Source organism: Macaca fascicularis, chromosome X (genome assembly GCF_037993035.2).
Source record: "Macaca fascicularis isolate 582-1 chromosome X, T2T-MFA8v1.1".
In the NCBI taxonomy this organism is placed as follows: domain Eukaryota; kingdom Metazoa; phylum Chordata; class Mammalia; order Primates; family Cercopithecidae; genus Macaca; species Macaca fascicularis.
In genome coordinates this window covers 156,174,863-156,432,879 of record NC_088395.1, presented here as the reverse complement: position 1 = coordinate 156,432,879, position 258,017 = coordinate 156,174,863, and the positions used below count along the sequence as shown (strand labels likewise).

The window sequence follows — 258,017 nt, the reverse complement described above, 5'->3', positions numbered from 1 at the left end:
CTGCCAGTGCCCCGGTAGAACTGCGAGAGTGCGGGAGTCCTTTGAAGGAAATCTGATTAAACAAAGCTGAATGGGAGATGGCAATGCCTATCACAGAGCATTGGCAGGATGCTTTTAAAATTCTATCTGCAACCTCAAAGTGATCTAGCCAAGGAGATGGAAGGTGGGTTTCTGTTCCCAGCACCTCCACTCAACCCTCGGATCACTTGCTGTCATCTTCCTCAGTGGGACAAATGATGCCCATTCCCCTAGAGCATCCTAAGAAGCCTGTAATATCACAGCCACACGTCTGCGAGATGACTAACTGCCTGCTTGGCACCAGCACCTGGATGGCCACTAGAAATCGCAAACTCCACATAACCTGACTGAACTGAGTTCTTGATCATCCCCTAAGTGTGCAGTGCCCATAGTCTGCTACCTCAGTTCATGGCTATACCATCCTTCATCTTGCCCAGGCAGAAGGCCCTGGAATCCTCCCGATTCTTCTCTCTTGCTCACACCTCACAGCCAGTCCAGTATTCAATTCTGTCGTCTGCATCATCAAAATGTATCCACAATGTCAGTCTGCTCATCCATTGCTCCCTGGGGGTACCAGCCAGCAGCCTCTCCCCTCAGGATTACTCCAGCAGCTGCCGCACAGACTGCCTTCATTCCTCCCTCCCTTCAACCCTCTCCTTGCAGTCTATTCCCCGATCTCTGTGACAAACCCCACAGTAACTCCCCATTGCACTCAAAGTAGAACTGAAGTGCTTCTAGTGGCCTCTGGGGTCCTTCAGGCATGTCCCTCCCCTTTCTCAATGATGTCATCTTCCCTCCACTCACTCTGCTTCAGCCACACAGACCTCCCAACTCTTCCTCAACACATAGATACATTCCTGCTTTACTTAGGACTTTTGCTTTAGCTGTTCCCTTGGGCTGGAATTCACTTCCCCCAGATATCTATGGGCTGGCTCCCTCATTTCCTTTAGTCTTGACACAAATGTCACCTGGCCACCCTATGTAACATTTCAAAGCCCCACGCCCATCTCTGGCACTTCCTCTCTCCTTCCCAGCTTTGTTTTCTCTTTAGCGCTTACCGCTAGCTGACCTCCTCTATAGGTTAGATCCCAAGAGGGTAGCAGTCAGCGTCTGTTTTGTTCACTGCTGTCTTCCCAGCTCCCAGCACGGTGCCTGGCATGGAGTATCTGTTCAATGAATGTTAGTAGATTCTGCTTTCCTGGAACTTTTCAGGAAACCCTGGGACCACTGCACTATACACACCCACTGGAAAAGAGGCCCATAGATGTCATCACATTTGAAGGTGATTCATGACCTAAACAAAGGTTAAGAAGGCTGGAGGGCAGGCAAAGAGCTTTGTGCTAATGACAGGAAACCAACCTCAGGTCATGTCACCAAGGGGCAGTGTGGCCCACATGCATTGGTGGCAGTCTTACAGGTGGTCACAGAGGTACAGAGAGTGATTCCTTCAGTTACTGGTGGAAAGAGGTTTCCTTGTGGTTGTCACCTTGGGTATCCTAATGTTGACAGACAAATGGGAGAGGAGGCCAGAGACAGAGGGCTTTCTCTCCACTGAGTAGACTAGCTGTGAGAGCCAGGGCCCCTTTTTCACCCAAAATGCAAGACCAAGTCTGGAGCTCAGCAGCACATCTTCCTCCATTAACGTAGGACTAGCCTGTGCTTTACCTGCAGGGTCCGTGTCCCCAGCGAGGTGTTGATCATCACGTCCATGTTCTAGATGAGGAAATCAGACACTCAGAGAGGTGGAGGCATGTATCCAGGGGCACACAGCCCATGAGTGGTAAAGCAATTGGGCCTCAAAGCTTGGGCCATTTCCACTTGCTATGTGGCCACCCATGTTTAGTGTGTGCAGTCTTGGCCTGTGGGTCCAAGCAGTGAAAAGAATACCATGGGGTCTCAAGGAGCTGTCCTTCTCCTAGGGGAACTCCTGGTCCTTTTGCTGAGTGGTTGCTAAACAAAAAGTTGGGCTTAGGCTATTGGAGTCCAGAGATACCATGCCGAGGCTAATATGAGCCCTGTCTTTGCTCTGACCCAAACCTGGAGCTCAATGGATTTGAAAAATAAAATCACCAGCCACCTGTCATTTATAGTCATATTCCTGTGAACAGATGCCAAGTTTTCCCAAGTTCATCTGACAAATGCTAGGACTTAACTGGGCAGCCTCTGGAATTCTGGGTGTGGCCTGCGCAGGTAGGGGCCCGTGGAGAACACACATGCTGACTGGAAAGAGGAAACACACATCCAGTGGCTCTATTTCTCATTACTCCCACACTCAAAAGCCTCCTGGGGCTTTCTACTGCCGACAGCACTAAATCCCAATATCTCAGCTTGACGTGCAAGGCCCTCCATAGTGAGCACCAGTCTGTATATTTACTTCTAGATTCTTCTCTTGGTACTTTCACACAGGCACCTAGGTCTCCTGCTTGTCTGGACTGCTGACTGGACACCTAACAATTCCTGGTTCTTCCCACTTCTGCCCCTTTGCTCATATATTTCCTATGCCAGCTCTCCTTTCAAAATATTGCCTGGGCTGGGCACAGTGTATCACGCCTGTAATCCCAGCACTTTGGGAAGCCAAGGAGGGAGAATCCTTTGAGCCCAGGAGTTCGAGGCCCACCTGGGCAAGAAAGTGAGATCCCATCTCTATTAAAAAAAAAAAAAAATCCTGCCTGGCCTTCAAGGCCCATCTCAAAGGCCTTCTCCTCAATGAAGCTTGTCCTGAGTCCCATCACAGCACAGGTGCCCTCCCTCCTTTGGACATCCTCGGCCCTAGCTGTCCTTTTCTGACACCGTAGGCCTTTGTTCTCAGTTCTTCCTTGTTTCACAGTTTAACAGTGCCTTTCAGGGGTTTCCCCAAAGCCTCCCTGATGGACTCATGGCTAATCCTCAGCTGCAGTGGGTGTGTGTGTTGGGGGTTGTTCAGGGTACCCTCTGGATGGTAGAATATGAATCCAGAGAGAGGAAGTGAGATGACGGATGTGGCCAGCACCTTCTGGCATCCCCCACTTCACCTCTAATGCTCAGAGGCCATTGGCTGTGCCCAACTGGAGGCCACCACGTTCACCTCCTCCCTTGGCTCCCAGCACCCTACAGCCATGCCTCACTCAGCCAGGCAGACGCCACACCCCAGTCCCTCAGCAAAACCAGAGATCCCCATCCCCCAGACTCTGGAGCTCTAGGCTCCTGGGGCATTGGCTCAGGGCTTGTGGACTACTCATCTGCATAGAGTTGTAGCCCCAGGGAACCTGAGTTCTCTGACCACAGCTTGCTAGAAGCCACAACCAACAGGAACACTGGAATGAGGATGGACAAGTGCCCTTGGGAAGGCCTAGGGTGGCGACTACCCCATGCAGAGGAAGTGCAGGGAACTTGATCTGGGAGGCAAAAGGCACTGGTGTACACCCAGATTCTGCTGTCTCCCAGCTGTACAATCTCCTGAGCCTCACGGGTCTCATGTGCAAAATGGAGTCACAGTAGTAATGGCCTTATTGGTGTGTAGTCAGGGTTTTAGTTCTGTTATGGACAGGACCACCCTAATCAAGGTGTCTATCCCATCAGTCATTAGCCCTCAGAGAAGAGGATGCTGTCGTGATTGTTATCCTACATACCCTAAAAGACAAGAGGCAGACAGCCTTGAACCTAACCAAATGAAAAGTATTTGGACAAAAGTTCAGGTCTTGCATGTACGTTCAAAACATCTTGTGATATTGAACACTTTGCAAGTGCTTGATATGTCTGGCAAAAAAAGAGATGAGTCCGTGTTAGGTGAGGAAAGAGATTGGGGCACTCACAGAGGACACGTTGGCATTTTGCCCCGGTGGGGCAGAGGAGAGCCACTGGGAAGCAAGTTGACTTATTTCTTTTTGCTGTGTTCTTAAACAATTTTAATATTCTTGGGGATGTTGAAGAAACACAATAGAAACAAATGGGAAATTGTTAAAATATTGATCGTAATTTCCTGGCGACTCCACTGATTTAAAATATAGGAACCTTTAAGAAAAAAAAAAAAAGCCCTCATTAGCAAGCAAGCAGTTAATTAAGGGCCTGTAGAATGGTTTGCATTGATTTCACCATGAAACCAGAAAACTGTGGCTACAAGTCAATTTTTCCCTCCGTAGCTTCTTACTTACCATGAATGCTATTTCCAAAATGCCATAGGTAATGCTACCAAAGCCTAGATAAGGATAGGAAATGGTCATTTAAACAGAGATGGAGAAACAGTTTAGGGAATTAATGTAAATCCAGATGGCTGCCAGTTTCCCGCTTGCACCATGCATAGGACTGAAAGACATTGTCAAAGCTCTTATATAGAAAAAAGTATGCAGATGGCATGCTAATTATTACTCTTCATGCAATGGCATTATTTTCCAACAGAAAAGGCACAACTCAGGACCCACATGGGAAGAGGCTCTACCCGCTGTTCTAGGACCCTTCAGACCATTTGCAATTTTGTGACTTAAAAAGCGAAAATGACACAACTCTGGCCTATGTCTGTCCTAGCAACCATCTAGGCTGCTGCTGCACCATCACCACAATCATTCTCAAGGTTAATGTGACCTAATGCCAGGAAACTAGCTGGGCCCACCGTCGGGCAGGCACACTCTCCAGGACGTCTGGAGAAAACCACACAATGTGCTCCAGGTGACCTGGGTTTGGAAAGCACAATCATATAAGCAATAAAAGCAGCTAAAGCTCGAGGGCACACCTATTATGTGGCGGGCCCTGTGCTTAACATCTATGAGCTCAATGAAGCCTTGTAAAAACAAATTTCAGGGCTAAGCGAACTGAGGCTCAGAGAGGTTAAGCAATTTTTCTGAGATCACACAGTTACTGTGGAACCAAGATTTGAATGTCCTAGGCAGTCTGGAACTGAGAGGCCTCAAGAGTATCCTATTAACATAAAGCTCAGCAGGGAGGAGGGTAGTAACATGTACTTCACACATGGCTAGCTCTGTGCCTGGTGCTTCGCTAGCTGGCTTGCATCACCTTGTGAGAAGGGATGGTTAGATTTTCAGCAATCTTGTCAACCTGTCGATGACATGTTGGTAGCCTAAAATTGGCAATTGTGGGAATAGGCACACCACCAAAATGGGCAAACGCTACAAATCAGGGCTGGTTGTTAAATATTTACTAACATACCATTGCACCACAGGTGTTAGAGTCAGACTGCCTAGTCCAACTCCTGGCCCCAGCACTTACTGGGTGGCCTGGGGCAAGTTTCCTAATTTGTAAAATGGAGACAACAATAGTGCCCACCTCATCAGGTTGTTGCAATCATTAATTAATCCATATAAATTACCTGGCACAGCATAAGAATTCACATTAGTTGTAAACATAAGTATACTGCAACTACTACTACTACTACTACTTCTTATCATCATCATCATCATTATTATATTTAGGCAGCCATTCACTTTCATCTAGAGTACAGCAACCATGTCCTAACTAGTCTCCTTTCCTCCAGTCTTGTCCTCTCCAATACATTCTCCTCACAGCCACTAGTGTAAATTTCTCAAATACAGATCCTTCCTTGCTTAAACTATTTCCTTGACTCCCTCTAACCCTGAGGGCTAAAGTCCTACCTCCTTTGCTTAGGATATGTAGTCTACCTGACCTGACCCTTCTCCAAAATACCAAAATCTGTCATAGTTTGTTAGGGCTGCCATAACAAAGTGCCACAACTGAGGGGGCTTAAACAACAGACATGTCTTGTCTCATAGTTCTAGAGGCCAGAAGTCTGAAATCAAGGTGTGTCAGCAGAGTTTCTTCTGAGAGCTGTGAGGGAAGGATCTGTCTTAGGCCTTTCTCCTTGGCTTTAGATGGCCATCTTCTTGTGTCTCTTCACACTGTCTTCCTTCAATGCATACCTCTATGTCCAAATTTCTCTCTTTCATAAAGAACACCTGTTATATTGAATTAGGGCCCCACCCTACTCCAGTATAACCACATCTTAACTAATTTCATCTGCAATGACCCTATTTCCAAATAAGGTCACATTTTGAGATACCGGAGGTTGAGACTTCAACATACAACTTCAACTTGGTACTTCGAGATACTGGAGGTTGGGACTTCAACATACAAATTTGGTGGGAGGACACAATTCAGCCAGTAACAGTCTGCCCTCTGGCTCCCAAAAGTTCACATCTTTTTCATGCAAAAGACAGTCACTCCATCTCCATGCCCCCTAAGGCCTTAGCCCAGTCCAGCACCAACTCTCAGTTCATAATCTTATCTAAACATCATTTAAATTAGATATGGGTGAAACTGGGGGTATAATTCATCTTGGAGCAATGTTTCTCTCCATCTGTGTACCTGTGAAACCAGGCAACAAGTTCTCTGCTTCCAAAATGTCATGGTGGGACAGGCATAAGACAGACATTCCCATTCCGAGAAGGAGGAATTTGAAGAGAAAAAAGGAGTCATGGATCCTGAGAAAGTCTGAAAACTAGCAGCACAAATTCCATTTGATTCATTTGATTTTAAGGCTTGAGGATAATCCTCTTTGGCTTGAAGCTCTGTCCTCTGGGTTTGCCACTGAGCCTTTACAAAGATAGCTCATGTGGATGGACAGAGCAAACAAGTCATTGTTCTGCAAAACACTGTTCTTTCACACCTCCATGCTGTGTACCCGTTGTTCTCTTCAGGCAGCAGGAGGCCCTCCTTTCCCCTGGTCAGTTGGGGTACTCCTCTGAAGCTATTAAGCTTCAGCTGAAGCCTAAGGTCCTTGTTTGTGAGGCCCTCTTTGACTCCCTCCTCCCTGAGGCCCAGGAAACGGAGCTGCCCCATTTGTGAAAAGCACCTCTAGCAACTGAGCTGACTCTACTGCAGCCGTTATTACCTTGGCTTGTAACTGTTGATTTACCCGTTTTCTCAGTAGACTATGAACTACTTGATATTAGGCACAAGTTCTCATTTTTGTCATGTCTTTGCAGAATGGAATTGGGCACAGAGCTAGTGTGCAATATATAAATGCCTGTTTCTGTGATATCAAATGCACAAAGGAGCCTTTTCTGAATACCTACTGTGTGCAGAGCATTGGACTTGGGCTGTACACTCTTGGAGAGAGCAGAGGCAGGGACAAACTCTCTCACATTCATCATTAGAGACAACATATGTACCATACTTGAGAGCTGGAAGGGCCTTAGCAGCAGGTGCTGACACCTGACTTATTAACTCATTGATTGGATCATTACACCAACTCTGTGAGATATAACACAGAGTAGTGTAAAGGCAAGCAATCAGGAGCCAACCTGCTTTGAATCCAGGCTTTGCCTGTTACCAGCTATGTGACCTTGGGCAGCTTACTTACCCACTCTGTGTTTTGGTTTCCTTATCTGCAAAATGGGACTAGCGGTGGCACTTACCTCATGGGTTGGTGTGAGGATTTAGTCAGTTAACATCTTTCAGATGTTAGCTATTATTCAGATATAGCCAGGGTCTAACTAGGTGTCCTAGAATCTGCTGCTGCTGCCGCTGAAAAACGCTTGCTGAGGGCAAAACATGCTTAACTGCTGAGCGTCAGGGCTGGGCAAAATAAGTCCTAAGGGCCCCTCCGGTTCTCCTGTGAAGTGCTCCTGTCCTGTATATGAAATGACTTCAGTGCACCAACAAGCAACAGGTACGTAAGTACAAATAAATATGTGCATGTGGGAAGAGGGGAGGCCCCTAAAGAGCTAGGGATGCCCCATGTCAGGTGGTGGCAGCCCCATAAACAAGATCCTGGGTTCTTGGCCCCATCCTGCAAGTGGCCCACTGTGGGACCTGGGACAAGCTCTTTTCCCTTTCTGGGCTTGAGTTTCTGGCTCTCTCACAAGCTTGGACCTCCCATTTCTGGCATTTTCTAGGGAGCTCCCCTCACTTGCCCTGGTAGCCAGGAGACCAGTCCTGGACTGTGGGTGGTCGCCAGTTGTGCTGGTGCTATAGCTATGCCTCCAACCCTGCCTCACAGCCCCATAGCATATCTGCCAGCAGGGAAACCCTGCTCCCTTAAGGACTGAGTGTAGATGCCACTCAGTGAAATTAGAGTAACAAAACCAAAGGAAGGAAGGCAAGGAAGTGGCTTGCTGCTTTTCTGTATAAGCTAGGGTATTTATCTCCCAGGCCCTTTCTCCTGAACTCAGAAGCAGGTGAGGCTAGAGATGCTTTCCTCCCTGAGTGCATTCTGTCTGGGTACTTCACTACTCCCTTAATGCCTCAGGACCTGGGATGTAGAGTGGCCCTCTTGCTCCTGGGATGCTGCTCAAGGCACTTCCAAGGTGGTACTATATGGGGAATTACGGTATTAGGCAGTTGCCAGGAGGAAGAGAGTGTGTGCCTTACAAGGGACTGAAATGTCCCTGCTGTTCAGAGAAAGGAGATTCACAGAATAAGGCAAAATCGATGCCTTTTGCAGCAGCCAAATTTCCATCTCATTGCTGTGTTCTGGAAACGTGATGCCCAGAGCTAGATCACACAGGCTGGTGTCACGTTGCATCAGTGGCAAAACAAATGGCTTCAGTAATAAAATCCCATGGACCTAGTGGCAGATGCCTGGCTGGCTAGGAGGGCCGTGGTGCCTGGCTTTAGAACTGTGGAGGTCCAAGAAAGATAGACACGGTGTTACATTGACCCTTGCAGTGGGCATCTAGAAGCTTCCTACAGGTAGCCATGCAGTGCTCAACATCCTTCCTGTCTGTAGCCCTGCCCCACAGAAGCCATCCTTCCCAGAACATGCCATTGCCCATGTCATTGCCCTGGTCTATCTGTGAAACCACAGTCCCACACTGGCTTCACATTCCTGAAGTGAATGTGGCAGTGTGCCACCCTATAGGCTCCACTCTGCCATGCCATTCCACAGGCCCAGCGACTCTAGGAGAATCAGAGAAGAAGACTCAAGAAGCTTTTGAAACCCTTAGCAGAGGCTGGGAAAATCAGAGCAGAAGCCTCGAGAAGCTTCTATAACCCTAAGCAGCTGAGAACACCAGGGGCCACGTTTTTCCATAGTAGGGTAAATGGCAAGCAGAACATTTCCTACCCTTGATGGAGGCCAGAACTAACTGTCCCCTGTCAAACTCCATGCCAAGTCCTGCTCTCCGCTCAGGGCTTGTTCCTGCTAATGAAATCGCCATTCTGCCAGTGTAACATTACTTAGCGATTTATTAGTGATTATTGATTTTCAATTGTGGTTTCCAGGGGCTGTGGGATGGAGCAAATCGAAGGCATTCTGCCTGTAGATCTACATCCATTTGCTTGAGGCCACGGGCTCAGATGGCAGGTAGCTCATCCATTGCTGAAAACACCAGGAGAGGAAACCAGCGCTACTTCCTGCTCCTCAGTTTCCACTCACTGTCCCCTGAAAAGCCCTCCATCCCACTTCCCCCAAAACCCCAGTTGCAGATGGGAGCACACGGGGTTTTAAGTGGATGCTTTTATGATTTTTTATAAATGGCCCTGACTGGATCCTGTTCCCACCTCCTAGGACTCACCCTGTCTCTTTGCTCCCCGGAGGCCTCTCTCCTTTTATCTCTCTTAAAGGATTCCCATTTCTTCCTAATGGCCCATTGTCCCTCATCATGGAAAATGGTGACCTCCCTACCCTGGCAGGAAGCAGGAGCCTTTGGGCCAGTTGTCTGTATTATCTTGTGGCCTTGGGCCTTTTTTACCACCAGGCTCCTGGGCCTGGAAGGAATCTTAAAGTGAGGTTGTTCAACTCCTTTCCCAGCCCTGTCTGTGACTCCCAGATCCAGCCTCCAATGTGAGAAAGAATGGGCACTCATACATTCTCTCCTAAGTGTCTCCTGAGCACCTTCCTCCAGTACCATATTGGAGGAGTTGCAGAAGAAAGATCTATACAAAAAAAAGAAAGGTCTACCAGAAACTTCTTATATATTAAATGACATCTGCTTAGTCTTGTCTGTCTCTTATTCCTACCACCTCTGAAGCACCCAGTTCTTTCTGTGTGGTCTCCAACAAACTTCATGCAGGTACAGTTTGATAGCATGTCACTTCAGGCTTACACCCCATGCCTCTGCCTGACCTTTTTTGACATTGGCGTAGAATGTCAGGGGAACTTGCTTTGCATGTGTACACAGAAGGGAGTTAGGATTCTATGGAGTGAAACTTTGGCCAACGAGGAAAGGAGGTGATGGATAACTGATTCCCTTATTTTCCCCCAGTTCTGAGACACAGTTCATTTGGCTTCTCAGGGGGTTATATGGTATCAAGCAAACAGTCACAAGTTATAGCGGGCAATTAGATATAATATCCTTGTTTTGGCTCTTCTTCCTTTGCTATTTTCCATCTCATCCCTTACTCCTGTTCTTGGGATCACATTCCCCAATAAAGGTACTCACATATAAGCCGATGTCTTAGGCTCTGCTTTCCCGGGAACCAGAGAGTTGCTAGTAGGAAAGGTTTTACAAATCCTAAGGATGGAATTATAGAACTGGATCTCTTACCAGTAAGATGAGAATAAGAACCCCATTTCTGGTGAAAAGAGGGAGCTGTGATGAGCCCTGGCATGCAGTGGCATCACAGTTATTTGCTTTCACCTGTGTAACATGTGGTTATGTGGTAATTGTGACCCTTGACTAGCACGGGGACAATGGTAATTGTAAGGATTTGAGGGTTGCTTGACTTTTGTTACTTTGGGAACTTTGCAGTAAAGAAAATGACAGGCTTAGGTCAGCCAACCATTAATTTAAAACACTCTGTGAAGACTAGAGGGCCTCTATGGATGTATATAAAAGGATCCTTATTTCCTGCCATGGCAGGGCAGGCCATGCTGAAAATCAGACCCAGCACCAAATTGTAAGATTAGCATGCCACAAAGAAGATTGAATGGCAGCCTCAATAGTTTTCTGTATCAAGACCCTGACAGAAAAACAGTGAGACCTTGACACCTAGGATGTAAATATTTGGATAGATAACTGTGAGAACTTGAACTCCCATATTTTCCAGAAGCCTCCATGCTGGCAGCTCTTTTCTGTTTGCCAGAGAAAAGCAGCTTGTTCTTGTGTGGAGACCCTGTAATGATGTCACCTGATGCAGGTGTCTTACAATACAATGCTTTTCCTTCTCAAGACCTGCCTCCACTATCCCTTATTGCCTCCAGACTGATATCTGTGGCACCAGAGACCATCAATTTCTTCATTAATCCTCTTGAATTAAGTCTTTGCAAAAATCGCAGTTGGCCACCACCTTGAAGGGGCCTCTGAGACAGATTGATCTGGGATCTCACCTGTCTCAAGGAAGAAGTGAGAGCATTTTGTTTCCCGAAACATGGAGGCTCCATATTGCAACATGGGAGCTGAGTATAATGGAGGATACAAGCAAACCTGAGTGGTACAAGGGATGGACTGTATCAAACACCTTTTATGTCCCACTTTAAGTCCTCTCGGCCTCACTTGACCCTTAGTTCAGCCACTGCTATGACAACTGGTTTTGTGAAGATTCTGAACACTTCCATGCCAATGCAACCTGCCAGTGCCTTGCAATGCTGGCTTCTCCTCTCCTTCCCTTGGGCGTCTCTGATGCCAGCATGGGAACTCTCACTGTACCCACATATGTGTACCCTGGCATTTGGGGGCTTTTACATCCCATAAGATGACTGCCTCTCTTTTTCTTCCCCCAAGATGCATTTAGTATGGTTTCTTAGGTAGCCCTGGAAATTCAAGCAGCCAGTTGCCTTTCATGGAGGGCAACTTGATAAAAAAATTCTTATATTGGCTTTTTCTCCTATGCATTGCTCCCCTGCCTCTCCCTTCTGCTTTCTTGGGTTATCAATTCCCAAAATATTCACACATAAGCTGTTGTCTCCAATTCTACTGTCTGAGGAGTGCAGGCTAAGAGAGTAGGCACATGCCTACCCTCACTGAGTTTCCAGTCTGGTTGGGGAAACAAACACAGGGTATTTATAAACCTATACAATGTGTACCATACAGGACTGTGCCCAGTGCAGCAGGAGTGAAGGAGATCATAGGAATCCTAAGTAATCTGGAGGGAGGGTTCCCTTAAGTTGTGATGGCTTTGCTGATATGTGAAGCATAGGTAGAAGGTTAGTCAGGAGAAAGGAGTGTGGACCAGTGTTTTTGTGGAGCAGGTATATTTACAGGGTGGAGAGGAGAAGGGGATGCATCAAAAATTGCTGGATGCTTCAGCGTTGTAAGCAGGGGTTGGGGTGGTTTAGGGGAAGTGGAGGCAGCCAGAGCAGAGCACTCTTTCTAGATGAAGTGAGGTCCTGGAGGAAATAAGGCAGGATGGGGTCCAGGACCACAGGAATAAATCAGCTTTCCACAGAGGAAGGAGTAATCCTTCTTCTTTTGAGATTGAAGCCTAAGAAGAAAGAGGGAAGGACGGTGTGTGGGGATTTTGAGGTGGGGAGGACCCTGAAAGACTCTTTTTTGCAAAGCCTGAGCTAAGCCTGTTGCTGGCAGAGTAAGGGTGGGGCTGAGGCTGGAGGAGGCTTGTGGGGAAGGCACAGGACAGCTGCTAGGTGGGGGGTGGGGAATTCCAGAGCGATTGAGTTGGCTGAGTGAGCTGTCTGCCATACCTGCTTGCAGGCTTTGCATAGAGGAGAGCCTGGGGCAGTTTGTTGAAAGGAGAGCTGGTTTGCTAATCACACCTGAATTGCTGTGAGTTCACACTTACCCTCCACTTGACCCACACTTGCCTTTCCTTTGTACTGCCTTCTCCACTGTCTCAAATGAACCCACTTTCCCATCCCCAAACCTTTAGCCCCCTCTGCAAGGAACAACTGGTCTTAGATCCCCCCAAGCCACAACCCACATTCTTCAAATCGCAATTCAAAGCCCCACCTCCAAGAAGCTATCTTTGTGGTTAATACCGACCATTCTCGAACCCCTCAGCAGAAGCCCCAAACTTGCCCTCTTGTCCAATGCACTCCTATAACTGCTTTTGCCTTCTGAATTTAGGCAGGTCTGGGAGACAACTAGCATCTGTCTCATGGCCCTGTGAGAATGACAGCTCTGAAGGGCAGGGAGGGACTGAGCCCACCTTCCACTCCTGCCCCTGCTTGCGCTAGACAAGTAGGAAGTCTCCAGACATTTTTGGCACTCAAAGGGGGTCAGAGGTAAGGCCCTCCCAGGAGTCCCAAGACCATTCCAGGGATTCTTGAGTCGAGCTCAGACACTCGCTCTTAGGAAGCCCAGAGAGGCTTCAATTTATCTATGAGACCCTTGGATTTGAGTGCAGAATATTGTATGTGCATATGCATGCATGCGTGCAGGTGCACTTTTGTGTATTTTTCTGGGTAGAAGTTCCTTAACTTTTATCTGCTCTTTAAAATACATCTATAATCTTCAAATAACCCAGATCCTCTGCTGCAAACCTTTCTTGGTGGACAGTAGCCTGCAGTTGGCCTACACTCTCTATTCTGTGTGCAGTACTGGGAGGAATCACTGCATAGCTCATCTACCGTCAGTGTGTCAAATTCAGACATTCAAATGGTTGCTACACCACAGTCCCTGGGCTACTGGCAAGGGTGTTGTGGCTATTTGTACTCAGCCAGAATCCAGTCTGTGAGCCGTGGCATCTCTCAACATCCCAGTGAATGAATGACAATTAAGAGCCATCCACGTTTATGAATCTTGTGGAAATTAATAAACCTGTTGGTTCTGGAAGGCCTTTTAAAGTCCATCGAGTTCAGTATTTCCAGAAATGTGTTATATGGAACATGAGTTTTGCCAGATGTGAATAACTGTTCCAAGAAAAAAGATTCAGAGATCAAAAATAACTTGGGAGTTTTAGGGCTAAACAACACTAAGTAGTTCTCTTTCTAGTAGGACTTATCGGAGCCTTTATTATGTTATATGCTTTGAATTTTCAGGAAGAAGATAAAATGAACAGTGTTTCCCAACTCTATTTCAAGCGCTATGAAATTCATTCACAGAGTATCTGGGCAGAAGCAGAATTCCAAAGAGGGCTCTAATCCACAGGTCTAATCTGACCCCCTCCTTTTACAAAGGAAAAGATGAAGCCCCAGAGAAGTAAAAGGTCTTGCAGCCCAAGGTCATCTACAAAACTATTCAGTTATTAAAGGCAGCTGTAAGGTTGTTGGCTGGGGTGGGATGGGAGGATGCAGACCAAAGAACAAATAGGCTGCCTTAGTTGGTAGTGAGATCCCTGCGTAGCTCTGGAGGATTGAATGAGGGCCAAGTATCCCTCAGCAGGGATGTCATCTAGGATCTTGCTACCAAAATGGTGGTCCAGGGACCAGCCATGTCACCATTCTCTATGAGCTTGTCAGAATCTCAGAATCTCAGACTCCTCCCCTGACCTATCAATTCAGAATATGCACTCGAACAAGCTCACTGGAAAATTCGGTGGCATATTCAAGTGAGAGATGAGGGGGCCCTGTGGGTCACTTATTTGTAGTCTTCTGTTGGCCAGATTTGGATTGGAAACCATTTCCTGAGATTCAGGAAGTTCTCTTCACCCCCTACCTAAGCAACGAACTCTCTGGATACATGAGCACCCTTGGGGATAAGTGGAGAGTGGGGGCGCTATCACTCTTTCCTAACTCCCTGCCCTGCCCAAGCTGCTAGTTTATTTGACGGTCACTTGTGTAGTACTTACTTAGGTGCCTGATGCCATCCAAAGCACTTTACACTAGCTCACTGCATCAGGCAGGGTTTTCCAGATAACTGAGCCACTAGGAAATATATATAGCTGAGCCTTGAACAACGCATGGGCTAGGGGTGCCAGTCCTTGCGCAGTCAGAAATCCACGTATAACTTTTGACTCCCCCGCATACTTAACTACTAATAGCCTACTGTGGACTGGAAGCCTTACTGATAATATAAACAGTCAATTAACATCATGTTTTGCATATTATATGTATTATGTACTGCATTCTTACAGTATAGTAAGCTAGAGAAAAGAAAAGATCACTAAGAAAATCATAAGCAAGATGAAATATATTTACTAGTCATTAAACGGAAGTGGATCATCATAAAGGTCTTCATTCTCATCATCACATTGAGTAAGATAAGAAGGAGAATAAAAGAGGGGGGTCTTGCTGTCTTGGGGTGGTAGAAGTGGAAGAAACTCCACGTATAAGCGGACGGCTCAGTTCAGACCTGTTCAAGGGTCAACTGGACATATATATGTGATGGAATTGGTTTGTGCAATTGTGGGGCTGACAAGTCTGAAATGTGCAGGGCAGACCAGCAGACTGGAGACTCAAGCAGGAGTTGACACTGCAGTCCTGGGGTAGAATTTTCTCTTCTCTGGGAAACCTCGGTCTTTGCTCTTCAAGCCTCTGGGCTGATTGTGCGAGGCCCACCCACATCATCCAGGATTAGTCATCTTCTTTACTTCAAGTCCACTTGCAGATTGTCAACGGCAACTACAAAATGCCTCCATATTAACAACTAGACTGGTGTTTGATGGAGTCAGTAGGGGCTAGAGCCTAGACCAAGTGAGACATAAACCTGACCATCACACTCATTTTGGCATTTCAAAAATTCTACTATTAGCTCCATTTTTCTTTTGAGGAAACTGAGATGTCAGAGAATAGGTAACACACCCAAGAGCAGCCAGGCAGTCAGTGACAGAGGCAGGATCTGAACACAGGGAGCCTAACTTCAGACTCCACTAGAGTCTTCACTGCCTCTCAGAGCAGCCTACCCAGTGTCACAGGTCTCAGGGTGACAGCTCACTGGCTCCTAGGTCTGGCTTTGGAGCTGGTACATGCTCTGATCCCAAGGTCTGCCACTGACAGGAGATGTTCCCACAAAGACAGCAGAAGCTTGGCACCTGTCTGGGCCAGGCTTGCAAGGCTTTATTTGCCTGTGGTTTTGAAAATGTCTCTGGGTTGTGTTTTCTGGGCATGTGTGCTCAGGCCTGCACAGGCAGGGGATGCCCACTCATAGCCTGGTTATGAGATGGAGCCTTGATATCCTTGTGCTTTCAGCACAGCCCATGAGCCATCCCAAAGTCTAAAACTCCAAGCTTATGTCCCAGTGCATGCCCAACTCAGACCCCAAGCCAGGACCAAGGGCTATCAATTTCCCATATGGGCAAATTCCCGTATGGGCATGCTTCTGTGAAATGTCCAGAAGTGCCTTCCATGCTGGCCGTAGGGCTATACTGCAGGCCCTGTATTCTGATGGGAGTCTGAGTTCAGATGAAGCTGAAATGGGGTCTGATGATATGGCAGTCTTTTTGGTTGGACCTGACATGGAAATCTCAGGAGAGGCCTGCCCTGCCCCCGCCTCTAGCCTCAGTGTTCACACCTTTATGATGAGAGGGAAAGACTAGAATGATCTTTAGGGTGCTCTTCATCTTAAAACTGGTCTTAAAACAGCAGAGTTTGAAGGTACAGCCCTCCTTTTTCTAGGGCACCAGCAAAGGCATTCCAGAGGGCTTGGTTGGGGACTCTTTTTCTGGAATTGGGTGTTGGGAGCCGGTTGTTAACAGCTAATGGTTAGGCATTGCTTGTTTTCACACTTGTGTAAAACAAACAAACAAACACGAAAAACTTCTAGTAGAACACAGCATTCTAAAGGCAAGAGATGGTGATCTTGAGACAAATCTTTGGGGGAATTAAGACATTTAGAAGATGCAGCCTCTAAGATTCCCTTCCTCTCTCTCTTCTTCCCTTCCTCGCTCCCTCCCTTCCTTCCTCCTTCCTTCCTTCCTTCTTTCAGTTTTTCTGTCTCCCTCTCTCCCTCCCTCTCTTACTTACTTGCTGTCTGTTATCTTACCCCAGGCACAGGTCAGCTCAAACAGCTGAACAAGGATAGCAGGCATGCTGTCTTGGCCCATCTGGGGAGGGGTTGAACAGCAGCGTTCTTCTCCTGCCTCCTCCTCACATTTAACACACACTCTTCCATTATTCTAAAAGAAAAATGCCAGGATTCCAGGAAGCAGTACAAATGTGTGTTGACCTTGGAGCCCTAGATCCATAGTGGCGGCTTGGCCTCAAAGCATACAACTGTAGATGGGGCTGCCACAGGCTTCAGCCTCTCCTTCCTTCTGGGCCCCACGGTGGCTGACTGTTGGACATGAACTCTGATCACAGGGAATGCAGGTGACTCCCTTGAAGAGAGCACTGACCAACACCAAGTTTGGAAGTAAGAGCTGGCCTGGCCAAGGCACTCTGAGTAGACAGTCTCTGCTTGGCTGTCTCAAGAAGAAGAGCCTAAGAGCCTGACTTCTTGTTCCTGCCTTTGGTCCACTATGCTTCCATAAGAGGGCTCCCTTGGGTGTGCACAGTTCTTTACAAATTACCAAACGTGTTCCTGTTCCTTCCTTTCAAGTGTTCCTCTGTTGATTCTCTTGTTCGCTGCATATTTATCAAATGCTGATTGTGTGTACTTGGTACTGGAGGTAGAACAGTGACTGAGATCAAGCTTATTGCTGCCCTTCTGATATTTGCCACTTCACAGGGAAGAGAGACAAGGAACAAAGAATTTCAAGAGAGGTACATATTTCAAAGACTTTGAGACTCCACTGTAGCCCAAAAAGGCAGTGGAGAGTGCCATGCTCAAGACTACGTGGGGTGGGGTTGTTTGATCTCAGGTGTCCTACCTCCCAGCTCAGGGCTTTCTCCACCTCTCTTCACTGCCCTCCTCTTATTTTTCCACCTACCCCCAGCTGCTGCCAATTGCATTGTCATTCACTGTCATTCATTCAATGAGCTTGGCCAATGATAAGATCCTGTGCTGACTTCCTGTTGCCAAACCAGGGGACAAAACTGAAGCTCTTGGCAATCTTGAGAGAAGCCCAAGCCATGGATAACTACAACAGCTTATCAACCTTCCTTAGCCTCCCACTCTAGCTGGCAAAGTCAGGCTCCACCCTGAGGCTCCTGACACCTGGGATGAGGCCAGGTTAAAGGGACCTGAAGGTGGAATGCTGTAAGCTGGGGCTGGGGAGGGAATTATCTGCCTTGAAGAGGAAAGCTGTGGGTATAACCATGTTTAGGATGTAGAAGGTGTCATGCGCGTCCGTGTGAAGAGACCACCAAACAGGCTTTGTGTGAGCAACATGGCTGTTTATTTCACCTGGGTGCAGGCGGGCTGAGTCCGAAAAGAGAGTCAGCAAAGGGAGATAAGGGTGGGGCCGTTTTATAGGATTTGGGTAGGTAAAGGAAAATTACAGTCAAAGGGGGGTTGTTCTCTGGCGGGCAGGAGTGGGGGTCACAAAGTGCTCAGTGGGGGAGCTTTCTGAGCCAGGATGAGCCAGGAAAAGGAATTTCACAAGATAATATCATCGCTTAAGGCAAGGACCAGCCATTTTCACTTCTTTTGTGGTGGAATGTCATCGGTTAAGGCGAGGCAGGGCATTTGCACTTCTTTTGTGATTCTTCAGTTACTTCAGGCCATCTGGGCATATACGTGCAAGTCACAGGGGATGCGGTGCCTTGGCTTGGGCTCAGAGACCTGACAGAAGGAACCATTCAACTTTGGACCCCTCCTGTGTGCAATAAGCCTGCATTTTATAGGTAAGAAAACTGATGCTTAGAATGGGTGGAAATGTGACTTACCCAATATCACTTGATTTCAGAGAGTTTTGAAGGGAGATGGACCTGGCATTGACTGTTCCTTGCATAAGGCAATCCAGAATGCAACAAAGAGGGTCAGAAAAGAGCAAGGACAAGGCTACCTGGGGGCTGGGTGGCCTTCCAGCCTTGAGTTAGGGAGTTGTGTATTGAGGAATTCACTGGACGGTACTCCAGGTGTGAAGGCCAGCGCTGCTATGCCTGTAGAGGTCAAAGGTGATATGCCACACCTATGTCCTCTTTTCTTGCTTTGTCCTTGCTTTACATTCTCCTTAGGCATTTCTGTATGGCAGTCAAGTCCCTTCAAGAGTTAGCCTTGCCTCCATCCAGCTCTGCTAAGCATTTGCCCGATTGTCTCAACTAATCCCCACTCATGCATTGTGTGGGATGTTCAGCTGGCAGTCTTGCTTTACAATAGCAAACCTGGAGACTGAGAGTGGAACCCACATGCCTGAGGTCACCTAGCTCCCAGCCATGTTCTCAAGTCTCTCTGCCCTGTGTTGAGTTGTCCATACCTGTGCCTTAGCTCACAGCGCCTGAGCCATATTCCTTGGAATTGGTGAAAGAATCTATAACTCTGGACAGCTCTTTCACACTAGAGCACTGTCTCCTTTAGCTGCTGCGTGGACTCCATTCTTCCAGGAGCTCCACCAGGGGCAGGAAGCCCTGACTCCAGCCCCATGACTAGACCCATCAGCTTCTTTCTCCCTTAGAGTGGGGCTAACAGGCAGTCCCTAGACCCCTGGCACTCAGGCCTAACTTAGCTGTGACAAACCCACTGATTTCTGACCAGGAGACCAGTCCCTGCAGGAAGTGATGACCCATTGTCATTACCCAGAAAATCTCAGCAGCTCCACCATGAGTTGTCTGGACCATTCCAGGGCTAAATTTGGCAGGGGAGGAATCCTAGGAATTCTTTAGGCTCTCAGATTCCACTTTCTTATTTTGGGGTCTAGGGAAGAAGGGGTGGACTCTATGAAACTGTATCCTCAGCCCCAGCTCTGGAACTGAGGGAGAGGCAGTGCTTGGAGCCCCAGGGAGTGGCGGTCCCCTCCCCCAACCCCACTCCTTCCTTTGGCACCAGGGTCACCAGGACCACACGGTAGTTTCTGTTTTCACCAAATTCTTCTCAGTCCCTGGAGCTCTATGTTGGGGGCTTCAGGGCTTCCCTGGGGGGCTTTTCTGAGGACCTCTGGCCACTTGCCCTTAGTGGGGATTGGGGGGACCCTGACAGGTCAGACTGCTGATGTGTCCTCATTCTCTGGCTCCATTCTAGTCTTGTGGAGGTGTCACTCTCCAAGGCCCACCCTCAGCTCCAGCAGACCTCTGCCTCCCCAGTGGCTCCCGCTCCTCTTGGCCCTCTATGGCAACGATGACAATGGTGGCCCTCCATGGCACCTGATGGCAATGGCGAGCTTGGCAGTGGGGAGGGGACAGCCTGGACTGCATGCTGTGTCTCTGCAGTGCATCCCCACTATGCTGGGGACACAGAACCACCCACATCTGTGCTGCGGCAGGGCAGGGTTCTGCTCCCAGAGCCCAGTGTCATATCAGACCCGTGTGTGTCTTAGCCAGGTCAGGGACCTGCCTATGGGTCTGTGACTGATCTCTCACCTGCTCTCTTTGCGGAGTGGCCCTGCAACAGGAGCAGCTGAGAAAGCCACCAGCCTGCAAATGGCAGAGCCCCCCAGCTTGTGGGGAGGAGCCCACTCCTTCGAAGGGCTATGGGAGACAGATAGACATTCAGGCAGGAGTCCCAAAGGAACCCAGAACCCAGAGCCCAGGCCCCATCCCTGCATCTCCCGGAGAGCCTGGGAGGGAGGGAGGGAGGGAGGAATAGAGGGAAGGAGGGAGGGAGAGAAGGAGGGAGAGAGGGATGGAAAGAAAGGGGAAGAGAGGGAGGGGTGATGGAGGGAGGGGGAGGGAGAGGGAAGGAGGAAAGGAGGTCCATGGTTCCCCTGGTCATCCACTGGGAAAGCCCCATCAGCCACCACTGGGGCCAAGGCCGCTGTTTCTGAGATGTGTCTTGTGCTCCCGGGGACAGTGTGCACCGACCGGGCAGACGCCACCTTCACCAAGTGAACTTTGGAGAAGGACTCAGAGTCACCCAAACCAGGTGGGACATTTTCCCACTCTGACCCCAGCATTATACTGGTTCCTTCTGAGGATCTTGGACGGGGCTGCTGGGTCCTCCAGAGCCCAGGGCACCTTGGGAGGCCCTGCTGAGAGCCCTGGCTGAGGACTCAGGGACCGCCCCCGCCCCGGGGCCCTGACTTGCAAGGGACCTCGGGCACTGCCCTGCCTCTTATGGGCCTGGGTCTCCCCACCTGTCAGCACTTTGTGCTGGAGGCCTGCCTGACCTGAGAGGCCCTGCCTGTCTTTCCCACAGGCTCCCAGAGACTGACCGGCTTAAGGCTCAAGGCGTGCCAGGGCCCCCGGAGTCACCCTGCATCAGCTCTTGCTGCCGGCTGCCTGGGCACGGGAGACCACACTCGTGGAGGGGATGAGACAGGGCAGGCCCAGCCTTGGGACACCCCTGTCCCCACAGCTCCAGTGACTGAGTGCTCCCCGGAGCCCTGCAGAGCAGCCTGCCCCACTGCAGATAGTGCTGGTCCAGGGAGGTCCTCACAGGACAACCAGAGTTGTGACGGGAGTGATAACCAGAAGCTGTGAGTGTGGAGGAGGCAGGTTCTCTCTGTCTAGCCATTGTACACATGAGGAAACGGTGGCCCAAAGCCACACAGTGCCCAGCAGGGGTGGCCCCAGGAGCCAGTATTCCAGTTCAGGCTTGACTGACCTCAGAACCCCCAAACTGGCTCATGCTGCCTCCCGGCTGTGCTCTAAGATCCCCGAAGTAGAGGCCCTCAGTAGACCCCCACCCTGTCCAATGCCCAGCACTGTGCCAGGCAGAAAAGTGACAAACAGTTGGCATCTCTTAAAGGGTGGTGCAGCCGAAGGAGCTGCCCACCCAGCTAGAGAGGGAGCAGCACCCTGTGCAGGCCTGTCCTGACGAATGGGGCCTGTATGAGGGAGGCCTGTTTCTGCAAAGGGGCAGTCCTTTGCCAGCCCTGCACACCCTCCCACTCAAACCTGTTGCTCTCGGCAGCAGTGGCTGACTTGAGACTCGGTGTTCTCTGTTCTTTCAGGGCAAATAAAGCTGATGCGTTGGCCTCCAGCTCTGTGAGGGAGGGAAGAGGTACATTGGGCTCCCAGCTCCTGCCCACACACAGTAGACCTGGGGGCTGGGTTTCCTCCGCAGGGGAACACTGGTCTCCACTGAACCACATGTGAAACCTTGGCATTGTTGACTAAATTATGGCAGGAGGGATAGGGCAGTTTGGGTTGGGTGGGAGAGGAGCTGGGGAGATAGGGAGGAGTGTTCGTGGGGGTGGGGCGGGGAGAGGTGGAGAGGGGTGCCTTCCATGTCTTCTAAGGAATTACACTTCTAGAAAGAAGCATAAGTTACAATCAATTTCCAGATAATACATGCCTTGAAAGACAGATTGGTGGCTTGCATGTTCATTGTACCCAAACTTTAATTAAACCCTTTAAAACGAAAACCAGCCCTTGCATTATTCTGCTAATTGACCGGACCTGTTGAAAGAAGGCCCTGTCTGGGGTTGCAGTGATTGTGTGCTAATAAAATTTATTTCTGCAGGCTCGCCCAATTCCCTATTATGCATTCAAGAACTGTGTGGGCTCCAAGCCAGTCATCACAAAGCAAAAAGTAATAAAACCTCCAAAGATTCCTCCTCCCTGCCCCTGGCCTGCCGTTTCTGGTCAGGCTCTGTGTTGGCCCGGCTCTTGTGCCATGAGTTCAGTTGGGACCACTTGGGGCTTTGCCCCTTTTCAGCAGTGGGGATTTGGAAGTGCCTGTGTTTATTTAAGTGGGCGCTTTGAAGGCTCCCCAAGTTCGTAGGGCATGAGACTGGTGATGAGTAGAGATGTTACTTCCCAGTGCTGGCAGCATGGCACATAGAGGTGGGACTGACAGCCATAGCCTCATTCTTTCCAATTCCATTCAGAGAAATCAGGGGCTGTGGCCATCTTGGCTCCTTAGCCTCATCTCCTTGGCCGGCTGCAGTGCCCTGAGCTGCCATGGTGCTTCTCAGGGTCTTGGACTTGGCTTCCACCTGCTGCTCACATGTCTGCAGGAAAGGAAGAGCCTGGAGCCTCTACTTCCCTGAGGCAAGGCGGGACTTCTTATGCCACACAGGGAAATGGCCGAACCCAGCTCTGTGACTGCTCTGCTGAGAGACCCTGGTTACGTGCTGTCCCTCTAGGCTTTGGTGTCTCTATCAGTCTGGGGAAGGGGCAACCAGTCTTCGGGTCTGTGATCACTCCAATGCTTATGGAGGCTTCCCAGTGTCAAGAGAAGCAGGCCTCCTGTCTAGGGTGGGGAGGGGCTCTATCTGGGAGGACACAGAGCTTTGCACCTCCTCTGTGACCTGTGCTGCTTGCCAGGGGTGGGGGATGATGGGAACTGACCTTGACGGAGAGAGAAACTGCAGCACAATGTTTCCTGAGTGTCCTTGTCTCCTATGGCGCAATCTTGTCAGAAATTCATCACCAGGGAAAAGACCTAGCCAAGTGTTCCCCCTGGCACTGCCCTTGAATCTTCATGAGACGATAGTAGGCACTCTTTTAGTCACTCGACAAACAGGTGCTGGGTACAACAAAATGAACCAGCACCAGGCTCTCACTTGGTAGCTGTGGAGACAGAAGTACCTAAAGTACCACCTGGCAAGAGCTGTGGAAGTGCTTCATGCAAGGCACTGTGGGAGCCCAGGCAAGGGAGTGAGTCTCTAAGCCTCCTGGGGTGTATGCTGCCAGGTTTCCTGGGGAATAGGTGTTGGAACTGGGCTTTAAAGGAGTAATAGGGATCTTCCGGGGGAGAAGCAGAGAGAACGATGGAAGCATATGGAAGCTTCGAGTGGGCTCTGGGGTCAGGCTCTGAGGTCATGGTGCTGCCCTGGCTGTGAAGGCAGCCAGGGACGCCTGGCCTTGTTCATGTTTTCCATGCTGATACCCACACTGAGAGAGGTGATTGCAGGGTTGTGATGGAGACTGGCCAAGTCCAGAGCTCCAAGTGCTTAGATCTGGAGAAGACAGAAGATAACCTCATTCAGGAAATCCAGAGGGGACAGTGGTGGCAGCAGCATGGCAGAGCTGCTGATTGTTTGACACACACACACATGTGCACACACACACACACACACGTACACACACAGGCGCGTGCACACACACACGGGCACTGCCATGAAATACATGTGTCCACCTCAAAATTCATGTTAGAGCCCTGACTCCAATGTGACAGTATTTGGGGGTGGGGCCCTTGGGAGATAAAGTTAGGTGAGGCCATGAGGATGGGGACCCACAATGGGAATAGCGTCCTTACAAGAAAAGGAAGCGAGACTAGAACTCACTGTCTCCTTCTGCCGTGTGAGGCCACAGTGAAAAGGCAGCTGTCTGCAAGACAGAACGAGACCTCTCACCAGGAACTGAATCTGCTGGCACCTTGATCTTGGACTTCCCAGCTTCCAGAATTGTGAGGAATAAATGTGTTGTTTCAGCCACCCAGTCTATGGTACGTTGTTATAGCAGCCAAGCTGACTGAGACAGGCAATGTGCAGACACACATGCAGACACATACATACATGCACACACATATGTGTATGTACACACATGCACATGTACCACCAGACAGGCATACACGCACACACACACTCACATACACACACGCGCACACACACACACACACACACATTCACTTGTCAACACACAGATGTGCCCAAACCCGGAAGCATGCCCAGGGGCATACTCACACATAAAGGCACATGCCCACAAATGAATGCACACAGCATATGCACATTGAGCCCCATTTTCCACAGCACCCCAGACCTCTCTGCTCCTGGCAAACAGTCAAAAGGCTCCACTCCACGAACGGAAGCAAAGTCTAGGACAGATGCTCAGTGTCCTATTCACTGCACAGGCTGAGACTCTGAGTGGCCCTTTCAGAAAGGCATGGAAAATCCTGTCCGGGGACTCTAGATGGGACAGCCATTCCTGATGAGGACGGATCAAAATCTGTTCTTTCATTTCTGCTTGTGCTTCCCCACCCCCACTGCCATGAGCCCGGGAGTGCCGGCAAAGGGGCACAATGTGGGGGCAGAGAAGGCGGCTACTGCAATCCTGGGGAAAAGGGAGGGTAGGCGGCCTTGAATCTGCCTGTGTGTGTGTGCGTGGGAGGGGAAGTACATGTGAAGGTGAGCGTGTGTGTGCATGTGTATGCCTGTGAATGCACACGTGCAAATGTGTCCACACACGTGTGTATTTGTGTGTGAGTGAACAGCAGGTGGCCACCCTTGCTGTGCCCCTTTGGCAGTGCTGAGCCACTGCCACCTGCATGTCACCAGGGCCCATGCTAAGGTGGGGACGACATGCTGTGAGCAGCCCAGGGAGAGTAATGATGTGCTGGGGCCTCAGAGCCTGTGAGAGGGGCTGCAGTCAGGGCAGACTCACGGTGGTAGCCAGCAGGCAGCCTTCTTTCTCCCAGATCAATTTCCCTGCACTTCCTCTGCATGGGGTAGTCGCCACCCTGAGCCTCCCCAAGGGCACTTGTCTGCCCTCATTGCTGTGTTCCTGTTGGTTGTGGCCTCTAGCGTGCTGTGGTCAGATAGCTCAGGTTCTCTTGATCTGGGAGGCAAAAAGCACTGGTGTACACTCAGGTTCTGCTGCCCGCCAGCTGTACAGCCTCCTGAACCTCGCAGGTCTCATTTGCAAAATGAGTGTCAACGGGAAGCACAATTTACTCTAGGATGGTGGGAGCCTGGGATGCATGCTAGTTCCTATGGCTTTGGGCAAGTCCATTCCTCTCTCTGGGCCAGTCTCCCCATCCTGATAACTTTTTAAAAAGAAACAGATAAACCAGTTGCTACTCTTTTTAAAGCGGAGATAGTGAATTTTGAGGATCAGGAGGCATCTATTTAGTGTCTTCAAGTTCATTCCACAACATGAAATTGGCACAGATGTACCACGTGCTGACTCTGTCCAGTCTCTGTGCTGAGGTGGTGTGGAGGTGAGCAGTAAGCAGTGAACAAGACTAGTTTGTGTCCTTGCCTTCAGGGGCTGACAGTCTAGCCAGGGTGCTGGAATAGACAGAGCCAAACACAGTAGGTGGCTTCTAAGGGCTCTTCTGACTCAGCCCCCTGAGTTTGCTCCGAACTGGAATGATCAGGAATAGGAACCCTAGAGAGAGGAGAGAAGATGTGGTCAGTAGAACAATGCCTCTCCCTACACCCCAGAGCCTGGGAGTGTGTTACCTTCCAAGGCAAAGGGGACTCTGCAGATAGAATTAAATCAAGACTCTTGAGATGGCGAGATCATCCTGGATTATCCGGATGAGTCCTAATGTAATCATAAGAGGGGCACAGGAGGGTCAGTGTCAGTAGTAGGAGATGTGAGGATGGAAGCAAGAGAGTGGAGTGATTTGAGGAAAGGCCACAAGCCAAGGAACACAGGTGGCCTCTAGAAGCTGGAAAAGGCGAAGAAACAGATTCTCCTTTAGAGTCTTCAGAAGGAACACAGCCTGCTGGTGCCCTGGTTTTAGCCCCGGTGTGGCCCATTTCAGACTTCTGACATCCAGAGCGGTAAGAGCATAAACATTTGTTGCTTTAAGCCACCAAGTTGGAGGTAATTTGTTACAGCAGCCTTAGGAAACCGATCCAGAAAGGAATTGGCTCTTAAGCTCTTACTGTGTGCCAGGCATTGTGCTCTGGGGTTGCCACTGATTGTCTCCTTTGATTCATAGAACAGTCCCCAAGGTTTTGGAAAGCTCTTACTATAATGCCCATTTTACAAATGAGGATTATGGGGGAATGACTTGCCTATGTTCACCCAGAGGAGATGTGATAGCACAAGGACTGGCTTCAGGCCTGCTGGACTCTGGGCTGTGTGCTCCCCAACTGTTGCTGGAGGGATGGAATTCCCCAGATTGGAGGGCAGATTCCTCTGCAGCCATTCAGTGTGGGGGAAGGAAGGTGCTGTTCTAGATCAGGCTGGACTCACTGACTTCCATCACTGACTCTCCTGGGCCCGCCTGGGTGTCAGGACCTTCCAGTGGCCTGCAGCTTGAGCAGTGATGCTTTTTCTAGCACCCCTGTCTGGGCATTGATCCTCAAATTTTGGCCAGAATGCCTCTGGGGCAGTGAGCTCACAGAACACATGGAACTGCTGTGGCTGAGCAGCCTCTCTGTCCCATCATATTCCTTGAAACCCAGGGAGTTTGTAACATCTGTGTCCCAAGGCCCCAGCAGACCTGGACACAGAGACTCAGAAAAGGATAGGGCTTTTGCCAAAGGTCACCTAACTGGGTCAATGTCAGATTAAGGTGGGGCCTGCAGCTCTTGCTTAGCAGCAGCTGGCTCTCCCTTTTGGCTGAGATTGTTGGCCCTGATTTATGAGTCGAACAGCCAAAGAGACCTGATTCAATAGCAGGCACAAGCAACACCCAATTAGCCTGCTGGCATGGCAGCAAGTGTGGCAAAGTGAATTTCTTCACTGGCCCCTGAAAGACCTGTTTGAATAACACAAAGTGTTAACATCGATCCAAGAAGTCTTATTTCCCAGCTACTTGGATTAGCACTGACAATTGCCAGCCTGTGACAAGGGCAGTGGCTGAGAGGCACCTCAGTTCACATGGATGGCCACGTCATCTTTGCCTTTGCATGATACCCCCACAGGGAAAACAGCCATAGCAGGAGAGAGAGGCACGTGCTTCCATCTCACCCAACTTGCATCTGGGTGGAGAAGGCCAGGAGTGGGGTGGGAGACAGATGCTTCCACATCTGTACCCTGTCCTTTCTTCTTGCTGCCAGGACCTCCTTTTGGGCAATGCCAGAGGTATAATTCTAGCGCCTTTCAGAACAGTAACTCAAGAAGATGGGTGTGGTCCCCTTTTCCGAGCTCTGGCTCATTGGGAAACCCACAGGCACTCCCAGGGCAGTTGGGGCCTTCCTGGGGGATTCTAACTGCAGGAGAGCTCTGGTGTTGTAGGAAGTAGTTTTACCACTACTGCCTCCCCTCCAGGGTCCTAGCTTTATCCTCGGGAGCCTCTCAACAACCTTGCCCTTCAGCAGACCCAGAAGGTCAGAGCGGGGTTCCCTGCTCTCAGCGAGAACTCAAGGTCTAGTGGAGAAGACATGGGGGAGCTGAGGCTACCCCAGAAGCCACATGTCCCAAGGAATCATGAGTTAGGACTTCAAGGCCCTCAGCTGTCACCCAAAACTCTGTGAGGCAGGTCTTGTTATCCCATTTCACAAGTGCTGACAGACTGAGGGCAGCTTGCCCAGTGTTGCTCAATTGGAAAGGAGCTGACCGGAGATGGAAGCCCAAAGGGAGTGTGTCAAGACCAGTGCCAGGTCACCATCCTCTGAGGGACCTATTATCACTGAACCACACTTTGGGATTTCTCATTGATTTGCATTCTCATTTGAGAGCCACCATATTTTCATTTCTGACTGATCTTCAATACATTTTCTCTATTCCAAAGTAGTTAATGGTCTATAAATATATTCTTAAATGCACCTGGGAGCTATTTAGTCAGTACAATCTTTATTATTATTCTTACACCGTGGTTCTCAACTACAGTTCACAAACCAGTAGTGTTAGTATCACCTAGAGCATCTTAGAAATTCAAATTCTTAGGCTCTGCCCCCAGATGATTGAAGCAGAGATTCTGGGTATAGGGCCCCGCCAAGACTGGCTACCATAACTTGTGGGGCTCATGGCAAAATGAAAATGCAGCCTCTTGTTCAAAACTTATTAAGTATTTCAAGATGGTGACAGCAAAGCATCAAACCAAGCTTGGGGCCCATCTAAGTAAGGACCCTGTGTGACTGCATGGGGTGCACACTCATGAAGTCAAGCTTCTGCCCATCAACTGTGTTTTTACAACCACTCCACGTGATTCTGTGCCCATTCAGGTGTGAAAATTGCTTCATTTACTCCTTTTCATTTTAAAAGTAATAACTGTTTGTTAAAGAAACCAGGAAATATAGATATATGCAAAGAAGGAAATGAAAAGGAAAGAGAACCACAGATGATCTCACTACTCAGAGATAAATAAACTGTTAACTCTTCATCATATTTCCTTCCTGTCTGTTTTCTTTGCACATGTTTTAGGGTATTATGTACATATGTGATCCCACCAAACTTTTAAGGGTGTACCATGTTCTCTTCCTTAACATATCATAAGTGTGTTCCACACAGTCAGGTCTTCTTCATAATGGCTGCATATCTGTGTCACCAGCTTTTATCCTCATACCCTCAGCTGCACCAGTGTGTGCCTACTTTCTTCCCCAGAGTCATTTTACTGTGGCAGTCTGCTAAACCATTCCTGCCACATGTACAAACCTGGAAACATGAGAGTCAATATTCACTGAGGTAAACTTTGATGAAAAGATAAATACTCTTTTCTTCCATGTCTTGGGCAAACAATCCAAGGTGCATTCCATTGTATCATCAGAGAACTCCCAGTGGATCTGAGCTTTACTTGCCCATAGCAGTGAGCAACTCAATAATACACCTTAGATTGGCTTTTCCTCTTTTCCTCTTTCATTTTTTCCCAGTCCTTCCCTCCTATTCCCTGGGACCATTTCCCAAAAGAAACTTGTCTCAGATTCTACTTTTGGGGAGAATGCAAGCTAAGACAATACTCTTCTAATCAAATGGGTGAAGCATCATTGTCTTAAGCACTCCCACCTTTTGGACACATAATTGGTTCTTGCTTTTTCTCTATTTTACACTGATGTGGACCTTTCTTGGTATGAAGCTTTTCTGTATCTAGCCAAATTTCTCGGGACAGAATCCCAGAGATAGAATTAATGGGTCATAATGTTGATCCTTTTTTTTAGGGTTTCCATCCTGCACTGTTTAAAGCAGAGCAGGTCAGCTTCTGGCTGGCCAAGCTGCCACTTAATCGATCGAAAATCTCTTGATCAAGCTTTCGTGGTCTGAAGGTGTAGGAAGCATGGCCTGCATACAGTCCTCATACCATCTACCAAGCATGGGTGGCAAGACCACATCAGAGGTGGGGACAAGGATATGGGCATATGAGTTTGCTGTGGCTGCCATAACAAAATGCCACAAACTGAGTGGCTTCAACAACAGAAGTGTACTGCCTCCCAGTTCTGGAGGCTGCAAGTCTGAGGTCACACTGGATTATGGACCCACCCTATTCCTGTATGACCTCATCTGAACTGATTATATCTGCAGTGACCCTATTTCCAAATAAGGTCACATTCTGAGGTACTGGGGCTTAGGACTTCAACATAGGAATTTTGGGAAGACATAATCCAACCCCTAAAACGGGGTTGTAGCCCACACAGGAGACTCTACCTTGGGCCCTGTCCCTCCATGGAATCAATGGGAACCAAGAGAGGGCTCTCCTTTGATCTAGTCCCTTAGAAAGTTATGGGAAGAAGGCCAGGCGTTGTGGCTCATGCCTGTAATCCCAGCACTTTGGGAGGCTGAGGCAGGCAGATCCTGAGGTCAGGAGTTCAATACCAGCCTGGTCAACATAGTGAAACCCGGTCTCTACTAAAAATACAAAATTAGCCGGGCATGGTGGCACACACCTGTAGTCCCAGCCACTCGGGAGGCTGAGGCAGGAGAATCATTGGACCTGGGAGGCGGAGGTTGTGGTGAGCCAAGATTGGGCCACTACACTCCAGCCTGGGCAACAGAGCAAGACTCCATCTCAAAAAAAAAAAAAAAAAAAAACCCACAAAGTTATGGGGAGAAAGAGCCACAGCTCCTTTCTGTAAGTGGATGTGGAGTGGAGCTTGTCTTGAACCAGTGCCCTGAACCAGGGTCCTAAGGCCACCAGGCCAGCACATGTCCCTTCCAATGCATGATACCCCAGTGGGACCAGAGGAACCACAGAGTAGAGCCCATCTAGCTCAACTCCTCATTTCTCAGAGAGGAATCTGAGGCCTTCAGAGCGCAAAGAGCTCACCTATCACAGAACAAGAAAGTGACAGTCAGGCCTGGCACCAGGTACTCTGGACTCCCATGCATGCCCCACAGTTGACTTTCTCCTGCTTTTTCCTCTTAGCACAGACTCTCAGAGCCATGAGAGTCCAACAGAAGCCCAGACAGGATTGGGATTTGCTCAAAGTTGCCTAGTGAGTCAGTGATGGGGCTAGGACTAGAATCGAGGTGTCTTAACTCCTAGCTCTATGCCCTTTCTGGAACCCCTACACATACTGTCCAGCCCTGTTTCCCACATCACATACCACTGACACTTTGTTAATAGGGGTGTCACAGCAAAATTTTCCAGTTGAAACTCACTTAATACATGCTAAATTCAACAAAGTTAAACTGTAGGGCTTCTCAGGGTCTTTTCTTTGCCATGTGCATTGGGATTCTCCAAGGCAAGAGTGGAATCTGCAGGGTTTTCCCAGCTGCTTTGACCTCAGAACACCTTTATCTGTGAACCCCTGTTGATTTTTCTCTAGAACCCCAGGATGGGCTTCTGAAACCCATGAGAGCCTGGAGGTCTCTTTGCAGGGCAGCAAGTGATGTGTGGCATGAAGCAGAGGAGGGGTGAGAAGACGAAGGCCATCAGACCCAGGCCTGCCTTTGGTGGACTCAAGAACTGGAACCATCGGTGGCCTCAGTAAGAATCATTCAAATCTTCTCTTAGCAGAACCCCTTAAAAAGCTGCTAATGCATTCTGTGCTGAGGTCTTGTAGTTGTATTTACCTCATTACAAGAAACAACTAGTTTTCTGTTCTCACCCATACCTACCCTAGCGCTTCGCAGCACCTGCACCCTTTAGCTTATAGCCAAGAAAAATGCAGGACACTCATCAGGCCAATTTCTCTCCTCATGACAGAGCACAGTTTTCCCAGAGAGAGAGACTGATACTTTCCTCTAGCCAGTGAAGGGGATTCAAATTGTCCCATGGGAAGGATGTAGGAGCCTCCATGCTAGCTCCTGGGGGAGGAGCCGGGCCTGATCCTGCCTCATGTACCTTCAGCCTGTTCCACTTGGCCAGGGTTGGCATGGACAGTGGTATTGCCGATCTTTAGTGCTGGGCCCTTTTCAAAGAGGGGCTGATGGCTAGGAAAGGATGAGGGTTTCTCTAGCAATTCCTGAAATGATTTCACCATGAGGTCCAACTTCGAGGGTATTAGTGTAAATAAGGCAAACACACAGAGATGAAATATCCCTTCCAATCAACTTGTTTCCCAAGCTAAGGGAACGTGTGTTTGGCAAAGAGGTTTAGCTAGAGCCCAAGCTTGGCAAACCCAGATGGATGTGGGTAATGACCTTCAAACTCCCAAGGTAGAAAACAACAAAAGGAGGAATCCCAACCATGGGCTGACCTTTGCATGCAAGAATATGATGTCATCTCCTAATAAATATCTTCCAATGCAGCTGCTCATGTCTCAGCTCTCAAGGCAGCCTGAGTACTGCATATGTTCTATAGTAGATTTAAATAGGCATTATGAAGCATTTCAATTTGAAGACAAAAGGTGTGGATTGAGGTCCATGTGCCCAATGGAGTCTCACTGTTATTCTACAAAATCTAGTAAGGTAGATATTTCTTCCCTTTCACAGATGAGCAAATGGAGGCATGAGAGGTGAAGTGTTTTGTCCAAAGACCACACAACTCATTTGTGACAGAGCTATACTAGGCTTTTAGAAGCATTGCATCTGTTATAAGGAAGAAGAGGCTCTGAATTGGCACCCTTGGCTGGCAAGGAGAGGGGAGAAGAACCAGCCAGGGGCTAGGGGTACCATGCAAGAGCCCAGATCTCTTCTCCCTGCTCAATGCCCAAGGAGAATGAGAGAAGGCTAGAAGCCAAGCAGGCAGGAAACACCCATTATCAGCATTCAGGTCTCTTGTCATCGAAGGAAGTCTGTTCTCTGCCCTTGCTTCAGGGGAATTTAGGAGCCCCATGCAAGTCGGCTAGCTCAGTGACTTCCTGCTCTCCACCGGATGGGAGCTGGCATATTGCTGACTGGGGGGATTGGGGAGAGGATAGGCAAGCCAGCTGATCTCGCAGTGCATGATAAAAGGTGTGTTCTGAAGTTGGCAGAATATCCTGTTTCATTCACGAAGCACCCAGCCGGAAATAGAGTGAGAGCTCTTACATGCGGACGCCCTGGCGAGCTTGGAAAGTGAGAAATAGAAATACTTCAGCCACAACATTTTCTATCCCAACTTCAAATGGGAGAGTTACGTAATTGTCACTTAGTCATACTACTAACAGGCACAGGAAGGAGGGGCAAGACTGGCTGTGGTGAAAGCCCCACTTCTCAGCATCTCTGGAATCAGGTGACTAGCCATATCTGTGCTGCTCAGGGGCCTAGGAGATAGAAGTTGGGAGACAAGAGGAGCCTGCTCCCCATGTCATCCAACTGACAACAGCTGGAAACAAGAAGCCATGCTTGGATCCCCAAGATGAGCACTTCAGTCGCAAGCTGTGGAAGCAGGTTTTCCTGGAGCCCATTGCAAGAACCAGCTCCAAGGCTGCCCTGGAAGGTGGATGGGGGTTTCCGGCTTGGGAAGCCTCCAAGCTTTTGGAGGGCGTCTGCTTAGGATGGAGGCTGGGGTTAGGACCACCCCCTCCAAGGGGCCTCACCTAATGCCACAGCCACTGACAGCCTCAACTTGGCTTCTGGACCAGAATCCTGCTCACAGTGAAGGGCTAGTCAGGGGTGACAACACTCCAAACCTCAGAGCCCCCCCCAAAATGGCATTAATTATGTTGATAACCCTGAACCTGATTTAGTTGTTGATCTAAAAATTGAGGGAGAGAAGGAGAAATAGTCTACTGAGAAAATAAAAAATCCTGTGGAGGATGGATGAAAGCTCCCCAGAATGCCTGAGACTGGGTAATTTCTTTATAAATTTGATAAAGAATAAAACAGTATGCAAATGGACTACCACACTTCCCAGTTAATATATTGGGAAGCTGATGCTTACAGCCAGACAGATCTCTTCTGGGTCACACAGCCTGTGAGGGGTAGGTAGATGCAGGGATTGAAGTCATGGCTCCACCATACCATCACATTGCCAGTTGTGGCACAATAAAGTGCTCAGAATATTTTCTGGAGTCTTATAGAAAGTGGTAGAGGAAATTATAGGATGGGGTGGAGGTGGAGGTGGAGGCAGAAGAGATGATGTTGGTGGAAGTAATGATGGTGGAAGGTATAGAAGTTTGGGATGGAGGTGATGGAAGTGATGGTGATGATGGATGGGGAGGTAGTAATGATGGTAGTGGTGGTAGTGGAGTTGGTGGAGATGAGGGTGATGATGGTAGAAGTGGAGGTTTTGATGCTGGAGATATGGATGGTAGAGGTGCTGGTGATGGGAAAGGAGGTTCTTGCATAGTCCCTGAGTCATGTGGCTGTCCTTGGGACCCTTGGTAGGGGAGCTGAGGTTACTCGGGGGAGAAGGCAGAAGGAAGGGAATGGTTAGTGATAGGAAATAGAGAGAGAGGGAAAGGAGTTTACTGAGCCCCACTGTATACATCTTGGGTAGGATGGGAGTGGCATTTGGCATTGGTAATCACTCTGGGCTGGGGAACATGTGAGCACCTGAAGGTTCAGGCTGCAGCATGGTTCTTAGTTATCACTTGACTGTTCCTCCTGGAAGTTCATCTCAGACAGACCAGCTGGGGCTGTGGGGGGCTACAGTCTGGCCCTCTTCCTCAGCCTAGCTAATGGGAATGTTACCACATGAAGTCCTCACCCTGTGTTATGCCCTTCAACAAGCAGAGGCCAAGATGGGATTATTATCCAAGGATTTTCTTTCTTTTTTTTTTTTTTTTTGAGATGGAGTCTCACTCTGTCACCAGTCTGGAGTGCAGTGGCGTGATCTTGGCTCACTGCAACCCCCACCTCCCGGGTTCAAGTGATTTCCCTGCCTCAGCCTCCAGAGTGGCTGGTACTACAGGCGTGTACCACCACACCCAGCTAATTTTTTTTTTTTTTTTTTTGTATTTTAGTAGAGATAGGGTTTCACCATGTTGGCCAGGATGGTCTTGATCTCCTGACCTCGTGATCCACCCACCTCAGCCGCCCAAAGTTCTGGGGATTACAGACGTGAGGATTTTCTTTATAAGAAATGCCTGTGAGAAAAATGAGGAAGTAGCCCAGGAAGTCTGAAGAATCACCACACCACAGTGCAAGGCTGACCCCGAGTGACAGAGAGAGAAGAAAGGTTGTACTAAAGTGTCTAGACCACCGTGCAGTCTAAGAAAGGCTTGGCAAGGCCATCAGGAAGTCCTCAACAAGAGTCGATCACCAGAGGAGGCCCCTGTCTCCCAGGAATGACCTAATTTGGTACTACTGCCAGTTCAGCCACTGGCCAGAAACAACCTGTGGGAAGCATGGCCCCCGTGCAAACACAGAGATGGATTTCAGAGCACACTTGCTGGGGCCCCAGGTCAAGGCCTCCTCTTGCAGTTGGGCATCTGTGAGGTGCATTCTCACGGTCACCACACACTCCTTTGCTGCTCACCTGTCTCTACCAGCTTTCAGGTGGCTCAGAGCTAGCCAAAACTTGGAAGTGACAGAGGTGGCTCAGAGCTAGCCAAAATTTGGAAGTGACAGATAACCTTCCGAACTGAATTTAAGAACTTTGGCTTCTAGCCCAGGCTCTGGCCCACTACTCATGTCTCCCCAAAGAGGAAGCTGGGTGCTTTATTCCTTGCAAAGGCAGCTTAGGTTGAGTGACTTGCTTTGGAGTTTGCTTTCTATTTTAGTGCAGAATGAGGCAGCCTTTTGCAAGGCACAGGAACTAGCCCAGCTGCACAGGAACCTCTCTTTTTAATGCACCATTAGAGATCCACTTACAAAAACCTCTACTAAAGAGACTTCTCACTTTCTTACAAGGGCAATGACACTGCTACCTTCACTTTCATTTTGGTTCCAGAGTCCCGACTCTTTCTACTTTGTTGCTGGCCTGTTGGACCCCTTGGATGCTTTTAGTCTATTCTGACTCCCATTCATATCTTTAGACTCACTCTGGTACCAGCATCTAGATCATCTCCAGAGCACTGAGACACACACGGTGGAGAGAAACGACAGAGAAAGAGATGCACACACACACACACACACACACACACACACACAGAGAGAGAGAGAGAGAGAGAGAGAGAGAGAGAGAGAGAGAGCCGTACAACTGTATACCTGTTGGAGAGGTGAGTCTTATGTGAGCTAGTGACAACATATCTTAGTGGGAAAAAGAATGTGGTGGTGGAAGCAGGAGGGGAAATGTGTATTTGATTGTAGTGGAGGGGAGCAGATGGGGAAAACAATCAAGCTGTTTTTCCTACTCCCCCAGAGGGAAGCTACACTCTCAGAAGAGGAAGGAAAAAAGGAAGAAGGAAGTGTAGGAAGATACAGGAAGGACCTACCTCAGACTAGGGCTAACCTTTCATGTTCCTTTGTGCACTGGAGCCTCCCAGTCTGCAGAAGTAACTAACACACGCTCTACCTTTTTATTCTGGGGCCCACCAAAGACAGAAGACCCCTTTGGGACTTCCCAGTAAATGTGCTGACTCACCTATGTCCTTCACAAGCCCTACAGGCTGGTCACACCGGATGGCTCCATCCTTGTTGAATGTGTCCTCTACTTTTTGACTTTTGTGATTTTTGTCACATTGTTTCTGCAATTTGGAATGTCCTACCCAGCTCTCTGCCCCCATCCATTCTTCTATGTGGCAAATCAAATGCCCCCTCCTCCACGAATAAGTCCTCTTGAATTGCCTCAAGGATAATGACTCACTTCCCCCTCTTATCTCCAGGAGCAATTTGCTTTTAACTCATTTAACCCTTTATTGTTCTGCTGTGTACATCACTGTTTCTGATTATCCAAGCATGCTGATGGAGACTATTCAGACAAAAACAGAAAAACAGAAACAAAGAAGTCAAGGGGGAGAATCACCCATAATTCCCTCTCCCAGAAAGAACTCTGTTAACATTTTGGCATATTTCCATACATAGTTTCTTTACTATATATACAGATTTGTATCCTTTTCTTTTTCCATGTTTCATCTTTTTGGGTGTCCTGGAAGCAGAGCCCAAGACAATATTTTGGTGCAGGTAGTTTATCTTGGAGATATGATAGTTAATTTGATATGTTAACTTGGCTGAGCTACGGTTCTCAGATATTTGGTCAAACATTACTCTGGATGTTTCTGTGAGGGCATTGTTTGGATGACAGCATTTAAATAGGGGGTCTTTGAGTAAAGCAGGTTGCCCTCCATTATGTAGGTGGGCCTCATCCAATCAGTTGAAGGTTTGAATAGAACAAAAAACTGACCTCTCCTGAGCAAGAGAGAATTCTACCAGCAGATGGCCTTCAGACTTCATCTGCAGCAGCAGTTCTTCCCTGAGTCTCCAGCCTGTCAGCCCACCCTGCACGTTTTGGACTTGGCAGTCTTGTAATCACATGAGCCAATTCCTCAAAATCAATCTCTCTCTCTCTCTTTCTCTCTTTTTCTCCACAGTCTGTTGGTTCTATTTCTTTGAAGAACCCTGACTAATACAGGAGGTGATCCCAGGTAGCAGGTATGAAGGGGTGGGGAGCATGATACAGGGAAAGAGGGAGCATCAATGTTAGTGTATGCTACTGAAGGAGCTGCTGTGGGCAATCAGAATTCTGTCAGGGCCTCCTGGGAAGTGCCTAGAAAGCGTTCCATAGTTGCCTGCCCATCTGAAGGGTGGGAGGCTGGAGTATTTATCCACCGGCCCCTGGCTGCATCAGCCAAGGGTTGCTCCTGGAGCCATTAACAATCCTGCACTTCCAGATTGTGTTTATAGGCCAGCTGGGAGGGCTCCTGCAGCTTCGCAGCTTCAAGTAAAACTCTGGAGCTGACCATGCAAAGACAGGAGGCCTAATCTCCAGGGGAGATGGTGTCAGTGGTAGGTGAGTCATAGCTCCCATGGAAGTGTACACTGCATTGTGACCGAAACCGGTGGGAATGTGATGTGGGGCATCAGATATGTCCACTACCCCCATTGGAACAGACATATTGCCCCACGTCATTTAAAATGCTTTAATATCATTCCTTTTAATGGATGCACAATGTTCCACTGCATGGATGTGCCAGTTAAGTTGTTTCTAATATTTTTATCTTATAAATAATGCTGCAATGAACACCCGTTATACTAGTCTGCTCAGGCTGTCATAACAAATACCATAGTCTGGGTGGCTTAAACCACAGAAACTTATTTACTCACAGTTCTGGAAGCTGAAAGTTCAAGATCAAGGTGTGGGCAGGCTTGATTTCTCCTGAAGCCCCTCTCTTTGGCTTAGCAGATGACCATTTTCTCCCTGTGTCCTCATATGGTCTTCCCTGTGTGTGTCCCACTGTCCTAATCTCTTCTTTTTTTTCCCCTGATGAATTTTATTTTATATATATATATATATTTTTAAATATTTTTTATTATACTTTAAGACCTAGAGTACATGTGCACAACGTGCAGGTTTGTTACATATGTATACTTGTGCCATGTTGGTGTGCTGCACCCATCACCTCGTCAGCACCCATCAATTTGTCATTTACATCAGGTATAACTCCCAATGCAATCCCTCCCCTCTTCCCCCTCCCCATAATAGGCCCCGGTGTGTGATGTTCCCCTTCCCGAGTCCAAGTGATCTCATTGTTCAATTCCCACCTATGAGTGAAGACATGCGGTGTTTGGTTTTCTGTTCTTGTGATAGTTTGCTGAGAATGATGGTTTCCAGCTGCATCCATGTCCCTACAAAGGACACGAACTCATCCTTTTTTATGGCTGCATAGTATTCCATGGTGTATATGTGCCACATTTTCTTAATCCAGTCTGTCACTGATGGACATTTGGGTTGATTCCAAGTCTTTGCTATTGTGAATAGTGCCGCAATAAACATAAGTGTGCATGTGTCTTTATAGCAGCATGACTCATAATCCTTTGGGTATATCCCCAGTAATGGGATGGCTGGGTCGAATGGGAGAAAATTTTTGCAATCTACTCATCTGACAAAGGGCTAATATCCAGAACCTACAAAGAACTCAAACAAATTTATGAGAAAAAAACAACCCCATCAAAAAGTGGGCAAAGGATATGAATAGACATTTCTCAAAAGAAGACATGCATACAGCCAATAGGCACATGAAAAAATGCTCGTCATCGCTGGCCATCAGAGAAATGCAAATCAAAACCACAATGAGATACCATCTCACACCAGTTAGAATGGCAATCATTAAAAAGTCAGGAAACAACAGGTGCTGGAGAGGATGTGGGGAAATAGGAACACTTTTACACTGTTGGTGGGATTGTAAACTGGTTCAACCATTGTGGAAAACAGTATGGCGATTCCTCAAGGACCTAATCTCTTCTTATAGGGATACCAGTCAGATGAGATTAGAGCCCACTCTAATTCTCCACATACATTCTGGAGTACTTGGAGAGTTAGGGCATTAATATATGATTTTTTTTGGGTGGGGGCACAATTCAGTCTCTGAGCACGCTCAGTTGTTTCTGAATTTGTTTATCCCACTGAACTGTAATCTACTCAAGGGAGGTAACTGGGAGCCGCTAAACCCAGTTTCCCCAGGGTTCAGCACTGAGCTACTGTTGTATAGTATTGTGGACATTAACAATACTACCACTGACTGCAAGAGATGTTGATGGAGCACTTGCCACATGAAAGGCACTTCATGGACTTTCTTCCTCTCTTTTAATTAAAAGAGTATACTTTATATACTCATAATTAACTAGTAGTCTGTTGTTGGTATTGACAACATGTTTATGCCCCTTTACCCTCCCCCATTTATAATATAATTGTCTTAACTATTTTCTCTATGTACATAGAGAACTGCATCAGAGAGTGTAGTTTTTGTTTGTTTGTTTGTTTTGCTGCAACTGCCAACATAATTCAGAAAACTCAAGAGGAGGAGGAAAGTCTAATGCATTTGCCCATATTTTTATTCTTTCTTCCTGCCTGATGTCCCAAGATTCCTTCTTTAATCATTCACTTTCCCTTTCTATTTAGAGAGCTCCCCTTGGCCATTCTTTTAAGGTAGGTCTTTGGGTGACAAAGCCTTTTAGTTTTCTTTCAGAGGATAGTTTTTCTGGATATTGGTTTCTGGATTGACGGTTCTTAAAATATGTTGGGTCAATTCCTTCTGGCCTCCATGGTTTCTGATGAGATATCTGCTGTCATTCAAATTGTCTTTTCCCAATAGGGAAGATATCATTCTTCTGAACTCCAGTCATGATTTTTCCTTTGCCTTTCATTTTCAGGAGTTTGACTGTGATGTGTTGTGGCATTGATTTCTTTGAATTTATCCTGTTTGGGATTCATTTAACCTCCCGAGGTTTCTGTTTTTTGCCAAATTTGAAAAAATTACAGTCATTATTTCTCCAAATACTTTTTCAGACTCATGGTCTTTTTTTTTTATTCTCTTCCTGGGACTCCGATGACATGAATATTGATCTTTCATTATAGTCTCACAGATCCCTCAGGCTCTGTTTATCTTTTTCCACTAAATTTTCTCTCTGTTTTTCAACTTGAGTAAATTCTGTTGTTCCACCTTCAAGTTCACTGATTTTCCCTTTGTCATCTCCAGTCTACTATTGAGTCTATCCAGAGAGATGTTCATTTCAGTTATTGCGTTTTTCAGATCTAAAATTTCCTTTGGGTTCTTTTTTATATCTCTCATTTATTTGCTAAGATTGCCTGGATTTTTATTTGTTGCAAGCATGTTTGTAATTGATTTCTGAAGTATTTTGGTGACAGATGCTTTAAAATTCTTGTCAGAAAATTTCAGCATCTGATTTGTCTCAGTGTTGGTGTCTGTTGATTGTCTTTTTTATTCAAGTTTTAATTTTCTTAGTTCTTGGTATGCCAAGTGATTTTGATTGTATCTTGGACATTTTAGGTATTATGTTGTAAGACTCTGGATTTTGTTTAGGTCTTTTGCTATCACAGGCCTTATCTGATACCACTTGTTGGGGTAAAGGAAAGTGCTGCCTTGTTATTGCTAGGTGGGGTTGGAAGTCTACGTTCTTCACTTAATCTCCTTTGACACCCTGGAAGGGGCTTGGGGAACCTTGTTACTACTGTGTGGAGGTGGGATTTCAGGTTCCCCACTAAGTTGTCAATGATGCCTCACTGGCTAAACTGCGGAGAGATACCGTCTTACTGCTCCCTATGTGGCCCCCATGACACTGTGGGTGGTGGTCTCCTTAGTGCTGGGTGGGAATGAACATTCCAGCTCTCTGATTGGTCTTCTTGGATGCCACCTGAAGGGGAGGTTGGAGTGCCTTGGTCTAGCCTGGTGAGGGTGGAAGTATAGGCTTTCCACTCAGTCTTTGCTGGTAGGGAAGGGGTGAGGACCATAGCGTTTTCTGTGATGGCTGGCTGGAATAGAATCGTTATTTTGTAAAGGTTTTCTGTCTTGCTAGGCTGCCCCTTTCCCAGTCCTTTGGCTAGAGAAAGAAGGCTTTTCTTTGGGGCCTTTTTTGGTCTGCTCCTGCAGATGTTTCTGGGTTGCTGGTTTCCTCGGCTCCAAATCTGGGACATGTAAGGTAAAAGGAAAACCCAGGGAGCACACCCCTGTGTTATTCCCTAGGTCCTACAGTCTCTAGCTTGTCTAATTTCTTCTCTCTGCCTTTCAGAATCTTTGTATGTTTGTTTTATTTATCACGTCCAGGGGTTTAGCTGCATTTAGTGAGAGAAATAGGGAGAAATATGTCTATTCCCTCTTGTTCCAGCTAGATTTTATCTCTTTTAACACCCATAACAACCCTGTGAGACAGGTACTAATGTCCTCTCCATTTTTAAGATGAAGCAAATGAAGCCAGGGGAGGTCAAACAGATTTGAAGTGCTAGAGTCTGGGCTAGAACCAGGACTCTTAACTCCTGGTGCAGAGTTTATTCAATGACATAAAACACATTTCCATGTGTCCCATTTTTTTTGATACCCAATAAAACACTGGCAGGACACAGCAAGAGGGGATCAGCTTGTCATCAGGTAGTTGAAAGGAGAGGTGTTTAAAAAAACTAATGGACTTGATGTCAAAGAATGAACCCAGGATAGATAGCAGGTGTAGGGTTTCAAATCAAAGGTTTGTCCCATGCATGGGTGTTTCATGATAGGCAATGGTTTTGCTCGCCCATGCCTTCTGAGGGCAAGGAATGGGATCCTCTCACATGCCAATCTTTCTGGCCAGCATGTCTCTCACCTGGATTTCTCAGCATAAGGTCCTGGTTCACAAGTTGGAAAGATAGATGGGCAGGCCATGAAAGCATCATGTTGAGAGCCAAGGAAAAGCCCTGCAGGCATTTCCAAGCACCACATCAGTGGCAGCAGGCCTACACACTTCTCTTGCTCCAGGGGGCACTGGTGGGCATGGTGAGAAATGTGCAGGGCTGATCTGTGACACTCACTGCCTCTTTGTGTCCTTGGAAGCACTTACCTATTCTTTACCTCATTAGAGACTCGACTTCTGTTATTATTATTATTCCCAGTCTACACATGAGGACTCTGAGGGCTAGAAAGGAAAAGTGGCTTGTTGAAAGTTCTGTAACTCCTAAATGTTTGTGTATCTGACTTTCCTATTATTGAGAAGCCCCTCAGTGGCTGATGGGGGGACCATACTTGACTCAGTTCCTAGTCACCAGCATTGAGCTCAGTGCTTGGCACAGAGGTGATGCAGTACTTTCTTCCTGCTTTCCTCCTATCCCTGGCTCAATTGTGGGTGGGATTCAGGTGGGGGCTGGAACCCACTAGAGAGTTTCAACTCTTGTTTGTAGGCAGGAAGCCAAGCCCTGGGTGCAGGCAGAAAGCAAAGATGAAGAGGGAGCCCACTATAACCAGCCCATCTGATCTTGGGGCTTTTGACATCTGCCCCACTCCCTACTTCCAGAAAGACCAAGGGATGGATGACCTAAGGCTTGGCATTAACCAAGAGGGGCATCACTGGCATGGCAGCAGGGTCCATGGGCAATGGTAGAGTCTTTTGCTGCCTTCTCCCCAGTGTTTAGAAAAATCTTGCGTATAGGCCTTTAGCAACCGTACCCCTTCCTGCCCTACCTGGTGCCCTTTGAGTGGGACTAAGCTGGTGACTCCATGTTAATTACAAGTGTTCAATTACAGGGCCCCAGACAGCGGCTGAGCAGACATATCTCATGTCATATCTTTTTAGACCAGGCTGAGTTTATATATGTGCTGCTAAATAGAAATATTGCTATCGGATAAGATTCATAATAAACTGCTACTTAGTCTGAGCTGGGAGCTGCTCAGGAGACTGGAGGAAGAGGATTCATCTCACTCCTCCACAGTGAGGTTCTTGGTAGCATCCAATAACGCCAGTAATTTGGTGCACTTGGCCACACACACACACAACACAGGCACACACACACGAAGTAATTCTCTGGTGGTGTTTTCCTCCATGACCAGGCAAGAGAGAAACTATTTTACAGCATTACAGAATGACTGTGGGGTGATGGGGCCCATTGTATTTCCGTGGTAGCTTTGTTATGGTGGGCACTGCAGAGACTAGGAAAAGCGTTGTCTTCACTGAGTGACCATTTGGCTTGTCTTGAGAGGGGCAGGCAGCAACATTTTTCCTGCTGACCAAGGTGAGTCAAACTCCTCTGGTCTGTTCGCCTGGCCTGAACCCCACCTACCAGGGCCAGGATTCTACTAACAGAGCCAAAGAGGTGCTGTGTTGGGGGCTTGCCAGGCTGGTGGGATGGTATGGGAGACTGGACATGCCACCTGGCAATTGGCATAAACTGGTCAGGCCTACTGGATTATAGGTTTAGGGAACCCCTTCCTCTGGGAGCTTATATGATGGGAAGCCTGGGGGAAGGGTAGATGCATCAGCTCCATGTCTGCTGTTCCTGGGATAGGCACCCACCCCCAAAGACACTACATGTGATCCAACTGCACAGCTATTACTATCTGAGCCCTGTGGCCTTTTTAGATTTGGTGGCAGAAGGTGTACTTAGTAAGAAGAAAGTCTTCCACTTATGAATCAAATCAACTTTATGTTTTTCAATTCTCTTCGAGAACAAGTGTTTGTATCCAACTAGGCCCAGGGAGGCTGGAAAGTTTGCAATTCTTTACTTTCAACTTATTTTTATTTTTATTTTTATTTTTATTTTTATTTTTAGAGACAGGGTCTCAACTATGTCACCTAGAGTGCAGTGGCTATTCACAGGCACAATCATAGTGCACTGCAGTCTTGAATGAAAGTTTGCAATTATTGATTGGACTTCTGATATGTAGCCTTTTGGCCTAGCATCTTCTGTTAGTGCTCAGTTAAGTCACAATTCATTGAACTCATACTACATGCTAGAGCCTGCATATAAATAAAGCATCTTCTTGAACCTTCACAATCAACCTGCCAGGATGTATGAGTTTTCTGTAACAAATTACCAAGAACTTGGTGCCTTAAAATAAGAGTAATTTATTGTCTCACAGTTCTGGAGGTCAGAAGTCCAAAATCAGTATCACTTCACTGAAATCAAGGCGTTGGAAGGGGAGAATCCTTTCCTTGCTTTTTCCAGCTTCTGGTGGCTTCTGGCATTCATTGGTGCAATGACTGGCTGCTTGTGTCACACTAAAATTCCTGTGTTGAAATCCTAACCCCCAATGTGATGGTATTAGGAGGTGGGGCCTTTGGGATGTAATTATGTCATGATGGTGGAGCCCTCTTGATTGGCATTAGTGCCCCTGTAAAATGAACATGACAGGGCTCTTTGCCCTCTTTCTGTGGTGTGAGGATACTGGAAAAGTCAGCTGTCTGCAACCCAGAAGAGGGTTCTCACCAGAACCCACCCATGCTGGCACCTTGATCTTAGACTTCTGGCCTCCAGAACTGTGAGAAATCAATTTCTGTTGTTTATAAACCACCCAATCTATGGCATTTTGTTATAGCATCCTGAACTGACCAAGACACCTGTCTTTGTGGTTGCATCACTCCAATCTCTGTCTCTGTCTATTCTCTCTTTTATAAGGACACTTGTGATTAAATTTATGGCCCATCTAAATAATCCAGGATAATCTCCCCATCTCAAAATCCTAAAATTAATCACATTTTGTGCCATATAAGTTAATGTTCACAGGTTCTGGGGATTAGGGGCTGATATCCTTTGGGAAACATTTTCCAGCCTACCACACAGGGGCTGTCGCTAGTTCTCCAGGGGGACAAGATGAAGAATGGCTTCCAAGCAGAGGCATGATGGAGCTGTGAGCAGTTGGGCATTGCTGAGATGGAGGGGGCCGGCTCACGACAAGGGTACAGTGAGTGAGTGCTCTGCTCTGAAGTCAGAGTCCGTGTGGGATTCCTCTGTGTTCCTCCCATAAAACAGCCTAGCCCAGGGCACAAGTCAGTACTAGGTCTCAGGCAGGCTTGAAAGGAGGCACAAAATGGAGGAAGGATGGAAGAATGAGTGGATAGATGTACAAATGGAGGGCTGAGGGGACCCATGAACATGCCTGGAACCCCTCAGCCTATCCATCTGCATTTCTCCATAATCAAGATTGCTCATCACCGTCTGGAGGCTTTTGCCCTTTATCCAGTATATCTCATTTGCTTTGTTCGTTGATTCGGATTCAGAGCTGAAATGTCTTTGGAAGCTGAAATGCCAGGCTGCTGTAACAAAGATTCCTTGAAAGAAATACCTTTGGAAGAAATGCCTTCAACAGTCTCTATAGCTCCACTCACTAGCCCAGGAGCTCAGATACTGACCAGGTGTCTGTATTCTCTCCCTGCGGCAACAGGGCCAGCTTCACAGGCACTCCTCTTTCCTTCCTAGGCAAGGCCTCTGTGTTTTTTCCTGCACAGAAGGCTGGAGCCATGGGGGTGAGGCCTCTCTCTCTGAGTCTCTTGAATTTTACTCCAGCATGGCTGCCATCCTGGCTGGAGCTGAATTCAGGCTTTTCTTTCCCCGAAGAGCCTGTCCTGGTCTCCACGCCATCCCTATTGAAATCCAGTTCAATGGCAACACTGTCATTGGAAGAAAGTCTCTCTCATTCTTAGATGCTCAATTCTATTTAGACTCTCCCAACTTAGTCAGATGAGCTGTGGTAGTGTGTCCTTCCTGCAAGCAGAATCCGCTTCTGAAGGGCTTTCTGTGTTTTGAGAGCCTCATGCTCCCTGCGGCTGTATCCTTCAGCCGCACATAGGTAACCATTGCTGCTGAATTACACCTCTCGTGTCTGAGCTTGAGCCCCTGCGTGACCATGGAAGGCAGAGCACGTTTCTGGAGCAGCCTCATTGTTACCTGTGTCTACAGAGAATAGTAATCTTGGGTGGCGGACATGATAGAAAGAACACAGGCTCTAGAGTCACACAGATCAGCATTTGGCTCTTAATTACTCCTGTGCTAGCTGTGTGACTTCGGGCAAGCCATATACCCTCTCTGAGCCCCACAGTCCTCATCTGAAAAGGGGGGGTGTAATTAATGGTCCCTATCTTATAGGGTTAATGTGCATACTGAATAAGGCAATGACTGTCAGTGAATGCGAGGGCTCCTCTGTCCTCCTCCTGAACTCCAGCTCTTGGCAGTGAGCCCCTGGGAGGGTGACCTCTCCAGGGCTGCCCCGCCCCCACCCCCGGGAGAGCTTTGGAGCAGGCTGTGGAGGAGTGTGTGTGGTGAGAGCGGTGGGTGGACAGGACAGATGCACTCAAAAGGCAGGGCCAAGTCCGGGAGCAGGTGGGCTGCATAGGGGTTGAGAGGAAAAAGGGCTGAGAAGGCACATGTCTGTGGCAGTCATGTCCCCTTCTTTTCCTACAGCATGGACTGGAGGTTGTGTTCAGGACCTGCCCATTCCCTCCTCAGAACTCACACAGAAGTCTCATAGGATCACCTAGGCATTGTATTAGTTGGGATTCTCCAGAGAAACAGAGCCAATAGGAAATTCTCTATCTAACTATCTATCTCTCTCTTTTTCTTTGTCTGTCTATCATGTGATTGTGGGAGCTGACAGGTCTGAAATCTGCAAGGCAGGCAGGCTAGAGATTCAGGTAACAGTTGATGTGTCAGGCTTGGATTCAAATACTGGAAACTGAGGCAGGGTTTATGCATTGCAGTCTGGCTTTGGGAAACCTCAGTCTTTGCTCTTAAGGTTTTCAACTGATTGGATGAGTCCCACTCACATTATCAAGGATTGCTAATCTTCTTTCCTTCAATCAACTGATTGTAAAAATTAATGGCATCTAGACTGACAAAATTACTGAGTGCCACAGCCTAGCCAAGCTGACACATATAATTTTCTAAACTTGTGTAAATTTTTGAGGTAAGAGTGTAATTTTGTTACGTGCATAAATTGTGGAGTGAAGTCATGGTTTTTAGTGTATCCATCACTTGAATAATGTACATTGTACCCATTTAGCAATTTCACCCCACCCCACCAGTGGGAGTTAAATAATGTGTGCACATGGACATAGAGCATGGAATGATAGATACATGTAATTAACCATTATGGGTACCTTAGCTGCCGGCTGCAGCCTTTTGTCAGGGTCAGTGTCTGATCAGACAAGCAAACCCCAGGAGCCTGGATATTGCTCTTCAGATGTGAGATTGTAACAGTATTTTTGGTGGCCTCCAAGTCATGTCACCACATAGTGGCCAGACACTGGGGGCTGAATTCCTGGTCACACTTTAAACTTCATCTTTCTGAGCATGTTCTCCCTAAATGGTGAGTGTGGGGCACAGGGGCCAGGCAAGGGAGTTGGGTGCCTAGGCTCTTAATATTTTCCCCTTTGGCAATTCTCTTTTACCCTTGAACCTGGTGGATAATTTCCATTGTGTTTCTTGGTCTCCCGTCCTTGGTAATACACATATGGCAAATTCATTCCCTTTGAGGCAGCTCTTTACTGCAGATTGTCAGTGTTTCAGCCATGTGATGTGGCATTGGTTGCCTTCAAAATCTAGGATGTGAAGGGTTCCTTGAAGATCAGGAGGTGGGTTGATGTACAGAACCTCAGTGTTCTCAAAATGTCTCTGCTCCCTACCCCAACCATACACACACACATGCACACACATGTGTGCACACACAAATGTGTGCACATGGAGACACACTTAAGATGCTCACCAAATGCTAGAAGGAATGTTTTGAGGCCTTCAAGGTGTTTGGACTTGGATTCTGTGACACGTGCAGTGAGCTGGGTTCCACTGGGTTAGGTCTGAAATGGGTCACAGGGGATTTTTGTTTTAATATACCGGGACATGGCAAAGTGTTGGATATGGTGAGGGAGTTCTGAGTGTTTTCCTCTTTTGACAGCTGAGAACAAGTGAATCCTGTGAAAACATTGGTGTTGATATAGGAGGGCTGTAGAAACACCAAGAAAGGCCCAAATAGTGGTGCAGCAAACCAAAAAAAGTCCTCCAAAAGATATCCACATTGTGAACCATGGAACCTGTGAATGTCACCTTATGGGGCAAAAACGGGACTTTGTAGGTGGGATTAAGAATCATGAGAGGAGAAGGTTACCCTGAATTACATAGGTGTGCCCTGAATACAATTACAAGTGTCCTTCTAAGAGAGAGGCAGAGGGAGACTTGCCACAGACACACAGAAGAGAAGGCCTTGTGTCCACAAAAGCAGAGATTGGAATGGTGAAGCCATAATCCAAAGAATGCCAATAGCCACCAGAGGCAGAAAGAGGCAAAGAACACAATCTCCGCTGGAGCCTCCAGAAGGAGTGGGGCTGTGCTAATACTGATCAGCCCGGCGATACTGATTTTGGACTCCTAGCCTCCAGAACGGTGTGAGAATAGATGTGTTGTTTTAAGCTCACCAGTTTAGCATACTTGGCTGTAGCAGCCCTTGCAAACTGACACAGGGGGCTGATGTGAGTACTCTTCTCTGCAAAAGGAGGGGCAATCACGAACTGGCTACAGTGGGAGGGCCCGTGACGATGGTCCACATCCAGCTTCTTGCTGATGGGGAAACTGAGGATCAGAGAAGGGAAAGGCCTCACTGAGAGTCCACCATGAGGCAGTGGCTGACTGAGACCAACTCAAGTCCCCTGCCTCCTGGGGTGGGCAGGGGTGTAGCCTGCAGACTTGTTCTTTCCAAGGGATTTGGCTTCCTGCCCTTTGTTTTGTTTTGTTTTGTTTTGTTTTGTTTTGTTTGAGGCAGATTCTCGCTCTGTCGCCCAGGCTGGAGTGCAGTGGTGCGATCTTGGTTCACTTCAACCTCTGCCTCCCAGATTCAAGCGATTCCCCTGCCTCAGCCTCCTGAGTAGCTAGGATTATAGGCACGCACCACCACACCCAGCTAATTTTTGTATTTCTAGTAGAGACAGGGTTTCACCATGTTGGTCAGGCTGGTCTCAAACTCCCGACTTTGTGGTCCACCCACCTCAGCCTCCCAAAGTGCTGGGATTACAGGCATGAGCCCCTGCACCTGGCCATCTTCTCCTTATCTTACAAGATTCTCTACCCAGGGATTCTCCCACTGCCTGTGGCTTCCCTGTCACCAGTGCTCACTAGGGGAAAATGGCTTTATACCTTTTGTCCCCCTGAGTCTCAAGGCCTGAAGCTCTTCTGGACGCTGTTCTGGTCTAGCTTCCTGTGGGCAGGACCAGGCCCACTCACTGCCAGTCTTCAGACTTCTGCCTGACTGTCTATTTGTCTGGCTCCCCTGCTCAGCCCTCTCTCCACCAGATAACTCACCTTTTAGCTGGCTGCTCCTCTCTCACCCACAGTCTCTCACTTGCCACAAGAACACACTTCAATACCATCAGCACTAACACCAAATACACAAAAGCTTGCTCCTTTCTGCACTTCAAAGGATCTGTATTCCTCAGTCAGCCATTCCAAGGCCAGTACCCCATTTGGTAGGCTGTCATCTTTCTAGTACTGACCAGCCCAAAAAGCAGGAGAAAAGACTGGCTGGCTGGCACGAGGCTCTCTCTCCCCACTGGCTGCTGACATCCAGCATGCCACAAAGTGGGGAGCCCAACCTTGACCTCGCCAGCACATTGTTTCACCTACACCACTGCCCCCAAGGCCGCCACCACACCAGCACCATGGCAGCCAGGAGCAGACGGAAAGGGCACTGCTACTCATTTGAAAACAAATGCCATTGCCTAAGAAAGACAATTCTGGACCTTCAGTCCCAGGCCAGCCCTCTGGAGAGCTGAGGACATTGCTTAAGACTCCTACACCTGCCTCAGATGCTGTGGGCTTGGGTACCCTCCCCATTTGGGGCCTGTCTTCCCCAGAAGACTGTTGTTTATACCTAGGCCTCTTACAGCATAGAACCCAGAGTGAACTGAGCCTTATAGGGATGGAGGGGTATCAGGACTCTCACCTCCTTCATTCTGGGGATTCTACCTCTATGAATGCACACCATGGCATGTCTGGCTGCCACAGCTCCCTGCTGACTCCTTTCTCCAAGCTCACTTCCACTGCCACATTCTGGGACACTTGGTTTAGGCTCTGTTAGTTGAGGCTCTCACATTACTTCCTATAACTTTGTTCTGTTTGGCCCCGATTCCTTGGGGCTCCTGGGGCTGGAGTTGGATACAATGGCTGCTCCTTTCACCTCTGTGTCATTCATAGTTCACACTCATGTCTTCTTGTTCCTCCTGTAGGGTAAGGTCCCATTTCCCTAAATAATTATATGAGTCCTGAACCCAAACTGCAGACCTGCTAAGTTAGAACTCTGAAGGTAGGCAGTGCTCCAGCCCTTTCAGGACTGGATATATTTCAGCAAGCAAAGTTGCCTCTGAAGTGTATCTCTACAGGGCAATGTTGACTCATCGATTGCCATTATATTCTTCCTATAGGAAAAAAAAATCTAGTTGTCTGAGACCAAAGCCTTTTGGTCAGAACTGGGCTAAGGTGAGGTCTTATCCAGGGAACTTTGTGCTGGGGCTGAGGCCATATTTGTGTCCCCTTGGAACAACCTTCCCTCCTTTAATTCATTTATTGCAGTTGCTATAACAAAGTACCACAGATTGGGTGGCTTAGAACACCAGAAATTATTCTCTCACAGATACAGATGACAGAAATCTGAGATCAAAGTGTTGTGGGGCTGTACTCCTTCTGAAGGCTCTAGGGGAGAGGGCTTCCTTGCCTCCTCCAGTCTCTGGTGGCCCTAGGTGGTCCTTAGCTTGTGGCTGCATTGCTCCAGTCTCTACCTCCATCTTCACATGTCCTCCTTTGTGTCTGTCTCATAACGATACCTGTGATTACATTTGGGACCCACCCAGATACTCCAGAATAATCTCTTAATCTCAAATCATTGGCTTAATCACTTCACACACTTTTGCCATATAAGACAATATTCACAAGTTCTGAGAATTAGGACACGGATATATTTTAAGGGGCTACCATTCAATCCATGACACGCCTTTAGGATCATTCAGTAGCCCCACCCTGGGGTACCATGCTAGGGGAGGCCCTGAGTCTACCTTCCACGCTTCCAGCTTCCAGGATGGGCCTATATCCTTGCATCTGCTTTACATACTGAGAGTCCAGCACGACACTGCCACAGGCTGGTTGGCAGCTGCTGGGCCACCAGGTGAATGGGCCAGGAGGAGATGTGGTATTCATGGGTAGCACAGTCAATGAGGGTAAGGAAACACATTAGTGATGTTCCAGCTTGGAGTGACAGTGGACCTGGGGCTACGAAACAACATGGGCTTATTAATGGACATTTAGACCCTAAAAGCAAGAGAAAATGCACCATAGTGCTGCAATGTGGTATAGCAGCAGAAGAGACAGGACAATTCTGAGGGCTGCCCCCAAAGCATCATATCCATATCCCAGAACTGGAGGCAAAGATAATCCACACAGCACAGGAAGCTGTGCAACTCTTTGGTTCTAGATGGCGTTGACCTTGGCCTATGTGGATAGGGGCTGTCTCCTGTAGGACTGTCTGCCACATTATGCAGATGATGAAGCAAGACTCTGGTTTTGTCTTTCCCTCCTTTTCCAAGCCAGCTACTCTGGACCTTCACTCCCACTCCTCATCCTGAATCAATAGGAGGCTCTCCTGTCGGGCTTCCTGACCCCTCTCCAGTGCCAGCAGACTCAGGCACTTCAGGGCCAAAAGTAGCCTTATTTCTTTGCTCTAAAAGCCTCCATCATTCTTCACTGTGAAAAGTGGTCCTTCCTAGCCTTTTATAAGTCATAGACCACCTAAAAAATGATCGTATCTGTGAGCAGATGAGGCTACTTCGACCTGGAGTGGTGATCTAGGTACTGATTGTTCAAACTGGGCACTGGCTAGACCTGCTGACCATCAGCTCTGCTTGCAGCCACTCAGGGTACCCAGTGCAGAGGCACTGGGTGAAGGATGGCATCCAGAATCCTCCCAGGGAAACTGAAAATCCTTTGGGAGCCAGCCCTGCCTGCCTCAGTGAGGGAGTCTGACTTTCCTTGATTCATAGACCTCCAATTGTCCACACTGGCCAGACTGGCTGGTCAAAGCCTTCTGGACAGTGCCACATGCATCCCACATTTGGGTCCTTGTGTCTGTTGTCCTGTCACACAAGATGCCTTCTGCTTCACCAAGTCAAATCTTTCCCATCTTATCGGGCCAGGTTTGGGGGCTGCTTTGTCTGGGAAGCCTTTCCTGGTTGCTTTAGAACCTGTTTTAATTTGTTTTGAGTCTCTAACAAAAGACTCCTGCGTGGTTGTTTAGTTGTTGCATGTGTGTGTGTGTTGGTGTTGACTCTCTCGCAAGTTTGGAAAGCAGAGGTCAAGCCTGGTCCCTCACTGCATTCCCCACAGGTCAGCTCAGGGCCTGGAAGGCAACAGGTACTCAATAATGACAGCAAAATGGGCTTGAGTGAGGGACAGAGTGACCTTTCTCAAATCTAATTATGCTCTAGTTAGCCACAGCTGCAGCTCTCTCCAAATGAAGATGAGGCTTGGAATCAGGCCCTGCCTAGCTTCCAGCCCCTGCTTTCATCCTCTCCTAACTTCTGACCTGCAGGCCCAGCCCCCGGAACTTGTCAGTCCCCCACAGGGCCTGGAACCGTCTCTAAATCTCAGCTGAGCTCATTCCATCTTGGCCCAGGCATTGGAGCTCTTCCCTTACTGACTGATCTCCAGATCCTGGTGTGCTGTCTGCCATGAACTATTGCCTGCCTCTGTTTACCCATCTGTTGCAATGAGCCCAGTTCTTGCTCCTGCCCTACTAGGCCTCCCTAAGGGCTGCTGGTGGTGTGCCTAGGAGCTGCTATGGACTGAATTGTGTCACCTCAAAATTCATATGTTGAAGCCCTAAGCCCTGGCATGATGGTGTTTGGAGATGGGGCCATTGGGAGGTAATTAGGTTTATGTGAGGTTCTGAGGGTAGGACCCTCATGATGGGATTAGCGCCCCTATGAGAAGAGACACCAGAATGTTTCTCTCTCTATCTCTCTCATATATATATATATATATATATATATATATATATATATATATTCCCAGTGTGAGGACAAAATGAGAAGGCAGCCATCTATAATCCAAGAAGAGCACCCTCACTAGGGACCGACCATGCTGACACCTTAATCTTGGGCTTTTCATCCCCAGAACTGTGAGAAAATAAATGTCTGTTGTTTAAGCTCCTGGTCTATGGTATTTGTTACACGGCCTGAGCTGTCTGAGACAGAGGCCTACCTGGTCTATGGCCCCAGCCCCTCCCAGACTGGGATAGGCTGAATAATGCTCCTTTCTTCCAAAAATGGCCATGCCTTCACTCCCTGGAATCTGTGAATTGCTGCCTTATATGGCAAAAGGGACTTTGCAGATATGACTAAATTAGGGATCCTGAAATGCGGAGATTATCCTGAATTATCTAGTTTTTCACAAGCGTCCTTATAAGAGAAAGAGGGAAGCAGGAGGGTCAGATTCAGAAAGAAAGAGATTTGAAGACACTGTGTTTCTGGCTTTGAAGATGGAGGAAGGGGCTATGAGTCAAGAGGTGAGGCAGCCTCCAGGAGCTGGAAAAGGCAAGGAAGCAGATTCTCTCCTAGTCTGCAAAAGGAACCACCTCCACTTGGCACCTTGACTTTAGACTTCCTGACCTCCAGAACTGTAAGAGAATAAATGTGTGTTGTTTTGAGCCACCAAGTTTGTGATAATTCATGACAACAGCCACAGGAAACTGATACACAGCCCCACATTCCTGCTGTCCTCCAGCACTAGCCTGTCCTGTGCCTTCCTCCTGAGAATGTGTCTGACCCTGTTTCCTGCCCAACATCTACCTCAGCCTCATCCTAAGTTCTCCCCAGATGGTGCAGGGAAGTCTTCTGGCCTTGTCTCAGTCCTGTGACCCTGACCTCCCTCTGTACCTGCAATGCCAGAGGCTAGGGAGGCAGGCCCATACCACCAGCCCCCACAGCCAGCTCTGCTGAGAAGTTAAGGACCTAGGAAAAGAGAAACAACCTCCCAAGAAGGGGAGATGCCCCTGGGGGAGAAGCATCCACAGGAGCATTTCAAGAAGTTGATGAGGACTGATGCTGACCACAGGTAATCGTTCCCAAGGGAAGGCAAGCCGATGTCACTTAGCAGGGCAGCCCAAGGGTGCTCTCAGCACCTCAGAGACACAGGGAACCAGTGGTCAGCCAGCCTGTGGTCCCATAGCATCTGGCCATAATGACTCACCGAGAAGCTGCCCAGAAGCCAGGGGTGCTTGACTTCCTGGCCCTGTCTGGGCAAGTACAGGGTATGAGTGGTATTGTCAGTTGTGGGCCAGCCAATCAGGGATAGAGGTGCCCAGGCCAACATGTCAGAGTCCCTGGCACAGAGCCTCTCAAGGTTGTGTCTTCCTCAGGGGAATTTTCCTGCATCTTGCCTTGGGTCTGGGCCCAGAGAGGATAGGATCCAATTTACCCTGGGGAGCTTCCACTTCTGGCAATGCTGAGTAAGCTCCTTTGAGACCAAGCCTCCTGCGGATGACAACTATGCATTTCAAACCAAACCAAACCAAAACACACACCTGAAGGCACTGGAGAGCTACCCAAAGCAGGCAGATTCTGAAAGAAAGTCAACAATGCTTGGGAGAAGGAAACAGCCCTGGATGAGCTTCCTGCTTACACAGCTTCTAGCCTGGGGCAGCCCCACTCTGCACCTTGCAGGGTAACCCCAAGGCAAACCCATAGTCTTTCTGGTATGAACAACAAGATGACTGCCTTCAGGGCAATCATCTCAGCTGCTACAAAGTGAAGGGGAATCCTACAGAGGGGAGAGGCAGGGAGGAGTCCTAGATCCTGTGTACAGATGCTGCCCAAGTCTCTGCATGCATGGGGACTTCAGGGTGACATTTCTGGAAGGTCATCTTTTTGGTATACCTTACCTTTCCCTGGCATTTAGTGAGCACCTACCACATGCCAGGCTTGTGCCTGATGCCAGGAAGCCTTAGTCTGGTTTTCCCTGAAAGCAGTCTCATAGAGACTAAGATTTTGCCGGGCAGTTGGATACCATAGGGGGTAAGAGTGAAGGAAAAGGGCAGTGATGCCACAACGGAGGGAGGACCCATGTGAGATGCACTGCCAATCTGGTGGCTGCTATTTGTGACTGACTGCTTGACCCTGCATAAACTTAGCCTCAAGGCATGCATCTGGAAGGAGAAGAAGAATGTAGCCACAGGCTCCCATCTCCCACTGATTAAGGGCTCACCTGTTGTTTCCGGGTTGCAAATGAGTGGGTGCTAAGCAAGGTTGATCCCACAACACCCCATGCTTCTGGGCCAACAGGGCAACCTTGGTGGGTGGTGTGAGGTTCACAGTATGGGCATGAAGTGAACCCTCTCACTCACTGTGTGACTTTGGCATATGACTTCACTTTTTGAGCCTTGTTTTGTCATCTATGACAAGGAGACACGCATCACTTTTTCTGCCTACTTCCCAGGACCAGTAGAATTGAACAATGCATGCTCTTCATGTTAAGCCTAGGTTAGCACTTTCCTTAAAGACTTGGCTTCTCTGGAGTTTCCAACTTTTATATGAAGGGTAGTTCATATAAAAGGCCTGAGTTACATAACACTTGGAATTGGCTGTAAGCACCTTTTGAAAATAAACTCCAAAAAATCATGTCTGAATTCCACATGTTCATCTGCATTAAAGTCCTCATGAGAGCATCTCAAATTTTTTTTTTTAAAAAAAAGAAAGCTTTGATTTTCAGAAACAAAATTGGACAACCATACATGCATAAGGTGACCTTGTTTCCTTTGGTAGTTTAAAAATCCTAGGCCCCAAACTCACACTAGAGCATCTGCTTTGGATTCAACTTGGCTGAAACAAAGCAATCAGTCCTGCTCAGGCACGTGCACAGCATTTTCCCCAGAGAGGTACAGTCTAGTAGATGGTGGGTGTTAAGCCACCTTCACTGCCTGTTGGCAACGCTACACCAGTCCAGGGTTGTGGCCCAAGTGATTGGTACTTTCTGCAACCCTCGAGGTTATCACCGTGGAGAATATCAGAGCTAGAACTAGCCTTAGAGATGATCCAGGCCGAGGCCCAAACCAAACGATGGGCACACCGAAGGCCAGAGAGAGTGTGGACCTGGCCATGGCTATACCATGAGCCAGTGGCAGAACGTGACCTGGAAGCCAGGCCTCCCCGCTCCTAGCCCAGGGCTTGTTCTGCATCCTTGCTAGCCCCTGCCTCATTCTCTGAGGGCCATTTCTGCTTGGGATGGAGGCACAGATAGACCCCTAGAAGACTTCCTAGAACAATCAGGATCCAAAGCAAATGGTCCACAGCCACTTTGGCTCAAGCCCTGCCTGCTCTCCTGGCTGAAAGTGAAAGGCCCCATGCAGAGCGAGGGCCAGAGTGAGGCCAGTGAGGTGCCCAGGATGCCAGCCCTGCACTTGTGCACAGCTGAGGTAAGGCCTCCTTAGATGTCTCACTGGCCTCACCCTATTCCCCATCCCAGACCCCAAATCCAGTGGCTTTCATGATGGTCTTGAGGATTCCTCCATCAGACCTGGGGCCTCCTACTCTCCAGATGCCTCTGGGTTCCTGGGCTGCTCTCCCAAAGGCAAAGCTTTGAGAGTCAACAAAACAAATTGACACTCATGATCCATGGGGTTCTACAACCTTCTTTTAATGGCCACAAGGCAAAGAATCCTAGCTCCCTGTCCTAGATCGGGCAGCCCAGGCTCAGAGAGGGTGAGCTACATGGCCCACAGGTGGCAGAATGCAGCTTGAGCCTAACTCTTCACCCTTCCCTGTTTCCTCATCCTACACCCAGCTCCTCCAGAACTCCTCCCCGCCCACATTGCTCACAGCGACCAGGCAAAGCCTGTTCTCAAGGCCTTTAGGCAGACTTAGGCGCTCTTCCTCCTGCCCTGTAGGACCCACAGCAGCACCAGATATTGTTAGACAAATGAAAAAAGTCATAAGGCTGAAATAATTGCCCTCATTTTGAATCTGAGTCTTTTCAGGTAACATAATTTTGTGCAGCCCCAAAGAGGTTCCTGCCTGCTCCTGACGATTGGGATGGAACAAGCCCAGGTAATTGCCTCTTCTGTGTAGAGACCAATTTGTCCAGGGAAATGAGCACAGTTGATGTAATCAATTAAAACACTGAAAGCCGTGCAGCATATACAGGAAATGGAAAATAAATTGGAGCCCCCTGCCCCGCCTCGCCTTCTCAAATGCCTGAGTCCTGCCTGACCAGGTGACAATTTCTTTTTCCTCTTTGAGCCTCACTCTGATTTGTGTAAAGGAGGTTGAACTGACAGGGTCCCTGAGGTCACAGAGGCCTGGCTCCCCAGCTAGCCCAGACTCCTTTGTGGGGCTGAGGGGTGTGGAGGAATATGGGGTTTCTCCTGTGCTTGGCCCTGTGCTGGACACAGGCTTTGCTCACACTGTGAGGATTAGGGGCAGAGCCATAGACCCACCAGGGCCCTCTTCACAGCTGGGCTCTTTGGTTAAGAGTGGGTGCTTGTGAGGAGATCAGGGCCAGAACCCAACAGAAGTGCTGCTGTGAAGCCTTGTCACTAATGAAGCCACTGGGGTCTGGGCTAAGTTTTTCTGTTTGTTTGTTTGTTTTTTCAGTGTCTTAATTTGTCGCCCAAGCTGGAGTACAATGGTGCTACCATGGCTCACTGCAGCCTTGAATTCCCAGGCTCAGGTGATCCTCCCACCTGAGCCTCCCCAGTAGTTGAGATTACAGGCAGGCACCACCACACTCAGATACTTTTTAAAAGTTTTTTGTAGAAATGGGGTCTTGCTATGTTGCCAGGGCTGGTCTCAAACTCCTGGTTCAAGCCATGCTCTTGCCTCAGTCTCCCAGAGTGCTGGGATTATAGATGTGAGCCACCAAGCTTTGCCTGGCCTAGTTTTTGAGCATGGTCTGGCCTTTGAATCTCCATTTTTCAGGCTGTGCTCTGGCTACTAGGCAGGGGAGGCTCAAGTGACTTATGCCTACTGGCATGGGGCCTGCTCACTGGCTTGCAGTTTTGTCTCTCTGGCCTGGTGTTTGTAGCTGTGACACAGGCCAGGCTGCCTGGCCCATGGGTTCCCTGACTGCTGGGAGCTCACAGTCTGGAGAGGCAGGTGCATACACGATGCTGTGGTAACTAAGGCTCCAGACTGCCACAGCCAAGCAGGCTCAGTGCTTCTCTGTACCTCCAGGGTACTCAGGGAAGTAAAGAGGATGAGATGGTGGCAACTGCAGAGATGACCGAGACAGAGAAGATGAGAAGCAAGATACAGCTCTTCTCATTTCTAACCTTGACCCCCGTAGGATCCCGCTGTCATCCTTGTCAGGTAGGCCTTGTTTGTCTCTCAGAAGAGGAGCAACAGATGCCCACCAGGGCAGGAATATCACCTGGGGCTCAGGGGTTAGTCTTGTTTTAGGGAAACTCACCACAGTTGCCTGGGGAATTGCTGGTGACCCTTTTGGGACCACAAAGTGACATGGAAAAGTCTTGGTCATAATCTTGGGAAGGAAGTGCATCCAGGGATGGATAAGCTTGACCAGGGAACAGATGGCTCTACCACTATTTGGAGTGACTGGGTTCTTCAAACCATCTGGGAATTAGGTCTTTTCACCTAGGAGACCAAGATTTCTATAAGTGATGGTGTCTCCTTGACTTACCTCTTAGCTTCTTAAGGGAATGGAGCATATCTGATTCCTAACTGGGGGTTCACAGAGTGTGTTCTGTCACTCTACCCCACCCAGATTTTGAGGTCTGGGAGCGCATGCTGTTTGTAAAGTTGAGGTAATGGAGAATTGAGGAGAATGGCCTGCCCATGCCATTCTCATTTGACCTTGGAAGTGATCTGGCTTCAATCTGGCTCCTTCTTGAAGGAGTGTGGGGCAGACAGACCATGAGGAAGACATCTGCAGCCTGTGCACAGTTTGGAGGCACTTCTGCCTGCTGACAGGGGTAGGTTCTCTCAACAACCAATACCCTTAGACTCTGGGACAAGGAAGGCACAGGGATTTTGACTTATATTCCAACATTCACAGACTGGAAGTGACTGAATCCAGGCTCAGTAGGATGAGCACCATTATTGATTAGTAATGTCTGCCAGGCAAGCGGGAAGGAGAGGTGATGGCATGTGTGTTAATTTCTTGACATTCCTGGTTAGGGGGATTCATAGGGATGTGCAGGGCATGGCAAAGATGGAGGAGGGGGATGGTACGTGTTTTGCTTAAAAATCTCAGTGGCTTTCTCAGGTCAAGTCACCTTGAACTCCAGCGTTTGTTTTCAAGCCGCATTCATTCCATGGTGGAGGCCATTGGGTGGCAGGTATTTACAGGCAATCCTTTTGTTCCAAAAATACCAGATGGGTTTGTATTTTTATTGCTATGGTAGCAGTGACTCAGGGTCTCGATGGCACAGTAACGCTAGGCAAAAGGTCTGGCATTTTCCTGCAGGGAAGAAAACTGAGTTACCACAATAAGATATTCTTACTATATCCTGTGGTGACCTCCATCTTCCACAGCAACTGAGGTTAAGATTATTTTTTAGAATTGAAAGAGAATCAGTATCCCTTGAGCAAAAACCATTGTTTTTTTCCTGATTGAAAGCCTCTTAATAACTATTGTTACCAGACTCTAACCTGGTGACTCTATTGTGACCACTCTGGTTTGAATGTGTTGGATTAACTAAAGGTCTGTGCCCTTTGTTTGAGCATGTCCTTGGTTTAGACCCCCAAAGCTCAAAATATGGGTATAGCAAAGTGACATAACACATCTCTGAGACCCCAGAGGTCTAGGGTGTGTACCCTAGAAGGCCCCAGACACCTTTATGTGACCACTTTGGCTTGAATGTATTACATTAACCAAGAGGGGATGCTGGCATTGAGCCAGGAGGTGATGCCCTGTGGGGGTAAAAGCAGTTGTTGAGATTAAAAAAGTAAACTTTTGGGCTGAGGCAATGGGGTTTTCTAAATATACAATCATGTCATCTGCAAACAGGGACAATTTGACTTCTTTTTCTAACTGAATACCCTTTATTTCTTTCTCTTGCCTGATTGCCCTAGCCAGAACTTCCAACATTATGTTGAATAGGAGTGGTGAGAGAGGACATCCCTGTCTTGTGCCAGTTTTCAAGGGAATGCTTCCAGTTTTTGCCCATTCGGTATGATATTGGCTGTGACAGTCATCTGATGTTTGACAAACCTGACAAAAACAAGAAATGGGGAAAGGATTCCCTGTTTAATAAATGGTGCTGAGAAAATTGGCCAGCCATAAGTAGAAAGCTGAAACTGGATCCTTTCCTTACTCCTTATACGAAAATTAATTCAAGATGGATTAGAGACTTAAATGTTAGACCTAATACCATAAAAACCCTAGAAGAAAACCTAGGCAATACCATTCAGGACATAGGCATGGGCAAGGACTTCATGTCTAAAACACCAAAAGCAACGGCAACAAAGGCCAAAATTGACAAATGGGATCTAATTAAACTAAAGAGCTTCTGCACAGCAAAAGAAACTACCATCAGAGTGAACAGGCAACCTACAGAATGGGAGAAAATTTTTGCAATCTACTCATCTGACAAAGGGCTAATATCCAGAACCTATAAAGAACTCAATCAAATTTACAAGAAAAAAACAAACAATCCCATCAAAAAGTGGGCAAAGGATATAAACAGACATTTCTCAAAAGAAGACATTCATACAGCCAAGAGACACATGAAAAAATGCTCATCATCACTCGCCATCAGAGAGATGCAAATCAAAACCACAATGAGATACCATCTCACACCAGTTAGAATGGCAATCATTAAAAAGTCAGGAAACAACAGGTGCTGGAGAGGATGTGGAGAAATAGGAACACTTCTACACTGTTGGTGGGACTGTAAACTAGTTCAACCATTGTGAAAAACAGTGTGGCGATTCCTCAAGGATCTAGAACTAGAAATACCATTTGACCCAGCCATCCCATTACTGGGTATATACCCAAAGGATTATAAATCATGCTGCTATAAAGACACATGCACACGTATGTTTATTGCGGCACTATTCACAATAGCAAAGACTTGGAATCAACCCAAATTTCCATCATTAACAGACTGGATTAAGAAAATGTGGCATATATACACCATGGAATACTATGCAGCCATAAAAAAGGATGAGATCGAGTCCTTTGTAGGGACATGGATGCAGCTGGAAAACATCATTCTTAGCAAACTATCACAAGAACAGAAAACCAAACACTGCATGTTCTCACTCATAGGTGGGAACTGAACAATGAGATCACTTGGACTCGGGAAGGGGAACATCACACACCGGGGCCTATTGTGGGGAGGGGGTAGGGGGAGGGATAGCATTAGGAGATATACCTAATGTAAATGACGAGTTAATGGGTGCAGCACACCAACATGGCACATGTATACATATGTAACAAACCTGCACGTTGTGTACATGTACCCTAGAACTCAAAGTATAATAATAATAAAAAAGTAAATTATAGAAACTTCTAGTCAACTAAATTATGTTGAGAACAAAAGGTAATACTTAAAACTCACCACTTTCTAATTCTATTACATTTTTCTGTTATCCATATTCATAAGGTTTATATGAAACTTATTATTTGTGTGCCCACAGAAATTCATGTTGAAATTGAATCCCCCATGTGTAATGGGACTTCGAGAGCTAATTAGGTCATGAGGATGGAGACCTTATGAATGACATTAGTGCCTTTATGAGAAGAAGCTAGAGTGTTAGCTAGCTAGCTCTCTTTCCAGCACTTAAGGATATAAGGAGAATTTGGCAGTCTGCAACCTGGAGGAGGCCCTCACCAGAACCTGACCCTGCTGTCACCCTGATCTCGGATTTCCAGCCTCTGGAACTGTGAGAAATAAATTTCTGCTGTTTATAATCCAAAAATAAATAAATAAATAATTTTTTTTCTTAAAAAAAGTAAATTTTTTCCCTCTTTCTAGGCAAACTCTTGGCCTCAAAGTCTTGAAGGTTGCTGGTTAAACACAGTGGATTGAGCACCCATGTTTATCTGTGTTCCCTCTCCAAATCCCACTCAAATGACAGTAAAGAAATAAAGAAAAGCCTGTACCTGTAGGGACAAAATAATGGGGGGAAATGAGGCAACTGCAAACAAAAAGATGAAGCTGGAAAGCGAATGGATGAGTTTCCCGTGAATTTCCAGAGTGAAGAGAACAGAAATTTAAATTTGTGTAAGCCAGAAAGAAGCAAAGCAAACTAAAAGACAGGAACTGGGAAGACTCAAGAATGGGAGACAGCGGGGTATCCTTAAAGGCAGGGCATGGGATAAGGCTGAGGGCAAGAGTGCTGGCTCAGAATGTGTATCAAGGGTAGTGGTTAGCCCCTTAGTCTCCTCCCTGTACCAGGGCACAACTACCCTGGCAGAAGACAGGAGGTTCCACTTGCTGGAGATACCCAGCTAAGCACATTGGTGAAGTAACTTACTGAACACAGGGATTACTTGAAAGCTTCATAACTGATGGTGAGAAGACCCCCCAATTTCTCTCCTACTTGCATTCCAGAATGCCAACATAGCCAGACTTATATTGCCCCAGGCAAAAGATGGGAGGACACCTCCATCTTGCCAGCAAAAGAGCAGCAGAAACTGACACTTGGGAGCCCCCAATACATTAACTGAATGCCCGTAAGATCACCCTACAATGAAGTCCATCAAGTGATAAGGCCTTATCCTGAACATAGAGCTTCTAACAGAATGCTAGTTCACCATTCTCACTATGAACGGATAGGCAAGGGTCTGCTATTTGAGGAAAGCCTGTTATGCAAAAGGCAGAGACCAGAGCCATCCATAAAACAAGCAAAAAACAAGTCAAAGGAAGCAAAGACAATGCAAGGAGCTGAAGAAAACTTCAAAAAATTTAAAATTAGCATACTTAGCTGGAAAAGGCAATGAAATAGATTCTACCCTAGAGCCAGCAGAAGGCACACAGGCCTGCCAACAGTTAGATTTTAGCCCACTGACAGATTTTGGACTTCTGACCTTTGAATTGTAAGATAATAAATTTATGTTATTTAAAAATATATTAATATCCTTAGATACATAAGAGAAAATATTATCTCAAAACAACTATATGCTATATAATTACAATGATACAACATTCTGGAAAAGGGCGAAACTATGGAGACAGTGAAAAGATCAGTGGTTGCCAAGGGTTAGTGGGGAGGGAGGTATGAATAGTCAGAGCACAGAGGATTTTTAGTGCAGTGACACTACTCTGTATGACACAATAATTGTGGGAACATGTCGTTATCCATTTGTCCAAACCCACAGAATATATAACACCAAGAGTGAACCCTAATGTAAACTATGGACTTTGGGTGATAATGATATGTTGATATAGGCTCATTGATTGTCACAAATGTTACAAATGCACCTGTCTGGTGTAGGATATTGATAGTGAGGAAGGCTGTACATATGTGGGGGGCAGGGGAAAATGGGAACTCTCTACTTTCCCCTCAATTTTTCTCCGAAACTAAAACTACTTTTAAAAATAAAGTCTATTAAAAAATAAGAGTGTATTCATCACTGCAAGCATTTATGATGCTATAGAAAGGAAGCAAATCAGAGGACAAGATAGGGCCCTTGGAAGATAAAAATATAATAGCATACATTTAAAAAAAAACCAATAGAAAGGGTGGAGATAAAGCTGAATAAATATCCCAGAAAGTAAAACAAATGGATAGAGATGGGCCATTGGAAGAAAATACAAGATCTTTAGATCAATTCAGGAGGCCCACCATCCAACTAATGATAATTTCCAAAGCAGGGGAAAATGGAGGTGAAAATTATTGCTGAAATCACACAAGAACACTTCCTGAAATTAAAGTAGAGGAGCCTCCAACTTTACAGGGTCCACTGAGTGCCAAGCACTGTGAATCCAAACAATAACAAAATTTGACACAAAGGAACATCATCATGAGATTTGAAAACACTGGCAATAAAGAGAAGATCCTAAAAACTTCCAAAGGGAGAAACAGAGGTAAAATTTCAATGATCTTGAATCAGAATATCTTCAGGCTTCTCAACAGCCACACTAGAAACTAGGCAACAGTGGCACAACTCCTTCACAATCTTTGGGGAAAATTATTTCCACCTTAGTATTCTATACTCAGCCAATTTATCATTCAGGTATGTGGGTTTAACAAATAAGGCCTCTGAAATTTTGCCCCAGATGTGTTTCTTCTCAGGAAGATAAATTAATATGATCTCCATCAATTTGAGGAAGAAAACCAAGAAAGAGAAAGACACACTGTGGCAAACAGGAGAAAGGGAAAAAGAGTTCCCAGGATGATTGCTGTAATTATGTAATGTGTTTAACCATATTGAGAAGATATTGTTTGGGGATGAATAGTGATAGGTATATTACAAAAAAAAAAAAGGAAAAAAAATATGAGGCAATGATTAACTCCAGTGGGAAAAAGTTTGTATGATAAAGGATAAATTAAACGTAATTATAGTGTACTACCTGGCTCTGCTGTGAACTATATTTACATAATTATAATAACAGAAACATTGTATCCTGATTTAAGTAAAAATGGTAATATGATTATACTGGGAGTTTGGGGTAGGGAGAGAGTAGAGTATACAGAGGTGGTCCAAGACAGTTAAATATTTATCTTCCAGGGTAGGGAGGCAAATAATTTTCTTAAAAAGGTAAAATGAAAAACTTCAGTATAGACACGCTATATAGAAATATGGAAGTACATACCAGAAGCTGAAGAGATACAAGAGTTAGAAATGGCTGCCTTCGTGGCTGGGCGCGGTGGCTCAAGCCTGTAATCCCAGCACTTTGGGAGGCCGAGATGGGCGGATCATGAGGTCAGTAGATCGAGACCATCCTGGCTAACCCAGTGAAACCCCGTCTCTACTAAAAAATGCAAAAAACTAGCCAGGCAAGGTGGCGGGCGCCTGTAGTCTCAGCTACTTGGGAGGCTGAGGCAGGAGAATGGCGTGAACCCGGGAGGCGGAGCTTGCAGTGAGCCGAGATCCGGCCACCACACTCCAGCCTGGGCGACAGAGCGAGACTCCGTCTCAAAAAAAAAAAAAAAGAAAAGAAATGGCTGCCTTCATGGAGTATAAACTGGTGCTCTATTTGATGTTGGTAACTATTTACAAGTATTACTTTGATAAAAATTTTAAAAATAAGTAATTTATATAAGAGTTTCTGGAGTCAGATGAGCAATTCAAGCATATCAACTTAGTTGACACTAAGTTTGACACTAAGTTGACACTTAGTTAACACTAAGATTGAATGCCGGGGAGAGTCTCCTGGCAAGATGGCAGAATAACAAAACAACTTGTATGAGTACTGGAAAGGTGTTGGCAGTTTCCTTTCCATGCTATTGGACCAACCAATCCCCTTTTGTTCCTGCAACAAAGTCTGCAGCCCAGAGAGAGGAAGAGGCTTGTCTATGGTTCCATTATGAGTATGGCAGGGCAAGGACCAGACTTGTTCTGCTAAAAGCTGACTTTCTAGCCTTGATCCTCAATTCAGGCCTTCTGTGACCACAGCCCTATCACTGCTTCTCAGCACTTAAGAAAGAAGCCACAGAGGTTTCATAGCCTTTCCTCTGAGGTAGATCCTATTAATATCCCATTTTGCAAATAAGGTCACTGAGGCACAGAGTGGTTAAGTAAGGGTTAAATAAAGGGTGAAGGTAGGGCAGGCCTTTGTGGATAGGATTTCTGGATGCGACAACACATGAGGTAAACTTTTTGAATTAGACTTTTCATTTTGAACTAATTATAGATTCACATGCAGTTGTAAGAGAGATCCCATATATCCTTCACGCAGTTTCCCATATATCCTTCATCCCATATATCCTTCACCCAATTTTGTAATAATGGTAACATCTTACAAAATTATGTTACAATGTCACAACCAGGATATTGATATTTTACAGTCAAGATATAGAACAATTCCATCACCACAAGGATCCTTCTTGTTGCCTGCTCAGCAGAATTTTCTGTAAATCCATGTAGGTTGTTGTGTGTATCCATAGCTTGTTCCTTTTTACTTCTGAGTAGTATTCCATGAGATGGAGGTACCATAGTTTGTGTACCCATTCACCCATTGACTAGTTGCATGGTCTTGGGTGAGACATGTAACCACTCAGTTTCCTCCTTCATAGATCTAGATTATAATAGTGTTACTTCATAGGATTGTTGTGAGGATTAAATGAGTTCATCTTTAGAAAGATTTTATGACAGGACTGTGCACACACTAAGTACTATATAAGTGTTGGTTAAATAAAATATAAATAAGTCAGTCCAGGAAGTCATCCTGGATTTGAAGAAGCCACAAAAATGTTTTCTTTCCTGATTAGCAGAAAGATTGCCTCAATTTAGTCTGAAAACCAGAGAGTTAAATAAACCCTTTCAGAGGGGCTGTGTCTCTAGTCTATTTAGGGTAAATTGAAAGACACTTGTAAATGGTCTCTATTTTTCAGCTTTCCTTTAGTTTAGAAGCAAGAACATTTTTGCCTGCTCTTTTTCAGCCTCCTAAACACGGGGTCCCTCTTCATCTTCTTGTGCCCAAAGCTACTCTTAATAGTGCAGCATTGAAATCCTCTGCTACACTGCTGATATTTCAAGCCCTAGTCAAAACATCAACCTTGTTTATGTCAGGCGTTACCAAATGCCCAAAACAAACGCTTACGTCAAGGAAAGCACGGTGAACTCATTGCTGAGCTGTGCTGTAGATCAGCCTTCTGGGACCCAAGATCCTTGATAAGGGCTCCATTCTAGATATGAACTATGTGGAGGTGAAAGTCATGCCTATCCTGGCTCTGTAGTGTGAAGTGAAATGCAAGACTTATTTAATGTAACACTTGCAAACTCCAAACCCAATGTGAGATTCAAAAATCCCTGGGAAAGTTCAAGCAGCCCCGGTAGTCCCAGGTGAGAGGAAAGAACAGGTCTTAAGTGTCTGGAGTGTTACTTAAATCCCCTCCTGCTAAGAAAGGACCAAGTAGACGGAGACCCAGCTTGCAGAAAGCCCGCTTTCTGTTCTTGCCCCAGCCCCTCCTCAAACTGAGAATTTAAACTGGGAATTTGCAAGCTGAGTTGCATAGGTAAAAAACTGGGACCAAATCTGGGCCAAAAGAGTTTGTGGTGCAAATTACATTTCTCTGTTAATTGTAATCTGTTAATTACATGAGAACAAAGGGTAGAGCAAGCACAGACCTTGCCTGCCCCCTGGCCCCCCACCCTGAGGAAACCCAATGCTCTGTGTACGCACTGGTTCAGCGAGCCGCACACAATTTCAAGACACGAAGGCGTACACTGAAATACACCGCTATATTTAGAGATAATGGAGTTTTTCTTTCTTAAGGCTTGATATAAACTTTGATTACATAGCATTTTTTTTAATTTGCTGCTATTCAAGAAAACCCTGGGAACACCATGGTGAGCAATGTCTAGTTTTTATCATTTGCATTTTTCATTTGCATATTTTAATACCTCTGACTACAGCTCCACACCTACATGGACAGTTCCATGAGAGGGAAAAGAATATTTTTCAGGAATAATAATACCTTTTATGGTTGGGGAGGGGGTTACCAGCTGAATTTTGTCATTCAAGGGATTGGAGAAAAAAAAAATGTGGGTCTTGGAAAACTTTGGGATGGCTTGACCCCATTTCAGGCTTCCCAGGTCATGCCCAGCTAAAGAATGGGGGCCATGTTGAAAAGCCCCAGGTAGCCTTCAACTTCTCCCACTTGCAGAGCTTCTGCAGTGCTACAGCGGAGGAGGTCACCATAGAGTTTCAGCTGAACAGACTGGAAGGACAGGAAGGCCTTAAAAAACACTTTATTCTCCCTCTTTGGGGCAGAGATGAGACCACTGAGCCAGGAGCAGGCCAGAACCCAGGGCTTCTTCAGTCCTCCCATTGGACTGGGTCATGCTGCTTTGATCCCTGGGATAGAACCAGAGCCTTGGATCCGTGCTCCAGTTTGGGGAGATCTCTTCATGGCTTCCTATTTTAGCATGTGAAACAAACAAACAAAATACACCTAAAATCCACACAATCAGAAAATCGGTAGTCTTAATTTCATCTCCTAATCTAATGCTGTGTAACAATATGGGAAATCTGTGGGACAATCTTTAGCCTTCTCTACAGTATGTTCTCTATAGAAATAAGCAGGCCTTTTAAAAAAGATGGCTATATCTTAGCTATCTGTTTACTGTGGGGAGCCTAATCTGCATGCCTTCCCTAGGAATTCTGGGATGTCAGATTTGCTACCTGGATTCTTGTTTCCTTAAGAACCTCTAGGTTTCTTGAGGGAAACATCAAGACTGATGTTTTGGTTACTGTTACAGTGGGATATGAGTTTTCAGAACAGGGTTTGGGTTAGGAGGACTAGGCAGAGAGGGCAGAAATGTTTCCTCAGCAAGAGAGGGCTGAGGGCCTTGTGCTTTGTCTTGACCCTGGTAAGAAGGTACAGGGCTGTATCACTGAGATGATTGCTACTCTAAATCCTGAGGAACTCTCTCCAAGTTTATGTATTCAGTCAATATTTACTGAGCACCATTTTATGTACTACAAGCCAGATAGTGGGGTACAGAGGTAGACAAGACATCTGCTGCCTCTACTTCATGGAGCTGACAATGTAGTGGGGGAGACTGCTGAGTTAACAGGCAATTATGGTAAACCAAAAGAGCCAGGCTGCATTATGGGGCTGTAGCTGCCACCACAGAGAGGCCACACTCCCAACAACTGGCTTTGGAGGTGTCTTAGTCCATTCTGGCTGCTATAAAAAAGTACTATAGATTGGGTGGCTTACACAAACAGAAATATATTTCTCATTGTTCTGGAGTCAGGGAAGTCTGAGATCAGGATGCCAGCATGGTTGATTTGTGGTGAGGCTTCTCTTCTAGGTCAAAGACTGTCTACTTCCCAGTGTCCTAACCTGGCAGAACAGCAAATGAGGTCTCTGGGGCTTCTTTCATACAAACACTAATCTCGTTCATGAGGGCTCCAGCATCATGACCTCATCATCTATCGAAGGTCTCACCTCCTAATATCATCATGTTGGAGGCTAGGGTGTCAGCAAAGGAATTTTAGGCAGACACAAACCTTCAGACAATAACAGGTGCCACATAAATCCTTTACATAATTTTAAAACAAATTAAAGTACATAAAAAGTGGTCCCTAAACATCAAAAGTAAAATGAAAACAAAAATAAAAATATCAAGAATCTGTGTAGAGAACTATTTCAAGTGACTTAAATACATAGTAACTTGACTGAGCATCCCTAATTGGATTTATTATAAGGAAAAAAAGAACTGCAAAAAAAATCTTAAATTGTTTTTGGTAATCATATTCTTGGTAGTAGTGCTACTTTTGTTATTCTGAGACTGTCATTCATGTGTTGTGGGAAAAATTAACTGAGTGTGCTGGTTTCATTGGATGGAAGAGATTAAATAAAAACCCTGTAGTCTTGAATCTGAATTGAAAGTGTTAGTATGGATTCATAAATTATTTTGTCTTAAAAAATATTTTCTACCTCTGCCTCTGAAAAGGCCTATAAACAATGGCAAACCTGTTGGCAAGGATACTGTTAGTGCCCAGATCTTGATTTCTAAATACCATTTATCATTAAAAGAACAAAGGTTCCTTGGAGAAGTGGCTGATTTCAGGTCTGGGGTAGAAAATGTACCAGACAACCCTGGAACTGCTTGTCATACTAGAAAGCAAGGGAAGTTGTCAAGGACTACTATCACAGCAAAATGTCTTAGGACCCAACCTGTATAAACTCCCATTGGCCAAATATATGACAGTTTGAGCATCAACAAGAATAATTACTGCAAAGGACTGGAGCAGAACACATATGTTTAAATCTGTGAGATTCTAATGACAGCGAAAAGTTTAAAAAATTGGTCTCATTGGTTCACATATTTGAAGGATGCTAGGGAACCCAACTCCTTATTTTAAAAACTGGTAAATAAAGGGAGAAAAATAAATACTTCTCCTGCCTTTCCAATATAAAGGTAACCAAATAGTTGGTGACGAGAAGTCTCTTTTTATGAAAGTATTCCAGCAAATAAATGAGAAGGAATGAGAAAAGTAGAATATCACCATTTTGAAACCCTAATGAAATGATGGACATTGTGGTACAATCCACTGATGTTATTCCTATTTCCCCAGTTTTACAGATATTCAATTGTGAGTGTGTATTAGTCACGGCTCTCCAGAGAAACAGCCAAATAACATACACTCATCCCTTGGTATCAATGGGGATTAGTTCCAAGACCCCCAACAGGTACCAAAATCCTTGCATGTTCATGTCTGTGATATAAAATGGCATAGTATTTGCATATAAAAGCTATGTACATCTTCTGGTATACTTTGAATCATCTCAAGATTACTTATAATGCTTCATACAATGCAAATGCTATATAAATATTGTTATACTGTATTATTTTTACTTGTAGTATTTGTAATTGTATTGTTATTTTTATCATTTTTTTCCAAATACTTTTGATCCATGGTTGGTTGAATCTGCAGATGTGGAATATGACTCTGTGTGTGTGTGTGCGTGTGTGTGTAGTACATATATATGTGTGTGTGTATATATATATATAAAATTGTGTGTGTATACACACAGGTGCATGCACACACACCACACACACATACACAGAGAGAGAGAGCTTTATTATAAGGTATTGGTTCATACATTTGTGGAAGCTGAGAAGTCCCTACAATCTGCTGTTTGTAAGGCAGAGATCCAGGAAAGCTAGTGGTGTAGTTCAAACACCTGAAAGCCAGAGAACTGACGCTATAGATTCCAGTCCAGGTCAAAAGGCCCGAGAACCAAGAATGTCAAAGGCAAGAGATAATTGATGTTCCAGCTCAAGCAATCAGGCAGACAGCAAGTTCAACATTGTTCTGCTTTTTTGTTCTATGTGGGCCCTAAATGGATTGGATGATGTCCACCTACATTGGGGAGGGCCACTTGTTTTGCTCAGCCTACCAATTCAAAAGTTAATCTCTTTCAGAAACGCCCTCACAGACACACCCAGAAATAGTGTTTAACCAGATATCTGGGCATCCCTTAGCCCAGTCGTGATTGGCTTTTTCACTCATTATAATTCTCTGGAGCTGCAACCAGGTTGTTGTGTGTATTAACGGTTTGCTTCATTTTCTTGTTGAGTGGTATTCCAGCATGTGGATGCTTGTTTAACCATTCCCATTGAATAATATCTGGGCTGATTCCAATTTTGGCTATTATAAGTAAAGCTTCAATGAACATTCATAAACAGATTTTTGTGAGAACACAGGCTTTCCTTCCCCTAGAATAAATGTCCAGGAGTGCAATTTATAAGCGCTTTATAAGCAATTGCCAATCTGCTCTCCAGAATAGCTATATCATTTTATATTCTAATTGCCATTTACAAGTGATCCAGTTTATTCACATAATTGCCAACTTAGTGTTGTTCCTTTTTAAAAAACAAAATTTGAGAGTTTATTTGAGCAAACATTGATTCATGAATCAGGCAGCACCAAACAGAAAGTGGTTAGGGCTCTACTGAAGGAGTGGGGAGAATGTTTATATAGGGTGAACACAGAAGTAAGTCAAAGAAAATATTTGATTGGTTACATGTGTATAGTTGCCTTGTTTGCTCTATCTCATTGGGAAATCCCAAGTTAGATAATTATAGGTTAGTTGGTGGCTACCAATTAATTTAGCTTAAGTTTCACTTTTCTCTGAGATGGGCATTATAAGAAATAGCCCATGTTAAGTTGTAGCTGTGTTTGCAAATCAAGCAAGGTTAGGGTCACTTTCCAGGTCTAACTGGCTTCATGTGTGAGGGGATTTCTTCAAGCCTGTTCTCCACTTTATTTTATGTTAACATCACATAGTGGCAATGCTAAGGTAAAAACTTGAGCTTTTCTAGTGAGATGGTTAATTTTCTGTGTCAACTTGACTGGATCACGAGATGGCCAGATATTTGGTTAAACATTATTTCTAGTTGTGTCTGTAAGGCTGTTTCCAGAAGAAATTAGCATGTGAATGGGTAGACCAAGGAAATGAATTGTCTTTGCCGGTGTGGGTGGGCATGATCTAATCCACTGAGGACCGGAATAGAGCAAAAAAGGTGGAACGGGTGAGTTCATGCTGCCTGACTGCTGGAGCTGAGACACTGATCTCCTACCCTCAGTACTCCTGGTTCTGAGTCCTTCAGACCATTCTGCTTTGTTCCTTTAAAAAAAAAATTAGCCATTCTGATAGGTATGTAGGGTATCCCATCATGGTCACAACGTACATTCATTGATAACTAACAATGTTGAGCATCTTTTCATGTATTTATTTGCCATCTGTGGATTATCTTCAGTGAAATACATCTTTATGTCTTTTGCCCATTTTCTAATTGAATTGTTTTTTACTGTCAAAGAACTTGTATCTAGAATATATAAAGAGTTCTCAAAACTTTGCAGTTTTCAAAGAGTTTCTCCCTGTCTGTAACTTATTGTTTCATCATTTTCATAGGGTCTTTCTCAGAGCAAGATTTTTTTCATTTTGATGTAGTCTAATTTATCTATTTTTCTTTTTATGGGGTATGCTTTTGGAGTAATGGCTAAGAACTCCCTGCGTAGTCCTGAATTCTGAAGATTTTTTCTTGTGTTGTTTTTTTCTGAGTTTTATAGTTTTACATTTCACAATTACTTTTATGATCCATTTTGAGATAATTTTTATGTTAGCTGTGAGATTTAGATCAACGTGGGGTTTTTTTTGGCTTATGGATATTCAATTGCTTCAGCATCATTTGCTGAAAGACAAACCTTCCTTTGTTGAATTGCTTTTGCAATTTTGTCAAAATTCGAAGGGTGGTATTATGGTTCTTTCTATTTCTTGGTTCTTCATTCTGTTCTATTGGTCTAGGTATCTGTCCCTCCAATAATCCTGTGTTGTCTTAATTACTGGAGCTATAAACTCAACCTTAATATTGGGTAGAGTGATACCTTCCACTTTATTCTTTTTTGACAAGATTGTTTTAGCTAATTTAAACCTGTGCCATTCCATGTAAATTGTAAAATAAGCTTGTATAGATCTACAAATAAACTTTGCTGATATTTTGATAGGAATTATGCTAAATCTGTGTATCAATTACATAAGAATTGAAATCTTTATTATGTTGAGTCTTTTAACTGAAGAATAGGGATGGTTTATCTCTCCATTTGTTTAGGTGTTATTTGATTTCTTTCATCAACTTTTTATAAATTTTGGCATACTGATGCATGTTTTCTTAAGGTTATACCCAACTATTTCATTTTCTTTGGAGCAATTTTTAATGGTATTGTGTTTTGAATTTTGGTTTCTACATGTTTATTGTTAGTGTATAAAAGTGTTATTAAATTTTGGGGTATGTTGGTCTTGTATTCTACACCCTTGCTGAATTGACTTAGTAGCTCTTGAATATTTTTAGTGATGCTTTGGAATTTTCTACACAGATGATCATGTCATCTGCAAGTACAGGAAGTTTTATTTCTTCATTTCCAATCTGTATATCTTTTATTTCCTTTTCTTGCCTTATTACAGTTGCTAGGACTTCCAGTTCTATGCTGAGTAAAAGTGCTGAAATCTGAAAGACTTGCCTTGTTCCAGACCTTAGGGGGAAAGCATTTATTCTTTTACCATTAAGGAATTATAAATTATTTCAGGTATACTAATAATGATGTAGTTATGCTTCAGAAAGGATTGATAATACCATTTTATTCTCTACAATTCTATATTTCCATAATAGAAAGTTTAAAAAGTTAGAGTGTAGGGAGTGTTATTGACTAAAAGAGACAGATACTATGAGAACCTTGTTTGCACTGATCCAAATCAAATAATTTTAGTATGAATTCATGAGGAATCATTATTAATTTGGTTGTGATCATGACATGTTAGACTTGTTTTCCAAAAAGTCCTAGATTTTCAGACTCTCAGTCTAGTGCTCTTTCCCCATCTACTGCCTCTCAGCCCACACCAGCCAAACAGAATATCTTTAAGTCTGGCTGAAGCTTAAAGCGGTGGGGGTAGGGATAGGTCTTTGGCCATAACAACTCACAGGAAACTGCCTGTGCCCTCCAGCATATCAACTGGCTTTGCAAGCACCCGGCCCAGATGTGTCAGGCCTATGGACACAGACCGTCTTTATGAGGCTTGCTCAATGGCTATCTGTGAGCCCAGGGTTGCCTAGCCACCTCCTGGCCAGGGGCATCCTGGATGGCTGCCAAACCAATGACAGAGTTCACACTCTCAGGCCTTTGCTCCTCCTTCATGTTGACTGGAAAATCTCCATCTTCCACAGCGTATGTGGGGACACTGCAAGCACAGTTGCTGGCTGGCAGAGCTCAGGCCACTCTTCATTGTATGCAAGCCATGAGCATTGAGCACTTATTCAGCAAACATTTACTCATTTACTAAGAAGTGACTAGGTGCCCAGAAGCTCACCAGGTCAGGGGGCGGGGCTGAAGAAAGCATAAGGATCCATAAGCACAAAGTGGTACAGACCCCAGTCAGATGTTAAGGGAGTGGGGAAGAGCTGGTAGGAGAGAGCCTAGAAGGAAGGACAGGAATCAGGTCTGTACAGAGCATAGAGGGTGCAGTGAAAGCAATGTGGGGCTAGGGAGCAGCCTGGGCAAAGCCTGGAGTGGGTAACTTGTGAAAGATGGAGCAGTTCCTTTTGTCCAGAGTGGAGAGTAGGTGTGTGAGAAGGGGAGTATCAGCAGATGGAGGGAAGCAGGTTGAAGTCTTGATAGGGAGGACCTGCAAGGCCAGTGAAGGGCTTTTGAGGGAAAAGTGGTATTTTTGAGCAAAAGTAGGGTGGGGGAAGCAAAATGACCACAGTAATGAAAGTGGGATTATTTTTTACTCCCAACCATCCCTCATGAAAACACTCCAATAACATCTGTTATCACCGTGCATTTAGAAACCCTGCCATGATTAATGGGGCCCAACCAAGTCACGGGGTGCATATTCCGAGGGAACTTGTGAAAGCAGATGTTTTATGCCAGGTTGTGTCCATGTTTCCCTACTACAGAGCTCCTCACTCATCCACACAGGAGCCATGCTACGGGAATAGAGTTTACCTACTGGAGAAGCCACCCTTGGCAGTGCCTGTATTCCAGGTCTCTGTTGGATGTGCCTCAGGGCAGAGCCTAGGCTATGGCTTGGGAAACAGGCCATGAAACCAAATGTTGCACACTCACTACACCTAAGGTGCTTTTTATCTGGTGGAGAGAGGAAGGCCAGGCATAGAATTGCTTTCATATCAGGACAAATGAAACAAGTACAAAGTCATAATAAATCAGGCCACCATTAGGTAGCTCATTTCCTTGAACATTTATTATGGGCCAGGCCCTGACCCAAGCACTTTCACATACACCAGCTTATTGGATCCTCCCTGAAACTCTGTGGAATAGGCCATATTATTAGCCCCATTTTAAAGAGCAGGAAACCAAGGCTCAGACAAATGAGGTAACTTGCCCAAGTTCACACCTGGCTACTAAGAAGACAAGACAGGCTTCAAATCCAGGACTGGTTAACCTCAAAGCCCACATTCTTTCCACTATAACACATCTTGGAGCCTACTTTTTTTCTTTCCAACTTAGAATTTTGAAATATAGATTCACAGGAAGTTACAAAGATACTACAGCATGGTGTTGTGTACCCTTAACCCAGTTTTCCTCAGTTGTTACATGAAATGTAACTATAGTGCAAAATCAAAACCAGGAATTTGATATTAGTACAATGTGTGTATAGTTCTATGCCATTTGATCATATGTGTACATTCCTGTAACTATCACCACAATCAAGATAAAGAACTGTTCCATCACCACAAAGATCTTCCCTGTGTTACACCTGTAAACACAGACACACACACACACACACACACACACACACACACACACACACACACACTCTCAATCCCACCATCTCTAACCTCTGGCAACTAGTAATCTGTTCTCCATCTCTATAATTTTTCATTTCGAGACTGTTATATAAATAGATTGTTTTTTACCTCATTCATCATAATGCCCTTGAGATCCATTCAAGTTGTTGCATGTATCATTAGGTCATTTCTGGTTATTGCTGAATAGTAATCCATGGTTTGGATGTACCATAATTTGTTTAACCATTCACACACTGATGGATAGCTGAGGTCTTTTCAGTCTTTGACTATTACAAACAAATCTGCTATGAATATTTGTGTACAGTTTTGTGAAAATAAGTTTTCATTTTTTCTGGGATAAATGGCCAGGAGAGAAATTGCTGGGTTGTACAGTAGTTGCATACTTAATTTTATAAGAAACTGACTCTTTTCAAGAGGGGCTGTACCATTTACATTCCCACCAACAATGTATAATCCAGTTATCATCTCCAGCATTTGTTTTTGTCAATATTTTTTATTTTAGCCATTCGGATAGGTGTGCAATGATATCTCATTGTGGTTTTTACTTGCATTTCCTTGATGGCTAATGAGGTTGTGCTTATTTGCCATCTGTGGATTAACTTCCACAAAATGTTTCTTCATGTGTTTTACCTATCTTCTGACAGGAGTCGTTATTATTATTATACTGTTGATTTTTGAGAGCTCTTTATATATCCTAGATACAAGTCTTTTGTTGAATATGTGGTTTGTAAATATTTTCTCCCAATCTGTAGCTTGTCTTTTCACCCTCTTAACAGTGCCTTTCAGGAGCAAAGTAGTTTTGGTGTGACCCAATTAATCTACTTTTTTTAATAGATTATGATTTTGGTGTCAAGTCTAAGAATTCTTCACCCAACCATAGGTTCCAAAGATTTTTGCTTATGTTTTCTTCTGAAAGCTTTATACTTTTACATTTTACATTTAAGTCTGTGATCCATTTTGAGTTTAAAAAGTGTGACCGTTAGGTCAAATTTTTTTTTTTTTTTTTTTTTTTTACTATGGGTGTCCAATTTCTCCAGTGTCATTTGTTAAAAAGACTATCCTTCCTCCATTAAATTGCTTTTGCGACTTTGTCAAAAATCTGTTGGGCGTATTTGTGTGGGTCTATTTATGAATTCTCTGTTCTGTCTCACTGTTCTATATCAGTGTCTGTCCCTCTGCCCTAAACACACTATACTGCTTACTGTGGTTATGCAATAGGCCTTAATATCAAGCAGAGAAATTCTTCCTAGTTTATTTTGATTTTTCAAAGTTGTTTTAACTATTCGAGTTCCTTTGCTTTTTCATATAAATTTAAAGATAATATTGTCTATATTTACAAAGAAATCCTGCTGGAATTTTGATAGGAATGGCATTAAAACTGTATTTCAATATGGGGAGAATTGACATCTTCACTATATTGCATCTTTTCATCCCTGAACATGGTATGTCTCTCCATTTATTTCGATCTTCTTTAATTTCTTTCATTAGCGTTGTATAGTTTTCAGCATAAACATACTGTGCTTGTGTTGTTAGATTTACAGCTAAATATTTCCTTTTCTCTCTCTCTTTTAGAGTTATTTTAAATGGTATTGTGATTTTAACTACAGTTTCTACATGCTTGTTGCTAGTATACTGAAGTAAGGTTGGCTTTCGTGTGTTGATCTGGTGTTCTGCAACCTTGATGAACTCTCTCATTACTTGTTTTATACATACCTCAAGATTTTTAACATAGACTATCATGTCATCAACAAGTAGGAACAGTTTTAGCTCTTCCTTTCTAATCTATTCCAGCTGTCTCCTTTTCTTTTCTTATTGAGCTGGCTAGGACTTTCAGTGACATGTTGAGTAAGAGTGGTACTAGCAGACATCCTTGTTTTGTTTCAGGCGTTAGAGGAAAAATGTTCAGTCTTTTACCATTAAGTATGGCATTAGTTATAGGTATTATGTAGTTGCTATTCCCCTCTGATTAGTCTGCTTGGACTGCCATTACAGAATATCACAGACTGGGTAGCTTAAATGAGAGTTGTGGGGTGATAAAGAGATCTCTGGTATCTTTTCCTCTTCTTATAAAGACATCAGTCCTATCGGATTATGAACCCACTCTTACGGTCTCATTTAACCATAATTACCTTGTTAATGGCCCTGTCTCCAAATACAGCCAAATTTGAGGTTAGGACTTTAACATATGAATTTGGGCAGGGGGGCACACAATTCAGTCTGTAACACCCTCTATTCCTAAGTTACTGATAGGTTTTTAAAATTGTAAATGCTTGGTGGATTTTGCCACATGCTTTTTTTATTTAATCGATGCAATTTTTCTTCTTTAGCCTGCTGATATGATGGAGTACATTGATTGAAAATATTGAACCAGACTAGCATACCTGGGATAAACCCCACCTTGTCATGCTGTATAAATCTCTTCATATATTCCTAATATATTTTAAAAGAATATTTGTGTCTATATATATTCATGAGTTATATTGGTGTGTGTGTTTTTTTTACTGTCTTTTTCCAGCTTTTGTATTGGATAAGGCTGGCCTTATAAAATAGATTTGAAAGTATTTTATCTTCTGTTTTCTGGAAGAGGCTGTGTAAAATTAGTCTTAATTCTTTTTTAAACTTTTTCTTTTTTTTGAGACAGAGTCTCACTCTGTCACCCAGGCTGGAATGCAGTGGTGTGATCTCAGCTCACTGCAACCTCCACCTCCTAGATTCAAACGATTCTCCTGCCTCAGCCTCCCAAGTGGCTGAGATTACAGCATGCACCACCACGCCCGGCCAATTTTTTTTTTTTTTTTTAGTAGAGATGGGGTTTTGCCATGTTGGCCAGGCTGGTCTCGAATTCCTGACCTCAAGTGATCCACCCTCATCAAACTCCCAAAGCGCTGGGATTACAGGCATGAGCCATCATACCTGGCCTTCTTTAAACTTTTGATAGATGTTCTAACCAAACCATCTGAGCCTGGAGATTTCTTTTTCACAGTTATACTTTTAAACTGCAATTGGATTTTTAATGGTCATATGGCTATTTAAATTATTGTTTTCATATTGAGTAAGTTTTGGTAGCTTGTACTTTTCGAAGACTTGGTGCATTTTATCTAAGTTGTCAAATTTATGTGTGTAGAGTTGTTCATAGTATTCCCTTGTTATTCTTTTGGTGACTGCAGGGTCTGTAGTGATAGCCCCTGTTTCACCCCTGAACTGGTAAATGTCTTCTCTTTTTATTGTCAATATCATGAGACGTTTGTCAACTTTATGGATCTTTTCAGAAAACCAGATTTTGTTTCACTGTTTTTTGTCTTGTTTTCTGTTTTCAGTTTCATTGACTTCTGTTATTATTTCTTCCTTCTGCTTGTGTTGGAATACTTGTTCTTCTTTTTTAGGTTCTTAAAGGAGGAGCCTAAATTAATGATTTGAGACTTTTTATTTTCTGCAATGTATGTGTTAGTGTTATAAATTTCATTCTAGCACTGCTTTAGCTGTGTCTAAAAAATTTCAATATGTTGTAGTTTTTTTTATGTTTATCCCATTGTGGTCACATGATACATTCTGTATGATTTTAATTAAATATGTTGAGGTTTGTTCTATGTTCCAGGATATGGTCTATCTTGGTGAAGGTCCTGCAGGCACTTGAAGAGAATGCCTTTTCTGCTTGTTGGGTGAAGTGTTCTACAAATGTCAATTAAATCCTGTTGATAGTATTGTTAAGTTCTTCTACATCCTTGCTTTTTGTCTTGTTGTTCTATCAAGGGTTGAGAGAGTGGTGTTAAAGTCTTCAAATGTAAGTGTGGATTTGTCTATTTCTCCTTTTAGTTCTATCCTTTTTGCTTCACATGCATTGCAGTGTTGTTGTTTGGTTTGTACACATTTATGATTGCAGTGTCTTTTTGGTAGATTAACTTTTTTTTTTTTTTTTTTTTTAAGATGGAGACTTTCTCTGTCACCCAGGCTAGAGTACAGTAGTGCAATCTCAGCTCACTACAACTTTCGCCTCCCAGGTTCAAGTGATTCTCCTGCTGCAGCCTCCCGAGTAGCTGGGATTACAGGCACACACCACCATACCTGGCTAATTTTTTTGTATTTTTAGTAGAGACGGGGTTTCACTATGTTGGCCAGGCTGGTCTCAAACTCCTGACCTCAGGTGATCCGCCCATCTCAGCCTCCCAGAGTGCTGGGATTGCAAGCGTGAGCCACCACGCCTGGCCTAGATTGACTCTTTTATTATTATATAATGTTCATCTCTGTGTGTAGTAATTTTCTTTGTCCTTAAGTCTACTTTATCTGATATTAACATAGACACTCCTGCTCTTCTTTGATAAATGCTTGCAGGATATTTTTCTAATCCGTTTATTTTCAACCTGCTCATATTGTTATATTAAAATGAGTTTCGCCGGGCGCGGTGGCTGAAGCCTGTAATCCCAGCACTTTGGGAGGCCGAGATGGGCGGATCACGAAATCAGGAGATCGAGACCATCCTGGCTAACACGGTGAAACCCCGTCTCTACTAAAAAATACAAAAAACTAGCCGGGCGAAGTGGCGGGCGCCTGTAGTCCCAGCTACTTGGGAGGCTGAGGCAGGAGAATGGCGTGAACCCGGGAGGCGGAGCTTGCAGTGAGCTGAGATCCGGCCACTGCACTCCAGCCTGGGCGACAGAGCATGACTCCGTCTCAAAAAAAAAAAAAAAAAAAAAAAAATTAAAAATAAAATAAAATAAAATAAAATAAAATAAAATAAAATAAAATAAAATGAGTTTCCTGTAGACAACAATAGTTGGGTCATGCTTTCAAACCACGTTGCCTGTGATTTTAAAATTCCATTCTGTTTTTGAGAATATCCATTTGAATAGTTTTTTAGTAGTTGTTCTAGGTGTTACATTATGCATACATAACTTTATCACAGTCTACTGGTGTCACACGTAATTAGTTTAAATAAAATGTAAAAATCTTACCTTCATTTATGTCCTTTTGTCCCACCTCTTACTTTATAGTATAATTGTAAAAAGTATTTTCTCTACATACATTTAGAATTCATCAGACTCTGTCATAATTTTTGCTTTGATCATCTAACATTATTAGAAAACTTAGGAGAAAAATGGTCTACTATTTTTATATGTGTTATTACTCTTTCTGCTGTTCTTTATTCCTGATGCTCTAAGGTTTTTAATTTTGTCATTTACTTTTTATTTAGATAACTTCCTTTAGCCATTTTTTAAGAGTAGATGTGCTGGTGACATATTTTTAGTTTTCTTTTTTCATCTGATAATTTGTTCATTTCACATTTATTCCTGAAGGATATTTTTCTCTAAGTATGGGATTCTAGGCTGACAGTTCTTTTCTTTCAGCACTAGAGAAATATTACACCATTACCTTCTGGCCTCCATGATTTCTGAAGAGAAATACAATGTCATTCAAATTAGTTTATGTTGCTATGGACTGAATATTTGTGTCACCTAAATACATATGTTGAAGCTTAATCCCCAATGTGGTGGTATTTGGAGGTAAGGGCTTTGGGAGGTATTTAGGTCATGAGGGACCATCCTGAATGAGATTAGTAACCCTTATAAGAAGAGATGTCAGAGCACTTGCTGTCTCTCTCCTCCATGTGAAGATACAGCAAGGTGATGGTCATTTACAAACCAAGAAGAGGACCCTCATGAGAACCCCACTATGCTGGCATCCCATCCTCAGACTTCTAGCTTTAATAACTGTAAGAAATAAATTTCTGTTGCTTAAGCCACCTAGTTTAGGATATTCTCTCATAGCAGCCTGAACTGACTGAGACATACTTGTATAGATAATGAGTCATTTCTTTTTAGTTGTTTTTAATACTTTTTTCTTTGTTTTTACTTTCGTGAAATTCGATTATGATGTGTCTCAGAATGGATTTTACTCAGTTCATCCTGCTTGGGTTTTGCCTAACTCTTTGAATCTGTAGGTGTATGTCTTACACCAAACCTGGGAGTTTTTCATCCATATTTTTTTTCCAATAATTTTCTCTCTCTCCTCTCCTCTCCTCTCCTCAGATTTTGATGATATAAAATATCCTGAAGTTCACTGGTTCTTTCCACTGTCTTCTCCATCTTCTGTTGAGCCTATATACTGATATTTTTATTTCAGTTATTGTATTTTGCAATTCTAAGAATTTAATTTGGTTATTTGTTGTTCTTTTATTTCTTTATTGGCACTTTCTATTTTTTTCATTTGTTTCAAGAGCATTCATAATTGCTCACTGAAGCATTTTTTACAATAGCTGCTATAAAATCCTTGTCAGATAATTCTAACATCTCTGTCATCTAGGTGTTGACAATCATTGTCTTTTCTCATTCAAGTTGTGATTTTCCTGGTTCTAAGCATGACAAGTGATTTTTGAACATATCCTGGACATTTGGGGTATCATGTTGAGATTTTGTATCCTATTTAATCTGCATTTTTGCAGGCAGTCACTCTGTTGAGGTATAGTATGCAGGTTCAGGTAGTGGTAGATGTTCTGCTCCCCACTAATACCCTGCTATTACCGCCCCTGCAAAGGTAGATTGCTGAATTGCACCACCTTGCATTGGCTTGTTGCCAACAGGTGGGGGTGGCTAGGCTCTGCTGACACTATTTTATCAGGGTCAGTGCAGTGGCAACTAGCACAACCTCTCACTATCTTGTTCCACCTTCTTGCTATTATGATGGGGACAAAAATTCAGTTCCTCACCTGATCTTGCTGACATTGTAGGGTGGAGAGAAGGAAGTTTTTCCTTTGTTGTTTAGAGAAGGGTGGGTCATATAAAAAAAAGTTTCTGTTTTGCTAGGTCACTTTTTTCCTAATCCTTTGGATAGAGAAAGAAATTTTTTTTTGTATTGTGTTTGTTTTCTTGCTTGCCTTATAAAAATCTGTGCCTGTTGACTCTTCCATTTTGAAAGTATCTGTAGTGTCATGTATGGGATATATGAAAGGAAATAAGAAAACTCTCTGCCATGTCATTCCTCAAGTATCAAGGTCTCTAGACAGTCTTCCTTCTTCTCTCTACCTTTTGGAGACTTCCTGTGTTTGTTTGTTGTGTTATATTCAGGCTTACTAGTTGTCACAGAGTGGACCTGGAAGGAATGGGGCTATTCTACCTATCATGGCTAGACCTGCAAGTCCCTATATTTTATTAAAGTCATAGAAACAATAATAAGAATAATCAACCCATATTGAATGCTTGCCATAGGCCAAGTACTCTGTCTTCGAAAAGCTTTCTGTATATCATTTTTTCATCCATATAACAATTCTGTGAAGCAGGTACTGATATTCCCATTTGAAATATGAGAAAACGGAGTCTCAGAATGGAAATGACTTCCCTAAGGTCACACAACTAGTAGGAGACTCACAGCTATCTGACCTCTGAGCCCTGTAATTACACGCAATGATGAAGGATTCTTTGATCTAAGAATAAGCAAACTGCAATGGGAATAGAGAGGAAAGTGAGATGAACAATTCCTAGGAAATGAGGAACAGTCAGCAAAGGGAATGGGCACAAGTATTTCTTGAGCATCTATGCTAGACCAAACCCTGTGCTAATCAGTTTATATGTCATGCCATCAGGGAAGGCTTCCCAGAGGAGAGGTATTGCATTGGGCCTTAAAACGTAAGTGGAAATCCCATAAGCAGAGAAAGAAGTGAAAGAAATTATAGTTAGATGAAATAGTATGAGCCAAGATCAGAAAGTCTGGAAAGAACACAGGACATTCAGGGAATGGTGACCACCCTGGGAAGGCTTGAAACATGGAGAGATGTGGTTGGAGAGGAAGGCAGGACCAAATCATGGAGGGTCCTGCTTGCCAGGCACAGGAGCTTGGACTGAGTGCATCTGGATAATGGAAAGCAAGGACAATGCACGTTGATCAGATCGAAGGTCAAGATGGTTTGTGGGCAGCTACATGCCTCTCCTCTTGCCTATAACTTCTGGGAAGTGCAATTTTGTTTAAGCTGAAGAATTTGGTGATTAAATACATAACATTAAAGCTATGACTCTATCTGATAATTTCAGATTAACAAAAAAGAAAGCCCAATCCTTGGGGAAGGTGCAATTCCTGGAGAGAGGAGTGGGGAAAAGTGCTGCAAAGTCAACTATGGGGAAGGCTGGACCTCCGGGTTACTCAACTCAGAGCCCCACCCAAGAATGACTCCAGCTCAGCACCAGCTCAATCCATCACACACTGTCATATCAAGGGAAAGCGAGAAGGGAATTTCAAAGAACTCAAAGCCCCTGCCCACGCCAAAAACTCATCAATCCAGAAAGTGAGTGAGCTGCTCTCACCTCTGCCTAGAATCTTCTGCCCCTCTGGCCATGGGACATATCTTCTCTTGCAGCCCAACTTAGTGAGTGCAGCAGGGGCTCAAAGCAGATTCCTTGAGTGATTTATTGGCTGTTACCTCTCAAACTGGCAGCATGCATTCCCGTATGCAGCATATTTCTACATAATTTAAATCCTTCCCACAAGTCTGTCAGGCAGGGTTTCCAGCCCCACTCTACACATTAGGAAGTCAAAGCTGCTCAGTAGGAAGGGGCTAGACTGGATGCAGCTGAGCCTCTGACTCCTGGATTATGTGCCCACACAACAGAATTTCCAGTCTATTTCCTACTGGCTCTCCATTGGGCCCCTCACCTCACCTGCCCATGATGTCCCAGCCTCTTCTTTTGTTCCCTCTAAACGTCCTTTTAAGAGCCCCTTTGGACTAATCAGAAGAGGTAATTGGTTTCCATTGGTGCCTTACCTGACCAATTTATAGCCTCTGGATCTCTCATTCTCTGGGTCTCCTCATCTTCACTGCCACCGGAGTTGTCTGGTGCCATGTTCACTGGTCTCTTGGATGATTCCTGCATTTGGTCCATGATAGGATCTCATCTAAAGTGCCTTATTATTGTTCAGCATTAGGGTATTCCTTAATGCTGAGTCTTCAGAAGCCAGCCCAGTCTGCAAACAGACCCTGGCAGCCATCCTGCAGTCACAAGTATCTAGCTGGGGTATAATGGAACAAATCTGGGTTTTGGTATCAGACGGACCCGGGTTTGAATTAAAGCCTGGTACCTTACTTGCTCTGGGTCCTTAGTCAATCACTGTACCCTTATCCCTCTGAGTATGACTCTCAAATAGAACCACAAATTGCAAGGCATCATGGAACTAGGTCCCTACTGCTCTGAACCCCACACTTCTTTGGAGCCACTCAGTAGAGAGAGCAGCTGTTGGAAGAAGCAACTATGGCCAAGGATGTTTTGTTCTACCCGCACATTCAGAAATCACTTGTGAGGAAGGACATGTGCCTAGCTGGTGGAACAATCCAGCCTGTGCTTTGGGCACTATGAAGTGAGTTTGATCAAAGGCTTAGGTAGCACCATGCATTGTGCCCATCCATTCCTGGTTTCAAGTACCATGAATGGTGCAATGTCCAGATCACCCTCAGATATCCAGGGTAAAGGCACTGAGATCCTGTGCCACTCCTGCAGGCCTGGGTAAGAGTAGGCAGGGGCAAGTAGGTAGGGAGGAGCTGTTGCCAGGGACACCTTTCTGGGAAGGAGAGCAAACCGAAAACAGTGGTGGGGTTTGGAAGGGCTGCAGCACCTCAGAAATGAGGCCTACTTGGGCTCCAGACATGGAAGGCAAGGTGAGTCCTGTCGCAGGCCCTCACCATCCCCCCATGTAGAATCTCACCAGACCCCTCCTTATGAAGGCAGCCATCTTCTCCCAGAGTCGAACAGGAAGAAAATCCATCATTCTAAGAGAAAAGCAGAAATTACCTGAAAGAGCAGAAATGAAATATGGAAGGGAAGAGATTTTAGCAGATCTGATATGGGCTTTTTAATCTGCTAGCTGATATCTCTAAACTAATTTCCAAATAAAGAGAATAAAGAGCCAGCTTGGCCTCCAGGGACAATCACATTTTCTAGCTGAAAAGTGCATCAGGTTGGGTGAGAGTAAACAGACCCATGCCTGCAGCATCCTACTCTGAGTGAGGCACAAAAGGCTCAGGCTGGTGGGGAAGAGCAGCATAGGGGCCAGGAGACAAGGAGGGAGGCCATTGTCAGCAATGGGAGCGCCTTGATCCTTGTCTTGAAGAGCTGTTTGTTTTCTAAATGCTAGCATTCCATCTTTTCTGGGTCTCACACACACACACACACAGGCATATTCAACAAGGAGGGGTCTGACTTCCAGTGGTAGGACAGAATGGGCCAGAGACCTGGATGAGGTGGCTGAAGATTGGAAGTGAACCATGGCTCCCTTGTCCCCTTCGTCTGCCCTGATTAGGTGTATGACTTCGTAGGACCCTTGCCCTCAGTTTTGAATTCTGCCCAGCCAATCTTCCAGGGATTTAGTAAGGAGCATGATACAGTGACACATTTGGAAAACTGAAAGCCCTATGCCCATGGGATACAGGAATCTGACAAGAGCAACCAGCAAAGCATGGCTCAATTCCACATAAGGAAGGTGCTGCCCTCTCTCTTCCTACTAATGCAACCCACAGACTAGCCACATTACCTGTAGGATCACCAAGGATCCACTCCAATACTTCTTTGCCTGAAAGCTCCTGTAGCTTGTGCCACACATTGCAGTCAAAGTGTGCCCCACACATGGTCCTAACCATGTCACTTCTCTCTCCAAACCCTTCCATGAGTTCCCATTGTCCTCAATATAAATTCCAAGTCCCTCAGAATGGCCAAGAAGGACTTAAAACATCTTGGCTCTCATGGCCTGGCACAACTTGCTCATCAGGCCCCTGTAGTCATCTGGCTCCCGTTCTTTCTTCGGGATTCTTCTCGTATTTCCCATCACACTGTTGGGATTATCTGTTTCCCTGGCTGTCTCCTCCATTAGACTGAAGTCCCATGGCAGTGACTGGTTTCATTGATGTCTGAATCCCCCTTTGCCTGGCACAAAGATGGAGTGGGCACTCAGAACAGCTTTGTGGAATGGACCTCAGGGACATGTTTCTGTGTGGACAGATTGAGAGACACAGGAAAATGACCCATTACAGGCCTATATCACCAAGGGCCTGCTGTTTACATTGTGTCTCCAACCCAGTGGGTTCAGGACCTCACTGAGACACATGAAATGCTGACTCCTGAAGCCTGGACTCCTGGGTTTTGTTATCGTCTTGTGTAAGAAGCCTGAAAGATGGAGCCAACTCCAAAGGTATCATTGAGTGAGGCCTTGGGGACATTCAGTTACTGTTCATCCTGGCCTGGAAGCCTCTGCCAAGCCCTCATTCACCAGTGTGTTGGACGTAGTGCTGTTGACACTTCTACTAGCCTTTCCTTCCCTCTCTGACTTTGGTCATCATCCAGTGGTGAAAAGCAGGTCCTTCTTCCACTGTGAAACCGTGGGACAGCTCCTTGGGAAGAGTGCCTCTATCCCCTTGAACACAAGCCCTTTGGGGCCTGATCCTATGCCTCCTATCCTTCATAGGCTGTAGGACCTAGCCAGGTGCTGACCCTTCAGCGAGCACTTCATTCAACTGCAAACTGGCTCCAGTCATTGAAAAAAATTGCTGCTAGTTACCAACCCAAAGTGAAGGCGAAACATTTGTCAAGGAGAAATGACTCCATCTGGGGGCACTATACAAAGACAGCCACATACCAATACATTTGACCCAGAGCTGCACCCATGAAGCTCGGCTTGAATACTGAACCCTAAACTTGATTAAAAATTGGTCGTAGAAGCCATCATATGAATGTCTTCTGAATTTGCTTTCAAACTTGTAATGAGTGTTCCACTGAGTATCTTTACTCTAACACCACAAGTGCTCACTCATGTAGAAGCTAAAAAAAGTTGATCTCGTAGAAGTAAAAAGTAGAACAGAGAATAGTAGAGGCTGGGAAGGGTAGAAGGAAGTGGGGGATAGGAAGAGATTTGTTAAAAGATACAAAATTACAGCTAGATAGGAGGAATAAGTTCTAGTGTTCTATACCACTGTAGTTAACAAGAATATATTATACAGTTTCAAATAGCTAGGAGGAGAATATTGGATGTTCCCAACACAGAGAAATGATGTTTGAGATGATGAATATGCTAATTACCTTGATCTGATCACTCTACATTATATGTATCGAAATGTCACTATGAATTCCATGAATAGGTACAATTATATGTGTCAATTAAACAACTAAAAAATTTAAAAATTTTAAAATAATGAAAATATAAAAATAAATAAATAAAATGAAAAAGATCTCCAGTTTAAAAAAATACTTTTCTTTCTGAATTTGGTACCAATGGAAGAAAAAACAGGCCTCTTTGAAGATAAAAATGTTTCCATTTATTCTGATGATGAAAACTCTGGAGTCCTACATGATTTTTTCTTTTTATCCTCTGGCTGCCAGTAAACTACTGGATAAATGTTATTTTTAGTCCCCAAATCATGTTAACCCTTGGAATTATCAAGATTTTTCTTCTCTAATTCTTTATTTGTGTCTTAGTATTCCTATTTTATTAGCATAGGACAATGCCCACTCTACCACAAATTCTATATACAGTGATGGTAGAAATATACAAACAATATTTTCAGTGAAGTTTTCTAGGACAATACTCATAACCCAGTTGTGTGGTTGGATCAAAGAACACTCTCTTGTGGGATACCAAATAGTATGGGAGCTCAGAGAGGGATTATAGCGAGCCCCCTCAGAAGAGATGGCCAGCTGACTGAGCCATTGTGCAGGCCTGAAGCATTGGTCAAGGGGTCAATATTCTCCCTCTTTCTTTCCTCAATCCGAAAAAAAGGAGAGGACATGTCCAAGGTCATGGCCCAAGGTAATGTCAGAATTGGAAGGAATCTCTCCTTAGTTACCACTCTGTCTCACCATAGCCCTTCTGCTCTCCAGTTTTACAAATGGGGAAACTGAGGCTCAGAAAAAGCAAGCAGCCTTTGGTACCTCTCCTTGTCCACAGAATTCTTGAAGCCACAGAATGCCTGACTTCTTGACATAACCCTGTTATTAAGGTGGAAGGTGGGACTTGACTCCAGAGGTGGGGCTTGGAGACTGGACCAGATTGAGGACTAGCTAAAACAGGGCCAACCAGTGCAGAAGCAGCTTTCAATCAGACATGCTCACCAGTGTGCCATGGTAATTTGTTGTTGCCACAGCAACACCCAGGAGTTACTGCCCCTTTCCATGGCAATGATTCAATGACCCAAAAGTTACTACTTCCTCCTTAGAAATTTCTGCATAAACTCTCTCTTAATCTGCATACAAGTAAAATTGGGTATAAATATTACTGCAAAAATGTCCTGAGCTGCTACTCTCTGCCTAAGGGGTAGCTCTGCTCTGAGGGAGCAGTCACAGAGATGTAATACTACTGAAGCTGTAACACTGCCTCTTCAATAAAGCTGTTTTCTTCTGTCTGTGGCTTGACCTTGAATTCTTTCCTTGGCAAAGCCAAGAGCCCTCACAGGCCAAGCTCTATTTTGGGGTTTGCCTGCCCTGCATCATTACGGCACTGATGTATATACTGTAAGGGAGGAGGGAAAGAATACATTCTATTCTGTAGCAAATTGTGTACTGGCTTTCACTCTGTAAACGAAGACGTCGTTTAAGCTACAAAATAGCCAAATAGGTGGCCTGGTGAGGTTGTTTATAGCCGCCAGATAAAACTGGGGATTCTGGGAAAGAATCAACAACAGATTTAAGGTCTTCAGTTTAAACCACTTGGTAGTCACCACCTGAGTCATTCCTCCAGTCTAGCTTGGTGCTGAGTAGAAGGCATTGCAGATTGCCCTTCCATCTGCACCTAGGTCCTCAGGATCCCATACTTATTTAATCAGCTAGCTGCCTGTGCACTCCTAACAATGGCACCCTATGCAGTGCAGTCAGCTGTGCCAATACCCATCTATACCAGTGTTGGGCGACAAGGCCTCACCAGTGTAGTCTAAACACTTCCCGGGGTTCTAGGCTGGAGCTGTGACAAGTGGAATGAATCCCCTCTCTGCATTGTCCTTGTCTTAATACTTGTTGAAGAGTATTTATGTCCCATGGAAGGGCACAAGCAGAGGGAATGATACCACCAAAACTGGGAATGGACTCTGCCACTGGAAAATGGAGACTCTGTAATTACTCCATTATAATTCAAGAAATAAAATATATTTCCGGTGATTAACTGGGTCTATTTATAGACCATGAGGCCTGAACCATGATATTTATAGAATGTCATCGCATTTAGCAGTAATAGCACAATTACATGTTTATGAAGTAATGGTTTTGCAATTTTTCCTAGAATTCTCTGACATTTGGATCTGGAAATTTTACATTTTAACAAGCAAGAACAGCAGCTATTTATTTAAGGGTGAACAGCAGAAACTGTCTTCTCTGTAACTCTTTTCACTCCAAAAGCCTGTGAACCCCCTAATTGATTTTGCTTTTACATAAGAAATAAGATGATGTACAGCAAATAATACACCTATTTTTGTAGAGCTCTGGTTTCTTTCTTAAATGGTGCCTTTCATTGCTTGGAATTCTCATATCCTGAATCTTCCTTCTTGGGATTCAGTGTGATGTTTTTCCTTTTTCCATAATGATCTAAGTCAGGCTAAAAGGCTAAGACAGATGTGTTTAATATCCAAAATAATATAGTGGAAATGAAATGAGACACCATGCCAGTGAGTCCCCCTTTGCTCTAACTAATAATTTAAAACTTGGTGTTTTAAGTGGGAAAAGTGGAAATTCTCTTTGGGTTATTGGCAACAGCAGTAAATTAGCATGGCCAGTTGGTTGTCTCTGGAACAAGTGCTATAAACACTCTGTAAGACTCAAGCCACAGTGCTGACCCTCAAATCCCTTTATCATCTAATTCCTCTGGTAGCCACATTCCCATGCAGCTACCAAGCCATAACTCATAGGCCCAGGCAGTGGACACACCCTTTGGCAATGGTAGATGGGTCTGCAGTGACTTGGGACTGCTGGTATATTGGTAGCATTTGCCAGTTTCCATGGTGTAAATAATCACATCATGACTGATTTCAAACTACCAACATTCTGTCAACTGTCTCCAAAATTTCTGAAAATTTAATGAACATCTTTGAGAACCAGTATGAACCAGCTCCAGCATACCATTGCCTAGGGCCAAATGATGAAATGAAACCTCTACCAAACTGGGAGGCAGGAGTTCTGGGTCCAGGAACAGTTTTACTGGAACTGGATTCATTGGGTAATCCCTCACATTTCCTACTCTGAGCCTGAGTTTCTCCAGCTGTCAAAAGATGAATATAGTATTTGCTCTGCCTGCCTCAAAGGCATTGGGATGTCAAGAGCCAATAGCATGGCCAGGCATGGTGGCTCAAGACTGTAATTCCAGCACTTTGGGAGCCCAAGGTGGGTGGATCACTTGAGGTCAGGAGTTTGAGACCAGCCCAGCCAACATGGCAAAACCTAGTCTCTACTAATAATACAAAAATTAGCCAGATGTGGTGGTGCATGCCTGTAGTCCCAGCTCCTCAGGAGGCTGAAGCAGGAGAATCTCTTTAACCCAGGAGGTGGAGGTTGTAATGGGCCGAGATTGCGCCACTACACTCTAGAATGGGCAACAGAGTGAAACTCCATCTCAAAAAATAAAAAAATAAAAAAGCCTTTGGCAGCCAGGTGTTGTGGCACATGCTTGTAATTCCAGCTACTTGGGCGGCTGAAGTGGAAGGACCACTTTTGTCCAAGGGTTTGAGACCAACTCAGGAAACATAGCAAGACCCCTATCTCAAAAAAAAAAAAAAAAAAAAAAAGAAAGGAAAAAAGAGCCAATGGCCAGAGAAGTGCTTAGAAAACATGGGAGCACCTTGCACCTTCTTCCCTTCTCCCCAGCTCCTCACTGGGTGCCCTCAACACCTCTTGCTGCCAGTTCTTAAGCTTGCCCACATTTGTAGGTGGCAAACCGCATCACTCTCTTGCCAACCAAACTTTTGTGACACTTGCTGGTTGTTCCAATATTTAAAATATGAATATTGTGGGGAGCTAACACAAGCTACCTCAACCATGGAGGCCTCAGAACACACTTGATGTTTGGAACAATTGTCTCTGATCATACTGGATCATACTTCTGGAGGGGTGCGGGACTCAAATGTTCAGTTTCCTTGTCCTTTCCCCACATCACCTAAAGCAGAACACTGTGGACCTCACAGCTGAATTTTTGGTAAATGACCCACTGTTCTAGTCTATTCTCATGCTGGTAATAAAGACATACCCAAGACTGGGTAATTTATAAAGGAAAGAGGTTTAATTGACTCACAGTTCCACATGGCTAGGGAGGCCTCACAATCATGGCGGAAGGCAAATGAGGAGCAAAGTCATGTCCTACATGGTGGCAGGTAAGAGAGCTTGTGCAGGGGAACTCCCATTTATATAACCATCAGATCTTGTGAGACTTCTTCCCTACCACAAGAACAGTATGAGAGAAACTGCCCATCCCTGTAATTCAATTATCTCCACCTGTCCCCGCCCTTGACATGTGGGAATTATTACAATTCAGGGTGAGATTTGGCTGGGGGACAGAGCCAAACCATATCATTCCGCCCCGGCCCCTCCCAAATCTCATGTGTTCACATTTTGAAACCAATCATGCCTTCCCAACAGTTTCCCAAAGTCTTAACTCATTTTAGCATTAACTCAAAAGTCCACAGTCCAAAGTCTCATCTAAGAAAATGCAGGCCCCTTCCGCCTATGAGCCTGTAAAATCAAAAGCAAGCTAGTTACTTCCTAGAAACAATGGGGATATAGGTATTGGGTAAATATAGGCATTCCATGGGAAAAATTGGCCAAAACAAAGGGGCTACTGGCCCTATGCAAGTTCAAATTCCAACGAGGCAGTAAATAAATCTTAAAGCTCCAAAATTATCTCCTTTGACCCCATGTCTCACATCCAGGTCACACTGATGAAGAGGTGGGTTCCCATGGTCTTGGGCAGCTCTGCCCCTGTGGCTTTGCAGGGTATAGCCCCCCTCCCAGCAGCTTTCATGGGCTGGCACTGTCTGCGACTCTTCCAGGTGCATGGTGCAAGCTGTCAGTGGAGCTACCTTTCTGGGGTCTAGAATATGGTGGCTCTCTTCTCACAGCTCCACTAGGCCATGTCCCATCGAAGACTCTGTGTGGAAGCTCTGACCCCACATTTCCCTTCCATACTGCCCTAGCAGAGGTTCTCCATGAGGGCTCTGCCCCTGCAGCAAACTTTTGCCTGGGCATTCAGGTGTTTCTATACATCCCCTGAAATCTAAATGTAGGTTTCCAAACCTCAGTTCTTGACTTCTGTGCAACTGCAGGCTCAACACCACGTGGAAGCTGCCAAGGCTTGGGGCTTGCACCTCCTGAAGCCACAGCTGGAGCTGTACCTTGGTCCCTTTCAACCATGAGTGGCTGGGATGCAGGGCACCAAGGCCAGAGGCTGCACACAGCAGGGGGTCCCTGGACCTGACCCAGGAAATTATTTTTCCCTCCTAGGCCTTAGGACCTGTGATGGGAGGTGCTGCCGCTAAAGTCTCTGACATGCCCTGGAGACATTTTTCCCATTGTCTTGGCTGTTAGCATTTGGCTCCTTGTTACTTATGCAAATTTCTGCAGTTGGCTTGAATTTCTCCCCCAAAAAATGTTTTGTTTTTTTTTTCTTTTCTGCATGGTCAGACCGCAAATTTTTCAAGCTCTTATGCTCTGCTTCCTCTTGAACACTTTGCCCCTTAGAAATTTCTTCCGCCAGATATCCTAAATCATGTCTCTCAAGTTAGAAGTTCCACAGACATCTAGGGCAGGGATAGAATGCTGCCAGTCTCTTTACATAACAAGAGTGACCTGTACTCCAGTTCCCAGCGAGTTTCTCATCTCCATCAGAGACCACCTCAACCTGGACTTCATTGTCCATATCACCATCAGCATTTTGGTCAAAGCCATTCAACAAGTATCTAGGAAATTCCAAACTTTCCCACATTTTCGTGTCCTATTTTGAGACCTCTGAACTGTTCCAACATCTGCCTTTTACCCAGCTCCAAAATCGCTTCCACATTTTTGGGTATCTTTACAGCAGCACATTTGGATGGGGGCACAGCCCAACCATATCACTCGCCAATTCACTTGGCCTTTGCCCAGGAATGAATATATGCATCCCACCAATATCACCTCCTCATGAGGAAAACTGGGGTTTTTAAATGGTGGAACTTTCTGGGTCACTGGAGAGATTCTCTGGCCCATGGGCTGAATGCTGCCAACACCTGCTATGGGGCAGTCCTCTCTCTTTGTAGCACTTCACTGGTCCCCACCTGAGGACGGATGATGGTGCTGACAGACTGCCCTCTACCTACCATCTACTTCCTCTCCTTGGCACTGGGAGTTGGCTACTGGACATGTCCTCCAGGAGATTCCACAAGCACCTCTCACTTAGCAGGGCTCCCTGAGACCTGTACCACATTCACTGCTCATCATCTCAGTTAATGGCCCCTTATCTGGCCTGTTACCCAAGCCATCCTTGACTTTTCCCTCTCCCTCATTTCTCACAGCCAAGCAGTCACTAAGTACTGTCCATTCTGCTTCTCCATGTCTGGTATCTGTCTCTTGCTTTCCAGGCCTCCTGCCTCTGCAGTAGTCCAGGCCATCCCCTCATTTCTGGCCTAAAATAAACTCCTGACTGGTAGCCTGTCAGTGGTCTCCCTCCTTGCAATCCATTGTCCATGTTTCATGACATGACCATTCTAAACTGAACATGCAATCGTGTTACTCCCTGGCTTAACAGTCTTCTGGGGCTTTCCACTACTCTCATTCTTCCTGAGCACCTGCATCCAGTCCTATGGTTTCAATGAGCATTTCTCTACTCCTTGATGGCCGTCACATCCTTATCTCCAGCTCTAAGCATCTAGGTGTATATGACCAGTCATCCCCTAGTCATCTTCTCTGGATGCTCCACAGATTCCTCAAACCCAGTTATCCCAAATTGAACTCATCATCTCCCTTCCCCTTCCTTAGGCCCGTCTCTTTCCCAGTGCTCCCTATCTTAGCATGAGATAAAAACACACTAGCCACCCAGTGGGTCAGGTCAGAAAGGTGAAAGCCATTGTTGACTCCTCTTCTTCCCTCATTTGGCATTTTCCAGTCTATGGTCCAGATATGCCCAGAATCTACCCACTTCTCCCCACCTCCACTGCTACCACGCCACTCCAAGTCATCATCATTTTTGCCTGGATTATTGCTAGATCTCCCCACCTCCCATTCTATCCTCTTTGTAGAAATTTTATCCTCTTAAAACACAGATCTAATGCTACTTTTGCTTTAAAAAAGTTTAAGAGCATTCCATTACCTACATGATAAAAGAATGTAGCATACCTTAACTCCATTCTTTGTAACAACCCAAGAAAGTAGCTATTATCCCAGGAAACTGATTTGCAGGGAGGAAACAATAGCCAAGTCAGGGTGTGAATTCAGCTCTGCCTGGCATTAAAGCCCACACTCTTTACCCATAGCACAGGGGTTGGGAGCAGTGTGCATGTGAGTGAGGTTCGTAAAAGCAATGCACGCTCTTCCTTAAAATGCACCCAATCTACCTCACCCCCTTCTGACACAAGCAGCTCTTCCAGCTTGGATAGTCACAAACTTCAAGACTGGGGAGGCTATTTGTCTGCTTACATGTCCTCCTTGCAGCCTGTTTCCAGTTCTTGGTAATATTGAGGCATGAACTCTTCATAATGCAATGTGAGTGCATGTACAGAAAGTGCACAGTCAGAGAGATAACCTCTCTTGGCCTCACTAACCAAATGGAAAGATGATTGGTTCCCTGCTTCCTTCTCTCCCTGGGTTGTTGGAACTGTCAAGGATAAAGTGGACATGGACATGTTTTGCAAACCATGAAATACTTTAGACCTGGGTATGTCGGTTTATTAGGCAGAAACTTCTTGTTTTCTTGTTAGCACTGGGTAAACAAGGAATGCCCTACAGCCACAGAGGCAGAGACAGTGGAGCAGTGCAAGTCTCTAGTTGTCCCTTGTCACCTGACATTTGTCAGCTTGGCCTATGGGCATGGTGAGCTAATTCTCTAGGTGCTTTCTGCCTAAGACCACTTCCCTGATGCACACTCCAGGGGAGAAGTGGGTGCCTCTGGCCCTGAAACTTGATTTTTCCCAGGTAGATGCAGCTCTGGAGCCCCAGACAAGGATGAGCTTGACTTGAACTCTGATGATCTGCCAGCTGAGAGAAGAAGAGCATAGCAACCCCACAGCAAGCCCATCTGTAACCCAATGGACCAAGCCAAGTGATCTCTCAACTCCTTTTAACACTATGGGAAAAGGGACAGACAGACCTCAGGATGGAGCCTTGCCATCGCTTTCTCCTGTGGCCCCACACTTAGGGATCCATGTGGTGACCTCCTCAGTCATAGCTAAAAAGACTTCAAGGCAGGCTCTGTCCAGCTAATCCCCAGCCTTGCTCCTGGCTGCTGCCTGGCAGAGCCGATGTCCAACTTGGTGTTAATGATTAACGCACAGCAGTGGGATCGCAGAGTTGCCGAGAGTCCTGTGTCCAAGAATGAACCGCATTGCTAAATCAGTGAAGACAGTTGCCAAGGTAACCCCCATGTAATCTATTTAACCGGCTCCCCAAACACCAATCAAGGTCAGATAACGCACTAGAGCACCATATGAACACACTCAGACGGAATCAAGCTTTGTAGCGAGACAGCAGGGAAGGAAGAAACCTCATTAGGAAGAAGGAAGAAAAGCACCCTAAATTTCATTTTGAAAAGTGTTAATTGGGAATACAGCAGTCTTGGGTGGGGGCAGAGTCCACCATTTGGGGCATGTCCTGGCCACAGAGGAAGTCACTGGGGGCCATTTGGTAAGAGCTGCCACAGTCTTTCCACTCAGGATTAAAACAAAAGGCACCACTGGACTAAATTATTCATTTCATTGAGTGTTTATTAATGCAAAGGTTAGTATTTACATTTTAGCCTAACAGGGTGTTTTTTGCTCCATTTAAGGACCCCCTTCCCTGCCTTGACCATTCAACCAGTAGCCTCCTCCCCAGCCCTTCCCAATAGTCTTAAATTTCTTACATGACTCTCAGGAGCAATTGAAATTGCATTTCCTCTTCCCTCACCCTGCCAGCCTCTCTAGAGAGTGGCCAGGAGAAAAAGACCACTTTGTAGAATTGCTGTCTCATGCCATCTCATTTCCTGCTCCTAGGGTGTTCATAAAAACGGTCCTGGGCAGGAGGCATGGTGTCAGGGAGAGGTAAGGCATGGGGTGGGGCTGGCTCCCTTGTCTCCAGAGGAGACTTCCAACAGCAGGCCCCAGTCATGCCAGTCAGCCCTGTCCTGTGCTGGCATTGGGCTAGAAACAATTAAAGTGGATTGCCTCAAATGGCACGCCTGAATCAAATATTCAGGTGTCCTTTCACCATCTTTGGGCTGTCTGGGGCCTATTACGGCATTGGAGTGACTATTTTCCAATCTCCATTCAGTATATCATGGTGGTTCTGTCTCCCACAGTCTCCAACACGGTGCTGGGCCCATTTCCTGAGGGTCTCAGGAAATGGTACTGAATTAAATGGTCCACTTCCTCACAGAGCACACTCTGAGACCTGGATTTCTGCTCTCTGGCCCTTAGTGCATCTCCCCACTTCTAGACCTTCCCTGTAGGAGACAGAAGCATCTAGACCACAGCCATGGGAGTAGTTGATGGGCATGTTGATCACTTCCTCTGAAGAAACATTTTTCTTTCTTTTTTCTTTTTTTCCACAGAAGCAATGCCCAGCCCAGATTTGCCAAATCTGTGTCTTGGACCCTTTTTTTCAAGTATGATTAACCTGAGGAACTCCATGTGGGGGCTCTGAGAGCTAAAAGAGCTCTCAACACTAATGGTTTTATCAGAAAATGATCAGTTCAAGCCTAGATTTGAACGTATCCAGTGAATGCTCATGCCACTCACAGTTCATGAACTGAAATATTGGAGGTTGAATAATCGTGCTTTATGAAAACATGGGTTGTAACCCTGGGTCCTTTGAGTCACCATTTCTCCATCTGTTTTCAATGCGGGAAAAGAGACCACAGGGACACATGACAGCCTGGTGACAGAATATTTGTTTCACTTGGGGATTGTCCGCAAATGCTTCAGAAGACCCCTCAACTGGGGACGTGAATATGGTAGCCAGGGCATTGTGCTGAACAGGGACAGGGAGATTCAAAGTGAGGGGAATTTTATAACTCCACAAACATGTATGCATTCAAGATCCTGGGCAAATAGTTTGCAAGGAGGTTGTGTTTGAACAAAAGCTGACATATAATTGGCTATTTCTGACTTGGTCAATGGGTGTCACTTTCAAAGTCCACTGCATATTTTGTAATGGCTGCGATTCTACTTAACATGCACTGACACTGGGAACCATTGTTCTCATCATTCCTGCCTCAGTATCACCTTGCTAAGCACTAAAGACCTTTGCAAAGACATGCACGTGGAAGCCTTCCTGTCCCCACCAAGTTGCTCTGTGATTAGCAGGCAAATCACTCTTCTCAAAGCTTCCCAGATCAAGGTTTGAAGGGTGAGTTTTCATGGAATCGTTTCTAGGATGGGGAGGAGCACAGCAGCTATCTTTCAATAAGACTCTCAGAGGAAGTTGCTGCTGCCTGGTTGGAGAGAAAGATGTGAAGGGCTTCTGACTTCTTAGCCCACCATCCTTCTTTCCCAAGAGCCTCTCTGCTTCCTTCCTCCTCAGCAAAAGCAAAGCTTCAGAACGGGGGTGACAGGCAGGGAAAGGGAGATGAGCGCTTGGGTAGGCTGGTGCCCCACTTCCCTCTCTTCTCTTACCTATACCTGCTCCCTCTCCCCCCACCGCCAGACTCCTTATATAAAAGAGCCTCACTTGGGAAGGCTCCAGAGGAGAGCCAAATGTCCATCAACAGATAACTAGATAAACAAAATGTGGTGTATCCATACATGGAATATTATTCAGTCTTAAAAATGAAGGACATTCCTGACACATGCTACACCATAGATGATGCTTGAGGACATTATGCTAAATGAAATGAGCCAGTCACAAAGGGATAAATCCTGTGTGATTTCACTCATAGGAGGTCCAAAGAGTTGTCAAATTCACAGAGACAGAAAGTAGAATCATGGGTGCCATGGGCTGGGGAACGGGGGATGGGGAGTTAGTGTTTAATGGGGACAGAATTTCGGTTTGGAAAGATGAAGATTTCTGGTGAAGGATGGTGGTGATGGTTACACAACAACGTGAAGGCACTTATGCCACTGATCTGTACGCTAAAAAAAATGGCTAAAATATTAGGTTGGTACAAAAGTAATTGTGGTTTTTGCCATTTGAAAGTAATTACAAAAATCACAATGACTTTTGCACCTTTCTAATAGTAAAATGTTATGTATGTTTTACCACAATAAACCATTTTAAAGAAAGAGCTCTATTTGGACCTGCCTGCAGGCAAGAAGGAGGGACTCACAAATCAAATCATATTTAGGTCAACCTCCCACAACACTCACTTCATCTAGGGACCACTTTTTTCTGAAAGCACTTTGAACAGGGCCCCAAGCACTCTTCTACAATAGTGTAGCAGTTTCAATACTTTAAGGGCTGGGAAAAGTGGTGATGCCCAGATGAGAGGTACATAAGTGTGCTCCTCGTCACAGATTAGAAACAAAAACAAGCAACAAGGCTGCAACGGAGAAGCTTGGCCGTTCGTTTGGTCTGCTCTTCCCATCCAGAAGAGCAGAGACAGTAAGGAATGGGGGCTCACCAGAGCAGAATTACTGAAGTCTGAGCTAGAAGGACCCTAGACACCATCTAGCCCAGGCTCCTCTCCAAACAGATAAGCAAGCCGAGATCATGCCCAAGACCACAGATAAGAGAGCTTCCTTGGGTAAGAGAGCCCTTACTTGGGCATTTCAGACATGCCAGACTTCACTGGACAGACTGTAGCTAGAAAAGATCAGATTCTGGCCCAGGAGGTACCACTTTTAGGCATATGGATTCTAGTTCTCTTGAAACAGAAACCCCCTTTACCAAAGCCAGGCAAGCTCTTTTTCCTCATTAACAAAGTTCCAGAGGCAGGCTGGCATTGGTGAAAAGCAGGCTGAGTGATCCATTTTACAGATGAAGAAACTGAGGAGCAGTGAGGGGAGGTGATTGCCCAAGGTCACAACTAGTAAGCAACAGAGGAAGGACTAGAACCTCCTGAATCGAGCACTCTGGTTTTCTGCCCACTGTGGTACCATCCTCCCAGGTCAGTCAGCTGGAGGAGACCATTTCTAAAGTGCTAATCATGTCAGGCACTGGGCGTATGAAGGGTTTTATATGTGTTTAATCCTCACAATGATACTGGGGAGATGAGTGCTGGGATTAGGCTGATTTTATACAAAAGGATGTGGCAACTCAGAGACGTTAGGTGACAGCCATGAAGTGGAAAGCCAGAATTCCAATCCCAGATTCCAGAACACATATTCTTAACCATGAAATTAGGCAGCCTCTCCAGAGTTCTTTACAGACTTTTCCTTCAGCACTGTGCGTCTTTGAGAGTATAGAATTGAGGCCTAGTCCTGTATGTTATGCCTGTCCCCACTCCCAGTTTATCATAGAGATCAAGATCAAGGAGGCCTTAGAAAGCAAGGTTTAGAAGTCAGAAAAGCACAGAGGGAGGCCAAAGGGTGCAGATTCCTGGATCTCTCCAAAGCTAATACCAAACATGCATTTATTTGATAGGCAGTCAGGAGCCCTTACTCATTTTTTTCACTTTGCTATTGGTATTTTTAAAAATTTAGATATAATTCACATATCACAACATTTACCTTCGAAAGTGTACAAGTTTTAGTATATTAATAAAGTTGTACAATCACTATATTCGAGAACATTTCCATCACCCCCAAGAGAAACCCTTATACCCATTAGCAGACATTCCCCATTTCCTCTCCTCTAGCCACTAATCTGCTTTCCATCTCTATGGATTTGCCTATTGTGTACATTTCATATAAATGGAACCATACAATAGGTAATCATTGTTACTGGCTTCTTTTATTAAATATATTTTAGGATCATCCATTTTGTAGCATGCATCTGTACTTAATTCTTTTTATGGCTGAATAATATTCTATCATATAGACATATTATTTTGTTTACCTACTCATCTATTGGAAAATTTTTTGCTGTTATGCATAACACTGTTGTGAACATTTGCATACACATTTATGCATGGTTGTGTTCCCAATTCTTTTGGCTATATACCTAGGAATGGAATTTCTGGGTCATATGATAAAGTCCATGTTTAACTTCTTGAGGAACTGTCAGACTGTTTTCCAATGTGACTGCATCATTTTACATTTCCACCAGCAGTATATGAGGGTTTCAAATTCTTCACATTTTCACAACACTTGTTATTTTCCTTTTTTAAAATTATAGCCATCTTAGTGGGTGTGAAGTGTTATCTCATTGTGGTTTTGATTTACTTTTGCATTTCCCAAGTAATTAGTGATATTGACTACCTTTTCATGTGCTCATTGGCCATGTATATATCTTCTTTGGAGAGATGATCATTCAGATATTTTGCCTATTTTTAATTGGGTCATGTGTCTTTTTATTGCTGAGTTGTAAGAGTTCTTTATTCCGGATACAAGTCCCCTATCAAATACGTAATTTGCAAATATTTTCTCCCATTAACTGACCCTTGGTTCATAAAGTTCCAGAGCATCAGAGCTGGGAGAACTGCTGGAATAACCTGGCCCAGAGATTCCCAAATTTCAGGCTCCACATGCTCACATCTGTGCTAATATTTAATTAAAAGTGTTCTTTAGGTCAACCCACTACTTTTGCTTAAACTTATTTTAAAAGGAAACTTTTCATTATTGTGTAAATGAAGCACCAATATCACTTGCCACAAAAATGAACACGACAAACACTAAACCATGATATTAAATCCCAGTGAGAACCCAGTGTCTGGGGTGTCCAGGGCCTGAACCCTGCTTTCTCTTTGGTAAAAAAGGAGATGAGCAAAGTTTAGAAGAGTGTTCCAGACAAGTAGCACTGACCTGATGCAGAGGGCTTGCTGTCTCCTGAGGACTGAAAAGCAGTTGACCTGAGACTGACATTCTTACTATAGGTCTGGTTGACTATTGCTCAACTAGAGACTACTGCTTCTATGCAACCTAAAATCCATCTTCAGTATGCATCCCCGGCTTTGAGAAATCCTCCTCTTATCTAACCTTAGTGTACCTTCAGGGAAACAACCAAGGTGAATCTGGGACTTGTCCAAAGGCACAGTGTGAGGCAGACCATTTCCAAGGCAATAAAGAGCACAGATGTACCAGACAGGACCCTTTCTATGCTGGCATAGCAAACATCAGGAAACACAGTCACTGAAGTCCCCTCGACTCAACTCCCACCATCATATGAGTTAATGCAAGACTTCAAGCAAACAAAATGTAAGTGGATAACTAAACATATTTTATATTAACCATAAGTATCCAAGGCCCTTATTGCAATAGGTTGGGGGGGAGGGGGGTTTGGCAGTTAATTTGTTCTCCAGTCCTCAGTTGTGGAAGGCAGATATTACAGGACTTGTGGAATACAGAACTGGGCAGTACAGATCTTTAGCCTGGTCGGTGAGGACATTCTTGTCCTGAAGCAAAGCAAACATAATGGATCTTGGAGATGCTACCTCCTGGCTGGAAGTCACTCCCCAGTGGACATGTAGATGGTTTAAGCCAAACACACAGGGTAGGGGAAGATTCTAACAATGAATTCCAACCCTTCTTTATTGCTTTTCTTGTGGATGTTCCAGATGATTCAGAAGCTCAGTCGAGGGCACCCCAATGCCCAGTGCTATCCACCTGCAGATCCCTTTTGGCATAGGCAAATTATCTCATGGAATCAGCCATTTCTCAGATCTTAAAGTTGAAGGATTTGCCCATTGCTGTTCCTAGGGCATGGAGGGAAGACCCAGGGACTGTAGAGGCCCTTGCTTCTCCAGCAGGAGCAAGTAGCTTCACCAACAGGAAGCCCTTTCAGTCCTGGAGCTCTTGTGTCCTTATTGCAAGTACAGTTTCTTCTATCTGAACCCAACAGCCTGTTAGATTAATTTATTTGTATTTTCTTTATTAAAATAATGTGACAATTGAGACAAAGTACTTGATATTTTTCTTGCTAGTGCTCCCTTCCATCTCTTGATACCCAATACCTGAATATCCCTTCAAGAATACCAGCTGCTGTCACGGCAACCAGGTGGAAGCAGGACATAAACTGCTGGCAAAAGCAATTTGCTCTTAGAAATATTTTTAGTCAAAAGCAGACTCTCCCCAATCTGCTTTGGAAAATAGGTGAAAACAAAACAAAACAACCATCCAGAGGCAAGCCACCTTCAACAAACAAACAACTCACCAAAATCTGAAACACTCAGAGCAGAATCCCATCCCTCACACGGAGTATGAACCATCTTGTTTCTCTCCTTAGTTTTGAAAGGCTTACCCCCTGAGACATTACAAATTAGATTTCAATTTAAATCAAACCACATTCAAAACATACATGTTCCATCACAGCAAAGCCCCATCATATGAGCTTAGTCCACTTAAACAGAATGTTGACTCCAGCTGGGTGGGTGTCCGCCAGAGTTCATTCCCCATAGACTAAGTGTTAGTGAACTGACTCACAAATTCATGTGTCTCCTAGCAGGGGACTTGTTTGTCTGTCACAAGATCGGCCAGGCTCTGATAGTGCCTACCTGAAAAAGAGAAGTGCCTATGTTGAAAAGGAGTTGCCAAACAAGACCCTGAGTTGAGAAACCACCATCATCATATGCTGATGATGACAACAAGGTACCAACGGACTGTGCCCAAAATCCAGCCTCTGGTCAATGTCAATGTTAGCTAGCAAATAGTACTAGATGTTGGGAGAGTAGCATATTTCTTACAACTTCATGCTACAATCTCTAAAGCACCTGGACTACCTGAAAAATACCTGTCCATCTCAGTGACTGTTGCTTCTCTGCCCAAACTTGCCTTTAGCTGGATCTCCCTGGCTAATAAGATTAAGCAGCCAGTGTCCACATCAGCCAGAGAGTTGGGACTTTTGTCACCACAGACCTCTTGTGGCCTGGGTCTGTCCCTGGAGTGTGCACAATTATGTGTTTGTGGTTTGAAGGATGCTAGGGCCACTCCAGTCTCTGCCAGATACAAAAGCAAATTAAAGCTGGTGCTTTGCCAAAGATGCCCCATAGGTCCTCCATCTTGAGCCATCCCTTTCCCACCAAAAGGCTGTACTTGCTGGTTTGGTTTGGCAGTGCCATGTAGGCCGTGCTCATCGTATGCCATGTTAAAAGGCCAAAATAGGTCAGAAGTGAATTCAGCCTCAACCCCAAGAGAATGAGGAGAGCTTCTGAATGAGTTGCTCCCAGAGGAAAAAGCAACAGAAACAAGAGAAACATCAAGGTGAGAACCCAGCTATTATGGTGGCTGCCTAGCTTCTGAATTTAGATCAAGTTCTTGCAAAGGAGAAGATCTGAGCATTGTTATTGGTTAAGGGAAAGAAAAGTCATTATCTCAACTACTGTAGAACAAGTTTAGGAGAGACATTTTCAATTTATTTTCAAATTGTTTGCGGTAAATATGAAGCACATTTCAACGTGCTCCTTCTGCGTTTTGGGTCCTTTTAAATGGGCATAAAGATCTAGCAACACTGTAAACTCATGTCACAGAAAGAAGTGATCATTTTTCAAAGGAAGTAGGGTTAGCTGTGCCTGGGTCAGTCCCAGAGAGCTTATTTCCTGGTTTCCCTGTATCATTAGGAGGATATGGAGAATGACTTCTTCTCCCACGGAAAATAGGCTGGGTATCAGGTGTGCCTTACAGAGGGAGAAGCACCACCAATGAGAAACTTCACCAGCTGCTTCCCAGCAGGTAGACACTGCATTGAGCATCTTACTACTTCTCACTCAAACCAAATCCATCCACCTTGACTCAAGACCACAAGAACATCACCAGGCTGTTCTAAGCTTTCCATCAAATGCTTTGCATTTCAAATCTAAGGGGACTACATTTAAACTTGCTCTGTATTCTTACTTTGGGAATCTCAGTGTGGTAAAAACAGCAGTGCCCCCAATTTTGATTTTCTTGAATTTTCATGTTTGATCCAATATCTCCCATCTTCCTGCTGGTTTTTGGCCTTTTCCTGCACTGTCCACGGACTGAATTCCTGCCCCTTGTTCTTGCTCAGAGCCACTCCCTGGTCCCCAAGAACAGACAGGGGAACTCACCATCTCAGGCATCAGCCTCTTGTTGAACTTCTGTGCTTTCCTCAGAGCCACCTTCCAGGCCTCCTCTTGGGCTTTGAGGGCAGTGATGTTGTCTTTCCCTTTTCTGGAGTGGCTGCTTAAACCAATACCACAGGGACCCTGAGGAGGCAATATGCCTTCTGTACCTGAGGGAAGCTTTACTCAGGCTAAGGATGCCCGGGCTCTTATAGCCACTGTTATGGGTTGAATTGTGACCTCTCTTCCCCAACAAAAAGATATGGTGAAGTCCTAACTCCCAGTATCTCAGAATGTGACCTTATTTGAAAATATGATCTTTACAGAGGTAATCAGGTTAAACTGAGGGCATTAAGGTGGGCCCTAATCCAATATGACTGGTGTCTTTATAGAAAGAGGAAATTTGGACGCAGGCATATATAGAGGGAAGATGATATAAAGACAAACAAGGAGAAGACAGCCATCTACAAGCCAAGGAGAGAGGCCTGGAACACATCCTTCCTTCACAGCCCTCTTAAGAAACTCACCCTGCTGACACCTCAATCTCAGACTTCCAGCCTCCAGAACTATAAAAAACAATACATGTCTGTTGCTTAAGCCAACCATTTTGTGGCACTTTGCTACAGCAGCCCTAGCAAATTAATACAACCTCCTTGTTATGACAGCCATATGGTGGGTATTAAACATCAAAAGGAATTTTCTGGAATAAATGTGAAAGTGCCTCTTGAATTTATAATAAAGCACAATCGAATTCTCCTTTTACCTTCTCTTTTAGAAGGCATCTGAAATCATTCATTCCTTTTTTTTGAAAGAAATAGAAATGAGAAATGTATAGCCATTGAGTCACGTGACGAATTGGACTTCAGGTCAAGTCGGGCAAGGAGTGGGAGCAGGGTCCCTTTGTGGGTACTGGGCCTGAGATTAGTGCTCCTTATGAGGCCCTGATGGGTTCAGAGGGGGTTAGGGACAACTAGCACGGGATCCCACAGAATATAACAAAATCTCATGGCAAAGGCTTGGCTCTTAGAACTAGAGGCACACTGGGCAAAGCTATCCTGAAGCTCTGTGGTCTTAGTGTCCTCCTAGATCCCCACAGAAAGCCCTGGAAGGAATCTGGGCCAGCATAGGACTATGTACACTGGAACCAGATAGGCACCCATGAAAGTGGGACTCAGCTTCTCACTGCTCCCTGCAAAAACAATCTCAAGTTCGGGATGTCAGAGTGTTTATCTGAGCCAGGTCAGGGTTTCTGAGCAGCCACTCAAATGAGACAACAGACCAGGATGAGTTGCCTCCCTAACCCAAAACATACCTTCTCTGCATGAGGGTAGCAGAAGGCTAATCTTGATGGGACCCAAAAGGCCAGACCCCAAACACAGTCACTTCACCTCAAGTAAGCATTATTATAAGTGATAATGACAACCCAAAACTGAGTAGTGACTGCTGTTTTGCAACATGATTTCACCCAAATTCTGTGGCTCGATGCTCCAGGAGCCTTGAAGGTGGGTACTGTCCATTCACTGGCTTGCCTGAGATCATATGACACATGGCAGAGTCTGAATTCAGACTCAGTCCTTCTCATGACTCCCAGGCCACCAGTGACATCTCTCCCAAAGCCCCAGAAAAGTGGAGGATGTTGGATGTTCCATGAAGTTCCAAAAAAAAAAAAAAAAAAAAAAGCTAGAACGAACTAATCAAAACAAAACAAAACCCAAGCCTGTATGTGCTTCACAAAGACAGCAGTAGGAAAAATGTTTTGCTTGGAAACCAAAATATTTTTCCAGGCTACAAAAAGGAAAAGACCAAGCGTCGGGGGCTCAAATGGGCATGGTGACTACATTTGCAAGAGTGACACAATGGCTTAGGAATTGCTGAACTGTTTCTGTTTTTGGCTTCCTTCAGTAGGCAGGAGTGAGGGTAGGAGCAGCCTGCCATTTCCAGCCAATTGCCTAGGCAGCAGTGCCACCCCCGGTCCAGGCTCAAAGGTGGCACCAAATGATGAAACAACAAGGCCAGGTTGCTGGTGAGGCTATGAAATGATATCAGACCATTCAAGCAGTTCCCTGATTCTGCCCAATGGGGCTCAGCTTGATGGCAGAGGTAGGACAATATCAACGCTCAAAGAAAGCGGAGATAAATCACACCCAAGGCCAGACCCTTTGGGAATGGGCCTGCAAAGAGGTAGAAGAGACCATTAGCTATCCCTCCTGTAGACTGTAGGAGCTGGGCTGGGGTCCTATGGCAGGGGATGTTGGATTGGAGGATAAGGGGAGCAGTAGCTGCCAACTCACAAAGCACAGAGATGCAAAGATGAGGCTGGCTGGGGGTGTGAACACATGTGCCTGTGTACATGTGTGTGTACATGCATGTGTGCAAGTGTAAAAATGCATGGGCATGAGTGTTTGTGCATCTGTGGGCATGTGTCTGATTGCATGCATGCATTTGTGTGTATGTGCATGTGTGTGCACCTCTGTGCATGTTTTTGCATGTGTATTATTGCATACACATATTCCACCAATGCAGTTTTCCCTGGAGTTCCCTGGATCTCCATTTCCAATGCTGTGTTCCCCAGGAAGCCAGCAGTTTCCACCCGAGCTGGTTCAGCACCACTGGACCAAGGGAAGTAATAGAAGGCAGCAGGCACCCCAGAGGAGGGCAGAGCAAGCAGCAGGGGGAGGAATGTTCTGTGGGCAGCAGAGAAGGTAAGATTTGAGATGGGAGAGAGTGATCCAAATCCCACGGACCCAACAGCAGTTGACCTTGAGCCTGGCTTTGGAGGGTTATACCAAGAAGGCTGTGCCTGTCTCATGAGCTCAGTCCAGTGTCTTCCAAATGAGTCTCTGTCAAGGGCACCGGAGGGCCAGGAAGGGAAGGGGAGCAAGCCTTGGTCACACATGTGCCTGCACTGTCCTCAGTCTTAGACGCCCCAGCCACATCCCCCATGGAGCAGACCACCATATACATCTTGAAGAAAGGGCCTTCCATGGGCCTTCCAGGGCCCCAGTAGTTGCTGGGTTGTGGGAGAAACCCAGTTCTCTTGCTAAGGGACTGTAGTGAGATGACAAAGTGTCCAGTTCAGCATGTGATGAATCAAAAAGATTTGCAGTGACACAAGAAGTTCTGACTGCATGCACAGGCAGAAGCTGAATTAACAAAAATGTAGTATAAAGTAAATGGGAAAAAAAATCCCTGAGCCTTAGCAATTATCCACCCAAACAGTCCAGGAAGAGGAGAGAGCAACAACCTCTATAAGTAAACACTATTATTGTATTCTGATTCCACAGATGAGGAAACAGAGACATAGAGAAAGGAATTAACTTGGCTTTGATCACAACTGTAATGACAAACACAGGGGCAATTCTTAAAGAGCTGAGAAGGACATCCAGCTTTGCTCCTGGCCTGTTGGAATCAGGTTGAGTCCCCTCCCTGGAGAACAAGATGGAGAAGAGTCATGGTCCTAGTGACCCCTTGGGGTGCATGTGACAGGGGTGCTCAGTTGGATGAGCCCTGTAAGTGACTGTGGCCAAGGGCAGTGCCTGCAGCGGTTAACATAGAGGAAGTAGGGGGTGCCTCCTGACTGGTGGATGGGTGGGAACTGGATCAGGGCGGTTGGGCCTTTATCCCATCAACAATGGGAAGCAATGGAAGGGTTCTGGGCAGGGAAATTACAGTCAGATGTGGGCTCAAGGAACTTTGCTCTCAGAGTGCCTGTCTGGACAGAAGGAAACCAATGAGGAGGCTGGAGCAGGGGGAGAGACCAGAGATCATGAGGGTTCTCTGAGATGATGGTGGTGGGGCTGGCAGTAAGGGCGAGTAGGGAGAATCCAGGATCCAACCTGCACACCCTCAAGAAACCCACCACCCACAAAGCCAAATGCCACCTAGAAGACAGCACTGATCTATTGCTTAATAACTGGTGTTTCCAGCTATTTACGCGCAACAGTCCCCTCCCTGTCACAGAACAGGTGTCAAAAATACAGCAAACTGCATAGTGCTGAGAGAGTCAATTTGACAGTTCTAATTTACTGAGGCTGAGTTATGTGAGAGTATAAGCAAATCTTCCTTGTCAAAGTTGATATTGAAAATGGAGAAAAATGATTGTAGAGTCAACACTCTAATAGGTATTCTTATTTCCTCTGGAAAATTCTAGCACTACTCACATGCATATGACCTGTCATCCCCCAAACCTGCCCCTGAAAAGAACATGCCATTTGGACTCCCGGAAATATGGGTGACTCCAGAGGTGGCGTTACTCTGGCTCCCAGCCATGAAGGTCCCGTGCAAATCAGCTCCACAATCTCCACCAATGTAATGTGACAAACCTTGGGGGACCCTGCGGACAAATGCCTAAAAGAGAACATACATTTCTTAGACAGAATAAAGCACACTAGTTCTTGACTATTTTTGCCTGTTTTTCACATTTTTATAATCTCTTTGGCATTTTAAGTAGAAGGAAAAAGCAAAAGAAAATCTCAGTGACCATGTCTCTGTTTGCCACATTTAACAGCTAAATAAGCTGGGGCACTCTGTTTTTGTCACCTTCTCCTCCTTCCAATTCCCACTGGCACTAAATGACACTGAGTTGCCCTCTTGGTTTTCCCCTCTGTGTTAAAGGCGCATATTTGGTTCTCCTGGTCTGTCCTGGTGCCCAGGCACACGCGGTGGGCCCCTGCTTCCTGCCCCAGGTGGGGCTGGTTTTGGTTTCACCCTGATTCTCTGCCTCTACCTTCCTGAGAATCGCACAGCTAAGAGCACACCTGAGCCTTGTTACCTCTCCTGGTCACTCATAGACAACCCAAGAGGAGCGTTGGGGTCCAACTTGGGGTTAAAAGTCAGGAAGGTTCATAAGCCACCACCTGAATTCACTTCCACACCCAGCCCAGGGCAAGAGGGAGCTCCTAAGATACCTGAGGCCATTTGTCTAAGTCAATGAAAGATACTAAGTTGTTATGTGAAGCAACATGGGGACAAGAAAGGTAACAGTTGCATTTTGGGAAAGTGATTTCACTGACTCTCAAAAAGTGAAAAGGATTTGGCATCACATCAGGTTTCTGGCCTGGCCAGCTCAGTGTCCACACGTCAGAGGTGATGTTTGCAAAATCAGAGATGGGCAAGACACACTTTGAGTTATCAACAGGTGCCACTGAAGTGAAAACCAACCCATGTGCAGAACAACCCCAAGTGAGGAAGTGGGAGAGTCTGATCTCCAAAACCAATACCACATTCATTAATTGATATTTGACACTTTACAATAGTTTCCTGTTTCCCTTTGATTGATTACAGTCAAGGGTGGCAAATAAATGCTTTGTCCTGTTTAGAGAAATCCCCATTTGCCCATGCTACAGACCTTCTGTGAGGAGACACAAGACAGTGGAAACGGCCCACAACTTACTGAATTCCTGTGCAAATAGACTCCTTATTCCACAGCTGGAAGTGGGGAAGCCTCATGGAAGTTCAATGTGTCAGGCACTTGTCAAGAAATAGCCCCTTGTTCAGTGACTTTGGACTACACGTGAGCTAGTCTGACCTCTGCCTCGAAGCAGCTAGCCCAGGACACCAAACCAGCGGTCCCTGGTAGCCTCAATTACAAGTGTGTCCCTTTCCCTGCCCTTATAAATCAAATGTCAGCTCACATCCTTATCAATTCCAACTTCACATCAGGTCTCATTAAAACAAACATTTACAGTACAAATAAAATGAGTGGCTGAGAAGCCAGGTTGCTCCATCACTTGACAAAAAGAAGAGAACTAGATTTCAATTAAGGTTTGCACTGAACAGTGAGGAAGCACAAGGAAGCCGGCACCAGAGACGGGGAGAGAGAGGAGCCTCCCATGGAGTCTTTGTCCTCAATCCAAAGCCCCGGGTGCTCCTCGTGCATGCCTTGTGCACTTACAGGCTTTGGGGCCTGGGTGTCCCTGGAGAGGGAAAAGGGTTCATCCCATAGGAAATTCTGCTCTCCCAGGATATCCTTGCCAGGGAGATGGCCCTGTCCTGGACAAGGCAGTCACTCAGGACACCACAGCTGGATCTGCCCCTATCCTCATTCTTCAGCTGGAGAGGAGAGCCACAAAATCATTTAGCCTCCATGTGAGGAAGCAACTGGAAGGCTAATTCTGATGACCAGTGTTGACCTAAGAAGAAATAGATGCTAGATGCTCTCAGACCTTTCCACCTAGCTTGCTGCACCTTACCTTCCTTAGGCATCACCAAGATGGTTTCCTATTTGGTTGGCACTTGCTGGGTCCTCCCAGGGGCTTTAGCTACTCCAGTACATTGGAAGGAAGTGGTCCCATGGGAGTCCATGACTGAAGCACTATTCAGGACTCAGCCAAACATACGTTCAAATTCCAGTCCTCCACCACCACTTTCTAGACCCGTGATCTGGAGTGAGGGGCTTAGCCTCATTTAACCTGTTTCCTCATGTGGAGGTTTAATATCCTCTGCCTGGCAGAATGGTTGTGAGACTGAAGGAACACATATGAAAGGATCATAAAGCCCTCTGGATCTGGCTTATTGGTGTCCAGACTGTTATTTTTGCCCCCAAGCCCATGGCTGGGTATGTATGTCTTGCTCGCAGGGGGAAGCCCTTCAGCTGAATGTGGAAGAAGGGCGTGGTAGAGGCAATAGCTGCCAGAGGCACTGCTCATGGAGTGGGCTGAAGAGCAGGAGGAGGCTGGGAATGGCCTCCTACAACCTTGATCTTGCCAGAGCCCTGCTTCTTGATCTTTGAGGTGCATTCCCACATAGGAACAAGGTTGGACAGCCCCAGTTCCTGCCTGCCTTTGCCAAGTGTTGCACTGGGGATCCAGCAGGAAGTGAAACAAACCCAGACTCTTTCTTTTGAGGCACTTCCAGGTTAGGGAATCCTGGGCTATGGCTGCCACAGACCATACTGTGATGTGGCAACCTCCCTGCTGCCCTTTGAAATTCCTTCATGTCAGCAGCTGTGCCCTCCCTTCTGTGGGAGCTCCAAACCTCATACCCAATAAGTGCATAACACAAGTATGTTTAAGAGATAGAGCACTCGGTCCTCCTTTCTAGGAGGCAGATGGCTGAGAAAAGTTTGTTTTTAGCCTCTGAATGTCTGCTTTTGGCAGTGTCAGACCTGGGCACCAAGATGTGGGCTGGAAAAGGGAAAGCATGTGGGCCTTGTCCATACTCTGGTGGCAGGCTGGTGGGGAGCGTGGGGGAGCAGATAGAGATTTAAGTACAACAGAGGGCCCACCAGCTACAGCACCAATGGAGTACCAGTGAGGCATTGGTGGGAGATGGGGGTAGGAGGGCACAATGTGAGGCTGTTGTGGAGGACAGATCAAGGCCTTCTGAGTTGTGCAGAATGGAAGGGAGAGGTAGAAGTGGGAGGAGGTCACTGCCATAAGCCCTCACAAAATGCAAGCTGTTTTTCCTGGTCTGTGGACTCAAAGATTTTGAAGCCAGCTTTTCTATTTTCTGCAGGAGTATTTTTGCCACAGCTGACTTATCCCTGCTTCCCAGAATGCTTTGTATGCTTTGGGGCCACTCTCCCACCAGCAGTTTGGTTATGCAAACTTCAATAATGGGACCCCTGCTGGAACTGCCCCATACCTAGTTCACTGCCTTCCCTCTGGGCCTTACCTAATTAACCCCTGGGAAGGCCCTTCCAACAGCAAGACCCCCCGCCCCTCCCATTGCCCCACGACCCCCACTGCCCGGTCAAAGGGAAGGCCTCTGGGAGGAGCTGCTGGGCAGCCCTCACAGCCCTGGGGGACCAATCTGAAGCTGCTCTCCCAAACGACAAGGACATTTCTTGGGCCCAAAGCTCCACCCATAAAAAAGACTCAAACTTTTTTTCCCCTAGAAATTCGACTTCTCAGAGAGAAGGAAAGAAGTGTCCATTCAAAAGCACCTCCCACCCACCCTTCCCCTCTACACAGATGCTGGCTGGTGGGGAGGATTTGGGCCTCTCATTTGGCTCCTGTCTGGCTCACTCTGTGGTGCTACACACTGGATTAGGAGATTGGGTCAAGGGGGCAAATGCTCAGGCTCTTCACACACTCAGCCAAGGGTTCAGCCCAGAAAACAAAAAGAGCCACATTCCTCCCATTGTCATTTGCACCCCTTTGTCTTGGTGCCACCACATCTCCTGTGTGCCTTTGAAGCAGCTAATATGAGTTTCCTTGGTTGTGTTTAGGGCCTGGGGGATCAGTGACAAGGCCAGAGCCCCGGCCATAAGTAACAGCATGGGCTTGGGGGAGGGGAAGAGGAATAGGCATTAAGTCCCTTTGGAGTATCCAACCCTACATTTCATCCACCCTGGTATTTAGTTCTCACACTTATTTTGAAAGGCAGTTATCATTAACCCATTTCCCAAATGCAATAAATAAAGTTCACAGAAGTTCAGCAACCAGCCCAAAGTTGTCACAAAGCTAGCAAGTGGCCAGAGGTTGGATTCTAACCCAGACTCTTTAATTTCAAAGGCTCACGTTCTTTCCTCTGCTCTACCCAATATTCCTGGTTATATAATTCAAACACTCCCCATCAAACTTCCTTTGGCAGTCTGCACCTATTTAACACATTCAATCCTACCCACACTTACTGAGCCTCTATACCGCACAGGCAAGGGCCTGAGGAGCAATATTAGAATCTTTTCCACGAGAACAAGAATTTTTGCCAATGTTGCCCATTCTTACAACCTATTGTCTAAAACTGTGCTTCCCAACACAGTGGCTACTAGTCACACGTGGCCATTTAAGCTTAAATTAATTAAAATTAAATAAAGTTAAAAATTTAGTTCTCCAGTTGCTCTAGCCACATTTCAAGTGCCCAAGAGCTGTTTGTTGACTACCATGTTGAATAGTGCAGATACAGATCATGTCCATGATCTCAGAAAATTCCATTGAACAGTTCTGCTCTGGAACAATGCGTGGCACTAAAAAGATCTCTCTTTAATGTAGAATGAATAAAAAGACTTGAAAGGATATAACTTTGACAAATAGTAAATGCAGGAAACAGCATTTTAGGTTGAAGGATCAATAAATCCAAAACTTTACTGATTTATATTTCTGATAATGGTGGACTAGGTAATTTGGGTCATTCCTTTCAATAAAAACAACTAGAAAAGCAGGATAAAGGGGTAAATTTATGAGTAAATGAATATGAATACAGACTGTATAAAATAATAAGAATGATATATTGTGGGGGGTCTTAAAGTATAGATAAAATTAAAATACAGTAGAACAAAAGCATGTGAATTGGAAGAGGGAAGTAGAATTGAGGCATTTTAGGTCTTTTCATTGCCTGGGAAAGAAATTAACATTAGACCTTGAGAAATCAAGGATGACTGTAATCTCTAGGGCAGCAGTTCTCAAATGTGGTCTAAGGATCCCTGAGGTCCTTCCTCGAGAACCTTTCAATGGGTCTGAAAGATAAAAACTATTTTCATAATTACACTGAGATGTTAGTTGTCTTTTGCATTCTCCTCTCACAAGTATGCAGTGGAGCTTTCCAGAGGCTACGTGACCTGTCATATGACAATAGATTGAATGAAAGAGCAGATACAAAAATCCAGCTGTTTTCTATGAAGCCAAACATTGAAGAATTTTGCAAAAATGTAAAACAATGTGAATCTCCTCACTACATTTTTGTTTAGAAGAATATAATTATTTTTCATAAAAAATGTTACCTATCTTGACATGTAATTGTGTATTAGCCAGGGTTCTCTAGATTAACGAAACCAATAAGATGTGCATGTGTGTGCATTGTGTTCCCTCTGGGCCTTGTATGTATACACACACACACACACAGACACACACATACACAGAGAGAGAGAGAGGGAGAGAGAGTTATATATATATATATGGAATTGGTTTATGTGATTATGGAGGCTGACAAGTCCTAAGATCTGCAGGGTGAGTCAGCAAGCTGGAAACCCAAGAAAGTCAATGGTGCAGTTCAAGCCGGAGTTCAAAGGCCTAAGAACCAGGAGAATCAATGGTGTAGCTCCAGTTTGAAGTCTGGTAGGCTCAAGATCCAGGAAGAACCAATGCTTCAGTTTCAGTCTAAAGGCAGGAAAAAGCTCATGTCCTAGTTAGAAGGCTTTTGGGCAGCAGAAGTTCCCTCTTACTCAGCCTTTTTGTTCTATTCAGGCTTTCATCTGATTAGATGAGGCCCACTAACACTGGGAAAGGTAATCCATTTTGCTCAGTCTACTGATTTAAATGTTAATCTCATCCAGGAACACCCCCACAGAAACACTCAGAATGTTTGACCAAATATCTGGGCACCTTGTGTCCCAGTAAAGTTGACACATAAAAGTAACCATCACAAATAGATTTATTATTTTTAAATGAATTGATAAATATTTTAAATTGTTTCAGCTTTACTCTTGGTTATATTAAGTGCCAATAGATATAATGCCCATAAGGATGTAAATGGGGTCCAGAGATGAAAATATTTGAGAATCCCTTCTCTAAGTTAACCATTAGTGAAAATATATGCATATAAGTATTAGGTTGGTGCAAAAGTAATCGTGGGTTTTGCCATTATTTTTTATGATAAAAACCGTGATTAGTTTTGCACCAACCTACTACCAACTAATCAGGGTAGGGGAAAGAGGAAGAATGGAATAATTCTTAAAAATCAATTTAAAGAAGAAAAGAAAGATGAGAAAAGGGACTTGTAAGAGTTCTTTTTATATTTTACGTTCAAATCTCCTTTTAGAGACATGATTTGCAAATATATTCTTCCAGTTTATGGCTTGTTTTTGCTTCTCTTAACAATGTCTTTTGAAGAGTAGAACTTTTAATTTTGATGAAGTTCAACTTATTTACTTTTCATTTTAAAGCTTTTATTTTTTGGTGTTGCATGTAAGAACTCTGCCTAACCCAAGGTCATATAGTTTTTCTCCTGTTTTCTTTTAAAAGTTTTACAGTTTTAGTTATTTAGATCTATGATTCATTTTTAGTTAATCTTTGAAATCAGATAATGTAAGCCCTTCAACTTTGCTCTTTCTTTTCAAAATTGTTTTGACTATCCTGGGCTTTTGTATTTCTGTATGAATTGTATGGTATGTGTATTCTCTCCTATTTTCTTATTCTAATTTAAGCTTATCTGCTTTGTTGATCTTTTCAAAGAACAAATTTTTGTTTTCATTTATTTTTCTCTCGTTTTTATTTTTCCATTTCATTGATTTCTGTTCTAATCTTCATTATTTCCTTTTGTTTGCTTTGCATTTACTAATAGTTTACCCTCTTTTCTTGAAATGGAAGTTTAGGTTGTTAATTTGGGAAATTTCTGCTTGTTTTGATATAGGCATCTATGGTAATAAATTTCCCTCTAGGCACTGCTTTTGGAGTATTCCATTAATCCTAGGTTATATTTTCATTGTCATTTAACACAATTTTTTAAAAGTTTCCATGTGATTTATTCTTTGACCCATGAATTATTTAAGAGTTTTCTGTTTAATTTCAAAATATTTGTGGTCAGAGAATATACTTTGTATGATTTAAATATTTCTTTTTTATTTTATTTTATTTCAAAAGTTTTGGGGGAACAGACAGTTTTTGGTTACATGGATAGGTTCTCTAGTGGTGATTCCTGAGACTGTGGTGCACCCATCACCTGAGCAGTGTACACTGTACCCAGTGTGTAGTCTTTTATCCTAATGTATTGAGTTTTCTTTTGTGGCCCAACATATGGTATGGAGAATTTTCTTGTGGGCTTGAAAAGACTATGTATTCTGTAGTCCTTAGATAGAGTATTTGTATCTATAAATACCAGGTCAACTTGGTTGATAGCATTCTTCATGTCTTCTATATTCTTGCTGATTTTCTGTCTAGTTGTTCATCAATTATTGAGTTTGTGGTATTGAAAATCTACAGCTACTATTGTAAAATTATCTATTTCTTTTTTTGATTCTCTCGAAATTTATTTCATGCATTTTTGAGCTTTGTCGTTAGGTGCATATTTGCTTGTAATTGTCATATCTTTCTGATGTATTGACCTTTTATCATTATGAAATATTTCATTTGTCTCTGGCAATATTTTCTGTCTTAAAGTCTATTTTGTTTGTTTTTAATGTAATTATATACATACATGCATATATTTCTTTTTTAAACATTTTGTTAAGAACACTTTAACACAAGATCTACCCCCTTAACAGGTTTTTAAAAGTACAATTTAATGTTTTTCTCTATTGTCATAGTGTTGTACATACATTAAATATCTAGAACTTAGTAATCTTGCATAATTGAAATTTTATACATGTTGATTAGCAATTACCCATTTCCCCCTTTCTCCAGCCCTTGGAAACCACTATTCTATTCTTTGCTTCTATGAGCTTGACTATTTTAGATACTTCATATAAGTGGAATCATGCAGTTTGTCCTTCTTTGCTTATTTCACTGAGCATAATGTCCTCAAGGTTTATCCATGATGTCACATGTTGCAGGATTTCCTTCTTTCTGTAAGGCTGAATAACATTCCTGTGTGTGTGTGTGTGTGTGTGTGTGTGTGTGTGTGTGTGTGTAACATTTTAAATCCATTTATTTGTTAATAGACATTTAAGTGGTTTTCTCATCTTGGCCATTGTGAATAGTGTTGCAATGAACATGGGATTGGTATATGTTTTCAAGGTCCTGATTTTAATTCCCTTGGATAAACACAAAGAAGTGGGTTTGCTGCATCATATGGTAGTTCTAGTTTTTGAGGAACCTCCATACTTTTTTCCATAGTGGCCACACCATTGTGCAAGCCTAACAACATTGTATAAAGGTTCCAGTTTTTCTACATCCTTGCCAACACTTGCTGTCTTTTTTTTTTTTTTAAATAGCCAGCCTAAACAGGTGTGAAGTAAATCTGACACATTTTGATTTTCATTTCCCTGATGATTAGTAATGTTGAACATCTTTTTATATACTCATTGGCCATTTGTACATTTTATGGTCTATTTAAATCTTTAGCCCATATTTTAAGGAGGTTGTTAGATTTTTTTGCTATTGAATTGTAGGCATTCCATATATATTTTGGAAATGTACTCCTTATCTGACATATGGTTTATGATACACGCAAATATTTTCTCCTATTAGATAGTTTGCCTTTTCATTCCTTGTTTCCTTTGCTGTCCAGAAGTCTTTCAGTTTGGTGTAGTACCATTTGTCTTTTTTGCTTTTGTTCCCTAGGCTTTGGTGTCATATCCATGAAGCTATTGCCAAGACCGATGTCATGAAGGTTTTCCCCTATATTTCTTCTAGGAGTTTTACAGTTCAGACCTTATGCTTAAGTATTTAAGTGTGTAATAAACTCACAGATAAGTATTTATGTGTGTAATAAACACACACATAAATACATGCATAGACAGAGAGAGGCAGAATCGCATGGAGCATTTCAATCAAGCATAAACACAGTTTGAAGGTTGGTAAGATGTTTTCAAATGGAGATAGCAATGTGATCTTTTGCAGTGGTGCAGGAGGGCCACATGCTTGTTGGTGATCTTGTATATAATTGTGCTAAATTCAGCATAGGCAATAAGATAAGCACTCAGAATGGCTGCCTCTCTCCAGACTTCTCAGCAATGTAAAGGACTTTTTTTTTTTTTTCTTTTCCTGAGATGGAGTTTCACTCTTGTTGCCCAGGCTGGAGTGCAATGATGCGATCTTGGCTCACTGCAACCTCCGCCTCCCGGGTTCAAGCGATTCTCCTGCCTCAGCCTCCCAAGTAGCTGGGATTACAGGCATGCACCACCAGGCCCAGCTAATTTTGTATTTTTAGTAGAGATGGGGTTTCTCCATGTTGGTCAGGCTGGTCTCGAACTCCCGACCTCAGGTGATCCGCCTGCCTGGGCCACCCAAAGGGCTGGGATTACAGATGTGAGCCACCGTGCCCAGCCAGGACTTTTAAATTGTCATTGGAAGAAGGGAAATACTGCTGAGGTTTTAAGGACTTTGGAAGCAGAAAGTCAAAATGGAGCCAGCTTGCTTTAGGAGGTTCCGGGCTACACAGTAAGTTTGAGGCAAATGATACCTGAGGATTCATTTACTGGGAAGATATAAGACGCATAAGGGGCCACGCTCCTGGGCACAGGTGAGCCAGGCTGTAGACTGCAGGTACAGATGCTAATTGCCACTGTTGTGAATATTTGCTTCTTTGGGCTTCATGCTTATTTTTCCAACATCTCAATTTCTTTTACAATCAATAAAAAGCTCTTGTATCTGGGCAGAGATCAGCAGTTCCCAAAGCACTTCTCCAGGCTGCATTGCATCTGGCCCTCCCAACAGCCATGGGAGCTGGAAAGCCCAGCTCTTACATCCCCATTTATGGGGGGAAGACAGGTGCGGCCAGGTCCCACAACTAGAGAGAGGCCCCTGGCTGAGAAGGGACTTCAACCCAAGGGTGCTCTCTCTTCTTAGCCCCTATAGTACTTATCACCTAACCACTAACATGTAAGGGACTTTTACCTAGAGGTAAAGCACATGATCCAAATCCAAAAGCTCATTAATGCCAATTCAGTTTCCTTCTTGCCCTCTCTCCCTCTGTATCTGTCTCTGTCTCTTTCTGACTCTGTCTGTTTGCATCCAGGCCTGGGCTGACAGGCATGCGCCCAGATGTTTTCCTCTTTGCTGAGAAAGCAAGCCCCACACTATCAGAGCTATTCCCACCATTGCTGGCAGTTTCTAGCCAGCCTAGACCCCAGGCCTCAGTTGGTCCCAGGTAACCTCAGTTACCAAATGAGCATGTGCTGTTTAGCAGCTATATTATTTCTGAATTACGAGTGATAAAACAAATAACAAGTAAGCTTCTAGCATGTACCTGACTGAAATGTAGCCTGTGAAAGCTTAGCAACTACATGTGCACAGGCGGTCAGGGGACCCAGCAGGCCCCTTGCTAGCTGCAACAGAAGACACGTGTCTGTAGAAGATGGGGTGCTGAGGCCTGGGACAGGTGGAGAGGGATTATGGTGGCTGAGGGGTGACACAGTAGGCCACCTAATACTTTTATGATAGATTTAAATCAAGCTTAGCTACAGCTCAGGCAGCAGTTTCCCTGGCAAACCTTGTTTGACCACCTGTACCTCCCTCCCACCATGTGCACAGGCACAAGAAATCCCTATAAACAATGATGCACACACAGACAAGTGCACCCAGAGGCACACCCACTCACACACATGTACATGGGCACACACAGTCGTGTACAAGCACGCATGCTCCCACATGCCATCCGCGTTGGGCTCCACTCCTCTGTTTCTATATCCCTTGAGCTTCCACCTGTTGGATCCCTTAGCTCACAGACCTACAAATGCCCATCCCTAGCACAAGTGCCCTACGTCCCTTCTGAAAAATGCCCAGAGAGGGAGAGGGAGTGTCAGATAACTGAGATTACCTGGGACAAGGTACCTGGATCCCTGAAATAGGGATCACCCAGGATTCAGAGCTGGGAAGTCAGAAATACTTCTGCATGCCTCACTCTCAGTGCTGCTACTGCCACTCTTTCAGCCCTTGCTTCTGCTGTGTCCCCCACCCTAAGGCACAGTGAGCCCCTGCTCCCCAACGCTTGGCCAAGGCTCTCTGTACACCAATTAGGCACTGTCTGTACCTCTTCTTGTCCAGGCAGGGTGACTAACACTCAGTCTTTCTGCCTCTGCACCCTTGGGCAGCCTCTGTGCCCCCTCCATACTCTGCTGGGGCACCTCTTCTCATCTGAGGCCTGCCTTTCACTGGTATCCCAGGTCTTAGAATGAATGTCTGCCCCAGGCAGAGTATTGTTCTAGGACCTGGGCTCCTGTCTTGCCCAGGCCCAGCTTGCACTGAGTAGTTTGCTTTCCTTGCATAGCTGCTGCCCTGACCCAGGAGGGGTTCTGTGAACTCCTGCTTATAGTTAAGCCTGGATGAACATTATGATTGGAATTGTGTTCCCCCAAAAGATCTTAAAATTCTAACCCCCAGAACCTGTGAATGTGACCTCATTTGAAAATAGTCTTTGCAGATGAACAAGTTAAAATGGGCCATCAGGGTGGGCTCTAATCTAATATGACTGATGTCTTCATAAAAAGGGGACATTTAGACAGAGAAACAGGCAGACATAAAGGGAAGATGATGTGGAGACACAGGGAGAATGCCTTCTCCGTGAAAAGAAACACTTGAAGCTGCCAGAGGGTAGGAGAGAGGCCTGGAACCGATTCTCTCACAGCTCTCAGAAGGAACTCCCCCCACTGACATTTTGGTTTTGGACTTCTGGCCTCCAGGCAGAGTTTGACAGGGACAACCTCAACTGTGCAGTCCTGGTGAACTGCCTGGAGGTGCTGGGCAGGGGCTGACTCTGCCTGCTCAGGTTTGATAGCCACATGCCTCCCTTTACCTGGTGCAAATTGTTCCTGAGGGTCCTGTTCGCCTTTCCAGATCATCCATCTGGCCTCTCCCAGTAACCTGATACTCATAAGCAAACACATTTGTTTCCTATGCTTCCAGCATTTCAATAGCTTCTTATGGCCCCAGATAAAGCCCTAGTTCCCTCCTGTGGCCCGTGGAGCCTGCCTGGTCTGGTCCCTGCCCACCTCTATAGCCCTGCCAGTCTCCTACCCCAGAAATCTGGATGTCATGTTTTGTCCCTCCTTCTCTCTCCCCCTTGCCCCCATCCAACCTGTGACCTTAGTCCTGGCCAGACTCTCTGCCAGCTCACTGTTGGTTGCTCCACCTTCCTCTCCCATGCTGGCCTAAGCCCCCTCTTCTCCTCCCTGGATGGCTGTGCCAACCTCCCCCTGGACCCTCTGCCTCCAAACTGCATGTCTCCCACTGTTGTCCACATGGCGGCCAGAGGGATCCTCTGCAAACACAAATCTGACCACATTGCTCCCCTCCTTCAAACATTTTGGTGGCCCTGAGCACAAAGGCCCAGCTCCCTAGCGAGGCCACCAGGCCCTGTATGACTGCAACCCCATTGTCCTCTCTAGCATTGTCTTCTGATCTACAATATTTGCTGCCATTGATCCAGGAAACCTTGCAGGGCCCCACAACAGAGGCATGGGTTCTCCTGCAGGAGGCAGCACTGGTGCAGGAGGCAGTGCTGGTGCAGCAGGTGGACTGTGTAGCTGAGGGAGCCACTGATCTCACTGCTTTCTCAAGAGAGGAAGAAGAGTCCCCCAACTGGCTGGCTGTGCTGGCAGCATTGCCAAGGTTTCCAGGGTTGAGGTGGGTGGGGAGATTCGTATTATGCTAATTAGACCTGGCTCCTTAGGACTGTCCCTCAGGCACTGATTTCTGGAAAGGGTTCATTGAGCTTGACTTTGACAGATGGCCTCTGGAATGAATGAGTGTGAGTGTATACATGTCCATGAGTGTACATAGGTGTCCATTATGCATGTGTGTCTGGGCGTGTAGGTGTAACTATGTGTATATAACACTGGGATATGTACATATACACTCATACGTGCCATGTATTTGTGTGTATGTATATGTGTATGTTGCATGTATACATGTGTATGTATGTATATGTATATCTGTGAGTGTATCCACATGTGTGTAGGTGTGTGTATATTATGTGTGCATGTACATGTGTGTGTGTATATATTATGTGTGCATGTATATACCTGTGGGTGTGTATATTTGTTTATGTGCATGTTGGTGTGTTTATGTGTGTGTTCATGTGTGAATATGGATGTATGTGTATACATGGGTATACATGCCTGTGGATGTGTTTGTGTGTATAAAATATATGTGCATGTTCATGTGTGTGTAGGTATATACATAGCTATGTATATAGATATATGTGTATTTGTATGCATAAAGTGTGGACATCAATGGGTGTGTGAATTTGTATCTATAACTAGGTTAATCTGCAAAGATGCATACATGTTTAGGTGTATGTATGTATATGTATATGAGAGTGTGTGTGTTTGGGAGATGCAGGTATACATGGTGTGGATTTGTATCTGTGTCTGGGTGTTGTCTGCATAGGTGTGAATGTATGTGCATGTGTGTGTAGGTATATGTATATGTGCATGGATGTGCAGATGTGTGTTTATATCTGGATGTATCCGCGTGGATGTGGATGTGCAGATGAGATACATCTATGTGTCTGTGTATGTATGTATGTGATTTGGATGTGTATGGGCATATGGATGTGTGTCTATATCAGGTATAGCTTCATGGGTGTACATCTATGTGTGTGTCAGATGCAGATATGTATATGTGCGTAGATGTGTGTTCATATTTGAGTGCATCTGCACAGGTGTGGATGTTTGTGTATGTAAATGGGGGGTGTGGATGTATATGGGTATTTGATTGTATGTCTGTGAGTGGGTGTAACCGCACAAGTGTGGCTGTAGGGAGGGTGTTGGGGGAGTATTTTTAGGTATGGGTCTGTGGATGTGTGCCTGCATCCAGGTGTATCTACATGGCTACAAATGTGTATGCATGTATATTTGGGTGTGTGAAGGTGTAGATATTTCAGAGTGTGTGTGTGTGTGTGTGTGCATGCACGTGTGTTTGGAGTAAAATCGAGTATGTGGGTGTGTGTGCATATCTGGTGTGTATGCACAGGAATATGTTTGCATATGTTAGTGGTGCAGATGGATGTCTCTCCGTATGTCTGTGCCTGGGTATATCTGCACAGGTGCAGACATGATGGAAGTACATCTATGTGTGTGTGGGTGGAGGAGGAGTGATGCATAGATGGTGTCTGCCAAGGACCTCACATCCCACAGCCCTCTGGGCAATTCATTTAACGCCACATTCTTCTTCCTTGCTTTCCACATATGTAAAATGGGGACAACAACTTCTATATCACAAGTCAGCTGTGGGCACTCAATGAGATGAATGGAAGCTACTGTTATAGCTTTTTTCAATTACCCAGTAATTCCTGAGCTTCTGCTATGTGCCTGGTGGTGCTGGTGGTCTCACTAGGACTTCTCTCCCAGCCAGGCTGCCCCAACATCAGATCTACCCTGAGACACCTGAGTCTGTTGGTTCAAGGAGAGCCCCAACTTGAACTCAGAACGGTGAGGACTCCTTGTAGTCAGCCTGGTGATATTGCAGGCAAAAGCACAGAAGGGTTGCAGGTCTAGGCCCCCTTTTTGGGTACCCTGGCCCCTACCTCCCTTCAACCTGGTCTGCTCAGGGCCCCAAAGCTAGGTTCATCCCTTTAGGACAGTGACAGCTCCTCAGCCATCGACTTCTGTACATAAGCATGTCAGATGAGGCTGAGCAAAGAAACACCGAATTTAATAAAGCCAAGGAACCAGGAGAACTCTCCAACCCAAATCAATCCTCGATGTGTTTTTAATTAAGTTATAGCCCTTGTGATTAAAGAGTGTGAATTTCATTACTGTGACCATTTATCAAGGAGCATACCCGCTGAACCTTTATAGCAGGCCGGGAAGAAGGCTTTTTATTTTCATCAACACCAAGTGCCCTGTTTGTATCTCAACTGACTCATCAAGGAAAACTGTCTCCCCTCCCAAGCTGCCACCCACTCAGTAATGACAAAGCCATGCCTGCCCCCACACTGCCCATCAATAGGCCAAGGCAGGTGAGTATGCAACTTCTGATTTTGTTCAAGTGTCCTCCACAACCCTCATCCAGCCAGGCTACTACTGCACTGCCAAAGTGCAATTCAGACCCCAGGAGTCAAGGTGCATAGAGCAAGGAGCCTAGGCATTTTCAGATGCTGGAGTTGGCTTGTCCTGAAAAATTATACATTTAAAACTTTGGCCTAACCACAACTCAACTAGCTACATAAATGAATGAGGGCTGGAGGAGGGAAGGAAGGAGAAGAGACACTATATTGGATGTTAGCAATTGAAAGGCAACCTCAGGGACTCTGCCTTTGCTAGTTTCTAGATGTGTGTGTGTGTGTGTGTGTGTGTGTGTGTGTGTGTGTGTACATGTGTTCTTTGCAATTTGGGAAATTGTTTTATTGAAGTGTTATATGCAAGGAAGTGCCCAGATCATGCACATACAAGTTGATGAATTCCACAATGTGAGCACACTGTGTAACCAGAACCCAGATCACCGAACAGAAAATTAGCACTATCCAGAAACCCCCAGAGTGCTCCTCATAGTCACTATTGCCCCACAATAGTAACCACTATCCTGAATTCTACCGGTTTTATTTCTATATTTTACATAGATGGAATCAGAATCAGACAGAACTTCATTTTTTTTTTTTTTTTTTTTTGAGACGGAGTCTCGCTTTGTCACCCAGGCTGGAGTGCAGTGGCATGATCTTGGCTCACTGCAAGCTCCGCCTCCTGGGTTCATGCCATTCTTCTGCCTCAGCCTCCCGAGTAGTTGGGACTACAGGCACCCGCCACCACGCCAGGCTAATTTTTTTTGTATTTTCAGTAGAGACGGGGTTTCACTGTGTTAGCCAGGATGGTCTCGATCTCCTGACCTTGTGATCCGCCCACCTCGGCCTCCCAAAGTGCTGGGATTACAGGTGTGAGCCACTGCGCCTAGCCAGAACTTCCCTTTTTGTGTCCAGCTTCTTTCACTCAATATTATGTTTCTGAGATTTGTATGTGAATATGCCACAATTTATCCATTCCATTTTTTTTTTTTTTTTTTTGAGACATGGTCTTGCTCTGTCACCCAGGCTGCAGTGCAGTGGCATGATCACGGCTCACTGCAGCCTTGACTTCCCAGACTCAAGCAATCCTCCCATCTCAGCCTCCTGAGTAGCTGGGACATGTCAGCCACATGCCACTATGCCTGGATAATATTTTTATTATTATTTGTAGAGACTGGGTCTTGCCATTTGCCCAGGCTGGTCTCAAACTCCTGGGCTCAAGCAATCCTCCTGCCTTGGCCTCTCAAGGTGCTGGGATTAAGGTGTGAGCCACTGCACCTGGCTCTGTTCGAATCTTGATGGACATGTGAGCCACTGTGCCTGGTTCCATTCGAATCTTGATGGGCATTTGAGTTGCTTCTAGTTTGGACGGCATTGCATTGAGCAGTGCTGTTACAAACATTTGTATACGTATGTATTGATGAATATGTCTTTCTTTGTGTTATAGTGCTTAGTAGTGGAATTGTTGGGTCATGTATGTATGTTCAGCTATAGTAGATACAGCCATATTGCCACAGTGATTCCCAAAGCGGTTGTACAATTTACACACTCACCCACAATATATGAGCATTCTACTTAGTCTACATTCATATATGAGCATTCTGGTTGGTCCACATCCTCACCAACACATGGTATTGTCTTTTTTCTTTTAGTCTTTCTGGTGGATATGTAGTCACCCCAGGTTGGGTTCCTAGGAAAGTCGACTATAAGATAAATATTAGTGTGCAGAAAGTTTACTGGGGAGTGCTCTTAGGAACAGTATCTTTGAGGAAGTGGAGAAAGCAGGATTAGGCAGGGGTAGAGGTTGGACCATGATGCAGTCATACCAAAGACCTTGGCCAGTGCCATGGAGAACTCTGAAGCTGAGATGACTCTTCAGAATTGCCTCAGATTTGGGCAGGGGACTGAGCCTTTATACCTCATATCAACCAGTCATTGGATGCAGACCTCCCCAGCAGGAGGAGGAACTAGGCTGTGAGCTGTCAGTGATCAACACTTACAGGAGTCAGTGAGATGAGTACTTCGGTCCTGATTTGTCGAGGAGGAATTTGGGAAGCACACTACAGAGTCCACTACAGTAGTGGTATTGCATCGTATCTGGGAAGCACACTACAGAGTCCACTACAGTAGTGGTATTGCATCGTGGTTTTAATGTGCATTTCTCTGATGACTCCTGAGGTTAAGCATCTTTTGGCCATTTAGATAACTTCTTTTGAGAAATGTTTGTTTGGGCCCTTTGCCAAGCTTTCTATTGGGATGTCAGTCTTTTTTTTTATTTGTAGGAATTCTTCACATGTTTGAATAGTTCTTTAAGATATATGTCTCTGGAGGCACTGCCAGAGATATATATCTCAAATAACTATCTAGAATACATAATATATATATTGTATATAAAGAATTTTTACAAATCAATGTGAAAAAGACAGAAATCCCAATAGAAAATTTGGCAAGGAATCTGAATACATACTATAAATGTCTTCTTCCCCCTAAGGATGACCTTCTTCCACTCAATGTTTTTTGATAAATAAAAGCTGTTAATTTTAATGTAGTCTAATGCATTTTAAAAATATTATTAGTGTGTTTTGCATCCCATTTAAGGTCTTTGCCTACTTCAAGGTCATGAAGATATTCTCCTGTTTTCTATAAAATATTTATTTTTTACCTTTTACACATCACCTAGAATTGGTGTAGGTGTATGATATGAACTAGGAGTCACTATATATTTTTTTCTATGTGATATTCAATTGACCCATAATAATTTATGAAAATGTAATATTTTTTCATAAAGCAAGTGACCATATATATGTGGGTCCATTTCTGAACTCTATTCTGTTACATTTTCAAATTGACTGTCATCGCACCAATATCATACTGTCTTATTTATTACAGCATTCTTAATATCTGGTAGCATTAAAAGTTTTTTTTAAGCCTGCTTGAATTTTTACTGGGATTGTGTCAAATCTATGTATTAACTTGGAGAAAATTGACATCTTTACAGTATTTAGTCTTCCAACACATGACTAATAGCACATCCCTCCTTTTATTTAGATTTTCTTTAATTGCTTTCAGTGTTATTTTTGTCTTCAGTGTAGAGATCTTGCACATCTTAGATTTATTTCTAGGTATCTGGTGTTTTCTGATGTTATTGTAAATGATATATTTTATAAATTTATTTTGTCTTTTTGTTGCTGATATATAAAAATGCAACCGATTTTTTAAACATGTTTACTTTGTATCCCACTACCTTGCTAAATTCACTTTTTAATTCTAACAGTTTGTCTATGGATTTTATTGGATTTCTTACGGACCCAATCATGTAGTTTGTGAATAATAGATTTATGTATCTATTATGATCTTTATGCTTTTCTCCCATTTTCTTAGTTTATTGAACTATATTGGACCTCTGATATAATGTGAACCAGAAGTGGTAATAGTAGGAAATGTTTTCTCATTCTCAATCTATGACAAAGGATTTTAATACTTCACCGTAGGCCGGGCGCGGTGGCTCAAGCCTGTAATCCCAGCACTTTGGGAGGCCGAGACGGGCGGATCACGAAGTCAGGAGATCGAGACCATCCTGGCGAACACGGTGAAACCCCGTCTCTACTAAAAATACAAAAAACTAGCCGGGCGAGGTGGGGCGCCTGTAGTCCCAGCTACTCGGGAGGCTGAGGCTGGAGAATGGCGTGAACCCGGGAGGCGGAGCTTGCAGTGAGCTGAGATCCCGCCACAGCGCTCCAGCCTGGGCGACAGAGCCAGACTGCGTCTCAAAAAAAAGAAAAAAAAAATACTTCACCGTTAATCACGATGGTTGCTGTAGGGTTTTTTTTGTGTGTGACTTCTCCTTATTAAATCAGAAAGTTCCCTTCTTAGTTTTCTAAGAGATTTTTGTTTGTTTTTTGGTGTTTTATCAAGGATGGCTGTTGAATGTTCTCAAATGCTTTTCTGCATCGATTCAAATGACTGTGTGATTTCCTCCTTTTTCTTTGTTAATATAATTAATCTCATTGGTTGATTTTCTAAATAGTTAACCACCCTCATATCTCACATGCCTACAATAAACCTTAATTGGTTGTTGAATTAGATTGTATTTCCCCAGAAGCTGACACTAGGTCAGGAATTGGAGTACAAATAATTTATTTGGGAGGTGATCCCTGAAAATACCAGAAGACCTATGAAGATGAAGTCCTCTCTGTCTCCACATACACACATGAATGGGACAATGAACATATATGAATATATATGACTGGACATACGTATATATATACACAGATATTAATGGAATAGGAATGGGGATATGTATTTATATTCATATATGTATATATTATATGTATATACATAATGTAACAATAAATATTATATGTGTATATGTATTGGATTTGGTTTGCTAATATCTTCTTACGGGTTCGTGGAACTATGTTCATGAGAGAAATTGGTCTATAATGTTCATTTCTTGCAATATCCTTGTCAGGTTTTGGAATCAAGGTTATCTGGGACTCATAAAAAGGCTATGGGTCACCCCAGCAGAGAAGACGGCTGGGGAAGGCCCTAGGGAATGATGGTGTGCTCAGAAGATCAGGAATGAGAAGAGAAGCACCTGTAGTGGAAGTTGCCAGCCTGGCTGTCTCGGGAAATAATGGACAAGTTCTCCCTGTTCCCTGTAGATCTTGTCTGCATAGTGGCATGATGAGGGGTGGGAACATCATGTTCAGAAAAGATCTTTCTGCTCTCAGCTTCTCACAAGCTTAACTGAAGTCCCGCTGGGGTGACAGAAGATATGATTTCCCCTGAGTTTGGTAGAGACACAAGCATTTCCCTTTGAAAGCTTGTTGGTCATTGGTCATCTCCGTGGTCTCTTCTAAACCCCAAGAGTCATCCAGGGCCATGTGCCCAGGGGCTTTTTCCACCTCTCCATTCAGAACCTTTGATGCCCCTTGCACACCTCTTATCAGCAGTTGAACAAACTGTGACCTGCCTCCAGGAATGCTGGCCAGCTGAGGCTGACAATGGGGCTTGGCCTACCAAAGTGATATGGATAGCAACTGGCAGAGGGCCAGGATGGCATAAATGTCAAAAGGTGCTTGCGCTTGCTGCTGTGACTTAGCTGTGGTCTTCAGGCATCTTGCAGAGGAGGGGCTAAAGGATGGTCCCAGAGGCATCAAAAGGGGCAACAAGCACAGACTTTTTAAACTGCCACTCAGAGAACAACAACTCTGTGCCAAGCCCTGTGCTGAGGGCTCTACACTCACAATCTTCTTCATATACACATGGGTCTCACTAAAACCATAACACGGCAGAGTGAGAAGGGATATTTTAACCAACTAAAGTGTTCACTTGCCAGTGCCTGGGATCCAAAGTCAGCATAGCCACTCTACATGCTCAATCATTGGGACAGGGTAGGAGGAACCAGTTGGCTTAGTGACACATTTAATTTGGAGTATATTCATCAAGACATGCCTGGAAAAGGCCACGGAGGCAGGGCTCCAGAGAGAAAGATAGCACTGGGTGACTGAACTGAGGGGACCACAGCTTCATAAGAAAGGCAACGAGAACCAGCCTCAGCACTTATTCTGGTGTTCACTCAATAGTAATGTCATCACATTCACTGTCTTATTGGAGCCTCCTAGGGAGCCCAGGAAGTCAGCAGGGCATGAGTCTTCTCCCTTTTGGACAAATGAGGAAAATAAGGTTTAGAGAGGTGAGGTGACTTTACTTGCCAAAGACCTTTAACTGGTATGGTAGGCTAAATAATGGCCCACAAAGATGTCCACGTCCTAACCCCTGGAACCTGTGAATATGACCTTATATGGCAAAAGGGACTTTGTGTATGTAATTAAGTTAAGGATCTTGAAGTGAGAAGGTTGTCCTAGATTATCTGGGAAGGCACTGAATGCAATCACAAGTGTCCTTATAAGAGGAAGGTAGAAGGAGATTTGGCACAGACAGAAGAGAAGAGGATGTGATGACAAGAGCTCCGTGTGTATATGAAGAAGATTGTGAATGTAAAGCCCTCAGCACAGGGCTTGGCACAGAGTCATTCTCTGAGTAGCAGTTAAAGCAATCTGCGCTTTTCACCCCTTTGGTGCCTCTGGGACCTCCTCCGCAAGATACCTTAAGAAAGAGATTGAGATGATGTGCTTTGAAGGTGGAGGAGGGGGTGATGAGCCAAGGAATGCAGGTGGCCAACCTGAAAAAGGCAAAGAAATGGATTCTCCCCTCAGAGCCTCCAAAAGCATCCAGCCCTGTTGACATCTTGATTTTAGGCCGGTGAAACTGATTAGTTTTGGACCTCTGACCTCCAAAAGTATAAGAGTAAATTTGCATTGTTTTAAGCCACTATGTTGGTGGTAATTTGTTATAGCAGCAATGAGAAACTGATCCATCTGGTAAGTAGCAGAACTGGGACAGAAGCCAGTCATCTCATCACCCAGGCAAAGGCAGACACCATCATCTGCTTCTTGGCAACGTTTCCCAGGGCCTGGATGGATGTGGGAGTGGAGGATGGGAGGACTTCAGTAGGAGGGGATGATGGTTCGGAAGCAGGAAGCTAGTTGCTGGAAGCCACCAGCTTGAAGTCCCTTGCTTGAGGCTCGTCATGTGATTATCCGACCGCTTCAAGGAAGGGACTAGGAGCATGAAGGCAGAGGCTTGTCTTTGGCCCCAGAAGCTGGGACGTTTGATCCGTTGCTGACTGGATGAGCGTCCTGCTGATTGAGATGGAGAGTCCTTAGAGGCAAGGCTGGACCGATGACTTCTTGAGGTGCTTTTCAGCTCTCAGGTTCTGTCAGTCCCTCCTCATGGAATCCTAGGTGCCAGAAGCAGACCCAGGAGGCCTGTGGCCCTGATAACCCAAGGCAACCTCTGTCTCTCTAAATGTTCCTGTGGAACTGAGTAAGTATAATCCCAGAGGGCAGTTTGGGACAACTCACACCCTTCCAGTGGAGGTGAAAATTGGTCATTCCCCTTGGAGAGAGGAGGTGCTCTTGGCAATTTTCCAGAGCTCTACCCTCCTTCCTTTGTGCCCAAACAGCTGTGGGCAGATCAGGCTGGGGGCAGAAAGGAATGAATTCTATTTTCTTCCCTCCCTGAGGTACTCCATGTGGTCACAGTAGGCTGCACAGGAAATATAACGGTTGACAGACGTGCGGTGTTTTGTGATGTGAAAATTAAAATCACCAGGAAATGTTCGCGTTCTCTCTCTCCTTCTCTCCCCCTCCCCTATCTTCCTTCCTCTGAGCCTTTCTCTCTCTCTGTTCTCACTCTTCCTCTGTTGCCTTTTCCCCCCCAGTTCATTTTAAGTCCCTCAAACTTTCTACCTCCAAGAACAACTCTCTAGTTGAGGCTTGGACTTTACAACTTCCACAAATCACTTTGAATCCTTAAGGTGCCTACAGACCTCTCAATTTAAGCAATTATGGGAGGGAGAACAAAGAATCAGGGTGGGCGAGCTTCCAGCCACCACTGCCATAAAGTTAAGTGACAACTGTTCACTCCCAAGCCTCTGAGCCTGGACAGGTTTGAAAAATTTGTTTTAATCTCAAAAATCTATTCCCGATGAGCAATTAGAAGCCATTTCCTTGAGCTCTTACTATATCCCAAACTTTGGTTTAAATTTTATGGGGCTCAAATTTTGCACCTTGGCACTCTACTTTTCTCTAAATTTCACAATTTAAGGATAAGGGTCTATTTGTATTCAGCACTGATTGGAATGAAAACATCATTGAGCTTGCCAAGCTGAGCCCTGGAATACCACAGCATGATGTTCATATGCTCTGAATGAGCAGGTTTCAGAAAGCTGAGTGCTTAGATGGTGAGGCGTGTGACTTATAAGATGCACTTTCTATAGGGACACAGGCCATCCCCACCGCTGCACCCTCAGCATCTGTAAATGGTACAATGGCTAAAGTACTTTCACGCAGATATTTGGATTTTCCCCTGTGTATTATTATTGGCATTATTTAGGGCAATGTCCCTATCTTACTTCATAGGTCAAGAGTATCGCGAGGGCCACCCAGCAATGCCTAGGAATGAGCTCCTAGAATGAAAAGCACTTTGGGAGATTCCTGTATTAACCTTCCCTTGTTCCATAAATGTGGACACTCAGGTCTGAAAGAGGGGACAGGCCCTGCAACTTGAGATGACTCAGCAGGACTGGGACTCAGGTCTAGCTCATACTCTCCACTCCAGGCCTGGACACTTGCCCACTATGACTACCTCCAGAGCCAGGTGCCAGCCTGGGAGGAGACACATCTGTTTTGGAGCAATTGCCCAGGGCACAGCAAAGAAGGGGGTTGAGTACGAGATAGTATAAGGATGGCATGTATCCTTTGGTAAACAACAAATCTTGGGGCTGGGAGGTTGGTCAAAAGTCAGTCCGGAGACTGGTTTTCCACAACAGAAAGGGCTGTGAAAGAGTTGTGGGCAAAACTCGGTTTTGTAAATTGAATCTTTAACCCCCCAGGTGCCATCTATTACAATCTCATGAGAACTACTTTTATGAAGCAAAGGGTCTTCTTGTAATGCAAATTTCCACTCCCTAATTGGCCTGGCGTGTAACTTCTATGCCTTCAATTGCTGAAGGGGGCCAAGCCCTTTTGACACCAGTTTTTGTTTTCGTTCAGCACAAAGCAGGTAGGAGGTAGGGTCAACTCGCACCTCCCTAATGCTGCCACTGCTGCCTCCGGAAGGGAGACGACCCACCTGGGCTCCAGGGCAGAGCTGGGCCAGCTTATCACCTCCCCTTCATCGCCCTGTGGAGGTCTGCTGCAAAGTAGTTAATCGGGAAGCTGGGAGTGCAGGTGGCACTCTGTGCCACCTGGAGCCATCTCCGAGAGAGTGCCCGCATCCTCCAAGGCTGGAGAGGAATACCAATTGCACGGTTACTGGGCCCCCTTAGGAGCCCACAAGAGGAAATTAAAAGGCATACACACGCCTGGAATAAAGGACCCTCTTCTTGCAGCTAATCACTGAAATTGGTCACTGGGTTGTCCCCTCCCCCCTTTGGTGAAAGACATGGTCTTTCTCTTGTTCTGTTCCATCACTGCGTTCTTAGAAAAGTGCGAGGAGGGGGGCTAAGCTTTGCATAGGCATCCTCCCATTCCTGCCCTCAAGGTCTGCCTTTCTCCCAGAGTCCTTGCTTTTCCCAGCATCGGGGGCATTGGTTTGTCCTGTCTGATGCAGGAGAAAGGTCAATCCCAGCCCCTAGGCCATGCAGGTGGGAAAAGTGGCCTGGCGTCTCTTAAGAATGCCTCCTGCATGGCCCTTTGCAGGTTGTAAAATGCTTGCACTCCCCTCCCTGCACGTGCTTCACAACCTCATTAGGGCTCATGGCTGCTATTTTACCTTGAGGGCATGGTCTAAGGTGACAGACATAGTCCTCAGGTTTCGAGCCCAGGACTTTAGCTCCAAGGCTAGGATAAGCTCTTCCCACCCTCTGTGCTTCAGGGCCCACTGCTGCCCCAGTCCACTGGGCAATGGGAGAGCCTGTTTGCATGCCCTTAGCAAAGCCTGCGGAGCCCAGAGGGCAGGGGCAGGAAGATGGTCTTGGGGCTGCCGAGGAGATGCCTAGGAGGTTTTGGTTATTAATTAATTAATAACACTGTGTCCCAGCAGTCAGCCTGGGCAAGCAGGAAAGAGGATGAGATTTACTGTCTCCTGTGTGGGAACAGGGAGCGGTGCTTAGTTTCCCCTGCTAGGCCAGCAAAAGGCTTGGGTCACCTGATTGCCAAGGCCTTGTGCCATGAGTTCTGGAGACCTGATACAAGCTATGGTCTTGCTTCTCACCGTGGCCACAGGCTTGTAGCTCCATGAGTGTTCTGAAGTGGCTCAGCTCAGGGAAAATACAGGTGGCTTGGCCTGAGAATCTGGGGTTGATAAGAAAACCTAATATTCATACTGTAGTTTATTGAATGGTGGCCCCCCAAAGATATGTCTGCCTGGAACCTGTGAATGTGATCTTCTTTGGCAAAAGGTCTTCGTAGATGTAATTAAGTTAAGGATCTTGAGATACCATCCTAGATTATCCAAATAGGCACTAAATCCAATGACGTGTCATTATAAGAGAGTGGCGGGAGATTCGAGATACACCGGGAAGAAGGTAAGGGTAAAGATGGAGCCAGAGGTTGGAGTGATGTGGCCACAAGCCAAAGGAACACCTGGATCCACCAGAAGCTGAAAGAAGCAAGGAAGGATTATCCCCTAGAGCCCTCGCAGGGAGCTTGGACCTGCTGACACCTTGATTTCTGATTTCTGGCCTCCAGAACTGTTGGAGAATGAATGAATAAATACATTTCTGCATCAATGAATAAGCTGTCATTGTTTTAAGCCACCAAGTTTATGGTAATTTGTTACAGTAGGCACAGAAACCAATACACAATAGCAATAATATCAAGGAGAGGAGGGGAAACAGGAAGGAGGAAGAGGAAAAGGAAGGAAGAAGGAGAAAGTCTTATTGACCATCCACCAAGTGTCACACAGGCACTGTCCTAGCTGCCTTTAGAGTGTGATTTGATGGCTATGACAATCTTGTGAAGCAGGTACTTCCCTCACTCCTGTTGTATGATGGAGCAGGCTCAGACACTCAGCAGTGAAAGCCGGGTTGCTCAGCTGGGAGAGGTGGAACCAACTGAGAGAGGAGCCCCAGTGGTGGGACTCCAGGCCTGCCTTGCTGAGTGGCCTGCTAAGGGTGACCCAGCTAGAGCCTGGACAAACGTCAGGATTTAGGGAGATGCACAAGGAGCACTCAGTCTCTGGGGCTTCAGGAGAGAGAGGGCACATTTCTGACCCAGAGCTGGCCTTTCAGGAATGGGACATGGCTAGCCTAACCCAGTTCCCCTGAGCCCTCATAATAGAGCTGGCCATGAAAAAGGGGAGCTTCGGGCACACGCAATGCTCCCTGCTCAAGGCGGATCCAGACCTGTAGTTCCCCTACCGACTGTTGTTTCTTTCCTGGGTACAGGTCTCTGTAATCTGCAAGAAACCTGGGCACACCTCTGCCTCCCATGTTCTTTCTCTTTTCTCTCCACAGCCAGTCTCGTCAATTCCCTTCCTGAGCATTTCTCTCACGCAGTACACTCCGTGAATGTGGTGGCCCCTTGCCTTTGTCTCCCATTTGCACACGCAAGCATTTCTCCTGCCAGGACAGAGAAGCAGCACAGTTTGCTCTTGGTTATAACATGATCAGAGTTGGGAACTGGGGCTACGGGGACGGGGAGTGGGCAGGAGGAAAACTGCTGCCTGTGACTGACAGACAAGCCTGGCTGTGCTAGCACAGTGACTGGCCGCGCCACAGGCCTTTGTGGGTCGTGAGCTGGGCTGCAAGGAGAGGATTTTCAGAGCCGCATGCTTTCCTCACTTGTTAATGTTGTCATGCACGTCACTGTCAACAGGTACCTTCAATGCCATATTGCTGATTCTTTCTTGCTTCCTGAAAAACTATTAAATTATGTGCAGCTTATCAATCACACCATATTAAACTCGAGGGCACACAAACTTGACTGTGGCTATATTTGCTGTTGAAGGCAGGTCCTGTGGTACTTAAGGCTGTTCTATCCATTTGGAGCGGCTGATTATCTTTTGCAATGGCCAAATACACCCATAGTTATTATTTCTTTTTCCAAAAAATCTCTTTTATTGAAATCCTTGCAGGGAAAATGACTTTTTATTGCAAGTAAGAATTCTCTGGTCCCTAACCCTTCACTGTGCTCTTAGAATATTGACAGTGGGAGTTGTTGAGGAGTCCAGCAGTCATATCAGAGCACAGGGCATGGCACAACCCTGTACCCTCTGTCCCATTCTAGTCTGCTTATTCACATGGTTAGCATCTCACCAGAAGGGGAGCCCCTTGAGGGCAGGGATTTTGTCCTTTGCACTGTTACACTGCTGATGCTGCTGATGTCTAGCACACAGTAGGTGTGTTGCCTGGTAGGTGCTCCATAAAGATCTTTCTTTCTTTCTCTCTCTCTTTCTTTCTTTTCTTTCTTTCTTTCTCTCTCTTTCTTTCTTTCTCTTTCCTTCCTTCCTTCCTTTTTCTTTCTTTTCTTTTTTCTTTCTCTTTCTTTCCTTTATCTTTCTTTCCTTTTCTCTCTCTTGCTCTCTCTCTCTCTCCTCCTTCCTTCCTTCTTTCTTTCACCTTTTTCTGAATAAGAGAATGAATGTGTCCATTGGGAAATGAGACTCAGAGCAGGACACAAGCTAGTAAAAAGCAGAGGGCTGAGATGCGAACCCAGGGCTGATGTCATAGTTCATGTTCTGCCCACCCCTGCCCCCCACCATAGTGGCTGCAGGATGGAGCCCTTGAGCTGGTGCTCCAATGGAGGCAGGTGTGAAGAGCCTGGGAAGTCAAGAAGAAACTGTGGACAAAGACAGAAAGTCCCTGAGTGAGCAGAATGAATGGCTGCCTGGGCGTCGTGCATCCTGGGGTAGTGGGGGCAAGTCAGGGAGGTTCTGGGGACAGACTCCAGAGGTGCTGCTTAGTTGGGGTTGGGTATCACCTCTAGCTGTGGGCATGAAGTCCATACAGAAAGGACCAGCCTTACTTTCTCAACAGCCAGAGTAGCCAAAAGGAAGAGGTCTACCCTTGGCAAAAAGCAAAGAGGAAGTGGGAAGGGGACTTCGGGGACATCTGCAAAGGCTGAGGCAATCTGAACAAGATCTGCATTCATGTTACATGTCAACAGTCTGAACCCCAAGTCTCTATGCCAAGGGCAAATTCAGGCCTTCAAAGTGCTGCAGGAGGCAAAGGGGTGCCCTAGGGACTCTAAACTGTAGTAGAGGGAAGTGGAAGAGGCCAGGGCAGGAGTCAGGATCTCTGAATGCCATCTGTCATACTGGATGACTCTGAATCCCTTCTCTCTCAGCTGGTTTTTGTACCTTTTTTCCCCTTTTGGACATAGTTAATTTTCTTCTCAACTAAGCAATGGGGGCAATGCGAGGTGCACAAATTACCTTTGCTTCCATTCAACAAAAATCCATTGTATACCCTATCATGTACAAGGTGTCAGAGATCCCAGGGAAAGTAAAACCCCATCCCCTCAAGGGAGAAAGGAAGTCCTAATTAGGTGAGTTTGCCACAGGGTTGACTGTAATCTGGATATGAATCCTCTGGAAAGAACCATGCAGAGGGAGGGAGTCATTCTCAGCACCGCCAGACTGGGAAGGTTTCTCGGAGGTAGCAGGGTTTGAGCTGAGCCTGGAAGAGTGAAAAGAAGGCTGGTAGGTGTGGAAGAGTATTCTATGCAAGGAAGAAGAGAATAGAAGCCTAGGGGCAGGAGAAGTCAGGGTATGCTGGAGGTGCAAAGCAGCCAGGTCAGAATAGAGATGTGTGTGAGGAGGATGGGGTGCGGAGAGATGATGGCTGCAGAGGAGGGTTGGGGTCTGACTAGGGAGTGCTGAGTGCCAGATGGAGCAGCTCAGGCAGCATCTCAGAGGCACCGGAGAGTCTTTAAAGGCCGTGAGCAAGGGTGTGTGAACTTATTTGAAAAAAGTGTCTTTACAGATGCAATTAAGGTAAGAATCTTAAGATGAGATGATCCTGAATGATCTCAGTGGGCCCTAAATCCAATGACAAGTGTCCTTAGAAGAGAAGACACAGACAGAAGAGGCACACGGGGAGAGGGTCGTGTGAAGCTGGAGGCAGAGACTGGAGTGAATGATGCACTGACAAGTGAAGCAGCACCCAGAGCCACCAGAAGCCGGAGGAGTGAAGGAAGCTTTCTCCCCTGAGCTTGAAGGAGCCTGGTCCTGCCGACACCATGAGTTTAGCCCAGTGATCGTGATTTTCTTACTGCCAGGAGTGCCTGGATCCATGTATATACCAAGCACTGTCTATAGATGGATGTAACTTTCATAGCTCTATGTCTCTGGGAGCTAGTATGATCAATTAAAGTTGCATTGAAGAGTGATGCTAAACTCAAATCATCTGTTTACCCTTGTGTGTTCCTCAGTCAACAGATAATAAAAGTATTGCTAGCTGCTGTTATGTGGGGTCTGCACAATGTCTCGATATTGGAATGGAGGTGAGAATGGCCAAAAAGGAAATGAGGCCCAGCCCTGTGATTCTTCCTTTCCATCACAGCCTGTTTCTAAGCCAAACTGGAGAAGTACCAGGACAAGGCAGCTTCTAATTACTCGGGACCCTGAGCAGCACTACCCCTAAGGTAGCTCCCTGGGAAGGTGGTGGTGGTAGTGGTGGCCACAAGGAGTTGCCAGTACCCCTCCTGCAGACACATCAGCAGAGCCCTGGGAGGGACCCAGCCTGCTGGGAAACATCCAAGGAGTCTCGTATCCTCATCCTCAGTCTCCTGGTGACAAGGCAAGTTTATAATCTGTCTGCCCAGAGGAGTCTAGTCAAATAAACCTGTTCCCAGGAGCTTTCCTCACTCCGCCGGTGGTAATGTTTTGCAAATTGCTCATCCATTCTTCCTTGTAGGTACTGGTTCCAGGAGGGAATCTGAAGACAGGCTTTGCAGAGTGCCTGGTGCCCTTTACAGGCCCTCACCGCCGCCCACCCCCCAACTCCCCGCCCCCAGAAATAACGTGCTTGCTAAAGAGAAATGGCTTTGACAACTTGCCTTAAATAATCTGGCAAGTGAATCTCCTTTCTTTATTCATTAGGGATATTTGCACCTGAATAGCCTCTTTGTTTCTTGGGATTTCAGTTCCGAGCCCGGGCAGGCGAGGCTGGGGAATGACAGGGCTAGGGGCTCTGGAGGCAGGGGAGGGCGGCCAGGGTTGCCAACTGAGATGTGTCAGCAAGCTCTAGAGATGCTCCTGAGCCAGGAGATGGCTGAGCTGGTGTGCATTGATGTGTTCCAGCCTTCCTCTGCCTCTACAGACCTCTCGACCTCAGAGGTGACTCAAGGCTGAGGTCGGGGGAATTTTCCTCAGACCACAGAGGGAGAGGCCAAGGATCTGGAGTCAGACAGCTCTGAGATCGCTTCCTGGCTTCTGCATGGACTAGCTGAGTGGCTGCAGACAAGTGCTGTCCTTACTCACTCGCTCGCCAGTCTGTCAAGAGGGGGATGCTAACAGGAAAGGCAGGTTCACAACATGGCTGGCAGGAGGCGATGGGATTAAGGCTGCAGAAAGCTTTGCCAATGCATAAGCGAGGCTTGGAGAAGGCGAGTGCTATCAGGGCACTGCCTGGCCACGGGGCCCGAAGGGGCCCCTCTCAGGCAAGTACTCTGTGAAACGAAGGCCGAAGGAAGAAGAGTGCCCCTCAGCACTGTGCTAACTGAACTTCTTTCTAGGAATCTTTGTCAACATTTGCCAAAGGGTAGTGAAGCTCCTTTAACATCCCCCCGATTGTTGGGATTTCATTCATTTTCTTGCTTCACAACCTTCTTGTCCTGAACATATATTTGCTGATGTATCTGGCAAGACAAAAACAAACAAACAAACCAAAACAAACAAACAAAAACCAGGAAAAAAGCTTCTACACCAATTAGCTACATTTTCATCATTATTTTATATGAGCATGAAAGGTATGTATCCAGATTACGCGGATTAATTAGATATTTTAAGTTTTAAAAACTGAAAAGCAAAAAACAAGAAAATAAGTTGGTATAATACAAAACTCAGCAGGCTTTGATTTTCTACTGCGAAGCTATTAAAAAATAATTAAGACATGAACAGCAAACTGATTCTATGAATAAATCAGAACTATCAAAGGCACATGTTTGCTTTTGGATTATGATGAATGTAAATTTAGATATGAGCTATGGACTTGAGTTGTTAATTGCACTAAACCTGAGCTCTAATCAGGTGCCAGGGAAGGCTGGGCTGGGGCTGTGCAGAGCAGGCCAGGGGTGCGCTGGCCTTCACCTCTGCCAGGCTGGTGCCCTTTCATTTCCCACTCATCTACACTGAGGATTAGACTTAGTAGATGGGGGCTTGATGCCATGAATTCATAGCAAAGGAGACCACTAGAGTCTTCAGATCCCACAGGAACACCCCATCAGGAACTGAAATGCACGTTACTTGGTCCCGTTTGCAAGGTTAAGTGATGTCATGGGACAGGAGACAGATTTGGGTTGCTTTAATTCCAGTTAAATTCTGAGATGCTTGCACTTCAGTTTTGCTCCAGGAAGAACTCAGTTATATCTACACATGTCCTTAAACTGTCTCCCATTAATAAGCTGCAAAGACAGGAGCCAGTGCTCCTAAAACCACAGCAAATTGTCAAAATGCTTATGGATAAGTGTTCCAAAACATCACCATTATAGCAGACTACATACAAGGGCATCTGAGATGCAAACAGCTTGTAATGGAAACATCTTAATACTAGGAAATTTCTCAGTTCGCTCCCAAAAGCTAGTTTCAGACACATGCCAGGCCCCAAGTCCCTCCTTGAGCATGGGCACCACAGCCTGACTCCTTGGTGACTTCAGTCACACCTGCCAGCCCCTCTGGGGAGGCAGTGGCAGGATCAGAGTGGGTTTGAGCTGGAATGGCCCTCCCTCAAAGAGAGGCTCATCTGATCACCACCCCCTACAACCCCACAGGGGCCTCTAACCAACCCGAACTTGGCATGAGCAGCCGCAAAGAAAAAGCTGTGATGGGGTGGTCTGCACCTGCTCAGAAGTGGGACACCACCCTGGGAAGAGGCAGGGTGCATCATTCCCCACGGATACTTCCAGGTGGTGGGCAAAAGGAGAGGGGGCTTCTGCACCCCTCCCGCCCTCCCCCCACCATTTCCCTTCAACTTTATCTTTTACATAGGGGAAGGAACCTTGGCCCTGGTTCTTATTGCAGCTTGGCCACTCCTCGTGTGACTCCCAGCACTTCCCACAGATGTGGAGGGTCAGGAGAGGAGTCTCTATTTTCCCAGGTGTGAAACCCTATCACGACTTGCCAGTCACAGTTTCCATGAGCATTTTCTGCCCTTTGCCTATATTGATCCTCACATAAACAGCACCAATGGCCACGTGAGTACACTGAGTGCGACCATGTAAGCTGAGGGGGTAGTGCGGCATGAGCATGGTGATGCCCACCATTCCTGGCAGCCACTTTTGGGCATCTCAGGCAGTCCTGACCAGATCTGTGACTATTGATTATTTCTCACTTTCCAGGCTGGAAATCAACTAACTCTTTTTATCCAGAGATTCACGACTGTCTCTGAAGGGTTAAAATATAAATAGCAGTTTCTAACCATGCTAATAAATAGACGAAGCTAAGCAAACATTTTATCAGCTGTCCTCACAGCCCCTCAGTGTACCCGTCTTCCTGCGCGCCTCACTAATGTGCCCACCACTTTCTCTGGGCACGCTCACATTCTGCAAAGGCTGGGAGACAGGCTGGCCAAGTGGGTCTAAAAATAAAATGAACAAGAGGCAGAAAACAAGCTACCATCACCTAAGCGAAGGATGATGTCTGCCCAGGGACAAACCCTCAGGAGCCCATAGTGGGTCGTCTGCAAGGGGATGTGGTCTCCTGGGCTCTCTGAGGTGTGCACAGACTGCTGTTGTCCTGGGGGAAGGACAAGCTGGGTTAGGACCCTTTATTATCCCCCTTGTTGGGGAGCACTCTGTCACTGGAGCTGGGACTGGAGGTGGGGAAACGGGGGTGTCCCAAAAGGCTGGGCCTGCCCCGTCTCATCCCCTCCACGAGTGTGGTCTCCCGTGCTCATGCAGCAGACATTGAAGACATCCCTTAGAAGACATGGAAGGCACCCCTCTCCACCTCTCCCCGCCCCACCCCCACGAACACTCCTCCCTATCTCCCCAGCTCCTCTCCCACCCAACCCAAACTGCCCTATCCCTCCTGCCATAATTTAGTCAACAATGCCAAGGTTTCACATGTGGTTCAGTGGAGACCAGTGTTCCCCTGCGGAGGAAACCCAGCCCCCAGGTCTACTGTGTGTGGGCAGGAGCTGGGAGCCCAATGTACCTCTTCCCTCCCTCACAGAGCTGGAGGCCAACGCATCAGCTTTATTTGCCCTGAAAGAACAGAGAACACCGAGTCTCAAGTCAGCCACTGCTGCCGAGAGCAACAGGTTTGAGTGGGAGGGTGTGCAGGGCTGGCAAAGGACTGCCCCTTTGCAGAAACAGGCCTCCCTCATACAGGCCCCATTCGTCAGGACAGGCCTGCACAGGGTGCTGCTCCCTCTCTAGCTGGGTGGGCAGCTCCTTCGGCTGCACCACCCTTTAAGAGATGCCAACTGTTTGTCACTTTTCTGCCTGGCACAGTGCTGGGCATTGGACAGGGTGGGGGTCTACTGAGGGCCTCTACTTCGGGGATCTTAGAGCACAGCCGGGAGGCAGCATGAGCCAGTTTGGGGGTTCTGAGGTCAGTCAAGCCTGAACTGGAATACTGGCTCCTGGGGCCACCCCTGCTGGGCACTGTGTGGCTTTGGGCCACCGTTTCCTCATGTGTACAATGGCTAGACAGAGAGAACCTGCCTCCTCCACACTCACAGCTTCTGGTTATCACTCCCGTCACAACTCTGGTTGTCCTGTGAGGACCTCCCTGGACCAGCACTATCTGCAGTGGGGCAGGCTGCTCTGCAGGGCTCCGGGGAGCACTCAGTCACTGGAGCTGTGGGGACAGGGGTGTCCCAAGGCTGGGCCTGCCCTGTCTCATCCCCTCCACGAGTGTGGTCTCCCGTGCCCAGGCAGCCGGCAGCAAGAGCTGATGCAGGGTGACTCCGGGGGCCCTGGCACGCCTTGAGCCTTAAGCCGGTCAGTCTCTGGGAGCCTGTGGGAAAGACAGGCAGGGCCTCTCAGGTCAGGCAGGCCTCCAGCACAAAGTGCTGACAGGTGGGGAGACCCAGGCCCACAAGAGGCAGGGCAGTGCCCGAGGTCCCTTGCAAGTCAGGGCCCCGGGGCGGGGGCGGTCCCTGAGTCCTCAGCCAGGGCTCTCAGCAGGGCCTCCCAAGGTGCCCTGGGCTCTGGAGGACCCAGCAGCCCCGTCCAAGATCCTCAGAAGGAACCAGTATAATGCTGGGGTCAGAGTGGGAAAATGTCCCACCTGGTTTGGGTGACTCTGAGTCCTTCTCCAAAGTTCACTTGGTGAAGGTGGCGTCTGCCCGGTCGGTGCACACTGTCCCCGGGAGCACAAGACACATCTCAGAAACAGCGGCCTTGGCCCCAGTGGTGGCTGATGGGGCTTTCCCAGTGGATGACCAGGGGAACCATGGACCTCCTTTCCTCCTTCCCTCTCCCTCCCCCTCCCTCCATCACCCCTCCCTCTCTTCCCCTTTCTTTCCATCCCTCTCTCCCTCCCCCTCCCTCCATCACCCCTCCCTCTCTTCCCCTTTCTTTCCATCCCTCTCTCCCTCCTTCTCTCCCTCCCTCCTTCCCTCTATTCCTCCCTCCCTCCCTCCCTCCCTCCCAGGCTCTCAGGGAGATGCAGGGATGGGGCCTGGGCTCTGGGTTCTGGGTTCCTTTGGGACTCCTGCCTGAATGTCTATCTGTCTCCCATAGCCCTTCGAAGGAGTGGGCTCCTCCCCACAAGCTGGGGGGCTCTGCCATTTGCAGGCTGGTGGCTTTCTCAGCTGCTCCTGTTGCAGGGCCACTCTGCAAAGAGAGCAGGTGAGAGATCAGTCACAGACCCATAGGCAGGTCCCTGACCTGGCTAAGACACACACGGGTCTGATATGACACTGGGCTCTGGGAGCAGAACCCTGCCCTGCCGCAGCACAGATGTGGGTGGTTCTGTGTCCCCAGCGTAGTGGGGATGCACTGCAGAGACACAGCATGCAGTCCAGGCTGTCCCCTCCCCACTGCCAAGCTCGCCATTGCCATCAGGTGCCATGGAGGGCCACCATTGTCATCGTTGCCATAGAGGGCCAAGAGGAGCGGGAGCCACTGGGGAGGCAGAGGTCTGCTGGAGCTGAGGGTGGGCCTTGGAGAGTGACACCTCCACAAGACTAGAATGGAGCCAGAGAATGAGGACACATCAGCAGTCTGACCGGTCAGGGTCCCCCCAATCCCCACTAAGGGCAAGTGGCCAGAGGTCCTCAGAAAAGCCCCCCAGGGAAGCCCAGAAGCCCCCAACATAGAGCTCCAGGGACTGAGAAGAATTTGGTGAAAACAGAAACTACCGTGTGGTCCTGGTGACCCTGGTGCTAAAGGAAGGAGTGGGGTTGGGGGAGGGGACCACCGCTTCGTGGGGCTCCAAGCGCCACATCTCCCTCAGCTCTAGACTTATATAAACAACAATATATATGTATATAACATATATACAACTTATATATACAACAGCCTGCTGGACATGTCCACCTGGACATTCAAACCAACTGTGGTCAAACCTGGACTTCGGTCTTTGCCCTCCTACCTCCCATTGAGGCCCACATGGAGACCAGTGAGGAGATGCCTGAAGGGTGTTCCCCAATATACATCTGGAGCCCAGATCTGTCTTCCCATATCCTTCCCTGATCCTCTTCCAGGACGACCCATGGGATTGTCAATCCCACAGGCTCTCCAGCTGATCTTTCACCTTTTACCACAGATTTCACCTCTGCTTCCCATCTCAGCAAAGGCACCGCCAGCATCAGGTGCCAAGGCTCTACCTTTCCTGGGTCTTGGCCTCCTCCCTCCCATCCTCACATCCCTCCACTGATGGGAAGTGTTTGACTTCATCAATCTCAAACACACTGAATGGCTTTGCTGGGCCTCCCTGGGATTGGCCTCCTGCTTTGGGCCCTAATACACTCACACTTTGCAAGTATGGGATTCAGTCAATCCACAAAGCAACCGATTACTAGCTTGTTAGAGGCATGTATTTATTTTGTTTTTCATGAGTTGTCTTGGTGATTTTCCAGTAACCAATTGTTTGACTGTTCATAGCCCTTTTCTCTAAGCTGGTTTCTTTGTGTAGGCATGGCTTCTGCGTCAGAAATGACACCCAACGCCACTGGCCTCCCATGGGCCCCACTTGGGCAGACCCAGAACAGGCCGACCAGCTGGGCCTGTTGGAATGGGGGCTTCCCTATCAGTTGCCTGTTTGACTGACTTCCGTGAAAGCTGAGACTTGTTTATGAGAAGAGTGGTCCTGTCCATATGACTACAGCTCTACCTTTCCTTTGAGCTTTTTTGGAAAGGAAGTCTGGAAGGAATCTGGTCTTTGATTTCCTCTTGGCCCACATGACCTTCCCTCTTCACAATGCAAAGGAAAAGATCAGGAACCAAACCTGGACCCTTGCCTGTGAAAAGGCTGCTGTTCCGCATTCCTAAAAGAGCTGCTGACATCTAGAAGCAAACAGTCAGCTAAGAGACAATTGGGCTGAGGCAGGCTCTGGATTTCCATTCCTTTCCTTTTTAACTGCCTCAGTGCCAGCTGAAGTACAAGCCCCGGGAGGTGAAATTGAACCCAAGGATTTCCCCAGCTATCTGGAATGAAGCTTCGTCTTCTATAATTAGAGTCCCAGAATGTCAGGGCTGCAGGGGCCCTTAAGATCAGCTGGCCTGTCTCCATCATGGGACTGACAGCCAGGCTAGGGGGCCCCGCTTGGGGCCCACTCCCTGCCTCCCTCCCTGTCAGAGCCCTTCCTGCTACACCTTCTGCTACTAGTTTTTTCTATGGACATAGTGGATGCTCAATAGGTACTTGGTAAATGAAATCAGAGCTCTTCTGCTGTCTCCCAGTGTGTGAGGCTCTGCATGCAGTCAGCCTTCTCAGTAAGTGGATGTCAAATTTCTTTCTCCAGAGCCCAACACCTGCAGGAAAACACATAGCACTGCCACCTGACTTTGAAAGCTCTCAGTGATCTTGTCCTAACTTTATCTGACACCACTGTCACCTTGTGTCCTACATTCCTGTATGCTGGACAACTCCGTTCCCTGAACACACCATGCAATTTCCCCTCCATGGGCCATCACTTCAGCTGTTCCCTCAGACCAAAACGCCATTTAACTCCAGCTGTCCACCAAGACCCTTCTCTTTTGGCAAGGTCCAACTCCAGGATTCTTTCCTGTGTGAAGCATTTCCAAAGGGAGCTCTCCTGCTTCCTCCCCTAATTCACTTATTTATTCAACAGATCTTTTAATGAGTACCCACCATGTGCCAAGCACTGTTTTTGGCATAGGGAATATAGCAGCAAACAAGACAGATAAAAACCCCTACCTTCACGGAGCTGACATTCTAGATGGGAAGAAAGGAAAACAAGAGCAGGGCGTTATGTAGAATTTTAGAGGTGGATTTAACTTCTCCTTCTGCTTGCCCTGCATTTTCTTACCCCAAATTATCCTTATTTTCCTCTGTCTTGTGGTAGGGCTACTTTGTTGGTATTTGTGTCTCTCACGAGGGAGTAAAGTCCCTGAGAGTATGGAGCCAAGGGCTGGTCTTTTCTGCAGCCCTCATAGCATGAAGCATTCACTCAAGGAATGTTTGTGAAATGAGTGAGTGAATGAGCGAGTGAGCATATGTGTGAGTGGATGAGTGAATGACTATGTGTATGAGTCAAGGGATGACTGAATGTGTGAGTGAATGGCTGAGTGTGTGAGTATGTTTGTGTGAGTGATTGGAGAATGAATGAATGAGTGTGTGAGTGGAGAATGAATGAATGAGTGTGTAGGAGTGTGTGTGTGTGAGAATGAATGAGTGAATGAATGAATGAGTAACTGTGTGAGCAAGTGAATGAGTGAATGAGAGGGATAAGTATCTAGGTTCAGAACACTTGTGAGTTCTGCTTTTTCTACATGTGTAAGTTGAACCGCTTGAGCGTAGGATTGCTGAGACCCAGAAGAAAAGTCAGCATTGGCTCTTACACTACAGAACAAATGAAAGGTGGCTCCAGAAACTCCAAGATGACAACTTCCTGGAAATGCTGCATTTTTGCCTCCTTTGACTGTGGACTCTGGCAGTCTTTCAGGGGACATCTCCAGGGTCTAGATTGGTTTACTCCACACCGGCCGTCCAGGATGTGCTCACATGCTCTCATAGCACCTTAGATTTCTTCTGCAAACATCAGTAGTACTTACAAAGAATGACAGGCTTTTTTTCTTCCTATGGGAAAAAACACAAACACTAACTCCTCCCATAACCCATTCTTTATTAAATGTATGCTTCAATTAGCTAGTTATCATGTTACCAAATCCTTTTTAATTATTTGTCAAAGCTTCCCATATCATTTTTAACCAAGTGAATCTTATCTTAAATTTTAATATGATTTGTTGTTTAAAGGATTAAGGGAATGATTTCATGACCTAAAATGTGTATGGCCTCTTTTTAAAAACCCTATTGGTGATGTAATTGAGTTGCAAACACTATTTTTGTCTTTTCACAACATAATCTGCTATGGGACTTTATTTTCTTAAGGGACTTGCTTCATCTGCTCTTTATACACATTCAGCCTCTGTAAATATGCTTTTGGCTTTTCAGTAATAATATTAGAGCTGAATGCTTTGGTGTATATCAGCAGGGTAGGAGAGTGTGAGGAAGGCTGCTACATGCATTTAAAAATTATTAATTAAATAAAAATTATTAAATTAAAAAATTACACAGAAAAAAACGCGTGTTTAATGTATTTAAGAATATTCAAAGTACCTTTTGGATATAAGTTCATAGAGTTCCATGAATTAACCCAGCACTAGCTGTTTTTTGTTTTTAAGTTTTGGTTTTTCCATTAGTTTTGGTGGCTATTTTTCTGACTGTTGCTGTTTTAATATGAATGAACTTTGCCTTGTAAACACAGTTGCTTAGTGATTAAATCATATGCTTCAGGATGTCCTTATGATCAAATTGTGTTCAGAATGCAAAGCAGATCCAATCAACAATGCCTAAAGGGGCCTGAATATGGCCCAAAGTCTCACTTCACATCTCAAAAGTCCAAGCCATGGGTGGTGTGTCCTGCTCAACAGCCTTGTCAACATGATCTTTATACAGTCAGGACTATCTGATTGACTCTTGGGAGCAAAAATTGAACTTTTAGGATTGAATGATGGAAAACATACTCCACCAACTACTTTATGAGTCTCTTTCATCAAACCAGAATCACCTCTCAGTTTCCAGGCCATTTTGCCCTTTCCAATCCTCTCCCTCTCACATGGACTCATAACAAAGTGCCATCATTTCAGTTTTCTCTTCTAAATGTCTCTTGGATACATCCCTTCCTTTTTGGTTCCACTGCCACCTCCTTCATCCAGGTCCCCTGTGATCTCAGGCTTGGACCACTACAATGACCTCTACATTCTTTTCTTAGCCCCACACTGAGACTTAACTTGATTCCCAAATTTATCTTCCTAAGGTGCTCATTCATAATCTCTCTTCTCTGTGACATGCTGGGGCACCCCTTTGCTCCTCAGGTCAGGTCCAGACTTTTCCAATTGATTTTTAAGATCCTTCTAATCTCACTATAGCTAACTTTTATCCTTCTAATCCCTAATGAGCACAGCCTGGGTCAATAGCCGTTGAGAGACTTCTGCCTGCTGTGGTATTGGTATAAGGCTAGACAAATAGAATGATGGAACAGAAGAGTGAGCCCAGAGATACAGTCATGCATATATAAAGTTTAATTTATGACAGAGGAGACACTGCACAGGAGTGGAGAAGGAATAGTCTTCTCAATCAATTGTGCAGGGATAGTGAGGTATTCACAGGATAAAAAATGAAATAGGACTCTTATTTCACATCAACACAAAAATCAAGTCCAGACGGAGTAAGGACTTATATGTTAAAGGTAAAACTACAAAGCTTTCAGAAGATCATATAAGAGAATATCTTCATGACCTAAAGGTAGGGAAAGATTTCTTAAACATGACATGAAAAACACCAAGCATAAGGAAAAGATGGGCAAGCTGTACTATATAAAAATGAAGAATTCCTAGTTTTTGAAAGGTAGCATGAAAAGAGTGAAAAAGCAAGCCACAGACTGAGAGAAGTTATCTGGAACATGTAAAACTGACTAAAGGCTTATATCTAGAACATATTTTTAAAATGCTACAAATTATTTTGAAAAAGAGAGACAACTCAACAGAAAAACTGTCAAAAGGCTTAACCAGTAATTCACAAGCCAGGAAATCCAAATAGCTAGTAACTGTGAAATGGTCCTTGATTTCCTAGTAACCAGGGAACTGCAAATGAAAACCACAATGAGCTGCACTACTCACCCATAAAAATGGCTAAAATTAACAAGAGTGATGACAGCAAGTGTCCATGAGGATATGGAGCCCCTGGAACTCACAAGCTGCCTGCTGGTGGAGTGTATAATGGGATGGGTACTTAGGAAACATTTCTATTATCTAACAGAGTTGAAGATCGCCATCCCCAATGACCCGACAATTCCACTTTTATATATCTATATATAGATATAGATAGAAGACAAATAGATATCCCCAGGAAATGTGTATTAGGAGACATGGGCAATGATGCTCACAGTATCCAATCTCCCTGGAGCTACCTAACTGTCTCTTGTAGTAGAATGGCCACATGAATTGTGGTGCATTCATATGAAAAGTATACTATTTGGCAGTGAAATCAAATATGGATGAATTTTAAAAGCAAAATATTAAGTGAAAGAGGACTGACCAAAAGGAATGTGTATGTATCATACACACACACATACATACACACAAATGAGTGGTGAAACCTGAGTAAGGTCAGTGGACATCTCAATGTTGATTTTCTGGTTTTAATGTTATGTTACAGTTGAACAAAACAGTACCATTGGGGCAAACTAGGTGAATGGTGCATGGGACCTTCTTGTACTATTTTTGCAACTTCCTGTGAATCTATAATTACTTCAAAATTAAAAGGTTAAAATTTGAATTTAAAAAGAACATGCATTATTCCATTTCTATAAACTTCAAAGCAAGCAAAAGTAATCCATGGTGATCTGGGATGCCCCTTGATATGGTAAAATACAAAGGATTGGAAGGAAGTGATTCTCATGGAAGTCAGGGATGAGGGAGGGGCTCATGACTGTGACTTGTAGGGCATGCAGGGGGCTTCTGGGGAAGCTGTCAATGCTGCATTTCTTGAGCTAGGTGATGGTTGCACTAGTGTTTACAACAATTTGTTTAACTGCATATATATGTCTTAAGCACTTTTGTGTGCAATATTGAACAATAAAAAAGTTTTCATTAAAGACATTTATGTGACAGCACCTTAGGGATCATTCTGGACAGGTATAAGTATCCTCCATCAGACTGAGTCCCATGGGAGGGGCTCAGTGGCACTCCAGACAGTAACACAGGGTCCACCTAAAGCAGACACAATGAAGCAGGTCTGGTTAATAAAATTAGAAAGACTGTCTCAAGAAGTGCTGCCTTCCATCTGCTTTTGAGGAGGCATCTGGAAAGAGGGGAAAGCAGGCAAGGCACATGGCCTGCTATACAGATTGACAACAAATGGGAAACAATATTGAAAACCAGGACTGTGGTTCCAGAGTCATGGTGTTGTCCAACCCCAAGTGTTGTGTTTCAAGGGCTGATATTTGCAGCTTGGGGTAGAGTCTGTGGCCCCCAAACCTTGAAAATACCTCTGAGGACCCCGCTGGGAATCTAGCTTGGCCCTGATTGGCCACAGAACAACAATTGCCCAAAATTATGCCTAGAAGACAATGTAGTGTTGCCTTTTAGAGTTGTGTAGTGCAGTGCCCCTAAGGGAGGTGACCCACATGCTGGTGGTGTCATTCCACCACTGTGCCTTCCAGGAAAGAGTAAGCTGTGACTTCAGGCCATGGCCACAGCCTACTCTCACTTTATCTGTGGACTACCCACTTGTGCCCTAGGAGTCTTCTCCACTAAACATTTAAGTAGGCAGAAAAGACAGCCATGGTGAGTAGAAGAACTTGTCCCTCTGGGCGGGCCACTATGGAATCAAAGGCTGAAAGCTGCTGTGAAACACAAAATGTAAGCATTCATGTAAGCCACTTGGGCTGCTGGTAAAATGACCACAGTTACTAACCACTTCCAGACATTGGCCTGTTGGGTCACAGGTGCCTGAGAGAGCATCTGGTGAAGAGGAGGGAGCCCTGCTGAAATTTCTGGGGGGGATCTGAAATGCAATAAAAGGCTTAGGGGCCAGCCATGGGGAGAGGAAGGCCAAACTCATGGTTTTGAGGGCATTGCCATTGTGGGCAGAAAGAACAGCTGAGTGAACCACCAGGGTCCCCATATCTCTGTCCTGAAGTGGGACTCCTACCTCTAGCCCTGAATCTGTAGCTCCCAAACCTTGGAAAATACCTCTGAGGACCCTGCAGAAATTTCAGCTTAGCCCTAGCTGGCCACAGGGCAATTGCTGTCCAGAACTGTGGCCATTCACCTCTTTGGGCCCCATGTGGGAGTGTTGTCTTCTGGCCATTGTCTTTGTTATTGGTTCTGTTTGTTTTTTGCCAGTCAACCCATTTTTCTTTCAGGATGTTATCTTCTAACTTATTTTACAATTTAAAATTACATTTATTTACCTTTTGATTTTTTACTTGTTTTGACAAGGGAGTGGGGGGCAATGTCAACATGAGGGAAATAGCTCTGAAATGAATTCCTCGTCTAGACAAGGGAGGCAGGAAGGAGGCCCTTGTTAGAAGCTGCATTTCAATCTCAGGGAATGCCCCTGACCATCAAGCCTTTCTGCTGCGCAACACTATGAGCTGCTGTCCTTCGTCAATTCACCTTTGGAAGTCCAAGGAAATTTCTAGATGTTTCTGATAGCTAATGACTAGAGCTTTAGCAGGGGGCACACTAATGACAACTGACCACAGTAACGTGGGGAAGGCAATGAGTGAGTCCAGCCCCTCATCCTGAGAAAGCATTCTTCTCACTACCACCCTGAGACCCCATGGAAAGGTGACCCTGATTTGGTTATACAGATCTGCATAACAGAAACCAGGTGGCAGGAACTCCCTTAGCTGTGCAGTCAAAACCGATTTAGCCATTGATCCCCTAAAATCCCTTACCTCTCCTAAGCACATGCAAGATCCTATCTGAGGCTGGTGTTCTTCAAGAAGAAGGGTCAATGGAAGCCCACAGCCCTGAGAGGCACCCCCTGCTACTAGCATATATCCTCCATAGAGCAAGAGGCAGCCTCCAAAGGGGACAGGCTCCTTGAGTCCCTGGAAGGACTTCATTACAATCAAGCTCTCAGCAGCCAAATTTCTCACACCATGTATCTGTCCAGTTGCAACCTGGAAACCTGGCTTACCTGCACAGCATTCCTCACGATCGCATATCACCACCAAAGGTAAAAGGCAGCGACTTGAACTCAGATCCCTGTCTTTTGTGTACAGTGAGTGCTGCTAACCTGCACACCACGAGATGTTCTGTTCTGGTACATCTCTTCTCCCACGTGAACTGAGGTCAAGTTGAATTGGAATGACTATGACAGCCAATGTCAATGAAGAATGGGATGCAGAGGGCACAAGAGATGAGCTGCCTTGATTAGTATTTGTCTCAGTAACCTGTGTTTGTTGTGAAGAGTAAGACATCATCATTTCCCAAGCTCCAAGGAAACGCTGTTCCAAAACGGGTTGCTATTTTGTGAATTGTTCTACTCCCGTGCTGCTGATCTCTTGTGAGACCCTGGTAGCAGGACCCCACACTGAGCTGTAAGACACTCATCATGCTATGACAACCCCTACCTTCTGTATCGCAACCTATGGAATGCTCAAATTTGGCCAAATTGTGGAGAGCACTCAACATAGTTAGCATAATTGTGAAAGTTTCCAGAAGCCAGATCCCTGATTGGAATATGAAAACCTGGCTGAGATTTCTATGTTCTCTAATCTGGTGATGGATGAAGAGGGTTGGGAGGGGGTGTCCCTCCTGAGAGCATGGGCTGAGCCTTCATCTTAGTTGAGAGAAGGATGCTGGGGCAGGAGCATTTCACCTCCTGGGGGTTGAGATAAGGAAAAGGGCTACGTGCGTATGTTAACTCTCAACCTCCAAGTCAAGTGCTGAGGGCTCGGCTTGGGGATTTGCAGACAGTCAAAAGAGTTCTCCCAGACAAGCAGGGACAGAGCATGAAGGCATTCCCCAGCCTGAGGCCTGGTGGGGCCCCCAGGTGGCAGGAAGAAGCATGGAGGAATTGGGTGGCTAGGACTGTGAATCCCAGGAGCAGCCACTTCCTCCAAAGCAGCTTGAGTTACAACTCTGTTGATGGACTCATGACCTCTAGGCCCAGTGCATCTTGCTTCACAGAGCCTAGAGAACAAAATGTACCCAAGAGGTAGGGCTGGGGCTGCTCTCCCTTTTCTTGCCAGAACCAAATTCTACGGTGTCCTGAGGAGGCCTGGGCAGTTTGGGCGGTGTCAGAGCCAGACGCTTGGCACAGCCTTCAGCCTGCCCACTAGGGGCACTGTAAGCCACATGGTGCCATGGTTTCTGTAAGGGGATTCCTGGGCAGCCCATGTTAACAAATGAGAATGGATTCTGGAGAGAAAGAATGGGGTAGACCCCAGATTGTGATGAGCTGACAAAAACATTTGTGAACACTTATACAAGCTCCTTTGGGGACTCCCCGAAATATTCAGGGGGTTGGGAGGGAGCCTGGGTGAATAGGTAGGGCAAGAAGCAGGCCACTAGCTTGTTAATGTTCTGGGACCCTATCTCTGCAGACTGGTGAGGTCCTGAGCTTATAGATTACAGGGTAATGGGAAATCTGTGAGAAGGAAGTACTGGAGTGTTGAGGTGCAAAGCCGCCACACACCCTACGAGCCCTGTAAAGCAGAACATGTGGTCAGTTTCAGGGTGTGGGGGTTTTCTAGATTTCCAGCCCCTGCTGCTTCTCCACTTAGACACTACATTTATTTATTTTTATATTGAAAGAAACACAAAGTAACTAATTTTATTTATATTCTTAATAAGGAAACAAACTTTTCAACATGTAGCAGCAAAATAATAACAACAGCAACAATAACAACGTGTACATTATCAAACACACCTTTTAGTTGAACGGAAAATCTTTTACTTTTTTTAACTTTTAGGTTCAGGGAAATGTGAAGGTTTGTTACTAGATACTATATTTACTCAGAGTGCTAAATATGGTGGCGGCAGCCTTATTCCATGCCAGTTGAGTGAAGCTGAAGCTTCAATGCCTGGAATTCCCTTCCCCTAAACAGTTCTCATTCAGCAGGAGCCACATGAAATTCGGGTGTTATCTGGAAGATGGAAGTGAAGCCAGTGTCTCTGATCTTTTGTCTCCTCTTCTTGACATGGAGCAGGTGCTCTGTGACTTCCAGGAACCGTGAACATTTTTGCTTTCATGGGGCCCTTCTTCAATTTAAAATAAATAGTGATATTTTATGATTGTGTTGGTATAAAGATGAATACATTAATATTACATAAGAAAATATTGTCTTTAATCTAAAAGTTCATTTCTCTCCTTCTGATTTTAAAAGAAATTAAATTATCTTTGTGGGTCCTTAAAAGTCTCATGGCCTACTGTACCTAATGGAGAGGTTAACCCTGAAAGGGTCTGGAGCTTGCTTGCCCACGCTAGTTCTCAGGGATCAGTGTTTGGGCTTGGAAGGAGCAAGGTTTGCCCATGGACTAGATGAGGCAGCACAAAGAAATGGGTGGATTGGCTGCTTTTTGTTTTTGGGATTAAAAAATAAGTCTATTGAGTGTTGTGGAAAAACCACAGTCTTACAATTTAGATGATGAATTATGTGGGAAAAAACAATGTCCAATGAGAAAAAATCAGCACTTTTAAAAATTATTTTAAATAATTGTAATTTATAGCTAACCTTTGTTAAGCACTTATTACAAGCCACATACTGGGCTAAGCCTCACTCCTTTCACCTTCACATGAAACCCATTTTAGAGACCGAAATGTTGAGGCTGCAGGCTGACGAGGCATTGGAAAGTCAGAAATGAAGAGCATAAAAGAGCAGAGACCAATGGGTCAGTAGGAAGAGGAAGTGGGGGGAAAGGATTCAGGAAGAGACACTCAGGGATTCCCTGTTTTCTCATATTTGCCCTTCTAGAACCACATTACATGATATACTAATAAATAGGCTTAGAACAACAGCACGGAACCAGAGGTAAAAGTTAACAGTTTTATTAACACTTTTCAAGAAAGGAGGCTGCACTTGTTTCTGATTTTCTTCTCAGTGATTTCCCAGGCCAACAACAGAGGGTATTGTCATATTGAATGAAGAGGACCCATTTGGAGACCTGTTGGAAGTCTTAGGCATCAGGGTCCTTCCCAACTTCCCCAAGGGACTGAGCCAAGGCAGAGCTTTGCACTCTGAGAGAAAACTGTGCTTCCTGGCTCCAGGGTAGAGAGGCCTCAGTCTGGTGAGTGTGAAGCAAGAGGGACTAAAAGAAGACAGGACTGTGACTGGCTGTATTCTACGCACAAGGATGTGGCGGCTCTGAGGGAGAAAGTGATCTACTCATGGCCATATAGCTAAGTAGTGACCAAATCAGGATAAGAGCCAGGCAGTGTGACTCTAGAGAACACCACAGCACGTCGCCCCTCACAGGGAACAGAGCTGGCATTGGCTGCTCATCTATTATGTGCCAGGGCTTCCACATATTGTCTTATGGGAGCCCAACAGTGAGTAGGGGAGGAAAGCCATGCTCAGGCCTGGTTACAGATAAGGAAGCTGGCTAGAGTGCTCAGTGCGCAAAAGGGAGAGGGAGGCACCAAAGTCTCAGAACTGGCAGGAACCTGCATGTCCTTCTGTTCAGCCTTCTGTCTGCTGCTTTGAACTCTCAACTGGTCTTCCCATTGGTCCCCTCACTTTTTATTGTGGTATATGTGTGTGTCTCTGTGTGTGATAAAACTTGTCAGTTCATATTTTAAGTGTACAATTCAGTATACTTGGGTATTAATTACATTGACAACACTATGCAACAATCACCACGTAATTGCAGAACACTTTTATCACCCCCAAAAGAAAGCCTATACCCATTAAGCAGCCACTCTCCCATTTTTCCTTCTCCAAGCCCCTGACAACCATTAATCTGCTTTCTGCCTCTATGGATTTGCCTATTCTGGATATTTCATATAAATGGAGTTATACAATATGTGGTCTTTTGTGACTGGCTTCTTTCACTTAGCATTATGTTTCTGAGGTTCATCAGTGTTGTAGCATGGATCAGTACTTTATTCTTCATGACTGAATTGATATTCCATTATGTGGACGTAGTGCATTTTGCTTATCCATTCAACATCAATGGACATTTTAGGTTTCCCCCACCTTTTGGCTATTGTGAATCTGAGATAGACATTCATTGTGTGGAAAACTGTTTCCAATTCTCTTGGCTATGTATGTTCCCAGAAGTGGAATTCCTGGGTTACATAGTCATCCTATTTTTTTTGAGGAACTGCCAAACTGTTTTCCCAGTGGCTGTACCATTTTGCATTCCCACTAGCAATGTACAAGTGTTCCAATTTCTGTACATCCTTGACAACACTTGTTATTTTCTGTGCATGTGTTGTTCTTTTTTTTTTTTCACCCTAGTGGGTGTGAGGTGGTATCTCATTGTGGCTATCATTTGCATTTACCTAATGACTAATGATGTTGTGCATCTTTTCACATACCTATTGGCCCTTTCCATGTTTCTGAAGAAAAAACAAAGCATCCTTACTGGGCCTCCAAGGCCCTGCCCTACTCCCGGCTGCACTGAATGGCCCCGGGCCCTCCACTTCCACTCTGGCACCAGCCACCTGGGCCTCCCCTTCCTCATGTGCACACACGGTTCCCTCTGTCCGCGAGTGGTGTGTTCCCCTTCATCTTTTGGTTGAGCCCCTGTTGGCATGCCCAGAGCATCATCTTGCACTGCCCCTTGGTGTGCCTCATCCCAGTGACAGGCTTCTTGCTTCTTGCAGTTTCTTGAGGGCAAGTGCTGCATCCGGCCTGTTCACTGGAGTGACTCCGGCTCCTGGCTGAGGGCTGGAAAAACAGTATGTTTGGATCCACAGCACCAGATGGAAGACTGAACTGAAGTTGTGCAGGTTTCCTTCTGAGACACTGGGCTCTCTTGCCCAAGAGGCACTGGCAGTTCCATCTTGGGACTGTTCCTGCTCCAGGGCACCGAGCACCCAGTACTAGGACAGCAGGATAGATGAGGCATCCCCACCATCTCCCATTGACATCTTTGGAGCTGCCCATCCTCAGCTGTGGTCTGATATGACTCATGCCCTCAAGGCAGGATGAGTGTTGTCAGCAAGTGACTCATGGACATAGCTCCTCAGCCTTGGCAGCCTTGGCAGCCAGCTAGGTCTGATGACATAGGAGAGAGAGCCCCACAGTGGGAGGCAGGGACCAGAGTTCTGGTCCCAGTCTGTGATGACTCGATGTGTGATCTGGGGCCCTCACTTCCCCAACCTGTAGAGTCTATCTGAACCACTTGTGGATCCCTTTCAAAAATGCAGCTGGCTATACTCCCACCCCCGCTCCGACCCTGAGATTCTGATTTAGTAGCTCTGGCATGGAGCCCAGGAAATCTGCAGTTTATTTCAGCAGCCCCAGTGCCCCTGATGCTCACCCTGCCTTGGAGAATCTGCACAAGCTGCTTTGAGGGCCCTGTCCATTTCCCAGGCTTTGGTATTAGAATTCTAGAATTCTTCAGAATTCTGAACAGTTTTCATTGGGCAAGTTCCAAGAAGTTCCTTGAAGGAGGAGTTAGCTCACTTTCTGTTCCCTGAACACCTACCCTGGGTACCCACCCAGTGGGAGTAGTGGGACATGCTGTGGGGCAGGGTGGCTAAGAAACTCAGCCTTCAGCCTGCCTGCCATGGAGAATGGTGGCAGGCCCAGGGGCAGGGTCTACTGGGAGTGAAGCGCTGGGCATTTGTGGCTGCAGCACTGTAGAGGGCCTGATGATAGCGCCACCTGTGCTACTGAGCTCAGAGTTTCTTCTACTGGAGTTGCCAAACATTCTGCAATATGCATCCAAAGACATCACCTCCCCATTTAGGGTGGTCCTAATGGATTGAGGCCTAAGCTGATGCTTCCAGCAAGCCTGCTCCACCATCTGCTGCATTTTTGTTTAGAGCAGGGAGGAGGCACACTCTTTGTTGAGGGCTGTGTTCCCAGAGGGGAGCTAAGCGGCACCTGGATGTGGTTGGGAGTTTGAAGGCTCTGGGTTCCCCACCCATCTCTACCTCTGCACCATCTTGGGCAGTCCAGCCACCCTCTCTCAGGCATAGTCTGCTCCTCCACAAAATGAGAATCCCATTAGTATCTGACTTAGGGATTTCGATGATGCTTAAGTGAGAGGCTGTACAGAAAGAGATCTTTGCAAGTCTCCTTGTTCTTTATGGCAGAGGAGAAACCCCACTAGACCTGCTGGCTTCAAGCCATGGCTGCTCTGCCAAGCTTCAACTATGCCCCCAGGAAGGCAACTCCACAAAGATGAGCCAGTCTTAGGGCAAAAGCTGTGAGAAAGGGCTGGAGAGAACATAAATTCTCAGGGGCGGGGGCAGGCTGGCAGAGGCAGCTATAGGAGGGAAGCTGCTTTGTAGAGAGCCATTCTGATCTAGTGCTGAGCAGACACACAGAAGACCAGAAACCTCCAAAGAGAGCTTTGTAGCTTGGGGGACCCGAGAGGGAGTGACAAGGTTGACAACAGGTAGGGTGGGGGCATTTTCACAAACCTGGGTTCCCCAGGCCCAGCAATCTGAGGCCTCCTAGCCTTGGCCTGCTCTTGGGAGCTTTGCAGCTGCTAGACACTGCTCCCTCCTCTTGATGGAAGGTCGAATTGTGGGCTGGAATCCAAGGATGCGGCCACTATGGACTCAGGGGAGAGGGGGCTGCAAGAATGGGTATCTCCAGGGAAGAAGTCGGAGTTGGGCCAAACCTTGGGCCCCCAGGCCCAGACTCCAACAGAGACACTGTCCTCACATAGCTCACCTCACGGGGGCTAGTCTCTCGGCAGAGAACAGGGTATTAGGCCAAGGGCAGCTTTGGGAGATGGGGAGGCGAGGGAGCAGCTGCCAGAAGGCCTCAAGCTGTCCAGACTCTGGCCAAGGCCACCTTCCCTCCCCTCACAGGCAGGCCACCACCCAGAAGCACCATCTGCTCCCCTCTGCATTGGATTTGTAAACCACACCACGCCCAGGGTCTCCAGCGGCTCCAGGCCTTTGCCTGCAGGCCCCCTGAATGGCTCACAGTAAATCCCTCCAAACTAAGTGTGGACCAAGTCACCTCCTGTCAGAACCCTCCATGGCCCGTTCTGCCATCTCTACCTCTATAGGAGCCTCTGAATGCTGAGGAGTAAAGAGCCATTGAGGAGCTGTGAATAGTATCATTAGAATTTTAAAAGTATATGAGAAGAGGCGCTAAGAGGTCACTCTGAAGCTCCAGGGCAACTTCTGTGGTTTTGACTGCTTTTACTGCCTGGAGTACACCACCACTGCCAGTTGTTTTTGAATCACAGTCACCGGTGTGACTAGACTAAAAGGGATCAGGACTATTGTTTTCAGAACTGAGCCTGTATGAAGACAGCCCAGGGGCTACTTGCCCTTTGGCAGCTCTGACTTGCTACCTTTTGCTGGTGGCTTGCCCCTCCACCCCAGGTTTTCTTCTCTCATTGAAGGGGACATCTAGGTCATCAGTGGCCTATGGAGGATATCATGGCCATGAATGTGGCTCTCATGGTCAGGGTCTGGTCCCACTTGCTGCATACTTCCTGCCACACAGCAGACACCTGATCTCAGGCAAAGAGGACACCAGTGGGGCTAGGCAAGGGTCTCTGGAGAGCATGCGTCTGCTACTACTATGCATTGGGCAGGGACTATGGCCCAGCGAAGCATTAGTCAACAAGCAGAGGTGCAGGGCAAGAGATATGAGCATGAGCTGCTGCCAGCCATCATCAATGAGCTGGTACGGCACCTGAGATATCCTTTGTCTTGCTGAGACCGGCCATTGCCACCAGTGGCTTTCTGGGAGGTTGTCTGGGATCAGGGGCTTTGCAGCAAAATGAAACCTCCCTGGACTGCTGGAATGTCCTCTCTCAGGACAGAGTCACCTTGCTCCTAGACAAAGACCAGGAAGGCACCCACCTTTCTTCTGCCTCCTCCTCAGCATTCCTCCCTCCAGGCGGAGAGCACCATCCTGTCCAAACTGTCCTGGCTTACAGAATGCTTACCCAGTGTGCATGATGGAACTCTGATCCCCACAACCACTCTGGAGAAGGATAATCTTCCCATCTAAAGAAGAGGAAGCTAAGGCCTAGAGAGGAGAAGGGCCATTTCAAGAACCCAAGGTCAGAAGGAACTACAGGCAACAGCCTCATCAACTACCCCTACCCCACCAGCCCAGACCTGGCAGAGGATTTGAGGTTAAGCATCCCCAGCAGAAGCCAGTTTCAGGCCAGGTTGCTTTCCGCTTCTGGGGACCCTGGATGTCTACACAATGATTGCAATTCTTCCTTTTCTGATTCGATTGGCCATCTTCCAGAAACCACTGGGCCAGGCAGAGTGGAGGTGAAGGGAAATTACTACTCATAACCCTGATGTATTTCCTTTTCTTAAATACAAATTACCCCAGCCCCCATCCCTAGTCAAACATAAAGGGAGGGAGCAGCTCAGGCAGGTGTATCCTAGTGAAGCACACTTGATATCCATTTTGGTGTCTGCTCTGACTCTGAGCAGGTTTATTTTAATTAATCAAATTGCTATCAATTCATAGGCTTCACTTGACAGCCTCGCCTTCTAATGTGGTTAAGTACAAAGCCTGAAGCTCATGGGCTCTGAGCAGGTCTGACAGGGAATGGAGCCAATCATGCTGCTTTGACCTTGAGTGAGTCACTAGAAGCTCCATGGGTACCACCTGGCAGGGTTTAGGCCCTTGGATGGCTCACAGGGTCAGGGTCTTGGGAGCAGCGTGGTCCACTGTATGTTTCCTGAGGCTGCTGTAACAAGTTACCACAAACTAAATGACTTAAAACTACAGAAATGCATTGTCTCACAGTTGTGGAAGCCAGAAGACTGAGATCCAGGTGTTGGCAGGGCTGTGCTCTCTTAGAAGGCTCTAGGGGAGACTCTTTCCTTGCCTCTTCCAGCTTCTGGATGTTGCCAGCATCCTTGGCTATGGCTGCATCACTCCAGTCTCTGCCTTTGTCTTCACACGGCTTTCTCTGTTCTTTTTTGTTGTTGCTGTGTTTGTTTTGTTTTTTTGTTTTTTTGTTTTTTATTTTGAGACAGAGTTTCGCTCTTGTTGCCCAGGCTGGAGTGCAATGGCGTGATCTCAGCTCACCACAATCTCTGCCTCCCGGGTTCAAGCGATTCTCCTGCCTCAGGCTCCCAAGTAGCTGGGATTACAGGCATGCGCCACCACGCCTGGCTAATTCTGTATTTTTAGTAGAGACAAGGTTTCTCCATGTTGGTCAGGTTGGTCTCAAACTCCCAACCTCAGGTGATCTGCCCACCTCGGCCTCCCAAAGTGCTGGGATTACAGGCATGAGTCACTGTGCCTGGCTTTGTTCTGTGTCTTTCTCCTTTCTTCTAAGGATATTTACCATTGGATTTAGGGCCTACCTGAATAATCCAGGCTTATCACATCTCAATATCCTATCTGAATAATCCAGGCTTATCACATCTCAATATCCTTACCTTTATCACATCTGTAAAGATCCCCCACCCTCTTTTTTTTTCCAAATAAGGTCACGTTCACAGGTTCTGAGGGTTAAAGCTTGGACATATCTTTTTGGGGTCCACCCTTCACCCCAGTGCATACACTCCCACTGATGGATCACTGAATTCCAAGAAGTCTGGCTATCAGGGCAGTGTGGCCTTTGACAGGATCAACTGACACTTTCTCCTTTCTGAGCTAAAGTGGCTGAGAGCCTGGGGGGAGGAGGTTGCCTGGCTCTCAGCCTCAAGTTCCCTTGGCAAGTGAGGCACGTAATGGAGGAGAGCAGGGGCTTGTCTCCCAGCCCCTGGGCTCCTATTGTCTGGATAAGCCTGCTGAGCTCTGAGCCAGGCCTAACACATTTACATGACACAGGCATTTGTCAAGGGAATGAGCCCTTGGGGTCCCTGGGCACAAGGCAGGGCTGAGCTTTGGATGGAGTGTGACTCTATTCCCACATGGCACTGGGAGGCCTAGTCCCTCTACTAGGCCTCAGGCCCCTCAGCTGGAAAAGGAGCTGATCTTATGGGGTTTTAGACTCAGTGAGGATCTTAGGGGGTTCTCCCAGTTTGGACACACATGGCTGCCTGACAGGCCACTGCAGCACCCTGCTCTTAGAGTGAACACACTGGCAATATCCCTTCTGCAATTTCAACAGGGGCACCTTGGGTGGCCTGGGACTCATGGATCCCCAGGAATGGCCCATAACCTTTATAGGAATCCAATGCAGAGCAGAAACCTTTATAGTTTATTGCCTGGGTTAGGGGCAGAACAAAGTTGCACTCTAGACACCCCAGAGGCCTGGGCCTGGACGTGGTTGCCACGTGAAGCTTTCTGCTCCTGTGACATTCTCGCTCTGTGGCCATCCAGTCTCTCCTGGTATGCCATCACCTAAAGGAACCTCAGTCTCCATCTCCCTTCTTCCTGAAGCAACAGATACTAGCATGTTTCTGACTCCTTGAGAAGGCTTCTTTCCTCTAGTGCACTGGAGCCTGCATCTCAGTCACTTCTACCACCCCACCCCCATCCTAACTGAGCCCCACATTGAGGAACCTGGCACCCACATTAGGAGATGCCCTCTCTTCTACGAGGCAAATAGAAATTATTTTGCTTCTTCACTCCCAGCCTTCCCTTCTTCAGATATCTTCCAGTTTATCAGGGCCTTTCGACATGTGAGGCCCAGAGCTGACCAGAGCAGAACAGAGCAGAGAATAGGGCAGCTGTGCCCACTAGACACTGTGCCAAACCCTTCACACCTAGTATCTCACTGACTGTTCCTAACAGCACTTTGAAATAGTTTCTACTATTGTACTCTGAAAATATGACAAAGATAATCTGAGTCTCAGAGGGGTTAAATAACTGATCCAAAGTCATAATAAGTAATAATCATAATAAGTCATAATAAGTAATAACTGATAGAGTCAAAAGTCTAACTCACACAATTGACTCCACAGCCACACCTTACACATTGAACTGCAGAAGAAAGCAGCACACTCACCCCCTTGTTCTGAATACTTGGCCCCTGTAGATACAGCCTAAGGCCCAGATTGTTTATCTGGCCACCTATCTTGGCACCAACTCACACAGAGAGGTTGACTACTCCCACCCATCTCTGTGTCTTGTCCTGTATGTTCTCTGGGCCCTGGTTCATGGTCCCTCGGTCTCCATGGTCCGGGTCCTCTCCTCCAACTAAACCATGCTCAAGCCTGTGCTTGGAGAAGCACCCTTACCTCTTTTTTCCTGCTCCACACCCCTGCCAGCCAATGTGATCACTGAGGAGAGAGAAGTTGGTGCACAGCAGGTGGGCAAAGGGCTGGCACACAATGCTGTGAGCTGGCAACTCTAAATTGAGAGCAATTCCTGGAAATCAGGATACAACTGTTGAGGCCAAAGGCATCCTAATTAAATTGACCTTTGAAATAAACAAGTGCATCTCTTCAGGCATCAGCTGTGATTCTGCAGAGTTCCAAGATGAGCCCTAAATGAGATAAAGCCTCCAGTCCAGGTTGGGCTGGGCATGTAGGGACAGAATGTGGGGCAATCTATGGAAGCCATTAGCATGCTCGTATTTGAATCGCAAGCCATATGAGAGAAACTGGGAGGGAAGGATCTGGGCCTCAGGTCCAACCTGTGGCACCACTTCCTGGCTGTGGGCTCCCAGGTACTGCACCCAACCTTCCTGCAGGGCCATGAACCATGTCATCTGCAAAATGGGATGCAGGGGAGTGGCAAGAGACATTGTACTTTCAATAAAGGTTGGTGGCAGGGGGCTTCTCCCTCTTAAGGGTTCTTCTAGACCTGGGAGCTGAGGTTCCTGGGGTTGTAGTAGTCCAGATGTGTAACACTCTTTCCCTACACCTGAAATAAGACCTCCTTTTTTTTTTTTTTTTTTTTTTGACTTAAAACAACACTAGTTTATTTTCTCATACCCTGTGCATCAGAAATTTTCACAGGGTTCAGTTTGGCAATTCTATTATTATTATTTTTTATTATTATACTTTAAGTTCTAGGGTACATGTGCATAACGTGCAGGTTTGTTACATATGTATACTTGTGCCATGTTGGGGTGCTGCACCCATCAACTTGTCAGCACCCATCAACTCGTCATTTACATCAGGTATAGCTCCCAATGCAATCCCTCCCCCTCCCCCCTCCCCGTGATAGGCCCCGGTGTGTGATGTTCCCCTTTCCGAGTCCAAATGATCTCATTGTTCAGTTCCCACCTATGAGTGAGAACATGTGGTGTTTGGTTTTCTGTTCTTGCGATAGTTTGCTAAGAACGATGGTTTCCAGCTGCATCCATGTCCCTACAAAGGACACAAACTCATCCTTTTTTATGGCTGCATAGTATTCCATGGTGTATATGTGCTGCATTTTCTTAATCCAGTCTGTCACTGATGGACATTTGGGTTGATTCCAAGTCTTTGCTATCGTGAATAGTGCCACAATAAACATACGTGTGCATGTGTCTTTATAGCAGCATGATTTATAATCCTATGGGTATATACCCAGTAATGGGATGGCTGGGTCATATGGTACTTCTAGTTCTAGATCCTTGAGGAATCGCCATACTGTTTTCCATAATGGTTGAACTAGTTTACAATCCCACCAACAGTGTAAAAGTGTTCCTATTTCTCCACATCCTCTCCAGCACCTGTTGTTTCCTGACTTTTTAATGCTTGCCATTCTAACTGGTGTGAGATGGTATCTCATTGTGGTTTTGATTTGCATTTTTCTGATGGCCAGTGATGATGAGCATTTTTTCATGTGTCTGTTGGCTGTATGAATGTCCTCTTTTGAGAAATGTCTGTTCATATCCTTTGCCCACTTTTTGATGGGGCTGTTTGTTTTTTTCTTGTAAATTTGTTTGAGTTCTTTGTAGGTTCTGGATATTAGCCCTTTGTCAGATGAGTAGAATGCAAAAATTTTCTCCCATTCTGTAGGTTGCCTGTTCACTCTGGTGGTAGTTTCTTTTGCTGTGCAGAAGCTCTTTAGTTTAATTAGATCCCATTTGTCAATTTTGGCTTTTGCTGCTGTTGCTTTTGGTGTTTTAGACATGAAGTCCTTGCCCATGCCTATGTTCTGAATGGTATTACCTAGGTTTCCTTCTAGGGTTTTTATGGTATTAGGTCTAACATTTAAGTCTCTAATCCATCTTGAATTAATTTTCGTATAAGGAGTAAGGAAAGGATCCAGTTTCAGCTTTCTACTTATGACTAACCAATTTTTCCAGCACCATTTATTAAATAGGGAATCCTTTCCCCATTTCTTGTTTTTCTCAGGTTTGTCAAAGATCAGATGGCTGTAGATGTGTGGTATTATTTCTGAGGACTCTGTTCTGTTCCATTGGTCTATATCTCTGTTTTGGTACCAGTACCATGCTGTTTTGGTTACTGTAGCCTTGTAGTATAGTTTGAAGTCAGGTAGTGTGATGCCTCCAGCTTTGTTCTTTTGACTTAGGATTGTCTTGGAGATGCGGGCTCTTTTTTGGTTCCATATGAACTTTAAAGCAGTTTTTTCCAATTCTGTGAAGAAACTCATTGGTAGCTTGATGGGGATGGCATTGAATCTATAAATTACCTTGGGCAGTATGGCCATTTTCACGATATTGATTCTTCCTAGCATGAGCATGGTATGTTCTTCCATTTGTTTATGTCCTCTTTTATTTCACTGAGCAGTGGTTTGTAGTTCTCCTTGAAAAGGTCCTTTACATCCCTTGTAAGTTGGATTCCTAGGTATTTTATTCTCTTTGAAGCAATTGTGAATGGAAGTTCATTCATGATTTGGCTCTCTGTTTGTCTGTTACTGGTGTATAAGAATGCTTGTGATTTTTGCACATTAATTTTGTATCCTGAGACTTTGCTGAAGTTGCTTATCAGCTTAAGGAGATTTTGGGCTGAGACAATGGGGTTTTCTCAATATACAATCATGTCATCTGCAAAGAGGGACAATTTGACTTCTTCTTTTCCTAACTGAATACCCTTGATTTCTTTCTCTTGCCTGATTGCCCTAGCCAGAACTTCCAACACTATGTTGAATAGGAGTGGTGAGAGAGGGCATCCCTGTCTTGTGCCAGTTTTCAAAGGGAATTTTTCCAGTTTTTGCCCATTCAGTATGATATTGGCTGTGGGTTTGTCATAAATAGCTCTTATTATTTTAGGATACGTTCCCTCAGTACCGAATTTATTGAGAGTTTTTAGCATGAAGGGCTGTTGAATTTTGTCAAAAGCCTTTTCTGCATCTATTGAGATAATCATGTGGTTTTTGTCTTTGGTTCTGTTTATATGCTGGATTGCATTTATTGATTTGTGTATGTTGAACCAGCCTTGCATCCCAGGGATGAAGCCCACTTGATCATGGTGGATAAGCTTTTTGATGTGCTGCTGAATCCGGTTTGCCAGTATTTTATTGAGGATTTTTGCATCAATGTTCATCAGGGATATTGGTCTAAAATTCTCTTTTTTTGTTGTGTCTCTGCCAGGCTTTGGTATCAGGATGATGTTGGCCTCATAAAATGAGTTAGGGAGGATTCCCTCTTTTTCTATTGATTGGAATAGTTTCAGAAGGAATGGTACCAGCTCCTCCTTGTACCTCTGGAATTCAGCTGTGAATTCCTTGTACCTCTAGAATTCAGCTGTGAAGCCATCTGGTCCTGAACTTTTTTTGGTTGGTAGGCTATTAATTACTGCCTCAATTTCAGAGCCTACTATTGGTCTATTCAGGGATTCAGCTTCTTCCTGGTTTAGTCTTGGGAGAGTGTAAGTGTCCAGGAAATGATCCATTTCTTCTAGGTTTTCTAGTTTATTTGCGTAGAGGTGTTTATAGTATTCTCTGATGGTAGTTTGTATTTCTGTGGGGTCGGTGGCAATATCCCCTTTATCATTTTTTATTGCATCTATTTGATTCTTCTCTCTTTTCTTCTTTATTAGTCTTGCTAGCAGTCTATCAATTTTGTTGATCTTTTCAAAAAACCAACTCCTGGATTCATTGATTTTTTGGAGGGTTTTTTGTGTCTCTATCTCCTTCAGTTCTGCTCTGATCTTAGTTATTTTTTGCCTTCTGCTAGCTTTTGAATGTGTTTGCTCTTGCTTCTCTAGTTCTTTTAATTGTGATGTTAGAGTGCCAATTTTAGATCTTTCCAGCTTTCTCTTGTGGGCATTTAGTGCTATCAATTTTCCTCTACACACTGCTTTAAATGTGTCCCAGAGATTCTGGTATGTTGTATCTTTGTTCTCACTGGTTTCAAAGAACATCTTTATTTCTGCCTTCATTTCATTGTGTACCCAGTAGTCATTTAGGAGCAGGTTATTCAGTTTCCATGTAGTTGAGCGGTTTTGATTGAGTTTCTTAGTCCTGAATTCTAGTTTGATTGCACTGTGGTCTGAGAGACAGTTTGTTATAATTTCTGTTCTTGTACATTTGCTGAGGAGTGCTTTACTTCCAATTATGTGGTCAATTTTGGAATAAGTGTGATGTGGTGCTGAGAAGAATGTATATTCTGTTGATTTCGGGTGGAGAGTTCTGTAGATGTCTATTAGGTCTGCTTGCTGCAGAGATGAGTTCAATTCCTGGATATCCTTGTTAACTTTCTGTCTCGTTGATCTGTCTAATGTTGACAGTGGGGTGTTGAAGTCTCCCATTATTATTGTATGGGAGTCTAAGTCTCTTTGTAAGTCTCTAAGAACTTGCTTTATGAATCTGGGTGCTCCTGTATTGGGTGCATATATATTTAGGATAGTTAGCTCTTCCTGTTGAATTGATCCCTTTACCATTATGCAATGGCCTTCTTTGTCTCTTTTGATCTTTGATGGTTTAAAGTCTGTTTTATCAGAGACTAGGATTGCAACCCCTGCTTTTTTTTTGTTCTCCATTTGCTTGGTAGATCTTCCTCCATCCCTTTATTTTAAGCCTATGTATGTCTCTGCATGTGAGATGGGTCTCCTGAATACAGCAGACTGATGGGTCTTGACTCTTTATCCAGTTTGCCAGTCTGTGTCTTTTAATTGGAGCATTTAGTCCATTTACATTTAAGGTTAATATTGTTATGTGTGAAGTTGATCCTGCCATTATGATATTAACTGGTTATTTTGCTCGTTAGTTGATGCAGTTTCTTCCTAGCCTCGATGGTCTTTACATTTTGGCATGTTTTTACAATGGCTGGTACCGGTTGTTCCTTTCCATGTTTAGTGCTTCCTTCAGGGTCTCTTGTAAGGCAGGCCTAGTGGTGACAAAATCTCTAAGCATTTGCTTATCTATAAAGGATTTTATTTCTCCTTCACTTATGAAACTTAGTTTGGCTGGATATGAAATTCTGGGTTTAAAATTCTTTTCTTTAAGAATGTTGAATATTGGCCCCCACTCTCTTCTGGCTTGTAGAGTTTCTGCCGAGAGATCTGCTGTTAGTCTGATGGGCTTCCCTTTGTGGGTAACCCGACCTTTCTCTCTGGCTGCCCTTAAGATTTTTTCCTTCATTTCAACTTTGATGAATCTGGCAATTATGTGTCTTGGAGTTGCTCTTCTCGAGGAGTATCTTTGTGGCGTTCTCTGTATTTCCTGAATTTGAATGTTGGCCTGCCCTACTAGGTTGGGGAAGTTCTCCTGGATGATATCCAGAAGAGTGTTTTCCAACTTGGTTCCATTTTCCCCCTCACTTTCAGGCACCCCAATCAGACGTAGATTTGGTCTTTTTACATAATCCCATACTTCTTGCAGGCTTTGTTCATTTCTTTTTCTTCTTTTTTCTTTAGATTTCTCTTCTCGCTTCATTTCATTCATTTGATCCTCAATCGCTGATACTCTTTCTTCCAGTTGATCGAGTTGGTTACTGAAGCTTGTGCATTTGTCACGTATTTCTCGTGTCATGGTTTTCATCTCTGTCTGTTTGTTTATGGCCTTCTCTGCATTAATTATTCTGGTTATCAATTCTTCCACTCTTTTTTCAAGATTTTTAGTTTCTTTGCGCTGGGTACGTAATTCCTCCTTTAGCTCTGAGAAGTTTGATGGACTGAAGCCTTCTTCTCTCATCTCGTCAAAGTCATTCTCCATCCAGCTTTGATCCATTGCTGGCGATGAGCTGCGTTCCTTTGGAGGGGGAGATGTGCTCTTATTTTTTGAATTTCCAGCTTTTCTGCCCTGCCTTTTCCCCATCTTTGTGGTTCTATCTGCCTCTGGTCTTTGAGGATGGTGATGTACTGATGGAGTTTTGGTGTGGGTGTCCTTCCTGTTTGTTAGTTTTCCTTCTAACTGTCAGGACCCTCATCTGTACGTCTGTTGGAGATTGCTTGAGGTCCACTCCAGACCCTGTTTGCCTGGGTGTCAGCAGCAGAGGCTGCAGAAGATAGAATACTGCTGAACAGTGAGTGTCCCTGTCTGATTCTTGCTTTGGAGGCTTCCTCTCAGGGGTGTACTCCACCCTGTGAGGTGTGGGGTGTCAGACTGCCCCTAGTGGGGGATGTCTCCCAGTTAGGCTACTCAGGGGTCAGGGACCCACTTGAGCAGGCAGTCTGTCCCTTCTCAGATCTTAACTTCTGTGTTGGGAGATCCACCGCTCTCTTCAAAGCTGTCAGACAGAGTTCCTTGCGTCTGCAGAGGTTTCTGCTGCTTTTTCTTGTTGTTGTTGTTGTTGTTGTTTAGCTGTGCCCTGTCCCCAGATGTGGAGTCTACTGAGACTTGCAGGCCTCCTTGAGCTGCTGTGAGCTCCACCCAGTTGGATCTTCCCAGGGCTTTGTTTACCTACTTAAGCCTCAGTAATGGCCGGCGCCCCTCCCCCAGCCTCACTGCTGCCTTGCGGTTAGATCGCAGACTGCTGTGCTAGCAATGAGGAAGGCTCCGTGGGCGTGGGACCCTCCCGGCCAGGTGTGGGATATAATCTCCTGGTGTGCCCGTTTGCTTAAAGCGCAGTATTGGGGTGGGAGTTACCCGATTTTCCAGGTGTTGTGTGTCTCTGTTCCCCTGGCTAGGAAAAGGGATTCCCTTCCCCTTTGCGCTTCCCAGGTGAGGCGATGCCTCGCCCTGCTTCAGCTCTCACTGGTCGGGCTGCAACAGCTGACCAGCACCAATTGTCTGGCACTCCCCAGTGAGATGAACCCAGTACCTCAGTTGATAATGCAGAAATCACCTGTCTTCTCTGTTGCTGGTGCTGGGAGCTGGAGACTGGAGCTGTTCCTATTCGGCCATCTTGCTCCGCCCCCCAAAATAAGACCATTTTTAAGAAGTATGCACAAATATTAATACCAATGGTTCCAATGGTGACATTCCTTGGGTACTCAAAAAAGTCAGAATATGCTCCATGGGCTTTGAGCATTACCAGCTATAGCCACATAGCATTTTTAAGTTTTACATTCTGGGCAATTCAGTGCAATTCAACAAATATATTCCCCAACGTAATGGTGAACAAGGGTGCCCTGTGGGGAAATGGAGAGGACAGGCTTGGTGCCTGTTCTTGATGATCTCACAGATGAGGAAATACTTCCATCTAATGACACCCAGCTTGATAAGTGCTAGAGAAGATGCTCCAAGAGTGGGCTCAGGAAGCTCAGAGTAAAGCATTACTATTTTCCACTTAAAAACCTGAGAAAGCTTTCTGGAAAAGGCAGTGGTTGACCTGGGCCTTGGAGGGTATGTAATATTTCAATGGCCAGAGTTGGTGATGAAGGCATTCCTGGTAGAGGGGAGAGCAGTGACAAGGGCATGGGAGGACACATTTGGAAAATGGCAAGCAGCCCATTTGGCTGGGTCCCTGTGTCCTGGGCTGATATCACGGCTGAGGGCAGGTCTGATTCTGCGGATGATAGTAAGCCATCAAAGCTCTTAAGTAAGGGAGGTGGCACCATGCATAGCCATGTGCAATGGTTCTCAGAGTAGGATCTGTGGACCCCTGGAGGTCTCCAAGACCTTTTTAGGGCATCCGTAAGGTCAAAACTATTTTCCCAATAATACTGAAATGTTCTTTGATATTCCACTGTCATGCTTTCCATTGGCACTGCTGGTGCAAAAGCAGAGAGAGGTGAAAAGAGCAGGTTCCTGAGCATGAATTGGGACCACGGCACCAACTGCACTAGTTGTCAATTGGATTCTTCACCACCACATACTTGTAGTTTAAAAAATGCCAGCTTCACTTAGGAATGTTCTTAGCGAAGCAGTGAAAATTAACTTTATTAAATACTAGCCATTGAGTTCCCATATTTTTAAAACATGGTGAGACACAATGAGAACTATGCTCAAAGCAGTTCTGCTGGAACCAAAGTGTAGTCATTGACTCAAGGCAAAGCACTACTGCATGTTTTGAGTTGTGAGCTGAACTGGCTGATTTTTCGTAGAACATCATATTTACTTGAAAGAATGACTAACTAATATTACTCAGACTTGGGTATTTGGCAGACATTTTCTTGTAGATGAACGAAGTGAGCCTGTCACCTCAAGGAAAACAACTGACTATAGTTTTTGCCAATGATAAAATTTGAGCCTTCAGGCAAAAATTTGAATTTTGAAAAGCTTGTATCCACCACTGTAAACTTGACAGCTTCTCAACAGTTAAAGGCTTTTTCCAATGAGATGGGTCATAATATTAACAAATGTGATCTTGTGATATTGTGGAATGAAATATGTCAACATATGGAGGATCTCCATAAGTCAGGGCACCATCATTTTTTTAAGCAACCAATACACAATGTTAACAAAACATAAATAGGTAAAAAACCCATTCAAAAGATAAGAGAGTCCAATGAAACCAAGTAGAGAAGGCTCACTGATACAGTTTTGCATCCCACATTACATTTAACCTGTAAGATACAACCATTGGTGGAGTTTTTGTGTCCTATCAAAGACGAATGTCCACAATGATCTGAAAAGTCTATTAAAATATTCCTCTCTTTCTCAACTGCATATCAGTGTGAGGCCCGATTTTCTTCATATACTTCAACCAAAACAACATCTCACAACTGAATAAAGAAGTAGATGTGAGAATCCAGCTGTCTTCTAGCGAGCCAGATATAAAAGAAATTTGCAAAAATGTAACATAATGCCACTCTTTTCAATACAAGTTTTTGTTTAGGAAAATATAACTATTTTCATATAAATACTATATTTACATGTAATTAATTCATTATTTTAATTTCAAAATAAATAAATATTTTAATATTCATGGTAACACGAATAGATATGACCCACATAAACAAAAGGTCTTTGGAGGCCTCAATAAGTTTTTGTCATTGTTGTTGTTGATTTACCTCATTATATATTTTTTTAAGTAAAATTCACATGACATAAAATTAACTACTTTAAAATGTATAATCAGTGGCAGTAAGTACATTCTCAATATTGTGCAACCATCACCTCTGTAGCTCCACATTTCCTTCACCCCAAAAGGAAGCCCTGTACTAATAAGGAGTCACCCCCCTTTCTGCTCTTTCCCCAGCCCCTGGAAACCACTAATCTAATTTCTGTTTCTGTAGATTTACTCTCAATAAGTTTCAAGAGTATAAAGGATCTGAGGAAAAAAGTTTGAGAGCCACTGGCTTAGTGGTTCAAATCCCAGCTCTGTTTTTATTAGCTGTGATTCCTTGCTCAAGTTGCTTAACTTCTAGGAGTCTCATTTTCCTCCCTAAAATGAAGATAATAATAATAGCATATTCAGAGAGCTATTGTAAGGATTAAATGGAATAATCATATAAAGCTCCTAGCAGATAGTAGATACTCAATAAATGGGAGTTCTTATCACCAAGACTGAATCCAGTCCCCAGGAGAAACACTGATTCCATTTCCATACACTCTGTAGACATGACTGGCAGCACCTTAAGAACAAGAACCAGCTCTTATTCACCTCATTGTCACATGTTTACCAGCCATAAGACTTTGGTGAGTAACTTTACCTGAGTTTTGTTTTCCTTATCTACAAAATGGGCCTAATTATAATACTAATCCCACAGGGTATTTGTGAGAATCAACACAGGAGTGAATGCTTACAATATTCTTGGCACGAAGGAGGCACTCAATGTCAGGCAGTTGTTTGAGAGAGGTTGCAAACAATGATAACGACATTGATGAAAATGCTGACACTGTGCCTCTTGGCACACTGTGGGCAGCTCAGGGGCTACCACCACAGGTTAGCCCTTCCTTTGGGCTGTTTCTTGTGATGGGCCCACAACCCCCTCTTTCCAGGAGATGGCAAGATCATCACATCACAGTCAGCTCTGTGGCCTAAGAGGCTTCATCTTTACTTAGCTGCTCTCTGTGCAGAGGCTACTTGGGCTTTAGAAGAGTAAGTTTACACTAGACTTTTTGCTAGAGCCCCATCTCAGCTGTAGCCCAAGACAATACTCTAGTTCCCTAGTTATGCACTCAGCTGGATTAAAGGGCACTTTGACTACTGGCTGGTGGAAGTTTCCAAGATACCCTAGAGAGTCCTTAGGAGTTCAAACTTAATCTTTTGGCATATCAAAGGAAAGAAACAAGGTCTATTGCTGGCATCCATTCTGATGGTGCAGGGCTCCCTGCGGCAAATCTTTCTCCACTGCCATTGGCATATGGATCCTGTCAGGCCTGCAGCTATTGACCTTGAGCCTCTCAGTTATAGGCTGACCACCATGAAACTAGAGATGTCACTGTTTAGCCACTCTTCACTGCAACATTTAACATGCTGCTGATACAGCTGTGAAATCTGAATTCTTGTCAAAGTGATATTGAGAGTGGTAAGCTGAGGAAGGCTGGCCCTCTCAGCCATGTGTCCAAGGGCAGGTCAGGTGGTAGGGTGGAGAAAAGACAAGACTGGGAATCAAGAGACTTACATTCAACCCTGGGGAGAACTGGAGACATGACCTGCCTGGGCCTTAATTTCCCCACTTGAAGAATGGAAGGTTGGGCTAGCTCAGGGCTAACTATAGTTAGCATTAGTCAGGGAGAAACTGCCACTGAATATTCACTTTCCTGGGCCCTTGAAGAGATTCTATGTGATTTATTTTGCCCTGGAGAAGCTTTTTCTGGTCCTGAGGACCTGGATGAACAGGCACTTCTATCCTGGGTGGGTGATATAATTCATCACATATCACAAAGAAAGCTGGCTGGCCTAAAGTTTCATCCCAATGGGAAAGGATCTATCTTAAGCTTCTTCTCCCATCCAAACACCCCCACTCACCAAAAGTCATCTTGGCAACACTGGCTTAAAAGCCTTCTTGCCTCTGCCCTTTTGCTAACTCATACAGCTGGACTTGAGTCCTCCTAGTGTCCCACTAGCAGCCCTTTGGAGGAGGGGATCCAGCTCAACTAAAGGACTTTGGTGGCCCAAGGGTGCCACTTCCCTGTCAGGAGGTTAGCAGCAGTGGGGAGAAATAGAGCGAACATGAAGGGAATCCATGATGTTCACAGAGGGGGCACTTATGGAGACGGTGGGCAAAAAAAAAGATTGGCATATCTGTTGATGGGGGATGGCAGTAGGTGAGCGTAGGGTGGGCAACCAGGAATACACCTCAGTCAGGGCTGGGGAAGTTTATTGGGTGGGTTTAGGAATCTCTGGATTTCTGTGTTCCAGACTTCACTTGGGGATAATATAGACTGGGTCCCTGACGTACCATGTGCTCCAAGTGGAATGGGTTCTGAATGACTGAAATTTTTAGCCCCCTGCCACTCTATCTGATGATCCGCACTGATGTAGTCTGAGGATGCTGAGTCCATGTGCTATCAAAGGCATGGCAGTGACTGGGAGGGAGGAAGGATGAAAACAGGAGCCAGTGTAGAGTGGGAGAGGTTAGGGCCACTGGGCTTGGGTTGGAGAAGCAGCCCCTTTATATAGTCATTGGAGCCTCAGGGCATGATGCTAGAGAAAGACAGCATGGAGGGCCCATTTGGCCTGTCCAGATGAGGATAGACTTTTACATCCACTTTAGATTGAGTAGAGGAGGGGTCCACAGGGGTGCCTTAGAGTAGAGGTCAACAGACAAGAAGCCTCAGTGCTCACAGTCTGCCTTTATCTTCACAAGGATGCAAGATAGCACTGAATATACCACTCCTCTTTCCCCTGATACCATGTTGACAAAATGTTCATTCAATTATTTCAAAAAAATCCAAACACAGTGATCTTCCTGAGGATTTAGAATTTTCTTAATTTCCGTCTGCCATCCCTGCCTCTCTGGGGAGGTAGAGGTAGGAAATAATATAGAAATTGTCTAAGTCTAAAAGTTGGCTCTAAGGAAACTTTATGCTGCAAAGCAGACGTGTAAAAATCTCTCCAGTAGTTGTCACAATGATATTAAATTGCCTACTTTATTCATTTATGAGGCTCAATGTGAGCAGCAAGTCTTAGCTGGCAGGCCCCAGGCCTGGGCTGCTGAGGGAAACGGGTGGTATGTGAGCACACACACCTTGCCAAGGCCTTTCTTGATGTCTCCCAGTGGACTGAGTCTTCCTATAGGGCCTGCCCAGGCTTCAGGCCTCACTACCACTTGCTGCCTGGGAGTACATGACTGTATGGCCCTCACTATTCACCCAGCTTGAGCCATGCTCTTGCAGATGGAAAAAGGGCATATATTCACACTTGACCTCTGCCCTGTGAGGTAAGCAAAACAGATATCAATAGTCCTATTTCACAGACAAAGATATCGAGGCCCAGAGAGGTTAAGTGATTCATCATACTCAGCTGGCAGTAATATAGCTGTGTCAAAACTCAGCTTTTCTGACTCCAAGCTCAGTTACCTTGCCATTCTGCATGCTGCCTCCTCAGCTGGCCATGAGCACTCTTTTAAGAGGTCATCTCAGAGTGAGGACACAAGTTGGGGTATCTGTCTCCACAGTTCTTTCCCATTCACTCTGTGAATGCAAACGTGAATTTATGTTTAGCAAATATCAGTTAATATATCACTTCCATAGACAATTGAAAATTGGCTCTTGCCTGGGTGCAGTGGCTCATGCCTATAATCTCAGCACTTTGGGAAGTCAATGGGGGAGGATCACTTGAAGCCAGGAGTTTGAGATCAGCCTAGGCAACATGTTGAAATCACATCTCTTCAAAAAAAAAAAAAAAAAAAGTGGGGTGTGGTGGCACGTGCCTGTAGTCCTAGCCACTTGGGAGGCTGAGGTAGAAGGACTGCCTGAGCCCAGGAGTTTGAGGCTGCAGTGAGCCATGATCATGCCACTGCACCACCGCCCTCCAGTCTGGGTGACAGAGTGAGACCTTGTCTAAAAAAAAAAAAAAAAAAATGAAAATTATCTCTCAAAATTGTGGCAAGAAGATGAGACCTCTGGGTTAGTGAATTCAGCAGTCAAGGAGTAAGATTTTTAAGATGAATCCAGATATGACATTAACTTTAGTAGGTGTTTAAAGAAGAGTTACAGCCATGTGAATACCCTGCTGTAAGACCTAGGTGATGATGAAAACTATTGTAGGCTGGATAACGTCCCCAAATCTGGAACTTCTAAATGCTACCTTATATGGAAATAGCATCGTTGCAGATGTGAGTAATTTAAGAATTTTGAGATGAGGATGTTATCCTCATCTTCATCCATCTGGGTAGGCCCTAAATGCAACTTCATGTGTCTTTATAAGAGGGAGGCAGAAGGAGATTTGACACAGATGCACAGCCCTGGGAATAGGAGTGCTACCCAGCCCTGCCACTTCCTAGCTGGGTTGTTTCTGGCAACTCGAAAGATAGGAATGGAACATACCCTCTTAGAGTCCACAAAAGTTAAATGAGAAAATATATGATGGGTGGTAAGCACTCAAAAGAAGTTGACCATTATCATCATTCTTTATTCATGAAAACATAAGAACTCTTTTCATATGTAGTAGGGCTGAATAATTGGTCCCCATGATGTTCACATCATAATCCTTAGAAGCTGTGAATATGTTACCTGACATGAAAAAAAAGGACTTTGCAAATGTGATTGGCTTAAGGATCTTGGGATGGGGAGGTCATTTTGGATTTTCAAGATTTGCCCTAAACGTAATCAACAATGATTATTCTAAGTGGGATGGAGGAGGGTTAGAGTCAAAGAAGGAGATATAATGACAGAAGCAGAGGTTGGAGTGATGTGGGGTCATGAGCCAAGGAATGTGGGTGTCCTCCGGAAACTAGAAAAGGAAAAAAAAAAATTTCCCCCTAGAGCCTCTAGAAGGAATGCAGCCCTGCCAACTCACTCCAGTCTTTTGATCTCAATAACTGTAGGATAACAAATTTGTGTTGGTTTAAACTCCTCAGTTTGTGGAACTTGGTTACGGCAGCCCTAGGAAACTAATACATCATATGAGGTGAAAGAAAGGTTTTTTCTTGCATTATATACTTGTGTTAGGCTTCCTTCTAAGGAATACTAAGCTTGTGAGGTAAGGTGGTTACCCTGTGGTATATCTTTATATCCCCCAGAGTTCTGCAGGACCTGTCTCTGACAAGATCTCTCCAATCATTATTTTCATTCAATGCTGGTGCCATTGACCCAGTTCAGACCCATATTAGCTTTCTCCAGGACTTTTCAAACAGAATCCCCATAGGCCTCCTGGACAAGCTGTCTCCATCTCAGCTCCATCATCTATGCAGTCCCCAGCATGAGTTCTCTGACACACCAAGTCTGCCATATCATTCCTCTGCTCAGAAACATCCAGTGACTTCCTATCACCTACAGGATGAAATCCAGCACCACAATCCATTCCAACTCCACCCACTTCTTCAGCCTTCTCTCTTGCTATGCACTGCTATCTGCTTTAACATACAAGCTATCCCAAATCTCTCCCTCTTCCTTTTCACCCTTCCGTATCATCACACAGTCTGCTCCCTTCGCTTGGTCATTCTCAGCCATCCTTCAAACCTCATCTCCCATGAAAAGGCCTCCCCCAACTCCTAGCAGAAACTAGGGAACTCCATGGCTTGCTCCCGGAGCATGTGTCCAGATTGTACCACAGGTGACTGATTATGTGTCTGTCACCCTCATGTGACCATGAGCTATTGATGGGAAGGGACTCTGATTCATTCCTGAATCCTCACAGCCTTCACAGAGGCATTCCACAGGCCTCATGGTACTTTAGTGACTTTTCTTTCACAAGTTCTCTTTCATTTGTTTACTCTCACTCATTCTGAAAACCAGCAGTTCTCAAAGTCTGTTCCCTGGACCAACAGCATCTCCATCACTCAGAAACTTGTTAGAAATGCAAATTCTTGGACCCCACCAAAGACCTACTGATTCAGAACCTCTTGGAGTGGCACTCAGAAATCTGATTTTAACAAGTCCTTGGATGATTCTGGTGCATGAAGAATTACTATCATAGAAATTCGTGTTATAAGCACTTACAACATGCCAGGCGCTATGATAGGTATCTCTTGGCATGCCTGCTGTCATTTTGTGTCATAGCTGTTTTATCTGGAAGCCTCTGTGGGGCTATGTGGGAAAATCGGAGACTCCCAGAGTGGTGAACGAATGATCAGTATGGTATGGACTTAGAAAAGAGAAGGAAAGCAACATTTCTGTGGCTGACAGATCTGAAACTGAGAATTCGAGACAGAGAGGGACTATTAAAAGCCCTTGTGTGGAGCTGGGTAACAGATGTAATGATTGTAGCCCAACTAAAATCAATAAACAGTGTCATACAGGGGCTGGGCATCCACACAGATAAAGTTGCCAGCCCCTGAAGCCTGGTGCTGGAGAGATGATGGGAGAGACAGGGAGGATGACAGTTTGCTGGTGCCAAGCAAAGCTGCATTGTGTCAGGATGCCATCCATGCTAAGTAATTCCACTTGACAAACACTAGCAGCAATTGGCCAATTCAAAGAGCACATGCAAGTACCTGCTCTGAGGATGCAGGAATGAATCAGTCAGAGTCCCTTCCCACCAGTAGCTCATGGTCACATGAGGGTGACAGACACATAATCAGTCGCCTGTGGTACAATCTGGACACATGCTCCGGGAGCAAGCCATGGAGTTCCCTAGTTTCTGCTAGGAGTTGGGGGAGGCCTTTTCATGGGAGATGAGGTTTGAAGAATGGCAGAGAATGGCCAAGCCAAGGGAATAGACTGTGTGATGATACAGAAGGGTGAAAAGGAAGAGGGAGAGGATTCAGGATAGCTTGTATGTTAAAGCAGATAGCAGTGCATAGCAAGAAAGAACCCTCTTTGAAGGTAGCAGAGAGCTCAGGCAGTAGAAACGGGATCTGAGAAATGCACATGGGATAGGGGAGTGATAGGGGTACAGGATACACAGAGAAGGAAGGGCAGGCTGAGGGACAATATAAAGACACTGGGTGTCTGTTTGTATGTGAATAAACTGGTATCTTATAGCCAATGAATCCATTGATATGTGGCCACCATTTCTAGATTAGCTGCTTGGTTACCTGCTTCTTAATCCAGCTTTAGTCACAGATCAAGGAGTCTGCAGAGGAGAAGACAGGCTATGCTAAAAAAATAACAATGGTAGTAGGAAAGTGGTATACAAGGCTGCTGGATTAAGTGAGCTAGATCTAGTGTCCTAGATGTCTGTTAATGTAGGGAGGAACAAATATAAGCAGACATTTCTATAATTTCTAATTGGTTCATTTATATGTTTACTTGTTCTTATTTCATTTATGTCTGTTTTGGTACCTAATTTCTTAGTTTTAAAAATGAGACGTTATTTTTCACCTCTTTGAGGATACTAAATGTATCTTCTATCAAATCATTTTTAGGCTGCAATAATACTTTCCCTTTGTCAAGAGGGAATCCAGCTCCTTAGTGTTGATTTTTTTTTTAGCTGTCACTCTTCATATTCATTTTTCTCATGTGTTTTGGGATTTTGGCTTAGCTCATGTAGTAGTATGTTTGTTTCTTTTCTCTGTCCTCACCCTTTCCTGTTTAGTGTTCTTGTTATTACCTCCATCTAGCACCCTAGAAATCTCGGTTAAAAATCATGTCTTTGCTTGGTGACTCAGGCTTCCATCCTGCTGCGATTCTGGGGATATCACCAGATTTACAGGTAACTTGAGCCAAGTCCTGGTTGCCAGGATGTGTCTGCTTCATCTTACATCCCTAAGTTTGCAGCTCTGTGTAAACCACAGTTCTAATCAGGGGGTAACTGCAATGTTTATACATCCTTTTCATGAATGGGAAAGCCCCACACTAGGACTTGGTTTCAAGCAGTAAATCCAGTGCCTTCTCATTACCCCATAGGAGCAGAACACCTGGTCATCTCCATCTGCTTCTGGATCCAGAGCTTAGTTGCCCTGTGCCTTCATCCCTGCTTAGCAGATATATTTATGTTCCATTTTTGGTCCACTGAGATATTTATTGATTTATTTTTAGGGTTGTATGCATTTTTCTCTTTATAGTATATTCTTGCCATGTATTTGGTGGAGGTGTCTTAAAGTGTAAACTTTGAAAAAGCCATCTTATCCAGCAGTCCAGATTGGCTTAGTTCTCAGTTCTTTACTAGTGTTGTTTGAACCATGAACTGATTTATAAAAATTTAGATTATATTAGTTTTCTAGGACTGCCACAACAAAGTGTCACAAACCATGTGGCTTAAAATAACAGAAATTTATTCTCACAATTCTAGAGGCTAGAAATTTGAAATCAAGGTCTTGGCAGAGACACATTTTCTCTGAAGGCTCTAGGGGAAGATGCTTTCTTGCTTCTTATTTGCTCCTGGTGGTTGCTGGCAATTCTTGTCATTCCTAGACTTGTAGACACACCATTCCAATCTCTGCCTCCATCTTCACATGGCCTTCTCCCTGTGTCTGTGTCTGTTTTCTCTTCTTAGAAAGATACCAGTCATTGGATTAGGGCTCACCCTAATTTAGTATGACCTCGTCTTAACTAATGACATTTGTAAAGACTCTATTCCCAAATAGGTCATATTCATAGGTTTAGGGCAGGCACAAATTTTAAGAGGACATCATTCATGAGTACACTAGGCTAGGACCCTAGAGGCATGCCCTACTCCTGACTGAGGCAATGGGATACTCAGCTCATCTCCTGATTCCCAGCTCTAGCTGGGGCCATTTAGCTCCCCCATTAAATGCTATTTTCAAAAGTGTTACTGGATTATGGAATGTGACTTCCTTTTTGTAAAAACTTTGGAGTGTCCTTCTAATAGTGAATCAGTAGCATAATCTCTATGTACATGGGATGGCAAATGATTTCTGTTCTTGTACTCTAATTAATGTTCCTGAGTCTTGGGTAAGTGCTAAGGTCCAGAAGGACACGTTTAGTTCTTTCAATAGGTAACTTGAGAATTCAAAGTTGTCAGAGGAAGTCCAGTAACATCTAATTTATCTAGCATTGTCAGGCTCTTTGTTGTTATAATAAATGATCCCACATGGCTGAACCTCTTGCATTTGAACCTACTTTGTATAATATTGCTGCTTCCCCTGTCACTGTCAGTGGCCATTTATGATGTCTGCCAGCCTCATTTCTAGTAGCTCTGGCCCTCTCTTTCAAATTTGCTGCTTCTATGTGCTACAGGCTGAAAGAACTGGCAGCAGAGCTTGCTAGACATGTGGGCGTGAAGCCACAAACTGCATGTGAACCTGCCGAGCTCCCTGGTGAAGGAAGGGCAGGAGACTTCAGGCTATTTCAGCTCTTCAGAAACCGTTCTGAGGTTGATGACTTTCTGATTCAGTTAGGTCACCAACTACATGATTTTGGAATAACTGAGGTGTTACTGAACTGTATAGACACTACTTTTTGAAATCTGTAGGCTTCACAGACTTTATTTGGCCTGAGCACCCATTTGTGCCACTGTAGACCCGGAAGGGTCAGAGTGATGAGGTTGAGGCCAGCTCACAACTTGGGTTCTTTCTGCTGCTCCATCTTCCTTCCTCCTGCCTCATTCAGTGGTTTCATCCAAGATTTCTAGGGCAGAGCCAGAGCTCCAGGCACTGGGGTCCAGGCAGCAGGGCAGGAAAGTTCCAGGGGACACCAGAGAGAGTATGGTGTGGAAGAGAGAAGATCTTAGAACCAGCCAGACCTAAGTTTCAATCCCCACTCTTCACTTAGTAGCTGTATGACTTAGGTGAAATTACTTAACTCTGGCCTTGATTTAAATATCTATTGTTTCCTGACTTTTTAATGATCGCCATTCTAACTGGTGTGAGACGGTATCTCATTGTGGTTTTGATTTGCATTTCTCTGATGGCCAGTGATGATGAGCATTTTAACAGGTGCTGGAGAGGATGTGGAGAAATAGGAACACTTTTACACTGTTGGTGGGATTGTAAACTAGTTCAACCATTATGGAAAACAGTATGGTGATTCCTCAAGGATCTAGAACTAGATGTACCATATGACCCAGCCATCCCATTACTGGGTATATACCCAAAGGATTATAAATCATGCTGCTATAAAGACACATGCACACGTATGTTTATTGCGGCACTATTCACAATAGCAAAGACTTGGAATCAACCCAAATGTCCATCAGTGACAGACTGGATTAAGAAAATGTGGCACATATACACCATGGAATACTATGCAGCCATAAAAAAGGATGAGTTTGTGTCCTTTGTAGGGACATGGATGCAGCTGGAAACCATCATTCTTAGCAAACTATCACAAGAACAGAAAACCAAACACCGCATGTTCTCACTCATAGGTGGGAACTGAACAATGAGATCACTTGGACTCGGGAAGGGGAACATCACACACCGGGGCCTATCATGGGGAGGGGGGAGGGGGGAAGGGGGAGGGATTGCATTGGGAGTTATACCTGATGTAAATCACGAGTTGATGGGTGCTGACGAGTTGATGGGTGCAGCACAGCAACATGACACAAGTATACATACGTAACAAACCTGCACGTTATGCACCCTAGAACTTAAAGTATAATAATAATAATAATAATAATAATAATAATAATAATAAATCTATAAAATGAGGATAATAATAACATCTACCTTGTGGGGATGAATAAATTAAAACAAAATGGTAAAAGTGTCCAGTATACTGTAGGCACCCAATGATAGCCCAGCATTTTCATTGTTGGATGTCAGTCTTCTGCTCATCCATTTATTCAGCATCAGAAAATACATAGCAGTACTAGAAATACACATGTACTTTATGTCCTGCTGAGAGATTGCTAATAAGCACTGGTCCTTAGCTTCCTAGGATGTGGAATGAGTTAGTAACATACCTGGAGGCTTTAGGACAGTAGGCAGATGTGGCCTGTCCTTCCTCACTCTGCCTCTGGCTCTCTTTCTCCTAAGTCTCTGGAGGCTGTAGGCAATAGGCCCAGACTGGAAGCTCACCCCTCTCTAGTGGGCCCAGGGGGAAAGAAACCTCCAAGTTCAGCATCTTGCAATTACTGGGAAGAATTGGGCACAGCTCTGTATTCTCTACCCTTTGAAGAACTTTCTAATGACCCTCAGAAGGAGAAGGGAGGTCTTATTCTCTTCCTTCCCCTACATTCCCCACATCTCAGTCAGGGTCTGAGCAAATAGATGGATAAGCAGTTACTGCTGCAGAAGGGCTAACATGAGGATTCTAATTTTGGGGCCACACTGCTATTCAGAACCTGCAGCCATTTGAAGAGCATTTTTAATGTTTTCAAAGTCCTTTCCTATTTTTTAAATGACCCCCATTTTAGCGATGGAGAAATGAAGGCAGTGATTGAGGCAGAGAGGGAGGAGGATCCCTCAAACATTAGCAGCTGAGGTGGGGCCAAAGCCCTGGTTTCTTGCTTCATAGAGCCCTTTCTATACCATATGGGCCCTATCAGTTAGGAATCAAAGAACGAGAAGAAGATAACAAGCCTGTCCACTATCCCTTAAGTAGCCAGCCTGAGCTTCCTTGGGGGCCCCGAGAACACAAGACTTTGCTCCCAGCAAAGGGCAGGCCAGGATGCTAAGGTAGGGGGCAATGTCCTCATTCTGGTTTTGTCACTCAAACTGCAGACCCATTGATAGTATATTTCCTGGGCTCAGCTCATTGGCTATGTGTGGAGAGTGGGCCTGGAGAGGAAGTCAGAGGGGAGTCAAGGGCAGAGGTGGGATGAGAACCCTTCCTCTCTGGGTCATTCACAGGGCACTTATACATTCTGCCCTGCTGTGGTGGCCTTTAAGATCTTCACCTTCCCCATCTGTAAAGTGGGTATAACATCATCGTCAACTGCCTTATGGTGGCTGTTAGAAGGCTCAGAGGCCATCAGGGATGAGTGAGTGATCTGTAAAGGAGAATCAGTATCTGATTTGGCTACTCGTTCTAATTCATAGGGTGGCTACTAGGGGACAGATGGTGAGCTAAGTATTGTGCATGAATCATCCCCAAATAGCCCACTGACAGAACTGATATGAGAGCCTTTTCTGACCAAATCCAGAGGCCTAAAAAATGAGCTAGAAGTCATACTGCTATGTGCATAAGGCTGTCATATATTGCAAACAAAAATAAAGGACTCCACTGACATTTGAATTTCAGGTGAAAGATTAACAATATTTTAGGATAAGTATATATTGTGCAATATTTGTGACATACTTATACAAAAATTATTCACTGTTTTTCTAAAATTCAAATTTAACTGTGCATCTTGTAATTTATCTAGCAATCCTATGTGTGCATGGAGTTGGCATTGCAGGGGCAGCAGGTGGGCAGGGTATATTTTGTTTGTATATTCATTTTGAAGCAAGGGAGTTAGGAGTCCATATACTAGTAGAGAAATTATCTTCTCACCAAAACAAGTCACCACTGCTGTTCTCACCTTGAGGGCCACTATGAACATACACAAACTTGATGTTGTGTCCTGAAGAAAAACCTTCACCTAAGCTTATATCCTGTCCCTTCTCTTTTCTTCCTGAACGTTCCTAAGACCCTACTTTTCCCCATTCATCTGGACTCCTTTGGGGCATTTTAAAAATATTTTATCAAGGATAAAAGGGATATTTAAAAAAATAAAGGTTACTTTTGCATGTTTAACATTTGAGTCCACCTAAACATGAAGTTCATGATTTTTCAAGATGTTTGTAGCCTTCCCTTCTGTTCAAGACAGAGTCACAGGGGCTGAATTTATCCTACGACATGAAACAATCAAACAGACAAAAAAATAAGAAACAATACTTTTCAAGATTCTGGGCATTAGGTAATGTAAGACAGTGATCCTTAATACATGGGAAACAAATGAGGTGAGTGCTACAATTGCCCCAGCTTATTGCCTAGAGAGAGATTTAAGGCTGTGGAACAGGGAGGGAAAATCCAGGCAGAGTTTGGTGCTCTCCCTGAGTTGAAGACATGGCTGGGAATCCAGGAAGGCCAAGTAGGCTAACTTTACATGGTAAGTATTGTAAAACTGCAAAGAGGGGACATTTTGGTGACCCGCTGAGGGTCTCCCTTGAGTATTCAGTGTAGTAATGATCAGTGAATCCATGTGAAGGAACTACCTAAGGCATAGAAAAGAACTATCTGAAAGAATCACGAGTAACAGTACCTGTAACTTACACAACTCAGGATAATGCCTGCTCCTCGCAGCCAGTCTGTAAAAATCTCAGATTCACAATGTATCGAGTAGAGCACACAAATGAATCTTATCTCAGTATTAGGGAATAATTAGTTCTAGACTGATAACTGCTTCAATCCTGCCTAACAAATCATAAAAGGAAAACCTGAGAGGTTCAAGCTATTTCCAAGTAACTTAACTATGCTGCAGAACAAGGTTCAAGAATATTTATAGGAATACGAAAATATCCACCACCGAATAGGGCAAATGTTTGTCATCCAACAGAAAGTTACTAGGCACACACACAAAAAAGCAGGAAAATATGACCCACAGAGGAGATTGAAACCAACACAGAACTGAAACAGATGTTAGAATTAGTAGATGAGGACATTAAAATGGTAATTATAACTGTATTCCAAATGTTCAAAAAGTTAAGTAGAGACGTGTGAGATATAAAACAGACCCAAATTGAACTTCTAAAAATGAAAACTATAATGTATGACATAAAAATACACTGGATAAGAATAATGGAAGATTAGACATTGTAGGATAAAAGATTAGTGAACTTGAACACCTGCTAATAAAAATTATCCAAATGAAACACAGAGAGAAAAGATATTTAAAAAAGAACATCATTGAGCTGTGAGAGAACTTCAAAGACTTAATACATGTGTAATTGGAGTCATGTGAAGGAGGGGAAGAGGCAGAAAAATATTAGAAGAAATAATGGCCACAAATTTTCCAGATTTGGTGAAAAGTATAAACCCATAGTTCTAATAATTTCAACAAACCCCAGGTATAAGAAATATGAACAAACTGTACCAATATATATTATAATAAAATTGCTCAAAACTAGTGATAAACATCGTAAAAGCAACCAAAGGAAAAAGACATGTTATGAACAGAGGAACAAATATAAGGATAAGAGTAATTTTGGGGGGGTCCGAAACAATGCAAATAAGAAGATAATCAACATCTGTAAGGTACTGAATGAAAAAAAAAGCAAATAAAAAATTTGTCAGCCTCATATTTTATACCCAGTGAAACTGTCTTTCAGAAATGAAGGTGAAATATCCAGGAGTTTGAGACCAGCATGAGCAACATAGGGAGACCTCATCTCTACCAAAAAAAAAAAAGAGCTGGGTATAGTGGTGTGTGCCTGCCTGTAGTCTCAGCCACTTGGGTGGCCGGGGTAGGGGGATTACTTAAACCTGGGAAGTTGAGGCTGCAGTAAGCTCTGTTTGTGCTGTGCCACTGCACTCCAGCCTGGGTGACAGAGTGAATGTTTCAAAAAAAAAAAAAAAAAGAAGGTGAAATAAAGACTTTTAGCAGAAGACCTGCACTACAAGAGATGCTAAAGACGGTCCTTCAGGCAGAGGAAAAATGACACCAGATGGAAATATGTAGCTACACAATGAAATGGAGAACACTGAAATGGTAATGACATGGTTATACATATATATAGAATTTTTTTAAACTTTTATTTTAAGTTCAGGGGTACAAGTGCTGGTTTGTTACATAGGTAAACTTGTGTCATAGGGGTTTGTTGTACAGATTATTTCATCATCCAGGTATTAAGCCTAGTACCCATTAGTTGTTTTTCTTGATCCTCTCCCTTGTCCCATCCTCCCCTCTCTAAAAGGCCCCAGTGTGTGTTGTTCCCCTCTATGTGTCCATGTGTTCTCATCATTTAGTTCCCACTTGTAAGTGAGAACATGTGGTATTTGGTTTTCTGTTCCTGGGAGTTTTTTTATTACTTAAATTTCTCTAAAAGATAATTTACTATTTAAACAAAAATAATAACAATTGAGAGTGGAGGTTATAACATAAGTGAAATTACTATAATAGCACAAAAGACAGGAGGAGAGAAATGGAAGATACTGTTATGACATTTTTATACTATACATGAAGTGACATAATATTACTTAAGGCAGATTGTGATAAATTAATAGTATATATTGTAAATCTGTAATGAACTACTAAAATAACAAAACAAAGAGTAATAGCTAAAAGACAAAATGAAATTGAAGAAATATTCAATTATTCCAAAAGGAGTTTAAAAAATAGAGAGAGAAAAGGGGGAGCACAGAATATATGGGACAAATAAAAAGCAAACAGCAAAATGATAGATTTAAATCTGATAATATCAATACTCACACTAAATATAAAATAGTCCGAACAGCACAATAAAAATGCAGAGATTATCACATTGAATTTAAAAAGCAAAACCTGACTGTATGCTTCCTACAAGAAATGCATTTCATAAATAAAGATACAAATACATTAAAAGTAAAATGATGAAAACTATGATGCTAACACTAATCAAAAGAAATCTGAAGTGGCTATGTTAATATTAGATAAAGCAGATTTCAGAATAAAGAATATTATAAGGGATAAGATCATCCCACAAGGGATAAAGGTCATTCCATAATGATAAAGGGGTCAGTTTACTAAGAGGAACATAAGAGTTTGTGAACCTAATAAGAGAGCTTCACATTACATGAAGCAAAAGTAATATAATGCAAGGATAAATAGACACATACATATTTAAAGTTGGAGATTTCAATATTATTCTCTCAATAATTAATAGAATAAGTAGACAGAAAATCATTAAGGATATAGAAGATGTGAAAAACACTGATAAACTTGATCTATTTGACATTTATAGAACAGTTCACCCAACGACAGTAGAATACATTCATTTTAAATGTACATGGAACATTTACCAATATAGACAATATTTGATGCCATAAAACAAGTTTCAATAACATTAATAGGATTCAAGCCATACACAATATGTTTTCTGACCACAATAGAATTAAAATGGAAATCAAAGACAAATATCTCTCGAAAACTTCCAAATATTTGGAAGAAGAAAACAAGGAAACAAGAAAATAAGTTCTAATAACTGTTATTTAGTTACCAAATATTTGGAAGAAGAAAACAAGGAAAATTAGAAAGTATTTTGAACTGAATGAAAATGGACACATAACATATCTAAATTTGGTGTATGATATTATATTAAAGCAGTATTTAGGGGACCCTTTATGGCATTAAATTCCTATACTAGAAAAAAAAAGTTTTAAATTAATGACCTAAGTGTCCACCCTAATAAGAAAAGGAAAGCAGCAGAGCGCAGTGGCTCACGCCTGTAATCCCAGGACTTTGGGAGGCTGAGGTGGGCAGATCATGAGGTCAGGAGATCGAGACCATCCTGGCTAACACGGTGAAACCCTGTTTCTACTAAAAATACAAAAACAAAATTAGCTGGGCGTGGTGGCGGGAGCCTGTAGTCCCAGCTACTCGGGAGGCTTAGGCAGGAGAATGGCATGAACCTGAGAGGCGGAGCTTGCAGTGAGCTGAGATCGTGCCACCGCACTGCAGCCTGGACAACAGAGCGAGACTCCGTCTCAAAAAAAAAAAAAAAAAAAAAAAAAAAGTAAATTAAACCCAAAGTAAGTGGTAAAGAGGAAATAATAAAGATCCAAGCAGAAATCAATGAAGTTAAAAACAGGAAAATAAAGAAGAATTGTTGTAACAAAAAGTGGTACTTTGAGATCAACAAAATTGATGAAACTCCATCCATGAGTGTGGTTCTCATCATTTAGCTCCCAAAGAGAGAAGATACAAATTACTAATGCCAGGAATTGGGAGGTGAATTCACCATAGATTCTACACATATAAAAAGAATATACTATCATAAAAACCTTTATGACAATACATTTAGTGACTTTGACAAAATGGACCCATTCCTTGAATGACATATATTACCAAAGCTGACTCCTGAAGAAATAAATAACTTGAATAGTTCTACATCTATTTTAAAAATTGAGTTTGTAGTTAAAAACTTATCCATACAGAAAACTCCAGGACCAGATGGCTTCATGAAATATTTAAGGATAAAATAAAACTAACTCTATAGAAAACTCTCCCAGAAAATGAAAGAGCAGGGAATACTTTCCAACTCATTCTTGAGACTAGCATTATACTGATAACAAAGCCAGAAAAAAATATTATAAGAAAAGAAAACTATAGACTAATATTCCTCCCTCATAGAAGTAAATGAAAAAATTCTGAACAAAATGTTAGCAAATCAAATCCAATAATACATAAAATGGATAATACAACATAACCAAGTGAAATTTATCTCAGGAAGGAAGGTTGGCCTAACATTTGAAAATAAATCAATTTAATTTACCATACTAACAAACTAAAAAAGGAAAACCATATTATCATCTCAATGGATATCAAAAAGCACTTGACAAAATCGAACACCTATTTATAATAATTCTCAGCAAACTTTGAGTAGAACTTCCTCAACCTAATAAAGAGCAGCTACAAAAAGTCTATAACTAACAAAAACTTAATGGTAAAATAATGGAAAGCTTTCCCCTTAAGACATGGAACACTGCAAAGATGTCCACTCTCACCTCTTCTATCCAACATTGATTTAGCTAGAGCAATTAGAAAAAAAAGAAAAAAAGGCAATTAAGATTGAAACAGAAGAATTAAAACTGACTTTATCTACAACCAATATGATTTGTCTATTCACAACCAATATGAATATCTATGTAGAAAATCTGATGGAATCTACAAAAAGGGCCAGTGAGTTTAGTAAGATTATGGGATGTAAGATCAATATACAAAAATCAGTTTCATTCTTATATACTACCTACGAATAATCAGAAATTGAAATAAAAATTACCACTTAAAATAGCATCAATGATACAAAATACTTAGGGATAAACTGGAGAAAAGATGTAAAGGACCTCTACAGTAAAAACTATAAAACACTGCTGAGAGAAAATAAAAAGATCTAAATAAACAGAGATATACCACATTCACAGGGCAAGGATTTAATATTGCTAAAGTGTGAATTCTCCCCAAATTGTTTTGTAGATTCAGTACATTACCAGTCAAGATTCCAGGAGGCTTTTGAGTAGAAATTAACAAGTTGATTCTAAAACTCATATGAAAATGCAAAAGATCTAGTATTGCTAAACCAACTTTGACAAAAGAAGAATAAATTAGGAAGACTTACACTACCTGATTTCAAGATTTATTATACAGCATAGTAATCAAGACACAGTGGTGTTGGCATCAAGATAAATAGATCAATGGAACAGAACAGAGAGTCTAGAAATAGTCCTGTACATATATAGAAAACTGATTTTCTTTTTTCTTTCTTTTTTTTTGCTGGGCACAATGGCTCATGTCTGTAATTCCAGTGCTTTGAGAGGCCAAGGCAGGAGGATCACTTGAGGCCAGGGGTTCAAGAGCAGCCTGGGAAACAGAGAGAGACCCCATCTCTACAAAAATTTTAGAAAATTAGCCAGGCATGGTGTTGCATACCTGTAGTCCTAGCTACTTGGGAGGCTGAGTCAGGAGAACTGCTTGAGCCCAAGGGTTCAAGATTACCATGCCACTACACTCTAACCTGGGTGACAGAGTGAGATCCTGTCTCCAAAAGAAAAATAAAACCTGATTTTTGACAAAGGTGCAAAGGCAGTTACGTGGAGAAGTGATAGTCTTTTCAATCAGTGGTACTGGAACAACTGGACACCCTTGCGCAAAAAATAAATTTTAATCCCTACCATACAACATATACAAAAAATGACTCAAAATGTATCATAGACCTAAATGTAAAGCTTAAAACTATAAAACTTATAGAATAAAACATTGGAGAAAACCTTTTGCAACCTTGTGTTTGGTAAAGTTTTTTTAGATACCAAAGTGCAATCCATAAAAGAAAAAGTTGGTAAATTGGACTTCATCAAAATATAAAATATCTACTTTTCCAAAGATACAGTTAAGAGCATGAAAAGACAATCCACATAGACCAAGAGAAAATTTGTGCAAATAATATATCCTATAAGAGACTTGTAACTAGAATTTATGAAGAAGTTGTAGTTTGGCAGTAAAAAGACAACACAAATTTAAGATGATGGACAAAATCATGACGGACATGATAATCAAAAAATGTCTATTCAAATAGACCGTTTTCTCCAGAGGATATATGAATGGCTTATAAGCACACGAAAAGATGCTCATCAGTATTAGCCATCAGGGAAATGGAAACCAAAACCCCACTGAGATACCAGTTTACGCCCACTACGATGGCCACAATCAAAATGATGGGCAATAGCAAATGTTAGCAAGGATGTGGAAAAATTAGAATCCTCATACGTTGCTGGTTGAAATGTAAAATGGTACAGACACTTTGGAAAGCAGTCTAGTAGTTCCTCAAAAGGTTAAATATTACTATATGAAATACCAATTCCACTCCTAGGTATATACTAAAGAGAAATGAAAACATATGTCTACACAAAACTTGCACAGAAATAGCTGCATTATTAATAATAGCCAAAAGGTGGAAAAAAGTCCAATGTCCATTGACTGATAAATGGGTAAACAAAATGTGATATATCCATACAATGGAATATTATTCATTCATAAAAAGAATGAAGTACTGACACATACTACAACATGGATGAACTCTGAAAACTTTATGCTAAGTGAAAGAAGCCAGTTGTAATAGGTCACATATAGCATGATTCCATGAATGTGAAATGTCCAGAATAGACAAATCAATAGAGACAGAAAGCAGATTAGTGGTTGTCAGGGGCTGGGGGAGATGAGATGGAGAGTGACTATTTAATGGATACAGGGTTTCCATTTGAAGTGATGAAAATGTTGTGGAATTAGATAGTAGTGATGGTTGCACAATTCTGTGAATACACTAAAATCACTGAGTTGTACACTTTTAAAGAATAGAGAATTTTTAAAGGGTGAATTTTATGGTATGCAAACTAAATCTCACTAAAGCTGTTATTTAAAATAGAAAAAATTACTCTGTTCTTTCTATTTTTGATTAGCCCTTTGGACCTTTTCTTTCTTGGTTTTTCATAGAACCTTTAGACGATGGAAATGGGAAGTAAGAGGGAGAGTAAAATCCCAATCTCACTGTGAGGAGTGACCCTGTGGAGTGGACATGTGGTGTTTTATTTATTTATTTTTATCTGTCAAAGACAGCTTTTATTAAAACAAGGAGCCTGAGGTACAGCTCATTAGAGTGGATTCAGCTGTGGGAAATGCAAATGCATTGACAACTCAAGGCTTCAGCTCCTGCTAAACTCAAACTGGCTGGACAGTGTAAGCTGTGTGTCCAGGTGAAAGCAGCTTTGGCTCTTGGCTGGGGGAGTGGGAGGGACCTTAGAGCCATGTTTCTCTGTGCGTTTACTCAGCTTGTCCATCTCTGAATCAAAGCACATAAGTCTCTCGAAAAACCTAAGAGGTTTTTCATTTCAGGACAGGGGTGGGCAAACTGTGTAGCAGAGAGTGAGAGGTAGACTTGGGTTAGAGTCCCTGCTCTGCCACTTGTGAGTTGGGTAACCTTAGGAAATATACAAGCCTCAGTTTTCTCATCTGCAAAATAGGAATAACACATTTGCAAAGTTGTCTACAGGTTGCCCCAGGAAATGTATGTGAAAGTGCTTGACAGTGCTTGTTGGTTGCATTTGTATCTGAAACTTCTGGTAGAATCATTATTGTAACATCCCTAAATAGCAAGTTTAAATTGGTATAAACCATTAATGTCCCTAAACAGATGGCACATGCCAGAGGAGGATGTCAATAGTGACGTGGGCACCATTTACAACAGTAAGAATGTATTGCACATGCACTGCAGAGCAGGCTTTTCTGGCACATTCTCTCATTTAATCCTTGCAACAACCCTATGAGGTAGGTCCTGTTAGTTTCCCTTTATACGAATAAAGAAATTGAGACTCAAAGAGCTTAGATGATGTAACTTACCATGCTACAGAATAATGGAAGGATAGAAATTGCCAAGTGTTTGAGCAGGAGGCAGAAGACAGCAGTGGTTAAGTGCCTGGCCTGACTGAATCCAAGCTCCAGCACACTATCTGTGTGACCTGGGGCAACATGCCTCTCTCTGTGTGTCAGTTGCCTCATATCTGAAAAGGGATAACAACAATACCCACCTCGGTGGGTGCTATAAGGATGAAATGAGTCAATATTCTTAAGACATAGAGAATATTGTCTGGCACTGGCACAGAATGTTAGCTTTGATTAATAATTCACTATAAAATAATGTAATTGTTAGTGAATCATCAATCTAAAATGTTAGGTTGTTGAAATTGACATTATCTACCAGATGATACATCTATGTTTGCTCACTATTTAGCAGTTGCTCTTTATTGGGATTTGTTTTGGATGTTGGCATATTTTATAACAACTTCCTAGGTCACCAAAAATTGCTTCATCCTCAGAGCATAGGCTAGTCACTCCCATCTAGGTCAAACCCTCTTCATGCCACCTCTGTAGAATCTGGGGCCCAGAGAGTCCAAAGAACCTGCATTACGTGACATATCAAATGTGTGACAAAGCTCAGACTGGAATCCAAGTCTCCATTAGCCTAAGCCCATTTGAGAGCCAGGAGCCAGGTCTAGGACTGGGAGGGATCTGAGGATTGTCAGACTGCAGTGAGTTTCTCCCAGGAGTTGGTGAAGACTGTGAGACATTTTCCCAAGAAAAATGCATGATGTTTGCCTTGGTTCTTTGGCAATCTCACAGTAGGAAATCTTCTCGTGGCACTTCTGAGAATATTTTCACACAAGGACAGAGATAGTAAATATCTGACTGATAGAGCAAAAGGGGGGCAATAAATCCCTTTTGGCACATGTTCATTGATGAGAACGATGCTTTATAAGTATTGCAATTGTACAGATGCATCATGGCATGCTGAGGGCTGGGTAATGTGAACAGAGTGAGGAGTCCCATCTTTGGAATGCCACTGTTCCTCAGGGGCCATGGAGGTAGGAAAATGTTGTTTTGCTTCCCTCCCCAGGAATTCTGTTTCAACACACAAGGTTGCTGCCAAACTGCACCCTTCACTTTCTTTCCCTCTCTGGGCTTCAGCTCCTCTGCCTTGACCTGGGCCCAGTGACTTGGGCCCTGACTCCTACCAGAGCTGGCGGCTAGGACCAGGGAACCAGTGAAGGATGCTCTTGGATTCTGAGCCTGGGATGAAGCCGGCCACTCTGATAGGGCTGCTCTGAGTTCACATTCCACTTTATCTGCCAGAAGGCCAATATCTTCTTGGTGTGACAGGCTGAGGATTTGACAGTGAAGGGATCACAGGTCCATGAAGGTGTGGTCTCCCCAGTGCCAGCTCTCTGGGCCTCCTGCAAGTTGGGCTCCATTTTCTAGTACCACACTGCTGCCTTCTCTAGGGAAGGACCAGGAGAAAAGGGCCTAGTCTTAGAGCAAGAGCATTTGGGTTCCAGCTCAGGTGCCACTGTGGACCCTGGGTGAGTCACAGCCTGCCCCTTCCCAGGGCCTCAGCCAACCATCTGCAAAGCAAAGGGGGTGGGGGGAACAAAAGAGCCCCAACAATCCTAGAAAGTGAGAGCAGCAAAAAATCTTAGCAGTCATGGTACTTGTCATTAAAAGATGATGAAATTGAGGCTCAGAGAGGTGAGAGACCTACCCAAGGTAATTCAGGGTATTAGTTGCTGAGTGGGACCTGGGCTCTTTATTCTGTCTTGGCCTCCAGGCCAACCACAGCAGTCTGCACTGCCTCTAAGGTCTCTTCCCATTGGAAACCCTGAGGACTCATGTGTGCCTGCTCTGTCCTGTGGGGAGGCCTTCCTTTGGAGCAATGGCCTCCAGCTGACCTGGACAGGGCCACTGTATAGGCGGAGTCATCTCCTCAGGAGCAACTCTCCAGGGCTATCTTCACTGTGTCCTGGAAGTAGACTGGCTAGGACTCAGAGTCATTCATATTAAACTCTCCAGGCTTTACCCAGACCAGGGCTTGAGCCAAGCAGAGAGTGGCAGTGGATTTTTTCCACCTCCTTTCTCTTTGTATAGATACACCCACTTCAGCCAAGGCATGCACGTTTGACTTCTGAGGTTGGCTGGCCCCTCCTCTCAGCTTGCTTGCTCTCCTCCAGTCAGTCTCCTCTTGGTTGTGCCACCCCACCCCCACCTCGCCACCTACCTGGGTTCCTCCTGGTCCTTCAGGAGATGCAGGCAGGCTGTGCTGGCACCAGCTGGGGTTCCAAGGGGGCAGGGGCCCCAAGCAGGAACTTGGGTCCTAGGGCAAAGCTGAAACCATAGCTGCCTGAGCAGATATCACAGCAAAGAAAGCAGCATGGTGTGGGGAAGCCATAGCTGTAGGGACTGGGCCACCTGAGTAACCTGGGGCAGCACACAAGGCAGGTGGTCAGAGGCAATCTGGATCCACAGGTAGCTGCACTCCACAAGAATGTGTGGGGATGCCTCTATGTGGGGATGAAGGCTGCATCTACATGATATGAGGCTCTTCTAGTGGATGCAGGCTGCATCTACATGGAATCTGGCTCCCTAAAGAGATACAGACAACATCCATGCAACACAATACTTCCCAAGGAAAAGAGGGCTGTGCCTCCATAGGACAAAACTGCAAAGAGATGCGTGCTGTGTCTGTCAAGTCCAGCCCTGCAGGCAGAAGCAGACTGCACGTACAGAGCCCCGATCTGCCACAAGAGACAGACAGTAAAAGTGGAGGACAGTACCCAGCCAGGAGATGCGGGCAGCACCAACATGGGGACTACGGGTCTTCCCAGTGATGCACACTGCCACTGCGTGGATCACAGCTCTGCAGAAAAATGATGGCAGTTCCCTGGAGGCAGAGGTTGCACCAGTCGTGAATGTGGCTCTTCAAGACCCCCCTCCATGGATCCATGTGGTGCACAGCTCTTCATGGTGGTGCTGGCTAGGTCAGGATCAAGTGAAATTTCATAAGGCAATACAGGCATATCTGTGCAAGGAGGCTCAGTGGAGAGGTGCAGACAACATCGATACAAGATGAGTCTCGGCAGGCTTCTGCAGGCCATGGCCACACAGGAGGTGACTTTATACCCAGATACAAACTGTCTCTACAAGGAACACAGTTCAGTCAGCAAGCTCAAGCCTCATCTACACAGCACAGACTCCACAAGAGGACATTGGCTGTGTCAACAGCTGCCCTGCAACTGGCCACAAACTGTCTACATGAGCAAAAACTCTGTGTGTCATCACAGGCTGTGTCTGCACAGAATCAAACTCTGGCTGCCCAGGACAAGGCGGGACATTCCCAAGACGAAGCTGCACCTGCCCAAAATGAGGCTGTGTCTACCCAAGATGAGGTTTTATCTGCCATCAAGAAGGTTGTGTGCGCACAGAAGGAGGCTATGTTTACTTAGATTGAGTTTGCATCTGCAGATAACCAGGCAGCATCTACACGGAACCACATAGCTTATACACAAAATGAGGCTTCTCAAGGAACTTCCACGTGTATCCACACAGGACAAGCTCCTGTCTGTGGAAATGCATCAGGCTATCCTATGGAGATGCAGCCCACATCTATAGTGTGCACGGCTCTGGCAGGCACCACCACCTGGATCAGCTCAGAAAGGCCCTCTGTGCCTAATTACAGCCAGTACAGGGATGAGCCAGGACTGCTAGTGGATACGCAGTCTGTGTCTACATGGAGTGGAGCGCCTCACTGGACCAGCATGGAGTAATGCTTTGCAAGTAGATTCCAACTGTTTATTGAAGAACTGGGGCTCTACCTGCCAGTGTTGCCTGCCTCTACAGCCAGCACCCAGAGAAGTGGAGAACCAGCCACTGCAGGAGAAAACTGGTTGCACCTAACTGGGGATCTTTGTGGAGGGTCATCATATGTCCACACCAAGTGAAGCTCCTCATGGAACTGCAGTCCGGTGAGTGAAACAGAAAGAGCTGCTGCAAGGGGTTGCTGGTTGCTTCCACTTGATCCAAGGACCAGATGCAGGCTGAACCTACACATTGACTGAGTACAGCAACTCAAGGAAACACAGCCTGGGTTGGCAAAGCAGACGTAGATGGTGCAAGAGTTTGCTGGCTGATTTCACATGAAGCAGAGCACTAGCTGGAGGCTCAGCCCATGTCTACTTTGAGCCTAGCTCAGCAAGGAGCTGAATCTGGGCTCAGTGGGCCTCTACCAGGGGCACAGGCTGTATCTTAATGGAGCAGAGGTCTATGTGCAGGACCAACCTGCCTCCAGGCCCACCATAGTGCTGCTAAGAAACAACCCAACAAACTTCCCTGTGGGGCTGTTGTCAGTGCCTCACTAGAGCATAGCTTCAAGCACCGGCACAGAATGCACCTACACGCAGTGCAGCTGGGCCACTCTTGAGCCCTGCTCCCTTGCACCCCCAGCCACAGGTAGTTAGAAGAGCACTGCCAGTGTGTGCAGCCTTGCCCAGTAAGTGTGAGTTTGCTGTGCTCTCCTTCTCTCCACCAATGCCCACAGGGCTGTCTCCAAGGCACCTGACTGTCCCCAAGACACTATGCAGGTCCTGTCTGCTGGGTTTCAGAAGCCTGGCATTTCTAGGTTTGGACAGAGTCCCACATATACACCAGGGTATACAGCTGAATCCCTTGTGCAAACCCATCTGCAGGTCTTAATCTGTAAAGTCTTCCTAATAAATCTGAAAAACTGCCAGTCCTTGGTTCTGTTTCTGTCTGGTTGGGAGATTGTGGATTCATAGCCATATGGGGAGGAGCTGACTGTGTGGGGCCTCAAATCCTGGGCAGCGTCTGAACAGGGATAGGAAGGATGACGATGGCAGTGTTCCCAGGAGAAGGCACTCCATGAAGCAAGGCCTGGGGACAGGACAGCATGGACTATTTGAGGGAAACAGCAAGGTGTGCATATTTTCTGAACTGTGGTTGGTTGCTGTCTCCTGGGCCTCCTCAGCATGTTGTATGTTGCTTCATCAGCATTTGTCTCCCTGGTTTCAATTGCCAGCTCCTCTTCTGTTGCTCTGTTCTCAAAGGTCAGATCTCTGCACAGGGTTGCCCCAGCCCTCTCATTACACACCCCCCAGCAATCCCAGCAAGACCCGGGGTTTCAAGTAGGTACCATCTACAGTGAATCATCTGCAATGATGGAAATACTTCATATCTCCATGCCCAGTACAGCAGCCAGGAGCCATGTGATATCCATTGAGCTACTGCATATATAATTAGTGTGACTGAGGAGCTGAATTTTAAATTGTAATTAATTTATGTTTTAAAATCTCTTTCCTTTTTAAACATTTAAGTATTTATTTATTTAGAAACAGGATCTCTGTCTGTTGCCCAGGCTGGCCTTGAACTCTTGGGCTCAGGCAATCCTCTCACCTCAGCCTCCCAAGTAGCTGGGACTAAAGGCACGTGCCACTGCACCCAGGTAATTGTAACTAATTTAAACTTCTGTCTTTTCTATGTTTAATTACAAAATATACAGAACACAACATTTGCCATTTTAACTATTTTTAAGTGTACAATTCAGTGGCATTAATTACACTCAGGGTAATTAATGTGCAACCACCACCACTATTTCCAAAACTTTTCATCACCCCAAACAGAAACTTTGTACTCTGCTTTTTAAAATTAAAATTAATTTAAATTTAAATAGCAACGTGGCTAGATGTCACCATATTGAACAACACAAGTTTAGTAGTCAATAACCTTCAAATCAGTATCTCCACCCTAGACCCACCCTCTGCCCTGAGTCCCAGTCCTGGATGCCCAACTGTCTAGTGGGCATCATTCCACCTGAGTGCCCTACTAGCACCTAAAACTCTATCTTTCCAAAATCAAACTCATTGTCCCCACCCCTACATTCCTATACTGCTCCCTCTGGGTTCCCTGTCTTACAAAATGACACCACCGGCCACCCAATGGCCAGAGTCAGAAAGCTATGAGTCATCTCAGGTGCCTCCCATTTACTTTGCTTACACAGCAAATTATTTTCAAGCTCTGCGGACTCTGCCTCCTTGACTTATCTCAACTTGGCCCCATCTTCTCCTTCCCTATTGCCATTCCTCAGGCCTCGATCCCTACTCCACACTAAGTCTCCTCCCATCCCTTTACCTCCCATCCCTTTATCACCATGCCTCTGTCCCTCAACACTGGAGGATTGGCAGAGCAGCTAGGTTTTGTTATTCAGGTGCTGCCCAACCTCCACCCTACCCCCAGTGCAAGAGCTCAGCTCTCTGGGCAGACCAAGACCTTATCAAGTTAGGGAAAACCAGAACAAAAAAGATGAGGAGGTTATCCTGGCTTCTGGGAGAGAGCCCAAGGACAGCCAGGAAGCAGTGGGAGCAATCTCCCTACACGAGGGACCCCACAGATTGGGATTCAAATCCTAAGTCTGTGGCTAAAAAGATGCCTCAGTTTCCTCAACTGTAGGATGGAAATAATTATTTTCCACCCTTTACTGTGCTGGGAGGATTAAAAGAAGCAATGGAGGGAGAGGGGTCTGACATGTCAAAGGTACCAGGTCAGCTTCTTTAGGGGCAGAAGTTACTGGTCCCAGCTCACAGAGGAGGCAAGTGGATGGGGAACGTTATGGCAGGATCTTGGAGGTCATTCCAAGACAGAGAGGAGCAAATGCCCTCCTAGAAAAGTGGCCAAGTGAGGTCACTTACAACTTCATTTTCAGAGTTGCCTTGCCAAGTCCCCAGTGTTCCCTGAGCAATGCCAGCTTGGCTGACGGGCAAGCTCTCCCAGTAGGGAGGTTTCTGTCTCTGGGCCTTTGGTACTCTTGATCCTGGGGAGTTGAAAGGGGAAGTGGGTGCCTGCTGATAGTATGCTGCCTGCTGGGCCCTGGGTGTGCCCACATGGTGGCTGCTGAAGGACTGCTTTCTCCCAGCGCCTGGTGGTCATTCAGTCATTAAGAAGGGGTGAAAATTTTACTTGGAAAGAAATAGAGAAACTCTACTTTTGAGAAAGTGAGTCATCAGCACTAAAGGTCTAGCTGAATCTTCTGATAGCAGAGATAGCTTTTTTTTTTTTTTCTGTTGGTTAATGATGTAGGCAGTGAGCATAGAGAGCATCACTTCTGCCTTGTTTAGTGAAAATTCAGCTATTCCCAAGGCCAGCTCTTCAGGGGGACTGCCCTTCCCTTTGGGGGTCATTGGACAGGACGCACAATAGGCATTCTTTCCTGGAGAAGGGTGGGGGCAGGACATGTGGCCTTCACTGAGATGGAATGCAGAGCCTCTCCCTGGCTAGGCTACAAGGACTCCTGTTTTGAAGACTCTGTCCTGGGCTAAAGTGAGCAGTAGTCAAAAGCCATACCTCAGAGCTGAGACCTGAACTGAGACTCTCCCAGAAAACACCTGGGGCCTGGCAAGGTATTTCTGCAAAGGAGTTGTAAGTGGCCTCATTTGGCCACTTTCCCAGGGGTCATGCAGCCAGGCAGCAGGGAGACATGACTAATGAACAAGCCCTAAATACAGGCTCCCAGGTTGGCCTGGCTGTGGGGCCCTTAGACATGACTTGTCATCATTTTACAGCAAGGGAAACCGAGGCTGTGAAAACAGAGACACCTTGTCCAGCATCACGGCACACTATAGCGCTCACTGCATCTCCCACATTGAATAAGGGTGTGGACCCTTCCTGGAGGGTTTGAAAGGAACTCTTCCCCAAGCCAGTGTCTAATTCCTACATAAACACCCAATCTCAACACAATTCTGCACACAAACTGCATATCTTTAATGTCTTCATCCTGAAGGTGCAGTGATCCTGGGCCCTGATGGGGTATGGGGACATAAATACATGTTTTGAAGCAGAATGCTTAGCCCTGCATAGAACTCTGGATCTTTCCAAATATTACTGTGCCTTCTGTGGGGGTAATGCAGCCCACAGGGCAGAGTTCCCTGTGACTTTCCACAGAAATCTTTGCTGACATAAAAATAGACTGCTCAGACATTTGAATGCAGAGTTCTCACTCTCCTTCTAAATTCGGGAAGTCACTCTAACAGAGTGTTAGATACATGGTCATGGAAAAAGGATGCAAGGGAGGAGGAACAGCAGGGGGCAGGAGGCCTGGCTCCTTCTCCAACTGTGATTCCAAGGCCTGGGCTTGGGTTTATGGCCTGGCAACTGGGCTGTTAATTACATGACCAATCAAAAGATACTCCCATGTAGGGGCATGCCCTGTGGAAACATGACTCTAGTAATAGAGCATTAAAGATTTTAGAAACCATAAATTTTAACCATCCACCCACCCCCATTTTATAAATAGACCAATTGAGGTTGAGAGATTCGCGTAAGGGCAACACATATTTTCTGACCATCTTGACACTGACAGTCACAACTGAGTGTTCTTTCTCCTACAGAAACATTAAGGCTATCACTATACCAGTCCCTATATGCTTTCCTGATGAGTCAAGCAACACTCCCTACTCAGAGCTTTGTGTTCTGTCTGATTGCAAGCATACCTGGGATAAGCACTCCAAACACATGGGACTCATTCCCAGGGTCAAGATGCTCTCTTTGGTCTGTACTTCCTGGTAAGTGCATTTATAAACTTAATGAGTCAGAGTGCTCATTTCAAAGACTATGTGCTCATTTCAAACACCACCCAGGGCCTTGGCCTGTACTTGGGCAAAGTAGGCACTTGGTAAAATTAAGGCTGGTAGTGTCACATCCAAATCCTGAGCAAATCAGGCCGACTGTACCTGACAGGGAGAAGCCTGATTATATCCCTCAGGCCAGCATCCTGCAGGGATAGAAAAGTACTGGTAACTCTGCCTGCCCTTACCCTAGATGCACCTTAAGCCGTGAGGGGTCTGATGATCAGTTTATCTCCAAGAGAAGATGATTCTTGAGCTGGAGTTCACAATTTCTTCTCTTGTGAGGAAACAGCTCATCCTTCCCCAGGTGCAAGCCAGGACAGCACCTATGCTCTGATGGCAATGTCCCGCTGAAGCAGCCCATGTACACCTGCTGTCTGTCACTTGCCCAGAGCCCCTGTGGCAGCATCAGCTGCCAGCTTGGCCCTCCCTGCATGTCCCACTGCTTCAGCTCAGAAGACGTCTGTGTTTGGTGGGGGTTTGGAGAGGTGAGGGTCAGGAGACAGGAGGAGCACAGAAACTGGCTTCAAACAGCCAAAGGCCTTTCATGTGCAGAAAGAGGGAGGAGATTTTATCCGAGTGATATTTAGGGCCCCCTCGCTGGCTGATGGAAGCTGAAACCAGAGAGGCCTGTTTCTAATCACATATCTCAGAGAGAAGAGAATTTCTCATCATGGGGGTGAGGTCAAGGAAAGTCTGGATGACCATCTGTCAGGGAATGCCTGCCAAGGGTGGGAGGCCAAGGGCAGGGTGCTATGAGGCCTGTCCACTCTGGGATGCTAGGATTTCTCAGCTCCCCAGGCCACAGGCAGCCTTGTGGCCCACTGTCTTTTCTTGGCACTGTACCCCAGTATGAGGTGGGGTTTCCATGTACCTCTGCACGCCATCTTTCCCCAAGTCTGTCCACTGGCCTCCCCTGGCTCCCTGTGGGATGGCGGCTCTACCTGGATCCAGTATAAGGATGGGGATGGGAGTTTCTATTCCAGGCCCTCAGGGCACATAGTCTGGGCCTACCTTGTGACATGTAATAAGAACCAGAACCGGCTCTAAAGGACTCCATAAGCTTAAGGCAGCTTTGGGGTTCGCAGTCACAGTGGGAACTTTGGACACCATGGCCTTGAGAATATCAGATTGATCTGGAGCCTGTGCCACACTGGGGACATGCTGGTAACTATACAGGCAAGCTGATGGTCTTGTGGACAGGTTTGTTAAACTATAGGGATGCCATCCTTCGTACTCCACTCTTCTCTGTCCTCTGAACTTTCTGGACAATCTCTTCTACTGAATCTCAGTTGTGTGCCCACCTCTCTAGCTGTGACTGCCATTGCTCTCCGCATCACCCACCCCAAGATATTGACTGTCATGGTGGAAACCTACTTTCCTACTTTATGTCTTACTTTCTTTTCAAGTAGTACATTTTGGTTTTAGTATTCTGTTCACCAGAACTTACCTTCTCCTTTTTTCTTCTCTTGTCATCCTATGCTACCAGGGGATTGGACATGCCTTGGTACCCAGCCTGAACCAGGCATGAGATGCCTTGTTTCTCTGACATCCACCTTCTCATCCTCGAGTTTATGTATGACTCTAGCAGGCTGAATAATTGGCCTCCAAAGATGTCCCCATCCTAAGTCTCCAAACCTGTGAATACGTTACCTTATATAGCAAAGGTGAATCTGCAGGTGTGATTACGTTAAAGATCTTAAAATAGGGAGATTATCCTGGCTTTTCTGGGTGGGCTCAGTGTAATCACAAGAATCCTTCAAAGGTTTAAAAGGGAGGCAGAAGAGTCAGAGAAGGAGATGTGATGATGGAAGCCGGGGTCAGAGTGATGCGGCACAAACTAACAAATGCAGTGGCTTCTAGAAGCTGGAAAAGGAAAGGGAACAGCTTCTCCTTGAGAGCTTCCAGAAAGAACACAATCTTGCTGACACCTTGATTTTAGCCCAGTGAAATTCATTTTGGACTTCTGACCTCCAGAAGCGTAAGATAATAAATGCGTATTGTTTTAAGCCACTAAAGTGCATGGTAATTTTTTACCTACAGCAGTAGGAAACTGATACAGTTGCTAATGGTGTTTAAACAAGAACCAGAGACACAATCACCAGCTGTCACTGGCTGAAGCAATGTGTTATAGAGGACATGATGGGCAGGCAACCCTGAGTTTCGAGCTTAGCTCCCCCACTTCCTGGGAGGGGAACCTTTGGTCAAGTCACTTCACTTATCTAAGCCTCAGTTTTCTCATGTGTAAAAGGGCAATAATAGAATCACAATTCTAAGGTCTGTAGTTTATAGTATTGTACCATAACAAACCAATTATCTGTTTTTGATAATTGTGCCAAAGTTATATAAGTTTCTGTAACATTAAGGGAGCTGGACAAAGGTATATGTGAACGATTTGTCCTGTTTTTGCAACTTCTCTAAGTCTAAAATTATGTCAAATTTGTATTTATTTACTTATTTCAATTACTTGTAAATGCCTTAAGATTTTTAGACTCACAACCCTTAAGAGATATTGCCGGGACAACAGTTGAGTTCTTGGGACATTGCAGGTGCTCAATGAATGAACAGTAACCATTGTGGCTAGTACATGCTGCTGCTGTTGGATGACATGCTGCCTTCAGAAGCACTCTAGAAAAATCCTCAAAGAGGTACCTTCTTCACTGAGGACCCCAACAAAATCCCAAATGAACAGAGCAGGGAGGAAAGGATACAACATTGGATGAGATCCTTGGCAGGTTTGTGTTTCAATCGAAATAATTGGTATCAGATTAGGCGAAGGGAAAGATAGGTGCTCATGGGGCATCTCCTGAGGTGCAAGCTGTCTGGTCTGTTTTTCTGTTCGGGCAGTTAGGTGGTGTGCCAGGCCATGGGTAGGGTTAGCCATTGCACCAGTTGGGACAGCATAGCCCTCACTCCCAGTCACTGGTCCCTCTCAGGCTGCATCTTGGCAAGAGATGATCCTGCCAGTTGCTTTGAACATTTATAGTCAACAGACTCTTGTTTGCCTTTTCTTTCTTAATATAAGCAGTCTGTCATGCAGCTCTCAGGAACTGAAGGGATATGCGCTCTGTAACCAAGAGGCTTTACTTTTAAAAACTCAATTGTGGATTCAGGGCTCTTAAACTAGCAACAGACCAGCTCAGTCTAGACTTGAGCCTCCCAATCTAGAAATAACTCCATAGACCAGAAAGCAGTAAAAGCCTCCCAAGCAGTAGCCTTTTTTTCTTTTTTTTTTTAAATCTGGGGTCTGTCAGCACAGACACTGGATAGAAAAGGGTACCAGGTCTTGCAGTGTTTGAAAAGCTCAGCGTTAAGGCACTCCTTGCCCTCTTTCATTCAGCAGCTGCTAGCTGAGCGAGTGCACTCTGAGAAGAGGGGAGAGACCACTCTCACCTCCCCTGCACCCACCAGCCCCTCTCCAGGCTGCCTCCTCATAGATGGTGGGCTCCTTAAGGACAAGGCCCAACCCTCAGCCCCTTCTCCTAGTTTTGGGCTCAGATTTGGACACAGGAAATGTTGGTGAAATGGTGGAGCAATCCAATGGTGGATGGTGGAGCAAGTAAGTGAGCCAGGGGCTGGGGGCTGAGGGAATGTTGGGCCCTGACCACCAGAGAAGCCAAATTCAGGAGTTCTTTCCAGAGCCCCCTTTCATTTATTGCATTAATAAGTGAGGATTCTGGAGTGAAATGAGACAGATTTCTGTGCATGACATGACTAATGTAGGGCTTTTTACTGTTGATCACAAAAATAGCCCGAACATGTGGAGCCCCCACCTAACCCCAGACATGGATGACATCATGCTGGCCTCTGTTGCTTTTTGGGGGGAAGTCACACTGTTATCAGCTGTTTTGACCATGCAGAGGAAAGGGTCCTTGGTGAACGCAGCAACCTATGTCTCCAAAGGTCTCAGCTCATCAGCTTGAGCCGCGTCTGCCTCTTCCTGCCTGCCCTCATCCCAGAGGCTGCAGGCTCCACTGGCAAAGACAGAGCACTGGGCACTCTGCCAGTCTTCCCCAGTCCTGGATGGGGCCTCTGAGGGCAGTAGGGTGGCCTGTGATTCTTAGGAGCCATGCCATGGCCATCCCAGTGAAGAGAGGGAGCCCCATCCATCTACTGTTAGGGCAGAAGGGAAGAGGTACTCCTTGGGGTTCCTCTGAGCAGCCTGGTGCTCAGGTGCCTTTCCATAATGTATCTCCTAGCTTACCCTGCGTGCTGCTGCAAAGAAGAGGCAGGTGAAGAAGGGGGAAATGGGCAAGTGAGGACTATCTCAGACAGCCTCACCAAATGCTAGCTCCAGTGCAAAATCAATAGTTACATGGTGGGATCTCTGCTTTAAAAGACACTTGACTGTAATAAGGGATGTAAGGCTGCTGTTTCCCCCTCTTACCAAAGGGCTTAAACTGCAACTTCCAATAGACCTGGCCAGGTTGAACATACTTTCCCAGATAAATCAATCAAAGGCAGCCATCTCCCAAGGTGAAAGGGAGGTATCAGACTAAACAATATTTATGGGGAAGACAGGAAGTGAGCTTGCTTCACGGGAGCTGATGGCAGCATGCACAGCAGGACCAGGGAGCTTGTCCCTGAGGTGAAGACCTGCCGCTACTATGGCAGCTTTCTGGTGACAAAGGGATAGCTTCATCCCAGATGCTGGACAATATGGTGCTGAACAATACCATCCCATACTTTCCATCATGGTTTCCATGCTCAATTCCTGCCCTCCTGAGCTGCAGCCTTGTGTCACCAAGGATAAAGCAGGGGCAAAGCTTCAGGAGAAAATGCCTGTAGCAAGACTCCTGCCCATCTGTAGACTATATGGGACTCACGAGGGGGTAAGGAGCACAGACTCAGAGCCATGTGGCCTGATTTCCAGACTCAGCCTAGTGCTGACAGGCTGGGTACCCTTGACAGCCATGCTGCTTTCTCTGGGCCACCTCTTTGTCTCTGTCAAGCAGAGATGCAGCCTCTGGTCAGCCCACCCGATGGTTGCCCCCAGAAGAGCTGTTGCTCAGAGTTCTCCTAGGTTTTCACTGGCCAGTGTTCTAGCATGGCAGACCTGGAAGGGCCTTCAGAGATCATTTTCCCCAATAGTTCCATTTTATAAAGGAGGAAACTGAGGCCTAGAGAAGGAAGGGGCTGATCTGAGGTGCCGCCAGCCTGGAAACTACTTCATTTCATTTCTCTTTATGTTTAAACTTTTACATTGAGATAATGGATTCACATGTAGTTGTAAGAAATAATACAGTGAGATGCCTTATACCCTTTACCTCCAATGGGACACACCCTATTTTTGAAAATGAGGCCAAGATGGGGGTGGAGTATGTATGTGTGCTAGGATAGGGGAGGAGAGAACTAGGGTAATAGAAATGGTATTGCTCATTCAAAGCCAGGTCTGATATGCTTTATCACAAGCTGAGACTGCAGAAAGATTCTCTCTATACCTTTTTGCTGTATTCAAGGCTATTAAGAAAGTGGATTCTGAGTGGCGCATTTTGCCCATTTATCCAGTTGGTTCCTCCTAGGACTTTTCCTATGCTTACCCTATTCCCTGTCCCCACTTTCTTTCATTTGAAGAATAGGAGGCCCCATAAATGGAAGGTATCGGAAGGCTTGGTATCTGCTCTGCGTTGGAGACTTCTCAGCAATACCTGAGCGGGCAGGCTGGCTTTCTGAGGAACCACCACCTTCCTTCTATGCTCCCTTCCTCTCTCAAAGCTCCACAGACCAGACGACAGCCCTTCCACTGCCCATCATTTATGAAAAAGGCAAAAAGACCAGCTCCTAATTGGCAGGCCTTGATGGTCAAGCTGGATCTTTATTTCTTCTCAAATTCTTAAACACCAGCAAATGGCTAGAATTCACTCTGACAGACAACATCACTTAAGAAGCATTTCTGGCTTAAAAAAATTAGCTTCAGTCCTCTTTTCCTTGGGCTGGACATGGGGAACCCTTTTATAGCCTCTCAAGTATCAACTGTATTTCGATTTGGTTCTCAGCCATGGGCAGTTCACTCCACCTAACTTTTGTATAACCACTGTCAGAAGCGGTATCCAAAAAGAGGCTCCAATTACTCTCTTAGTTTGTGTAAATGCTCCTCTAGTAAAGCTTTTTACTTTTCAGCTGCAGTGAAAGTTGAAGACAAACCCCAGAGCAAGACAAGATGGGCAAGAAAATTGAACCACTCGTGAAGACCATGCATGGGTGGGGACGGGGGTGGGTATTGCCACATTCACACACATATGGCACTTGAGAGAGAAGAATGACCTGCGCAGAATCAGGAGGTGTGGGAAGGATGCAGAAGCATATTTATAGCAGGAGTTCAGCCACATCCATTCCTCCTGGCTTGAACAGTCTAAGTGCTCTCCGATGAAACTTTTTCTGATGATGAAAATGTTTCAGATCTGTGTTGGCCAATATAGCAGGCATTAGCCATGTGTACCCATGGAGTGCTTGAAATGTGATGGTTAGTGCAACTGAGGAATTGGATTTTTAATTGCATTTAATTTTAATTTATGTCAAAATAGCTGGAAGTAGCTAGTAGCCAACTAGCTACCATAGTGAGAGATTGCAGGTCTACATAATCCCAGAACAAACCTCTTGGAATTTGCCAACCTCTACCATGCACCCCATAACACCTCAGATCCCGCAATGGAAACTTCCTTTTTGAAATGTTGCTGGGTTGCTTTTTCTTGCTAAAAATTTGGTCAAACCCTAAGCACAGTTCCATTTTCACAGGTTGAGCAAAAGGCACACCCTAGCCTTGCCAAGCATCTCTTTTTGGGTGCTTGGGAGCCCAATGAGTGCGGTGCATACTTGTGACTGACTGGCAGGCTGCAGCAGGCACTTGGGGCCCAGCCCCAGGACCTGAAGGCATAGCATTGCTCTCAGATTCAGTCTCTGGTGACCTTCAGCTGCAATCTCTATGGCTTCTCCCAGTACGGCTGGGGAAGCCTTGCTCATTGCCTGGGAGGGGGATATGTGCATGGAATCAAGGGCAGGGAAGAGAAGAGGGGTGACAGGCTTTAGGCCTCTTGTAACCCAGCCCTGGGTCCCAAGGAGGAGGCTGAGAACTCTAATTCCCTTGGGAAAAGCTGAATGGTGAGATCAGATGATAGGGTCACAGGGAAGGCCCCCGGATCTCTAAAATTCAAGCAACTCCTGCAGGATGTACTGAGTGCCTGCTTGTGACACACAGGAGGTGTGAAGTGGTTACCCATGGAGCCCAGTGTCTGCAGCCTAGACCACTGGCATGGTCTAGCAAATACCTCTGCTCCCACTCAGGAAGAGGAGGCAGGTGACCAAGATAAGGCCTGCCTGTTTCCACCCCTTCCCAGAGCCCAGGCCAGCTGAGGTAGACCCCTAACTCCCACCTGCCTAACTTTGGCTTGGATCAGGCAAAGCCTGGGCGGGGTGCTAGAGCATGAGTATGGGAACAAGAGAGAGGCCAGGAATGCTGGTATCCAGGGAATTTGAGCCCAGTGTGGTAGGGGGAGAAGCAAAGGGACAGTTGTTCCAAAGGGAGGGTTGGAGGTGGGCCCTAAGAAACAGAAGTGTGACCAAGTAGAAGAAAGAAGGGATCGAGAGTCAGACAGATCTAAGTACAGATACCCACTCTGTCATGTATTGGCTGTAGGTGTGCAGTTAACATTTCTGTGTCTCAGTTTCCTCACCTGTGAAATGGAATAATACTGTCCCTATATTATAGGACTGACATAGGGAAATGGCTATGTAAAAAGCATCTAGTCCATACTTTGATATATTATAGGGCCTTAATATAAACTAGAGTTTCACTGTAAAAGAAAGGTACACTGCCCCAGGTGGCCATGGGGCTGGGAAGAAAAGGATGGTCTGGGCCAGGGCACAGCAGAGAGAAGTAGACAATGTCACCAAGGAGTCTCGAGTAGGCAAGGGGGAGCAGAGCACATCCTGAGAGCAGAGGCTGGGCACACAGGCTGCACACAGATCACAGAGGGCCTGGAAAGTTGCATCTGACTTTGGACTATAGCCTCTATGCCTTGGGGAGCCATGGAAGGATTTAAGCAAGGGAGTAACATGGTCTGAGTTGTGCTGGAACAATACGGACAGTGGAAAATCAGAAAGAGGTTTGAATGGCTTATTCTGCCAGGCTGCTTGGGAAGAAGTCCTGGGAATTCACGGCCCTACAAAACTCCCAGGGAAGAGGAGCCAAGTGGAGCCTGCTTTTGTGGCAGTGTGGTCAGCTGAGGAGGGCGCTGGCATAGCCAAGCAACTCATTGGTGGAAAAGAAGCACCGGTGAGCTGCTTGTCCACTCACTATTCACACCTACTAAGCACCGAAGGAAACTGGCCTGTAGCTCTCACTTCTACTGCAAGGTTTCTTGTTTGAAATTGATGACTGAGCAGTCTTTGCAAGCACCCAGTGTCAAAGGGGACCACAGGCATCTGACTCCTGTACAGGTGTTGGGCTGCTACCCTGGAGGCAAACTGAATGCTTTCTGTAGCCCTATTTCCTGTGGTATCTTTTCAGAGACTCTACCTTTTGGGGAGGCAACCATAGGGACCCATTCCTCAGAAGCACAGGCATAGGAAGAAGCAGAAGTGGTTCCAGACAACTGGGACTGGCACTAGAGGAAGAACCCAGAGGCAGGCAGGTACTCAGGGGAGCAAGGAAAAAGTTCAAGAATTGGGTCCCAGGCCTGGACTCTGCCTCCCTTCCTGCCTCATGTCCCATCTGAGGCTCCCTGTTTTTGCTGAGCACCCTAAACCTCTGGCTGCTAGGTTTCCACTTCCTGACTGGCAGGCTGATGGCCTGCCCTAGTGCCTCATGACTGAGACCCCATCTGACAACCATCTAAGTCCCATAAGCAAGTGATTTAGGATGGGTTTGAGAGCCTTGGCAAGTGTGCATGGAGTAGCCCATAGGAGGAGCTGAAAAGGTCTCAGCTTATGTGGTGGAGAGGGCTGGGAGCTAGGAAGCCCGACAGTGTTTGTGGCTCTAGAGGATACTGAGGATGAACCTAAAGGCCTTTAACCTCATTTCCTTCAAAAAAAAAAAGGCCAACTTTTTTAGCAATGAGCACTCCTCCCAGGGACTCCCATTGGATAGCTAAAGTCAGGCCCTTCTGGGGAATTTTCTTCCCCGAACACTTCCGTCTGGGTGTAGGGACTATGGAGGCCAGCACTGGCCTCATAAAACAAGCCTGCAGGAGCTGGTATCCTCAGGAGACTTGACATGAATGCCCAGATGGAATAAGCTCCTATTCTTTGGTAGCAACACATGCTTTTATGGGCTGGGAGAGCCAAGACTTTTGATAGGTTGCTGGGGAATGGGCCTCACACAAATCTAGAATGTTCTAGTTGGTGCCAAGCTATTTTGTGATTTTGTCTCGTGATCAAATCATGCAGCCAAAATTATAAACAGCATGCCAACTTTTAACATGAGTATCACTTTACCCTGGTAACAAATATGATCATTTAAAAAGTATAATAAATAACACATTTTTGTATCTGGTTTTGCATATTTCATAAGATACACACAGACTGAGAGCTTTTCAGAGATGAAGCAGAGCTAAGGGACCTGGAGGCTAACCTCTACATTCTGGGGATGGAAATGGGGAAGTTGAGTCCCAGAAAAAATGAAAATACAGGCAACACCACTTATGCATTTGTATCGTACCTTATATTTGCAAAACATTTCACCATCACTTGAACTTTCACATGCACTGTGGGAGGCAGGATGTGCAGTGGATAAGAACAGGTAATCAGGAACCAGATCCCTGGAGCTGGAAAGTTACTTCTGCGAGCTGGGCCAAGTCTCTTAATCTCCCTGAGCACCGGTTTCCACCTCTGCAAAATGGGTTGTTGTGCAGGTTCAGTGAAATAATACATAGAACATGTTTATTTATTTTTTTTTTTAATTTATTTATTTTTTTTTTTTTTGAGACGGAGTCTCACGCTGTTGCCCAGGCTGGAGTGCAGTGGCGCGATCTCGGCTCACTGCAAGCTCCGCCTCCCGGGTTCCCGCCACTCTCCTGCCTCAGCCTCCCGAGTAGCTGGGACTACAGGCGCCCGCCACCGCGCCCGGCTAATTTTTTGTATTTTTAGTAGAGACGGGGTTTCACTGTGGTCTCGATCTCCTGACCTTGTGATCCGCCCGCCTCGGCCTCCCAAAGTGCTGGGATTACAGGCTTGAGCCACCGCGCCCGGCCCATAGAACATGTTTAAAGCCATGACTGACATACAGCATGGTCTATAAAAGTATTGGATATAATTTTTAAAAATCTTATCAGGACCTATTCTTATCTTCCTGAAGTGGGAAGAGCAAGATTATTCGTTCATTTGACAGATCAAAAAACTGAGGCTTGGGGAGATTGTCTTAATTTTATAGAACTAGTCACTGGTAGAGTCAGGAATCAGTCCCAGACCTCTACACTCTATGCCTGGCGGCCCTTTCTGCCACACTGACCACATCTTGTGAAGATCCTTCCTGCTTGCTTACCCACTTCGCCTATAAATAAGCTCAAGGAAACTTCTTTCTGTCAACCCAAATTGCAGTAAGAAAAACATAATTATACATACTTCTCTAAAGATTTGAGGTGGCTTATAGTAAAAACACAGAGGAAAAGTGGCAGTGGTACTAAACCTATAAGATAGAGTCAGAAACACTCAGAGAAAGGTGAGAGGTCATTTCACTAAGACCTGGGGGTGAGATCACTGGGACCAAAATACACTTGGCTCTGAGCTTCTTGGAAGCCAGAGCACGGGAACAATGGGGCCCAGATTCTGACTACCATTATTCATCGGGAAGTTTCTGGATCAAGAAGTGACCAGGGACAGCGGCAGAGGGTGGGGGTGGTGCTGCATCATTGCCAAAGGAAAGGGAGGCCCATGTACACCCAAATGGTCCACTGTGGAGATGCCACAGTCATGTAGACCCAGGCCTGCCCTGGAGACTTCACAGGCAGCTGAGTCACACCAGCTTCCCAGCAGGAACACTGTTTGGGGTAAGCATGTAACAGGCCAGGTCCAGCAGGGCTATAGCCAAGGAGCTGGAAAGTGCGCCTTCAGGAGACAGTTGGGCCACAGCAGCACAGTGAGCGGCGGTGACGAAGGGGTGGCTATTGGTATCAGCAGAGAACAGAATGGAATCAGGTCCAGAGAATTCCAGGAGCTCCATCCTCGTGCAGGCAGATAAGTGTGTAGGGCTATAAGGCTTAGAATTTTCTGTCTCCTCACATGCCTCTGTCATCAGCTACCTAGACCCTGGATGGAGCCAAAGTTTCATTCATCTGTGCCAGGGCTAGGCCACAAGGGATAAAAACATCCTCAAGAGTTGGGAGAGTGGAGAAACCCTGATGACTTGGAAAGCAGAAACTTGGGTGTCCTTTAAAAATAGTGTTCCATCAAGACAAGCTGTTATGGGTTGAACTGCATCCCCCCTTCTACCAAATTGATATGTTGACATCCTAAATTCCAATACCTCAAAATACGGCTTTATTTGGAAATGGGTTCACTGACGATGTAATAAGTTAAGATGAGGTCATACTGGAGTGGTTTGGTCTCTAATCCAATATGACCAGTGTTCTTATTAGGAGAAATTTAGACATAGAGACACACTGGAGAGAATGTCATGTGAAGATGAAGGCAGAGATCAGGTGATGCTTCACATCAGGGTGACAAGGAATGCCAAGCATGGTTGGGAAACCCAAAGATACAAGAGACACATGGAACAAGTTATCCCTCACAGCCCTCAGAAGAAATCAACCTTACCAACACCTTGATCTTGGACTCCGAGCCCAGAAGTGTGAGATCGTACATTTCTGTTATTTAAGTCACCACTCAGTTTGTTGTCACAGCAGCCCCAGCATACTAACACACACACACACACACACACACACACGCACACACACATACGTGCACACCCCTATAGGTACAAAATCCCTTTTCAAGGTACAAAATCCCTATAGGTACAAAATCCTTTTTCAAGGCCTGCAACACAGGGGAGATACATTCCTGGAGAAGCAGGGCACAGCAGGGACTGTGTGTATGTAAAACATTAGTTGAGTCTATATCAAATTCCCATTTATATTTAATGCTGATACAGAGATGCATAATAAAAATAGCCCCCTACCTTTGTATAGTGTACTATAGACTCAAAAACACCTCCACATTCACAATATTGCATAAGCCCCATCAACATAGAGTGGTGAGTGGTACCGTCCTGAGTTTGGATGATGCTGTAAGGTGAAATGCTTTGTCTGAGGCTACACCACTAGAAGGCAAGGGGCAGTGTCATTTCCTCTCTGCCAGGCCAGTGTGTGAATATTCCTGTACTCAGGTGTGGGTGTAGAGGTCACCCACACTTGCTTGGAGAGGACAGGGCTATTGCTTAAGAAAAAAGTAAGTGGACTTCTTAGCACTTCTCCCTTAGTGTCTTCCGAGACAGCATGATGGCATTCTGCCTACTTGAGCTGTGACCATTTTTGCCACCTTGGCTCATTATGACTTCATCTTTCTTTCCACTGACTCCAATTGTATTCCCAACTTAAGTCTGAGACAATCCTCTCTCCCACTGGGCAGCAGTTGACAGGAATCAAAGTTCTTTCACGTTCTTTATCCCATTTGCAACTCACCAAGTGCTAAGGAGGGAAGCAGGGCATGGAATGTTATCCAATTTGACCACTGAGGCAAAGAAAGGGGAGTGATTTTCCTGTCAGCACTGAGGTAGCTGGGGCCAGTGTTGGGACTTCAAATTTCAGTCTAGTTCAGTGTTATTTTTATAACAATGGATCTTGATTATTATGCACCTACTATAAGCCAGGAACTGCCCTAGGTGTGTGAAGTACATTCTCATCGAACCCTTCTGTTTCCCATATGAGGAGGTAAGAGACTGAGATAAGGGAGGCAACATGCACAAAGTCAGAAAGTACGTAAGTGGTGAAGCTGGGATATAATTACAGGTCTGGCTGACTCTAGCTTGGCTTGACATAATCACCCAATGCTGTCTCCTCTGCGTCACCTCCAGAGATAAAGATGTGAACAAGTGGCCAGGTTGACAGTATGCTCCCAGACCCCAGTGGATGCTTATGAGGAACGGCCCCAAATGCCCATCATCCAGATTGTAGTCCAGTAATCCATTCAGGAAGTCCCCTGGCTCAGGGCCCAGCTCCTGAGGGCTATTTAGAGACAGTCTCATTCCTTCCCCCTAACTCCTAAAACTCAAGAGCCAGCTCTCTTGGAGCCTGGTGAGCAGCAGCCACTCATGAATACTCCAGTGACACCTTCCCTCTTGCTCAGAGCTGGCCTGGAGCCCAACTGGTATAAACCACCATACTGCCCAGTGCAGGTGACAAATTTTTGCATGTGAGTCATCCTTGGAAACTTTTGGGGCTTGACATAAGAGGGTCTACAGAAGCAGCAGTCACTTGCCTGGAATGCCTACCTCTGCTCAGAGGGGCCTATAGAGCCAGTGATTGGGGGATGTCCAGTGGCCCCATCTGCTGGAGTGGGTGATGCAGCTCACCTGCCTGTGACACAAGAGCTTGGCCCTTAAGGATAGTTCAAGAGAAAGAGAAAAATCTTCCTAGAGAGAAATCATTTTCTCTAAGAATTGCAAGCTCTGGAGATTTGCAAGGGAACAGCACAGATGCTGGGGAAGAAGGCAGGTGCCAGGCTAAATAAAGAAATGTGAGCACATACACAGAGAACACGCTCCTTTGTTTCCACAGGGAGGCACAAATGTATATTAATGAGGATTCTGAATGCCAGGAAATCAAATAACAACATAAACATCACAGTAAACACCAAAGCCCCAGCGTTGGCTGAAATCACTTACTATAGAAGGGGCAGAGGACTTCTAACTGTGTGTCCTGCTCTGAAGCCTTCCAAAGCTTCACAAAAGACAACTTCTCTGCTTGTAGGACTGGGACTTGACACTCTCATAAATAAGAGAAGCTCCTGAGTTCAGCCGTTGATACTGGAGAGAAGCCCTAGGAAGCTTCATGTGCTCAAAGGCACAAGAACAAGGATATGGGCTAGGATTCATGTTGTAGGCAAGGAGCTCTGTATGAAGTCTGTGACAAATTGGTTTATTGGTCCCAAGAGGTATATAAACCTTCAGATGGGTAGGAGATGTGGTGAGAGAGGCAACTGGAGAAAAAACTTAAAGTGGACAACTTCTTCCCAAGATTCCCACACCACAAGATGAGGGATCTTAGTGCACGGCCTCGGAGGACATGGGTGTGAGTGTTTGCACCGCTCTAATCCTATGCCAGCTATTTCCTGCCAGCCATATTGGCATATATGGATGGGCCAGTTGCACCAATGCCACACAATCCTGCTTTGGGCTTATGGTGAATATCTATCCTTTTTTTGACTGCCCACTATCTTCACTCTTCCCAGGTTTGAGAAAGCTGAAAAAACACCAGTTACTCACTTTCCCAGCTTCTTTTTGAAGCTAGGACACAGTACGTGGCTGAGGCTCAGGCAGTTCAGTTTTGGGTCAGTGCTAATGATGAAGAGAAGCAGGGTCAGTAGAGAATATGGCACAGAATCTCATGTCCTGCAGCATCTATATCAGGGGAATCAGAGGCCAGTGATAGCAATGTTGGTGAACAAGCTACAGGGTCTACTGCTCAGTGGTGTAACAGAGCTGCTCTTATCAGACTAATTCGGTGATATGATTTTATCTGTAAATCTAAATCATATGGCAACTAAGCCTGATTCTTAAACCTCCCAGCAATTCTGTGAGCTACCCAGTACCCTTCCTAGAAACCTTTTTTTTTTTCTTTTCTTTTCTGATTTAACAATTCAGAGTTAGTTTCTGTTGCTTACAACTAGGACTCTGAGAGGATCCATAAATCCTTATTGAGATTCTGGAATATATCTTTCCCTATTCTCTCCACAGCCCCCCAGCCATACTTTGAGGTTCAACATAATTCTTCTCTCCTAAGAAGCACAGACTAAATATTCCATTTATTCTAAAAGCATTTCCTGGGTATCTGTTGTGAGCCAGGTACTGTGCTACATGCTGAGGATGTAGAAATAAACTGGAATCTGTTTCTTTACTTAAAGATTTCCCATTATAGTGATAAATGAAGAATGAAAAAGAAATGTGATGAGGGTTATACTAGAGGCTAGATGAATCCCTGGCTCATGGTTGCCTGACCATGATGGGAAAATCAAGATGAAAAGTTGAGGCTTTCACTTTTGATAATGGGGGATTAGCCTTTCCATTAAAAATAGATGAAAATTCCAGTCAAAACATTAAAAATCATTCTCTCTAGAATGTCAAAGATCTGAAAAGATAAGGATTATGGGGACACAATAGAAAAGAACACAGAATCAGAAAAGTGAGTGCAACATCTGGGACCTCCTTGGTCAAAGGTAATAGAAAACAAAAATTAGAATCAAATTAGCAGAAGATAGACTCAGTAACCTTGAAGATAAATTAATTTCACAACAGAAAAATACAATAACCAAAATAATAAACTCACTAGATAGGTATAACAACATAAAATACATAGTAAAATAAAGAATTAGTAAACTGGAAAATAGGTCAGAATAAAACAGCCAGAATATGCAAAAATAAACTAACAAGAAACATGGAAGAGAGAGTAAGGGGCATAGAGAATATAATATCTAATCAATGAATCAATATGTAATTGGCATAAGAGGAGAAGAGTAAGTGAGAGAGAAAACAGGAGCAGAAGAAATATTTTGAGAGCTAGTGGTTAAGGACTTTTTATAGTGATAAAAGGTATCAAACCGGAGATTCAAGAGGCCTGCAAACCTCAACAAGGATGAATTCAGAGAAAACTACACTGAGAGGCACATCACAGTAAAACTGCTGAAATAAAAGAGAAAATATCAAAAGCAGTTAGAATGAAATTACATAATGTTTGAGATTTACTTTGAAATGATGCAACAGTAGTGGAAGAAATTTATGGGGTTATAGATGAAAAATATGGTGAACTTCCACTTCCAGAAATAATAGATTAACAAGTGCCAGAGGAACCCCCCACTGCCCCGCCCGCACAGTAAACAACAAGGCAACTGCTTTGAGGCATTAGAAATTAGACACTAGGCTTTAGGCAACAGATAACACAAGACTGGAATCCCTGAGAGCAAGGGATGAAAACCACAGTCGCTCCAGTTCTCTGCATGGGGAAAATTTCCCAAGTGTGGTGAAGTGAGCTGGAATCTAAGCAGTGAATAGTGGTACTACTGAGGTTAAGACGCAGAGATCAGAGTTTGGAAAAGAAAAACATGGTTATGATCTTTGGGATATGGTCCTGTAGATGGGAGAACTACAAATGAGAGGAAGCACCAAAAGTCCATGTCTTAGTTTGCTAGGGCTGCCATAACAAACTACCAAAACCTGGGTGGCTTCAACAACTGAAATTTATTTTCTCAGAGATCTGGAGACTAAAAATTCAAAATCAAGATGTTGACAGGGTTGGTTCTTTCTGAGAGCTGTGATGAAAGGATCTGTTCCAGGCTTCTCTTCTTGGCTTATAGTTGGCCATCTCCTCCTCATATCTTTTCACATCGCCTTTGCTTGATGTGTATCTTTGTGCCCCAAATCCTTCCAGTTACACTGGACCAGGTCCCCTCCTAATGACCTTAGTTTAATTTGATTAATTCTGTAAAGACCCTATCTCCAAATAGGAAAACATTTTGAAGCACTGAGGGCTAAAAATTCAACATATGAATTTTGGGAAAATACAATTCAACATATAAGCATTCATGTGGGGTCTCCTGCAAGTCTATGTCTGAGTCTTGGCTATAAACAGGCAAATCAAGATATCATCTGTAATGTCAAGTATATGATAAAATATTGCTAAAAGTAAAAAAAAAAAAAAAACCCATAAAATTGAGACATAGTCAATTGAAGTCAACCCTGAGATGGTCCAGATGTTGATTTTAGCAAAGACTTCAAACCAACTGTGAAAAATACATTCTAGGAATTAAGGGCAAATATGTTATTGATGAGTGAACAGATTGGGAATCTAAGCAGAGAAATAAAAAGTACCCCCTCAAAACCAAGTGAAACTCTAGAACTGAAAAGAACAATAACTGAAATGAGTAATACATTGGATGGATTTAATAGCAACTTCAGAAGGCAGAAGATAGACTCAGTAACCTTGAAGATAAATTAATTGAATTTATCAAATGTGAAGAACAGAAAAGAAAACCTTCAAAAACTGAACAAAACCCCAGGACCCTGTGAGACATCAAATAGTGTATTATGTATGCAATTATATTGTCTCAGAAGGAGAAAAAAGTGAAGATGAGGCAGAAGAATATTGTATGAAATAATGGCTCTAATTTTTTTCCAAGTTTGATGAAAACTTTGACTTATAAAACCAAGAAGTCTAATGAATCTCAAGCAGAATAAATACAATGAAAACAATACCTAGCCACATAATAGTCAAATAACTGAAAACCAAAAATAACAGAAAATCTTGAGAAGAAGCCAGGAGAAAGATACACATTACATACACAGAAATAATGATACAAAAGGTGGCTGGCTTCTCATCAGAAGCAATGTAAGCAGGTAGACAGTGGAATTAGACATCTTTAAAGTGCTGCCAAAACAAAAACAAATAATCATCCTGTCAACCCAGAATTCTATATCCATAAGAATAGCCTACAAGAACAAGGATGAAATAAAGACATTTTCAGATAAACAAATGATAAGAGAATTCACTGCCAGTAGCCTTACGCTACTAAAAGGGAAATGGTACCACATTTAGAAACTTAGAACAAGAGGAAGTTAAAAGAATGTAAATGGTAAATAAGTAGGTAATAATGAAGGAAGTTGGTTTTCTAAATATTACTTTTCATAATTCCCTTAAAACTGATTAAAATTGCAAAGGATACGAACAGACACTTCTCAAAAGAAGACATTTATGCAGCCAACAAATATATGAAAAAAAGCTAATCATCACTGGTCATTAGAGAAATGCAAATCAAAACCACAATGAGATACCATCTCAGGCCAATGAGAATGGTGATCATTAAAAAGTCAGGAAACAACAGATGCTGGAGAGGATGTAGAGAAATAGGAACGCTTTTACACTGTTGGTGGGAGTGTACATTAGTTCAACCATTGTGGAAGACAGTGTGGCGATTCCTCAAGGATCTAGAACTAGAAATACCATTTGACCCAGCAATCCCATTACTGGATATATACCCAAAGGATTATAAATCATTCTACTACAAAGACACATGCACACGTATGTTTATTGCAGCACCGTTCACAACAGCAAAGACTTGGAACCAACCCAAATGTCCATTAATGATAGACTGGATAAAGAAAATGTGGCACATATACACAATGGAGTAATATGCAGCCATAAAAAAGGATGAGTTCATATCTTTGGAGGGACATAGATGAAGCTGGAAATCATCATTCTCAGCAAACTAACACAGGAACAGAAAATCAAACACTACATGTTCTCGCTGGTAAGTGGGAGTTAAACAATGAGAACACACGGACATAGGGAAGGGGACATCACACATCAGGACCTGTCATGGGGTGGAGGGCTAGGGTAGGGATAGTATTAGGAGAAATACCTAATGTAGATGATGGGTTGATGGGTGCAGCAAACCACCATGGCACGTGTATACCTATGTAACAAACCTGCATGTTCTGCACATGTACCCTAGAACTTAAAGTATAAAATCACTGATTACAGAAAAATAATACGTGGTTTATAAAATAAGATTTGTAACATATATAGAATTAAAGAATATGACAAAAATAGCATAAAGCACACAGTGTGGCTGGTAAATGGAATTGTACTTTTGTAAGATTTATAATTTTACAAAAAATATTTTATAATTCTCACTTTATATGTGGCACTTCTCACTTTATTATTGCTACATGGTGTAATAATAAAGTGAGAAATGCCACATATAAAGCGAGAATTAGAAAGTGTGAAGTAGAAAGTGCAAAGTGTCAGGTGTGAAGTGGTAAAATACTGACTTTAAATAGACATTAATAAGCTGAAGATGCATACTCTTAGCCCTAAACAAACCACTAAAAGGCATAAAAGTGATATGTCTAAGAAATAAAATACTAAAAAAAAAATTATTCACTAAAAAGAAGCAGGTAAAGAGCAAATAGAGAGGGGAACAAAGAACAGATAAAATAAGTCAAAAACAAATATTGAGATGGTAGACCTAAATATAATAATATCAATGCCCATGTTAAGTATAAATAAACACTTCAATTAAAAGACAGAAATTGTCAGATCAAATAAAAGAGAAGATTCAACAGTATGCTATCTATAATGTACACTTTAAATATAAAGACACAAACTGGAAATAAAAGGAAAAAGAAATACCATACGAACAGTAATCATAAGAAAGCTGGCATGGCTATTTACGTCAGATAAAATAGACTTCAAGAAAAGAGTATGGTGAAAGATAAATAAGAATATTTCATAAAGACAAAAGGATTACTACATCAGGAATACACAACAATTATAAAGGTATATGTACCTAATTACAGGTTTTCAAAATACATGAAGCAAAAGATGACAGAAATAATGAGGAAAGAGACAAATCCAGAATCATAGTTGAAAATTTTAACACCTCTTTTCTCAATAACTAATAGAGCAACTAAAAAATTAGTAATGATATACAGTATCTAAATGATATTATGAGACAACTTAACCCAGTTGACATTTGTAGAATACTACAACCAACAATGGCAGAATAAATATTTTTCAAGTGTATACGGAACAGTCTCAAAAATAGAACATATGCAGAAACAAAGAAAAAACTACAGATTTCAAAAGAAATCTTAAAGAATATATTCTCTATCCATGATGAAAATGAATCAGAAATCAATAACAATAAAATATCTAGAAATAACCCAAGTATTTGGAAATTAAACAATATGTTTTTAAATAATCTGAGGTCAAAGAAGAAATCACAAAGGAAATTAAAAATATTTTTGCACTGAATGATAATGAAAATACAACATACCACAATTTGAGGGATGTGGCAAGAAGTCCTTAGAAGGAAATTTATAGCTTTAACTACTTATTTTAGAAAGCAAGAAAAGTCAAAATCAGTGGTCTGAGCATCAACCTTAAGAAATCAGAAAAAGAAGAATAAGTTAAACTCAAAGTAAATTGTAGGAAAGAAATAATAGACAGCAGAAATGGAAGCCAGATATCGACAGACAAAACATGAATGAAAGCATTACTGGTAGATAAGTAATTTAGAAAAAAATGAAAACAAAAGTAGTACATTGAAAAGATCCATAAAACTGGTAATTCTCTAGCTAGAGTGATCAAGAAACAAAGACCACAAATTTATGACATTAGGAATGGAAGAGGGGACACCACTACAGATCCTATACATACACATTAAAAGGATAATAAGGGCATACTATGAACAGTTTTATGGCAATACATTTGATAGCTTAGGTAAAATGTACACATTCTTTGAAAGATAAAAATGACCAAATCTGATTTAAAAAGCAGATAATCTGAATAGCTACAGCTACTAAGGAAATTGACTTTGTAATTAATAACCTTTCCACAAATGAAATTCCAGGGCCAGATGACTTCATTGGTGAATTCCATTAAATTTTAAGGAAGAAATAACACTGATACTAAGGAAAACACTTTCAGGAAAAAAGAGAGGGGAACGCTTCCTTCTCAAGCTGTCAAGCAATCTCTAAGCAGCAGCACACTGGCAGCTGCTAGGTTGGCTTGCCAAAATTCCATAGATTTGTCTGATAAGGAGAAAACAAACCCAAATAGATTCAAATGGTTTATTACTTATACGGACAACAAAAGTGAGATCAACATGGTGTCAAATCCTCCTGTCCCTCACCCGACAGGACAACAATGAACCAGAGCAGCCAGATGACAGACAGCATGGGCAATAAATTGCTCTGCTACTGGGGAACCAACTCTAAACTTATGCACTTACACAGAAGCCTATAGATGTAAACTAAGTAGGGGTGAGGTAGAAAGTCTTGTGCTCAAGTGAATCTAGAGAGATGGGTGAGAAATAGCGTTTTGGAAGTTTCCCATAAGATAGGGAGGTTAATGAGAAACTGCCTCATGGAAGCTTCTCACTAGGCTTCTTGTATCCCTTTGTTCTAGGAAGAATCAATCACAGGTCATCCTAACAAGACTCGGGTCAGACTACAGTTAAGCCTTACCTACATGACCTATGTGAACACATGAAAAGTTGTCAGTGGAACGTGGCAGAGATGTTTTCCTACATATTTTCACCTTATTTTATAAAGCTAATAATATCTCGATACCAAAACCAGAAGAAGCACAACCTAAAGGAAAAAAATTAGACTAGTATCCCTCATAAACATACCAAGAAAAATCCTTAAACAATACATGACCCAAGTGAATCCAGTAATATATGAAAAGGATAATACATCACGACTGTGGGCTATTTCCAGGAATCCACGGTTATTTTAACATTCAAAAGTCAATGTAATTGAAATTTGTGGAATACAACTAAAGTAGTGCTTAGAGAAAAAGTTATGATATTAAATGCTTATATTAGAAAAAAAGGGCCGGGCATGGTGTCTCATGCCTGTAATCCCAGCACTTTGGGAGGCCGAGGTGATTGAATCATGAGGTTAAGAGATCGAGACCATCCCGGCAGGGGATCATCACACACGGGGTCCTATTGTGGGGAGGGGGGAGCGGGAGGGGAGGGGGGAGGGGGAGGGGAGGGATAGCATTAGGAGATATACCTAATGTAAATGACGAGTTAATGGGTGCAGCACACCAACATGGCACATGTATACATATGTAACAAACCTGCACATTGTGCACATGTACCCTAGAACTTAAAGTATAATTTAAAAAAAAAAAAAAGAGAGATTGAGACCATCCTGGCCAACAGGGTGAAACCCCATCTCTACTGAAAATACAAAAATTAGTTGGGCGTGGTGGCACGCGTCCGTAGTCCCAGCTACTCGGGAGGCTGGGGCAGGAGAATCGCTTGAACCCGGGAGGCAAAGGTTGCAGTGAGCCAAGATGGCGCCACTGCACTCCAGCCTGGCAATAGAGCGAGACTCCATCTCAAAAAAAAAAAAAAAAAAAAAAGGTTGTAAGTCAATGATCATCTACCTTAAAATCTAGAAAAACAAGAGCAAAGTAAACTTAAATCAAGACTTATCACAAAGTTACAATAAATACTGACAGATAGATACATACATAAATGGAACAGAGTAGAGTTATACAATAGGCCCATACAAATATTGTCAATTGGCTTTTAACAAAGTTGCAAAGGCAATTCAATGAAGAAAGAATAGTCTCAACAAATGGTGCTGGGTCAATTGAATATCCTTAAGCAAAAACAAAACACAATTAAAAGAGAGCCTCAACCTAACCCTCAAACCTCATACTAAGGTTTCAGAGATTGTCTGAAAACATGTATAGACATTGGCATAAATGTAAAACTATAAAAACGTTTAAAGGAAAACAAAAAAGAAAATCTTCCTCACCCCTAAATTAAGCAAATAGTTCTTAGACATGACACCAAAAGCATGATCATAAAAGGAAAAAATGGTAAATTGAACATTAAGATTTTGAAAATTTGCTTTGCAAAAGACACTATCAAGAGAATAAAAAAGCTACAGATTGGGAGAAAATATTTGCAAATCACATATCTGATAAAAGATTTGTATCTATAATATATAAGAACTCTTATCCAACAACTCAAATCTTAAGTTAAACTTTTAAAGGTAACTGTAGATTCACATGCAGTTGTAAGAAGTTATACAAAGAAATCCAGTGACTCTTCCCCCAGTTTCCTTCAATAGTACCTTCTTATAAAGCCATAGTACAATATCACAACCAACATATTGACATTGATACAGTCAAGATACAGAATACTTCCATTACCACAAGGATACCACATTTTGCCCTTTTATAGCCACATCTATTTGCCTTCTCCCCAACCTCCTCTTTAACCCTGGTAACTACCAGTCTATTCATTTCTATAATTTTGTCATTTAAAGAACTTTGTATAAATGAAATCATACATATAAAAAAGCCAATAATAAATGGGATAGACATTTTTTCAATTAGATTAATTCTCTGGAGATTCATTCAGTTTATTGTGTGAATCAATAATTTCCCTTTTATTGCTGAGTAGTATTTCATAATATGGATGTATTGCAGTTTAACCACTCACCTAATGAAGGACACCTGGACCATTTCCAGTTTTAGGCTATTGCAAATAAAGTTACATTCACGTGCAGGTTTTGTGTGGAAGTAAGTTGTATGATAGTTGTATGTTTAATTTCTTAGGAAACTACCAAACTATTTTTCAGAATGGCTGTGCCATTAAACATTCTCACTAACAATGTATGAGTGATTCAGTTTCACCGCATCCTCCCCAGCCTTGTTGTTGTCACTGTTCTATGAATTTCTTTAGCCATCCTGGCAAATTTGCAGCAATATCTCAATGTGATTTTTATTTGCATTCTCCTGATGGCTAATAATGTTGAACGTCCATTTTGCTTCATAAATAGTGTCACTGAATATATCTTTTTGTATAGCTATTTTAGTGGTTGTCTTAAGTATGATATTATATATACATAATTTTATCAGTTTACTGGTGTCAGTTCACCAGTTTGAGTGAAGTATTGAAAACTTTCTTCCCTTTACACTATGTAACCTCCCCTATTTATAATGTAATTGTCTAAAATATTTCTTCCATATATATTTAGAATTACATCAAACAGTGTTATAACTGTTGCTTCAATCATCAAACATAATTTGGAAAACTCAAGAGAAGGAATGTCTACTATATATATTTTTGCTCTTTCCATTGTGTGTTCTTCCTTGCTAATGTCCAAGATTCCTTCCTTTATTATTTCCCTTCTGTTTAGAGAACTTGCTTTAGCCACTCTTTTAGGGTAGGCCTGCTGGTGAAAAAAAAAAAAAAAAAAAGTGTATCTATATCTATATAAATAAAATTGTTTTCTAAATTTTTCTTCTGTGAATGTTTTTCTTTTTATTCTTGAAGAATTTTGCTCATTAGGGTATTCTGGGTTGTTGGTTCTTTCAGCACTTGAAAAATATGCAACTTCCTTCTGACTTACATGATTTCTTATGAGAAATCTGTTGTCATTCTAATTGTCATTTCTCTCTTTCTGCTTTCAATATGCTTACTCATAGTAACTGTTTTCAGAAGTTTAATTATGTCTTGGCATGGGTTTCTTTAGGTTTATACTGTTTGGAGTTTGTGCATCTTCTTGTAGGTTTATGTCTTTTGCAAAATTTGGAGGGTTTTCAGCCATTATTTCCTCAGGTACCTTTTCAGCCTACACTCCTTCTTCTCTCCTACCAGAACTGCTATGACACAAATATTACATTTTTTGTTGTTGTCCCACAGGTCTCTCACACACTGCTCATTCGTTTTCAGTCTGTTTTCTTTTGATTGGCCAAGATTGGATAATACCTATTGCAACTTGAAGTTTACTGATTCCTCTGTCTCTTCATTTTCCTGTTCAATCCATCTATTGAGCTCTTTATTTTGGTTATTGTATTTTTTTGCCTCTGAAATATCCACTTGGCTTTTCTTGATATTTTCTATTTCCATTTGTTTGCTAAAATGTTATATTTTTTCATTTGTTCCAAATATGATTTGTAATTTATCATTGAAATTTCTCATTCTTTTTACAATGGGTACATTAGATTTTTGTCAGATCCTTCCAATATCCCTGTCATCTTGGTGTTGGGCATCAACTAATTGTCTTTTTCATTCCATTTGAAATATTAATTCTTTGATGAGTAATTTTGTATGGATATCTTGACATTTGGGGTATTACATTATGAGACTTTAGGCCTCATTTATATCTTCCATTTAATATAAATTATTATGACACCAATGCAGCAAGGGAAGAGGGAATGAAGTGTCACCTCTTTATAGCCATATGGTCACAAAAGTTCAGATTCTTTCTGTTGGTACCTGAGGCAGGATGATGCTCCTTGTTACTGCTGCACAGGGGTGGGAGATCCAGATCCCTAGTAGGCTTTCAATGATACTTCCCTGGATGGAAGAGGTAGTAGTACCTTTTTACTGTTCCTCATGTTGCTTCCACTGACACCACAGGTGGGTGCAGTGGCCTCATTGCCACTACATGATGGTGAACCTGAATCTCCAGTAGGCCTCCTCTGACACCATTTCAGCAAGGAGTCTATGGAATGCCTCATCACTGCCTTGTGAGGACATAAATCCAGGCTCCCCAAATGATCTCCATTGACATCACGGGATGAGGAGATGCCTTGCTCCCAAATGGAGAGAATGAAAGTCCTAGCTCCCTACTCAGCCTTCTCTGACACTGGAGCCTCATTACAGCCTGGCAAGGATAGAATTCTAGCTTTCCCACTCAGCTTTTGCTGGAGTGAGTGTGGTCAGGCCAAAGGTGTTTGCTTGTTTGTTTGTTTGTTTTCCCCTGTGGCGTTGGGCTAAAACAGTACAGTTATTGCCTAAAATACTTCTGTCTTGATAAGATACCCCTAGATTGAATTGTTCTGTATCCTGATTTCGGTGGTAGTTACACCAATCTACCCTTATGCTAAAATTCATAGAACTATATAAAAATGTCAATTTGTAAATAAAAGTTTTTAAAAAAGAAGAACAAAGTTGTAAGAGTTACATTGACTGGCTTAAAGAATCATTATAAAGATTAAACAATTGGGGAAGTAGAGTATTTGTATAAGGATAGACAAATGTATATCAAGGGAAAAAATTAGAAAGTCCACAAATAGCCTCACACATGTATGACCGATTGATTTTCAGCAAAGGTGTCAAAGCTATTTAATGGGTGATAGCATAGACTTTAAAAAAATGGTACAATTACAACTGAATATTCATTTGGGGAAGATGAACCTCAGCCCTTATTACATACCATATACATATATTAACTTGAGATGGTTCATAAAGCTAAACATAAAAGTTAAAACTATAAAAATTCAGAAGAAAAAAATAGGAAAAATAATTGCAAATTTGGAAGAGGCAAACATCTTGATAGGACACAGGAAGTATAAACTATATAAGAAAAAAATGATACATTGCATTTCATTAAGTTTTGCTCTTTGAATCACTAAAAAAATGAAATGGTAAATCTGCAAACCATATATCTGAGAAAGAACTTATATCAAGAATATAGAAATCACAATTATAATTTAATAACAAGACCAGGAACCCAATTTAAAAATGGGCAAATGATTAAAATAGACACTTCACAAAAGAAAATATATGAATGGCCAACAAGCACATGACAATATATTCACTGTCACTTGTTATCAGAGAAATACAAATTTATTCCCCTCTTTCCCTGCTGCATTGGTGTTAGAATAAACTAGATTAAACATAAAGTATAAATGAGACCCGGAGTCTCATAATATAATACCTGAAATATCCAGGTTTCCATGCCAAATCACTCGTCATATCAAGAATCAAAATTTCAAACTGAACGAAAAGAGATGCCACTTCACACCCACAAGAATGGTACAAACTAAAAAGCTGTACAATATCCAGTGTTGGTAATGATGTGGGTGGGGCAAATAGATCTCAGACCTTGCATTGCGGAACTGCAAAATGGTATAATCATTTTGAAAAATCCTCTGACAATTTATTATAAAGTTTAGCATATACCAATTAATTATACAGCCTAAGCAATTCCACTATTAAATATCAGCCAAGAGAAATGAAAATTTACGTTCACAGAGAGACTTGTATAGAAATGTTCATAGCAGCTTCATCTGCAATAGTAAAAATCTTGAAACAATCCAAATGTCTATCAATAGGTGAATGGATGGGTAAACAAGTTGTAGTATCTTCACAACATGGAATATTGCACAACATGGGAAAGAAAGAAACTACTGATGCATACAACAACGTTAATGAGGTCAAAAATTGTGACGAACAAAAGAAGCCAGGGACAAAGGAATACATACTGTATTATTACATTCATATGAAATTCTACGAAAGGCAAGGCTTATCTATAGTGACACAAAGCAGATCAGTACTTGCCTAGGGCAGGGGTGGGAGGAGTTTGACTGCAAAAGGGAAGGAGAAAGCTTTTTGAGGTAATGGAAAGGTTCTATATCAATAACATGTCTCAATCTCACAAACAATGAAAGGAAGCCATGCACAAAAGAATATATACTGTATGATCTCACTTATATTAAGTTCAAAAATATAAGCAAAGCTATAGTGTGTTTAGGCATCCCTAGTTAAGTGGTAAAACTCTGAAGATAAGCAAGTGATTACTGGAAAGTCAGGCTAGTGGCTTCCTGGAGTGGGGAGCAGGGGGTGTGGGTATAGTGATTAGGAAGGGACATGTGGGTGGTATCTGGGGTGCTAGTAATGTTATCTTTCTTGATCTGGATAATGGTTACATGAGTGTTTGCTTTATGCAGTTTGTTAATCTGGCTATATACCTTTTTGTTTGTATATTTCACAACTAAAAACATTTTTTTAAAAGTAAAAATGGCAACGGAAAGGCAAGCTGAGGCCAGGAAAGTAAGGACCCATGCACACAAGCAGCAAGTCTTGGTGGATCGGAACTGTGAAGTATTTACAGGGCAATCCTTTAAATTGGTTGGAGTGAGGTCGTGCCAGGCTGGACAGTGCATCTTAACTGCTGCCCCATTCCATACCTAGCACAGGGATGGGCCTACGGTATACCCAACTTAGGCTTGTGGATACAACAGTGGTATTAGGGTATGCCATTAAGCCATGCCCAAATCAGAGCATATTCCCTAGTGGCTACCTACCAAAAAGCACTGGACTTGAAGACAAGAGACCAAAGTTTAGGCAGTAGCAATATCACTTCAAGATACAAGACCTTGAACAGACCATGTTAACTCTCAGCGTTAGTTTCCTTATTACTGGCCCTGGCTATGAAGAGCAATGAGAGAAAGAATGTAGATAGATAATTATAGATACAGATATAGGTATACATATATAGACATATCCTTCTGTATCCAAGCCCAGCTTTTAAGTATCCAAGCTAGCCCAGCTAGTGCAGTAAAGTCTTGAAAGGGAAACACCAAAAGCCTCAAGTTAAGACAGTACCTTGGTCCCCTCTACATCTTGGCCATTCTTAGGTTTAATTGCCTCTGGGTGTGAATGGTGTGAATTAGCATGGTGGTGAGAGGGGCTGCATGCTCACTATTCCAAGCTGAATATCCAAAAAGGTTACAGTTATGAAAAGGGTAGCAGGAATGGGGAGGGGACAATATATGAAGGCCAAATACTTTGACTTTACTGCACACAGTCCCAAGGTGTATTTTCCCATGCATCAGGCTTGGAGGCAGGGGTCAGGGTGCTCAAGGCTGACATTTGATAGGACAAGCAGAGCATCAACACCAATGGTGGATGACTGAGGTGGTGTCACCACTGCTGTCTCTACAAACTGCTCTGTCACATACCCTGCTATCTCTGAGACAAAGGGAACCTTGTCCAGTAGTGGGGACTGGGGAGCTCTGCCTACAGTGCCTTCAAAAGACCAATGAACATTCAAGCTTGGAATTTAGGACAAGCTTCCTTCTCCTATTTGGGGAAGATTGCCCATTTTCTTTTACTTATATAAGAAAAAGTTTGTGAATACACCCTGATCACTGATAGGCAAGAACCATTTGTAAATTAGAGATTTAAGATGAGGCCTGGCTGGCAATCTAGGAATGGCAACAATGGACCAGATGCTACAACCTCATCCATTTCAAAAGCTTCATGAATAGCCAGTGGTACCATGGAAGGATCCTGGCTTTTTATTTATTTTCCATAAGTTATTGGGGTACAGGTGGTATTTGCTTACATGAGTAAGTGCTTTACTGGTGATTTGTGAGATTTTGGTGCAGCCTTCACCTGAGCAGTATACACTGCACCGTATTTGTAGTCTTAACCCTCGCCCCTTTTCCCCACTCTTCCTCCCAAGTCCCCAGAGTCCATTGTATCATTCTTATGCCTTTGGATCCTCATAGCTTAGCTCCCACATATCAGTGAGAACACATGATGTTTCGTTTTCCATTCCTGAGTTACTTCACTTAGAATGATAGTCTCCAATATCATCCATGTCACTGCAAATGCTGTTAATCCATTCCTTTTTATGGCTGCATAGTATTCATATATATCACAGTTTCTTTATCCACTCGTTGACTTATGGGCATTTGGGTTGGTTCCACAATTTTACAATTGTGAATTGTGCTGTTATAAACATGCGTGTGGAAGTATCTTTTTCGAATAATGATTTCTTTTCCTCTGGGTAAATACCAAGTAGCGGGATTGCTGGATCAAATGGTAGTTCTACTTTTAGTTCTTTAAGGAATCTCCACACTGTTTTCCACAGTGACTGTACTAGTTTACATTCCCACCAGCAGTGTAGAAGAGTTTCCTGATAACCACATACATGGAATCTCCTTGGCATCCATGCCAATATCTACTGTTTGATTTTTTAAATTATGGCCACTCTTGTAGGAGTAAGGTGGTATTGCATTGTGGTTTTGACTTGCATTTCCCTGATCATTAGTGATGTTGAGCATTTTTTCACGTTTATTGGCCATTTGTATATCTTCTTTTGAGAATTGTCTATTCATGTCTTTAGCCCACTTTTTGATGGGATTGTTTGTTTGTTTGTTTTTCTTACTGAATTGTTTGGGTTCGTTGTAGATTCTGGATATTAGTCCTTTGTCAGATGTACAGACTGTGAAGTTTTTCTCCCATTCTGTGGGTTGTCTGCTTACTCTGCCAACTGTTCCTTTTGCTGTGCAAAAGCTCTTTAATTAGGTCCCAGCTATTTATCTTTGTTTTTATTGCATTTGCTTTTGGGTTCTTGGTCATGAAATTCTTGCCTAAGCCAATATCTAGAAGGGTTTTTCCAATGTTGTCTTCAAGAATTTTTGTAGTTTCAGGTCCTAGGTTTAAGTCCTTAAACCATCTTGAGTTGCTCTTGTATAAGGTGAGAGATGAGGATCCAGTTTCATTCCCCTACCTGTGGCTAGTCAGTTATCCCAGCACCATTTGTTGAAAAGGGTGTCCTTTCCCCACTTTATGTTTTTGTTTGGTTTGACAAAGATCAGTTGGCTCTAAGTATTTGGGTTTATTTCTGGGTTCTCTATTCGGTTTCACTGGTGTATGTGCCTAAATTTATACCAGTACCATGCTGTTTTGGTGACTATGGCCTTATAGTTTGAAATCAAGTAGTGTGATGCCTCCAGATTTTTGTTTGTTTGTTTGTTTAGTCTTGCTTTGGCTATGCAGGCTCTTTTTTGGTTCCATATGAATTTTAGAATCGTTTTTTATGATTCTGTGAATCATAAAATCCCATATTTTGATGGGAATTGCATTGAATTTGTAGATTCCCTTTGGCAGTATGGTCATTTTCACAATATTGATTCTACCCATCCATGAGCATGGGATGTGTTTCCATTTGTTTGTGTCATCTATGATTTCTTTCAGCAGTGTTTTGTAGTTTTCCTTGCAGAGGTCTTTTGACTCCTTGGTTAGGTATATTCCTAAGTATTTTTATTATTTATTTATTTATTATTTATTTATTTATTTGCAGCTATTGTAAAAGAGGTTAAGTTCTTGATTTGATTCTCTGCTTGGTCACTGTTGGTGTATAGAAGAGCTACTGATTTGTGTACATTAACCCTGTATCCAGAAACTTTGCTGAATTCTTTTATCAATTCTAGGAGCTTTCTGGAGAGGTCTTTAGGGTTTTGAATGTAAACGATCATATCGTCAGCAAACAGTGAAAATATGACTTCCTCTTTTCCGATTTGAAAGCCCTTTATTTCTTTCTCTTGTCTGATTGTTCTGGCTAAAACTTCCAGTACTATGTTGAAGAGGAGTGGTGAGAGTGGGCATCCTTGTCTTGTCCCAGTTCTCAGAAGAAATGCTTTCAACTTTTCCCCATTCAGTAGTACGTTGGCTGTGGATTGTCATAGATGACTTTTATTACATTCAGGTATGTCCCTTTTATGCCAATTTTGCAGAAAGTTTTAATCATAAAGGGATGCTGAATTTTGTCAAATGCTTTTTCTGCATCTATTGAGATAATCATGTGATTTTTGTTTTTAATTCTTTTTATGTGGTGTATCATATTTATTGACTTGCATATGTTAAACAATCCCTGCATCCCTGGTATGAAACCCACTTGATCATGGTGGGTTATCTTTTTTGATATGTTGTTGGATTCAATTAGCTAGTATTTTGTTAAGGATTTTAGCATCTATGTTCATCAAGGATATTGGTCTGTAGTTTTCATTTTTGGTTATGTCCTTCCCTGGGTTTGGTATTAGGGTGATGCTGGCTTCATAGAATGAATTAGGAAGGGTTCCTTCTTTCTCTTTCTTGTGGAATAGTGTCAAAAGGATTGGTACCAATTCTTCTTTGAATGCCTTGTAGAATTCTGCTGTGAATCTGTCTGGTCCTGGACTTTTTTTTGTTGTTGTTGTTGTTGTTGGTAATTTTTAAATTACCATTTCAATCTCACTGCTTGCTATTGGTCTGTTCAAGGTATCTAATTCTTCCTGATTTAAGCTAGGAGGGTTGTATTTTTCCAGGAATTTATCCATCTCTTCTAGGCTTTCTAGTTTATGTGCATAAAGGTATTCATAGTAGCCTTGAATGATCTTTTATATTTCAGTGGTGTCAGTTTTAATATCTCCTCTTTCATTTCTTAGTGAGGTTATTTGGATTTTCTCTCTTTTCTTGGTTAATCTTGCTAATGGTCTAATAATTTTATCTTTTCAAAGCACCAGGTTTTTGTTTCATTTTTATCTTTTGTATTTTTTTGTTTCAATTTCCTTTAGTTCTGCTCTGATGTTGGTTATTTCCTTTCTTCTGCTGGGTTTAGGTTTGGTTTGTTCTTGTTTCTCTAGTTCCTGGAGGTGTGACCTTAGAATGTCAGTTTGCTCTTTCAGTCTTTTTGATGTAGGTGTTTAGGGCTATGAACTTTTCTCTTAGCACTGTCTTTTCTGTATCTCAGAGGTTTTGGTAGGTTGTGTCATTATTGTCATTCAGTTTGAAGAATTTTTTAATTTCCATTGGATTTTGTTTTTGACTGAATGGTCATTCAGGAGCAAGTTATTTAATTTCCATGTATTTGCATGGTTTTGAAGGTTCCTTTTTGAGTTGATTTTCAGTTTTATTCCACTGTGGACTGAGAGAGTGCCTGATATAGTTTCAATTTTCTTAAATTTATTGAGGCTCATTTTATGGCCTATCACATGGTCTATCTTAGAGAAAGTTCCACACACTGTTGAATATTCAGAATGTGTGTTCTGTGATTGTTGGATTAAATGTTCTGTATAAACCTGTTAAGTCCATTTGTTCCAAGGTATAGTTTAATTCCATGGTTTCTTTGTTGACTTTCTATCTTGATAACCTGTCTAGTGCTGTCAGTGGAGTACTGAAGTCCCCCACAATTATTGTGTTGCTGTCTATCTCATTTCTTATATCTATTAGTAATTGTTTTGTAAATTTGGGAGCTCCAGTGCTAGGTGCATACACTTTTAGGATTGTGATATTTTCCTCTTGGACAAGGCCTTTTACCATTATATAATGTCCCTCTTTGTCTTTTTTTTTTACTGCTGTTGCTTTAAAGTTTGTTTTGTCTGATATAAGGATAACTACCCCTGCTCACTTTTGGTGTCCATTTGCATGAAGTGCCTTTTTCCACCTCTTTACTTTAAGTTTATGTGAGTCTTTATGTGTTAGGTGAGTCTCCTGAAGGCAGCAGATAGTTGGTTGGTGAGTTCTTATCCATTCTGTAGTTCTGTATCTTTTAAGTGGAGCATCCAGGCTATTCAGGGTATTTACATTCAATGTTAGTATTGAAATGTGAGGTACTGTTGCATTTATTGTGCTCTTTGTTGCTGGTGTGTGTGTGTGTGTGGTTTTTTTTTTTTTTTTTTTTTTTTTTTGCTTAACTTGTATTTTTGTTTTATAGGTCTTGTGTGATTCATGCTTTAAAGAGGTTTCATTTTGATGTGTTTCCAGGATTTCTTTCAAGATTTAGAGCCCTTTTTAGCAGTTCTTATAGTGGTGGCTTGGTAATGGTGAATTCTCTCATTTGTTTGTCTGAAAAAGACTGTATCTTTCCTTCATATATGATGCTTAGTGTCACTTGATACAAAATTCTTGGCTGATAAATGTTTTGTTTGAGGAGGCTAAAGATAGGGCCCCAATCTGTTCTAGCTTGCAAGGTTTCTGCTGAGAAATCTGCTGCTAATTTGATAGGTTTTCCTCCATAGGTTACCTGGTACTTCTGGCTCACAGTTCCTAAGATTCTTTCCTTCATCTTAACTTTGGATAAACTGATGACAATGTGCCTAGGTGATTATCTTTTTGTGGTGAATTTCACAGGTGTTCTTTGTGCTTCTTGTATTTGTATGTCTATGTCTCTAGCAAGGCTGGGGAAGTTTTCCTCAATTATTCCTCCAAATCAAGCTTTTAGAATTGTCTTCTTCCTCAGGAACATCAATTATTCTTAGGTTTGGTCGTTTAACATAATCCCAGACTTCTTGGAGGCTTTGTTCATATTTTCTCATTCTGTTTTCTTAGTCTTTGTTGGATTGGGTTAATTTGAAGACCTTGTCTTTGAGCTCTGAATTTCTTTCTTCTACTTGTTCAATTCTATTGCTGAGACTTTCCAGAGCATTTCACATTTCTAAAAGTGTGCCCAAAGTTTCCTGAATTTTTTATGTTTTTTTTTCTTTAAGCTACCTATTTCCTCGAATATTTCTTCCTTCACTTCTTGTATCATTTTTTGGATTTTCTGCTTCACCTTTCTCTGGTGCCTCCCTGATTACCTTAATAACTAACCTTCTGAATTCTTTTTCAGGTAAATCAGGGATTTCTTCTTGATTTGAATTCATTGCTGGTGAACTAGCAGGATTTTTGGGGGGTGTTAAAGAGCCCTGTTTTGTCATATTACCAGGGTTGGTTTTCTGGTTCCTTCTCATTTGGGTAGGCTCTGTCAGAAGGGAAGGTTTAGGGCTGAAGGCTGTTGTTCAGATTCTTTTTGTCCCATGGGGTATTCCCTTGTTGTAGTACTCTCCCCCCTTTCCTATGGGTGTGGCTTCCTGTGAGCCAAACTGCTGTGATTGTTGTCTCTCTTCTGGGTCTAGCCACCCAGTGAATCTACCCGACTCCAGGCTGGTACTGGGGATTGTCTGCACAGAGTCCTGTGATGTGAACTGTCTATGGGTCTATCAGCCATGGATACCAGCACCTGTTCCAGTGGAGGTGGTGGGCGGCGGGGGGGGGGGGGGGGGTCGGTGCAATGAGTTCTATGAAAGTTCTTAGCTTTGGTAGTTTAATGCTCTATTTTTGTGCTGGTTGGCCTCCTGCTGGGAGGTGGCACTTTCCAGAGAGCATCAGCTGTCGTAGTATGGAGAGGAAATGGTGCTGGGCGGGGCCCTAGAACTCCCAAGATTACATGTCCCTTTGTCTTCAGCTACCACGGTGGGTAGGGAAGGACCATCAGGTGGGGGCAGGGCTAGGCATATCTGAGCCCAGACGCTCCTTGACGGGTCTTGCTGTGGCTGCTGTGGGGGATGGGGGTGAGATTCCCATGTCACTGGAGTTGTGTACGTAGGAGGATTATGGCTGCCTCTGCTGAGTCATGCAGGTTGTCAGGGAAGTGGAGGAAAGCTGGCAACCACAGGCCTCACCAAGGTCCCATACAAACTGAAGGGCCAGTCTCACTCCCACCATGCACCCCGCAACAGTCCTGAGTCTGCTTCCAGGCGGTGAGTGAGACAGGCTTGAAAACATGCCCCAGGCTACCCACCTCCCAGCTGCAAAATAAAAGGGATTGATTCTTCTCCCGCCTGTGGAGTATGCACACTGGATTTGCGCCCTCCCCTGATTTCTGGCCAAGAGGCTTCTTGCCCCATTCAAATTGTTATGAAGTTCAGCTGGAGATTTCTTTCTCTCTGGAGTTTTACCCCATGCTCCTCTGGCCACCCTCCCAGTGGATCCCTGTGATGCCAGGTAGGAATGGGCTGTCTGGGGAATCCAGCGAGCTCCCTAGGGCCTTTCTGCTGCTTCCTCTACCCCTGTATTTTGCTTGGCTCCCTAAATTGACTCAGCTCCAGGTAAGGTAGGAAACTTCTCCCACAAACAGACCTTCAGTTTCTCCAGTGGGTATGTGTGTTCAGGAGAAGAGGGTCTCCCTTTCCCACTTTTGTAGTTGGGGCACTCACAGTATTTGGGGTGTCTCCTGGGTCCTGCAGGAGCAGTCTGCTTCCTTCAGAGGGTATGTGGGTCCTCTTGAGATTGCTGGTTTGTTCTTCCAGTCAATCTGAATCTTAAATTTGCAAGCCACCGCATGCTGCTCTGTCTGGAGCTGCAATCTAGTCCTGCCTCCCATCCACCATGATAATCCCTCTCTCACTGGCTTCTTTTTAGTAACATGTCATGGTGCTGATCATGCATCAAATGGCACCAGCACCTGTTTTCTTCCTGTCTGTGTTCCTCATATATACACTTTTATTATTAAGTAGATGTAAGAATCCATTTAAAATAGATTTAGCTTTGGGGAGAAATTCTGTGTTGATTCCGCCCACACAAAGGTGCATGTACCGACACAAACAGTTCCTTCTAGAAATGCAAAAACAATATAGCAATGACACTAATGATCAAGATATTTTATAAAGGAAATCACCCAAATCCCATCACCAGAACACAGCTCTTCTTATTTACGCATTTACTATGAGTTTTTGTAAGTTGCAAGATCACAGTGTAAATACAATGGAGCCTCTTCCTTTTCAAAACCTGTTGCATGTATTCCTCAGACCGCTGCAGGTTTCAGAATGAGCATATTAAATGTTCTCATAATATGCCATGGAATGGATATGCCATAATTTAATTTGCCACCCATTATTGTTGGGCAATTCATTTGTTCCCAGTGTTATATTACTACAGCCAATCTCATAACAAACATCTTCATGCATGTATCTTCTCAATTCTGTTGAACTGCTTCCTGAGGAATAAAATCTCAGGAAGAAGAATTATTGAGTTAAAGGTCAGGAACAGTCCTAGGACTCTTGCTTCAGTTGACTGGGTTGCCTTCCACAAGTGTGGGTCCCTTTCTAAAATGTGCATACCCTCGGCACTAGCCAGCTTTCCCCTTTAGCCACCCAAACCTGTCCCACTCACTCTTGGTGTCTTAGTTACTGCCTGTTGTGTGGGGATCAACTTCTATTTGCTCTCTGGGTGCTCTGCACCATGGTTTCAAAACAATGTAAACCTGTTTTGGGAAACACATTCAGCCGATGTGGAATAGCCTCTCAGCTCCAACAGCTGAGAGTCCACAGTAATTATCTTTGGGGGATGCCAGGCTTGGCAAGTAAGGAGCAGATGCGTTTGTTTCTCAAAGCCCACATTGCAGAGAACTTTCCCCCACACCCTTAACAAGTGAACCACAGTGCTCTGACGCAAGCAGCCTTATGCTGACTACCAGCTCCCCTCAACACCCACTATGTGGCAGGCCCTACTACAAATCAGATATGGCTCTTGCCCTCAAAGAGCCCACAAACTCTGGTAAAGACAGACAAACAAACAACTAACAGAGATGCAATGTGGTGTCATGAGCAAGTGCGTTGCAACTAGTCTGACCTGGATTGGGACTTCAATCTTGCCATCTTCTTGCTGTGTGGACTTCAGCAAGTGTGTGTGTGCGTGTATGGTCTTGGTTTCATTCTCTACAATTAGGAATAATGCAATAATATTAATACCAGCTTCCCTCCAGTTGAACCCTGGTATTCTTGCCTGGGGGATCAGGAAATGCTTTTCTGTCCCCCACCCCCACCCCCACCCCAGGGAGAATGTGCTGAAAGGCTCCAAAGGTCATGAGGATTGGGTCTCTCTCACCAGTCCCAGGACAGGAAGGCCTATTGGTTTACTGCAGTGAGCAGCCCTGAAGTGGCTGGAGAGTACAGAACCTCAGTGACTTGGGGCTGCCTGCAAAACCATTCGCAAAAGTTCCACTGTCTCTGCCTACATTATTTCTACCAGGAGGGGAAAGTAACGTGGCTCAGCTGACTATTCTTTCCCAAGTGCTAAACTGGCTTCCTTGATTAGAAAAACACAGCCTTAGGCTGATGGCCTTGCCAGCAATCAGTGCTAATGCAAGACCCAGCTGAGGAATACAGCAGACTAGGCTCCATGCCCAGTGCCACGAAGACTTCTGCCTTGTCCAGGACATGGTCCAGAGATAGAAAATGCTGATTTTCTAGCAGAGCTACTAAGAGTCAACATTTACAAGTGCCAGCAATGGTTTTCGTGCAACGAAAGGCACAAGAGTGGGGCAGCTCTCTTCTTGTCACACCCCAGAGTCCCTGGGTAAACTTTCCCAGAGGAACTGTCAAATGACAATGGCCATGAATGGACATGTCCAGCAGTACAGACAGCCACATGGGTCACAGAAGTACCCATCACTACTGTAGTTAGCACACTCTGCCCATCAAGAGTTGTACTCTTTCTGGGAACAATCTGCTGTCTTACCATGGCTAGGAATCTACTGTCCACATCTAAAATAGGTGCACTTTCCATTCAATTTATCCATTTCTTATTACACCCCTGTGGAAAAAGCATTTCATATGGCCAGCAGTCCAGACAATGCATTTTGGGAAATACAGAACTCTTCCAATCCCCTTATTTTTTAGATAAGGAGATTGAAGCCCAGAGAAGGAAAGGGATTTGCCTGAGCTCACCCAAGAGGTCTGAGGCAGGGTAACAATAATTCAGCTGTAGCACTTTCAGAAGGGATGTCTCTAATCTGTTTTTCAGATTGGGAAGCCATTAGAAGGTTTCAGCAGTGGGGATAATGCAATTGAATTAGCATTTTAGGTAAATCGCTTCAGCTGATGTGTGGAGGAGACTCTAGAGGGATGACAGTGAGGAGACAATGAAGAGTAATCCAGGTGAGAGATAATAAAGACCTAAATTTGTGCAGTAGCAGGAGGGTAGATGAGGTAAAGATACATTCCAGAAATAATTAGGAGGTAAACCGGCAGGACCTGATGGCAGATTAGGTGGGGGAGTGGAAGGAGTTAAGGGTGATGCTGAGAAATCTGGTCTGGGTGACTGGGTAGATGCCAGTGCCATGCAGTGGAGAAGCTGTTTGGATGGAGTTAAGTAGGTTGAAGACTTCCATTTCAGTGGCTGTGGAATGACCAGTGTAGATATCCAAGTAGCATTTGGCTTTATGCGGGGAAGGTTTTGGTAAGAGACCAAGATCAGGGAGATAACTGCATATTGATGAAAGTTAAAGCACAAGAATGAGAGAAATAGTCCAGGGAGAACCTGTAGAGGAAGTAGAAGCAATAGACCAAGGCTCAGAAACTCGGAGAACTCAGTTCTGGCCTCCAAGGAACTCACTATCTAAACTTTATTCTTCCTCCAGAGTTCCCCTCAAAGCACCTCCTCCAGGAAAGGAATGCTGCCCTAAGAGATGTACGAGGTGTTGGGTCAATTTGGAGGACAGAAAATTCATATGTGATGGCATAATTAAATGTCTTCTGTTAGCACACCGGATTTTTTTTTTTCACTGCTTCAATGGTCGTTTTTTATTAAAAGAAAAACAATTCAAAATATATAAGAAATTAGACTTTTATCAATACACAAATAATTTTACTTAAAATCAACCCAGTTACATATTTTTTAAAAATTGCAGAACCTCTGCACACCAATGTCCACAACCTAGAATAGGTTCATGTGAAACCTGCAGTCCTACCCCGGAGCATCAATAAGTGATGGTCCAGGTACTCACTGACATGTTTCTCTTGACACCGAGATGGTTGCAAACAAAACACCATTCTTCCCTGGATGAAGCAAGAGTTCACATAAAAGAGCTTTATAAAATGTCTATGAAGGAGAATTGGTAATATCAGAAGAGCTCCAGCACTTTAATTGAATATAATCCTCTATTATTCTTTTCTTGATTTAATTTCTGTAGCTCCTGAAAACTTACTTCAATCTTGTTGAGCTCGGAATAAACAGATATCTGAGATTTTACAAGCTTGTAAAGATTTATCAGTAGCCTCTTTGCTTCTGGCATCATTACTATAACAGTAAAATTTGCATCCAGAAGTAGACATATCCAATCCATAATCTGGTTCTAGGTAGGTGGGTATATTCCAGGAAGAGTCATAGTAGCATTTTTGCTACACTTCAGATAAAGGAAATACAAATACTTGAGAAACAGCGTGGTATGCTGTGCTGGGATGTTTTTCAAATGAGGCAGAAGAAATGTTTCGCTATATGCTGAATGAAGAATTGCATTAAGTAGAGCTGCTCCTTTTGGTATCACAGGGCATGAAGTGGTCTCCTTTGTTTTGTCCTGGGGCTTTTTATTTAACTCTTGATCACAGTTATTGCATTTATCTTCTTCAGGATTGAAGCCATTTTGAAGAATTTCAGTTTGCTCTTCCATTTTCTCATCATGTACAGAATTACTATAGTCAAAAACTGACTCCATACTGACATCTGTTTCTTGAAGACTGTCATCACCAATGCTCAAGAAAATTTTTAAGCAAGCACAGGTGACCGATTCAGGAATGTCAGGGAACTGCTGTAGACAGAGTTGTAACACCTGTACATCTTTCTTTTTTAAGGCAATCTCCATTAAGTCAGGGCACAAACTGTAAGAAAGCACATGCGTTTGGATAAGCTGCATCAGACAGTTCCGGGGATAAAATGATCGTTCTGCTTTACACCTTTCCAGAAGTCCTGTTACTGTGTCCCCAATGACAGTATGAAAGTCAGGTGTCTGCTTCAGAGCCAAAAATTTCCATACTTCTACTTCAATGTGCTTTTCTGAATCTTTCATTATGGTTGACAAAAGTTGTTTGGATGGTGATACCTCTGGCTATAAACTCACTTCAATTTTTCATCTCCTTAAAATTCTTCTTAACTGCTCTGAGTTCTGGGACCCAAGTCCACATCCTTGAGGTGTTTCCCAGTTTACAAAAATGGGGCACAACATGAGTTCCTGGATCTTGACTATGCTTGAGTTTTCCAAGAGCACCTGCTAATGATGACACTTCACAGTTGTATGGAATCACAGCTAGAGATTTTCCATGTAGCATAAACAAATTTTCCCCATAATACCAGAGTTGACCACTGGTCCCTTGTGGTAACTCTTTTGAAGTCTGTAGTGTTTGAAATTTTATGTTCCATACAGAGAGGCATTCCTTAGAAGCTGCTAGTGGACTTCCTAGGACTGTGACGTGATCCTGATCCAGGGCAGTGAGTGCAACTCCATTTGGAGCATTACCAGACACAACAGCCTTGAGCAACAGTGATCTAACTAAGCTCTGATTTTTTTTCTGGGTCAGTTGGACGTATTGGTATCAAGGTTTCATATATACAACCATCAGAGCTTAATGACATAAAGAGATGAATTTTTGATCTACTGATGCAGTAAAACTCTCTATAAAAGAGTTTTTGTCTTGTCCAAGTAAGAGTGTATATTTGGTTAAGATATGTGAGTTAAACATTTGCACCTAAGCAATGTAATTTCCATGTTTTTCAGTAATAAACATTAAAACAGGAAGTCTGAATACTATGAAAAACTTTGTCCATTTAATCACTTCATGAGAGATAACAGTTTCAATTTTCTGCTGGGGGTCTGCAAGCAAGGCCTCTAAACCATAAACAACACCTTCCTTGAAGAGCACCAAGGGTTCTGACCCTTGCACTGAAAGTATCCTATATACTTCAGCTGACAATGTAGCTTTAAATACTTTATCCCTGTTTACATCTTCATTATTCCATACTCTTAAAACTTTATTATCGTGTACAACAATATACTCTCCAGTTTGAAGGTTGCACACAACTGGACATGTTATAATTTGACCCTGTTTCACTGACCAGCTCCCCAAGGGTTTCTATTCAGAAACCTTATAGAGGATCACGATTCTGCCACTTTCTGTCACTAGAAACTGGTCTATTTTGTCACTCTGCTTCATGCCTAGGAGTCCTTCAGGTCCCGCACTCAGGACTACCAAAGACAATGTGAATTCTTCCTCCAGCGCTGCCATTTTGAGCAAACCTAGCACACCTGATTCTAAAGAGGTACTGAGAAAACTTGTAGGAAGATGCAGTTTTCCTCAGATGGATGTGTATGTTTGTCCCTTTCACCTTGGAGTCTAGTTATGTGTACATGTCTTATCCCCTCAGTAGGCAGTATACTTGCTCCTGAGAGAAAGGAGTCCTAAATTCTCAGAAGTCCCCATGGAACCTGAAGAGTACCTGGCATGTAGTACTCAATACAAATTTGCTGAACACATGAATGAGGGTGAAGGTGGGGAAGGGTCTCAGGCCAAATAAATAGTATGAGCAATATCCCACAAGTAGGGAACTACGGGAAATGCAGAATGATTGAGTGTGGCCCATGCATAGACTACATGAGTGATGGAGAAAGAGGAAACAGGAGACTGGCAAGATGGACTGGGACCAGGTGTTGTGGCCTTGAACACCAAACTGTAGGATCTGATTACCTTCAAGTGCTATAGAAAGCTGGACAGATGCTGTAACTGTGGTGGGTCTGAGCAGAGGTGAGCTGTCCCTCAGAGGCTCTTTTTTGCTTCCCTTACCTCCTGTCAGGGAAGCAGTGATGAGGGCTCTGTCAGCTCCTCCTGGCTTTCTCTTGCTGGATGCTGCCGGCAGTGCCCAAAAAAGTCACCATAAGCAAAGTTACTGTAATTTGCGGGAGCCAACCTCCCATTCCATTTCATTTTTTCAGTATCCAAGAGGAAAAGAGGTAGGTCCAAAGCCTTAGGTACCATGGACTCTCAGGAAAGCTATGAGAAGGGAGTCCACAACCCTGCCTCATTAGTTCATATACAAAGGTGTAAGTTTGTCACTTCACTTCCTCTTGTGGCTTCTGAATGCTGGGGCTCAAGTCAGATATTCTCAGCATTCATTGCCCTGGAGATGGTCTTTTTTAATATCACAGGCACCTGTGACCTTCCACTACTGCATGTCCAAATTCTCTCTAGTCTGAAAAATTTAGTGACAATGTTTCCTCTTGCAGGAAGCAGAGCCCTTCAGCTCAAAGTGACTGTTTCCTCAGAATGTCTGTATTACTGCAGCTGTAGTCCTCAACCTTATTGCCTGGATACACACTTTATATCCTGCCCTTTTCCCACACAAAAATAGTTCAGGTCCATAGTAGGGGGTATGATGGAATTATCTGGAGACAGGATGTTAGAGTGGACAGACCATGCACACTACAATCAGGCAAACCTAGATATCAACACCAGCTCTACCACTTCCTGGCTTCATTACCTTAGACAAGTTCCTTAACCCTCTAAGAGACTCAGTTTTCTTATCTGTATATGGCAGAATATAATAGGATGCTGACACAGTTGTTGAAATTATTAGATGAGAAAAAAGCAAAGCATCAGTAATAATACCTGGCAGGTTTTTGGCACTCAAAAATAATTCATTCCTCTCCTTTGCCTTCAATATTCTTCACAGGGCCTAGTATACAGTTTTCATTCATTGATCCAGCCAGTTATCAATTAAAACATTACTGGGGAAAGATAGTATGTACATTGACATAAAAATTAAATACTTAAGAATAAATCTAATGAAGAGATCTATTCAAATGGAAAGATTTACAATGTTCACGAATAGGAAGAGTCACTATTATAAAGATGTCAGTAGTTTCCACACTGATTTATTAATTCAATGCCATATCCTGAGAGTTGTGTGTGTATGTGTGCAACTTAACAAGCTGCTTCTAAAATATATATGTAAAAAGTCAAGAATAGTTAAAGTATCCTTGAAGGAAGAAAAATGGGGGAAACTTGCTCTACTATGTATCAAGATTTATTATAAAGCTATAGTAATTATGACAGTGTAGTATTGTCTCAGAGACAGACAAATAGAACAAGGAAACAGAATGTAAAGTCCAGAGACAGATGTACACATACATTGAGACTTGATGTGTGACAAAGGAAATATTTAAGTATGGATTTTAGTTAATAACAATGTATTAATACTAGTTTATTGATTGTGAGAAATATGCCATACTTATGTAAGATGATAATAATAGGTAAAACTGGGTACAGGGTTTATTATAACTCCTTGTACTATCTTTACAACTTTTCCATAAATCTAAACCTATTCTAAAATACTTTTTAAAAGTTATTTTAAAACAAGTAAAAAAATCAATTCCAAGAGGATTAAAGAAAACTAAATGTATAAGGCAAATTATAAGAAAGATTATATAAGAGAATGTATGAATAATTTGGGGGTAGGAAACACTTCCCTGCATAAGATTTTAAGAAAAGAATCACAAATGAAAAATAGACTTGACTACATTTAAATTAAAAATTTTTATTAATAATATAATATGATTAAGAAGGGGAAAAAAACAAGCTACAGATTCTACTTCCAGCAATAGACAAGTAAGCTCCTATCGACCCTATCCTACTACAGATTAAAACTATGAACTCTGGAGAAAAACAAAACAAAATATAAATACACTACTTGAAGGCAGTGTGGAGAGATCAAAAGCAGACAGATAGTGGAGAGGGGTCAACACTTAGAAGAAGAAAATGGCACTGGGTCAGTTTCCCATTACTTTTCTGGTGTTTAGCTTGAGGACAGGACCCAGTCTGTACCATGCAGAGCAACTTAAACTGTGATGGAAAAGCTGTAGTCTTTCTGTATTGAAGAACTAGAGTACAGAGTTCATAGCAAACACAACTACTGAGAAGTAAGGAGGAAGTCCTCCAAAATGAGAAAGCCAGAAAGAAAGAGCTTCGAATCCTACGTATAAACTACATCCAACTCTCTGCTGACCCCAAACCATGCATGTGTGTGACAGACTCTAAGGAGAAGACCTAAGACTAAAAAAACTGAATTGTTATTTAAGCTGTTACCCATTGCAGAAGAGAAATAACTTGCAATTTGAGTCCAGCCAGTCTAGTTGCCGGCTAACACAAACAAAACAAAACGAAACATAAGCAAAATCAATATAACAAAACAAAAATCAACACTCTTCAAACGAAAAGAGCAAAACCAGGGTCCCCACACATACGAAGAACCAGAAAAGCATGAGGAAAACTCAAGAGAAAAGGCAATCAACTAAAAGTAGCCCTAAAATGATTCAAATGTTGGAATTAGCAGACAAGGATTTTTAAAGCAGCTATTATAGATATGCTGAAGGGCATAAAGAAAAATATGCTTATAATGAATGAAAAGTCAGAAAATATCAGAAAAGAAATGTAAAAATTATAATAAAGAACCAAGTGGAAATTCTAGAGCTGAAACATATAATATCTGAATTAAAAATTCACTGGATAGGCTTGACAACAAAATAGAAATGACAGAAGAGTCAGAAAACATGAAGATCAATAGAAATTATCCATTCTGAAGAACAAAGAAGAAAAAATGAAGAGAAAATAACAGAGGCTCAGGAACCTATAGAACATTATAAAAATATCTAAAACATATGTAGTTAGAGTCACAGAAGGAAAAGAGAGAAAATAAACTAGAAAAATTGTATTTGAAAAAAATGACAGAAGTAAATTCTCCCAATTTGATGAAAGACATAAACTCACAGATTTAAAGAAATTCAGCGAGTCCCAAGTAAAAGGAATACAAAGTAAATCACAGCTAGACACATCACAGACAAACTACTAAAAAACAAAGATAATGTCTTAAAGAAGCTAGAGGAAAGTAAGATTCAGAGGAACCACAATTCAAATAACTGCTTATGACATATGACATACAATAAGGGTCCAAAGACCATGGACCAACATCTTTAAAGCACTGAAAGAAAACTGTCAAGAATTATATATCTAGCAAAAACCAAGAATAAAGGTTAAATGAAGGCATTTTACATAAAAGATAACCCAGAGAATTAATAGCCATCAGATGTGCATTACAAAAAATGTTGAACAAAGTTCTTCAGGCTGAAGGGAAGTGATACCAGATGGAAGTTTGGATCTACAGGAAGAAATGAAGAGCACTGGAAATGGGTAGATAAAAAACACTACTTTTCTTCTTAATCTATGTAAAATACATATTACTGTTCAAAGTGAAAATTGTAGCATCATATGGTGGAATGTAAAATGTCAGTAAGTTGTAATACATAAACATAATACATAAAGCATAAAATTGGGAGGAATATAGTTGCAAGGTTTCCACAATTGACATGAAGGGGTACAATATTATCTCTAAGTAAATTGTGGCAAGTTATTAATATACATTGTAATCCCTAGAACAACACTAAAAATGATGCAAAGAGGTACAGCTAAAATCAAATAAATACAATAAAAATCTACAGTACATTCAAATAATCCAAGAGAAGGCAGAAAAAGAGGAATATGGGAAAAACAGAGGGGGAAAACAGAAAACAACTAGTGAATAAAGATTTAAATCTGAAATATCAATAATTATGTTACATGTTAATAAACATGGACCACATTTGAATTAAAAGGCAGAATGTCAGAATGGAGAAAAAGAGCAAGACACTATCATGTGCTTTCTAGGAGATATGTATTTTAATATAAAAATAGAGATTGGCTAAAAACAAATGGATGGAGAAGGGCACATAGTATGTAAACAGTAGTACAAGAAGGCTTCTGTGGCTATCTGATATTAAATCAGGTAAAGTAGACTTCAAGTAAGAATGTTACTAAAGGTAAAGAGAAGCATTTCAGAATGAATACAGAATTACTTCATCAGGAAGAGACAGTATTCATAAATGTATATGTGGTATAATAACATAACTTCAAAATAAAGTAAAATTGGGAGAATTAAAAGGAGAAAACATAGCTGGAGATTTTAACAACTTGTTCTCAGCTACAGATAAAGGAGCTAGACAAAAATTAGTAAAGACTTAGAGGATCTAAATAACATCACCGACCAACTTGACTTAACTAATATTTACAGAACACTATATCCAACGAGAGAATACACTTTTTTTTCCAAGTATACATAGTGCCTTCACCAAGATAGGTTTACGCTAGGCCATAAACCATGTGTAAGTAAATTTGACAGAAATAAAATGTAGAATATGTTCTCAGACCACAATGGAATTAACAAGAAGTCAATAACAAGATAGCCAGAAAAATGGAAACTTTGAAAATTAAACAATATACTTTTAAATAACATATGGGTCAAAGAAGAAAGCATACAGAGAATTAGAAAATATTTTGAACTAAATGATGATAAAAACACAACATATTAAAATTTGTGGGAAGCAAGTGATGCAGCACTTAGAGAAAAAAGTTGTAACTTTAAATGTTTATATTAGAAAATACTGCACACTTGGGGCGGAGCAAGATGGCCAAATAGGAACAGCTCCAGTCTCCAACTCCCAGCGCGAGCGACACAGAAGACTGGTGATTTCTGCATTTTCAACTGAGGTACTGGGTTCGTCTCACTAGGGAGTGCCAGACAATCGGTGCTGGTCAGCTGCTGCAGCCCGACCAGCGAGAGCTGAAGCAGGGCGAGGCATCGCCTCACCTGGGAAGCACAAGGGGAAAGGGAATCCCTTTTCCTAGCCAGGGGAACTGAGACACACAACACCTGGAAAATCGGGTAACTCCCACCCCAATACTGCGCTTTAAGCAAACGAGCACACCAGGAGATTATATCCCACACCTGGCCGGGAGGGTCCCATGCCCACGGAGCCTCCCTCATTGCTAGCACAGCAGTCTGCGATCTCGCAGCAAGGCAGCAGCGAGGCTGGGGGAGAGGCGCCCGCCACTGCTGAGGCTTAAGTAGGTAAACAAAGCCGCTGGGAAGCTCGAACTGGGTGGAGCTCACAGCAGCTCAAGGAAACCTGCCTGTCTCTGTAGACTCCACCTCTGGGGACAGGACACAGTAAACAACAAAAGCAGCAGAAACCTCTGCAGATGCAAACGACTCTGTCTGACAGCTTTGAAGAGTACAGTGGATCTCCCAACACAGAGGTTGAGATCTGAGAAGGGACAGACTGCCTGCTCAAGTGGGTCCCTGACCCCTGAGTAGCCTAACTGGGAGACATCCCCCACTAGGGGCAGTCTGACACCCCACACCTCACAGGGTGGAGTACACCCCTGAGAGGAAGCCTCCAAAGCAAGAATCAAACAGGTACACTCGCTGTTCAGCAATATTCTATCTTCTGCAGCCTCTGCTGCTGACACCCAGGCAAACAGGGTCTGGAGTGGACCTCAAGCAATCTCCAACAGACCTACAGATGAGGGTCCTGACTGTTAGAAGGAAAACTATCAAACAGGAAGGACACCTACACCAAAACCCCATCAGTATGTCACCATCATCATCAAAGACCAGAGGCAGATAAAACCACAAAGATGGGGAAAAAGCAGGGCAGAAAAGCTGGAAATTCAAAAAATAAGAGCGCATCTCCCCCGGCAAAGGAGCGCAGCTCATCGCCAGCAACGGATCAAAGCTTGATGGAGAATGACTTTGACGAGATGAGAGAAGAAGGCTTCAGTCCATCAAACTTCTCAGAGCTAAAGGAGGAATTACGTACCCAGCGCAAAGAAACTAAAAATCTTGAAAAAAAAGTAGAAGAATTGATGGCTAGAGTAATTAATGCAGAGAAGGTCATAAACGAAATGAAAGAGATGAAAACCATGACATGAGAAATACGTGACAAATGCACAAGCTTCAGTAACCAACTCGATCAACTGGAAGAAAGAGTATCAGCGATTGAGGATCAAATGAACAAAATGAAGCGAGAAGAGAAACCAAAAGAAAAAAGAAGAAAAAGAAATGAACAAAGCCTGCAAGAAGTATGGGATTATGTAAAAAGACCAAATCTACGTCTCATTGGGGTGCTTGAAAGTGAGGGGGAAAATGGAACCAAGTTGGAAAACACTCTTCAGGATATCATCCAGGAGAACTTCCCCAACCTAGTAGGGCAGGCCAACATTCAAATCCAGGAAATACAGAGAACGCAACAAAGATACTCCTCGAGAAGAGCAACTCCAAGACACATAATTGCTAGATTCACCAAAGTTGAAATGAAGGAAAAAATCTTAAGGGCAGCCAGAGAGAAAGGTCGGGTTACCCACAAAGGGAAGCCCATCAGACTAACAGCAGATCTCTCGGCAGAAACTCTACAAGCCAGAAGAGAGTGGGGGCCAATATTCAACATTCTTAAAGAAAAAAATTTTAAACCCAGAATTTCATATCCAGCCAAATTAAGTTTCATAAGTGAAGGAGAAATAAAATCCTTTACCGATAAGCAAACGCTTAGAGATTTTGTCACCACTAGGCCTGCCTTACAAGAGACCCTGAAGGAAGCACTAAACATGGAAAGGAACAACCGGTACCAGCCATTGCAAAAACATGCCAAAATGTAAAGACCATCGAGGCTAGGAAGAAACTGCATCAACTAACGAGCAAAATAACCAGTTAATATCATAATGGCAGGATCAAGTTCACACATAACAATATTAACCTTAAATGTAAATGGACTAAATGCTCCAATTAAAAGACACAAACTGGCAAACTGGATAAAGAGTCAAGATCCATCAGTCTGCTGTATTCAGGAGACCCATCTCACATGCAGAGACATACATAGGCTCAAAATAAAGGGATGGAGGAAGATCTACCAAGCAAATGGAGAACAGAAAAAAGCAGGGGTTGCAATACTAGTCTCTGATAAAACAGACTTTAAACCATCAAAGATCAAAAGAGACAAAGAAGGCCATTACATAATGGTAAAAGGATCAATTCAACAGGAAGAGCTAACTATCCTAAATATATATGCACCCAATACAGCAGCACCCAGATTCATAAAGCAAGTCCTTAGAGACTTACAAAGGGACTTAGACTCCCATACAATAATAATGGGAGACTTCAACACTCCACTGTCAACATTAGACAGATCAATGAGACAGAAAGTTAACAAGGATATCCAGGAATTGAACTCATCTCTGCAGCAAGCAGACCTAATAGACATCTATAGAACTCTCCACCCGAAATCAACAGAATATACATTCTTCTCAGCACCACATCACACTTATTCCAAAATTGACCACATAATTGGAAGTAAAGCACTCCTCAGCAAATGTACAAGAACAGAAATTATAACAAACTGTCTCTCAGACCACAGTGCAATCAAACTAGAACTCAGGACTAAGAAACTCAATCAAAACCGCTCAACTACATGGAAACTGAACAACCTGCTCCTGAATGACTACTGAGTACATAACAAAATGAAGGCAGAAATCAAGATGTTCTTTGAAACCAATGAGAACAAAGATACAACATACCAGAATCTCTGGGACACATTTAAAGCAGTGTGTAGAGGGAAATTTATAGCACTAAATGCCCACAAGAGAAAGCAGGAAAGATCTAAAATTGACACTCTAACATCACAATTAAAAGAACTAGAGAAGCAAGAGCAAACACATTCGAAAGCTAGCAGAAGGCTAGAAATAACTAAGATCAGAGCAGAACTGAAGGAGATAGAGACACAAAAAACCCTCCAAAAAATCAATGAATCCAGGAGTTGGTTTTTTGAAAAGATCAACCAAATTGACAGACCGCTAGCAAGACTAATAAAGAAGAAAAGAGAGAATAATAAAATAGATGCAATTAAAAATGATAAAAGGGATATCACCACCGACCCCACAGAAATACAACTACCATCAGAGAATACTATAAACACCTCTACGCAAATAAACTGGAAAATCTAGAAGAAATGGATAATTTCCTGGACACTTACACTCTTCCAAGACTAAACCAGGAAGAAGTTGAATCCCTGAATAGACCAATAGCAGGCTCTGAAATTGAGGCAATAATTAATAGCCTACCAACCAAAAAAAGTCCAGGACCAGATGGATTCACAGCTGAATTCTACCAGAGGTACAAGGAGGAGCTGGTATCATTCCTTCTGAAACTATTCCAATCAATAGAAAAAGAAGGAATCCTCCCTAACTCATTTTATGAGGCCAACATCATCCTGATACCAAAGCCTGGCAGAGACACAACAAAAAAAGAGAATTTTAGACCAATATCCCTGATGAACATCGATGTAAAAATCCTCAATAAAATACTGGCAAACCGGATTCGGCAGCACATCAAAAAGCTTATCCACCATGATCAAGTGGGCTTCATCCCTGGGATGCAAGGCTGGTTCAACATTCGCAAATCAATAAACATAATCCAGCATATAAACAGAACCAAAGACAAGAACCACATGATTATCTCAATTGATGCAGAAAAGGCTTTTGACAAAATTCAACAGCCCTTCATGCTAAAAACGCTCAATAAATTCGGTATTGATGGAACGTACCTCAAAATAATAAGAGCTATTTATGACAAACCCACAGCCAATATTATACTGAATGGGCAAAAACTGGAAAAATTCCCTTTGAAAACTGGCACAAGACAGGGATGCCCTCTCTCACCACTCCTATTCAACATAGTGTTGGAAGTTCTGGCTAGGGCAATCAGGCAAGAGAAAGAAATCAAGGGTATTCAGTTAGGAAAAGAAGAAGTCAAATTGTCCCTCTTTGCAGATGACATGATTGTATATTTAGAAAATCTCATTGTCTCAGCCCAAAATCTCCTTAAGTTGATAAGCAACTTCAGCAAAGTCTCAGGATACAAAATTAATGTGCAAAAATCACAAGCATTCTTATACACCAGTAACAGACAAACAGAGAGCCAAATCATGAATGAACTTCCATTCACAATTGCTTCAAAGAGAATAAAATACCTAGGAATCCAACTTACAAGGGATGTAAAGGACCTCTTCAAGGAGAACTACAAACCACTGCTCAGTGAAATAAAAGAGGACACAAACAAATGGAAGAACACACCATGCTCATGGATAGGAAGAATCAATATCGTGAAAATGGCCATACTGCCCAAGGTTATTTATAGATTCAATGCCATCCCCATCAAGCTACCAATGAGTTTCTTCACAGAATTGGAAAAAACTGCTTTAAAGTTCATATGGAACCAAAAAAGAGCCCGCATCTCCAAGACAATCCTAAGTCAAAAGAACAAAGCTGGAGGCATCACACTACCTGACTTCAAACTATACTACAAGGCTACAGTAACCAAAACAGCATGGTACTGGTACCAAAACAGAGATATAGACCAATGGAACAGAACAGTCCTCAGAAATAATACCACACATCTACAGCCATCTGATCTTTGACAAACCTGAGAAAAACAAGAAATGGGGAAAGGATTCCCTATTTAATAAATGGTGCTGGGAAAATTGGCTAGCCATAAGTAGAAAGCTGAAACTGGATCCTTTCCTTACTCCTTATACGAAAATTAATTCAAGATGGATTAGAGACTTAAATGTTAGACCTAATACCATAAAAACCCTAGAGGAAAACCTAGGTAGTACCATTCAGGACATAGGCATGGGCAAAGACTTCATGTCTAAAACACCAAAAGCAACGGCAGCAAAAGCCAAAATTGATAAATGGGATCTCATTAAACTAAAGAGCTTCTGCACAGCAAAAGAAACTACCATCAGAGTGAACAGGCAACCTACAGAACGGGAGAAAATTTTTGCAATCTACTCATGTGACAAAGGGCTAATATCCAGAATCTACAAAGAACTCAAACAAATTTACAAGAAAAAAACAAACAGCCCCATCAAAAAGTGGGCAAAGGATATGAACAGACATTTCTCAAAAGAAGACATTCATACAGCCATCAGACACATGAAAAAAATGCTCATCATCACTGGCCATCAGAGAAATGGAAATCAAAACCACAATGAGATACCATCTCACACCAGTTAGAATGGTGATCATTAAAAAGTCAGGAAACAACAGGTGCTGGAGAGGATGTGGAGAAATAGGAACACTTTTACACTGTTGGTGGGATTGTAAACTAGTTCAACCATTATGGAAAACAGTATGGCGATTCCTCAAGGATCTAGAACTAGATGTACCATATGACCCAGCCATCCCATTACTGGGTATATACCCAAAGGATTATAAATCATGCTGCTATAAAAACACATGCACACGTATGTTTATTGCGGCACTATTCACAATAGCAAAGACTTGGAATCAACCCAAATGTCCATCAGTGACAGACTGGATTAAGAAAATGTGGCACATATACACCATGGAATACTATGCAGCCATAAAAAAGGATGAGTTTGTGTCCTTTGTAGGGACATGGATGCAGCTGGAAACCATCATTCTTAGCAAACTATCACAAGAACAGAAAACCAAACACCGCATGTTCTCACTCATAGGTGGGAACTGAACAATGAGATCACTTGGACTCGGGAAGGGGAACATCACACACCGGGGCCTATCATGGGGAGGGGGGAGGGGGGAAGGGGGAGGGATTGCATTGGGAGTTATACCTGATGTAAATCACGAGTTGATGGGTGCTGACGAGTTGATGGGTGCAGCACACCAACATGGCACAAGTATACATATGTAACAAACCTGCACGTTATGCACATGTACCCTAGAACTTAAAGTATAATAATAATAAAAAATAAAAAATAAATGTTTATATTAGAAAAGAAGAATGGTCTAAAATTAATGACCTTGGATTCCACTCTAAGAAACTAGAAAATCATGGGAAAGTAAATCCAAAGTAAGTAGAAGTTAAGAAATAATAAAAAGGGCAAAGGTCAATGAAACAGAAAAAAAAAAACTGAGAAAATTAACAAAGCCAGCAAAAATTGATGCTCCTCTTCCTCGACTAATCAAGAAAAAAGAGAATGCAAATTAGCACTAACAGGAATAAAAGATGATCATCAAAAACAAGAAAAGCCTGAGATCATTAAAGATCCTACAACATTAAAAACATAATAAAATATTATAAACAGCTTTATTGCAACAAATTTGACAACTTGGATAAAATAAACACATTTCTTAACAATAACTTACTGAATTGGACACAAGATGAAACAGAAAAATCTGCATTTCGTATCTAATTAAATAAATTGAATATATTATCAAAAACATTCCTTCCTAGGAAGAAAACTCCAGAGCTAAAGAATTCACTGGTGTTTGCCATCAGACATTTAAGGAAGAAATAACACCAATTTTACCCAAACAGTTTCAGAAAATAGACAAGGTGACTCTTCCAATTTGTTTGATGAGTCCAGCATAATCCTACTTCTTATGTTTTCTTCTAAAAGCTTCATGGTTCTAACTTTTATGTTTAGTTTTGTGAAACATCTTTAATTTTGTGTTTGACATAGGTATAGGCTGAGAATATTTTCATGACTTGGGTAAGAAAGCTTTCTTAGGAACGGAAGGGACACAATAACCATAAAAGAAAATTAAAACTTATAAATAAGACTTTGTCACGCCAGGTGTGGTAGCTCACGCTTATAATTCCAGCACTTTGGGAGGCTGAGGTGGGAGAATTGCTTGAGGCCGGGAGTCTGAGACCAGTCTGGGCAACGCAGTGAGATCCTGTCTCTACCAAAAATTTAAAAAATTAGCTGGGTGTGGTGGTGCACACCCATAGTCCTAGCTTCTTGGGAGGCTAAAATGGGAAGATCGCTTGAGCCCATGAGTTCGAGGTTATGGTGAGCTATGATCGTGCCACTGCATGCCAGCCTAGAAGGCAGAGTGAGACCCTGTCTCAAAAACAAAACAAAACAAAACAAAACTTCAGGGAGACCATAATTTCCTAATTTCCTATTCCTTAAGTGTGGGCTGCTCGTAGTAACTTCCTTTCTATGAGTATAGTATGGAAGAGGGGAAAAAGAGTAAGGTTATTGTGGGGAAACCTGACAAACTACTTCAGCCAGGTGATCAAGGTCAATATCAACAGTGATAAGTCATGTTGATACGATGTAATGAAGATGGCACTCTATCTCCATGCTATTCCTTCCATAAACTCATAAATTCAGACTAATCACAAGAAAAACATTTGATAAATCCCAAGAGGAGCATCCTACAAAATAGCTGACCTGTACTCCTTAAAACTATCAATGTCATCAAAAAAAGAGAAAAGCTGGAGAAAATGTCACAGCAAAGAGAATCCTAAGGAGATATGGCAAATAAATTATATTAATATAGTATCCTGGATGGGATCTTGAAATAGAAAAAAAGATACTGGGTAAAGACTAAGGAAATATGAATGAAGTATGGATTTTAGTTAATAATAATGTGTTGATCTGGGTTTATTAATTGTCACAAATGTACCATACCAATGTAAATGTTAATTATAGGGGACACTGGGTGGGAGGTATATGGGAACTCTCTGTACTATCTTTTCATTTTTCTATAAATCTAAAACTGTTCTAAGCAATAAAGTCTATTTTTGAAAAGACATCATTAAGAAAATGTAGAGAGGAGTCACTGACTGGGAGAAAGTATTTGCAAAATATATATCTGACAAAGGACTGGTATCTAGGATATTACAAAAAAATTTCTAAAACTCAACAATAAAAACAACTCAATAAAAAGAGACAAAATATTTAATGGACACTTTATGGAATAAGATATACAAATGGCCAATAAGCATGTGAAAAGATGCTCACCACTATCATTAGTCATTAGAAGAATACAAATCAAAACCTGAAGTAACTCAGGAATGGAAAACCAAACACTCTATGTTCTCACTGATATGTGGGAGCTAAGCTATGAGGATGAAAAGCATAAGAATGATACAATGGACTTTGTGGACTTGTGGGGAAGAGTGGGAGGGGGGTGAGGGATAAAAGACAACAAATATGGTGCAGTGTATACTGCTCGGGTGATGGGTACACCAGGTTCTCACAAATCTCCACTAAAGAACTTACTCATGGCTGGGCGCGGTGGTTCACGCCTGTAATCCCAAAACTTTGGAGGCTGAGGTCGGCGGATCACCTGAGGTCAGGAGTTCAAGACCAGCCTGGCCAACATGGTGAAACCCTATCTCTACTAAAAATACAAAAAGAAAAAAAAAATTAGCCAGGTGTGGTGGTGGGCACCTGTAATCCCAGCTACTTGGGAAGCTGAGGCAGGAGAATCACTTGAATCCAGGAGGCGGAAGTTGCAGTGAGCTGAGATTGTGCCATTGTACTCCAGCCTGGGCAACAAGAGTGAAACTCCATCTCAAAAAAAAAAAAATACCACCTGTACCTCCAATAACTTATGGAAAAATAATTTTTTTAAAAAACCACAATGAGCGATATCATTACACCCACCTGAATGGCTAAAATTTAAAAAGAATAAGTACACCAAATATTGGCAAGGATATGAAGCAACTGGAACCTTACACATTACTGGTGGGTACATAATATGGTGCAACCACTTCCAAAACTGGTGTAGCTTGCATTTTCTTATAAACTTAAACATATACCTAACTCTATGACCAGGCAATTCCATTTTTAGGTATTTTCCAAGGAGAAATGAAAACAAATGTCCACAAAAAGTTTTATGAAAGCAAATTCATAGCATCTTTATTCACAAAAGCCAAAATCTGTTAACAGCCCAGGTGTCCATCAATAAGAGAATGGACAAACTAACTGTGGTAAATTCATACAATGGAAGACATCTCTGAAATAAAAAACAAACTACTGATATATGCAGCAACATGGGTGAATTTCAAAAACATTTTGCATGGAAAAAACACTTACAAAATAGCATATACTGTATGACTTCATTTATATAAAATTATAGAACAGGTCAGACTAGTCTATAACAGAAAAC

The 258,017-nt window shown here is 44.1% G+C and overlaps 1 long non-coding RNA gene and 1 pseudogene across 1 annotated transcript; both read right to left on the bottom strand.

The window, feature by feature from the left end:
- Nucleotides 1–22,041: 22,041 nt before the first annotated feature.
- Nucleotides 22,042–212,208, bottom strand: LOC135969072 (uncharacterized). Its single transcript, XR_010584152.2, has 3 exons — nucleotides 212,039–212,208; nucleotides 176,269–176,382; nucleotides 22,042–25,771 (listed from the first exon to the last, which is right to left on the bottom strand). It is a non-coding gene; the product is annotated as an uncharacterized lncRNA (long non-coding RNA).
- Nucleotides 212,209–235,947: 23,739 nt separating this feature from the next.
- On the bottom strand, nucleotides 235,948–243,447 carry LOC107128526 (nucleolar protein 11 pseudogene; annotated as a pseudogene).
- Between the last annotated feature and the right edge of the window lie 14,570 nt (nucleotides 243,448–258,017).